This window comes from Spermophilus citellus (genome assembly GCF_964194105.1).
Source record: "Spermophilus citellus genome assembly, chromosome: 9".
Lineage (NCBI taxonomy): Eukaryota > Metazoa > Chordata > Mammalia > Rodentia > Sciuridae > Spermophilus > Spermophilus citellus.
The window spans coordinates 122,204,451-122,470,527 of record NC_138191.1 but is presented as its reverse complement, the minus strand read 5'-3'; the positions used below and the strand labels follow the sequence as shown (position 1 = coordinate 122,470,527).

The 266,077-nt window shown below is 50.5% G+C and overlaps 4 protein-coding genes across 6 annotated transcripts in view; 3 read left to right on the top strand and 1 right to left on the bottom strand.

The window, feature by feature from the left end:
- Positions 1-105,036: 105,036 nt before the first annotated feature.
- Positions 105,037-138,231, top strand: GRHL3 (grainyhead like transcription factor 3). The gene is made up of 16 exons (XM_081307556.1): positions 105,037-105,733; positions 117,681-117,867; positions 120,387-120,448; positions 122,189-122,534; positions 122,785-122,858; positions 123,238-123,391; positions 123,518-123,629; positions 124,698-124,792; positions 126,569-126,727; positions 127,259-127,334; positions 127,448-127,581; positions 129,000-129,034; positions 130,256-130,344; positions 131,094-131,179; positions 134,261-134,325; positions 137,726-138,231. Exons 1-16 carry the CDS (start codon positions 105,717-105,719, stop codon positions 137,838-137,840), a joined length of 1,806 nt encoding a protein of 601 aa, XP_081163682.1. The 5' UTR covers positions 105,037-105,716; the 3' UTR covers positions 137,841-138,231.
- A 3,699-nt stretch (positions 138,232-141,930) lies between these two features.
- On the bottom strand, positions 141,931-182,320 carry STPG1 (sperm tail PG-rich repeat containing 1). Its single transcript, XM_081308448.1, has 11 exons — positions 181,673-182,320; positions 179,489-179,607; positions 174,791-174,934; positions 170,899-171,017; positions 164,505-164,606; positions 160,823-160,993; positions 155,777-155,885; positions 152,088-152,253; positions 144,999-145,189; positions 142,976-143,056; positions 141,931-142,577 (listed from the first exon to the last, which is right to left on the bottom strand). The coding sequence occupies exons 3-10, from the start codon at positions 174,858-174,860 to the stop codon at positions 142,980-142,982; spliced, it is 1,005 nt and encodes a 334-aa protein (XP_081164574.1). The 5' UTR covers positions 174,861-174,934; positions 179,489-179,607; positions 181,673-182,320; the 3' UTR covers positions 141,931-142,577; positions 142,976-142,979.
- An 849-nt stretch (positions 182,321-183,169) lies between these two features.
- Positions 183,170-226,596, top strand: NIPAL3 (NIPA like domain containing 3). Of its 2 annotated transcripts, none has more exons than XM_081308446.1 (12): positions 183,170-183,293; positions 186,207-186,527; positions 202,386-202,454; positions 203,957-204,128; positions 206,388-206,447; positions 207,582-207,727; positions 210,579-210,675; positions 212,999-213,134; positions 214,729-214,817; positions 216,253-216,316; positions 218,535-218,629; positions 222,902-226,596. In XM_081308446.1, exons 2-12 carry the CDS (start codon positions 186,435-186,437, stop codon positions 223,099-223,101), a joined length of 1,221 nt encoding a protein of 406 aa, XP_081164572.1. In that variant the 5' UTR covers positions 183,170-183,293; positions 186,207-186,434; the 3' UTR covers positions 223,102-226,596. The 2 variants fall into 2 exon arrangements, with proteins under 2 accessions (XP_081164572.1, XP_081164573.1); XM_081308447.1 differs by lacking the exon at positions 222,902-226,596 and adding an exon at positions 218,818-218,915.
- Positions 226,597-243,424: 16,828 nt separating this feature from the next.
- Positions 243,425-266,077, top strand: part of RCAN3 (RCAN family member 3) — a 26,112-nt gene continuing 3,459 nt past the window's right edge. The window contains exons 1-4 of one of the 2 annotated variants that reach the window (XM_081307574.1): positions 243,425-243,549; positions 251,096-251,348; positions 264,214-264,387; positions 265,712-265,883. In XM_081307574.1, the coding sequence (XP_081163700.1) occupies positions 251,151-251,348; positions 264,214-264,387; positions 265,712-265,883 (544 nt within the window). In that variant the 5' untranslated portion in view covers positions 243,425-243,549; positions 251,096-251,150. Of the gene's footprint in view, positions 243,550-243,738; positions 243,922-251,095; positions 251,349-264,213; positions 264,388-265,711; positions 265,884-266,077 lie in introns of those variants that run through there. The other variant, XM_081307573.1, reaches the window with a different exon arrangement.

Here is a 266,077-nt window from a genome sequence, read left to right as displayed (position 1 = left end):
TTCTATTCCTGGTACCAAAATCAAACCCACAAACAAACAACAAAAACCAGTCCAGAAGGTTCATATGTAAACAGGACCCAGTCATCCTCAGACATTCTAGAGGGTGAGAGAGTCTTTGGTTAGTTTGCCCAAAGGTGCTGTCTGATAAACTTCCTCACCTCTTTCACCTCCATCTTGTGAACCTTGGTGATTAGACTTAGAACATCTTAGACTTTTTCTTTTTGGCAGTGCTGGGGATGGAACCTAGGGCTCACACATGCTAGGTGAGCCCTCTATCACTGAGCCATAACCCCAGCTAGATTTTTTTTCTTTTGTCAGCTGTTATTTTTGAAATATGATATATTCTGTCCTTTCACAATTTTTTTTTTTTTTGTGTGTGTGTGGGGTGCTGGGGATTGAACCCAGGGGCTCTAACCACTGAGCCACATCCCCAGCCCTTTTTATTTTTTTATTTTGAGACAGGGCCTTGCTAAGTTGCTTAGGGCTTTGCTAAGTGGCTGGGGCTGGCTTTGAACTTGTGATCCTCCTGCTTCAGCTTCCTGAGTCACTGGGATTCCAGGCATGCACCACTGCACCTGGCTCTTACACAATTCTTGAAAGATATATTGCCTCCTCTTTACAGGTTTGGGAAGTGTCGTCTGAGAGCCCCTCGAGCTTGAGCCCTGGGTAGGTGCTGGAGTTTGGTTGGGTCCACTTTCAGGCTTGTGGGACTCTATGGCACCCTGCCTCTGGGTAATTCCTCTGTTTTCTCTCTGGGTATCATTGACCGTTGGTCAGGTGTAACCAAGTTGTGCTGATATTTAAGCCATATGCCGGCTCCCAGTTTGGCTCCCCCGAGTCTATAGGGAGAAGACGGATCATCCCAGAGCTTGGTAAGTCCAGAAGTGCTCTGAGGTTGGCCAGGGTGGCAGATATTTGGAAGTTTAAGGAAGGTTCTGGAATTTGCATCATGCTTTTGGCTCAATCAGTCTGTCACAAGGAGCCACAGAAGTGTGTTCAGATGTGTTCCCTGTCTTTGAGGCCCGGAGAGAAAAGAGACCTCAAGTGGAAGAAGGCTTTGATGTCTTGGGATCTCCTTGGAAATTTTGGCTTCATCTCCAACTAGAAAGTGCACTCTTCCCTCAGAGCCGGACTCTGAGCCCAGAGCAGCAGGGCAGTGGGGACACAGGTGTCCTCTTTGGCCACCTCATGTGCTATGCCTCTGGATCTGACTCTTTGGGACAAAATATGCCACGTGCTTATTCTACTCTACCTTTCCCCACCGTGGAATTTCAAGTTAGCAAACTGTGTCTGGTTGCCTGGGTCCTTGAAGGGACATTTTGTGACCACAGGCTTGGGCAAGTTGGCTCTGACAAAACCTTTAAAAAATGTCATCTGGATACAAGTGGGGGATTGCAGCCAGTTACCACAGCCTCAGCTCTACCGTGGTCCTCAGTGGGCTGCTTCAGCTTTTTTCCAGGTATCTCAGGTGCTGATAATAAATTCATTGGTGGGTATATCTCCATTGATACCTTTTTATTGGAAACTACCAGTAGCACTTTGTTCCTATTTTTTATTGGTGCATTAGAGTTGAACATAATGATAGGATTGGTTACATATTTGTGTAAGACAATATAATGGGCTAATATCACTTCTTTGCAAGCCAGGGACACTTTTATTGAGTCCTTGATGTACAGTGGCACTCAGTATACTGAAGCACTTATAGGATTTGTAGGGGTGGGGAATGATGGAACCCAGGGGCATTTTATCACTGAGCTGCATCCCTGTTCTCTCTCTCTCTCTCTCTTTTTTTTTTTTTAGAGAGAGATAGAGAGAATTTTTTAATATTTATTTTTTAGTTTTTCGGCAGCCACAACATCTTTGTTTGTATGTGGTGCTGAGGATCGAACCTGGGCCGCCGCTTGAGCCACATCTCCAGCCCCATCCCTGCCCTTTTTATTTTTTGAGTCAGAGGTCTTGCTAAGTTGCTTAGGGCCTCGCTAAATTGCTGAGGCTGGCCTTAAACTTGTGATTCTCCTGCCTCAACCTCCCGAGTTGCTGGGATTACAGGTATGCTCTTCTGTGCCTGGCTAGTATTGTCTATTTTTTGCTGTTTCGTTTTTGTGGTGCTGGGGATTGAACCCAGGGCCTTGTGCGTGGGAGGCAAGCACTCTACCCACTGAGCTCTATCTCCAGCCCTCATATTGTCTTTTATTAGATGAAACTCAGAAAGGTGACGATGCTTCCTATGACACATGGCTAATTACAGTGACAGCTGACATTTAGACCCTGGTCTGTCTGTACTGAAAGCTGTGGTTTAGACTTCTGCTATTCAGTCTCAGATGATTAAGGGCAAATGAGAAGGAAATCCCCCATCTGATCACTTCCTGATTAGCAATAGGCAGTGCCTTTTCAGTTGGCACCGTGGGCACCAGAATGCCAGCCTCCCTTTTGGGTTGGGCTATTAGGTAGAAGCGGTTTGATGGGAGCCCTGCTTGGAGGTGTGGATCCTGAAGCTATTTGAGTCTAGCAGCCCGAGGCCCTGAATGGGTCCTGTGTGCCAGCCCCAGCATGCCTCAGGGTGGGAGAAGCCCCCTTCCCTGGATGTCAGAGGAGCCCACATCGGTGGCACTATACCTGAAGCTCTTCCATTGAGAGCACACCACACCCTAAGCCCTGGGGCCGGGGACTCCGGTCTTCCACCAGGCCGGAGGTCTCTTCCCGGAAGTCCTAGGTTTTCTTTCACCTGCCCATGGAAGCTTCCCTCTGGGTCTTGGGCACAGCCACAGCGTCAGCAGGTCCCCTCTTTCTTGCCTCCTGGCCTTTCCAGACACTGGTCTTGTAGCTGACATCTTGTTGCAGGAAGACACTGCTGGAGAAGCAGCTCTTGGAAAGGAGAAGAACTCCAGCCTTTATTTTACCTTGGTGGCCCAGAGGAAAACAAACTCCAAATTCTGAGCGCTGATCCACAGTTTCTCACAACATTTATAGGTTATTTGGGGTCATCTTAGACCCATCCTATCACTGGGGCTTTTTTCCTCTTTAAAAAAAAAAATTTGTAATCTCCAGGGCTGCAGGCCTGGTGCAGGGTCCCTAACATAAAGTGTGCTCACAGACACAGAGAGGAAGACAGGCCCTCGCCCCAGGTGACGGTTACATTTCTAGAAGGAGTAGTCAGACTCCTAGGCAGTTACTTACAATGCAGAAGGTGGGACCCATGGTTCATTAGGCCTCCTGAGAAAGGCTGAGGAGGGGAGGGGAGCTGACCCTTTCTAGGCCTTGGTTTCTTACCATAACGATTTTATAATTTCATTTCACAGCCGGCTCTGGTTTGGCCATCACAATCTACTGCTTCAGCCTCAGGTCTATGTTACTTCCTTAACCTTGGCTTTGGTTTGCTCCCAATCCCCAGGTGTCTTTCTGATTTAGTCCCCTTTGTGCTGTTATCATGGAATGCCACAGACTAAGTAGTTTATGAACAACAGAAATTTATTTCTCAGCTGGGTGCAGTGACACATGCCTGTAATCCCAGCTGCTTGGGAGGCTGAGGCAGGAGGATCACGAGTTCAAAGCCAGCCTCAGCAAAAGTGAGTTGCTGAGCAATTCAGTGAGACCCTGTCTCTAAATAAAATACAAAACAGGGCCGGGGATGTGGCTTTCAATGGTTGAGTGCCCCTGAGTTCAATCCCTGGTACCAAAAAATAATAATAATAATAATTTTTAAAAATTTACTTCTCACAGTTCTGGAGGCTGGAGAGTCCAAGGTCAACGTGCCAAAAGATTAGGGACCCTGCTCTGCTTCCAAGAAATGGCCCCTTGAACTCTGCGTCCTCTGGAGGGAAGAAGCATCCTGTCCTCACATGGAAACAAGCAGTAGAGAGACAGCCCACTCCAGAAGTGCTTTCCACAGCAGATTAATCCATGTATGAGGCCTGGCCCTCGTGACCTGCACATCTCCTTTAGGGCCCACCTCCCAATGTGATGCATTGAGGATTTGTCTCCAACACGACTTTAGGGGACACATTCTAAGCATAGCAGTCTCTTTGGTGGTATGCAATCACAATTTCATAGAAATAAGTTGTTTTGTACATTTATTATCCTTCTTCCTGGATATATCCTCAGTGAATTAAGGGCTGGCACATAGTAGTTGCTCAGTGAAGGCTGGAGGGGTAGCTCAGTGGCAGAGCACTTGGCTAGTATGTGCAAGGCCCTGACCTCAATCTGCAGCACCACATAAACAAATAAACAAACGAATAAATACATAAATAAACAAACAAATCTCAATGAACAGTGCATAAGCAAAACTTTAATATCTGGGGCTCATTCAAACACAATCCCATAGTCCTCCAAATGACTCAGCCTTACTACTTCTAGCTCTTAGAGGGGCCCTAGTACCTTCTCAATGTTTACTAGGTAGAGTTAAACTTCTCATATGACTCATACTTACAAGACCCCAGTACCTCTTCTGAAAACATAGTTGGAATTTTTCCATCTTCCACTAACCTAAAGAATAATATGTTTAAGAATAATGTGTAAAGCCAGGCATGGCAATGCAAACCTGTAATCCCAGTGACTGGGGAGGCTGAGGCAGGAGGATCACAAGTTAGAGCCCAGCCTCAGTAGCTTAGTGAGACCCTGTCTCAATATAAAAAATAAAAAGGGCTAGTGTTGTGGCTCAATGGTAAAATGCCCCTGGGTTTGTAACAAAAGCTTGGTCACTGTCCCCAATGCCAATGAATGCCAATTTAATAATGAGGACATGGTTTTGAGAAAAAGGAAAAAGAAGGTTTATTACTTTGTTAGCAAAGGAGAAACACAGAGGACTCCTGTCCCAAAGGCTGTGACTCTCTACATCAGGAGGGAGGGGTGTGTGTGGGAGGAGGTTAGGGGATGGGGGATGAGGGAGGTGGGGGGTAGTTTTAATTTAAGGAATCCTTCAAGGGTTACATCCCAGGTGTGCTCTGGCCGGGGATCTCAGGTGTGTTAGGGTTCAGTTGTTAATTTGGGAGGTATTCATTTCCCAGACCCTCAGCAGGCATCTCCTTCCTGTAGTGGGTGTGTTCAAGGGCAATTAACTAAGGGAAGAAAAAGAGAATACAGTCTCCCTAATCTTGTTAGGGAGGGGGGAGAGAGGAGGAGACAAAATAAATAAAATAAATGTTCTTCTTCTTCTTCTTCTTCTATTTTTTTTTTTTTTTTTAGTATTTTAGTTGTAGATGGATGCAATACCTTTATTTATTTATTTTCTTAATGGAGTGCTGAGGAACGAACTCAATGCCTCACTCATGCTCTGCAAGCACTCTACCACGGAGCCACAACCACAGCCACCTAAAACATGTTCTTTAAAAAATAAATAAATAAATAAGCCTTAGAGCAATGAGGGCCATAATCGGAAGGTGAAGGGACCCCTGTTACATTTCCCCACTGTCAATTTCCACCTTCCATTTCTAAGGAAAAGTGGGCGACTCCAAAAAAAAAAAAGTGGTCATCTCCAAGCCACTTCATGCTGAGAGAGGGCGAAATTCGGGGGAAGTGACCCCAAGTCCTTATTTTCTGTCAGATGGGGTAGGGACAGTTAAGGGTATTCAGCATCATAGCAGTCCAGCTGTCCATGGTGGCTGGCAGGAGGCAGGTGACTGGACAAGGTATACATAGGGTTAAGTTTATGCTGGGACAACAATAAACAAGAAAGCAAAGCATTACTTTTTTCCTTTTTTTTTTTTTTTGGTAAACAATTAATACAAAAACAATTAGTTATTAGCCAGTTACTGAAATGCAGGACAAACTTGTGTCTCCAGTGTCGTTCGTGGGGCTAAATATTAAGCCTTCCCACAGAACCCTTCCGTACAGCCTGCAGCTTTACTTACTTTTGATAAGGCTGACATAAGCGTACATCTTAAGTTACATAAAAAAAAAAAGCAGAACAAACAAACAAAACATTGTTTTTCCTTTTAAATGTCCACGTAGGACTGTGCTCAGGCTGTACTCTCCTGCCAGGTGTTTAAGACCAGGTTGGTCAAAACTGACCTTGTTTTTATCTAAAGAATCAACTGCAATTCTTCAGAGACCACTCTTGGGGACATGTGTGAAGCCTGCTGGCTCCTTGAGCTTACCAGTGGTGTCATGTGCCAGGATGGGTCAGGTAGGCTCTTGATGACCACACGTGGCTTCTCTTGGAAGCATCAGGCATTTCCCTCTCCGATGACCCTCCTCTTTACAGAATGTGCACCTGTTGGCATTCTGTTCTCTAGGGTCCTCTTGATCCCCCTGACTCGCAGATCAGGTGACTCACTGGAGTTTCAGAGCCCTTACAGGGTCCTGTCATTCTCTGGGTGCTGGCTGACCTTAGAAAGCAAGAGCCAAATATTACCTTCTTTTTCCTTGGTCCTTTTACTTTCTTGACTTTGGTCTCCAAGTTTTTGGTTTTAAACACCCAGCAAGCCAGTTTCACCAGTCTGAAAGAGGGAGTAACAGGTTGTAATTTCAATATCTATAATCTTATGGTTACCTCTTTCATTTTTTGGGGAGTTAGTATTAATACTGGAAGTCAGCATTATATACTATTTATCTGTACGTAATTGCTTATTCTCTCAAATTGACCTACTTTTTTTTTCTCCTTTTAGATATAGTACCTCTGCAAAACACTAACAGGCAACAGCTATAAAGTTTACAAGGAAAATACAAAATGAAATAAACAGAGCCTAAACATTCAGTTTGTGTAATAGCTATGAACCAAGAAAAATAACTTTTATAATCTTGAACCTTTACTTAGTTATATACTATATCCCCTGTTTGAGATCACAGTAATCTTTACAACAAAAATCAATCTTTTGAACACAACTTTAAAGGAGCTAAGTCTAGCTTATTTGGGAGACATTCTAAGGTGGAGTAAGGTGGGAGGCAAAGCCTTATCTCAGGTAAGATGAGGCTCTTCACAAATAACACAATACATCATTACATCTGAAATATGAATCAAAAAATAGCTAAGAGAGCTTTTAACCCTCTTTTATGGGAAAGTGGCAAAATGTTTTCATGTTTTACAATGTCCACCTTTAAACAGATCAGGCTCTTGTTATCTTTTAAAAATATATTTAAATTTCTACCCCATAACAAAAAATTTTATATACATCTTATTGATAACAGATCCAGTTACAGAACATTAAATAACATAGATCCCCAATTAAATTAGCTATTTTTATAAGTCTAAAATTATCATTAGAGACAACTTTAGTTTAGAGAACACCACATTGGTAAAGTGCTCTTCTGAGCTTTATATTTTAAAACTTGTATATCAGAAGAACAGGCCTATACTTAATATACAAAAAACTAATATTTAGCATAACCATTACACATATGTCTTTATATCAACTAGATTTAATTTTTATAGTAAAATTCAGAATCCACAGATAATTACAGGCTGGCAGAGTTTAGCAGTATTAGCAAAAATCAAGGAGAGCCTTAAATCTTTTATACATTTAGGGAACAGTGTTAATGATCAGAACTAGGCTTAGTCAAAGCAGAGAGAGATAAGCCAGTTTCTCAAATGGCAGTGTGACCCTTTTGTGGCAGATGCAATGTATAAAAGATTGGCTAAACCTATATGCACGTTCATTTTATAAACTTTTACATAACATTTAGGTAAGGCTCAGACAAACATATTTAGCTTGAGCTGTATACATATCTCTAGTCACACATATTCAGGTTATTCATGAAAAATCAAGTTTGGTCAAAATTGCAAGTCATCTGTTTTTCTAACACAGAAAAATCCTAAAAAAGCAATGGACATCACACTTTAATATTTTTATAGCTCTCAAGCCTTGCACAAAATGGTACTCATCAGTAAGGGTTTTTTAATCAGGCAGAATAGGCAAAGTAGACTATCTGGCAAAGCTGTCTCAATTCACATTTTAGACAACTGCCCAGAAGACAGAATAAATCCCCTTTAATGTCTCTCTCTTAAGGGGTTATCCCCCCTGGCCCGCAAGTTATTTCCTCCCCAAACAAAATCTTGGTTAAGAAAACAAGTTTTTTTTTTAATTGTAAATGGACATAAATCTTTTTATGTATTTATTTTTATGTGGTGCTAAGGATCGAACCCAGTGCCTCACATTTGTGAGGCAAGTGATCTGCCACTGAGCTACAGCCCCAGTCCGAGATAACAGTTTTGATTGCTTTTCTCAGGGTCCTTTTGGACTAAAAGGCCTCATTCACTTTTTTTTTTTTTTTTACCCATTTTAATCTTTTTAATGCTACATTAAATGTGGATCATATATTTGAATGGAAATATGTTTAGGGCTTGCTAAAGTTATTTCAAACATATTATAACTATAATTAAACAATATTCAATCAGGGGCTGGGGTGGTGGCTCAGTGGTAGAGCACTTGTCCAGCATGTGTGAGGCACTGGGTTTGGTCCCCTGCACCACATAAAAATAAATAAATAAATAAATAAATAAATAAATAAAGGTATTGCGTCATCTACAACTAAAAAAATAATTTTAAAAGGATTATTCAGTCAGATAATGGATTGCTGTACAATTATTTTACATGCTTTATCCAAAGAGCTATCAAGAATTTATAAATAAGGGCTGGGGTTGTGGCTCAGAGGTAGAGCACTCATCTAGCATGCATGAGGCACTGGGTTCGATCCTCAGCACCACATAAAGTAAAATAAAGACATTGTGTTCACCTATAACTAAAAAATAAATATTAAAAAAAAGAATTTATAAATGAATACCACATTGTCTGAAGTACTTAGAGAATACAGCTTCCTTTGACTCGTGCTAGCTGTTTGCTGTTAATGCATAATAATTATGTTTTCAGCTATAATACTTCCAAGAACTTGTGTTGTATACCTGCTTATTGTAATTCTCTTCCTCTTCTTCTACTTCCTCCTGTTTTTAATCTTACCTTTTTTGTTTTTTTAACATGTATCCTATGAAAATGTTTCTGTTTGTGTATGCCACTTTGATAGAATCTAAAGGTAGTTAATAGATGATAGGTTTGTAGAAACATGGATGGCAAGTTTAAATCTATCAAAGTGGCATACACAAACAGAAAAATGGGAAAGAAATCACTGGAACGATTCCAGACCTCTTTGTTTAGAATAAATAGGACCATGTGATGTTGTAGAGAAATTTGGACGTGAGCTATGGGGGAAATGGGACTTTGGCAGAAATTCAGTTAAATTCAGTAACATTGCATTTTTTTTAAAAAAAAAAAAGCAGATTTGAGGTAGCACATGGGATTTGGAAATGAGCAGGGAAAAAAAAATGTCTTCAATGACAGCTTCAGATGGCTTATTTCCCATGTTAGCCTACCTTGTGTCTGTGAGCAATTCTTAGTCAGTCTCAAAGGCGTTAACCAAGAGCACCTGGCAGAGTTTCTGGGTTCCTGGAGGCACATGTCCAGTCGAGGCAGGCGATTTCCTGGTGTTTCAGAAACAGTAAAAACAAGGGAAATAACACGGACTTGGAGTTACGCAAAACAAGTCCACCACTCTGCATTCTCCACTTAAAAGTCACAGAATGTACACTCCTTCGGGAACTTCAGTTACTTTATTACATCTTAATAGAAATGTGAGAGAGTAGAGAATATAAAACATGTCCAGCACCCCTTAGAATACTCAGGGCAACGCAGAGGCTCAGATTCCAACAATTAGTTCCAATGCTTTTGGTGTCTGCTCAGCACGGACTCTATCAGTGCTTTATCCTTTGAGTCCCCAAGCTAGTATGCCTAAGTGGAAAAGTTTCTACCAGTTTTCCCCTCGTATCACAGGAAGTTTTATCTTTTTTCCTCTCATTCAAAACTATTTTTTTTTATTTTTTTTTGTCCTTTGCCATCATCCATGGATTTCATTCTTTGAACCCATGAGACAAGAGCCCAGAAAGAAAATCAGTGAGGCCTCCCGTCCACATGGATTTCCTTCGTCTGCAGAAGTGGCAAACTGAGCCCTGTTCTGAAGCTCCAGTTTTATCCGTATGGGCAAAGAGTGGCTGGGAAGCAGAGTAGAGGCCAGGTCCTCTTGGCCCATTTCTCTAGAGACCAGGCAGCTTTCCTGAGTTTTTTCTTGACCCACAGCAGGATGATTTGCAGCTGCCTGGAGCCAGGCGAGAAGCACTGGGTTCAAAAGGAAAAAAAAAAAAAAAAGATTTTTTTTTCAATCCTCCTTGGGTGTCCTGCTATGCTCACACATTAGAGGGAGGAACTTTTTCATCCAACTTAGTTTTTGACTGTTCGACTCCTTATTATGTAGTGGCATACATGCCTGTACATACAGAATCTTCCACTTATTTTATCTCTGATAGACCAACTCCCAACTGCAAGATCATACAATAATTCAGAAAACCATTCAAAGACCACATTGTTGCAGTAAAATATCATCTTTTTCTTAGACACGCTTACATCTGTAGGTGGCCCTTTCAGCCAATTTCTTTCCCAAGAAACAATCTATAGGACCCATCAACACAGTCTTGCCTGTGTCTTAAAGGGCCAGAAACAGACACAAACAAAAAGCATAGAGACAGAAATTAGAGAGGATCCCAAACAGAGGGGAGCCTTTAAAACAGACCAGATAGGGGGGAAATCCCCCAAGTTCCCAACTCCCTCTTAACTGTGGCTTGCACACCAGTGGCACCACACATGTCCCCATAAGGGGACCAGACGTTCCCACTAGGGAACCAGAAAAGTAGAACCAAGGGTCTGGGTGTGCACCCCGGGGGAGCTTACCAAATGGCTGTTGTGCATTCAGGTTCCCTTTTCTCAAAATAGACCAAGATGGAGCGACCCTTACAGCGCAGGGAAGGAGGGTGGGAGGGCTTCAGCAGCTGCGGGGAGTCCCTTGGTCCCTCCCTTGACTCTCAGGAATAGCTCTTCTGGTTTGACCCGAGGCAGCTCCTTCCTGTAGTGGGTGTGTTGAGGGCAATTAACTAGGGGAAGAAAATTAACACTGTGTCCCTAATCTTGTTAGGGAGGGGAGAGGGGAGAATAGAGAAAAATACATGTTCTTTTTTGAAAATAATAATAATAATAATAATAAGCCTTAGAGCAATGAGGGCTACCATCAGGAGGCGAATCCCAGTACGGGGGCGGGGGTGTCATTGGAGAAATAGAACTCTAATGGACAGAGAAGCAGGCCTGGGTGTACAATAAACTGTAAGAACACAGTCCTAAGAATTAGTGCCTGGGAATGGGAGAGTCCCCTCTCCTTGCCAGTCAGCCCTTCTTCAGGAAACCTGATTCATATCACCCACCCTGGCTTTTGGATTGTAAGTAACTACCCCTAGGGAACTAACTACTCTTCTTTGGAGGGTAAACACCCCTGCAGAGGCTTCTGGCCCAAGACTGGAGATTTATCAAAGGCCAGTTCTTCCCCTTATCCCACTCTACTTCTGTTAACATGCTTCCCGCCAGAGACCCCCTACATGACCACGTATCCTGTACACTGGAAATTTTATGGCACCAGATAGCCTATAAATTTTATGAGAAACTGGTGACCAAGCACTCAGAATTTGGAGTCTGATCTTTTCTGAGCCCACCTGCTAAAATGAGGGTTGAGTTCTCTCACTCTCCAAGTGCCATTTGCTGATTCTTGTCTGATTTCTGCAATAGAACCATATTACCATGTAAGGATTCAGTAGCTCTCTCTCCTGCCTCCAGAGAGAATGAGAGAATCATGCAATGGTTGGGGTGTAGCTCAGTGGTAGAGCCTTCACAGCAAGGTCCCAGGTTTCATCATCGGCACCACAAAACTAATCAAAATGAACAAAAAAATCCAAGTGCAGTGGCGCCCGCCTGTAATCCCTGGGGCTGGGGAGGCTGAGGCAGGAGGATTGCGAGTTCAAAGAAAGCCTCAGCAATGACAAGGTGCTAAGCAACTCAGTGAGACCCTGTCTCTAAATAAAATATAAAATAGGGCTGGGGATGGGGCTCAGTGGTTGAGTGCCCCTGAGTTCAATCCTCGGTACCCAAAAGCAAAAAAAAGTAGGGCTAAGAGTGTGGATTATCGGGGTTGGGGCCTTAGCTCAGTAGCTGAGTACTTGCCTAGCATGTGTGAGGCACTGGTTCGATCCTCAGCACCACATAAAAAAATAAATTAATAAACAAAGATATGGTGTGTCCCTCTACAACTAAAATAATATTAAAACAAAACAAAACAAGAGTGTGAATTATGGCTGGGCCACAAAGTGTCCAGCAAGGTTAGGGTGACATACATTGGAAGAGGCAGGAGAGGAGGAAAAGGTAACAGCTAACTGGGAGTAGGTTTGTACTAAAAAATAAAAAATATTAAAAAAAAAAGAGATTTTAGGGCTTTTGGAGAAGAAAGGAGCAAGTTTAGGGTTTAGTTGCCCGGGGGTATGAATGTTTGAAAAGACTCAGAGGAACTGGATTTAAAACATTAGGCTCTGTGTTGAAACTGAATATCCTTTGGGCACTTTTCCCCCAAGAGAATATATATTTTATAAGGCTTTAAGCTATTGTTTTGACTCTTGCTTTTCTTGCTCTTATTTGAAGGGCATGCTGGAAGGAGACAGGCCCATTTTCCTGTGGGGTTGGTAAGAATCTGTCAGTTGCAAAGAGAGAAACCCGGAACAGTCTTAAGCAAAGAGGAACCCAGGTGCTCACCAGATTGGGAAGTTCAAGGGTGGATGTGGCTGTGAGATGCTCTGGCAGAGAAATATTCTGATGGGCCTGGCTTGGGTCACGTTCTATTCCCTGAGCCAATAGTGTGGTCTGAGGTATGGGCGGCTGCCCTTGCCCTTCTCTGGGGACAGAAAAGCTGTGAAGACAAACAGCTCTCACCTCCCTGAGGAGTGGCAGGGGAGCAGATCTCCAGGAGATCACACCAGCTTCCTCCCAGTCTCTCCTCTCCCCCTGGGAAAGACAGGCCTCCTCTCCCCGTGGACAGATCGCTGTGCATCTCGGGGCTGCTGATGCTCTTGAAGCAGCTCTTCTTGGGAACGGCATCCTTACACAGACCTACCTCTGAAACTTCCCCTGCTCAGCGAGTTCTTCCTTCGGGGGTCTCAGAATCAAACAAAGCCCTCCTCTCCCTGTCCACCTTTCAGATGTTGAGAGTTTCCAGAACCTTCTCATAGATGGTGCAGAGGGCCAACTTCCTGAAGTAAGAAAACCAGACTGGGAAGCAGGAAACCCAGGCTCTAGCCCTCAGCTGCCTCGAGAGCTGTGGTGGCAGACGGAGGTGGCTGTCCCCATTTTACAGATGGGGATAGTGAAGTAAAGGGAGGGGAGGGCCTTGTCCAAGGTCACCCAGTTGTGCACAGTTCCCTCGCTCCTGTTCTTTATGGCCTAGAGCAAGTTATATCCTTTCTCTGGGCCTCAGTTTTCTCATCTGTAATTTGGGAACTTTAGTTTGCATTCCAAGCACCTCTAGGGCGTGTTGAAACCCGGATTTGCCGGGGCTCATTACCAGAGTCCTTGATTCCATTTTTTTTTTTCTGGGGCAGGGACTGAGGGTTCATTTTAACCAGTTCCTGGGTGATTCTAGTGGTGATGGTGCTGCCACTCTGGGTTCCACACTTGGAGAATCACTGAAGTATTTGATTTTAGCTCTAATGTACCAAGCATGATGGGGGGTGAGGGGAATTTCACCTGTTTAGTTTGGCCCCTATTAAATTGTGTGTGTATGTGTGCACGTGGATGCACCTGGGCCGAGGCAGCAGGCACTGTGTTCTGAGACAGGGATTCAAGATAAAGAGAGGGAAATACTGACTCTTAAAGGAAACACTACAGCCATTGGGATGCAGAGAGCACAATTGTAACCCTTGACCTTGGCCCTTGACCCTCACCCTTGGCCCACGCCCTTGACCCAGGCCCTTGTAACAGGAGGGAAACGCGCACCCAGGGAAAACTGGCGTGAAATCGTGCAGTCCCTTCCTGGATCCACCTCCAGTCCGGCCCCTGATCCTGCCCTTCTATAAATATCGGAGCCCCAGCCCCTGTCAGCTGGCTTTCTCCCTGGAATGTGAATCCACTCCCTAAATAAACCTGTCCGGGCCTTTGTCTGGCTCCTGCGGAGATTCTTTTCATGTGTGCCAAGAGCCAGCTGGTTCTGAGACCTCCCCTTTCCTCTGGGAATCCTCAGACCCTCTCCAGAGACAGATGTGAGCTTAATCCAAACCGTCCAGGGAGATTCAAGAACCAGGTAAACAAGAGGGAAGAATGAAGAGCAGCTGCCCATTTGGATTGGAAGGAGACCAAAGGAACAAGCCCAGAGGGTTACAGATCCTGACTTGGTTTATTGAGCTCCTACTGCCCTAGGTGCCTTTCTGATAGGATCTCATTTAAATCTTGTGGCCCGTCTACACGTCTATATGTCTATACCCGATACATGAGGCGCCACCACTGGGAAGCTGAGGTCCAGAGGAGTTAGGAAATACACCTGGCGGAAACATAAGATCGTACTGCTGCTGTAGAAAACATTTGGCAGTTCCCTAAGGGGGCAAAACAAAGTCATCACATGGCCCAATTCCACTTTTAGGGGTATTCTTGAGAGATTTGAAAATATACATCCACTCAAAAACCACACGAATGTTCATAACAGAATTATGCATGTAAACCCAAAATAGAAGCCACCCAACTTCCACAATTGCCAAATGGATAAACAAGTGTGGTACAGACGATGGGATACTCTTCATCCATAAAAGGAATGGGGTTCTAATAGACCCCACCTCCTGGATAAACTGGAGCACACTATGTTGACTGAAGAAAAGCCAGGTACAAAGGGCCACGTTTTCCTAGGTGCAGTGGTGCCCGCCTGCAATCCAGCAACTCAGGAGGCTGAGGCAGGAGGATCGCAAGTTTGAGGCCAACCTCAGTAACTTAGTGAGACCCTTTCTCAAAACAAAAATAAAAAAAGGCTGGGGATGGAGTTTGGTGTGTGTATTCCCCCGTGTTCAACCCCCAGTACTGAGACAGTACCCAATTTATGCTCTGAATACAGCCTTGCTGCTCTACCATGGAACTTATTTTTAAAATGGACATGGGTCGCGGTGGCAAGAGGTGTGACTTTTGCAGTTCAGGGGGAGAAATAAAGAATGTCCACGTGCTTCTGCCCCTTCCAATCAATACTTTATTCACTCAAATCACTCAATACAATTTCACTCTCTAGGTTCTTAATCAAGGAAATGACCATCCTTAATGCTAGGCACTGCAGTAGACATAATCAATCCACAGCAAACAATTCTAGATTAACTCTAAGCCCTGCAAACACACTTCATCATGACAGACTCTTGACACACATTCCCTCTGTGCGCTCAAGTGTCAGATCTGAAGTCTCCAGCCTTAGGCTCTAAGTCCAGCAGATGCACACTCCCTAAGACCATGGTGATCAGGTCAGGAACCAAGGCAGGCTTCTCCTGGGGTGGAGCTGAGGCCAGTTGAGGAGGGGGTCCTAGGGGGGAGTCGTGACTCTCACCAGGGTCAGATGTGGCTGGAGAGTTTGAGATTGGTGAGGAAGACCCAGAGGATCAGCAAACAAGGAGAAGAGCTGGGATGTCAGCCCAGGTCCTCACCAGGCTCTCAGCGTGAGGGTATCAGTGTCGGCTGGCTGAGTGTCTGTTCATTGGCTCCACTATTTATACCAAATTTGGGGGCTTTTGACCCCCCTATCAATCCTTATCAGCTGCTACCAGGTCTCTCAGGGGTTAAAACATCTGGCCTGGTGGCCCCACCCTGATCTTTCCACCTCTCCCCCTTACCTGGGGGGAGGACAGAATACTAGAGGCTAACCTCTGGGTTTGTCAGGGTGGGGAGAAGGGACTTGTTTGTGCCTGAGGGCCATACTGGAGGGCTCCCTTAGGTGAGCCTGGTGAGACTGCAGGTTTCAAACTGGAGTTTTAAAATGGAGTTGCTAGGCTCCGGCCCAAGGCCATCCTCACGACAGGGTCCCCCCCCCCCCCCCTTCTAGGCAGATTTCTCTGTCCTTGAGCTCACACCCACCACAGGAACAAAGTGATCCAGACTTTGGGGATGGCACCCGAAGACCTCAGAAATGACTCTCTCTGATTATTAACAAGGAATCACAACTCCAACGGAGAATGAGTGAACACAGTCTTTAAAAGCCCTCTGTTCCTGCCGAAGGGCAGAGTCACAACCTCTGGGACAGGAGTCCCCTGTGTTTCTCCTTTGTTAGCAAAGCAATAAACCTTCTTTTTTCCTTTTTCTCAAAACCATGGGCTTGTGATTGGATTGGCACTGGGGACAAGGACCAGGCTTTCGGTAATAGTACCTCAAAAACAAAACAAAACCAACCCACGAAAGGCCACATATTATTTGATTTAATTTGTATGAAATCTCCAGAATGGGCGACCTAGGAAAGGCAGGGGCTGCCCGGGGCTGGGGGCGGGCAGCAGGCAGGGCATGACGGACACTGGGTATAGAGCGTCTTTCCTGAGGGATGACAATGTCCTCAAATCAGGTAGTTAAGTGAATATATTTAAACTATTCTTGAAAAGGTGAATGTTAGGTATGTGAATCACACCTCAATTAAAAGTGGGGGTGGCGGGGGTGGTGATGGGCACACTGTTGGGAACAGTGGAGCTGGGATTTGAACTCAGGCCGGGCCGTGGCAGCCTGGGGAGGAGTCAAAGAGCCTGAGATTTCCCACCTTGGCCCCTGGCCTTGGCCAGCCTCTTCCTCCCTGGTTCTCAGCTGTAGCCTGTTGTGCCTTGGTGGTGGAGGGGGTGGGACACTCTCTCCAGGCTCCAGGCTGGTGCAGAGGGGATGGGAGAGGAGAGGGAGGGCTGTTCTCATCGGAAAACCCCTCTCCCTAAGAACAGCCAGGCACTGTCACACCTTATCTGCTCCTTCCAGGCCTGGGAAGGCCCCAGGCACTCCCAGGTGTGCTGGCCAGCGGTGCAGGGGCAGACACCGCAGGTGCCCAGATGGCCCAGGGCCCAGAGGCCTGCTGGCTCCTTCTGGGAAAGCGGGGCTTGTGGGAACTGGCAGCGGGACCTGAGCTCAGGCACTGCCTGCACGGGGTGGGGGTGGGGGCTCAGGTCCTACTGGCTGGTCTTTGTGGGCCTACAGGAGGAGGGGGGGCGCTGCATCCTCCTGGGAATCTCCTCGCTTGCTTCCTTTAGTTTGTATTTCTCTTCTTCTTCCTCCCTCCCTTCCTCCCTCCCTCCCTTCCTCCCTCCCTCCCTTCCTTTCTTCCTCTCTTCCTGGGGATTAAACCAGGGTGCTTAACCACTGAGCTGCATCCATAGCTCCCCCTACTTTTTTTTTAATTAAATTTTTTTTTTTTTTAATTTTGAATCAGGATCTCACTAAGTTGCTTAGAGCCTTTCAAAGTTGCTGAGGCTGGCTTTGAATTTGCCCTTCTCCTGCCTCAACCTCCTGAGCTTGTGGGATTACAGGTGTGCACCACCTGCCCAGTTTATCGCTGTCTTTCTAATAATGATTTTTGTAGTGATGTAACTGAAAGCTTGGTCCTTGTCCCCGATGCCCATCCAATAACAAGGACAGGATTTTGAGAAAAAAGAAAAAAAGAAGGTTTATTGCTTTGCTAGCAAAGGAGAAACACAGGGGACTTCTGTCCCAGAGGCTGTGAGTCTCCCCATCAGGAGGGACATGGGGGGTTTAGAGGAACTCTTCAAGGGCTACATTCCAGGTGGGCTCTGGCAGGGGGCCCCAGGGCACCCGATGGTGTGTTAGGATTCACTTATTGATTGGGGAGATACTCACTTCCCAGATCCTCAGCAGGCAGCTCCTTCCTGTAGTGGGTGTGTTGAGGGCAATTAACTAGGGGAGAAAATTAACACTGTGTCCCTAATCTTGTTAGGGAGGGGAGAGGGGAGAACAGAGAAAAAACACATTCTTTTTAAAGACTAAGCCTCAGAGCAATGAGGGCTACCATGAGAAGATGAAGGGGCCATGGTGACATTTCCCCGCTGTTGATTTCTACCATTTTCTATGGAAAAGTGGGCCATGAAATCTCCAAGCTGTTTCCTGCTGAGAAGGGCCATGAAGGGGGTCTTTACGATGGGAGGGTTTCACTGGTTGCCTTCTTCCTTCCTGTCATTGGTTGTTTAGTTGCAAAGGGAGAATCAGGAACAAAAAAGTAAACGTTAGGACACACTCAGAGGTCGTGACACAGGATGGAGTGAGGGGAGGGGGCCTGGTGAGAGAGACTCCGTCCCTCGTGGTACCCAGGAAGAGAGGCCACAGAACCAATCAGTTAGGCCTCGTTCCCTCCCCTCCCAGAGGGCTGTGGTGGTCACAGGTTGGGGGCAGCCGGGTTGCTTGCTGCCTGATCTTTTCAGTACCAGCCTCCACTTGTGAAGAGTGTCCATATGAACTCAGCAGGATGCTCAGCTAGAGCACAACGCCCCCTCACCCTGCTCACAGAGAGTCGAAAGCCACCTGGTCATCTAAGAGTACTTTGGCCAAGGAATTCAGAGAGGTTTGTAAATTTGAAAGGGACCAGGCTGTCTCATTGGCCAGAGTGATCAAAGTTTTGGACAGATTTTGGAGGACCCAATGATGGGCCCCCATCCCCACCAGGGCAATAAAGTGTAGCCAGAAAAATACTCACAGCCATCAGGGATCCCCCCTGGGAGGTCCCTGGCCAGTCCAGTAAGGGCTCCTCGGGGGCTCTTGGTACAGAGGCCTCCAACAAGGCCTGGAGCCCTGGGCCCCGTCACTCATCATCCGAGCCTTGGGTTCAGGAGGCCATCCGTGGACAAGGTTGTCCCCAGTGTCCTTCCTCCTCGCAGCAGGCACACTGATCTGCCTCCACGGAGGGCGACGGTCCTTCTGCTTTCCTGTGGACTGTGGGGAGCCATTCTGACACGTGATTGGGTGACTCCCGTTAAGGGCCTGAGGCACTCTGGCTGTGTCGGAGTTATCCCGACCCTTTCCTGATGAGAGAGCCCATCCGTGTGGGGGTGTGCCTGACCACTGACCCTGGAGACCCAATCACTGACCCTGACCTTGGAGTGCAGCCCCCCCTCAACCTTCATTGGATGGAATTCTCCCCTGAATCTCTTGTCCCCCCAAATAAAAGGCTACTCCCTGGCGTGTTCGCTCTCTCTCTCTCCTGCTAGCCCAGAGTAATCCTCGCTGTCCTGCTGGGCGGCTGGAGGCAGGGAAACAGGGAGGCGAGCCGTCTCGGACCTAGCAATGTAAAATAAGGTATTGTCTGTGTGTTTTATTTTGATCTCTTCTAACTAACTTAATGCCAGAACCTCATTAATGAAACCACTGCGCAGGCCGCGTGGTAGAATTGGCGCCCACGAGGGGGGCATTCTGAATTAGTTAGATTGAGTGGGAGCGCGCGCTAAAAAGATTAAGGGAAAGAATATAAAGAGAAAATAAGGAATAAAGAAATAAAGAGATAAAGAGAAAGGAAGATAAGGAATAAAGAGAAAAATAAGGAAGAGGTGACATTTGGGTCACAAAAGTACCGGGAGATATTGAAGGAAAGAGACGTTAATTTACTTAAAATGGGAAATTCTACTTCTTCAGATAAGGAAATGTATCTGACTATTTTAGACAGTATAATTAATCAGAAAGGAAAACAGATAAAGAAAACTCAGTTATTGCAATTCTTAAAGATTGTAGGTGAATATTGTCCTTGGTTTTGTGACCAAGAGTCTCCAAATTTACTTACTTGGGAGAAATTAGGAAGAAAGTTACAGAGAGTTTGTCTTTCTACTGAAATACCTGGAGGTATAGAGAATATACAGAAAACTTGGACAGCCCTAGAAGTCTGTCTCTTTGAATACATGGACCAGAGTCCCTGGCCGCCAGAAGACCTTCTGAAAGGTATTCAAAGAGCCATTAGGTCTATTCAAATGGAAAATCAGCCTCAAGCTAAATTAATTTCCTTTCCTTTGAGCCATTTTAAAACAAAAGCGCTAGGAGCTAAAACAAAGGTTAAAATTATGCAAGCTAGCCCGCAGACAGATTGTACAGAACAGCATGATAAAGAAGAAGCATCTCTAATCTTGGAGAGCCCTCCAGAAGTGGTAAACAATCTTCCTGGAGAGGAAAATACAGAGGAAACTCCTAGAGGGGCTCAGGTTTCTTCTCAGCCACGTGAGTTAGAAACCCAAATTCCAAATGGCGATAGTACAGAGTCTGATAGCAGCTCACAGTCTGAGGAAGAAGAATTAGACATAGAAACTCAGGACTTAGAGAGAAATTTTAATAGATTGCATTTAGCACCACCTGCCCAAGCTTTTAAAATTCGGCCGATACCTGCTAGAAGGACCAAATTTAACAGGTGTGCTGAATTAAAGATGACTTTTCTTACCCCAGTTCAGCAAGGTATAAGAAAAGCTCAAGAAATGGGAGAGGATACTACTGGTTTTCACCTCTTTCCAGTTTTTGAGCAAACTAATGAACAAGATCAGAGAGTTAGAGTTCATGCTGTAATCCCTTTTAAAACTATCAAGGAATTGAAAAATGCATGTGAAACGTACGGCCCAAATTCACCTTTTGTTCAGAGTCTGATAGAAAATATTTGCTCACAACCCCTTCCTCCTAGTGATTGGATTTTTTAAGCCAGATCTTGTCTGAGCGGGGGAGATTACTTGCTTTGGAAAACTTACTGGACTGATTTTTGTAATGAACAAGCAGAAAGGAACAGGAGACAGGGCATAGAAACGCCAGTAACGATGTTTTTAGGGACTGAAGATTTTGCTGATTTAGAAAGACAGTTAAATTATGATTTTGTAGTGTACAATCAAATAACTGATTGTGCAAAACGTGCCTGGAGGCAAATTGTCCCCAAGGACCAGTCCAATTTAGTTCTTACCAAAATCAGACAAGGTGCCAGTGAGACTTATTCAGATTTCGTAGCCCGACTGTATCAGGCTGCGAACAGGTCCATCAGGGACCCAGGAGCTAGCGAATTTATAGTTAGGCAATTGGCTTTTGAGAACGCAAATAAAATCTGTCAAGATGTTCTCCGACCCATTGCGGAGAATTCAGATGGCGCGGGCTGGGATCAGCCCGCTTTCTCACCACCGCTGCCGCCGGCATTTCCTCCTGGCGGGAGCCCGGGAATTCCAAGAACGGTCGCACAGTGTGACGTCATCGCACCGGCCATGGGGGCCGCCATCTTTAGATTTACCGGAGCAAAACAAACAGTTTCCATGCCGACCATGGGGGCCGCCATCTTTAATTTTACTGGAGCGGAACCACAGTTTCCGTACAAACCCCTAATGATTTTCAAGGCTTTTAAGAGAGATATTTCAGCCTATGGGATCATTACAGCCAGGACTTCCCTCCCCCACAGCCATTCCTTTAGATTATAGCTTGATGGTAATAGATTTAAAAGACTGTTTTTTCTCTATAAGGTTACATCCTGAAGATTGTGAAAAATTTGCTTTCACTGTCCCAGCAGTTAATTTTAAGGAACCTGTTAAAAGATACTGCTGGAAAGTCCTTCCTCAGGGAATGCGTAATAGTCCTACACTATGCCAAAAATATGTTGACCAGGCAATAGATCCCATTAGAAATAGCTTCCCTGATGCCTATATTATTCATTTTATGGATGACATACTATTGGCTCATATTAATCCAGAAGTACTTTCAGAAATTTTTACTCAGTTAGAGACCTCACTTACTGCAATGGGTTTATGTATAGCTCCTCAAAAAATTCAAAAGGTATCTCCTTTTCAATATCTAGGTCAGATAATTCAAGGGAGTACAATCCGTCCTCAAAATCTTCAGATAAGAGTTAAGGAGTTACGTACCCTGAATGATTTTCAAAAATTATTAGGAGATATTAACTGGCTAAGACCATCCTTAAAGTTAACTACTTCTGAGTTAAGTCCTTTATTTCAGATATTACAAGGAAATCCTTCTCCAACCTCTCCACGTCAACTAACTTTGGAGGCCAAGGCAGCCTTAAGGAAAGTGGAAATTGCAATTAAAAATGCACAGCTTACTAGAATAGATCCTAAAGAAATAATGTATTTATTAATATTTCCAACTGAGTATACCCCAACAGGAGCCATATGGCAAAAATTAGGAGTTATTGAATGGATTTACTTATCTCATTCCCCTCAAAAAACATTAATTCCTTTTCATGATTCTATAGCTCAATTAGTAATTAAGGGTAGAACTAGGATTTTACAATTAATTGGATCTGAGCCTGATATCATAATTATTCCATTTTCTGTTCAACAGACTAATTGGCTTTTTCAAACTTCTAGTTCATGGCAGATAGCTTTTGCAGATTTTCCTGGGCAGATAGATAGCCATTATCCTCGTGATAAGATTGTACAATTTGCATCATTAACATCACTTATTTTTCCAAAGATTGTACGTTCTCATCCAATAGAGGAAGCTTTATCGGTGTTCACGGATGGTTCCAGCTCTGGTAAGGCAGGTTTCTTCAGCCGTGTTCACACAGAGGTAATACAAACTTCTTATACTTCAGCTCAAAGGGCAGAGCTCCAAGCTCTGATTTGTGCCTTAGATTATTTTTCAAATGAACCTATTAATATCTATTCTGACAGCTTATATGCAGTCAGAATTACCAAAAATATTGAAACCTCAGTTATTGGGTTTACTTCATCACAGGAGTTATTTGAATTATTTCATAATTTACAAAAGACAGTGCTAATGAGAAAGTACCCATGTTTTATTGGACACATCCGAGCACATACTGGCCTTCCTGGACCTTTAGCTACAGGTAATGATAAAATTGATAAATTAGTAGCTTTTTGTCAACAGATGTCTTCGTATGACTGTGCACTAGCTTCCCATTCCTTGCATCATCAAAATGCTTCTAGCTTACGTAAAAAATTTAGTATTACCAGAGAACAGGCTCGTCAGATTGTAAGCCAATGTCCTAAATGTGTTATTCACACTCCATCTCTGCCATCAGGGGTAAATCCCCGTGGATTAAAACCAAATCAGATATGGCAAATGGATGTAACTCATATTCCTCAATTTGGTAAGCAATGTTATGTGCATGTCATAGTGGACACTTATTCTAGATTTATTTTTGCCACAGCACGTACTAAGGAAAATACTCAACATGTAATTTCTCATTGCTTAGCAGCTTTTTCCGTTTTAGGGTGCCCTATGCAGATTAAAACAGATAATGCTCCAGCTTATGTAAGCTCTGCTTTTCAACAATTTTGCCAAGAGTTTAAAATTAATCATAAAACAGGAATTCCTTATAACCCCCAAGGTCAAGCCATTGTAGAACGAGCTCATTTATCTATTAAGCTTCAATTACAAAAATTGAAAAGGGGGAATAAGATAGTGACTCCCCAAAATAGCCTTAATCATGCCTTGTTTGTTTTAAATTTTTTAAACTGTGACACAGAAGGTCACACAGCTGCTGAGAGACAAATGTCTCCCTCAGTGACAGGCCCATTAGGCAGAGTTCTGTGGAAAGATTTACAGACTGGTCAATGGAAGGGCCCAGATCCGGTAATATCATGGGGCCGAGGGCATGCTTGTATTTTTCCAGAAGGTGCTTTTCGTCCTATTTGGGTGCCTGAACGTGCTATCAGACATGGAGGAAATAGAACCCAGACTCAAGCGACTGAGGATCGACCCAGAGGAGCCACAACCCAGAAGGAGGAGATATCGGAAAAGGATGAAGAAAAACCAGATTGAACCAGCCGAGAAGCTGATTTCGTGGAAAGATGTGAAGAAGCTGACAACCCAGGCTTCCCAAATACTTCGACGCCTAGGAAAGAACAGGACCCCAGTCTTGATGGTAGCGACAGTAATTGCCCTACTGGGCTGTCAGGTAAAAGGGAATCAAGTAGACACTTATTGGACATATTTCCCAGATCCACCCCTGGTACATCCAGCTGTGTGGACTGGAGAATCTATTCCAGTATTTACTAATGACTCATTTATGATAGGAGGATTTACAGATACTCATATTACTCCCAATCATGTGACTAGATTTAATTATTCTGGCTACAGTGCCCAATTACCTTTATGTTGGTCACATGATAAACATGCTGGCTGTCTGAAAGTATCATTTGAAGAAAAGACAGCGATTGGTAAACCTAGACTGACAAATAATTCTATTTATGGAGACTTAAAACCTAATACTAGATCAGTAATTAAGATGGGACTTTCCCATAACAAGCCAGTCATTTCTGCAAAACCTCCACCGGTACCCCACTGTCCAAATAGTTCTATAATTGAAATTGGCACCTTTCCTAAATGGATGGATTGTGTAAATACCTTTCCTGTACAACATAAAGTGTCTAAAGCTAATGGGTATATTTTAGACTGGTCTCCAAAAATTGATAAGAGACAATTACGAAGAGATTCTGCTATGACACCTGCAGGATTTGTTAGTAATATTTTGACTTATAGTGAAGGAGGTGTTCAAAAAGATATTTGGCGTTTAATTGCTGCCTCAGAATATTTACATTTTTCAGATAAACCTTTACCAAAATTTGTTGGCAAGAACTGTAAAGAGGGATCTTGCTATGGCTTAAGAGCCTGTGTCCAATCTCCTTATGTTTTAATTATTGGAAATGTAAAAGTTAGATGGATAGATGATAGATATTTTGTTACTTGTAATAAGTGCAACCTAACCAATTGTATTTCTAGGTATAATGGAGGAAAAGGAGTGCTGATACTTCATCAGCCCTCTTTTGTTTTATTACCTGCTAATATTTCAGAGCTATGGTATGCTGATGCTGGTTTACAAGTTTTGCAGCAAATTCATGCCCAGCTAACAAGACCTAAACGTGCTATTGGAGTCATAATTGTTGGTGTCTTAGCACTGGTCTCATTTATTGCCTCAACTGTCTCTGCATCTCTGACATTGTCTCAGAATATTCAGCATGCAAAATTTCTTAATAATTTAGCTCAAAATACTTCCAAGGCTCTGCGTAATCAAGTAAATATTGATGAAAGGATTGAAACTAAATTAAACGCCTTAGAGGCGACTGTTATTAACATTGGTAATGAACTTTCAGCCTTAAAATTTAAGGAAAGGCTTAAATGCCATGCTAATTATAAGTATGTATGTGTTACAGCTGCCAAGTACAATGCTTCTCTCTGGGATTGGGAGAAGGTTAAAAACCATTTATTAGGCATTTGGCAAAATAGTAATAATAGCTTGGATATTCTGGAACTTCATCACCATATCCAAGACATTCAAAATAATAGAGCTGATTTTTCAGATCCTTCTTCTTTGGCTAACCAAATATTGAAGGAGTTAAATGGATTCAACCCTGGAAATATTCTTAGACACTCCGCTTGGTACATTATTGGATTATTCTCCTTGCTGTTAATTCTCTTTTGTATTGTAACTATAGGATGGCGATTCTTCCAATCAAGAATCCGGGAACTCCAGAGAGTGAACCGCCGCCTCATTGTTAAGAATAGAAAGGGGGAATATGTGGGGAGCCATTCTGACACGTGATCGGGTGACTCCCGTTAAGGGCCTGAGGCACTCTGGCTGTGTCGGAGTTATCCCGACCCTTTCCTGATGAGAGAGCCCATCCGTGTGGGGGTGTGCGTAACCACTGACCCTGGAGACCCAATCACTGACCCTGGCCTTGGAGTACAGCCCCCCCTCAACCTTCATTGGATGGAATTCTCCCCTGAATCTCTTGTCCCCCCAAATAAAAGGCTACTCCCAGGCGTGTTCGCTCTCTCTCTCTCCTGCTAGCCCAGAGTAATCCTCGCTGCCCTGCTGGGCGGCTGGAGGTGGGGAAACAGGGAGGCGAGCCGTCTCGTACCTAGCAATGTAAAATAAGGTACTGTCTGTGTGTTTTATTTTGATCTCTTCTAACTAACTTAATGCCAGAACCTCATTAATGAAACCACTGCGCAGGCCGCGTGGTAGAGTGGACCCCCTAATTGGGGCTGCCAATCAAACACTCGCTGACATCTGTCTCTGTTTCTCCTGGGAATTGTCAGCCTTCAAAGCGACATCAGCCAGCTGTGAGGGGTTCATGCCCATCGCCCATCGTCTTCTCCTCGTGCCCGGGACACTTTGCCGGATGAAAGTCAGATTCACCACACGGAGGCTTCCGGGGGCTTCTGGGTCTCCATCTGTCATTCCTGGGCGCGTGGGAAGTCGGCTCTAGGAATTCAGAGGGGTCTTCACGGAGCTTGTTCTAACTCCTGAATCTTACTGAAGCTGAAGTGGCACCCCCTTTCTCCACAGAAAAGTCTGCTTCTCCATGGCTGATTTTAGGGCTGTCAGCAAAAGAGTCTCTGAGAAAGAGTTCAATGTAGATAAACTTCCTATTTTCGTGTCGCCCTGTTGACTTGGCCACTGGCCGAGAAGATACCAGCACTCCAGGTGCTGGACACCCCCCTACTAGTTTTTCACAAACATATCCAGTATAGTACTTTGTAGAAATGTGCAAACAAGGCCTCTGGCCTTGAGCTGGGCTTCACAGAGATGTCTACATTTTTAAGGTAAGTTACAACTGGGCCCATGGTAACAGCTGGCAGGGGGAGGAAAGAAAGGGGAGAAGAAGCTCTCCCCTTCTCTGGTGTTGTCCTTGAAGAGTTAACTTACCCAAAACAGTGAAAGAAAAAGCTGCTTTTATGTGAACTTCTGCAGACTGTGAACTTCTGAGCCCCTCCCCTTATATGCTGGGGATAAAACTCTGAAACTCCCTGAACTCAGGGTTCAGGGGATTAATTGATTACAGCAAAAGCTGTGCCCTCTGAGCCTGGCTGCAGCCAAATAAAACTGTTTCCTGCTATCTTCAGTGTCTTGCCAACAAAGCTTCTTGTTGGGGGTACTCCTATCCCGAGTCCCACCGAGAGACATCTCCAGTGATGACTTGTCATGGTGTTGTCTGCTGCCACACTTGGGTCCCAGTTGGGTTCCCTACTAGGAATGGCTTCTGCGGGGGCAGGAGTCAGATTTGGATCCTCATGAGGAAGCCTTTGAGCTTCTTCCCTTGTTTGATCCATCACTAGTTGGCGCTCATCAGCCGTGAGGAATATGCCAAGCAGGGTCTGTACGTTTGCCCAGGTGGGGTGGGTGGTAGGTGGCAAAAATGGAAGTAAACGACTCCGTCATTTTCTGCTAATCTTCCCAAGAATTTGGATTCGATTCATCAGGTCGGAGATTGAGAAGGGACTATATGCCCAGCGATACCCCCATGGATTATGCCAAAGGGGTATTTGCCTTGGTGGGAATTGTCTTGCCCCAGCCACAGGAGCTCCTGGGCCAAAAGAATTTCCTGACGGGTTTTTGAGGGTGAGACCATCCCTGACCCCAGGTCATAGCCCTGTGATACCACCAGTGAGAGGCTCTGAGGCAGTCAGTAGGGGCCAGAGGGGGTGCTAGGCAGCTGGTGGGCAATCAGCGGTGACAATTAGGATGGAAGGGTTCGTTCTATTTAGATTGATCAAATCTTCTCAGCTTTCTCTGTGGACTCTCTGCTGTCCCCAGGCACAGGAGGCTGTGCCTTCCTCAGAGTCCTTGCTATGTAGCCACGTGACAGTCTGCACATCCGGGGTTTCCTCCCCTTCTCCCGACCTCTGACCCAACAGCTCCAGCTGAAGGATCCATAGAGGCAATAAAACACCTTCTTTTCCTTAGTCACAGGCTCATAACTATGTGTAGCCCATTCAGCAAGGACTGTTCCCAAGGGGCCCCCAGGCAGACCTCGGTGACAGGTACAAAACACAGACACAGAGACAGGGGACCGGAGGGGACTCCTGAACCCGGGGCCGACAAACAGATGAGAATCTAGAGCAGAGCCAAGGTAGTCACGCCCTGGGGTCCTCCAGTCCTCTGAGAACCGGAGCTCTTACCCCACTGGCACCAGAGATGTCCCTGTGAAGAGGGACAAGATGTGTGGAGTCAAGGGTCTGGGTGCGCACTCAGGGGGACTTACCAGGTGGCCAAGGGTGCTGCGACTTTGCTGAGTTCAGTTTCCTTTTTCCCGAAGCAGAGCAGGTGGAGCAGCTGAACTGCTCAGGGAGGCAGGCAGGAGCTCCCCGAACAAAAAGGGGCTCTGGCACTCTCGGGCCCCACGTTGGGCACCAAATTTGTAACCAAAAGCTCGGTCCTTGTCACGAGTACCAATCCAATAACGAGGACACAGTTTTGAGAAAAGGGGAAAAGAAGGTTTATCGCTTTGCTGGCAAAGGAGAAACACAGGGGACTCCTGTCCCAGAGGCTGTGAGTCTCCCCATCAGGAGGGACATGGGGGGCTTAAAGGAACTCTTCAAGGGTTACATTCCAGGTGGGCTCTGATAGGGGCCCCAGGGCACCCCGATGGTGTGTTAGGATTCACTTATTGATTGGGGAGATACTCACTTCCCAGATCCTCAGCAGGCAGCTCCTTCCTGTAGTGGGTGTGTTGAGGGCAGTTAACTAGGGGAGAAAATTAACACTGTGTCCTTAATCTTGTTAGGGAGGGGAGAGGGGAAAAATAGAGAAAAATACATGTTCTTAAAAAAAAAAAAAAAGCCTCAGAGCAATAAGAGCTACCTACCATCAGAAGGTGAAGGGACCATGGTTACAATGACATAAACCATACCTAAATATGTATGACTTTCGATACTAAGGATTGAACCAGGGATGCTGACCTACTGAGCTATAGCCCCATCCACAGCCCTTGATTTTATTTTTTAAAGGAACTGTGTCCAGAAAGTCTGTACCCAATTGAGTTTCACCAGAAGGGGTGGATGGGTAAGCTTTGAAAGGAGCAGTGTGGTCCTTACCCATTGGACACACGCTGGTCAGCGTTGTTGAAGAGCCCCTCTGGGAGGGAGATCCTGGGAGAGGTGGTCAGAAAAGCGCCCCGCCCCCACCACCTGGAAACGCCCACATTCTCAGAAGTCTTAGAGAGCGAGTGGCATTTGCTAAGTCTGGACGCCAGGGGGCGCCACACACCGAAGGAACGTGACCCAGGCTGTGAGATGTTGGACCAGGCGATCCGGCTTTGGGGGTCCCTCCCATGCAGAGAAGACAGCTCCCTGCTGCCCTGACCTCCTGAGGCTTTCCCGGGGACCCTTGGATGTGCCCACAGGAGGCTCTGGGCCTGAGAGGCACTTGTTGGGGAGAGGAAGTGCATGTGCAGCACTGGGGTGACAGCCTGCGCTGCAGTCCCCATGCTGTGTGTCTATGGTCAATCGATGACTCTTCTGAGCCTCAATTTTATCATCTGTCAACTGGGAGTGACAGTCCCCTGTCCCACTTTACGTGTGTGTGTGTGTGTGTGTGTGTGTGTGTGTAGGTAACTTAGGCAAAAGTGCTTTGAAATCCTGAGAAAGCCTGAGGATGACTGTGGCTGAGATGGGCCTGTCAGGGTAGGGGCACAGGTGACAAGGCCACTAGGCAGCTGTGACATTAGCCCTGAGAAAGTGACACACAAGGAAGGAAAGTAACTGAAAGGGAGGCCCAAGAATGTACTGAAGACCGTGGATCTTGAGTCAGAGACATTGACTAGAAAGCTAATTTTGCTACCAAACAACTTGAGACGTGAGAAAAAACGATACCCCCCCCCCCCTCTCAGTTTCCTTATCTGAAAAAAAAAAGGAATTAAGTATGGTTATAGGGATGTTGCCAGGATTAAATGAGATCATTCAAAAAAGGTGCTTAGCACACAGCTGGGGATATTCTAATTGTTTAATCAAAGAAAGCAACAGCAGCAATAATAGTTGTTGAATCGTGTTATTCCAGGTGGAACATTCTAGAATTTATCTCCCTTGCTGTCTTGGACTTCTCCAACACAGGTATTGTAATGCCGAGGGTTTCCAGCAGGAGGCGCTGTTGCCCTTACTTCCCTATTGCCTGCTGAGATCCAGGAAGCGGGAGGCGGTTGTTCCTGCAGCACTGTCTGATGAGTGTCCTGGTAGCAGCCTCTGGGCCCCTTCCTGGTGCAATAAGCTGAACCCCTGACTCCCAAGCAAGTGTCTTGGCTTCTTCCCTGGTCTGGCCCTCTGTCCTTGGACACCGCTCTTGATTGCACTCTTTCTGCTAATAAGCCCAAGCCACCTGATCTGGTCCCAGGCATCCAGCCAACCTGACCCCCCCATCCTGCCAGCTGCTGCCACTTTCCCCACAGTGACCAGGCCTGTGTGGTCGACCTTCCCTCGATAGGTGGTGCCTGGGACGCTGGCCCCTGCATCCTGCCTCTTCTTCCTCCGCTGGGTGGTGTCTTTCCCCCATTCCTCCTCTCTGGATTTGGAGGTGGCTGTGACTCGCTGTCCACTGTGAGGACAGAACTAAAGGGAGGTCCGTGTTCTGTAGACCCCCACACTGGGGTCACAGGCAAGCTAAAGGGAAATTCAAATGCGGGTCCCCGACACAGGCCGGTCACCATCAGACCCCGCCGGGCTCCAGGCTCGGGCACTCCACTGATGTTCCTAACGCACTTTCTCTTCTCAGCACTGGGCTAGCCCAGCACTGGGCTTGGGCTAGACCAAGAGGGAGGGGAACTCCGTGCGGGGCCTCAGGAAGCTTCCCTTGGGAGGGGGAAGGCAGTGCCACCCACGCTGAGACCTAGTTGGTCCTATCTATGCTACGAGAGAGGACAGGCAGCCAGGGTGGCTCAGCAGATGGGTTTCTGGGCCTCTGTGGTGTCCCGGGAGTCCACAGCCTCACCAGGAAGCCTGTGCCTTTTAAAAAGTGTCCATCTTCCTCATCCAGGCTTCAGCGTGGGCTCCCTCGGCCTCTAAGCCTTGGTATTCCTTCCTTGACCCAATATCTCTCTCTTCCAGGGAAAGCCCTGGCTGAGGGCCAGTCACCTGGGGACTCAGCTGGGGACGCCTCCTCCCTGCCGTCTCCCACGGCCCCTTCCACGCACCCTGCTCTTCGCCCGGCTCCTGGTTTGCCACCCAGAGCCTCGAGAACCCTCTCCCCGGCCCTTGGCAGCCTCCACTCTCAGCCCAGGTGGTGGCGACGAGAGACGCCAGGACTTATCTCCTGGTAAACTCCAGCGTGACTTACGGCCCGCCCAACCTCCCGTGTGTGACAATCTGCAACCCTTGGCATGTTTGTTTTACACAATAATGCCACCAGTAGGTCATCTACTGTCCCTGGGAACAAAGAAGAAAAAGAAGATGAAAAGCAGCCTCCTGGTGCCCCAGTGCCCCGACCACAGCGACACCCCTGGTGGTTTGTGGGGAGGTGGCCTGGTGTCAGCCCACAGGTTGGCCTGCAGATGTCGCATGACTCAGGCGAGGTGGGCAGTGGCTCTTACTGATGTTGATAGAAACGTCTCTTTTTTTCCTTCGCGAAAGAGCCACACACGTTAGCTGTGGAATAATTATAAAAAACAAGAAGCTGGGGTGCGCCTGTCACCGGCCTCCTGGACGCCATCCCGAGACACCTTGGGAGGGGCACACAGAACATTCTTTTTCTGCAGAGCTGGGGACCAAGCCCAGGACCTCGAGCCGATAGGCAAGCTCCGTGCCGTTGAGCTACATCGAAGCTCCCCAACCTGCCCCCTCTCTGAACTCAGCCCCCTCACCTGGGTGACTGACCACCAGGCTGCAGTCTTCCTCGGTGGCTGGACAAGCCAACCCCTGGTTCAGGACCTTTGTCTTTTTCATCTGTAAAACGGGGAGGTTGAAGAGCTCTGCCCACCAGGGAGGGGATCGCAGCCTCCCTCCTCTGAGGCCTCCCTTCATCCTCAGTCTGAGGCTGGCAGCTGTGACTAACACTCGGGGGACCCCTGCCAGTCCCTGTTCTAAGCACGTCATTTAATCCTCCGACAGCCCCGATGAGGTCGGTGTTATTTCTGTCCCCTTTTACAGATGAGGAAACCGAGGCACAGAGTGCTCAATAACTTGCCATGACTCTGTCCATCTGCGAGCGGCAGAACCAGGACTCTAACCCCACTCCAGCCATGGCAGGCCCGTGTTCCTGCTGTCACCAGGTGTCCATGTCCACAGAGAGTGCATTTGCATGGTGACCCAGGAAACACACCAATATTTAAATGGAATAAAAATTAGAAGAAGTAAACACGTCCTACTGCGGAGGGGGGTTTATTTACTGGTGTGTTTATGGTTGGACAGAGGCTCTTGTTTTATTTGCTTCTTGTTGTGTGGTGCTGAGGATGGAACCCCGGGCCTCACTCGGGCCAGGCCAGCGCTCTGCCGCTGAGCCCCAGCCCCGGTCCAAGATTGTCTCTTCATGCTGTTGCTTTTTCTAGTAGATTTTTTTAGATGCCGGCTGCCATCACTACTTTGCTTTCAGACTCGTGACGGGTCGGGACCTGAAGTTTGAGAAGCAGAAGGGTGGTGCTTTCCCTGAGTGCGCTGGAGAGACTCCCCCGTCCTTTCCTTGGGGGGGCTGGGCCGGCCCCGGGACCCCCGCCTGCCAAGCACAGGCTCGACCCCTGAGCTACACCCCTGCCCAGGGAGAGGCCCGGCCTCATGGGCCCGATGTCTGTTTTTTATTTGATCCTGGGAATTAGCCAGCTCCAGAGCTGACACCCATTTGCAGAGGGGAGGGAACTGGGGGTCAAAAACATGCAGGTCCCCCTGGGGCCACAGAGATGAAGATCTAGAAGTCATCTGAGGGCAAACCTGAGCCTAGCTGGCCTCTGCCAAAGGACCTTTGTCCAGCACAGTGTCTGTCACCTTAGTAATCACCCTTTATCATGTACTTACTCTTTTCGGGGTGCTACAGCCCTACAGTACAAGGCTTAGGTGACTTAACTCCCAATGCAACCCAGGCCCCAGTGTTAGGAGCCCCTATTACAGAAGAGGCAGCTGAGGCTCAGAGAGGTGCAGTGACTTGACTAAGGTCACACAGCCTGTACGAAGCCAAGTCTGATTTGGGTCTCTGTTGTGTGTCTCCAGCCAAACTCAGACCCAGAAACGAACAGGTACCCAGTAAACCTGTCTGGCCCAGCCCATGGACTTCTCTCTCTACCACTGATTGCTCTGTGATGGGGACAGTGCCCCCCTTCCTGGGAGGCACAGCCCTGGGCGGGGCAGGCTCCAGGGTAGTTCAGGGCTTGCTGGGGTTGGCCTAGGCGAGGGTCCCGGAGGTGAGCACTCTCGGTTTCGGTTCCAGGTCTCTGCGTGCTCTTGGGGCCCTGCCCAGTCAGCTGAGGGGCAGGGAGGGAGGGAGGACCCTGGCCGCTCCCCTGGGCGGGGTGGAGGAGCGGCCAGGCCGGCCTCTCCCACCTCCTGCCACTCACCTGCTGTGCTCACCTCTCCCTCCCAGGCCTGGCTCTGGGGCCTTCGTGGGGGAGAAAGGAGGGTCCTGCCTCTAACCCGAGCCAGGTCCCAGCCTGGGGCTCCCCTCAGCCCTGAGCGCCAGGTTCCTGCCTCATCCCTGAGGTAGTAGGAGGCAGCGCTGAGCCTGGGCTTCAGCCCCAGGACTGAGCAGACCAAGCCCTGGCTGCAGGCTGGTCCCCCTGGGCCGCAGTGTCCCTGAGGCCAGTGCTGTCAGGGGAGGGAGCTGCCCTACACCAAGCCCTGCACAAGAGGGCGACCCCCTCCCTTTCAGCAGGAGGCCCCAAGCTGACTCAGCAGATGGTTCTAGACCTGGGGGGGGGGGGGGAGCCAGGTGCGCTAGAAGCCAGGGCGCAGAGCCAACAGCTGGCATTGACAGGCCGTGCCAAGTGTCCTGGGTGGGGCGTTTCATCCCGCCCTCCGAGTTGCCATCGGGCCCCACCTTCCTCTTAAGCTGGCCTCACACTCTCCCTCCAGGAAGCCTTCCAGGGTTGACCTGCACCCTCACGGCTGTCACCACTTTCCAGCCCCTTTCAAGGGAGGGCGGGAGACCAAGCTGGGGTAGAGTCACCCAGGGAACGCAGAGCGGAAGCTCTCTTCCTCCCCGGGCTCGGGACCCTCTTGGAAATCACCCTGGAGCCAGTTTGCAGGTGAAACGTGAAACACACACACCCTCACACAGGCGTGCACGCGCGCGCGCACACACGCGCACATGCATGTGCACCTCTATCATTACTTGATGTCCCTGTCTTGGATTTGGCTAGCAATAGATGTCTCCAGAGCCAATTCTGGAGGACGTCATCCATGTTTACCAGCCACTGAACAGACCCACTGGCACAAGGGAACCCTGAGGTCAAAGAGCTTTGGCACCGCAGGATTTAGGGCTTCACTGATGCTCATTCAACTTCTTCATCGCAGACCTTCCTGGATCCCTGGAGAGTTAATAGACGTTGTAGATATCCAAGCATTTGCAGTTTCCAAATGAACTTGACCTCAGATTTTTCCTTCCTTCCTTCCTTCCTTCCTTCCTTCCTTCCTTCCTTCCTTCCTTCCTTTCTTTTCTTTTTTTTTTTTCCATAGAGTGCTATTGAGCATCTTTGAGAAATGCTGGGATGCAGAATATTCTGGAAAGGACGGATCCAGCTTAGACTTAAAACAGCGTCACATACTTCTACGGATCGGGGGTTGTTCTACAGCAGACTTTTATGCCAGATCTCTGCAAATTCTTAAAACGGGAAGGAAGGAAGGATGTCCAGGTCCCGTGGAGGAGCTGATTCTCCATAGCCTGCCAAGTATGGATCTTGCATCACCCAGAGTGACAGAGTAGCTATCCTGCCATATGGCACCAGCCAAGGTCCCCCAGAGGGCCAGGTGTTGCCCTTTAGTCACTGGATTTTGGGGAGGCTTAGAAGAATTAAGAATTGGGGATTGGAACCTCGGGGTGTCAAGGAGGTTGGTGAGAGAGCCCCTGGGGGCAGGGTGAGGATGAAAACTTCTTACCAAGTGAGGAGTAGAGGTTTGAGCATTTTGCTGGCCTTTTAGATGCAGGGGTGCTGAATATAAGCCCCGAATGACATCTGTTCTCTCACTGGGGGTGTGGGCAGAGGAGCAGAGGGCTGGTGACTGACCAGGACCACATTTTGGTTTCACCTGCAAACTGAAAATCAGCCTAGCGGAAAGATCAGAACTTGGATTCGGGATTGGAACTAGGAATACGGGTTTTGGACTTGTCATTTCTCAAATTAATTTTTCTAGCTATGGCAAATCATTCATCAGACCAATACAACTGGAACATATCATGAGGAAATATACCCAGCAAGAGCTTCCGGTGGCTGTTAGATGGGTCTCTGCAGCAGGCTGTTCTGCACAGGCACCTCCTGAACTGCTTCTGGGATGTCTGGGCAGAGGTCCAGTTAGCCAATCAGAATTTAGCCATGGGCAGATCCCCAGCTGTTCATCCAATTAGAACGCAGCAATGTTCCGAGCCTGTGCCGGCTGCCCAATAAGAACTTGGATCTGCTCACACTGGCCAAGCCAAACAGCACAGAGAGCTGCTTCATCCCCACCAGCTGTATCATGCTTAACGTTAAGGGAGCTCCTGGGTTGGGGAGCAGCTCAGTGTAGAGCACTTCCCTGGCATGTATGAGGCCCTGGGTTCCGTCCCCAGCATGAGGACCTAGGACTTCCTTATAAGATTCATAGACAATCTAAGTGATTTATAATTGTATTAAAAGTGAATCAAGCTGGGGGTGGTGGCCCACACCTGTAATCCCAGTGACTTGGGAGGCTGAGGCAGGAGGATCACAAGTTCAAAGCCAGCCTCAGCAAAAGTGAGGCACTAAGCAACTCAGTGGGGCCCTGTTGCCAATGTCTTGGCTGGGCACAAGATCACGAGCCACTCACACCTTGTAGATTCAAACAGCAATTCTTTATTCCCGAACTCACACCGGCCTCCACACATGTTCAGGGGAAATCCCAGTTCTGCTGCCGCCCAATTCACCTACTCCACGAGGCTTTCTTCCCAATACTTTCTGAATCTCCCGAGAACTCAACAGGAGCTCAGGCAGCAGGAAAGCCCCCTATTTCCAGCAGCAATAATCTTCAACCTCCAACTTCCCTAAAACCCATTTTGTCTTAAACCGGGAACGCCCTAAACCCAAGGACCGGGATACTTCCTCAAACCTGATCAGCTCTAAACCCGGATCCGCCCTGGTCCTTGAGCAAGGTGACCTTGCATGCAATGTCAACAGCGAAATTCCAAGGCAAGTCCATTTAACATGGGGTACGCTGGCAAGGAAATTTCGATGCGTCATTCCTACTTGGCAATGGCCCTCAGCACCCTGTCTCTAAATAAAATACAAAATAGGGCTGGGGACGTGGCTCAGTGGTCAAGTGCTCCTGAGTTCAATCCCTGGTACCCCCCCCCCAAAAAAAAAACCCTTAAATACATGTGGCTTATATTACCTTTCTATTAGGCAGGGCTATTCTTAAATCTGTGTCCATAGTGCTCTGCTTACTGCCCTTTTCGTGCGTGAAGAACGTGATGGAGGTCGTGATGGTGATGGAGGAGGTGCTGGAGGTGGTGAGGGGGAGGAGGTGAAGGAGGAGGAGGTGAGGTTGGTGGATGGTAGTGAGTAGTTGGCAGATGAAACCATTCGAGTGTCTGTCCTCAAAATTCACATGTTGAAACCTGACCACCAACAGGAAGATATTAGGTGGTGGAGTTCTGGGAGGTGACTAGATCACGAGGTCCCAGCCTCATGACTGGGATTGGTACCTTTTGAAAAGAGGTGCCGGCTCCTTGCACCGAGTGGGAGCGCCTGGAGAAGGTGTCACCTGTGAACAGGAAAACAGCCCTTAGGCACCGAGTCTGCCGGCAACTTGGTCTTGGACTTCTGGGCCTCTGGGAACGTGAGGGATAGATTTCCGTTGTTGAGCACTTTCTGGGGGACCCACTGGGCATCTGAGGCATCTCCACCAGGCAGCTCCATCCCACAGAAACTCTGGTACCAAAGAGGAAAATCAGAAACAACTTAAATGGGCATTAACGAGGGCGTGTGTGCCCGCACTTGCTCTTGGTGACCCCCTGGGAGTCATGAACCTAGGGAACAAATCGTGCTGCGCACCTGCTGTGGGTGGCCGCTGTCCTCAGCGCTGAGGACCCAGCGGCAAATGAGAGAGCCTCGGTTCTGGATGGCAGCGAGCTGGCATTCTACAGGAGAAAGATTGTAACGAAATCAATGATTTCAGAATATGAGATGTTATCAAGAAACCTTCTTCAACAGCGGGAAAAGGACAGGGGGTGATTGACAGAAGTGGTCAGAGAGGGCCCGAGGAGGACCTTCGAGACCTGAATAAGGGAAGGAGGGAGCCATGGGAAGTTCCGGGGGGAGGGCATTCCCGGGAGAGGAGATGGGTGATGCCGAGGCCCAGCGCCTGGTGCCTAGGAGCAGGGCTGCCGTGGGGCCTGATGGAGAAGGAGAGGAGGGCGGGGGCCAGAGGCCACCCTGGGAAGAGTGGTTTTTACTGCTGGTGTGACCAGGAGCCAGTGGCAAGGTCCAGCTGGTGCGGTCCTACAGTCCCATTCACATTCTTCAAATGCCTCCCTGGCTGCCCAGTGCAGAAGGACCGGGCGGAGGCAAGGGTGGACAGGACAGCAGGTCAGAAGTGACGGGGACGTGGGCCCGGGCCGCAGGCGTCTGCTGAAGGTCACCCCACACGCTCCTCACTGGGGCTCCACCTGCCCTGGCCCTGCAGGCTCCACTTGTCCCCCGCTGGCCCTGTCCCTCAGACAGAGCTGTGACCACTGCCACCTCACACCTTGGCCCTTGGGGATGCTCACCTGGGTCCCCGGCCACCCCCTCAGCAGTCCCCCTGCGTCCCTGTCCTGCCCGGCCTGGGTGGCCCTCTGTGCCTTTATCGCTCTCCATCGTCCTCAGGGGTTTTATCAAGATCCAGAACCTTCCCTTGTTACTCACCCCTCACCTGCTCACACCGACCCAGCGGCCAGCCTCCCAGGCCAGGGACCCTGCCCAGCCCTCTGCCATTTCCCGGGGCCAAAGACTGTGCCTGGCACATAGTGGGCACCTGGTAAAGACCCCAGGGGTGCCTGCTGCCAGCTACCTTGATTGTCCATCTCTCCCCTGCAGCCAGATGTCACCTGCCCCCTCCCGTCCCCACGCGGAGGGCTGGAGTCCATCTCTCCCTGGGCTCAGCCTCTTGGCCTACGTGTGAGCTCCCTGCAGAATGCGGCTCGTTTTCCCAGAGCCACCAGGATCTCCTGGAGGGGTCAGGTCCTGCCTAGGTCCGTATCCCCCAGAGCATGGCACCAAGAAGGTTCTGAATAAATACAGACGGGGACCGTGGGGCCAGGGAGAGGGGACAATGCCCAGGGTCTAGTGGCTGTTTAAGGGGTGTACTTGCTCCCCCTCCTTTGTATGGCCTCAGAGTTTGATGAGCCCCCAGCAGCCCCAGGGGGTGCAGCTGGGATGGCTTTGACCCATGGAATATGGCACAAGTGACAGGCCAGGTCCTGGCTCCGGCCTGGAGACACGGCAGCTCCATTTCCTGTCCCTCGGAGGCTCGAGCCGCTGTGTGAGAAGTGGCTACCTGGCTGGTGGGCCGCAGGGGATGGAGGGGGCCCAGCTGGCCCCAAGACGTCCGTCCTGCGAATGAAGCTCGTGGGCCATTTAGACGCGTCCAGCAGCCTGCCGCGTGCCACCAAGCAGCCTGGGCCCAAGCCACACAGAGCCAAAGAATGGGCCAGCTGCCTGAATTCCTGACCCACAGGATCACGAGATGTGATCAAATGCTCACTTTAAGTCACCCACTTTGTACTAGGTCACCGGGACACAGTCAACTCTGGTCTACTGGGGGAGCGGCCTGGGACTCTGTCCCCAGCAGGCGTCGGAAGCATGACTGGGTTTGGTGGGTGAGAAGCTGGGGAGGTTCTGTGATCTCCTGGTGACGTCCGCCACGCACAGGGCTGGGCTCGGGAGTCACCTGTGCCACACTTTCCATAATCCTGGCCGCCGTGTGTCAAGTCCGGTGGGACATGGGGACACTTAGTCTGCAGAGGTGGGGCTTAGCATCCTCACCTTAGAAACCAGAGACTGAGGGTCAGAGAGGCCGAGGCCCCTCAGCGAGGAGGGGCTGGGGTAGGTCTGTGACCAAAGCCACACGTTTCCCATGAGCCAGCCAAGAACACAGTCCCTCCTCCGAGGCAAAAGTGTCCCCTGTCCCAGGTTTCCAGCCTCCTCTCCTGACGCTTTGCTGACCCCTCCGTCACCCTTCCTCTTTACCAGCCCTCGGTCCCCACAACCAGGAGGCTGTGCCTGGGACTGGCGACAGCTGGCACCAGGCCAGCGTCCCCAGAGCCCCGAGCGGCTGGGCTTTCCTGCTGTCATGGGAGGCTGGCGTTTAGGTATCTCTCAAGGGTGGATCTGCACAAGTCTAAAGAGCTTAGTGAAATACCCGTTTCGCAGCTCCCAGGGCCGGGCATGGCAGGCGCCCGTGTGGGCTCTTGGAGAACAGTTGGGAGCTTTGTGGGTTCAGTGGGGGACAGCGAGGAGCTGGCAGAGGGAGGAGCAAGTGGGGGGCTTGGGCCCGGCCCTACCTGTCCCTGAAAGTGTGATCTTGAACCAGGGGCTCCACCCTCTGACCCCCCAGTTTTTCATCTGTCAAGTGGGGCTCATTGGGCCTCCCTTGCAGGAGGATTGTGAAGACAAAGGCTTTAATTTGGTGACATTATTAGGAAAGTGTTTCTCACCTACTGGCACTTAGCATTATTTTGTTGTTTTAGGGATCAAGGCCAGGGTGGTGCTCCGCTAGATGACATCCACCGTCATTTTAATTTTTATTCTGAGACAAGTTCTCCCTAAATTGCCCAGACTGGCCTCATATTTTCCATCCTCCTGCCTCAGCCTCCGGTCACTGGGATTACGGGCATGCACTGCAGCTCCCAGCCAAATGTTTCTTAATGAGTGAATGACCGAGAACAAATGGCTGGAGAGCCGCTGGCTATGTCCAGGTGTGTCCCCAGGTCTCCTCCTTCAGGGGTTGGCTGACTCTGTGCCCAGTATGCCCAGCATGAAGCAGGCAGTTAATATGTATTTGCTGAAAAAATTCTTCTCAGTCCAACTTAAGGAAGTCGTTTGTAAACACACACACACACACAAAATCATGCAGCACATTCCAAAGCAGAGAGGCTTCACCCAGGGGACGATTGTGCCTCTGCTCTGGGACCCACCACAGGGCAGCCTCACCCGTGAACCAGGAAGTAGGCCACCGAAGGCCTCTGACACGTCAGAAGCCAGCCGAGAGTTCATGCCTGACTTCCTAGAAGTGTCCTCTGACCCTCGTTTTTTACCTGGTCCCTTGTGGTTGACACACAAGTCTCGTGGGGTCTCCGAGCCCACCACACCTGGAGGGACCCCTGGCAGCCAGGCTTCCAGCAGGAGCTGGGCTTCACAGTCACACAATGGGGACACACATTCAGTCAAATCTGTGACAATGGAAGTTTTGGTAAAGTGTGATCAGCCCGTGGCTCCGGGTGCACCAGAAGTCACCAGTGACGCAGGCTCAGGTCAGGCTTTGGAGAACACAGCCCTGCACTTCACAGCTCGGAGCTGCCTGGCTCGTGGTTGTGGTAGGGGTTCAGCTAGGAGTGGCTGTCACTTAGGGGGACTTCCGACGTCTGGTGCACGGGCTCCTTTAGCCCAAGATCGACCTTGGAGATGAGTCTCATCGACGTCCCCTTTTATAGAGGAGCTTCTCAGCCTCAGCTCTGTGGGCTTCCTGTCGCCGCCACCCTGTGCGCTGCAGAATGTTTAGCAGCACCAGGGTCTCTGCCCCCTGGGCTCTAGGGACACCCCCTCCCTCAAATCATGACAAGCAAAAATGTCTCCAGACACGGTCAAATGTCCTGGGGTAGAACCGTCCCAGCTGCAGAAGGCGGGCTCCGGACACAGGACGTGGTCTGCTGGGAGCCCTTCTTGCTGTTCCTGGGGTTGGCAGCCACAGGCTCTGGGTTCCCAGGCAGCTGCCTCCAAAGAGTCCCCCGGGTTTACTCCACACTGTTAAGAGATCGGGGTTCAACACAGAGGGCAGCTCTGAACCCTTTCTAGATGATGAATTATTTCATTCCACATGACTGTGTGCCAGGTACAACAGTGAACGGAACAATTAAAACCCCACTCCGAGTAGGTGACGCTGTAGTGAAAGAGACAGAAGAAAGAAAATGAGCCAAAAAGCAAAACAGAGCTGTATTAAGCAGTGATAAACATTATGGTGGAGAATCAAGTGGAGAGGAGAAGAAACATTTTAAACAGTATGGTCAGGGGAGAGGGCGGTGAGGAGGTGATCGCTGAGTAAAACTTGAAGGAATCAAGGTGGGATGGAGGGTACAGAGGAAGAAGCAGGAGAGGCAGAGGAAACAGCAAGTGCAAAGGTCCTGAGGCAGGACCATGTCTGTCTCATCCAGGGGACACTCAGGAGTCGGATCAGAGTGAACAAGAGGAGGCATGGGAGGAGGTGAGGGCACAGAGGTGACAGGCAGGGCATGGCAAGGCATGACTTTAAATTGTCTTTTCGGTCCAGAAGCCACATCCAGGACATTAAGATTGGGTTTCAAGGGAACAGAATTTTGAGCACTTTTTCTTTTATTGTTGCTTGTGTTTTTCCCTCTTAATATGACGAATTTGTATTATTTCTAGAATAGGGAAAAAGCCAGTTGTGTTTTGAGTTTTAGAGGGGTATATGTTTTTGCTGGGTTTTTCTTTTCACTCTTCTGCTTTAAGGCAATTCTTAAATAAAATCGGATTTGATTTGTATTTGGGGAGTCATTTTTTGTTTATTTTTTGTATGTCAGTAAAAACCACATTTAAAAATATATATATATAAAAATATATATATATTTGTTTAGTTTTAGGTGGACACAGCATCCTTATTTCACTCTCAGGTGGTGCTGAGGATTGCACCCTGCACATGTTGCCGGGCAAGCGCTCCACCACGGGGCCCCAGCCCCAGCCCCTCACCTGACATTTTTTATGGAAGGAGGCAGGTAAAAAAAAAAAAAGATCGTATTAAAAAAGCAAGTGTGATATATTGGGAAAGTAGAAACACGTTTTCCCTCAATGACATCATTGCACATGTCCCTGAGTGTGAGGCGTGCTGAGCTGGGTTCTGGAGACAATGGGGACAGTGGCTGGGGACAGTGGCTAGGGACGCTATCTGAAGCCGGACCTCCAGGGTCTCTTGCCAATTCCCACAAGTCCCTCGAGAGGCTTCTTAAATGCCCGGGACTCGTTTTCTCATGTGTGAAAAGGCATTAGAATCAGTGCGACATTGGCTCAGCAGCGGCCGCCGTCCGGGGCGTGCTAACCGGGAGGGTTTCTGCAGGGAACTGGGGGGTCGGGCTCCCGGGGCCGAGGACGCAGGCTTTAACCTGGCCTCCGGGAACCACGTCAGAGTTGACCCTCCGGGATCCATGACCTCCGAGCCCAAGACACACAGCCTCACCGCCTGCTGGGGACAGGAAAGCCGAATGAGAGCCACCACCCGCTGGCACCAGGCGCAGGGCACTGAATCTGCCAGAGAAGAACCTCCGACTCCCCAGGAAAACCAACCAGAGGGGGACGAGGCCCTGTGTCTCCCACCACAGAAGCCAGGCGGCCGTCTCGGTGGCAGAACCCGGTCATGTCCAGGCCCCGGGAGGAGGGGACCCGGGACTCGGGCCACTCACTCTCCATCCAAAGGGGGAGGTCCCCAGGGTCATGGCAAAGCAGATGCTGAGGCAGGGGCCCACCTGAGGGGTCTCATCAGGGAGGGGCCAGGCTGGGACAGACGGAGGGAAGCCACAGGCCACGGGAACAGGGTCCTTTCCACAAAGCCACCCAGAGTCCTTGAACCCCAGCTGGTGGACAGAGGCGTCCCAGGCAGGGGTCCGCGTTACCTAGTGTCCCCGTAACACTGGGCCATCCGGGCCCACCGCAGGGGAATGGAGTCCAAAGCCCAGCCGGGGCTTCCGGCAGGGACACTCCTGTCAGAAGGGGAGTGGGCGGCCCTGGTGGCCGCTCCCAGGGTGGGAGGTTGCACCAGGCACCCGCAGAACCCACCGCACGGCAGAACCTGCTTCCTGGGGTGACCTGGGGGTTAATGAGATAAGCCAGGTACAGACTCAGCCCAGGGCCTGGCGGAGCTCAGTGCTCAGCAAAGGTTGGGGACTCCAAGACGAGGAGTGGGAGACCGTGCTGAGCACCCTGGAACCCATCATCACAGGCCTGCGAGCTGCCGGCTGGAGGCTGAACATGTGGAGTGTCCTCATCAACAGGGAACCAGACCCCACCCAGGAGGCCGGACTCAGCCCGTGGGGCCAGAGGTCCGCAGATGCACCTGGGTCCCCAGCCAAGTCTGGGACCACTGTTGTGGGTGTCAGGAGAAGGGGTGCTTGGCTAGGTAGAGGGGGGGAAGACAAACCAAGGACGACTTTGAAGCCCAGTACAGTGGGGACACTGAGGAGGCTGAGGGAGGAGGATCCTCTGAGCCCAGGAGTTTGAGGCCAACTTAGTTTCAAAAGAAAAAAAAAAAGGGCTTTGGAGAAAAGATGGAACATAAATGGGGTTTTGAGGGATGAATAGGAGGTCAAAGTGAAAAAGCAGAGGACATTCCAGGTGGGGGGACAGTGCAGAGGAAGGCAGAATGGCCTCAAGGAGCTCAAAATGTTTGGGAAAATATAAGGATCTTGGTGTGTCCGGCTGTAGGGTTTTTTTTTTTTTTTTTTCTTTTACTGAACTCTTATTAGAGGCCAGGCTCAGTGCTAAGGGCTCAACATGCCTCAGGTCACCGAGTCCTCACAACAGGAGAAGTTGGCATTATTATCACTCCATTTTGCAGGCAGGGTAAGGGAAGCTCAGAGGGGCTGAGTGATTCCTCCCAGGTCACACAGTTGTTCTAAGATGACGTTGATGCTGGAATTCATTGGTATCCAAAGACTGCGATGCTGATGTTTCTGGGAGAAGAGGCTGCAGGAGCAAGCAGGGTCAGCGGGGACATGTGTGCATGCAGTGTGGCCTCAGGAGCACCGATTTTGGGGTCATTGGAAGTGGGTTCAACCTGCTACTTGGTGGCTGTGTGGCCTTGGGCATGTTGCTTAGCCTCTCTGGGCCTTGCTTTCATCATCTGTAACCTGGGGTGGCAATGCCCATCGTATGGTAGGCCACGAGGTGAAATGAATGATGAGATGAGAAGCACTTGGCACCACGCCTGACGCACAGCGAGCACCCAGGAATCGGAAACTCAAGGTCTGCACATACCAGGAGCTTCCACTCGGCGACAGGGACACCTGGTGGGTCTCAAGAAGGAAGATGGCAAATACCTCCGGGGGCCACAGGGAGTAAGGCCGAGGTCAAGGACAACATTCAGATGGTGAGCGTTGTCAGGGTGGCCTTGGGGACAGGCAGCAGGCCCTGCAGCCATTCCAGGGCCCCTGTGTGCCCGCGCCCCTGCTGCGGGACCCAGCCGAGAGTGGCAGAGCCCCCTGGGAAAGCTCCGGAGCAGCTCCTGGCCAGGCTGGGGAGAAGCCGAGGAGCCCGCTTTATCTCCAGGTGACGCAATTCCACAGACTCGGTCTCCTAAACAGGAGGACACACACCCAAGCCGAGGTCCTCCCCAGGCCAGGAGGAGCGGAGGGCTCTCCCTCACCCCCTGGGGCTTTGTGTTTTCCACCTGAGTGGGGTTGATTCTTGGGTTTTTAGGAAAAGCAAAATAAATGTTTTGCAAGATAAAGGCCGGCTCAAGGTCGCCCAGGACATGCAGGAAGGAGGGACTCCTGGTGGACACGAGCCAGCGCGACCCTGGGGCTCGGGCCTCAGCCTGTTCGTAAGCCCAGGCGCCTGGTGCCTGGTTGAGGGCCAGGATTTCCACATTTCTTCATCTGAGGACCATCTGGCACCCAAATCATGGGCTTTGTTTGGTGACTTACACCTGTTGCTAATTGTCCTATGAGAAATTAAAACAGAACATGTTCAAAATATGCCTCATTAATTCATTGAAAAGCAGTGGTTCCCTTCCCCTCTGGGCCCCGGTATTAGGGCTCTTTACCACTGAGCTAAATCTCCATGCCTTTTTATTTTGAGATAGAGTCTCGCTAAGTTGCTTTTAGAGTCTCACTAGATAGCTGAGGCTGGCCTTGAACTTGCAATCCTCCTGCCTCAGCCTCCCCAGTGGCTGGGATTACAGGCATGTGCCACTGAGCCCCTGAAAGCAGTGGTTGTCAATGGGGGAGAGGGCAGGGGATTGATTTTGCCTCCCAGGGACGCTCGGCAGATCTGTAGACATTTTTTTGTCCATCACAATTAGGGCTGGGGTGCTCCTGGCATTGGTGGGTAGAGGCCAGGGGTGCTGCTTAACATCTAATGCCCAGGACAGATGCCTCTAAATAGAATCATCTGGACCAACCGGTGCCAAGGCTGGGAAACCCTGTCAGGGTAACAAAATAAAATAAGGATAATAAACTCACCACACGTTAACAATTGATAAAAATCGCGTTTCCCACACTCAATAATTAGAGGAATGGCGGTGTCCGGCGGGTTCGCGGGTCTCTTGGGTGCCTGGTCTTGCTGGAGGCTGCCGGGTTCTGGGGCTGGGGCTTTGGCTCCGCGGTGGAGCACCTGTCTGGCCCCAAACCAAAACCAACACTGAAGCCAGCAGCTCTTCATCTACTTGGGAACCTCCCTGTCCACCCGGGAGCGGGCGAGAGCCAAGAGGACAAAATCCCTGATTGTGAAAATAGCTCTGACCCCCATCCCCTCGGGCTCCCACCAGGAGTCCACGGACCCTCTTTGAGGACTTTTGGGAAGACCCTGGGGACTGCTTCCTGCAGCTGCTGGGGTGGGAACACCCTGCTTTTGGGGGTGAGAAGGCAGTGGGGGAAGGGTGGGAAAGCCACCCAGGGTTGGTGGGCGGGGCCCAGCCTGGCAGCCCCCTCCCCACCCTCCTCACAGCCTTCTCTGCTGTCAGTGGTGACATCTAATGACAGATCTCACCGCAGCCAAGAAAACAGGAGCTGGAGAAGAGGGGAGGAAAGTCAGAGGAGGGAGAGCCGGGGGCAGGAGGTTGCTCCCCAGCCTGGGGGTCCCCGGGTGTGGATGTGTGGAGGCCCACGCCTTGGCCTTGCCCGGAGCCCAGCCCTGGGAACAGCCGTCAAGGAGCCCGCCTGTCTCTGAGTCACCCACCCGAGTTTCACAGGATGCGATAGGCTAATTTTTGGCATGAAGAGAGGGCGCCCCAGCCTTGGAGGCCCCGGAGAGGGGCTGGGAATGAGGTCAGGAGGCTGGTTCAGGAGGCCAGGCTCCCTGAGTCCCCTGGGGCCAGCCCCTGCCTGGGCTCTAGGCTCCGGGGAGCGGGGCCAGTGGGTTCCAGCTGCCACTCTTGGAGACGGAGTTGACAGAGCATGTATGGAGCGCCTGCTGTGTGCAAGGCTCCGAGCCAACTCCCTCCTGCGCCTGTTGCACTTGAGCTTCAGGACCCCGTACTCTGGGGAGTGATGTTTTCTGATTTTATCCACGAGGCCACCAAGGTCCAGGGGGAATGGACTTGTCCCTGTTCCAAGCCAGGGGGGTGTGGCGCCGGAGTTGCATCTGGCGCAGCCAAAGCGCAGGTGCTTAACCCCGGCCCTGAGGTCGGCTGAGCCCTGGCAGACTCACGTGTCTCCTGGGGCCACCTTAGCCAGGGCCGCTCAGGAGCCTGCGAAGGAAGCCCTGTGCGAGGTGCCAGAGTCGCATGGAACAAAACCCACTCCCTATCTCTGGCTGGGCCTCCTCCGGGAGGTACAGCTGCGGGACCTCAGCAAGCGAACAGGAGGGTGGGATGTACTGGGGTGAGCAGGGCAGGGGGAGCTGGAGAAGGCCCCACCCGGAGTGGGCAGAGGGGAGCAGGGCCGGCTTCCTGGAGGAGGTGATCCGTGAGCTGAGGACCAGCAGGGCCCTGGTGATGAGGAGGAGGACGGTTCTGGACTAAAGGAAGAACATCCTGGGACCCTGCTGCCACTTTTGAGGAGTTTGGGGTGTCTGCCAGAAGCTGAGACCCACACTGGTGCTCTGGGTGCGGGGTGGCAATCAGCCGGACTCTAGCTAGGGGAATGACAGCAGCCCCCCCTACGGGGAAGCTGGGGTCTGCTCCAGCGGCCAGCCCAAGCCCCCTTGGTACTTTATTTTGAGTTTGTTTGGGGTGCTGGGGGTGCTCTGCCAGGGGGCTTCACCCTCAGCCCAAGCCACCTTCCCAAGCGGCCGTTCACTCCCCTATCGCTTTGCACGGGGCACTAAGTGGGCACTGGACAGAAAGTGTCTGGAGGGAATGTTGCAATCCTGTGGGATCCGGGATGGATTTGATAAAGGGGGAAGCGCAATCAGAGGAGACCTTGCACAATTCCCAGCTCCTGTCATTCAAGATTAATCCTGCCGAGGTGGCCTCCTGTGTTTACCAGCCAAGGGGTGTGTGTGTGTGTGTGTGTGTGTGTGTGTGTGTGTGTGCACGTGTCTCTGGTTTGAAGAGGTTACTGGCTGCTTGTCATTTCACCTGCTGTGAAATGATGTACATCCTGATGCCTTTTTCACTTAGGAAGGGGGACATGTACATTATTTCAGATTTTGTGTGATGCTTTATTAGTATGTCTGCATCACAGGATCTCCTTATTGATGCGATCACTACTCCATTTTGCAGATGAGAGAACTGAGGCTCAGAGAGGTTAAGAAGCCCACGTGAGGTCACACAGCTGGTAAGTAGTAGAGCTGAACTTGGAACTCAGGCAGCCGGACTCCACAAACCCCACCCTGCTTCCCATACAGCACAAAAGTCACTGAAACTGGGAGGCTGCTTCCCTTCAGCCCGCAGGGCCCTGCCTGCCCTAACTCAGGGATGGCTCTCAAAACCTTCTAGTCCCCCAAGAGTGCAGCCTTGGGGGGAAGAGGGCAGCCTCTGGAGCAGGTGTTTAAGGTTTGCCCTGTGACTCAGGGGCAGGGCCTCCGAGTCAGCCTTGGCATGCCCGGGCAGGTGAGCCTTCCTGTCTCGGTGCCCCTTCCCCCAGAAGGCCCTGGGTGTGGGGTGAGAGCGGCTGCCAGGAGCCAGCTCCAGGGGTAGAATTAAAAGGTCTTAAATGAGCGGCGGGAGGGAAGTGATTTTTTATTGCTTTGAAATAACTTTCCTCCTCTTCCATAAGTAATAAAGAGAATTTAGGAACTCCCGATAAGCCCAAAGAATAGAGCGCAGGAACCCAGGAGCCCATCAACACTGGGGAGGGCTTTGGGTGCGGTTCTGTCTGGTCTTTTGTCCCAAGCCCCATTTCATATACATGTTTATATTTATAATAACAGATGTGTTCATAACAACATTTCATCATTGTCAAAATAATTCATATTCACTGTAGAACATTAAGAGAGCAGGAATGAACAAAAATGTGTGAAATAAATTCCAATCTCAGAGAGCATGACTTTTTAGGTTTTTCTCTTTTTAATTGTGAATTTGATTATAGCTAATATATTCATAAAAAATCCATATATATTTATAAAAATCACTCCTGCTGACACATTTTCGGCACGTGGGCTGATGAATGACATCGTCCAATGACAGCCCAGCTCCTACGATCCATTTTGAGTTCATTTTTATATATGTGGAATGAATTATGACAGATAGCATATGTGGCCTGCAAATTCTGAAATATCGACAGAGGGCTGCAGGGGTAGCTTAGTGGTAGAACAATTGCTTAGCATAAGTGAAGATCTGGATTTGAGCCCCAGCCCTTCAAAAAATTGATTAATTAATTTAACATGACAGTGTTTACCAGTGGTGTCTTAGGAACATTTTTATTCCAGACAGCAGAAGGACACATACCTGCTTCCTCCACTAGTCCACTGGCTAAACTATCATGTGGCTGTTTCTGAGTGCAAGGGAGTCTGGGAAATGTAGTCCAGCGGTGTGTCTGGGAACAAGAGGAAAGGAGCTTGGTGATCAGCCAGCAATACTTGCCACAGTAATGATGGTGATGATGAACGCTGCGGTTGTTCCTCTACCGTTCTGTCCCTCCTCCACGGGGGAGCAGCAGCAGTACTGTCAGGGCCAGTACCACAGCCCAGATTAGGCCAGGCCATCCTTGGTGATCCCCTCCCCCACGACTGGTTCAGAAACCCAGGCTGAAAGCAAGCAGAGAACAGCCTTCCTCTGGCAGGCTATTAGCTCAGGGTGGGCAGGTAACCACGTCATCCAGGTCAGACTGAAAGGAAGAACTTTTGTTTGGTGGCTGCAAAAGAAGTTCTCTCTCTTCCTTTCACTGAGAAGCTGTTTTCTTTCATGAAGAGGGAGGAGGCAGGTAGCCAGAGGCGGCATGGAGTCCAGAAGGCAGCCATCGCTCAGTGGCTGAGAGGAGCCAGTCTTGGGTGGGGTCAACACTGTGCACTGCAGAGGAGAGACAGAGGGACCCAGGACCTGCACACATTGTGTGGCCACCCCAGAGCTGGCCCTGGGGCCCATCCAGCCTTTGGACTTCCAGTTATGAATGAGGTCTATAAAATCCCTCCTTGTTTAAAACTATTTTGAGTCACATTTTCCATTTCTTCCAGCCCAAAGCACCCTAACTGATCTGGTGGCATCTAGATCAACTCTGACAGAACAACCCTGTCGAGGGTCCATCCAGCGCTACAGGAGGCCCTCAGTCCCGCGGCCTCCCCCCATGGTGGACAGGGAGAACTGCTGTTGAGGTCTTCAATATCTGAAGCCCAAATTTGCCTGTTATCCTACAGCAAAAGAGTTAAAGGCGTTTGGAGCCTCCGCACCAAGGACTTTTGCTTTCAGTAGTTACAAAGCTTCACTTTTGAGATTTCCCTTATAATATCCACCTTTTTTTTTAGTGAACATTCTAAGCTGGATTTTGACTCCCATTTTTAAAATGTGTCATTTTCAGCAATAGTACCCATGAGCTCTGTGATTGCTATTTATTTTCTCTTGAGACGTCTTAAAACAAGTGCATGAGTATTAACAGAAAAAGACTAGTCTGAATGCTAACTAAAACCATCTTCTGAGCCACATTTCAGGAAACTCAGCTGTCGCTGATTCGGTGGGTGTGTTTTAAGTCTCCAACAGGCCTGGGACCCCTTGAGGGCAGGAGGCACATTTTCTACAATTCATCCATGTCTCAGAACAAAATTACTTTAGTGAGAGATTATTATCCCCCATCACAGATGGAGCAAATGAGACCTCGAAGAGGTGAAGGGACTTGTCTAAGTCCACACAGGGAACAAGTGGCAGATCCAGGCCTGAGTCCCCATTTTGAAAGTAAATTGTTCTTAGGGATAACCCTTAGGGACCATCTGGCTCAATGACCCTTATTACCTGAGTCAACTGAGTCCCAGAGTGGGGACCTGGACCACCAAGATGCCCTAAACCAAGGGTAGAGCCGTTAGTCCAGGACCAACTCCACTGTGCACTGCCCACTGTGGTCTCTCTGGTTGATTCAGAACATGGGGGGGGGGGTGGAGCAAACATCACCTATTTGTCATCTGAAGGTCTCAAAGCACTGCCTAGTGCCATAAGTCAGAATGACCAAAATGATCTCTGTGTGGCTTGCCAATGACAGCTGGAAACTGAACTCATGCTAGAGCCAGCTCTTACGATAGGTACCACACTGCCCCTTGGGAAGCATGAGGTGTCTTTCTGGTGTGGGGTAGGTATAGATCAGAGCGGTGGTGTGCTGCCCAGGAAAACAAAAAGCTCCAATGTGTAGCAGTCGCTGGTTTCCACGTTTAAAGGGTCCTCCATGACTACCAACCCAAAGTCGCTCAAATTTAGGGAACAGATGCACACGACCAGCTCCTGAATGCTGGTACAAGTTGGCCTTGGCACACACTGGATCAGGGTGTGTCTCAGTGATGAGCAGGACTGTCAGTCCCCTGCACAGGACAGTCTGATGGTGTGTGTAGGCCCCCGGGCAGGGCTGCTTCTTCCTCAGCTTTTGCAAGTCACCTGACCAAAAAAAAACCAAAAGTAAGCCTGGGAAGCCCACTGTTCGTTAGGTACCCTCAACTCTCCCTTCAATAAGCTTTTTTTTTTTTTTTTTTAACTTTCACAGTTTTCGTACTTTTATTTCTAGATAGTTTGACGCACAAGAAGTTGCAAAAATGGTTTGGGGAGTTCCCATATACCCTTCACCCAGCGTCCCCCCCCCCCACCACAATAACAGGTCATGCAACCAAAGGACACAGTCGAAGCCAGAAAACTGACATTGATACTAGTTGCTCAAAATAAACCTTTGGAATTTATGAGTTTCTGCATTACATGAAGCCGTTCTGTGTGTTCATTTGTACATTTATTTCAATGAAATTTTATCACATGTATGAATTTTTACAACTATTACCAAAATCAGAATACAGAACCATTCCAACACCACAAAGAATCTTCCAGAGCTTTTTCTAAGGAAAGTGCCCAATATTATTAGAAAGTGTATGAGCTTTGGAGTCAGACCTATTACATTCAAATGCCAGTCATTCCACTGTGTGACCTTGGGTACCAAGCTGAATGTCTCAGAGACATATTTTGCTCATTTCTATATGCAGGGTTGACATGAGGACCAAATTAAATAATGTATGCAAAGTGTCAGGGATATAGTAGATGCTCAGCAAATATTAAGTTGCTTCCTTGGCTCCAAGGAGTAGTGTGAACTATTATTCATTCTGAAGAATCAGGGGCAGTAATGGATTCTCCCTTCAAACTCTGGCTTGCATTGGCTGATATCATATTTGGAGTTTCATCTCTTAGTAAGCAAACTCCACAATCCAAGACACGTGATCATTTGAAATTTTGTTGAAACTAAGACTTGGCTCACATGCATAGGGAAGCTGGATTTGGAGTGGTTCATTCATCCAATAAGCCTGGTGAGCCACCCAGGATCCACTATCAGTGTGGCTTTGTCATGGCCTTGCTACTTGTGCTGGCTGAGTAAATAGAGAGAGTGAAGAAATCTGAAATGAAGGCTCATAAGTTTTAGATGCATCAAGTATTCAGTACCAAATGTAGGAGGAACTTGGATCATAGGCCAATAATGAGGGCCACATACTGGCTGGACTCTGCTGTGTGCTTTGAGTGTGTGTATTTGCCGATTTTTCACAAGTACCCTATGAAGTTAGTGCTATGATCACCCCCATGTTAAAGAGGAAACCAAAGGGACTAAATAACCTGCTCAGGGCAATAGGGTTAATAAGTGGCTAAGCCAGAATCTGAGCTCCAACCATCTGGTTCCACAGTTTATACCCCAACCGACCATCCCACACCATCCACATGAACAAGCCCTCCTGTGAGCAGCACAGAAATAGTAAGAAGACCCCCGAGAAACTGTTCCAGCTACAGCTGCCCCCGCTGTGAAGACAGTTTTCTTGGTATGAACATATATTTAGCACATATCAAGTGCACACCTTGTGCCCCATGTTGGGAATGGAATAGAGAGGAAAAACAGAGGTGGGTCCTGCAGCCCACAATCCAGTGTGTGGCTGGGCACCCATTAAGGAATGACAGAAATCACTGTAAAGTCATAGAATTACCCCAGCAGTAGAGTGAAGCAGTGCCCAGTGCTCTGAGAGTATAAGTCCTTGTCTAGTCCCAGTGGTCAGGGAAGTCATGCCTGAGGAACAGATAACTGAGCAGGGATCTGAAGGAAAAGCAAGAGGTCTCTAGGTAACGAGGGAAAGGGTGGGGGGTTCCTCAGAAAGTGCTCCAGGGACCGAAGTGCAAAGGTCCTACTCTGGGAAGAAGCAAGGTTTATTCAAGAAACTAAAACAGAGCTTGGGCTGGGGCTGGGAGTGTAGCTGCTTGCCTAGCACCTGGGAGGCCCTGGGCCCATCCCGGAACTGCAGCTGGAGTGAAGAGAGGTATGAAGAGAGACTGTAGGGCCACAAGCACCAGAGCAAGTCTTCAAGAGCAATGGAAGGCCTTCAAGAAAATTTCAAGTGTGAGTGCAGAGGTACATTTCAGAATACCCAACCGGATTTATGTAACCTCAAAACACAATGAATCCTGATGAAACCCTGTGAGTGCAACCCCCATCTCCCCAACCCACTCTGTCGTGGAGAGGACAGTGAACACATGCCGTTGGACAGTGATGATCCAGGAACTAGAGAAGTCTCCAGGTGCAACCCTCATCCTAACTGCACTTCTTCACTTTTTCTTATCACAGCCCTTTTACAACTCAAATGGTGACCCTGACCACAAGAGAACTACCCACACGCTTCTGAAAATTCTGCATGCACTTTTGGAGGACTCAAGAACCTGTCAAAGCCCTCTAGACACCAAGCTAAGAACCCTTAACCAAGTGCTTTTAAAAGAGAATTCAAACTCCAGGAGGCCAGGGAGAGAAAGGTGAATTCAAAAAGATAAAACTGTCAAATGGGGTAATTTCAGGCAACAAGGATGACACTGGGAAAATTTCCTGTTAGGACATGAGCTCCTGAGTGTCCAGACCAAAATGAGTTGTGGCGTCCACGCATCCACTCCTCAAACACTCAAGGGGCCCCTACTCTCTACCCAGGCCTTATAGGCAATTCTGGTGACACAGAGATCAATCAGACACAGATCTAATTCTGTGAGGACCCAACCCCAAATAAATTACTTTAAGGTTAATATTTAAATAAGGGCAACTGGAAAAAGTGGAGTAAAGTTCAATAATTCTTCCCTTGCTGGGACTTTAAAATCTATTTCTAATGGATGAGGATATAGTGACAAACTCAACCAGGAAGGGAGTGCCAACCAAAAAGGAAACTTTGTCACCCAAACCGTGGGAAGACTGGAGTCACTACTGGAAGCCTCCCCTACTCCTTAGAAGCCTGGGGGAAAGCTGAAGGAAGGAGGAGTTGAGAAACATCAAGAGTTAAAGGGCTGGAAACCTTTATATGTGCCCAGTCTGGTGTCTGCCGTCTAAGGACAAACCCCAAAAGGTGGGGGTCAGCTTCTCTTCCTCAACCATTGAAGGGGTCCATCTCATCCAGTGAAAGGTCAGTCCCAGAGCAAGGCCTCAGGAAGGCAGGAAAATATGCACTGACAAATGTCATAAACCTGGCAGGTCAGTAAGGGTTCTGATGAGCCTTCCCCACCTCACCTGGGGCCATCAGAGGAAGGCACTTGTGTGGGTTTGCTGCACCCTCTCTTCTCACACATACCAGGCAAGCACTCTACCACTGTGCTACACCCCCAGCCCATGCACCCTCTCTTCTCACACTCAGGGTGAACTGCAGGTCATTGTGGGATGAGAAGAGTTGGCAGTTTCAGTCTTGTCCTTGTGGAATCTATAGTTTGTGCTGTGCTCACTTGAGGGTATGTGCTCACTGGAGAATGAATGAAATTCTTCCTACATGCCAGGCACTTACTTTCATTGTTTTACTCAAACCTCACATCCACTCCAAGAGGAAGGTGAGATAAGGGTGTAGAGCTAGAAAACAGGAGAATGGCAATTTGAACTCAGGTAGACGGTCTCTGAAGCTGGTGCTCCTAACCACTATCACTCTTCTGCCTCTCAGTGACAGAGACCTTGTGAGGGCTAGTTCTTCACCAGTACTCAGTACGGCCTCAGTGGCATTATCCTAAGACACTATCTTTCCTGCACCAGAGCTCCAACACTATTACATCCAACTTGCCCTCCCTGAGCATCAGAGCACCCCATCTTTCTTCTTCCTCCTACTCCTCTTCTTTTTTGGGGTATTAAAGATTGAACCCAGAGGGGCTTTACCACTGAGCCACATCCCTAGTCACTAGCCCCCCACACCTCCAGTATTTTTTGTTTTTAATTTCGAGACAGGGTCTCACAAAGTTGCTAGCTGCTGAGGCTGGCCTTGAACTTGTGATCCTCCTGCCTCAGTCTCCCAAGTCGCTTGGATTACAGGTGTAAGCCGCGGTGGCTGGCCATCTTGGAGTCTTTCGCACTGTATTTCTGAAAACGTCTTATTTCTCTAAGGCAACGGACGCTTTTCGTGGCTGCGGGCCACGTCTGCATCATCTTGATGCTCCTCTTGGTGCTCGGGTCACAGCAGCCACCCACGAAACCCTGTCTCGGCTTCCAATCAATGACCAGGGTAATTTTCCTCCTTGGTCTCACACTGGGTCACGCTGATGGACACATAGATTCTGTCACAGGGCCAGGAACGGCAACATTAGGGCAATGCTTCATAAACTTGGCCAGGAGGAGGATGGAGTCCAGCCACCGGTTAGATGACACTGAGCACGTGGTGCTAACTCAGGCCAGCGAGCGAGGTCTGCCTGTAAACTCCCGGGCTCCTGAGAGTTGAGGAAAACCCCTCCTTCCCGACTGTGGTGCAGCTCGGCTGGTCTCCAGAGCGACCCTGCAGCCCTGCTTCAGCTGATTGGCCCAAGGTGCCTTAGAGAGGCAGGTCTGCGTGAGGCTGTGTCCAATAGGAGAGCTCAGTGTTGGTCTGTGGGCTGCTTGAGGCCCAATTGGAGCCTGCTACGAGACGCAGGACGCGCGGTGCACCCTGGTACTGGAAGTGCACTCTGGTCTGGGAGGCGGGGCTGGCTTCTTCTGCGCCTGCGTGGTAATGCGCGAAGGAGCACGTGTTCCCCTCGCAGGGCTCCCACTTACCCGCTAGACTGTATTAGCATAACGCTAGAGGCAGACCCCAGACTCCATATTTTCAGTCTGGCCAGGTCCCTTGGGGCCCTTGTCTCAGGAGGTTCACTGTTTCTCTTCTGGGACGTGGTCTTCCTTTTCTTTCAGCTTGTACAAGTCTCCGGGAGGCCTGGTGTGGCCGCATTGGGTTCTTAGGAGGAAGGGAGGGGGCGCCCAGAAGTTGAATAACTTACGTTGATCACACACCTAGGACAGAGCAGTTAGCGTTCCGTCCTTGTCTGTCACCCAAGCCCGCCTTCATCCCCAAGGCCACCCTGAAACCCATTCTATTCTGCCCAACATAGATGTCAGTGTCAGCCCGTTTCACAAGCTCAGAGGGGTGAAGTGACTTGCTCAGAATCACACAGGCATTGAGTGTCAGAACCCAGGTCGCATGATTCCAAGGTCTTAATAATGACATTTCAGAGTAAAACTGAGCTTCTGGTTTGCCTGGTGTGACTGGACTAGTCCATGGGTGCTTGCCTTGGCTCGCTGCTGGCACAGAAGCACAGGGAGGGCAGGACTTCCATATGCGGAGGGGCTTAGCAGAGAGTGGAGCACACAGTAGGTCATCATACACATACGGGTTCAGGGAGAGGATTTCTCATCTCTTTGCTTCAATGCCTGGTACCATGAGCAGGTCACCAAGGCGACACCATCACCCTAGTACAGATTCATTAATTCTTTGACAGTGAGTGAGAATAGAATGGTGAGTGATTGGGCAGCCTGCTGCGTCACTAGCAGACTAGTGATGAATTTCCCATCTCTTGGGACTGATGGAGTGGCATGACTGACAGAGGGGCCTAGCACAGGCTCAGAATCACAACAAAGCCAGACACAGTGGCACACACCTGTAATCCCAGTGCCTTGGGAGGCTGAGGCAGGAGGTTTGTGAGTTCAAACTCAGCCTCAGCAACTTGGTGAGGCCCTGAATAGCTCAGAGAGACCTTGTCTCTAATAAAATATAAAAAAATGGCTGGGAATGTGTGGCTTGGTGGTTAAGTGCCCCTGGGTTCAATCCCTGGCACCAAAAAAAAAAAAAAAGAGTTACAACACATTTCAAACCTTTCTTCTGTAATTTACTATCTCTATATAGGACTACGTCTCCTTTCAGTTTCTTCTATTGTACATAATTATCAACCTGACAAGTGCACAAACATTTGTTTCCAAATGCTTTAAACAAATGTATAACAGCTTGGGAAGCTGATCTGAAAGGGGGCTCCTTCCTGTCTCTTAACTCTGGATCCAATCTTTTTTTTCTCCAAATTAATAATAACTCTCTTTTAATAAGACAGTCCTGGGTTCAAATCCTGATTTCCCAACTTTTTTGTTGCCTAATCTTGGACAAGGATTAAATGAAATAACTCAGTGTTCAGTGTGGTCATTGTTATTAGATAGCTCTGTGCTTTTCTGCCCCTGCTACTGAGTGTATAATTCTTTCAGGCAGGGCTTTTTCTCATTCGTTCTGTAACCTCCCCACCCCTGTTAGCCCTGCCACACACAAGTATTTTTACTGAGCACCTGCTGTGTGCCTGGTACTTTGCTAAAGCCTTCACTGGCATCATGCTTTCATCTACTCCTCACGGAAATCTTGTGAATGGATGACATGGGTCCAGTTTTGCAGGCGTTGTCCACTGAGGATCAGAAAGTTGAAGTGGTTCAATTAAAGTCCCCAACAAGGAAGAAGCAGTGCCTGGTTCCCCACCCCAGGTCTGATTCAGGAGCGCATGTTGCCGAACACTGTGCCACCCCACCTTGCTGAGAAGGTGTGTGGTCACCCTGATGAATGGGTGATGTGTTTTGCAGTTGAGTCAGTCAGCAGTCAGCACAGAGAGCCGGAACTACACAACTCGTGATGTTGTCACCTGTGCTTTCTTACCTCCAGTGACATCCGGCAGAGGCCTTCCTCTACTCAGACTCTTTCCCGGGGCTTTCCCTTCTCCAGCCTGGCCTGGCATCCAATGGGACAGAGGGCTTGGTGCTGTGCTGAGCCGTAGTAGGTACTCTGGTCAGCTTGTCTGCTGATGGATAGGGCAATTGGGTGGTACAGAGAGCCCACAGGGCGCAGCCCTTGTTGTGAAACCACTCTTGGTTCCAGAGCAGGGAAAATTCCTTCCTGCCTACCTTGGGAGGGATGGGCTGCCCGAGGGCCAAACACCCTCATGGGAATTGAGAAGGTTTAGGGGCCGACGCAGGCGTGGTAGATGGCCATGAAATTTTCCAGTCTCTTCCTTTCGCCCAGTCCTGGGACTGTCTCTGCAGCCGGTCTAACAATCATACAGTGTGTGGAGTTCACAACATGCTTTCACATACCTGACCTCATTTTCAAGCCTCATAGCAACACTTTGCAGGTAGGTATGGGCGGGAGGCAGCTTGGCCTGGTGACAGGCCAGGGTTGTAAGTCATCAGATCCCACCTCTACCACCTATCATTTTGGGAGGTTTCCTAAACCTCTCCATCTGGGCTTCCTTTAGTGGAATTAGGTGATACATAATCAAATTTCTAAGAACTGTACGAACAAATATTGAAAAACTGAGCCTGCCTTATAATGTGGCCTGTTACCTGTTGGATACTGTAGGTCACTTCACTTGGATTCACACTCAGTTCTCTGGCCCTGGTTTAGGGGCCACACCAGTTAAAGCTGATTGTATTCAGCTGACCCAAAATCGGATGGGAGACGTGATCTGGGCCGCCTTTGGCCTCTCCCTGTTCTCACCAGGGATAAGGGTGGGCATGAACTTGGGAGCATGCATCACTCAGAAGTTACATTGCCAGGGTGGGGAGGTATGACAAGAGTCAGGGAGCCCCTCTGATGGGCCTTGAAGCCTCCCAGCTCCCCTGCCTGAGGTCTCCTCCCTGCCAGTCCCCTGCCTGTTGCTGTAACTTTCCAGTGTCTTGATGATTTCCCAAGATGAACGCACCACACCTCAAATGAGCTGTTTTTCTAAATGATAGGATGCTCTTAGTTCATCCAATGAATGAATATTTATGAAGCCTCTACAAGGCTTACAACCCTGTAATCAGGGCTGGAGGGTGGAGGTGCTGGACAAAAAAGATCTGGGCCCGCAAGGATCTTCTGATAGAGCACTGGACTTGAAGCAGTCCAGGGCTGGGTGGGTGTGTTTCTGTGACCTCCACCTACTTTCCAGTTCATGCCTAATGAGGTCCTTTTTAAATCAGCACGGTCCCTCCCTCCGTGTAACTCTGCACGCAGCAGGTGGGGTTCCACTGCGTTAAGCCCCCAAGGGCTGTTGTTGGGTCTAGAGAGAGCTCAGAGCAGACAGCTATTTAACATTCCCCGGGAGAGGAAGGAGTGAATCACAGGTTGTGCTGGGCGGTGAGTGTCAGCTGGCCCCATCTCTAACCCACACACAGGACGGAAGACACTCGGAGGAGAGAACCCTGGCTGGCCCCTGGCTGCTGGCCCCTGGTTGCTGGCCCCTGGCTGCAGGCCCTGCACAGGGGGGCAACTGGCAGAGAAACCCTGGCACGCTGCGAGCCCGGGCTTCCTGTGGCACAGGTTCCCACCTTCATAGGACATGAGGAGTTGGAGCATGTGCTGCTTCCCAGACTTCTTGGGCTCGTTTTCCTGGCTCATTTCCTTAAAATGAAATTTAATCATTAAGAGGATAATACAGGGCTGGGGATGTGGCTCAAGTGGTAGCGCGCTCGCCTGGCGTGCGTGCGGCCCGGGTTCGATCCTCAGCACCACATACCAACAAGGATGTTGTGTCCGCCGAGAACTGAAAAATAAATATTAAAAATTCTCTCTCTCTCTCTCTCTCTCTCTCTTTCTAAAAAAAAAAAAAAAAAAAGGATAATACAAATCTAAACCACTTGGAAAAAGGCAAACATAAAAAGAAATTTTAAAAATCATACTTAGATCCTCCACCCACAGACAGCCATAACGTTTGGAATATTTTATTTGAATCCTTTAAAAAATACCATTTAAACCAGGCATGGTGGTACATGCCTATAATCTCAGCAGCTTGGGAGGCTGAGACAGGAGGATCACAAGTTCAAAGCCAGACTCAGCAGCAGCGAGGTGATAAGCAACTCAGTGAGACCCTGCATCTAAATAAAATACAAAATAGGGCTGGGGATGTGTCTCAGTGGTCAGGTGCCCCTGAGTTCAATTCCTGGTACCCCCACTCCCAAAATACCATTTAAAAAATAGTTTGACATCATGCTAAGTGAAATAAGCCAATCACAAAAAAAGTCAAATACCATGTGATTCCAGTGTATGAAAAGTAATCAAAGTCATAGAAAAAGTAAAATGGTGGTTTCCAGGGCCATGGTGGTAGGGAAAATGTTCAGCAGGTGCAGAGTTTCAGGGATACAAGATGAAAAATTCTAGAGATCGGTTTGACAACAATGTGCACAAAGTTAACTACGCTGTGCTTAAAATGGCGAAGGGGGTAAACATACGTGTTTTTAAACCATGATTCCAAAAGAAATTTGTCTTTATACGTTTACTTTGCTATGTAGGCAGCCTTGAGTCCTGCTGCGTTCATTTAATGACCTGAACAAGTCAATCCAAATTCGCCATTCCCCTGATTTTGAATGGAGTACACTACTTCCCTGTGTAGAGATACCATGATTCACTTAACATTCCCCTTCTGGACACTTCCGCTGCTACTCAACTGGGTAAGCAAGGATGCAGGGAGCATCTCATTTATCAAGGTTTTCTCTGTGTACAATTCCCTGAAGAGGCGGCTCAGGATCAAAGGATGTAAACACACCAGGGCTTTTGATGGACATTGCCAAATTGTTTTTCTAAAAGGTTGTGCTAATTTCCACTCCCACCAGCCACGAATGAGAGCTCCTGTTTCACCCACACCCTTGGCAACGCAGGGCTTTATCATGTTCTCACATCGGGGCTGATTTGATAGGCAAATATTTGCATCTTGTTTGAATTTTCGTTCCTTTGATAACTGATGCGAAGGAAGGTCTTTCTATGAGTTGGTGACTTGCTCATTCCTACCTTCAACCCTTCCTTACCTTCCTTGTTGAGTGACAGGAGGCTTCAGGGTTTTCTTGTGGAGTCACTCAAGTCTTCTGAGACTAAATTTTGGTAACTCCCAAGGGGCCTGGCAAAATATGGACACCATACCCTTCTTGAGCCGTTGGCCTCCTTAGTGTGACCTCTTCCCCTCTCCCTAATTCCTGCGCGTTCTTCCGATCCACTTAAGGCTCCACCTTCTCTCCACCGCCCCCTCTGCTAATCCCAGTGTCTTTAATCCATTTTCTTGTTGCTAATAGCAGAATCCCACAGACCAGGCAAGTTATTTACAAATGAGATTTACTTGGGCTCACAGTTCTGGTCAACTTCAAGGGGCTGCATCTGGCGATGGCCTTCCTGCTGGCAGAGTCCCGAGGTGGCACGGAGCTTCCCATGGTGAGAGACAGGGAGCGTTTGAGAGGGCTAGCCACACCGACTTGGATAGCAGACCACTCTCAAGCTAAGGGCACGAGTGGGTTATCCACTCATAAGAACAGAGCCCTAATTACCTCTAAAAGACCCTGCCTCTTAATATCCCATAATAAGCATTACATGTCAATGTGAATTTCAGAGGGGACAGACCCGACTCAAACCATCGCACCCAACCTCTGATTTTTCCCTGTCTTTCCATTTCATTTAAACTCAACTAGGCCTTTCATAACGGGGTTATGTTTTCAGAATCCTGCAGTGTGGCTCCCTAGCGCTGCCCTGCATTTTGCCCCCACCCCCCAAGCCCTGGGAGGATGCATGGGCCTCCTCTGCATTAGCACACTGCTGAGAACACAGAAGTTGTGCAAATACATGCATACTAAATAGATCTGGAAGGGACCCACCACCTCTGAAACTTCCAGACCTCCTCTGGCCTCTGCCCATGCCACAGCGGACTTCTGTTTCTAGAAGAGCAAGGTGTTTTGATGACAGGCAGGCCTGGGTTCCAACACTGGCTTCTCTGCAGACTTAATATGGCTAAATTCCTTGCACTTACTGGGCCTCTGTTCTCCTAACAGCAAAGAGATGATGGCTTAGCATTCACTTGATGATGTGGAGATTAAGTGAGGTAATTTGAAACAAGAGTTTGGAACACTCCTTGCTACATTAAAAAAAAAAAAAAGAAAAGAAAACTGAAAGAATAGGATCTATTATTATTTCGTCACCACTGATTCTTTCTTCTCCTTCAGAAAACTTGGTTTTCCCGAGATGCTGTCCATGTTGGTTTTCTTTTGCTGCTGTGCTGAGCCCCAAAGGTGTGATATCACCTTCAGTGATAGGACCCTGGCCCAGCCTGCCCAAGACCCTGGGCTCCCTCCCCAGCATCTCCACCAACACACACACACACACACACACACACACACACACAGTTACCTCCACCTGTGCTAGAGGTCAGAAGGCTTCACTGGGCCAAAGTTCAGGAATTCTCTCTCGGAAGGCTCCAGGGAGAATCTGGTTTTCTCCCCTCTCCAGCGTCTAGAGGCTCCTGTTATCATTGGATCCTGGCTCCTTCCTCCTCAGAATACTTCATTCCAACCTGGCTGCTGCCCTCCCTTCTCTCTTTGTACTCACCTTCCCCGGCTTCCTTCTGTTCTCCTGACATTGGGCCTTTCACCCTTCTAACAGCCCATCTCAAGGTCCTTAATCACATCTGCAAAGTTGCTTTCATTACATAAGCACACCTATCCTCAGGCTCTGGGGATTAGGACTAGAGGTTTTGTGGGGGCTATTATTCAGTCTACCACACCATCCCTCTTAGTCCACTTCCTGCTGCTATGACAGGATACCACAGACTGGCAATTTTTAAAACAATACATTTGTATCTAATAGTTCTGGAAGCTGGAAAGTCCAAGATCTAGAGGTTACACCTGGTGAGGGCCTTCTTGCTGGGTCACAGTATGGCAGAAGGAGAGAACATGAGAGATGGCCAAAGTCACTTTTATAACAGAACCTTGTGCTAACTGACCCACTCCCATGAGAATGACTGGAATCTATCCGTGAGGGTCGAGCCCTTGTGACCCAAATGCTGCTAATTAGGCCCCACCTCCCGACGCTTTTGCAATTTTCCAGCACATGAATTTTGGGGACACATTCAAACCACAGCACCATCCATGCACACTGGACGTGGCCTCCTGCACCCCCATGCACCTGGCTCTCTTGCATCCTCCAGGAAGGAGCAGGAGGGGAAAAGAAATGATTACTGAGTGAGCCCTGGTGGTAGGTGCCTTGATTGTCTTAGCACTCACTTGAGACACCATGGTGAATGAAGCGAAAGCCAAGTTTAGAGCTGACCAAGGCTGGCTGACTCTGGATCCCATGCTCCCTTCACCCAATGATGGTGCCTCTCATTTAGGGTTCTTCTCAGTTAATTTAAATTCAGTCTCACAAGTAGGTCTTAAGCAGGTGCCATCCAATAGATTAATTACATGGTTTTCTGAATTTTACATAAATTAGTTATCTGACCTTAGGCAAATCGTGTGACTTTTTTGACTATAGTTTCTTCCTGTGCAAAGTGAGGAGAAAGTCATAGAAAAAAAACAAAGGCTATCAGCAAGCAGGAAACCCAAATGGCTAGGAGATGTATGAAGAGATGCTTCACTTCAGGCCTGGGGATTCAGCTTAGTGGTAGAGCCCTTGCCTAGTGTGCCCTGGGTTCAGTTTAATCCCCAGAACTGTGAAACAAAGAAAACAAACCCAAACAACAAAAAATGCTTCATTTCATTAATACTCAGGAAAATGCCAATCAAAGCAATGATGGACCCCCCCCCCCCACCATTCTCTTTGCCTCATCAAGGAAAGTTCAACCTTTGAGATGATGGAGGCTTCGGGCTTTATCTCTTGGTCTTCCCTGCATGTCCAGAACCGATGTATGTTCCGCAAACAAAGTTGGCAGCTTCAAATCTGTCACCCCTAGAACTCCAGATGCTCCATCTGGATTGGAAAAAAATTCTTGAGAGTTGATACCACACATTCATCTGAACTAAAAACCTCAAAACATACATAAGAGACCAGGGGATGAAGTGTGTAGTCAAGAAATGAAGGGTCACCTTTGGCCAGTCCAGCCTGTTTCCAAGGGAAAACTTGTGCTTACGACAGGCTCCCTGTACCCAACAGAGCTGCCTTCTCTGTTTTCTCACTTTTTTTTTTTTTGTTCATTCACTTATACCTCTGTGAGGGTACGGACCTCATCTGTCCTATTAAACAATATTGCCTGGTACATAATAGGTTTCCATTATATGGTATTGGACAAAATTAAAAAATGCCCCAAACCCTTCTTGGACTTCTGTTTTTGAGGTGATGGATTTAGATTAAAATGACACTTCAGGCTTTATAAGTGGCATAATCCTGAAATTGCTCCTCAAAACTATTGCACCCCATTTTTCTCTCTACTGCTACCTGACTGGGCTCTCTGCCTGGAGGGCAGTTGCCACTCGTAATTTCTGTGAGATAATATTATGGATTTATTTTCTTAAAAATTGAGCTCAAATATCACCCTTTCCAAAAAATCCAAACAATTTTTTTTTCTCTGTTTCCAGAAGATTATTCTGGAACTTTTATTAGGATCCTTATTACCTCCTACCCTCTAGAGCCATACACACTATAGCTTAGTGTTTGAGGGTCGGATCTGCAGTAGGAGAAACACAGTTCAAATCTCAGCCCAGCCATTTACTAGCTGTACAAATTGGGCAAATCAATTTACTGTCTGAGCCTCTGTTTCCTCGTCTGTGAAATGGGGATCATAAAACCTCCCTGATAGTATTTTTGAGCAAACTAAATTAAAATTTAAAAAGCAGCTCACAGGGTCTGGCAAAGAGTAAGGGCTAAACCCATGATCACTCTCCCTCGATATTCTCAGTCCCTTTGTGATGGGAACCAGATCTTTTTTTTTTTTTTTTTTTTTTTTTTTTTTTGAGATTGCAATCCAGTTTCATTGGTGCCCACCAAGGAGGTGGGGTAGGGAGACAGAAGCAAACCCATGTGGACTTGGGAAGTCCATGGTTATGGCATCAGTGGAACTCGAAGTATGCTGACCTCACTTTATGGGAAAGTGGTTTAGGTGTTGCTGAACAAAAGAAAGAATTACTTCAAAGAAATGGGAGGTCTTTCCATCTTCTGAGGTCCTCTTAAATTTCTTTCTTCAGTGTTTTGTAATTTTCATTATAAAGGTCTTTCACTTTCTTGGATAGATTTATTTTCCAAGCCTTTTTTTTTTTGTTTAGGACATGTCTTTATGCATTATTTATTTAGTATTATAGTGATGCCTTTTCAGAAATCTTATGTAGGGATTAAAATGATTAGATGTCATATGCCTCCAGGGTTTCCATGTTACTGTTTTTATTTATTTATTTTTATTGGTTGTTCACAACATTACAAAGCTCTTGACATATCATATTTCATACATTAGATTGAAGTGGGTTATGAACCCCCAATTTTACCCCAAATGCAGATTGCAGAATCATGTCGGTTACACATCCACAATTTTACATAATGCCCTATTAGTAATTGTTGTATTCTGCTACCTTTCCTATCCCCTACTATCCCCCCTCCCCTTCCCTCCCATCTTCTCTCTCTACCCCATCTACTGTAATTCATTTCTCTCCTTGTTTATTTTCCCATTCCCCTCACAACCTCTTATATGTAATTTTGTATAGCAATGAGGGTCTCCCTTCATTTCCATGCAATTTCCCTTTTCTCTCCCTTTCCCTCCCATCTCATGTCTCTGTTTAATGTTAATCTTTTCTTCCTGCTCTTCCTTTCCTGTTCTGTTCATAGTTGCTCTCATTATATCAAAGAAGACATTTGGTATTTGTTTTTTAGGGATTGGCTAGCTTCACTAAGCATAATCAGCTCTAGTGCCACCCATTTCCCTGCAAATTCTGTGATTTTGTCATTTTTTATTGCTGCATAGTACTCCATTGTGTATAGATGCCACATTTTTTTTATCCATTCATCTATTGAAGGGCATCTGGGTTGGTTCCACCGTCTAGCTATTGTGAATTGTGCTGCTATGAACATCGATGTGGCAGTATCCCTGTAGCATGCTCTTTTAAGGTTTTCAGGGAATAGTCCGAGAAGGGCAATAGCAGGGTCAAATGGTGGTTCCATTCCCAGCTTTCCCAGGAATCTCCAAACTGCTTTCCAAATTGGCCGCACCAATTTGCAGTCCCACCAGCAAAGTACAAGTGTACCCTTTTCTCCACATCCTCGCCAGCACTTGTTGTTGTTTGACTTCATAGTGGCTGCCAATCTTACTGGAGTGAGATGGTATCTTAGGGTGGTTTTGATTTGCATTTCTCTGACTGCTAGAGATGGTGAGCATTTTTTCATGTACTTGTTGATTGATTGTATGTCCTCCTCTGAGAAGTGTCTGTTCAGGTCCTTGGCCCATTTGTTGATTGGGTTATTTGTTATCTTATTGTCTAATTTTTTGAGTTCTTTGTATACTCTGGATATTAGGGCTCTATCTGAAGTGTGAAGAGTAAAAATTTGTTCCCAGGATGTAGGCTCCCTATTTACCTCTCTTATTGTTTCTCTTGCTGAGAAAAAACTTTTTAGTTTAAGTAAGTCCCATTTGTTGATTCTTGTTATTAACTCTTGTGCTATGGGTGTCCTATTAAGGAATTTGGAGCCCGACCCCACAATATGTAGATCGGAGCCAACTTTTTCTTCTATCAGACGCAGAGTCTCTGATTTGATATCAAGCTCCTTGATCCATTTTGAGTTAACTTTTGTGCATGGCGAGAGAAAGGGATTCAGTTTCATTTTGTTGCATATGGATTTCCAGTTGGGAACCAGATCTTATCCATTCCAGTACCTCTTAGATAACTTAAAGAAGGAAAGGAGAATGAAATAACCAATCACTGCCAGGCATCACGCTTTAGTCACAGATTTCCATGAATTCTCACGACAACTTCATGAATCAGGTGTTACAGTCACTCCTGTTTCCAGATGAAGGAACTGAGGCTCATATAAAGAAGTGACTTACCACGGCCATGCAAATAATGGGCGGGGGATGTGCCTGCAGAGGCCACACCGACTCTGACTGATTCAGCTGAAGTTATTTAACATAGCTTAGTAAGTCTCCTAGAGCTACCCTCCATGTCTATGTATGGCTACTTCATTTCTGTTTCCTATATGAGACTATATGCTGCCTAAGAGCAATGTAGATGGGTAGATGCGTGGGTGGATGGATAAATGACTAGATGAATGGACGAGTGGATGAGTGGATGAGTGGATGGATGAGTGGATGAATGGATGGATGGATAAGTGGATGGATGGAAGAGTGGATGGATGGATGGAAGAGTAGATGGATGGATGAAGAATGGATGGGTGGATGTATGGATGAGTGGATGGATGGATGAGTGGATGGATGGATGGATGGATGAATGGATGGATGAGTGGATGGATGGATGGATGGATGGGTGAGTGGATAGATGGATGGATGATTGGATAGATGGATGTGTGGATGGATCTACAGTCAGAGAATCCCGTGAGTGAATGAACAGAAGCATCCCCAGATGAAATGCCTGTACCCCAAGCATTTCTCTCTAACAGCTCTCTATCCGCTTCCCCAGGGACAGCCTCAGGGCCAGGCTGAGAGTGGGAAAGACTGTGGGAGAGGAGTGGGGGAAGAATGCACTCCATGTGACATCGAGCCCTCCCATGTTGTCATCATGGGTGGATGTGGTCTCCGGAAGCAGCAGCCCTGCTGTCCTCTGGGATGCCATCATGGTGAGGCAGACTTCTCTGGTACCCAGTAATCATGGGACCCGAGCCTGATTCATACTTTAGCCTTTCTTCCCCCTTTCCCTCACCAATATCCACTGCTCCACTCTGCTCTGGATCATAAAGGGACAGGCCATGGGTCAGATTTTGCCACTAGAATCACCAAATCCCCATAAGAGGTCAAGCCTCCAAGGCCACTTTTGACCCAGGAAGTAGGTCAGAAGCCACTGCCTCATTATGGAAATGGTAGCAAAGGCCTGAGATGCTTAATCACCATGCAGAGCTGATGGTATCTCACTCTCCAGCAATAGATATCCCGGGAGCAAGGTGTGAGTGGCTGTGGCCCACACGCACTCAGGCGCATGAAGGAGATGATGTGTCCAGAGTGCTGAGCACACGGTCCGGCCTATAGTAAGCACTCAATGAATGGGACATGCAATTATTGGTGTTATCAATGATCATGAAGGTAATTAACTGCTGTTGAGATGGTGCTTCACACTGGCTGCGGGTGGAAAGGATTTATGACCCGTGGTTCTGGGTCAAGTCCACATCACACCCCACAGCGGTGAAAATAAAGATTAAAAGGAAAGATAATGTTTGGTGCCAGCGAATCCATAAATGAGAGTTCTGTGCAGCTGTTAAATTGACGTGGGGTACCATTTTTATTGTCAATCTTTTGACTGCCTCGCTGAGCTCTCCAGGTGCCATCACAGGGGAAGCTGTGAGTTTAAGCAAGTCACCTATGTGTCCGGGCCCCAGATTCCCACTCTGTGAAATCAACACGGGCGTCCTCCCTGCAGACTTGTTGAATGGCTGAAGGGCCGGCGTACTCAAGCTTGGCAATGAGTGAGAAACCCCGGGATAAGGACACACATACAAATCCCCGAGACTTCTGCAAGGCCCTTGGGTGGGTCTAATCCATGCCACACAGCCCTGCTTTGAGCAGATGTGGATTTGTAAGTGAGCTCAGCACCATTTTTGAAATTAGCAATTGCGCAGTAAGTCATAACTATTGCTGTGATTGAAAGCCTCTGAGCCAACCCCAAGCCACCGTACCTGACATCTGTGAGCACACCTGTGCTTTGGCTCACTCCAAACGAAGCCTGAATCCACCTTGGGTTCCGATGCCTACTGCTGCCACTCCAGTGCCTGCTGCCCTGGAGGGTTTCAAATGGCCAAATCAGAGCATGAAGCTTAAAACAAACTCCAACCCCCACCTCCCTGATTTGCAGGACTGACCTCTCCCTCTGCTCTGTCTGCTGTTCCTAAAGCAGAACATGCTTACCACCACCCCAGGGCCTTGGCCCTTAGCATTTCCTCTGCCTGGGTGCAGTCAAAGCTCTTCCAACCTTGTTACTCAGGGCTGAGCTCAAATGATGCCTCTTCAAAGAAGGCTTTTAGGGCCTGCCTTTCAAACGTGTCCCCAACACGGCGCATTGTGGTCTTTGCAGCACAATTTGAAATGATCATTTTTCATGGTATATGGCTCAGTAACTCCTATGGGAGGCGGGTCCTTGACCTTGGGTTCAAGTCTATATTCTCAGTGACTAAGAAAGTGCCTAGAAAATATTCAATGAATATCTAAATATTTTGCTGAATGAATAAATGAGGTTATTATTACTGTTGTTGTTAACCTATCAAACAGTCTGTTGTTGGCTAAAAGATTAAGGTGCATTTCAAAACAGAGTCACAATTCCTTCTTTTTAGTTTTGCTTCCAAAATCAGGTGCACAGGGTTAGAGTTACAGCTCGGTGGTAGAGGACCTGCTTATCATGTGTGAGGTCCTGGGTTCAATCCACAGCAGCACCCTGACCAAGAAAGTGTATATACATGCATGTGCACGTGCACTCATACACACACACACACACACACACACACACACACACACACAACATGTACAAATATCCAAAGCACACCTGGACATAACAGACACACCACGTACATCCTAATGCATGTGTCAAAACGTTGAAATTTTTGTTTATAATAAAAAAAACATTTATTTTAAAATCAGAAAATCTATGAAATAATTTCTTTTGAAAACTTATTTTTAACCAATGCACAAAACAGAGGATTGTACACATTAATGTGATGGTTGGATACATAGATCTCTTGTGTCCCGTTTAAATCAGGTTAGGCATGTCTGTCTCCCCAAACATTTATCATCTCTTTACAAAGTGAAAACTTTCAAAATCCTTTCTTCAAGCTTATGAAATGTAGGGTGCCTTATCATTATCTGGAGTCATCCTACTGTGAAATTGCTCACCAAAACCTCCTGTTCGCATCTAACTGTGACTGAGTCCCCATCGATCAATCTTTCCCCATCCCTCCCTGCGAAACTTCTATTTCAAAACAATTAGAGGTTAAAATTAAAATTGTTTGTAAATAAAGAAAGAAACCAACCGAAACCATTGTACCCAGGACTTGAATGTAAGCCAAGTGGCCAGCGCCTTTCATTTCCAAGTTCCGGAGAGCCAAGGGGGTCTTGAGCAACTCCCCCGCATCAGCATGCTGGTCACAGAGACACATGTCTCTGGGGCAGCTCCCGGAGGAACAGGGCATGGGAATCCCGAGATAAGGGGCGTTGTGCAATGTGGTGAACAATGTCTCGGGCTTCACCAGTGACACCGACATTCTTCAGTAGCTGCTTGCCACCCCCACCCTCTATAAAAACCAGGGTATAACATCAAATTGCAACTCAGCAAAGAAATTCTGGCATGTAGCACAACTCGAGTGCCTTGGGTACATTGCCCAACTCGCAGATGGAATCACAGGCACTTATACAATGCGAGAGGCGTGCCAGGCTCTGTTCTGAGCACTCGGCATACATTAACTGCTTAACCCTCCTATTAACCCTGGGAGATAGGTATGTTAGACAGCTGTCATCATCTACCCCCATTTTATAGATGAGGGAACTAGGAACAGAAAAGTCTGGCAACATGCCTGAAATCACACAGCTAGTCCGTGGTAAAGCCCGGGTTTGAACGCAGGCAAGCTGGCTCTGGGACCCTGTTATCTTTACCACCGAGTATTACAGCCCCAAAGTACTAAGGATCTGGGGCAATTATTTGTTTCAACTCACACTGACTTCTCTTCCTGTCTACCCAGATATTTTGACACTCAGCTGCTTCATTCAGGCCAATCAGATGTATTCTACATGGGGCTGTTTTTATTTACTTAGCCACATCCTTAGGCATTTTTTTTTTTTTGAGACAGGGTCTCACTAAGCTTCGAAGGCTGGCCTCAAACTTGTGATCCTCCTGCCTCAGCCTCCAGAGTCTCTGGGATTACAGGCATGTGATAAGGCTCTGCTCTTTAAGCCTGGCTGAAGGCAACTGGCTTGCAGGCTCAGCCTAGTAGGGGATGGCAGAAGCATCTATAGAGCCTTTGAACTCCAGTGCCTGCTCTTTTGCTGAATAACATATAATCGACCCCCCCACCCTCAATTTTCTCATCCAGTGTAGGAGAACTCGCACTAACCTCTTGCCAGAGCTGTGGCCATGATTCGCCAGAGTGAATACACCTGTCCTGACACCTAATGCTGAATCCCTGGGATGCTGGTGTGACAGGGTGAGTGAGAGTGGGACAGCCACCCCACCTGGGCTCAGATCTCGAGTCCCAGGGCAGATCACTGCATCTCTCTGACCCTCAGTTTCCTCATCTGAGCACTGGGTAGTCAGTACCAAGGCCACAGTGTGGGGATGGCCTCAGCACATGGCCTGGCAAACAAGCCAGAGTCCCTTTGGTCCTCAGTGCTGTTCCCTCTGGGGCACAAATTGAGTCGATTGCCCATCTAAGGAGTCCTGGGCTGAGGTCAGTGGTCTCCGTTCAAGGATTCTTGGCTTGCAGACCATCGGATCCATGGCTGGCACACGTCCCTAACCAGAATGACCAGCTACACCCCGGGGAAGCTGGTCAGGGCCCTGGCAGACTGGGCGGGTAGAAGAGAAGCTACTTCTTTGAAGCTCAGGATCCTAATGAGCCTGGGTTTGCTGGCACTTTTAGAAAGCTGAGGTCCACCTTTAGGGCCTGGCCCCCAGCTCTTAGGTCCCAGCCCGGGGTTTCGAAGAAGCCTTGGTCTTGCTAGTGCCCCAAGAAGACACTTTGTGCCTGAATGGAGCTAGCTCCAGGGGACGGCTGGTCCTGTCTGCAAGTTACTCACCAAAGGGCAATCATGAACCTCATAGCTGGAGCGTCTACTAGCTACTCCGCTAGTCCCCAGGGGCAGGTGCCTGAGGGCCGGCCGTTACCGCACTGGGTGTCTACGCCTGGCAGCTCCAGACCCCCATTCCAGGATGTCCAAGTTACAGCCAGCTTGAATACCGAGCTGATACATACCCCCGAGTGGGCTTTGGAAACTTCAAGAAAGGGAGGGTCCCCAGAGGGCTTCAAAGTTCTTGTAGACCTCACACTACCCTGCCATGCAGGAACCATCGGCTCTGCTACGAAGATGAGGAAAGGCCTCCGAGAGGCTGACCTTGAGTGGTCCCCGTGCCCCTGACCACCCCCAAATCCTTCTTGCTGTCCCACCATGACACCCCGGTGGTGTTGGGAGCAGGAAGGCTGAGAATACGGAAGCCACCAATTAATCCCAGGGAGAGCATTTCCCCGGTCACAGAGCTGTTAAGTGGCAGAACTAGAATTTGAACCCAAATTTCTCTAACTTCAAAGCAGGAATCTTCTTTTTTTTCTATTTTACTGTTCTCTTTCCTGTCCGGTTGGACCTCGGAGAGTGTGTTTCAGAGTCAGGGTGGTGGCTGCTGTGGTGGAGGGGAGGGAGACACAGGTGTGGGGAAGAGGGGGAAGCAATCAAGGTCAGGGACCCAGGATGGGGGGTGGGAATAGTTACCATAGAGGGATTTCCGCAGGAGTTGGTAATTTGGTGAGTCTTTTAAAAACTCATTAAGAATGAGGTGCGTGTGAAAAACCATAATATACATTACAGAAAATTATGTATTTTCACAGCTGACCATCATTAGTACCAAGATGGAGAAGCAGAGCTCTCCTGCCCCGCCCAGTACTGGGGGTGGAACCCAGGGGTGCTGCACCACTGAGCCACATCCCCAGCCCTTTAAAAAAGTTTGATTTTGATACAGGGTCTCACTAAGTAGCCCAGACTGGCCTCAAACTTGCAATCCTCCTGCCTCAGCGGCCACCATGCCCAGGCAGAAGTAGAAATTTTTCCAGAAACTTGGACACGACTCAACCGCTGTCCTGGCCGCTAGCCTGGTGCGTCTCATTCCTTCCGTTCACCGTCTGTTCTGGCCTTTGGCTAAATGCACTCACGCAGCATGGATTCTGTGCCCAACCCCTTTCATGAAGCTCTAGGTTTGTATATAGCGAGTATATTTTTTAATATTTTATTTTTAAAGATTTCAAATATACAGTAAAGTTGGAAGTGTTTTATACAGTGTGCCCTCCAACTTCCCATCTAAACCCTACCATCAACATCTAACTGCTCCCCTTGGTACACAGTCACCCCTTTATCCATTTAATGCACCTAATTTTTTATGCATTTCAAGGTAAATTTTAGACACCAATGTACTCCCCTTAAGCCTTTCGTGTGCATATCGTTAACTGGAATTCTGCATCTGCTCACAATTTTGTCCTTATGAAATATGCAAATCTTAAATTCATATTTATTGAATTTTGATAAATGTATTCACCCGTGTGACCTCAAATCCCATCAAGATAGAGAATGTTTCCATCACCCCAGAAAGTTGGTACTCTCCTCGACTCCCGGAACACACTGCTGTAATATTTTTCCATGATACATGAGTTTCATTTGTCGTGAAAGTTGATATAAATGGAATCAGACTGCATATTTGTGTGAGGCTCCTTTTACTCCACCTTCTGTTTTGGAGATTGGTCCCTGTTGTTAGGCAGATGAGTAATTCGTTCCTCCTTAGGCTATTAGATCTCTCTAATTTATGTAGAATTCTCTTTACAGGAAAATACAGAAGTTTGCTTAACCTTTCTCTTGTTAAGGGACCTCAGCCATTTCCAGTCTGGAGCAGCTATGAAAAGAGGCTTTCAGTCCCTCTGATAGAAGAATTTCTATGAGCATATGCCTTGATTTCTCTTGAGTAAATACTGAAGAGTGTGATGATTGACTCACAGAATAAGTGTACGTTTCATTTTTATAAAATACGGACAAATCTTTTCCCAGAGTGGTCATATCATTTTATTACACGACCAACCGTGTATCACTTTACCACCAACAGTGAATGAGGGTTCTGGTTGCTCCACGTCCTTGTCCACACTTGATGATGTCAGTCTTTTGAATGTTTCTGGAAGGTTTGTAGTAGCATCTCATTATGGTTTTTCACATTTCCCTGAAAAGGAACCTCTCTCTCCAGATGTGTCCGAGTCCTTACCAAGGCTCACAGCACAGCAAGCAGAGGACATTCTCTTTAAGATTGAGCACAGTCTGCTTGACTGTACGTGGCAGCCCTGAATCTGCTCTTCCTGCCTACTGGGAACAATGAACAGGAGCCTGTCCTCAGAGATGCATCTTTAATCTAAAGAAAAAGAGCAGTCCGAGTGCCTGAGTTCTGATCCTGGTCTCACCCCATGCTAGTTGAGTGACAAAGAACAAATTACTTAACATTTCTAAGTCTCTTTTCCTCAAATCTACTCTTGTTGTGAAGATTAAATGAGGTGATACATGGACATTCTTAGCCTAGTGCCGGGCACAAAGCAAATACTAGAAACACTGGCAGTTTTGTTATTGTGGCCAATTAGAAGAGTTATAAATAAAAGTTACACATAAAAGTTATATGTAGGTTATATATGATTATTGTTGAAAATTTGGAAAAAATAAATAATAGTAGAAAGAAGCTTAAAGTTACCATAACCCTGCCACTTAGATATTTATAATGCTTGGCACATTTTTTTCTAGTATTTCTCATATAAGATTTAAAAAAAAACAAAGTGGCATCACCGTAGGTGGACAGTTGCATATCCTCTTTCCTAATTTTAGCTCTATGTCATTAACATATTCCCACTGTCATTGCGTGCTGTTTGAAACAGAAGCAGGGTCTCACTAAGTTGCCCAGGCTAGACTTGAACTTGTGATACTCCTGCCTCATTCTCCTGAGTAACGGGGATTAAAGGTATGTGCCGCCTCTCCTGCCTTGAAACTCTACTCTTACAGGCTACATAATATTCCAGTGATTAAAATCCCACATTTGGAATGTGTCATACACGTATGAGGTGATAAAGCGACGGGTTCAGGACCCGTGACTCCAGAAACTACCTTAGATCCCCTTCCCCTTGACTGCACGTGATTACTCCCTGAGGATATTTTAAGGCCTCTGGTAAGTATTAGTAACAGAAGCACCAGGTTTAGAATGGATCCTTTCGCTGGGAGAGGCGGCAGGACTGTAATTGTAGCTAGTTGGGAGGCTGAGGCAGGAGAATCTCAAGTTGAAGGACAACCTCAGCAATTTAGCAACCCCTGTCTCAAAAATAAAAAGGGCTGGGGATGTGGCTCAGTGGTGGAGCACCCCTGGGTCCAATCCCTGGTACCAAAACAAAACAGATAAAGAATATCTTTTCACATTTCCCTGAAAACAATGTATGTTACGGAAAACAAAACAAGACAAAATGAGATAATAAACAAGTGTGAAGTGAAAGTCCCTCCTTCCCCTCCAGTCCCATCCGTCAAGGACGATCCCTTTCAGGCCTGTTTCATACCTACCCTGTAATAGACATGAGGAGACTAACCCCAGGGTAGGAGGGGCTCTGGGGTTTGCCCACGCCCCATTCTAGTCCTGACCCTGCAAGTCCTAGCTGTGTGACTACGGGCAAGTTAATTAGCCTCACTGTGTCCTGTTTTCAAAGGTCTCAGGCAGTGGTTTCTGGAGGGATTTTTCTAATGTCTTCGGGGCCCTCAACCTGCTCAACCCTGAATGAATCAGGACAGCCTGTTCCTGAAGCTGGGTTGGGGATGCCGCTGCCCTTTGAACCAGAAGTCCCGCTTTGCTGCTCCCCTGGAGGTCCCTGGTCCAGGGGCAAGGTTGGGGCCCCCGAGGCCTGTGACAGTAGACATTGAATCACCTGGGCAAATGGAAATGAGTGGCTCATGTCAAGTTACCCAATGCACATCCAGGTAGGTGCGGTTACCTGGAGACGGGTGGGTACCTGGGCCTCCCTTGCCACCTGGAGGCTCCAGTCATCGTCATCGGGTCCCTGTCAGGGAGTGTGGGAGGTGACAACTGCGGCTTCCTCAAAGCAGATGCCACTTCTCCAGCCCGGAAAGTCCAGCTGAGGTTGTTCACCTTGGGATAGGAGACAGCTCTCTGGCTGGTCACTGTGAGTGGCCCGACACTGTCTTCTTCTGTCACTGGGAGACCGATCACATGAGAGTTTTCTTTGCCTGTTTGAGTCATTCTTATTCAACCGCCCAGGGAAAGTCACCTGTGATGACTCAATGAAGACCCTCAGACCCCAGTCCTGCCCACCCCCCTCTGGCTGCCCCTCGTATCTGGAAACACTGCTGATCTGCTTCCCCCAGGAGGAGGGGACTGGCCACATGTCTGCTTTATTTATTTACACATTTGCACCCATCTGGCCAGCCTTGCACTGTGATTCATCTCAGGAGGGTATTCACTTCAGTATCAGATGAGACAGTGTCCAAGGAGGAGCCGGGGAAAGGAGATCTGAATCCCGGAATTACCTTCCCAGGAACCTCGGAAGTAGGATTCCTCCCTTTCCCGTCCCCTCTCCCTCTCTGTCCCTCCATGATGGGTGTCCTCTCCAGCAGCCCCATTAGCCCTGAAACTCTGAACATTTCCACAGGTAAACGAGCCTGGTGTTTTGGAGGGGAGGGTGACTCAGGCTGAGTCCTCGGGAACCCCCCGGGCTGATGCACACCGTGGAATCCCGGGCAGGTTACCTAACCTCTTGCAGCCCCGGTTTCCTCATCAGCAGAACAAAAAGTCTCCTCTCGGGGTGATGCAGGGTTTCAGTGATATCACATGGAGCCTCACTCTTGCCTCTCGGCCCCCCTATGTGCTGTTCCCCCTCGGAGTTACCGCCCACCTCAGCCCAGCGCCTTGGTTTGGGTCATGCCAACAATCCTTCCTGAGGACATTTCTTTAGAGGACGCCCCGGCTCAGTGCGGGACCCAGTTAAAGGCACCCACATCCTTTGTACTTTTCCTCCTGGGCTCATCCCAGCTGTAATTTCAGGAGCTCTTTGTTTCATGTCCATCTCCTCAGGCCAGACTGGGCGCTCCAAGGAGGGGGCTGGCTCTGGGGCTGGCTCCTCAGCTCCATTCCCAGACCCCACCGCGCAGGCCGCACACTGAGTGGGCACTCGGGCAACATCAGCGCCCCTTGCAGGACCCTGGATGGCCTGTGGTTACGAAACCTCCTGTGTTTCGGTGAGGCCCATGGGCTTGGCATCTTGCCAGGTTAGGGTTGGGCCAAGGCCAAGGCCAGGTGGGGGTACAGAAACCTCGGGGTTCAGGCTGGGGTGCCTCGTGGCTCTGGGCTTCCAAGCTCCCCTAGAATGAGTTGGGGTTCAGTCAGTTCCCTGATTCTGTGGTCAGATTAGGGGCGGGCAGGCCCAGGCAGGCCCATTCTGAAGCCCGGGCGCTGGGGCAGGCCAACCCTGGGCCTCACCCACGCTGCCTCGGCCCCAGCACTCCCGCAGGCTGCTACATGCCCGGCCAGGCGCGGCCACACCTCGGCCTTCATCTTGAGAGAAGGGGGTGGCGGTGGAGAGCGCGGACCTCTGTGCTGAAGGGAAAACCCACAGGCTCACGGCGACACTCGCACCTACACACACACGCAGATGTCATGTGAGGAGACTTCGGGGCAAGGCCTGTGCCTCTGCTGTGGGCGTCCACAGGCCCAGATAGTTCTCTTCTTGGCTTGTGACCCGAGGAGGGTGGGAATCCCAAGAGGCACAGCCCTGTGCCCAAGGGCCTGTTGTCTGTGTGCCCTGGGGCGTCACATTGAGGATACGACTAATGTAATGCCCACCACTGTGCTACTGAGAGCAGCTTCTCATAGAAGAACCCAGAACACTGGGCTGAGTGCTCTGGGCGCGGCCAGCTTGGCCTGAGGGCCTACTATGTCCCAGGCCCTGGATAAGACTCTCAGGGTATAGCAGTAAACAAAAGGACCTGAAGTTCTGCCCTTGTTCAGTTTCTGCTGGGGAAGACAGGTGCTAAATACAAAGAAGTGACCAAGAACAGGCTGGAAGGTCACAGGTGGTGGTAGGGGGGTGCGCGGGGGGGGGGGGGGGGGGGAAGAGATAAAGCAGGAAGGGAGCAAGAGACTGGGCCCAGGTGGGAGACCCTGCAATTTTAAAGAGGCAGGTCAGAAAGGGACCTCTGAGAAAGTGACTCTGCATGGTCTCATATAAACTTAAGTCCTTGAAATCATTACTACTATTGTCCCCAGAGGGAACTGAGGCCCAGAGGGGGAACAGACGCTTGGGGTTTCTCAGCTGGAGCTGGAGTCCAGGCCTCTCGTGTCAAAGCCTTAACTGGCCATGAGATTCTACCCTCCTGGCTCTGCAGCCTGCCCCTGCTGGACACAGCCCTCCGGGCACGCACCCTCCAAGACTGGGGGCTGGGTTGAAAATTCCACATGTGGGCTACTGAAGAGCCCGCAGAGGAGGGCCTGGCGTTCCCTCTGGACGCCTGTCTCCAACTCAGACCTGTTTGGACTGGATGGTCCGCCCCAGGAAAAGTCCTATTGTGCTTTCTCAAAGGGCCCCACAAGAGAGTTGAACGGCCTCCCATCAGTGCTAATTTGGGGCTGACTTTCCTATTCAGCCAGTGACAAAGCTGGGTGTTTGCACAGGGCCACACGCACTGCCGGGAGCAGGCTCAGTGCCCGCTGCCTGCCCTGCCCTCACAGGCACCTGCTTCTCGCACATGTAACCAGAGCTCCACCAGGATTCTGCTCTCTGGCCCTCACTCTACCCCCGATCTGAACAAGACTTGGCCCCGGCTTCTCCCAGTGAAAGCCCTCGGGAAGGAACACAAGTCCCATCTACAAAAGGGCCCCTTGGACCTTGATTCCCTTCTGAATCTTCATTTTCATGAATAAGAAATGTTTGTAGTGGGTGCTGGGGTTGAGGCTCAGTGGTAGAGCGCTTGCCTTGCATGTGCCAGGCCCTGGGTTCATGTGCCAGGCCCCTGGGTTCAATCCTCAGAACCACATAAAAATAAATAAGTAAATAAATAAAGTTATATATATATATAATTGTTTGTAGGGGCCTGGGCTGTAGCTCAGAGGCAGAGCACTCTCGCCTAGCTTGTCTGAGGCCTTGGATCCATCCCCAGCACAACATCAATGAAAGACATGTTTGTGATGGTGAAGAAACAGAAAGAATCCAAATGCCCATCAAAGGGGGAAGTGGAGTCAGACCCAGTGGCACACGCCTGTAATTCCAGCAGCTCAGGAGGCTGAGGCAGGAGGATCACAAGTTTGAGGCCAGCCTGGGAAATTTAGTGAGATGAAAAAAATAAAAAAGGGGGCTGGGGATGTGGCTCAAGCGGTAGCGCACTCGCCTGGCATGCGTGCGGCCCGGGTTCGATTCTCAGCACCACATACAAAGATGTTGTGTCCGCCGATAACTAAAAAATATTTAAAAAAACTCTCTCTCTCTCTCCCTCTCTCACTCTCTCTTTTAAAAAAAAGAAAAAGAAAAAATAAAAAAGGCTGGGGATAGAGCTCACTGCTAGAGCACTCCTGGCTTCAATCCCAGTAATGGGAAAAAAAAAAAAAAAGATGAAGGGAAGTGGCTAGACATATTAGAGAACACACACTCACCACATAGAGAAGAGGTTTGAAAAGAGGGAGGCAGGTTTGTGGGCCCAGCAACATGAAAGCACCACATAACCCACAGGTAAGTGTAAAAAAAAAATTGCAAAATAATTCACATAGTAGGATCCCATATAAGTTAATTTAGAAACAACCCTAAACTGGACCATGTATCCTTTGATATGACTGTAAATGTATGTGTAAGAGTCTGAATAAGAAGATTTAAAAATCATTGTACTATAAATAAATCTTGTAAATACTTTTATAAAACAGTCTGCATGAAACCATCAAAGTATAAATGGGGGAAGAGAGGTAGGCTGGGGGTGGGGGTAGAAGATAAAAGGAGACCTTCAACCTTTCATTTTCTTCTGAATTGGTTAAAAGATTTCAAATAACAAGAATATGTACATGCATGTGTGTGTGTGTACGCAGGTGTGTATATGACAGAAAGAAGTACTTTGTGTGTATATGTATGTGGTGCTGGGGATGGAACTCAGGACCTCCCAAATGCTACTACTGAGTCACACCCTCAACCCCCAAATAACTTTTTGTTTCTGGTATCAAGGATTAAACTCAGGGGCACTCAACCCCTGAGCCACATCCTCAGCCCTATTTTGTATTTTATTTAGAGACAAGGTCTCACTGAGTTGCTGAATGCCTCACTTTTTGCTGAGGCTGGCTTTAAACTCACGTTCCTCCTGCCTCAGCCTCCAGAGCCCCTGGGATTACAGGTGTGCACCTCTGTGCCCAGCAGAACTTTTAATAAAGAATTTCCATTTAGTGGAAATATAGTAATTTCTAGTTATTTGCACTAATTCTCCTGTAAGTTGCTGCAAATACTGAATCAGCAAATACTGAACCACTGCTCCTTGGAGAAACCCCTGGTCAAGTTCCTGTGTGCTACTGACCACAACATTTTCATCAACCGAGAAATTTATAACTTTTTTTTTTTTTTGTACTGAAGATTGAACCCAAGGGCATTTTGCCACCAACCTACAGACAGACTTTGTTATTTTTTACTGTGGGACAGGGCCTCACTAAGTTGCTGAGGCTGGCCTCAAACTTGTGATCCTCCTGCCTCAGCTCCTCAAATTGCTGAGATTACAGGCGTGCACCCCACACATGGATCAATATGTAACTTTGTATTATGTGATTCTCCTATTAAATAAAGACATCTTATTTAATACCACTTGTCTTCAACAAGAAGGCAGAGTGTCACTCTGTTTGACCTCAGCTGGGACTGTACACACTGAGGAACTCAGTGGTCCTGAGTTTGGGTCGCTCTGTCTGTATGTGAATGATGGTAAAAGCACCATAATTATTGATTGGGGGGGGGTGTCATAAAAATGTTTTATCAAGTAGGCAGATTTTAAAACATAGAATCTGCATATAATGAGGATCAACGGTGCAGACTCAGCCTTCCTCCCCCTTTGAAGGTTCCGTTTGGCGATCTGCAAGCGCACTGGTACCCACCAGGCCACAAGGCTGCTCCTGGGTGTCAGCGTCTGAGCTGGGTTTCCTTCCCTTCACAGATGGCCCTGAGAATTACATGAGGGGTCAAGGATGTCTATAAAACGCCAAGCTCAATGCCTGACACGCAGTAGGGTGCTCAGAACCAGCCATCATTACCATCATGGTGACCCTGTGACCACGTGGGTGTACCCTGGGGTGGACAGGGGTTCCACCTTGGTTTGGGGAAGGGCTTTCTGCACCAGGACTCCGTGCTGGCCTCACATTCAGGTACTCTGTTCCCCATCCGTCCCCTCTGGCTATTGAGACAATTATCTGAGTGTGAAGATGGTGGTCAATAAAATGATTTCTTGCCCTGCACAGGGGGCGGGGGCCAGCAGGGCCACACATGCCTGTAATCCCAGCTACTTGGAGACTGAGGCAGGAGGATCACAAGTTCGAGGCCACCCTGGGCAACTTAGTGAGACTCTGTCTCAACATAAAATAAAAAAGGCTGAGGCTCTGGCTCAGGAGCCTCGCATGCCCGTGGCCCTGGGTTTGATACCCAACACAAAAATAAAAAAGACTTCACGACGCCAGGCCATGACGGGACATTCCTCCTGTGAAATGACAGCTTTCTCCTCCCTCTCTGCTCTTCTGCATGGCCCTGGGTCTCCACTCTTTCCTCAGGATTCCCAGGAGCCTGCTCCACACCCTCCTGTGGGTCATGGTTAACAGTCAGAAGCCCTGGGCTCAGGGCAGGGCTGCCACTTCCACGCAGGGCTTTGCCGTGGTCAGCGCAGGGCCTGGCCTGGACCAGGGACCTGTGAGTGGTGTGAGCTGAAAACAAGGATGGGCACCCAGGGGCAGCTGAGCGTCTGACCTCAGAAGAACGGGGTGGGGGTGGGGTGGGCCATGGCCTGGAGGATGAGGAAAGTCACCGGTGAGTAGCCGTCGAATGAAATGGAGCCCCCTTGAAGCCCCTTCTTCCCTGAAGGCCACCAGAAAGCGGAGTGGCTGGGGGCATTGGTTGATATGCGGTCAGCGCCAGCTCGTTAGGTGTCCTGCTAGGTGACTGGCTCTGTCCTGTGCCTTCTGAGCCTAGTAGCTAATTTAACCCTAGCGTCAATCCCAGGAGGTAAGGTCACTGTCCCTAGTTTACAGGCAAGGAAACCGATGCGTGGAGAAGCACAGTGGTGGGCCGAGTCCCCAGGGCTGGTTGGAACCGAGCAGCTGGCTCCAGAGGAGGCCCCCGTGGCCAGGACCACCGTGGCTTGTCCCTTCGAGGGTTCAGAGGCTGACCCCCCACAGTGAGGTGGGAACATGGGGCTGGCCCACCCTGCTCCCCAGTCCTTGATTCCCCACTCCTTCGCTTGTCTTTCCTGTCTTCTGGGGTCGGCTGTGACAGACCTTTCCCCTGGTCTCCTTCCGCTTCCCTCCCTGCACCCACCTTGCACCCAGCCCAGTTCCTCCGGGTCCCCCGCCACACTCTGGGCTCTGCTGTCCCCAGGCCTTCCCCGCAGCCCCTTCCGTCTCCCCAGGCCCTGCCGCGGCCGTTTCCCACCTCTCCAAGTCCAACTTCGAGGCCAGCCTCACCCGCAAAGCCCCCCCTGGCTGTCCCTGTGGGGTGCCTCCTGCACCTCCGGGCTTCAGTGACCAAGTCTTGCTCGTCCACCCTCCACCCTCACCCCCCACGACCCAGCGGCTGGGCTGCCTCCTCGGCCCTCCCACCCAGATACTGAAATGCAGGAGAACAGGGAGCTCCTCAGCTTGGGCTCTTGTCCCCGTGGCCCACCACAATGTTCTCTAAGTGACCTGGCAACCAGTCACCTCCAAGACCCAGAGTGAACTCCCCAGAGTAGAACATGGGATGCCCCAGGGCTCCGGCTCAGAAGCCAGGGGTTCAAGCCTCTGCCCCACTGCTCACTGGCTGGGCAGGGACCTCACCTCTGGGGACTTCATTTCCTCATCCAAAAACTGAGGACAATAGACTGTGGTTGTCCCTGGGCATCTGCCTCCGTCTCCCCCACCTCACGTCATTTATGTCTACCTGAGAGAAGACCCCCCCCCCCCCCCCCCGCAGTCAGAACGCAGGTCAGTGTGCTAGGACAACCTGAGCGTGGCTGTGACATAGACTGGTTTAGGTCACCTCTGGGCCTCTGCTTGCTCATCTGTCAAGTGGGGACAATAACAGTGGCTCTGAGGAGAGAGAAGCAGTAATTAAATATGTGGCCAGGTCCAGACGGCCCCACTTGGAGATGAAGCTGCTTCACTCTCTAGCCTGTGGCCTGGAGCAGGTTACTGGATGTCTTTGAGCCTCGGTTTCCCTGTGTGTAAAAACGGGGTGATAATGGACTCACCTCCCTTGCTGGATGAGTTAATACACAGGAAGTGCTCAGAGCAGAGTCTGGCCCATGGAAACGTGCCAGCCACGTGAAACGTGCCAGCCCAGAGCATGGCATGTGGCAAGAGCTCGGTGGGAGGATCTGCTCTTTCATAGGAACTTGGCTCAAATTCAGCATATTACATATGAGCTCGGGGGGCACCCACTGCAGCCTGGGCCGAAACACTAGGGTGCCCATCTCCGAGACGGCTCCCCTTCTCCCTTTGGGTGGGTGATCCTTGGTGTAATTTTGGGTGCACGCTGCTGACTGACAAGGGTCCCTCCCCCCACCCGCACCCTGTGGCAGCCCGTCCACACAGTGATGAGACCTGGTCCCGGAGCCTGGGGAGATGCTCTCAGTGTCCCAGGACCAGGAGCCCCGGGGGGTGGGGACAATTATGGGTTTCACCAAAATTGTGGAAATAATGAGCCCACTTTGTGCAGTTCCTAAAGGCCCTGCTGGGCTCCTCCTCAGCCCCTCCTGCCCAGTGCCCCAGAAGCCACCACCTCCAGCCCACATCAGCCTGCAGTGACAGATGACTTCCTGTGTGGGCTGAGCCCCTGATGTGAAGTGTCCTACTGAATCCTCACAAATGGTGTTATTCCCCCATTTTACAGCAGAAAAAAAACAGGCACTCTGGGAGGTGAAGTGACTCACCCTAAAATAGGTGGCCCCGACAGTCCCAGGGTCTTTCCGGCATTGAGGCCCCCATCTGCACCTCGGCCCCAGTGTGCATCCCAACAGCATCACGATCAGGCTGGAAGCGGCCAGGAAGGACCCAGGCTTGGAATCCAGCAGCCCTGCGCCCGCTCTTGGCTCTGACACTGTGTGATCCTGGTGGTCACGTCACCTCGCTGAGCCTGGGTTTATTCCTGGATTTACTGTGAGAACTAGAAAAGGAAATGTGTCTACAGTGCCTGGGGCCCCCAGGGTGCAGGGAGGGTCAGGTGCCACCTTCTACCCTGGCTACTGCTGCTGGCCTTCACTGACGAGGAGATGAGGACACAGACCTCGGGTATCAGGGGCCTGTTGGTCTTGGACATACCACAGGCAACATCTGAGCATACATTTCCCGTTTGCGTCCAGATCCTGGATCACAGAATCCTGCCTGAGTCAGGGTTCCCATTTTGCCTACATGGAGCTCACATTGAAAGACCATCCAAGGTGAGCGACAGAAGGAATCCTTGATGGAAAGCAAATTCCACCAAAGCCCCCGCCTGCCCCTGAGTCAGCTGCTCTGGTCCTGTTCCCTGGCCTTGGATCCTTCCTGTTTCATAACGTGTTTTCTGGAGGGGGTGGGGTGAGCCTTAGGAGAGGGAAAGGGAGCCGTGGTGCGTAGTGATCCGGGAGCGCAATCCCAAGACAAAGCTGGGTTCCCGCGTTCCCCCGTGACCCACTTCCCTCTGTGGCCCAGAGCAAGTATCGCTCTGATTTGTGGGTGACTGTGCACCTCCCTCACACTTACCTCTCCCAGTAAGACAGGGAGGGACCATCTGCCTGGCATTGGGCAACCGCGGGGAGCAGGCAGGCTCCCTTAACCCCACAGGTGAACCCGGGGCTCCTGCTGCCCGCCCCACCCCCAGCTACGGGTGATTTATAAGCTTCTTCACTTTGGCTGTTATTGTGTGCCTCTTAATCACGGCAGGCTCGGAACACTCAGGATTTCCTTAATTAGCGCTTCCTCCTTCCTGAGCTTGCTTTCTTAGGATGTTTATAGGCGCTTTATTGCCTTGCAAAGTCCGATGTTTGGCCAACCAAGGGGGTTCCTTCACTGGAAAGGGACAGGGACAGGGTGAGGACCAGTAACGTCCAGCTCATTCATTCCACTTAGGTCAAGGTGGGCCTTGAGCTCGATGCTTCCTATGCCCAGAGGGCAAACACCACACACAGCTCGCCTGCAGGAGGAGATCTCCTATCAACATGGCTTTTAATATTAAGAGACCCAGACATTGGTCTCCCCCAGGATGTGGTGGCATACATTTGTAATCCCAGATTTGGGAGGCTGAGGCAGGAGGATCAGAAATATCAGGCCAGACTCAGCAATTTAGTGAGGCCCTTAGCAATTTAGCATGACCCTGTCTCCAAATAAAAAAAAATCAAAAGGGCTGGGGATGTGGCTCAGTGGCAGAGTGACCTTGGATTCAATTCCCCTGGACTGAAAAAAACAAATAAACAAACAAACAAAAAAAAAAAAAAAAAGGAAAGAAAGGAAGGTAGGAAGGAAGAAAGAAAGTAAGTTAGTTCTCCAAAGACAGTAAAGTTTCAGAGCTGGGGAAGGAACCCAGGGCCTCTCCCACTGAGCAACAACCCCAGGCCCAGAGTAGGGTCCTGCTGCTCCTGGAGCCCACAGCTCTCTGAGGAAGTTGCTTTCACAGATTCCTCCCGCCTCAAGCTGGGGTAGGCGAGAAGGGCTGGAGGAAGGGATATGGTCCTCCTCAACAGAAGTCCTTTCTTTTCATCCGGTGACATTTGACACTGGCATGCTTCATAAAACAGGCCCTGAGACCTGAGTGCTGATTCAGCCGTCCACCTTTCTTTCATCTCAGGGCTTGAGTGCTTCACAGCCATGTTCACAGGGAGAGACGGAGTTATCTCCCTGTGCTGAGTCAAGTTCATCTCCCAGGAGGCTGGGGTGGATTCTTTCTGGCTGTATTAATAGTTTACCTGGTTTGCCTAAGAACTAGAGATATAATCAGCAACAAAAGAACCATAACAGATTTTTTTTGGGGGGTACCAGGGATTGAACCCAGGGGCACTCGGCCACTGAGCCACATCCCCAACCCTATTTTGTATTTTATTTACAGACAGGGTCTCACTGGGTTGCTTAGGGCCTTGCTTTTGCTGAGGCTGGCTTTGAACTCTCAATCCTCCTGCCTCAGCCTCCCTGGGCCGCTGGGATTACAGGTGTGCACCACTATGCCCGGCTAACAGTTTTTTGAAGAAAACAAGTCAATAAAACACAGTATCTTGTCTGTGATTCCATTTTTGTGGAGAAAAATAAAATCTACTTATGAGCAAAAAAAAATAGTTTGAAAGATTTTTAAATGCTACCATGGAATTTTAAAGATATGTCTTTTAAAAGTTTTAGTCATGTACTGTCTTTGGTCCTTTTGAAAAAAAGCCGCCATCTCCAGAAAATCCATATTACCTTTTGGAAAAACAAAAATAAACCAACAACAGTAGACCCCGGGGTAGACCTGGCAAATGCAGCCCTGGCTTGGTGGTTCAGACCCCAAATCTAGACGTCAGGGTTCATTTCTGCTTCTATGCCTCATACCTGCCTTTGCAGTTTGGACCCCTGCTCTGGAACCCAGGGAGTTGAAGCTGAAGAGGAATCACCACTCGCTGTTGGCTCTGTTCTTCTGGGCCTGGCTCTTTCTTGTCAAGGGAGCTGTCACAGAGGCACGCAGGGGAAGGAGTGGCTGTCTTTCTGCACTCATAAGATATCTGGTTTCCCCTTTCCTCCTCTTTATCCTGAAAAGCTGAAGATTAGAGTCACTGTGCAGTTCTCAGAGGGGGTTGTTACAAAAATGTGCCCCTTGTTAACACTGGGTTGAGGCCACCAGGCCTGAGTGTGAAAGCAGCCCCCTTCCACCTCAGGACCCGGCAGGAGCTGCCAGGTCTCCCTGTCCTCAAGCCCCTGGCTCCCTCCCCACCTGAGGCCACACCTGGGAAGTCTTGACACTTGCTCACTGCAGGAGGGGAGGGGGCTGTAGAGAGAGCCAGGGGTCAGGAGGGTGGCAGCCTGTTTGGGAGAGAGACCCCTTGGCCCATGGAGCCTGGTCACTGATTGGAAATCCAGACCCCAGGTTCCTGGGCCTCCTCTGACCTGTTGTGGTCTGTGGAGGCCCGGGTCAGCCACCTGTGCTCCCTGGGCCTGCTGTCCTGCTGCCGTGGGGCACAGAGGCCACCAGCTTCAGAGAGAGGTGATGGTCCAGGAAGTGATGTCCAGCCAGGAAGGCTTGAGTGGCTGGGTGGCTGAGGGGACCTGCCCTGGCTCTGCTGACAGATGAGGACTTAGGAGAGGTCCAGGTTTCCTGGTGAAAGCGGTCAGCCCTGGCTCTCTGCCACAGATGCAGGAGTGCAGCTGAGCCAGGCAGGCTGTGCTCTGGGCCGTGGGCAAGGCACTCAGCCCCCCAGCCCCAGCGCGGGAGCTGGATCACCCAGGAAGGGTTGTCTGTGGAGCAGGCCAGCCGCGGAGAGAGCGCCATCGGGGTTCAGAGGAGCAGCAGGCCCCGTGGCCCCCACTGGAGGAGCGGTCTTGTGAGGCAGTGGTTCCAAGTGTGGACCAGGGTTCACATCCCAGCTCCACCCCCAAGAGCTGTGAGGTTTTGGGCAAAGGGGGACGGGAGGCCCACGACCTAGGGTGGTGAGGGATCAGGTGAGGAGCTGCAGAGCAGGCAGGGCCTGGGAAGCAGTGGGCAATCAAGATCGACAGCTTGAAACCATGACTGGGCACCCCGGGGCTCTGGGGCGAGGGAGCTGTTCTGCATCTCCACTGGGGGTCAGGCCGCGGAGCTGTGCACCCAGAGTGACCCGTGCTCCATGCACACTTAAATAAAGGTCGTCTTATAGCTGGGCACGGTGGCGCACACCAGTGATCCTAGCAGCTCGGGAGGCTGAGGCAGGAGGAGCACAAGTTCAAGCCAGTCTCAGCAACAGAGAGGCGCTAAGCAACTCAGTGAGGCCCTGTCTCTAAATAAAATATAAAATAGAGCCGGGATGTGGCTCAGTGGTCCAGTGCCCCTGAGTTCAATCTCTGGCATCACCCCCCAAAAAAGTTAAAAAAAATAAAAATAAAGGTCGTCTCAGAGATTCCTTCTGCTTTTGACATTTTACGGCTTTCCTTGTCTATAAGGGAAATTGTTGTTGGGAATTGGAATGACCCTGCATCATGCTGGGATGGCCTGTGTGACGTAGTTCAGGCTCCCGGGACCAACCTTCTCCAGGGACTTCAGATGTACCCAGGGGGTCGCCAAGGAGGCTCTTCTGATTACAAAGCTCAGAGCTCTGGGTCAACAGCAGCCACTGGCCACAGGGCGCAGTTAAGACTTGCAACCAAAGAACTGCATTTGGAACTTTATTTAATTTTAATGGATTTACATTTAAATTTAGAAACCAAATCAATGTGAAATATTTTCCTATTAAATACCACTATGGGGTTGTAGTGGGACATTGTACTTTTATTTTATTATTAATGTTTTTCTCGAGATACGACTCCAGTACTGTAAAATTTTAACATGTTAAAATGCACAGCCCAACTGTTTTGGTATATTCCCAGGTTATGAAAACATCACTAGTATCTATTTCAAAACATTTTATTAACCCGAGAAGAAATCTCATAGCTGCTAACAGTTACTCCCTCCTACCCCCAAGCTCCTGGCAACCACTGGTCCCGTTTCTGTGTCTATGGGTTTGTCTCTTCTGCACATTTCATAAAAAATGGAACCATCCAATATGTGGATTGTGTCTGATTTCTTTCACTTAACATTTGTTGTCAAAGTTCCTTCCCGTTGCACTTCACTCTTGTTTATGGCTGCATAATATTTCATGATGTTGGGGTATTACCTTTTGTTTACCTATTAATCAGCTGAAGGACACTAGGGTTATTTCCCTGTTTGGTGTGTTGCAAGTGTAAAATACACAGCCCATTTCAAATACTTGCACAAAAATATTGTAAAATACCTTGTTAATTATTTATGTTCATTACACATTGAAATGATACCTTTTATATATTGGGTTAACTAAAGTCTATCATTGTAAAAAAAAAAAAAGTATAAAAATCATGCAGAGGAGGTGTGGCTGCCAAGGAGGAGGGCAGGGACCCTTCCTCCTGAGCCTCTTTGTTTGGCTCACCCCACCCAGTGGTGGACCTGAAGCCAGGACAGGGCGAGGCCTGGGAGGAGCAGCCGCTCGGAGTCACCCTGCCTTGGCACCCAGGGGAGCCTAGTCAGCACAAGTCCAGGCAGGAGCCGGCAGAGGACAGGGAGGGGACCAGGCCTGGAATTATTGGACAAAAGGAGTAACTGGAGCGGCCACTGGCAACAGTGCCTTCTCCTGGCCCTGCCCCGCCCGGTGTGGACTGCAGAGCTTCAGGCTGTCACTGTCAAGTGCCCGAGGCTCCCGGCTGCTCTTCTAGCTGAGGAGCAGGGCCATTTGCTGCCTCTGGGCCCAGGGCTGCCAGGAGGAGCAGGGGCAGCTGTGGTCTTGCCCTGTGCCCCTGGGCGAGTTCCATGCTCTCTGGGGCTTGATTTCCTCTCTGGTTAGGGAACTGGATTAGATAATCTGTTGTCCAGCTTCAACATTGTGGGATTCTGGAAATGATCCTGAGTCGCACAGACGTGGGATCAAACCCTGGCATGATCTGGCCAGCTGTGGGACTTCTCGGTGCCTTGTCTCCCTTACCTTTAAAATGGAGTAGATAGCGACCTTGCAGGCCACGGTCAGGCTGGTGCTCGGTGCTTCCTGTGGGCCAAGCTTTGTTCTCAGCGCTCTGCACTGAGCGTATTTAATCCTCCCAATAAACCCTCAGAGGAGGGTCGCACTGCCCACGTTTGCATTGTGAGAAGTCGAGAGGGCAAGGATTTTGAACCTAAGTAGGCCAGCCCCCTTGGCCCCCTGGCCAACCCATTCCCAGCACAGGTAGGGGGCACAGTGGTGGTCAATCAGTGTTGGAAGGGAGAGAGAAGCAGAATTCTGTGATTGTCCAAATACCTCCCGTGGAAATAATGTTCTGCTGCCCTTGAAACAGATGGGGAAACCAAGCTGTAGAGGATGAAGTAACAAGCCAGGATTCTGCCAACGTGGTGACAGAGGGAGGGCAGGGATCCTGGCTCAGAGCCCCTCCCCATATCTGAAGGTGGAGAGGATCTTGAATTACACGTGCAAATCTGTCCCTGGATAAGCCTCCCCCCGAGGCTGAGCTCAGAACTCCTCCTTGGGGGGTTAACATCTGATATGGTTTCTTTGCCTTCCTTGATGCAGAGTCTCCGAATTTCATCCAGGTACAATTCTGAGTGGTTAGCATTTGCATCTGATAAGAATTGTCTGTGCAAGGCACTTAATAATTCGCCCACAGCTTCCAAGACCCAGTTCAAACGTGTCCTGAATGTGTACCATGGGCAGAGGACGCACTGGGCACAGGAGAAATGCAGAGACGAAGGAGCTAATTCCTCACTGTCCTCGGGGAGTGCCCCATTTCTCAGCAAGAAATTCCATTGCTCAAGAATAATTGCTTAAAGATGAACAAAAATGATAAAACCCAGTGATGGTGATGGTACAGGGAAACAGTCACTCCTATTCCCTGCTGGAAAGAAGCTGGCTACAGTGCAAACATAGATGCTTGCTTTAAAAGGCAGTTTGGTAACAATATCACAAGTTTTAAGGGTAGCCTACCCTTAAAACCCTGCAATTCTACTTCTTCAAATCGGGTTGTTTAGCCATAATCATGTTCACGCAGCACTGTGTATAGTAATGAAATTCTGGACATTCTGGACATGACCACATCCATCAGTGGGGGACTAGAAAATCCAGGCACAGTTCTTCCATATAGAGGTCTTTATAGTTAATGCTGGAGAGAGGAACATATTGTTGCTTGGAGGTGACAAGAGTGGGATATAAACATTATCCATAACAACAGGATTTAGGAGGAAAGAAAATATATTTGCTATTGTAAGAACCCACATCTGTTGAGTCACTTCAGGTATTATTTCAATCCTATATCATAAATGCTTGCTTTGAAAAAAAAGGTTAATAAACATTTAGGAATCATAGGTGCTCTTTTTATTCTCACTTTATAATTGAGGAGATGGAGGCTCAGAGAATCTGCCAGGCCAGCCCCCACACACAGGGCCAGGCTCGGGGCCAGTCCTGAGCGTCCGAGCAGTTAGCTCTAGGGAGTTTGCTTTCCCACAGCGGAGCAGAGGTAAAGAAGAACACGGTACATGTCTTTGGATGGAAAACCATGAGTCTTTAGTTTTCATTGATTTTCCCTCTCAATGTGCATATCATCGGAAGAGAAATAGTTCAAATGCAACTGGATTTTTGAATGGTGCAAATCACAAAAACCAAACTCTTCCTCTATTGTGAGGGTTTTCCGGATTGTTTCACACAGAACAGGAACCCCAATACCTGGGCCTCAGAGCTCACTCCCAGGCAGCCCCTCAGGCCCAAGCCCACAGGGCAGGGCTGCAGCCGGCAGGTCCCCCACCTCCGGCAGCTACTGAGAGCCCAGGTTGGACTTCACCAGCAACTCAAGGGGGGGCACCTGGGTCTTGCTGGCCCATTCATCACCCCAACTGCACTGCAGAATGAGTTAGGGAATGAGAACACAGAGCAGCCAGGGACGCTCCTTTAAAAACAAAGGCAAGGTGTTTTCTTCCTTCCAAGTCAGCTGGGGTCCCTAGAGTCACAGCATCAGGGGGTGCACGGACTGCTCTGAGTCACGGGCTGAGTGGCTGCTGCAATAACTGTTCACAGTGAAACTGTCCGTCACAGCCACTCCTTGGGGAGGACAGGCAGCTGTTATCTTGGTAAAAATAGCAAAACAATAAATATCAGCAATAAGGTGAGGGCTTCCGTGCGCTGAGAGGTCACATGCATTAGCTTGCCGACTCTGTCCCAAATTCCGCAGATGGGAGAACACCAGGCTGAGGGAGGGTGGGGAACACCCAAGAGCGTGTGGCTGGTGAACGGGGCAGTCGGGGTGACAAAGGAAGGCCCTCGAGTTCTGGGAAACTGTTGTTTGCACGTCTCTTTTTTTCTTTTGCTTAATATATTAAAATATTTTTTTTAGTTGTAGATGGACACAATACCTTTATTTAATTTATTTATGTGGTCCTAAGGATGGAACCCAGGGCCTCATATATGCTAGGCAAGTGTTCTACCATACCACTGAGCCACAACCCCTGTCCCCTTGCATGACTCTTTGACAAGAAAGACCTCACATTTTTTTCTGGAATTATGCAATGCTTTGTTTGAGGCAGCCAGGCTTACGGATTCTGAGACCAGGCTGTTCCTGGGTTTGCATTCTATTTCTGGCACTACATGCTTTTGCGACCTTGGGTCTCAGTGCAGTCACCCCTTGCCATCATCCGGGAATTGGTTCCATGACCCTCAGCAAATACCCAAGTCTGCAGATGCTCAGGTCCCTTATGTAAAATGGTTTGTACATATACCCTACGTATACCCCCCTGCGTGCTCTGAGACATCTCCAGATGACTTGTGACATCTTGCTCTCTAAGCGTTGTTTTTCTGTGTTGTTTAGGGGACTACAAGGACTACAAGAAAGCTCTGTATGTGTTCAATGAGACAAAACTCTTTTCCCCAAGTGTTTCTGATCCATGGTTGGTTGATTCCACAGATAGAGACCCACAGATTCGAAGGACCAATGGTATTCTCAGTGCTAAATGGAGGGGGTGATAACACACACACACACACACACACACACACACACACACACACACGGACTCCACCACACAGTGACTTTGGAGTTTGAAACGTGGTCATGTGATTCTGCCTGTTATGATGTCATGTAGCTAAACCATTCCCATTTGTCATGTGTGTTTGCCTGTGGAAAAGACTTAATGGCTACTTGGTACTTATTTCATGTATGTCTAAAATGTGTGTAAAGAACTTAGCATACAGTTTGGCACATAGTAAGTGCTTAATATATGGTAGCTGTTGTCTTTCTTTATTTTCATGAATCTTGAAAGAACAAACAAGGCTCGCTATCGGAGAAAATGCCCATTTATTGAGGAACAGCTCTGCATATTTATATAGCCGTGGGTGGATTGACAGTTATGACAGTTTAACAGCTTAACGTTAGACAGTTGGTACGGGGTGCTTTCTGATTGGTGGGTAAGGATCATGTGAGCCAGCAGGGCTAGTCTGATTGGTGGGTAAGGGTTATGTGAGCCAGCAGGGCTCACCATTGGACAGCTCCTTGGGGTGGGGGATGGGGAAGTTAGTCTAACAAATCTGGCTTCAACTCAATGTCACGGACATCCGTAGAACACGTGTGGTGAAGGCCAGGGTGGACGCTTGTCCTACAGAGTGGGAAAGTGGAGAAATGGGAACCTGCAGAACTCTCGGGGGAGGCGGTCCTCACCGGACAGAGGAGACCTTGCCAAGCAGATCTGGGTGGTGACTTTTATTTTCAGATGAAGCTTACACTACAGAGCCCAGCAGGGTGGAGTAGCTGCAATCCCAGCGGTCCAGGAGGGTCGCGGGTTCAAGGCCAGCCTTGGCAGTGTAGCAAGGGCCTAAGTAACTTAGTGAGAGCCTGTCTCAAGATGAAAAAACACAAAAGGTCGGGCATGTGGCTCAGGGGTAAAGCCCCCCTGGGTTCAGTCCCCAGTACCAAAAAAAAAAAAAAAAAAAAAAAGGTGCAGAGAACCGAACCGACCTTACAATTCAGCAAATTCCGGCAAGTGCGCTCCCCCCATCACCACCACAGAACCACGATCCGGAGCACTTCCATGTCCCCCCAGAGCCCCTCTGTGCCCCTTCTAACCAACCCCCACTCCCCAAAGGCCACCATTTCTGATGTTCCCCACAGATTAGTTTCGTCTTCTCTTGACCTTCACACACAGGGGTCGTTCGGACGTCCTCTGGTGTCGCTCCCTTCATTTAACAGCTGCTGGACCTGAGGGCCTGAACGCACCGCACCGTGAGGATCAAATGATCACCAGTGAAGGCAGAGGGGGTCAGGCAGAGGGGACAGATTGAGGGGCGGGGCAGGAAGGGAGACAGATGAGCCAAATGTGTATCTGGGGACAGGAGTGACCAGAGGAGGGGACCCTGTGGGGAGGAGGGAGAAAGCAGGAGGAACAGCAGGTGGGCTGCAGCTTCATGGGCTTCCAGTGCCCAGGACTTCATCCTGAGGGGTGGGGCAGGGCGGCTGCCAGAGTGGCCGGAGGGGACAAGGGACACAGGTGGCCACACAAGGAACCAGCACACAGCTCAGGAAGAGCCTGGAGGCCAGGGGTCAGTCACCTGATTGCTGGTGTGTCCCCCCGTCCGTCTGTCCACCACGTATGCCTACTCAACAGTCTGTCCATTCATTCACCCAAAAAGTACTTCTCTGGCACTGGGCTCTGGCCTGGGGTTTGTCCATCACGCTCCAGCCCAGGCTTTAGGTCCTGGAACCAGGAAGAAAGTAAAAGCAGGCTCGACCCTGTCCGAGGCGTTCTCTCCCCGCGCCCGAACCCGGAAAGCCTCGACTGTTTCTATAACATCCTCATCAAACGTGAACTCTTTGCCTTGACTATGTCACTGCTTCGTGGGTTATGATGGGCACTGGGAGGGGACATGGAGGATGAATTGTGGTCACCTCAGTTTGGAAAGTGTTGGGTTAACACACACAACAGGCTTCCTGGCTGCAGGCCTTCCGGAGGCTTCACTGCGCCTGGCTCCTCGGCTTCCCCGTGTTCTGCCCTCAGAGGGCCTGCGGCCTGGAGTCTGGGCTCCGTGCCTCCCTCGGGGTGACTGGCTTGGAAGGGATTCACGTCCAGGAGCGGGAAGCAACGTTCCCAGGAAGGCTGGTCCAGCGCAGGCCGAGCTGGCCTGAGAGCAGCCTGAGGAGGACCATGGGAAGTCCTGCTTACTGGCCACTGGGCGGGACAGCGACAGGAAGCAACAGTCTAGGCGCAAAGCCCACCTCTCTCCCACAGACAGAAGCATGGGGGCACTGGGCTCTGTCCCCTGACAAGGAGCTCAAGACAAGTCACCTCTTGAGGTTGTGCTGCCAAAGGACTAGAAGGCGGTCAGGTGGGTCTCCCAAGCACAGAGGAGGCAGACAGATCCGTGCACTTGGCTGGGGGCAGAGCCCTGCCAACAGGGCTGCATGTGACCTCGTCCAGGCTGCCCAGGAGGTCTGGGAGGAACCAGGGACCTGGGCCCAAACCCTAGCCCTGTCACCCAAAGCAGTCCTTTTACTTCTCTTGGCTCAGTTTCCCCCCTGAAAAATGAAAATCATCACTGGGTCCCCCCAAGGTTAAGCCAGCAACATCATGACAACTGCCACAGTGTTGTCACTGAGGTGTCACAGGCACTCCTGTGTTTGTTAATGTGACTGAATTCCTCTAAAGGCTGTTGTGACTCCAAGGGGAAATCTGTAGCATTAAAATGGTTAAATGAGCTTTTTACAGAAGGGATGAAAACTGGTAGAACAAGTTGAAGCCAACTGGCTGGGCATGGTTTTGGGGGGTTGTTGTTATTGTTGTTTGTTTTTTATTTCCTGTAAATCCCACCCCCTCAGGTGGGAGAGCCAGGAGGAGGGACCTCCCAGGGATGCTGAATGCCCCCTTCATTCCCAGGTTTGTCTCCTGCTGGGCGTGACTCAAATTGCCAGGAGGGTGAGGAGGGGATGTCAGAGGTCACTGGGCCCCCCGAAGAGACAGTGCCCCTTTCCCAGGTGAGGCCTGTTTACAGCGGAGCTGCTGGGCTGCCATAAACTCATCCATTCTGGGGAAGCAGGAGGACTCTTGCCCAAGGCACCAGGCAGGGCACGTCCCTGCTCTGAGGCTGGGGGCTGGCTGCCCGGTGCAGGTCCTGCTCTCCAGCCTCAGGTCGCCCCTGGGCCTTGCACACAGCTCACTTAGCCCGGGAAGTCCTGAGCAGAGCGGTGTGTGAAGATGGTGTTCAGGTGCTGGGGTCATGAAACGGGACCTTGGAATCTGGTGCCGATCGATCCTTTTTCCTCTCCTTTTCTTTTTTAAAAAGAAGGTCACAGAGCTCAGCAGCTGGGAAGCACCCAGTGACTTCAGGCAGATCATTCAGTTCACAGTTGAAGCTCCAGCCTTGGGAGTGGGGGGGGCGACTTGCTCAAGATGAACACGGCCTCCCAACAGCTGGAACTCAGACCCTGCTGGTTCCATGCTCCACCCCTGGCCCAGGCCGGCTCCCTCCCTGCATGACAACAGCACTGGTCACAGCTGAGCACTGCAGCGAGTCCTTGGTGTGCAGCGAATCCTTACAACCAACCGTCCTAGGAAATCAGTGATGTTCCCATTTTACAGATAAGGAAACTGACTTGAAAAAACAGCCCAAGTCATGAAGTTCAGGGTCACAGCTAGCAAAAAGACGCTTTCTTCTTGGAGATTTCTTCAGGGCCCGTCAACGGGCAGGGCTGGGGGTGACTGCCACGACAGGGGGACAAACCACTGTGCTTGTTGTGAAAGGGGCTGCCAAGGAGTGAATCAGGTTTCCAGGGAACAGTGTCAGGCTCCCAGCCTCCAAGGCAGGGAACACAGTGACTAACCCGTCATCTGCTCTGGGCCGAGTGCCCTGTGTGGCAGAAGCCAAGGAAGATGGTAGACAAGGACTTACTGTTTCACTGGGGTGGCAAGATATGCCCACCTCTAAGGATGAAAACAATAACCAACATTTATCAGATCTTATCATGTTCAATGTCTGGCACATATTACCTCACTTGCAAAATCCTTAAGAGGTAGGAGTTATGCCTACTTTACAGATGAAGATTGGGCTCAGAGAGGTCAAAGCACATGCCTGACGACACACAGCAGCAAGTGATACATCCAGAACTCAAACTCAAGTAGGCTGGCTCCAGCATCCAAGCTCTTAATTGGCTGTGCTCTATGACTGACATGTGAGGGCTGACGCAGGTGGTCCCCAGAGATTTCTGTATTCCCTGGAGGGTAAGATTAGGGAACTCTTGCAGATCCTTCAATACAAGAGATTCTGTGAAATTTGTTAACAAATCCAACATTGCAAAAGTCCGCTGCTATGTAAAAGGAGGGATTTTTCCAAGTAGAGGGACTTCATGAAGGTTCCCCACGGGGCTTCCCTGTGGGTGTGGAGACGATTCCTCTCTCTCCTCCCAGCCTATGGAGCAGAGGCTTGGCCTAAGCGAGACCTGGGGGGGGGGGGTCGCTGACTGCCCACAGAGGCAACAGAGGCGATGGGTCAGCATTCAAGCCCAACCACCGGTCACTCTGGGAACTGCCTGTCTCCACACCTATCAGACAGACACGGGCGATTGTAAGGACTGAGGGGACAGGAAAGGTCAAGTACACAGACCCTGGCATGAACGTGTCATGGGGCGGATGTGAGGCGTCCCCCAAAGGCTCAGGTGTAGACAGTGCAAAGGATTCAGAGCAGAAATGATTTAGCTGAACCGAATCAGTGGACTCACCCCCTGATATGGATTAACCAGGTGGGAACTGAAGTGGAGGGGAGTGGCTGGAGGAGGTGGGAATCGGGTCGTGGCTTTGGGGTGCATATTCCTGTCTGATGAGTGCCGTCTCCATCTCCTGATCACCATGTGAGCTGCTTCCTTCTGCCACATCTTCTGCCCCGATGTTCTTTCTCGCCTTGATTATGAGGATTGAGACCTCTGAAACCATAAGCCTCCAAATAAGCTTTTCTTCCTCTACAGCTGTGTCCTTTAGTCACAGCAGTGAAGAAAGCTAACTAAAACAAAATGGCGGTGATTATAATAATTTGGGGTGGCGGGTGCTGGGGATGGAACCCAGGGCCTCACACATGCTAAGCATGCCCTCTACCCCTGAGCCGCAGCCCAGTTCCTAGTCTTTTTTTTTTTTTTTTTTTTTGGTGGTATTAGATTGAACCCGGGGCTGCTTTGCCACTGAGCTAAATCCCCAGGTCTTTTTTAAAAATTTGAGACGGGGTCTCATTAAGTTACCCAAGCTGGCCTGGCCCTTGCAATCCTCCAGCCTCAGCCTCCTGCACATGTGCCCCCATGACCAGCTCCAGTTTTAATGATTAAATACATGTCCCATTTTTACTGAAAGCGATACTGAATAGACAGCTGGGGAAAGGACGCTGTGGTGACTGAGCTGACTGACGCCCGGCCTGGGCAGGAAGGGGAGCTGTGCACAGGCGGCAAGAGCCTGGCGGTGCGGCAGCCCTCCAGGGCCAGGGCAAAGGAGCGCAGTGGCAGACCATCGGTCGAGACATGGATGGTGACTTGGTGTGGTCACCTTCCTGAGGACCAAAGGTCACAGTTTCTAAATCCTCTCCTTCCTCGTCCTCTCTGCCAGGCCATCTGGTCCCAAATAAAGGACCCTAAAAATTTTGCTGGCAGCCCAGCCAGGGTTCAGAAAATCCCTCACCCAAGTGTTCAGGGCCAAGATTGAGCAATCAACCTCGGAACTTCTGTCTTCCTGGGCTGCAGAAGAGCCCAGGAAACCCTCCCTCCCTCCTGCCCCCCCCCATCAGACCTAAGCGAACACAGTGGCAGCCCTGGAAGTAACAGGGCTGGCTGGGCCCCCCTGGCTTCACTGCGCCCATCGGAACCTCTCTGAGCCCAGAGCACAGGGGCCCCACCCCACCCAGACCCAGAGAGGTGGCCCCAGTGTGACCCCTGCGGAGGAAGAGATGCATCTTCAGAGTTGCTTGCCATGATGGTGATTGGGACTGATAGTTTTTCCTCTGCGAAGTACTTTTATCTGGAAGTGGGCAGTGTGTTGTGTAATGGCCCTTAAGGCACAGGCTGGAGATGGACCCAGCAATAGCGATATCGGAGGATAGCAGGGAGGCTGCGGGGCCTGGGGCCCAGGTCCCTGGAAAGAGCAGGCCTCAGGCACCAAGAGTGGGCCACCAGGTGGCTGGGCTCAGTTCCTTCCGGCAAGCCTTCCCCTCCCAGGACTGAGAGTGCATTCCTCCCCGCACCTCCCTGGCTGCTGTGCTGGCCGATTCCGGCAACAGAGGAAGGATCTCTAAGCGGCACGGAGGCTGCTTTCTTCCTAGCTCAGCCATGAAAGCCTGCTTTGACTTGCTATTTTTTAATAACTGCAAAATTTCCGTTTCCCATCAGCACCCCTGTGCCCTTCCTGCTCTTTCTCTATTCATATAAATGGACTTTACAAATAGGAATGGACAATTCGTTAAGGCACAGGAAGGGAAAGACTTACATACAGACAACCAGACCCAGGTTCCACTCAGCTCAGAGACACTCTGAAAATAACCTTGGGGCCAGGCACAGTGCCACCAGCCTATAATCCTAGCAACTGGGGAGGCTAAGGCAGGAGGATTACAAATTCAAGGCCAGCCTCAGCAACTCAGCAAGATCATGTCTTAAAAAAAAAAAAATTAAAGAAGTACTCCTCCAGAACCACCTTGGGTAAGGTGTGCACTCCTGGGCCTCACTTTCTTCATCTGAAAATAAGGACAATAGCTCTTACCTCGTGAGGTCCCTATGAGGATGACTAGAAAATGCTAACTATGGTAAATGACTTCCAGGGGACTAAGGACACCTCTGTGGCATCTTTTTAAAACTGGCCTGGTGAGCAGCTGCATTTGGTGTGTGCACTTTCTTTCCCGGACTCCGCTGAGGGTTGTTCCTGTTAGTTCTGATTCCTCAGGATTGTGAGCCATGCTCCAGTGCACGTCCTTGCAGAGAACTCTTTGCACACACACAGAGATTATTTGCTTAGACCAATTCCTATGGGTGCAACCGCCAGATCAAAGGATGAAAGCAGAAGTTCGAACTCGTCCATTTTTTCCAACGAGGAGAGAAGCCCATTCCCCTCACCCTTGCCAGTACTGGGTTAGCATTTTCTCTCATCCCTAACTGAATACGTGATAAAAACAACTGCTCACTTTCAGGGTATTCAGAGACTTGATCTATTTTAAGGGATGATTTCAGGTGACCGTAGACCCTATAGAATCCTCATGATCCAGGAACCTCTAGGAAGGAATGTAGGTGGTGTTACTGGCAGAGCTGTGATAAAAATCTAAAGTACAGACTATCAAAGGGCCAGAGGCTGCCCACTCCTGCCCCGGCTCTGCACGGGCACCACTTCCAGGCCCACCAAACCTCACGGGAGGGCCACGTCCTCCACCCTCCCAGTGACGGGCGAGGATGGTGCTAAAACACCCTCAGAGCTTTAGGGGGACCCCTCAGAGCCACCACCGTACCTTGGATGATGCTGACGCTCCAATTCAAAGTCCTTCCCTTAACTCGGGCAGCCTCTGAGACTCTGGGTTTCTCTCTCAAAGGAGACCAGGAACACCTTGTTCCATCCTCTCAGGGTGGCTGCCGGGTCAGAGATGAAGCTCAGGGGACACCTGGAAATGAGCTCTACACATAGATGGGACTGTTTTTTAAGGGAAGTTGGGTACCTACTGCCATGAACTCAGCTGTGAGTTTCCAGAACAGGAAGTGGCTGAGACGACCTCTTTCTAGTGGATGCTTACCCATAACACTGGGTGCCCATTTTTGCCACTGGTTTAACATCAATATCTCCTTTAATGCTTAGGCCTGAGGACTGATGGAAAAAACTTAACAGCAGTGAAATCACAGGTCGAGAGTGAAGACCCTGGTATATGCTATTTAAAAGAAGAGTCAAACGTTGGAGGCCTTCCCGTGTGGGTGGAAGGCAACAGCAGATCTGCCTGGAATGTCAGTAACTTGTATACGTGATGCTCTTTCATCCGTTCTTCATTTCTCAACAAATATTACCGAGCAGCTATTGAGACCTGCGACAGGTGCCAGGTGAGTTCATTTTTCTTTGTATAGTTTCTGCTTTCCAGAAGCTTACAGACCCACCTGCCTTCCCTGAACTGTCAATCAGCCTGTCGGGGTTTCTTCTTTCCTCCTCCTCTCTTCTGTCATCCATTCTAGGGCTTGTTCAAAAGAAAGAACCCATGAGAGGGGAAGGACAGTTTCCACGGCTTTGGGGTCAAGCAGACCTCGGTTTGATTCTCAGTCACTAAGTGGATGGCCAGGCGAGCTCAGATGCTTCCTCACCTCTCCGGGCTCGCTCCGCTTCTGTAAATGTGGGTAAGCATGGCACCTACTTTTTCCTAGGACTCTTGAGAGAATTACACGGTCGACACATAAAGCATGAGAACAGGGCCCCGCGCTCTTACCTTGTCTAACCCTCATGGCAATCGCTTCAGCCGGAAGGAAACCCAGCTGAAGAGGAGGCGAAGTTGCTTGTCCGAGGTCTCAGGCAGTTGACTCCAGAGCTTCCTACATCCTTTGTTAACTCGGACGACACTGCAGGAATGATGCCCATCTCGGGTGGATTGTGAGGCCAAGTTTTACAGGCAGAAATGGGACAACCCATCAAACCAAGCATCACAGAGTGAAGTGCTAAATACATGGGCATAACTGTCACTGCTAAGTCATGATCAGATCTAGCACCTGAGCTCGAAGCCTGGTGCCTGCAAAGCAGCCAGGTGCTGATTCTCCACCCCTGTGCATCCTATGAAAGCTCTGAATAAGGACTCTGAATATTTTCTCTTCATCTGCAGCTTATCTTCAGGAAGGTTGGGCACACAATGGCTATTCAGTCAATGGGCACTTATTTTGGTTTAATGCTATTTATTTTTTAAAAATACTTATATTTTAGTTTTAGGTAGACACTGTATCTTTATTTTACTTTTATGTAGTGCTGAGGATCGAACCCAGTGCCTCATACATGCTAGGCAAGTGCTCTACCACTGAGCCACAACCACAGCCCTGGTTTAATGCTATTTAAACCAGAGCTTTACGCAGACTTTCTGATTCAAAAGTAATACAAACTCAATACAGAACAGTTTGGGGGTGGAGCAGGCAAAAATTAATCTTGTCATTTCAGTGCCACAGAAAGGTACTGATAGGTATATATCACTTCTTTTTCTTTTCTTTTTTGGTACCAGGTTTGAACCCAGGAGCGTTTAACCACTAAGCCACATACCCAGCCATTGTTTTTTTTTTTTTTTTTTTTTTTAATTTTGTGACAGGGTCTCCTAAGAGCCTTACTGAGTTGTTGAGGTTGGCTTTGAATTCAGGATCCTCCTGCCTCAGCCTCCCAAGACGCTAGGATTACAGTGTGCCACCATTCCTGGCTAGGTATATGTCATTTCTACAGGCCACCAGACTTTCGTTAAAAGTTTCAGATAATCAAGTGTTAAGTGTTAGAAAAGGAAGGGCTCTAAGCAGGGCTACCGAGTGGAATAAAGGCCCCACGCTGGTGTGGTACACTCTGCACAGACACAGAGCAGCCTGGCTCTCAGCTTACTGCTCAGTGTCTTAAACTCACTCCCCTCCAACACACCACAGGGAGTGTCGAGTTCTTCCAGAGCCGTTGACTCAGGGCAGTCATAATCTCACAAAGGAGAGGGAGGGATGAGGGCCGCGCCATCCTCCAACAGGATAACGCATAACATCTGAGAAGGAACAGAAGTCATCTGGAAAGAAAACTCAGGTGCTTCTGATATGAAATCCACCCTGATGGTGACTCACTAATCTGGCTTTATAGGATGGAAACTGGGGCTCTGCGAGGAGGGGATTACTCAGAATAAAAGGGCCAGAGGTCAGGGAGAACTTGAATTCAGAACCCAAACTTAGGCCAGTTCTACCAGAATGGGGTCAGGTGAATTCAAATCTCAATTCCTTCACTTATTAGCTTCTGACTTTCAGCAAATCAATTGACCAGCAGAAGCCTCAGTTTCTTCATCTATAAAGTGAGGTTGTCATCTTCTTCATTAGGTTCAAATGAAGATTAAAAGAGGGAGGAAGAAAGGCTTTTCTAACAACTGAGCGCCAGGGACTGCACAATGTGCTTCTCGTGCATTACCTCACTGAGCACTCACAATAGCCTGAGGGGGGCTGGGTGTTATTTTTATAACCATTTTACAGGTGAGGAAACTGAGTCTCAGAGCTTAAGTCATCTGCCCAACATCATGGAGCAAGTAAAAGGCCTGGCTGAGATCTGATTGTTTGGTTTGGGTACTGGGGATTGAACCCAGCAGCATTTTTACCACTGAGCCTCACCCCTAGTCCTGTTTTTTATTTTGAGACAGGGTCTCACTAAGTTTCTGAGGCTGGCCTGAGCTTGTGATCCTCCTTGTCAGCCTCCAGAGTTGCTGGGATTCCAGGTGTGCACCACTGTGCCTAGCTGAGCTGGGATTTAGAATTTCATCAGTCTTAGAGCCATCCCATAACACAAGTAATTCTTAACACAGTGCTTGCAAAACACAAACACTAACCAGCAGCCATCATTATTTACTGTTATTGTGAATATAATCGCTATGTCACATATGATTGGTTGGTCTCTGTTTTTAATCTCCTTGACAGAGAGAACCCAAGAACTGGGTTACCCCAGAAAGGGAAAGAAGGGTCAGCCTCACCCAGTCCTAGGCCAAAGTCATGCTACCCAGGAGCAGGGTGGGCTGCAGCAACACCTGGGCCATGTCTCTTTAAAACCTTGGTGTCTGAGTTGTGGAATGAAGGCCTGGAACAGTCTTACCTCCTAACAGGGAGGTGTCAATGCTCTTTGAGGGGTCCTCTAACACTGCAAACTGGTTCATGGTGTCCCTGCCTACTCCAGACCCTGGGTAGGATGGAGGGACCCCTTGTTCCTCCATCCTTCCCAGGGGACCACCTGGAGCCTTCCAATGTGTGGAGGCAGAGAAATCCTCTCCATGACTTGGGCCTTTGCACATCTCCAGAAATAGGCTTGAGTGACCAAAGAGGCAGGACCCAAAGAGAGTGAGAGAGAAGCTATTTTTAAAAGCCCAGTGAAGCCAGGCGTTGTACATACCCATGATCCCGGCAACTCAGGAGGCCAAGGCAGGAAGAGCACATGTTCGTGGTCAGTCTGGACAACTCAGCAAGACCCTGTCTCAATAAATAGGGCTGGAATTTAGCTCAGAGATACAGTGCCCTTGGCTTCAGTCGCCAGTTCTATAGACATTCATCAATTAAAAAGTTCAGTGAGCCAGGCACAGTGGCACACAACTATAATCCAGCCACTTGAAAGGACCACAAGTTGGAGGGTAGCCTGGGCAACTTGGTGAGACCGTGTCTTAAATTAAAACATAAAGGGCTGGAGATATAGGTTAGTGGCAGAGTGCCCCTAGGTTCAATCCCAGTACTGCAAAAAAATAAAAATAATAAATAAATAAATCGCTAAGCCGAGAGAGCACAGACAGACATGCCACGTAGAATTCCAGGCCCCTCCAGGCCCAGCCAGTGTGAGTCACCCCAGCCCTTCACCAGAGAATTGCAACACACTGACAGAAACTCCACAGCCTTCCAAGGTGTGCAGACAGGTTCGCACAGAGAAGTGTGCCACCCTTTGGGCTGCAGCACGCTGTGCAGTTACAGTTGGCCAGAAGAGCCTTCCTGCCACCAACAGCCCTTTGCTCTCCATTAAATCCCAGCTCCAGCTCTGCCGCTGCGGGTGGGGGGGGGGCAACCTGAGCCATCTGCTTAATCCCTCTGTACCGCAGTCTGCTCATCTCTAAAGTGGGAACACAGGAACGATAAGTGTCGACTCCCAGGGTGGTTCAAGCATTAAATAACACACATGAAGGTGGAGCTGGGACAGTGCCTGGGACACACAGGGTATGGAGACCTGCTGGGAGCCAGAGCCTGAAGGGGAGATTCACAGTGTTCATATTCCAGAGGAAGGACAGACAGACGAATAGTTAGAAAACTATCCAAAAAGTTCCAAGGCCTCTGCAGAGAACACAAATGAAGTGGTGTGACACAAAGAACTAAATGTCTCCTTTGACAAAGGTGATTGGAGGGGATTGCTCTGAGGAGGTGACTTAATTATCAGCAACTATTATTATTTCCTATTGTGAGGGCCCGTGGGGTGCCTCCACACAGACTCCAATGAGAGACCAAACTCTCCAGGTTCTCAAACCCAAAAGGGCTCCTTTGAATTCTGAAACAGAAACCAGGTTCCCTGGGAGACCAGGCAAAGCGGGAGGGGGCAGCAAGAGAGAAGGGGAAGAAAAGACCCTGAGATCTTCAGCTTACATTTAATTTCAAATTAATCCTGGTGGAATCTCTTTTGAAAGCCCCAGCGTTCTCCTCTTTGTGTTTGGGGATATTCTGGGGTTACCGACCTTGTTCTTTATAGAAGATAGCTCGTGGCCATTATTCCACAGTTGCTCTAACAGGCATCTAATTTCCCCTGAGTTCCCAATGCAGAACAAGCACTTAGGAGTCTGAGAAGCCACCGGCCAGTTAAGGCCTCAGAGGTGAACAGCTTCAACTTGTCCATCCTTCTGCGCTGGCCAGAGGCCCATGGTTTGCCCACATCCCATTTAGATCTGTATCATAGTAGATAAAAAGTTGCGCTGGCCCCACTCTCCTGCCACTGCTACCACCCCCGCCCCCCCCCCCCACACACACACGGTAAACTCCTCCAGAGGAGTAACCTTGGTTTTTTTTTTTTTTTTGAGAAGAAAATATTCAAATCTTTATTTTATTTAATATTTTATTTAACCTTGGTTTTTTGGCCTCTGTTTCCCCAGAACCGTGAGTAGGCCCTCACAGACATCTGGTGCTCAATAGATGCACGTTGAATTGAGGCCACTGGATTCAGCTCAAGGGGGAGTCACACTTAGAGGAGAGGACTGAAGACCCAGACGCACTCTGCCACTCACTAGCTTGTGCCCTCGGGCAAATCAAGCCTGCATTTCCTCCCTCCTGTGCCGTGGGCGTAGGAGAGAAGGCAGAGGAGAGGTGACTGGAAGTCCACCATTGTGGGTTACTAGGAAAATCAAAAGAAATCACTTGGATAATTGCAAAACGTTATTTATAAATGTCATCCTAAGGGGGAAAAGTCCTGAGGAAAAGAAGGGAACCTACACCGAGGCCTTCCTGGAGAGGGTCTGCTCTCCTTTGACATTTCCCAGTGCAGAGGAGGGGACAATGGAATTTGGTGGAGGTAGGGGGATGTTTCTGGGATCCAGGACACGGACTAGAAACGGGGATGGAGATTTTTTTTTTTAAGCCCTATCTGTTTATCCTGTACTTTCGGCTCGTCGTCTTACTTCTTTCCAACCTGACTGTCCCCTCCTCCCTCCTCCGCTCATCTCCGCCCCCCGCCCCCTCGCCCAGCAGGGAATTGGCCGGCCGCGCCCGGCCGGCCCCGTCTCCGCCCCCACGCGGCGGCCAGGAGTTAACAGCTGCACCTGTTAGGTATCCCCGCAGTCGCCGGCACCTGTCCCCGCAGCCAATCAGCGCCCGCGCTGCTGGGAACCTAGCTGTCAGCAAAACCCCGACACCCAAACCTCAACATAAATCAAACACTGCCCTGGGCCGGGGATGTCTGTGTCGGGCCCGCACTAGGGACGCGCGGTCAGCAGAGCCACAGCGCCGCTCGGGTGGCCGCAGCCGGGAGCAGGAAGATGTCGAATGAACTTGAGTGAGTACGGCGGCCGCGGCCGGCGGGGGCTCGGACGGGGTTCCCGGGGGTAGAGCCGGGAGGCCGGCGCCGGGGTTCACACGGCAATTTGTTCGGGTGAATGAATGGGCCGCCGCTCGCGCTGCGTGCCCAGGCAGGCCCCCGCCGGCTCGCGCTCAGCATTTCCCTGGGAAAGTGGCTCTTCTCTCCTCTCTGCCGAGCAGTTTCGAGCCAGCTAGGGGAAACACTGAAACTGGAGGGTTTTGGCACCACTTTTTGATCCATGGAAGGGGCCTCGGAAATGAGACAATCCCAACCTGATGGAGGCTTTCTATCTTCTTGCCAAAAGGAACTTCTTGGAGGTGGTTCCAATAGCGTCTTGGGCAGAGAGTTGGGTTTCTCTAAAGGGACTTGTTTGTTGAGCTGGAACCATCCCAAGCAAGAAAGGTACAGTGAGTCAGTGAGCGTGGCGGTGGAACGTGCGCACTCTGTGGTAGGCTTGACCTAGGTTCAAATCCAGACTGTCCCTGGCAGGCTGGGTGTTCTTGGACAAGTCATCCAACTTATCGGAGCTGCATTTTTCTCATCTGGAAAGTGGGTACAAGACTGTTTGGTAGGATTCTGGAGAGAGTTAAGTGGCTGAAGTCTGTAAAATGCTTAGCCAGAGCCGAGGTCTGAAGAGGTGTCCATAAAATGTGGTTGATTTTATCCAGAGGCAGTTCTAAGGCTGGGGAAGCTGAGGAGTGGTTTTTGGTGAGGTCACCTCTGTGGCCTGGCAGGAGGCAGGTGCATCCCAGCCCACATTTGGGATTCAGAATTCTGATTGGCTAATGCTGACCTTTAGTGTGGACCCCCAGGCTAGAGGTCCAGACCTCAGAGGAGGTGGGATGAGGCTAGGATCTGGGCTGCTTGGGTTCAGGACGCTGGTAGAAACCAGACCTTTCAAACACTGACTCTCTTCTTCCGGCCACCCTCAGAGATGAGTGGGCAGAAGCAAGAGTTGAAGAGTCTTTCTTTTTTTTTTTTTCCTCCCCCAAGCTATTCAATTGATTGGTTTAACAACTTAAAGACCTGCAGGCAGAGCAGTTGGCTGGTCCAGTATTCCATGATACTAGCCAGCTTTGGGGCTCTTCTGGGTTGGTCAGTTATGTTCATAGTACAATCACCGGGGTTAATAGGCATCAGATAACATTTGAATGAATTTCCCCGGGTTGACAAAGTGTCGACAATTGGGACCACAAAGAGTAGGAGCACTGCCACTTATCTGTGGCCCGGGCACCCCAGGTTCCTTAGGTTCCAAGAGCCAGTGAAGGCCCAACCGTTTGTCAACTAGGCAAGTTGCTTCACTTCTTGGGATCCTTGCCTGTAAATTGTGGCCAATAGCGGTACCCACCTCACGGAGTTGTTCAGGATTCAACGATTTTAGTTTAGTGATTGCTTTAAAGCCTGATTGAGAGCAAGCTAACAACTCCGTGGTTATTTCATATAAAAAGAAACAACTGAGTTTTTATGAACCCTCTTGCTTTCCAGTTTCCACACTTGGAACATGCACAAAAATATTTTGAGATGTGCCTCCATCCCATTTAGATCTGCTGGTTAAAACTGCAGATCTATTTGTTGCAGACAGAATCTATTTGTGTTGCTCCTCAGGGGGCAAGTGTCCCTAAGCGGGATTACTTGGAGAAAGATTTTCTATTTTTCTCCTCCTTAGTGATTTGGGATTTGAAGTCAGATCCGCAGACAGTTGAGGCTTCTCTATTTGGGTGCTTGGAGAAGGAAGCCTGTGCCTGCTGAGTAATTGCAGGCTGACTATGAAGCCACCGCTTGAGATTACAATGACAGAGCCTGGGGCTCAGCTGCCCCTACTGATAAGGGGGGGGGGGTACTAAGTACTTGGCTTGCAAGTTCTGAACTGCTGCTGTTGCCGCCTTCAGTCTTGCTGGGGCAGCCCCTGAAGAAGCATGGAGCTAAGAAGACAGGTTCAAACATACGTTTTGAGCTTTGATGGAAGGACCGACTCTTGCTAACCCTGGGTGCAGTGCAAAAAGCTGAACTTGGATCTCTCCATTCTGCCTCTTACCAACTGCAGGGTCCTGGTGAATTTGTCCTCCCTGTCCCTCAGTTTCCCCGTCTGTGAATGATGTCTATAAACACCTACCTGCCGGGGGAACAGTGAGCTCCCCTAAGAGGATCACCCGGCTTCAAGTAGGAGCTCCAAGAACGTCAGCCTGCTTACTAGGCCTCGGGTGGAGGGCGGCACTTGGAAGGCCTGGTGTTGGGCAGGATGGAGGCCTGCCGGTGGAGTCAGAAACCAGCTCCAGGCAGCTGGTGGGTGGCGAGCGCCTGGGCCTTTCATGTGGTCAGGCCCAGCGACGGGCGCCTCCGCCAGCCCCCAGGCCTCTGCCAGCCGCCCTGGCTGCCTCCAGCCCGCAGCCTCGCCGTGCCCTGGGGCTGGGCCCTGCCGCCAGGGTTCCTGGGGCTGTGGCCCCAGTTCTCGCGGGAAAACGAACCGTGCTGTGTGCTGCGAGTGCACCTGCGCGCATGCCTCCCTCTGCCTTCCCAAGCGGCCAATGCATTCCACTGGTGGGGCCTAGTCCAGCTGCTGTGGGCGCCTGGTGACCCGCAGTCCCTTCCGAGTGCCCTGAGGCTCTCCGGGGGCCTACTGTGCGCCCCGCACGCCTGCGCCAGCCAATCTCGTGCCTGAGTCGGGCGCGGATCTACCGCGGAAGGAAGCAGGGCTTGGCCACAATTGGAGCTGGCTCATAGTAGGCCCATCAAATGGAGGCTGCATGTCAGGATAATCTCTGATGCTTCCCTCATCCCGCAGCCTGGACCTCTACTCCCTTTTGGGAATTTTATCCCCATCCCCAAAACGCCAGAGAGAGGCGACTGGGGGCCGAGATCCAGGCTGGGCCAGTGGCCAAGGCCGGGCCGCCGTCCATCTGATCTCGGAGAGCACCGGCTCCAGACTGCCTGGAGCGCTGAAAGAGTTAACCAGGAACGCCTCCCCGCTGTGGTTTTGTGGTCGAAACCATGATTGCCAGGAGCAAATTTTTGTCGTGCACAAGGTGTGTTATTAAAAGTCGGAGTTACGCTGCTGGTGAATGAAAAGTTAAAAGCCCTCATTAAGCCTGGGCTGTAAAACAGGCGGACTGTGCGGAGAGGCTGAGGGACAGCCCTAACGGCGGAGGCCTGGGCACCCCAGGTTCCTTAGGCTCTGAGAGCCAGCGACAGGCCCAACAGTTTGTCAAGAAGTCCCACACTAGGGGACAGGAGCAGGCAGAGAGGCAGCAGAGCTGAAGCACAAGTTGGATCCTCAGCTTTCTGGTGGGTTAAAACAAAAACAGCAGAAATTGAGCACTGACTCCACATTTCACACAGACACTGTGTCAAATACTTGATGGCTACATTGTGGCCTTTATTCCTCCCAATGACACAGAGGTGTAAGTGCAGTTTTGCAGAAGAGGGGACTAAGATTGGGCTCAGGAGTGCCCAGGGTCTCACCAAAGAACTGGGATCTTAGATGGGTCTTCATCAGGAGCCAGAACAATGAGCCACAATCATACACCATCCTGTGCCTAGACATTTAAAAAGGACAGGGAGATAGGCATATCTATATATAGATAGAAAATATCTATATATAGGTAGAAAACAGTCGTTTTCTCAGAGTGGAAGAATGTGAATGAATTCTCTTCTCTGCTTCCTGTTTCTTTGTGGGTTTCACATTTTATATACATATATCTTACAAACCTATGTTGCTTTTGAAATGAGGAAGGGGGAGAGAGGAAGTCAGTGTTAAGAGATTAGTTCACCCCACTATTTTAAAGAGAGAATTGTTAGTTTACCTAGAAGAGTGCTCTCAAAGTGTGGTGCCTGGATCATCATCTTCATCATCATCTGGGAACCTGGAAATGCAAATTCTCAGCCCCACCCTAGACCTACTAAATCAGAAACTCTGGGGGTGGGGCTCGGCAAGATGTGTTTTAACAGGCCCTCCAGGTGATTCTGATGCATGTTCAAGTGTAAGAACCATTGGCCTAGGAGACCAGGCAGAGGATTGGGAAGCAGGAGGTTCCCAGATCCACTCCTGACCTCAGTGCTGTCGCTGAGTCAGCGGGCTGAGGGCCTTGCTCCAGGATCACACAGTGTTTAAAGCCCCGCTCTGCCACCTGTGGATTGGATGACTTTTCCTCCAGATCTTTTACCTAAGTGTCAGTTTTTGTTCATGTAAAATAGTGACCAAAACACCCATCTCACAGGACACGTGTGAGAACAAAAAAGGCACAGCACCTAACTGTACCAAATAATTTAGATCCTTTCCCTTCACTTATCTGCCTTCCCTTTCTGGGACTCTGCTTTCCCATTTGTAAAATGTAGTAGATAATCCTCGCTGGCTATCTCTGTCTGTCTGTCTGTCTATCTATCTTCCTCCCTCCCTGCCTCCCCCCCTTTCTTTCTTTGTCCCTTCCCCTACCCCTTTGCCTCCTAAAAAGGCCAGAGCAACTGACCTAGTGAAAGTCTTCAAGAGAAATGTGTCACCAAGGTTGAGTTAGGGTTAGGGCTCGGGTTCGAATCAGAAACTTTCAAGGGTAGGACCAGCGTGCTATTCACCACTGTGTCCCCAGTGCTCTTCACGTGGCCTCTTATAGAGTGACCTTCAGTATGTTGAGTGAATGAACCTCTGGTTGTAGAGGTGGGTTTCAGGTTCTTTCACACCTCAGTTGAATAATCGTGAAAAAAAAATAGAAAATCTGACAAGAAACCAAGAGCATGAAAGAGCAATTCCCATACAGGGAAGAATTTTTCAAAGGGTAGAAACTGAGTTTCTGGTATAATTAGAAAATGGCACATAATTAATTTACATGCAACTAGCAGTGGTTGCTGGAGGCTGACAGCCCTCAACTTGCCCACCTGGATCCCGATGGGGAAGCAGGTGATGCTCACCCCCTTATCTTGGCATCTCCAAGCTTCAAGCCTGCTTCTGCCAGCTGGGAAGAGATGTCCCACTTTACGGTGGGAGAAAGTGAGGCTGTGAACTGTGTAGTTTACGGGGGCTACCAAGACATGACCAGGAATTGGTCAGCTAGCACCTGGCGCTTGGTAATCCCTCCCTGAAAGGTAGCTCTCATAATAATTCCTTGAGGTTCATACTATCCTCTTTCCACATTTTATAGGTTAGAAACTCAGGCACAGAGATGTCAGGTTGCTTGCTTAAAGTCACACAGTGAGTAGCAGGGATGGAACTGGAACACAGGTCTGCATGGCTCTAGGGCCACCCAACCCTGTCCCATGAGTTCACATGGCCTTGTTCAAATGGTAGAATGTAGGCTATGCCCTACATTCTGCCATTTCTCCATTAAGCTCCCCCTCAAAGGAGCCCCCAGCCCATGTGACAAGATACATTTCCCAACCTGCGCATCCAAAAAACCAGATGAGCTACCAGCAGCCACGAGAACCCTGGGGCACCTTGCGTGGGGCTGACTGGGAAATGGTTCTTCCGTGAGCAGCTGTGTCAGGGCCTCCCTGGGATGATTAGTGAGTGTGATTGATCGCTGCTGATGAGGCTGGGTGGCTCATAGCAAGGTTTGGCAGGTCACTGACTGGGCGGATCTAAGTGTCAACACCCAGCTCAAGTGGCCCCTGAAACTCTCCTACTCCCCTCCAGCCTGAGGATCCAGGCCAGGCACCTCTGTGGGCTGGGCTTGAACCTACTCCTTTGGTGGTTGGTTTTCTCCTACTTTCTGCAAAACCCACTAAGTGAAAGTGTTTAATTGACTGTCTCTGTATGATGGAGATGACGGGGAGACAGGGGAGTGTTGGACTGAGCACTGGACAGGACATTAGGAGACTTGAGTCTCAATCCTGCTGTGTGTCCTTAGGCAAGTCACACCTCCTCTCTGGGACTAGATTTCTTAGGTCTCTTTGTGCCTTAAATTGCTGGGTTTCGCAGAGTGAGATGGTAGCAAGACGGCATCTACTTAGTCCCACTGGAAGTTTTAAGTGGCTCAGGCAGAAAGCAGGGGCCGTTGCCAGTCAGAGGGGCTTGTTGGGATGAAACCCCACCTCCCCACTCTTGGTCACCTCCCTCCTGGTGCCCGGGATGATGCATGTTGGAGTCACGAGGATAAGAGGGTGACTGGGCATCGATCGGCTGGGACCACACCCCTTCCATGCCTTGGGCCCAAAGTAAACTGAGGGGAAGACTCCACCCACCCTGGGCCTCTGCCTGAACAGTGTGCACATCCCTGTGGGCCAGTGATAGGAGACCTCCCCAAGTGAGGCCCAGCAACCAGACTCCTGAGCTCCTCTCTTTTTTCTTTCTTTCTTTTTTTTAATACTTATTTTTTATCTTTAGGTGGACTTTTTATGTGGTGCTGAGGATCAAACCCAGTGCCTCGCGCATGCCAGGCAAGAGAGCTACTTCTTGAGCCATATCCCCAGCCCATGAGCTCCTCTTTCTTGATCTTACTTCCAACTCTTTCCCAAAGGAGAAGCCAGACTGGGAGGCACTGAGAAAGTGGCTTTGTGAAGGTTCTGGAAGCTGAGAGCCAGGGACCTCAGTTCTAGGCTTGACACCTTGAGGTGCCAGCTGGGTGGCCGTAGGCAAACCAGCGGCCCTGTCCGTCACCTTTTTTCCTTTTTCCTGCTATCAATTGGGGACAGTCATGTCTCCCCTCCCTACCGGACAGGGGCGTTGCAGGATCCCAGGTATGACAGCTATATGAGAGGCGCACTGAAGAATATAACATGCTATGCAAATGTGAGCGATTATCAAATCTGGGACTTGTGCTTCCTCCTCAGTGGGCTGGCCTTCCCTGAGGCAAGGTGACATGCAAAGCATCTGGCTCATACTTGGCACACAGTAGGCGGACAACCCTGGGAGCTGTCCCAGGTTATGCCTTTGATCTTGTCTTTGCTCTCAGCTGGAAGGTCCCAAGCCCTCCCCACCCATCTCCATCCTCCCTCTTCCCCTCTACCCCTTCCTCAGTAAGCCTCTGTCACTCCCCGGGGTTTGGGCAGGTCGGAAGTCCCCTGGCTTCTTTTCCTTCTGAGCCTTCTTTGCCTCTCTGATATCGACTCTTTGGTTTTGGTGGTCCTGTCTGTCTGACTGCCATTAAAGTGCTCCCTTGCCGACCCCTGTCTCCAGCCTCGTCTTCTTTGCCTAGGACAGGGTCTGGCACTTAGCAATTACTTGAAAAAATCCTTGTTAAAATGATGGATGGGTGCCGTGCAAGTTTATTGTTTTGGACTGTCGCCTACATCCCTTGGTGGAAAAGCAGCTAGTCGTGGAGTTCTCAGGCCAGATACAGGTCACCTAATGTCTCTGTTGTCTATTTCCAGGTCTTTAAAGTAGGAATAATAACACGCCGTGTGTGTTGGGAGGCCCCACAAGATAAAATGGATGTGAAAGCTGAGGCAAGGGGTTATTAGCTCTCTTTTGTCTTTGACACAGAACCTGGTTCACAGACAGGAGGCTTGGGGGTAGTGATAACCTAAGAACCTCAGGCAGTCTCCCCTTTACTCTCATTTGGAGGTTCCAGGATGATGATGTGATGATGGCTATTATTTGCTGAGAGATTATTCTCTGGCAGGCTCTAGGCTAAGCACATTTCTCACGTAAATGCACTTAATTCTCCTAACAACCCAAGAGATTAACTCTCCTCTAAAGTAGCCACCCTGGTGACTCGCTATTACATTACCGTGTTCTAATTTTCCTCACAGCACTTATCACCAACTAAAATTAACTCATTTACCTACTTGTTTATGGTCTGTCTTCTCCAATTAGATGGTGAGTTCCATGGGAGCAGAGCCTTATCTATCTAGAACAGTCCCTGATGGCAGGCAGAAGACATTCAGGAGACCCATGTCACAGATGAGGAAGTAGGCTCAGAAGGCCAAGGGGCTTACTCTAGGACAGAGTTACCACACCACGGCAGTGCTTCCCACGGGGCCACCTGGTATGCCACAGGATCTCCAGTCGGCAAGGTTGCCCAAGACCGAGCACACCCCCCCATTCCTTTTCATCTTCTGATAGCTCAGGAGTTCCATCTTGGACACAACGGAGAATTTGTGTAGGCCCTAGGGAAGGTGACCTCATAAGAGAGGAGTCACCTAGTTTCCTCTGTTCTAGCCCTGTCACTCTTGAATGATCCCTTCTGGGAAGCCTTTCCCCAGTCATCCTGTATCAACTCCTGGGATTTTTTCCCCTCTGTCTCGCCCACTGGGTCCTCGACCCAATCTTTAAGAAAACAGAGAACAAAGCTGGGTGTGGTGGGGCACACCTGTAATCCCAGATACTGGGAAGGCTGAGGCAGAAGGATCACAAGTTGGAGGCCAGCCTCGGCAAGTTAGTGAGACCCTGTCTTAAAAAAAAAAAAAAGGAGTGGGGATGTATCTTAGTGGTAAAGCCCCCCTGAGTTCAATCTGAGAGAGAGAGAGAGAAAGCATGCACATGTACATGCAAAAGAGACGCAGAGAACCAAAACTTATTGGATTTCAGGATTCGACACACAATGCAATGCTAAGCTTATCCGTAGTCAAGACTTTCTGGAAGCTGAATGCTTGGTGCTAGGACATGAGGTGGCTGGAGGTGTGGGCAGGCCTCAGGGCCAGGACACTAGGGTTTCAGCTTCTGGCCAGAAACTCTTCCAGTCATTGTCTCGTCTTCCTACTTAGTTCCTCCTGCCTGTGTGGGTGGAAAATTCCTTTCTGCCTTGCAGAAGAGAATTGGCTCAGTGTATTCCAGAGAGGGGAAATTTCCAGAATAGGAAAGGCATCTAGAAAGGAGACTAACAGAGAGCTTCCGAGCTGCATCTTGGAGCCCAGCAAGTCCCCGTTCAGGTGATATTGCCTGAGGTGACTCAATTTCCCCTTCTGTAGAAGGGGATGATACCTCCTGTTTTCAGAGCTACTGCTTGTGGGAGCTGAGAGGTCACGCAGATGCAGTGATCCCGCGTCTACCTATAGTAAATGCTGAAGATATAGCACCTGCTATTTATCAAGGAATCAGACTTTGGGATCCCCAGAGGGTACATTGGATACCCTTGTAGACCAGGAAAGTCTCCCAGGTGATCAGAAAATACTATCAGTTTTTTTGTTTTAGGTATGATTTTATTATTGTTTCCTAAAATTTCTTTTTCAAAAAGTGTAGGAAAGTCAAACACAGTAGTATACACCTGTGTTCCGGCTCCCAGGAGGCTGAGGCAGGAGGATTGCAAGTTCCAGGCCAGTCTGGGCAACTTAGCAAGATCTCATCTCAAAATAAAGTTTAAAAAAGAACTTGGGGGTGGGAGGGTTGAGGTTGTGGCTCAGCAGTAGAGTGCTCGCCTAGCACATGCAAGGCCCTGGGTTCAATCCTTAGCACCACATAAAAATTAAAAAAAAAAAAGGTATTGTGTCCAACTACAACTAAAAAATAAATATTAAAAAAAAAAAAGGAGCTTGGGGTGTGTAGCTCAGTGGTAGAGTGCTTGCCTAGCATGCATGAGGCCCTCAGTTGGATCTCCAGTACCCCAATATATAGATATACACATACACACATAAAAATGGACAACTGATAGCTCCTCACTCCACCCTCTTATCCTAGGCCCAGTTCTGCCACTGTTTCGTGTGACCATGTCTTGTAACATTTTGCAACCCCTTGGTGTCAAGCTGACCTGGAGTACCGCAATAGCGTGCACATATTAAGTGCCTATTATGTGCCAGGCACAGTTCTAAGCTAGTGCCCTTGATCCTCATAATCCTACATAGTGGGTACTTTATAGACTTACTTAGAAATGAGAAGTGGGGCTAAGCACTGGTTGGCCAGTTGGGGAGGAGAGCTCTGGGCCACCCAGCCTTCCTCCATTTCTCCCAGGCCTGCCTGCCGAGTTTGGGAGTTCCCTTTAGCCTGGGGCTGGGCGGGGGGCAGCCACCCTGGGCTCAGTGGGTAAGTTCCTCTAACCCCAGGCCCAGGAGGCAGCAAGGAGCTTTTTCTCACTTCTCTGTCTGCAGCTCCTTGATTTATAGCAGCAGAAACTTGGGGTGTGCCTCCCTCTCCACACCCCTAGAGCAGGAAGGTTTCTGTCATTTCTCTTTCTTGTGTGACAGCTCCTTCTGCCCCCCTCACAGAGCCCTATACCTGGGGCCCCGTGAAGTGGAATGGGAGACACCGCCTTAGATGAAGTCCGCAGAAGAGTTGACTTCTCCCCCCCCCCCCCCCCCCCCCCCGCAGCCTGCAGAGATCTAGTCTGGGCTGCCGCTTCCACCAAGCTGGAGAATGTGGGCCCGAGTCACTGGGTGATAGGTGGCCTTTGACCACCCACTAATCTGCCACAGTGCCTGAAATTTCATTACTTTCGCATTTCTTCTGCTCTGGTAAAGACTGCCCTCTCTCATTGTGGCGGAGCAGTGTGACTTTGGTGCCGGACAAGCCTGAGTTTAAGTCCTGGCGTGTCTCTGAAGGCTGGACAATCTTGGGCATTTTCTATCCTTGGTCTCAGGTGTCAGTGAGCTGAAGTGAAAAACTTACCTTGTAGTGTCTGGTAATGAGCAGATCTAATGAATTGGTCAATGGCAGCTGACGGGTTCCTATGGCCCTAACACGGGTGAGTCCATCAGGCCCATGGATAAAGGAGGCTTTGGGCGGCAGAAGAGCTTCATCTCTGGGGCTCTCTCCAGCCCCAGCCTGGAAAGCCCATCCTCTCACCTGCAGCCTCCTCCACATACTCTGCTCCAAGAGGCTCTCAGCCAGGTTTGCTGGAGACTGAGAGCATATGTCCTGAGCCATTCTCAGAGTGTGGTCCCCAGGCTTCTAGCAGCAGCAGCACCAGGGAAGGTCATCAGAAATGCAAATTCTCCATCACCCCCCCAGCAGAGGGACTCAGAAACTCCCGAGGTTGGCCCAGCGATCTGAGTCCTTCTCCTGCAGCTCAAGTCTGAGAACACCCTCCTGTCCTACAGCACCCTTCCCTCAGAGCCTGAATCCCCTCTGGGCCACTCTCTGACTGGGACCCTGCACCGTGCCCTTTTAGCTTTTCTGAGTTTCAGTTTCCTCTACCAAAAATAGAAGTAATACCAGGAGCCCCTCGGCAGGGTGGTTGTGAGAACGGGGCTAGATGATGATTCTTGAGAGGGGTCCAGCTCAGTTCCTAAACCATGACCGATGCGCGATGCAGACAAGGAGCTATTTTATCATCGTCATTCTACATTGTGTCCCCACCTCCTACATCTGCTCCCATCTGCCACTGAGCGAAGCCATCCCCAGGGCCGAGTGTCCCCAGCTAAATGTCTGCCTCCTCCTGTAGCTTTTCCCGGCCCTTTTCCTTCGAGCCCGTGAGCTTGTCTCTTGGGGACCGTGCCTTGTATTTGTGGAAGCTTCTCAGCACAGCGCCCAGGTTCTGCCTGCCTCCGTGTGCCCTAAACGTTCAGCTCCACGTCCTGGCATCTGAGCAGCTGCCTGGGGACCCTACATAAAGGGTGGTCCACAGTGCCACTTCCCAAGACCACTGCTGCCTGAGGGCTTCCTTGCCCGGCCTTCTGTCATTGGCCGTGGTCCCCCGACACAGTGATCTGCAGCCTCTGTGTCTTTCACGGCCTTGAGGGCAGCAGCCTCAGAAGAAGCATGCTGGGCTGTCCAGCCATTTTCATCTTTGCAGCATGTCATTGTCACTTCCCATCTGGTTGCATGGGTTGCCTCTGAACTGTCTCCTGACGCGTGTCCCGTTGAGTCCCCCCTAGTCTCGCAAGATTGGCTCTGTGGCCCTCACTGCAGGGAAGGGAACAGAGGCCCCGGTCCACAGCCTCTACGGGGCAGCATTGGTGCCCATCCAGCCCCAGAGCTCGTGTCCATCCCGCTGCCCCGAGCTTCCCAATGTGGCACAGCAGTTCCAAGTTTCCGAGGCTCGTGGCTCTCTGAGTTCCTGGGCGTTGGCCCGAGGCTGCGCACGCAGGGACCTTCCTGAGTTTGACCCTCCTCGTGCGCCTCCAGCTTCAGGTCTGTGCGGCTGCTGAAGAACGACCCAGTCACCTTTCAGAAGCTCCCCTACACCAGCGAGGACGAGGCCTGGAGGACATACCTGGAAAACCCCTTGACAGCTGCCACGAAGGCCATGATGAGAGTCAACGGTGACGACGACAGTGTGGCAGCCCTGAGCTTCCTCTACGACTACTACATGGTACGTCGCCCCCTTCCCACTGAATGGGGGTCTGCTTTCAGGCTGTGGCAGCCACCAGCAGCCGGCCCAGCCCCTCACCCCAGGGCCTTGGTATGCGCTGTTTCTGCCTCCTGGCCCCTGCCCCTTCCTCCTGGCTAAACTCCATTCTCTGCTTGGATCTTAGCTTACATGTCACCTCCTTCTTTCATGGGGTGAGGGGTGCTTTCTTGGGTCCCCCATTCTGTACCCCCTCTGGGGCCCTCATACCCACTGGCATCCTCCCCACCTAGCCTTAGAAACTTGCGGCCTGCTCATCCACTCCTCCATTTCCTCCATGAGACTGAGCTCCTGGAGGGAAGGAAAATGTCGTGTCACCACTGAGTCCCCAGCACCCCGCACAGCCTGCCACCCAGGGCACACCAGGTGTGGGTTGACAGATGAACGCCTCGCCAGGCTCACTGCAGCCCGGCCACCCTCTGTCCTGTCCCTGGGGTCGTCCCAGCCTCCCATCACCCCACCCTCCTGTTACAGCCCCAGCACCTGGAACACTCCTCCTGTCTAACTTAGCCCGCCCCCTCCCTCCTTCCTTCCATCCTTCCTTCTGAGCCTCGCCAAGGCCAGCCTTCTCCTGGATGCCACTCTGTCACATCCGCTTCCCCTCCCGAGCATCTTGTTCTTCTTCCTGCCTCGCTGCCACACTGTCCTCTGTTGTTCTCTAATTATTTCCAGGGCCCTGACCTTGACTTTGAGACTGTTGGTTCCTGAGAACAGGAATTCGTCCCTCCCGTCTCTGATAAACAGGGCTCCATCCAGTTAGCAATCACAAACATGGAACACAGGTGACACCCCCGCCACCTGTGCCAGGCATTGCCACTGGGACCCAGGCCTCATCCTCACTGAGGGAACACGGGCTGCAGCAGCTCTGGCGGCCCAGTACTCCAGCAGCCCTGCCAGAACTGACCCAGGACAGCACAATTACCTGGGGGGCTGCACCAAGACACTTGCCTAGATTTGGGGATCAGGGACAAGAATAGCCAATTGTTGAGATAACTGATTCGAAACTGAACTTGGAAGATTTAGAGCTGCCTTACACATAAGCCCTGAAACTTACTGTCCACTTCACCACAAGAAGGAAGACACATTCTCTTCATGAATTCAGAGGCCACAGGAGGGCAGGGGCATGTGGGTCCAGGTAGAAGGCCACCCTATTCTCTGACTTGGATTCTCATCCTGGAGTGATCTGGTTACCTCACTCTGCTGCTTTCCAGCAGCGGGCACCTCCTGGCACCTCCTGGATAGCGCCCACAGTGCCAGCCCGGGCTAGCAGGAGAGGAACGGAAATGGCTACCTCAGTGTGGGGGCCGTGGCAGGAGCCAGAATTCTTAGTCTGATTCAAACCCCAACCTGGAATTTATAGGTTAAGTTTGGACCCTAAGACAAATAAAATCCAGCGGGACAAGAGGCCATTCCCAGGGCCAGAACGGTGGGGCCAGGCTTTGAAGGTGATGTCTACATGGTTTTTGTGTAGTATACAGTGTCTTGGCGAGATCCACCTGGGTCTGGAGCAGTCCTGTGGATAGTGAGGACATGGTCTTGCCATATGGCCAGTACCAGCTTGGAGTTCAAAACCTTGTCATGCCCCAAGCTGGCCGTGTGGCTTGGGCAACACAGTGGTAAAGGGGACCACTTCCTGCTTCTTACTGCAAGCCAGGACCTTCTTGCATACTGTCCCATGGGGCGTGATTAAGAGCCCAGGCTTTGGAGTCACTAGTCTGGCTTGGAGTCTTGGCTTTATCAGCCTTGGGGACAATGAGTTAGAATGTTCTAAGGTGTGATAATACTATAATCATGGAAGGCCACATTTGTGCGGTCAGGCTGTATCTGCACTAGGTGCCGTTCTGAGCACTCGGGGCCATCCCTGAAGTTATTTTTGTCACCTGTGTTTTATAGATGAGGATGTGGGGTGCGAGGTTAAGTGCCTTGCCCAGGCCACACAGCTAGTACGCATCTAGGAATTGAACCAGGAACTCTGGATTCAGAGTTCCCTCACCTCATCCACACAGTGGTGATGACAGTCCATATCTCCCGGTGGGGTGAGGGTTAAATCAGAGAATAGAAGCATTTGGTACAAGGTCTAGTGCACAAGGAGTTCTCTGCTTTAAAAGCCAGTATTATTTTATTAATAAATCTTCATAATTCCTTGAAGTTGGTTTTATAATCGTACACTTGACATATGAAGCAACCATCTCAGAGAGGTGCAGTCTTTTATATAAACATACACAGAACTTTAAGCAGTAAAGGGAGGAAGCCAGGTCTGCCGGACTCCAAGTTCAAAGCTCTTTAACTTGTAAGCCTGAGCTGCTTCTCTCTGCTCCCTGACTTGGGGACCAGACTAAATGGTGGCTAGAGTTACCGCCAACCTGAAAGACCCATGAGTCTTCTCCCAGAGTTCCAGGCCAAAGCCACAGAAGTAGGTTGAGGCTCTTAACAGCTAGATCTTAGCCAAGAATCATTCATAAATCCTGCCTTTCTGCCCCCAGGGCCCCAAGGAGAAGCGGATACTGTCTTCCAGCACCGGGGGCCGAAATGACCAAGGAAAGAGGTGAGGCTGTCTCTGCCCTCCCCAGCCCTCCCCCACCTCGGACCCCTCTAACATGGACAGACTTGCCTGTTAGACACAGGGACACAGGGGACAGCGCCCACAGTGCCTTTAGGGGCTCATGAAAGTGCTTTAATTTCTTTGACAATCAGAAGAAAAAAATTAATATACTCCAACCCACAGCATTAAACCTGCCTGTCTTCTTCCTCTTCTCGTTTTTTCCCTTTTTGCAGTGCTAGAGGTTGAACCAGGGCCCTGAGCGAGCTAAGCAGGCGCTCTGTTCCCACTAAGCGGAACCCTAACCCTTGAAGCCGTCTTTATGGTAGTGTGATGTATAAGATCTTCCAAAATATTTTTGAAGGGGCTGGTGAAGGCGGAAGAGGCAGGGGGCTGACCTAGGCTTTCCTGGACGTGCTCCCTCACACACTCTCACTCACACACTCACACACTCACACACACACACACACCTGCCTGCAGGCCACTGAGCTGGTGTTTACTGAAAACAAACTTCAAAGCCCCAGCGGGAAAGCCCTGGAGGCAGCTTTTCTGTCCCTGCTCCAAACCCTCCGCCCCACAGCCTTTTTGGGGGAGGGGAGCTGCTCTGTCCTTAGTGAGGGACAGTTGTGTTCCTTACTTCTTCCCTCTGGTTCTTTGGGCTTCTGCCTGGCATTCGTGCCTCGGGCCACCAGTGTTCCCTTCCTTGTAGACAGCAGCCATGGCCAGAGGGGCACTGGGGGGACCTTGCCCCTCTCTCTCCACTTTCTCCTTCCCGGCCAATTGGGTGACTTCTCGAAAATGACGGAGCAAGGCCTGTGCCAGGAAGCCTCGTGGGCCTTCGTGCCTTCCAGAAAACCCCAGCGGCGGGCACCTCCTGGCAGGCAGCAGCGTGTGGGTGGGGTCTGCTCGGCCTCCCTGCGCAGCCGCAGCCTGGCCATGGGTTTTCGTGGGGGCCTTTCTCAACACTGATTCCAGGGCTGGGTCACGGCTCAGTCGGGGGCGCTGGCCTGGCACTTGTGAGGTCCTGGGTTCCATCAGCACCACATAAAAATAAATAAATAAGTAAAATAAAGGTATTATGTCCTCTACAACTGGAATAAAAAAAACTGACTCTATAAGTAAACAGTAAAAATGTCCTGTGATCCTGCACCTCTGTCCATCTTAACAATTCAGGGTATATCCTTCCAGACCTTTCTCTAAACATCTATTTACCACACCCACAGATCCACAGCCCCCTCCCATACACAGCTCAGGGGATGACTTCATACTGTTGTTTTGAAGTGGGGACATTTTTGACACAGGATAGTTGACTCTGGCTAAGAAATAAATGTTAATAAATTAGCAAGTCCTGTTAAGTGGATAAGACATGTTCTCCCCCTTGACCCTGAGCATGTGTATGGTTCCACTCTGGGAATCTTCTTCTCATTCCTGGTGAGATCGGCCTGCTTCTTGCAAGGCCGAAACAGTCCCCGGGTGCGTAGGTGCAGTGGCACACGCCTGTAGTGCCAGTGGCTCAGGAGGTTGAGGTAGGATCACAAGTTCAACGCCAGCCTCAGCAACTGAGCAAGACCCTCAAAATAAAATAAAAAAAGGCTGGGGACATAGCTCCGTGCCCCCAGGTTTGATCCCTAGCACCAAAAGAAAATTTGGATGGAAGAAGGTCAGTGTGTCAGTGTGTCACCTCCAGTCCAACCAAGGGCCCCTCCTGCCCCAGAGAACATAGCACTCACTTTGCCCTCCCCACAGGTTCTACCACAGCATGGAATATGAGACAGACCTCATGCCCCTCGAAAGCCCCACGCACCTCATGAAATTTCTATCAGAGAACACGCCTGGCATCCCAGAGTACCCGGATCTGCTCAAGAAGAACAGCCTGATGAGCTTGGAGGCAGCTGTGCCCAACCCTGGCAAGGCAGCTCCCCTCCCCGCCGGCCCCAGCAAGCTGGAAGGGGGCTCTGAGGACAGCTACCTTTTGCCCCCCAGTGATCTGTATGATACCGGCTCCCTCAACTCCTTGTTTGAGAGCATTCATGGGGTGCCACCCACACAGCGCTGGCAGCCAGACAGCACCTTCAAAGATGACCCTCAGGAGGTGAGAGCCCTCTCCTGGGTCCCTACGGTACACCGCATATGTGCACTCAGGTACAGAAGGAGATGAGAGAGTGAAAAGGTCAGAGGTTTGGAATCCAAGGAAGAAGTCCCAGAGCTGAGGCAGGGTTGCCTTGTACTGTTTTCCAAGTTGCTGACTGCACAGTCTGTACAGCTGTATGCGCGACCCTGGGCTGAGGCTCCTGAAACCTGCACATGGTCACTTACTATATAGGGATTGTGTCTCTCTGCAGTCGCTGCTCTTCCCAGATATCCTGAAAGCATCCCCGGAACCCCCGTGTGCAGAGGACTATCCTAGCCTTAAGAGGTAACGTGGCCCCTCTGGATCCTTGACCAGGGGGATAGGGGCTTGGTGGGGGGCAGGGGCTGCAGACAGCTTTACATGGTCCCCAGCACATACTCAGTGAATGGGAAAGAGGGGAAGTGCATAAATGGAAAGAGAATGATCTCCTCGTCCTGTCCTGGGCTGGGCAGGCTCTGGTCTCCCTGCGCTTGCACCTCTCCAGCTTCTCTGGTGTTCATCAGGACCGTGGCTCAACTAGGCCATTACATAGAACCCAAAATGCAGAGGCTGAGGCCCAGGAAGTAAAGTGACTTGGAAGGTCACAGGGAGAGTCTGTGAGAGCCTCGGCTCGCTGCCCAGCCTCCTGCTGGCCTGGCCTCACTGTCCCTTCCTCCCCTTGCAGTGACTTTGAGTACACCCTGGGCTCCCCCAAAGCCATCCACATCAAGTCCGGCGAGTCGCCCATGGCCTACCTCAACAAGGGCCAGTTCTACCCTGTCACCCTGCGGACCCCAGCAGGTGGCACAGGCCTGGCCCTGTCCTCCAACAAAGTCAAGGTGCGTTGGCTTGAAGCAGCCGGGGAGGGGGCGGCCTGGGGCCAGCCGGGGCCCAGGGAGGGGCGGGTTGATCCTGGGAAGGGACCAGGCGCCCCGGGCTGGGGTGACACTGCTGCCATGCCCCAGAGCGTGGTGATGGTCGTCTTCGACAATGAGAAGGTGCCCGTGGAGCAGCTGCGGTTCTGGAAGCACTGGCACTCCCGGCAGCCCACCGCCAAGCAGCGCGTCATCGACGTGGGTGAGCGCCCGCCACCCCTGGCCCAGCCTCCCCCCAGGCCTTCTCTTGCTGTGCCCCCCCAGCCCGTGACCCGTCTCCCGGCAGACCAGGTGGGGGCACGGGAACCTGCATCTGCTGACATGAAGCAGAGGCCTCTTTTCCAGGGTGCTTTGGGATAAACAGGGCCTGGGGACTCTGCAGGGTCCCAGAGATAGGCCCTGAGATGCTGGCCGGTTTGTCCCCTACGGTGTGTCTAGGTGACATAGCGCACACCGTGCAGGGCTGGCAGTGGTGGTAGACAGCTGAGGCACAGTACTGGTGGTTCTTGTTGGGGGTGAGATCCTCAGGCTCTGTCAGCAGGTGACAGCCACCCTGTGTGTGCCACCATGCCCCCACCTGCCCTGAAATAGGGGGAGGCACAGCTCCCCTTCCTGCCTGCAGGTCTGTCTCCACCCGCCCTCCCCCAGCCTCGGCCAGCTCCCCTGCATGCCTGTGGTGCTGGTCTCTGCCTGGTACTGTGTAGCCTGCAGAACTCAATACAAATGGGGCACAGTTCAGCGACTTATCCTCTAGGCTGGGTTGCAGGGGAATTGGGAGCATGGGTCACAGAGCCAGACAGATCTGAGCTTTGCCTTTTATTAGCTGTGTGACCTTCACCAAGTAGCCAAACCACGCTGAGCTCCATTTTCCTCATGTATAAACTGAATATGCCCAGTGGAGTTGTGAGGATTACCGGAGGGCCTGCCAGGTCTAGGTGTCCAAGAAATGGTCGTTGCCAATATTACTACGTTCACGACCGCTGTTACTACCGTTGTTACTGCTATCACTACTATATCACCTGTCACTTCTCCTGGGAGACCTCCTACTTACTAACCCCTATGGAAAGGACAACCTCACCAGGCGACAGGGGCCATGGGGTTCCCTCTGGGCTTTGGCAGATCTGTCCCCCAGGCTGGACTTGCCCTCCAGTCTGTAACCCGGGCCCAGTGTTCCTCCTTCCTCCCGGACTGAGGCCCGGCTCCTGCTCGCCCCTGCCTTGTGCCCACGTCCCTTCCCTCCTGACGCTCCTCCCGGCTCCTGTGGTTTCAGCTGACTGCAAAGAGAACTTCAACACTGTGCAGCACATCGAGGAGGTGGCCTACAACGCCCTGTCCTTCATGTGGAATGTCACCGAGGAGGCCAAGGTCAGTGGGGGTAGGGTGGGGTGGGCAGGGCTGCCCAGAGTCCCCCTCCTGGGGAGAAGCTTGCCTGCACCTCGGACTGGGGCACGTGCTCTGAGGCAGGATCCAGAGTGCTCAGGAGCTAGGACTCCAGGCCGCAGGCGGGATCTGCCCAGTCCTGCCTCCTGCCCCCTGGGGAAATTTTGCCTCTCCCGGCCTCTGCAGGTCTTAGTGAGGGTCGGGCGAGACAGGTGAGGGGTGGAACACAGGCCCGGCTCACAAGGGTGGCTATTGCCATTTATCCAGTCCCCACGTACCAGATGGGAAGCCTGAGCTTGTGCGAGGTCACACAGCGAGCCAGCTTGCAGGGACACGCTTGGAAGTCTGGGAGCTGAGGGCTCAACTCCCGGTTGGCTCTCTGCTCTCAGTTGGTAAGATGGGAAGGATGATCCACTGCCCAGGAGAGTGAGGGTCTCCCCAGCCGCAGAGGTCCTGCCAGGCTCGGCGTGGCATCCAGCTGCCAGCCTCCGTGTGCTTATGGGCCTGTCTGCGTCGCTTCTGCCCAGGGAGCTGCGTGGAGGCAGGGGCACTACTCTGGGTCAACCTCTTGCTGGAGCAGGCTGGCCTCGCCCACCAGGGCTGGGTCATCTCGAAGGTTTCTGGCCCTGGTGGGCTGGGGAGCTAAGCAGGGACAGACAGAGGTGAAGGCGCTCCAAGGCACAGAGGGAGGCCCGAGGAAGGGATTATTATTATTCAAACAGCCAGGGGCTGGAGGAGGAGGGAGGCCTCCAGTTCAGGGAGGGGGGAAAGTTTCGTGGGAAGGGAGCGGTGGGTTTGGTTTCGGTGGGGACTTTCTCACAGCCTCTAGGGCCCCAGGCTTGGGTCTTTCTCAGGTGCGATCTGGGTGGGGGCCGCATTAGGCCTGAGCTGGCTGAGGGGGAGGTATGTCCAGCATGTGCCTGAGGGCCGGGCCCCCACAGAGGGACAAAGGAGGTCTTCTTCAGCACCCCACCTAAACCCCCTACTCAGGTCAGGGGCATTTCCAAGGACAATGTCCCAAAGAACAGGGACCGGCCTGGGATGGGGTGTGGCCTTGAGCCCGTGGAACTTGAGCCCGTGGAAAGGTTAGACAGTCACCAGCCACAGTCAGCCGGGGCTCACCCTGCTGAGACCAACCCCAGGCTGCCCTCAATAGGGCATAGCCTTAGCCACACAAGAAAGGCTTAACGCGGACACTGAGGCTCAGGGAGGTCACAGATCTGTCAAAGCCACAAGGCTCATGAGTGGCAGATCTGGTGGCTCATTTTTCCTGACTCCCTGGGGGAGTGTGGGGAGCTTCTGTCCCTGAGACTCCATGGCTATAAGGTGCAGGTGACAGGGGCCCACGTTAGTGGGTGGGGTATGCGTAGAGGGAACCTCTTGCTGGAGGGTCCCGCAGTGGCTGGAACTGCCTATTAGGCGTGGAGGGGGCTGTGTCTCACCCGCTGTGTCCCTGGGCCAGCAGAAAAGTGGTGTCCTGTCCCTCAGTTGCAGAAAGATGAGGTTCTTAGATTTCAGTCTCTAAAGGACCGTTGATGTGGGCTGTCCTTGGCAGGCTATGGGAGCACCCGCCCAGTGGCAGGGGCCTGGGCCTTGAATCTGTCTGCAGACCCCACCTCACCACCTGCAGTCTGTGTTGCTTTGGGAAAGTTGCGCCGCCTCTCTGAGCATCAGTTTCCCATCCCTGGCACACAGAAGCCCCAACCGACAGGGCCGGAGACCTGTGCAGGCCACTGACCCGGCTCCCCATTCTGTACACAGATTTTCATTGGCGTCAACTGCCTGAGCACAGACTTCTCATCGCAGAAAGGAGTGAAGGGTGTCCCCTTGAACTTGCAAATCGACACCTACGACTGTGGCTCAGGCACTGAGCGCCTGGTGCACCGTGCAGTCTGCCAGATCAAGATCTTCTGCGACAAGGTGGGTGGTGGGCCACCCTCGCTGGGTCCTGGGAGGGACGAGGCCCCACCAGGCACCCCTTGGCTTCTCTAGGTGTGTCTGTTGCCCTGCCTCCCCCCTGATGTCCTCTGATGTCCTGCTGGTGTCGGTTCCCTGCGCGTCCTCCTGTCTCTGCAGCTGTGTCCCCTCTCACGGCGGCCTCTGTAAACCTCACTCCATGTCTTCGTTCCTCTGTGTCTTTCTCGTGTTTCTCTCTCTTCTCCGACTCTCTCCATTCCTGGGTCCTCTCTCCTCCCCTCCCCCCCCTGTTTAAAGCCCTCTCTCCCTCCCTCTGCCGGGGCTCTCAGTGTCCTCCTTCCCGCCCTTTCCCCCTCTCATGGCCTGTGCTGACCCCGGGCAGGCAGGACCAGGCTGGGCTAGATGCTGCTACCTTCTCATTTTCTGGTGTCACTGTGGGGACCAAAAGCTGGGCCCCTATTTAAGATGCAAATAGCAGCTGTGACACGGCCAGCCCCTCCAAGGCCCTTGGTGACCCCCTTTTCCCCACCCCAGGGAGCTGAGAGGAAGATGCGGGATGATGAGCGGAAGCAGTTCCGCAGGAAGGTCAAGTGCCCGGACTCCAGCAGTGGTCAGTGGGGATGAACCAGGGGCTGGCTGGGCTGTGCGGGGTGAAGGGGAGAAGGAGGCCAGAGGGGGACCTGTGTGGAGGGACCTCAGGCCCACAGCTTTCTTTCCCATCAGGCATCAAGGGCTGCCTGCTGTCAGGCTTCAGGGGCAACGAGACCACCTACCTGCGGCCTGAAGCCGACCTGGAGACCCCGCCGGTGCTGTTCATCCCCAACGTCCACTTCTCCAGCCTGCAGCGCTCTGCAGGGGTGAGGGCAGGGTCCTGGTTGGGAAGGGGGTGCCAAGAGGAGCCTGGTCCCTTGTTGGGGCCTGCCTTAGCCAGGCCAGTAGACAGCAGCCAGCCACTCACCAGTACTGGCCAATCTAGATGTTTCTAGGTCCTGATATTAAATAATCAGTCTTCATTTATTGAGTCCTAGGGGATTAAAAACAAAATGATACGTGTCCCTGTCAGTGACCTATTCCATCCGAGAGTAGAATGTTGGTAGGAAATGGACTTTGGTGTTCATCAGAACGTTCGTGCCTGGGACACATGGGGAGGTCTCTGATATCTAAGCCCAGGTCCCAGTACGGCCACACTGAAGCTGGCTGCATGGGGACAGTGCAGCATCCCTTTGTATGCAGCAGGCTCTGTGTTACGTGCACACATTACCCACCTGCCTTTACTGCAACCCTGTCGAGTCCACGCCCTGACCTAGGAGCTGTGCACCCCAAATGGAGGCACAGGGAAGTTGAGAAACCTCCCCAAATCACACAGCTAGAAAGGGGCAGAGCCAGAATTGGACCCAGAAGCCTGATTCCAGGATCCGTGCCCTTGGCTACTAGCTGCTCCACCTGTCAAGCCAGGGGAGCCACCTCTGAGCACCTGGAGTGAGCTGGCCCAGCGCTTGGCCACGTTATCTGGCTCCCGACCCAGCTGTCCTTGAGGGAAACCGTTTACCCCCTTTCTCAGACAGGGCATAGAGTGAGTCAGTAGTGGAGTCAAGGCCCTCCAGCCTGTCCCCAGGTCTGGTTGGCATCAAGCACTCCGACAGCTTCCCTCTGTGGAGGGCACGGCACCCCAGTTTCTGTGGGAGTGTCTGCAGAAACGGCCCTGGTGGCCAAGGTGGGTTTGGTGTGTTGACTTAGGACAAGGAGGCAGACCTTGGAGCTGAAAAGAGCTGCCAGCACTGATGTGGCCCCTGCACACATGAGCCTGGGTGGCTCACCCAGGAAAACACCAAGCAGAGACCCTGAGCTGCCCGAGCCTGCCCCGTGCTGGCTGTGCAACCCCAGGGGCTCTGGAGCCTGGGTCTCACAGGACCTCAAAGGGTGATGGCCACCAGACAGCACAATAGGAGTAGCAGTGCCACAGTGGCGCACACAGGGTGCCTCTTCCCCCCCACCGCGCCCCAGCTTCCCCTGCCCAGTTCCCAGCCGGGGCTCCCAATCCTGGGCATGCTGTCTGGGGTGGGCGCGCTGATCTGCCAACCATTGCTTTCCCACCACCCTGTGTCTGTAGGCCCCCGACTCAGCAGCTTGGGCTAGGTGACTCCTTCCGATGGGGATTCAGCCCCCTTAGGGGACTCATGTGAACAGAGCCCTGGAAACGCGTTGAAACACCACCCTCCGAGGCTCCTCCCATTTTCCTGTTTGTGATCAAAATGTCTCTTTCTCCTCATGGCAGGTGGTCACCTCAGCAGGACACGGCAGCTCCAACAGGTATGGAAGAAGCAGCCAGGGCTCCCTGTCCCCTCACGCTGCCCCGGCCAGGGCCTGGGGCCAGAAGAAGGGACTGTAAAACTCGGTCCCAGCCCCCAAGCTGGACGCACTCTCCCTCCTCACTGAAACTGCCTGGGTTTTATAGGTTTGTTTTATATGAAAAGTTGGCGAATCTCTGGCGAAGACACCTGCTTGTAAAAGGGAAAGAAAAGGCTGGGGGTGGGGTGCAGATTCGGGAAGCGCGGAGGGCTTGTGCGGGAGGACGTGGCCCTGGCCCTGTCCCGCCCTCTCCCTCAGCACATCCCAGAGGCCCCAGCACACTGCCTTTCCCTGTCGGCCACAGCGTTTGTGCCCTCGTGCAAACCTGAGCCTCCCTAAGTCCTAGCCCACAGATCGTCAGAGGAGGGGGACAGCCGTGGGGGAGGCAGGCAGAGAGGGCGCGGAACCTTCTGAAACAGCCAAGTGCTTCATGCAGATCACATGTTATCACCAGTCCCTCCCGCACCCCATCCACAGGCTGCTTTCGCCCAGCTATGTCCCCGCCCTCACAGCATTCCCACTAGGGTTCCACTCTCCTGTGCTGGCCGTGGAACCGAGGCTGGGAGGGGAAGGGGCGAGCCGGTGGTCCCTCGGCCGTCCAGTAGCAGAGGCAGGACGGGAACCCCGTCTGTCCTGCTCCGAGACCCACAGTCCTCCTCCTCCCACAGCCTCAGCCCAGCCTGATTCTTTCCAAGGGACCAAGGCTGATGACGGCCATTGTCCCCTCTGACTGCGTGCGGCCTGCACTCCACATGGGGGGAGAGCAGTGTGCGCTGTCTCTGTGGGCAGCTTCCCGCGGGGCTGTTACTTTTTTTTTAATTTTTTTTTTTTAGTTGTAGTTGGACATGATACCTTTATTTTATTTAGTTATTTTTATGTGGTGCTGAGAGTCGGACCCAGCACCTCACACGTGCTGGGCAAGCACTCTACCGCTGAGCCACAACCCAGGCCCTGTCATTTGTACTTTCTGGTCACCTCTTCACCTCACGTTATAGATTGGGTCACCCTGAGCTAAGGAATTCGCCCCAGGGCCCAGAGCCCCTGTGAGGGAGCTAGACTGGAACCCAGGCCGTGCAGCTCCACCCCTGCCTCGTCACTTGCTTTGCACCCCCTCCTGTGGCCTTCCCCACAGTCAGGGACCCTGGAGCCCAGCAGGTGCTCACCACCCTCCCATCCCCACAGGCTGCCCCTGAAGCGCACCTGCTCGCCCTTTGCGGAGGAGTTTGAGCCTCTCTCCTCCAAGCAAGCCAAGGAAGATGACCTTCAGAGAGGTAGCCCACCGCCCTCTGTGTCCCAGCGCCCACCAGGCCCCACCCACAAGGCCTCCTGGGGAGGGCAGGGGGCTCTACACCTTGGAGCTGGACTTGGGCCAAGGCTTGTGGGGGCAGGGGGTCCCTAGGTGTTGGAGAGACGGCCAGGGCTGCAGGGCATCTGCCCGCTGTGCCCCTGGGTATCTAGGGCCCCTGCTCTTTTTTCATGCTGGAGGGGACCCACACTTTCTCCAAGGGGTGGGGGTTGGGTGGGTTTCCTTTCTGCTCTTCTAGCTTTGCCACTCTAAATCTGGGACACCCGTGTGTGGTGGGAGGTGAGGCTGGCCCAGGCCTCTGGGGGCTATGGCTGACCACCAGGAAGAAACACCCAGCAGCTGAGACCCACGGCTTCCCATACCCTTGACCTGAGCTGAGCAACGCACTTAGTGCTTCTAAATGTCGCCAGTCATTCCCACAGCTCTGAAGTTGGGGAAGGGCCCCCATTTTGCCAACCAGTAAAGTAAGGCTCAGTGATGTTAAAATCACTTCTTCAAGGTCACCAGAGCAGGCATTCAAATGGGCCAAAATCAGGGCCGTCTAAGTCTGTGTGTTTCCGGGCTGTTTCCCAGCCAGGCGCAGCCCTCAGCCCCCGCAGTGGAAATTGACCTTAATGTTAAAGTAATATTTCCAAGACCCCCACCTCTGGGGGCCCCCAAGCTTGCTGCCCTGTTGCCCTTGTCACAGCCCTGAGAGCCACCCTCTGTTTTCAGTGTTGTTGTACGTTCGAAGGGAGACCGAGGAGGTGTTTGACGCCCTCATGTTGAAGACCCCGGACCTGCAGGGGCTGAGGAATGCGGTAAGACGCAGGGGGTCTGCACCTGGGCCAGAGCCTGGTGGGCCCCAAGCCCACCCCTGTCCCAGGAGGCCCACTTCCCGCAGGCAGTCTCTGGAAAGGGATGGCTGGGAACCTGGGCTTTCGGGTGGCCTACGTCCCACCCGGCGGGGGGCCTGCTGTGGGGGTGTGCATGATGTTATCTCCCAGCCAGAACCCTGGCTCCACCCTGGGAGTCCCACACACCATAAATCCTCCTTAATCTGATGGCTGCTGTCTGACAGGCAGGGCTTTTGTTGGTTTTGCAAACCTGTTTCTGTTTTAATGGGAATGAAACCCAAAAGGCCAGGCCCAGAGACACTCTTTTTTTCCCCTCCCAGGGGGCCTCATTCCTCCTGCTTGCGGTTGGCTGGGGAGCTGGCTCAGGTGGCCAAGGGTGGGACCCGGGCAAGGAGACCTCCCCAGCCCCCACCGCCAGAGAGCAGGCCACAGCCCAGCCCTGAGCAAGACTGAGGGCCAGCTCCCTGCCCAGCCGAGAGCCCAGCATACACAGGCTCCTCCAGGGCTGCCGTGCCTGGAGGCTGAGCCCCCAGAAAAGCCGGAGGCCTCCGGCTGGAGGGGAAAAATGAATTAAATTGTCACTTTGGCTCCCTCCTGTGAGAGCCCCCGGGTGTCAGGCACCTGTGGGCAGGCTGCACCAGCCGCCCCTGGCATCCTCTAACCACTGGGAAGTGGTTCTGGCAGCACCTTCTCAGGTCCCGTGAGGAAGCAGCTCCAGAGGTCAGGGGACTTGCCAGGGTGGCCTGGCGAAGCACCAGGGCTACCCTCCAGTCCAAGCCATCTCCATTCCGCTGTCCTGTTCTACGTATTCCCGGCCTGCTCCATCATACCCAGGAAGTTGGGCTCACAAAAGGCCATTAATGACACTCCAGTGTAGACTCCTAATCCGTGTTTGCACGGTACCTTAGGGCCGGCTTCCATCCAGAGCTTGAGCTCTCTTTCCAACAGCTCCTCTGAGGGCGTCCACTCTGGACCTGGATACCTCAGGGGATGGGGAGCTCACTACCTTTTGAGGCAGCTCATGCTGTCTTTGTGCAACTTATGTTTAGAAAGTTTAAAGTTCTTCCTTAGAGTCTCCCTGGTAGCTTCTGGCTGTATCACCATTAAAACAAATAGTCTGAGGGCTTTTCTGGTGTGGAAGGATGGCCGTCAAGAGTAATGGGGAGCTGGGCGCAGCTGTAATCCCAGCGGCTCAGGGGGCTGAGGCAGGAGGATTGCAAGTTCAAAGCCAGCCTCAGCAAAAGTGAGGATGCTGTCTCTAAATAAAATACAAAGTAGGTAGGACCAGGAATGTGGCTCAGTGGCTGTCCCTGAGTTCAATCCCTGGTACAAAAAAAAAAAAAAAAAAAAAAAAGAGAGAGAGAGTAACTGGGGATCTGAGTGTGATAGTGTACTCCTGTAATTATAGAGGAGCCTGAGACAGAAGAGTCTAAGTTCAAGGCCAGCCTGGGCAATTAGAAAGATCCTATCTCAAAATAAAAAAAAATAATAAAAAGGGCTGGGGTTATAGCTCCGTGGTAGAGCGCCCCTGGGTTCAATCCCCCAGGACTGTCCCCCAAAGAGGAAGAGTAGTGAAGAGCTGAGCCCAGATCATCTTCCTAAGATGCCCCGAGGGGCCGAGCTCCCCCTGGTCCTGACCTGAGCCATGCTGCTCAAGGCGGCCAGTTCCACTGAACACAGGCGCATCCCTGAGTGCATGGGACGGGCACCCGGCTGCTCCTTTATGTGAATGTCGTGGGCGGACGCCCTCTGTGGACACCTTTTACTGCACGTTACTTCCTCACTTTACAAATGAGGAAACTGAGGCTCAGGGAAGTAAGGGAGCTATTCAATGTTCTGAACGCCCGGAGGCAGAGCTGGGACCGGACTGGATCTGTTTGCCAAGAGGAAACCTTGGGAGCTCTGGGGAGACGTGGGTGGCGTGGGCTGCAGGAGCTCCGCAGGTCTCGGAGCGCAGCTTCCTGTCTGGAGAGCAAGCAGCAACGCTAGGGATGTGGCGGGGCCAGCTGACCTGGTTTCAGGCCTCTGACCTGGTTTCAGGCCTCCGGCCTGGCTGCCTATCTGGGGGCTCACAGGCATACCCCCAGCTGAGCTCACAGTTCCTGCCCAGAGCGGGGAAGTTTGGGTTTCCCCCTCAGCACGGCAAGGTGCACCCGACCTCCCTCCTTCTAAAGTGGGGCTGTGGCCACTTACACAGGCGTTGCTGGGTGCGGGGAGCCGTCCTCAGTGTCTTACCTGGATTGACTCAGTTCTTCCAGCCACCCTCGGAGGTGCACTCTGCTGTCCCCATGAGCAGTTTGCACAGGGCCACTGTTTAGTCAGCTTTCCCGCTGCTGTGACCCAAGGACTGAGAAGAGCCATTAGAGGATGAAAAGCCAGTTTCAGGGGTCTCAGTTCATAGAAGGCTGGCTCCATTCCTCAGGGCTCGAGGTGGAGCAGAACAGAAGCTGGGAATGTGACGGCAGGAAGCAGACAGACTCCACTCATCTCCTAAAATACACACCCCAAAGCCCACCCCAGGGACCACCTCCTCCAGCCACACCCAGCCAGCCTAGTGACCACTCTGTGAATCCCGTCAGGGCATCAATTCACTGATTGGATTGAGGCTCTCATAACCCATCATCTCACCTCTAAGCCTTCTTGCATTGTCTCACACATGAGCTTTTGGGGGACCCTCACATCCAAACCATAACAGCCACCCAGGTGGTGAATGGTGCACCCTGAACACTGGACCATCCATGTGTCTGGCACTAGGCAGGAGGTAAGGGCAACGGGAGATGGTCATTAGGAAAGCTCATCCTATGGTGATAAGTTTAAAATGGTACAAAACCACCTATGTGAATACGAAATTGTCCGAACACATGGGAAGGCGTACGCCAAGGTGTGAACGGTGTTCATCTCTGGGAAATAGGACGATGAATGCTTTTAATTTTCTTCATATTTTCCATAAATACATAAAATTTACAATCAGCATGTGAAAAACAATGGTGTTTAGAAGACTTGGGCTGGGCAGCAGGCAGTGAATCCCCTACCTTTCTCTTCCAGATCTCTGAGAAGTACGGGTTCCCGGAAGAAAACATTTACAAAGTCTACAAGAAGTGCAAGCGGGGGTGAGTGCCCACTTCGGCCCCCACGCTGGCTGCTCAGTGTGAGGAGACTTCATACCTGGCCTCTGTGGAGAGGCTGGGGGATGGGGGACAATCAGACCAAGACCACTGGTCTTGTTTCTATCTGCAGAGACCAGGCACTGGTCACTAGTGGGAGGAGGGGAGTGAGGAGGAGGAGGGTCTTCGTACACGACCTCCTGGGGTGTAGGAGGAAGTACAGAGTTAAACATCAGAAGACCCAAGTTCAAATCCCAAGGCCACTGAATGACCAAGATATTATGGTAATAATGATTTCAGTGGCCACCAGTCACTGGGCCACCTCCTGTGTGTCATTGCGGGCTGAGCATATTTCATTTAACCCTCAAAGCTGCACTAGGAGTGCGACAGACAGGGAAACTGAGGCTCGGAGGTGATGAGCCATGTTCAGGGCAGTGGACGTTCAGCTGGGGAATGGAGGCCCAGAGGGAGGACAGCCTAGCAAAGTTGCTGCAGGTAGCCGGGGCAGGACAGCGTGGCTGGCCCTGAGCCTGCAGAGGGAGCTGTGACTGGGAGCTGTGTGGAGGGTGCCCAGCCAGGGTCGCTCCCTGGGCCCCCCCCCCCACCTCACCTCCAGGCTGGACTAGGTAGAGGGAGAGCAGCTCTGGCCCCCAGGGAGAGGGCAGGGCAGTGCCTGGGCACCCACCACAGGCTCCTGGGGATCACAGTGCCCTTTGCCCAGCAGACACCTTGGTTGCCAGAAGGTTCTGACTCCTCGGCTTCAGTCGCCTGGTCAGAGCTGTGAGCTGGACCCCTGCCACCCTTCCTGACCAAGTCACTTCACCAGCCCAGCAGGGGCAGTGAGGAATCGTCACTGCTTTGTTTCCAACCCAGAGGACCCAGGAGCAGGGCCCTCTGCCCACAGCTCAGGCCTGACCCCGCTGCTGGGCAGTCTGACTTCAGGGGCTCTTCTGAGTAGCCCTGGGTGGCGCTGCCCTGTGGCTGCTGTCTGTGGGTGCTCCTTTTCAAGACCGTGCAGAGAGGCCTCCTCTAAGCAGGCCCAGGGCTGGGCTCCCCTCCTCTGGTTCCACCAGCCTCCCACGAAGGCTGCGGTTGGGGGAAGGTCTCCGACCCTGGCCCTGGGAAGTCGCCCGTTTGGTTTGGGTTGTAGAAGTGACCCAAGGGCTTTTGCACATGTGTTTTTATTTTCCCCCAAGTTTCGGTTTCAAACTGAGGCTCACACGCTCTCTGGAGCCGAATCTACTTCGTGGCTCAGTTTTGCCCAGACAAGCCCAGCCTCACATCCCCCAGGGCCACTCCCACGTCCCCTGCTCCAGCCCCACCTGTGCTGGGCTCCCCCACACGTCCCACCCCAGGGGCCGCCTGTATAGGAGGGGAAGGTGGTGGCCACGGGGGTGCCCACCCCTGCTCCACTGACTGGGTCCTCAGAGGCTTTCCCGTAAGCCCAGGCAACTGTGTCAACCCTAATTATAATCACTTCCGTCGGCAGAGCCCTCTTGCAGACAGGCACTGGGCTAAATAATGTCCGGGCGATGTGTGGGCCCTTTGAGCTTGGTGGTATTATCTCTATTTCCACAGATGAGGAAACTGAGGTCCCAGGCAGGTAGTTACAAGATCAACCGCAGGGGATCCCCACCTGCCTAAAGCCATGCATGAGCCCCGTCCCCATTTTATCTCTCTTTCTCTGTGTCCCTCTGACTGCTGGGACATGTGCAGTAAGGGCTGTGGCTGGGCTGCCTGGGGCATCCCTCCGTGGCCCTGCAGAGGCGGCCCACACCCACCCACCTCAGCCCTAGGGTGGTCTGAAATGTCTAAATGAGAATGTTCCCCAAAACACCTTTGGGGAGAGGAGGCCGGGCACATCTGCAGTCCCCCTTGGGGTCCTTGAGGATGAGAAGTCCTAAGCGGGCTGCTCGCCTCTTGCAAACCCTCGGGAGGCCCAGCGCAGAGGTAGATAGGATCGCTTCCAGCACCGCTGAGCGCCTGAAAGATGAACAGATACACTACTTTTGCTGGCAGCTGGCCAGGGGTTGAACTTGACCCAGGGCAGAAGGCAGCTGGAAGCTGGGAAGTAACCAGAGGCCCGCACTCAGTGACAGCGGTCCCTGACAAGCCCTGCTACTCGGGACCCACTTCTCATCGTCCTGAGAGGGGAGGGCGTGATCCCTGGTGACGGAAGGCCCCGCTGGGTGGAGGGAGTCAGTGTTCAGGTCTCAGGACAGGAGGCACCTACATGGTGCCCGGCGCCTGCCAGCACCACTGTGGGAAAGGCCACCCAGCGCCCACCCCCTGGGCAGCCCTCGTCTCCTCTGGCCTGTTCCCAGCCTCCAGCCCCCAGACAAGATTCCTCTGTGAAATGCAAAAACTCCAGGCAGGACCCAAGGGAGGGGATCCTGAAACTCAACACTGGCGCCAGCACCTAAGTGGCACAGGCCAGGCCTCGCCCTAGATGAAGCAGCCCGGCAGGCTGGTGCTGGCAGGGACAGCTGGACACAGGCTGTGACCCTCACTGCTGTCCTCACTGCGGTCCCTCTCTTGTGTAGCCCTTGTGAGAGCAGACCGTCCACTCTGCCCTCGGAGGTTCAGCTCACCCCCGAGCTCTCCCCGCACCCAGAGTTTGATTTCCTTGTATCTGCTACTTCCCAGCCTGGATCTGTGGGGCTCCACCCCTGGTGGGAACCGAGGTCTAGATTCGGATCCCAGCTCTGCCGTCTCCTAACCGTGTGACCATGGGCGCATCACTGTGTCACTGAACCTCAGCCTCCTCACCTGTGAACTGGAGTAACGGCTGTGGGGACTCCTCCTCCCAGCCTGTGAGACCCTGCACTCCTGGCGGATAGGGTGACGATCCAGTTCATCTCCACGTGGCCCTGGTGTTGGAGGGAGGCACGTCCTCGGCAAATGCTGGAGATGATATGGGCCCATGGACAGGAGGCGACAGTTTGGTCTTTGTCAGGCTGGCCAGATCCTTGTCTGGAGAGTTAGTCCTGGGGTTTCAGCTTCAGGGGATAACACCAAGCCAGGGTCTGGGTGGCATCTGCCTCCTGTGTGGCTGGCATACCTGAGTGGCACATCAATCACAGCCTCCTGCTGAACCCAAACTGCCACACCTCCTGACTTGAACTCCCTGTGTGACCCTGTGGTTACTTGGTGACCAGGGAACACTGTCTCCCCCAGATCTGCATGTCACTCCCAGGTACCCATGTGCATGTGCAGCAGGTTGAGCGTGGCAGGGTTTGACTTGGCCACTCTCCTGTGAAGGGGACTGTGATTACCACCCTTCAGGCTGGTGGGCTGGACCCCAAGGCAGTTTGTGACGTGCCTGAAATGTGGCTGTCCTCTGTGTCCCTCAGAGGGACAGGATGCAGGCCTCTGGCATGTTCCAACCACGCCTCCTCTCTTCCAGGATTTTGGTCAACATGGATGACAACATCATCCAGCACTACAGCAACCATGTGGCCTTCCTGCTGGACATGGGGGAGCTGGACGGCAAGATTCAGATCATCCTGAAGGAGCTGTAGGGCCCATGCCCCCAAACCCAGACCCGGGAAATGGCCCGTGCCACACCCAGCCTCTCTGCATGCCTCAGTGCTGTTACTTGAATGTGCTCCTTGAGGGAAGTGGCCCCCAAGTCACAGACCCCAGCCGTCAAGCCAGAAGGGACTCTGAGGGTCTCCCGATCCAAACTCCATCCTTGCTTGAATCCTGCCAGTGCCCGCCCACCAGACGCAGCGCCCTGGTCAACACCCTCCTGGCCGGTCCCTCCTCACCGTCCCCTGCCGGCTGCCTTCAGAGATGGAGCCCTCCCCCCACAGGCCGCATAGCCGGCTTGACCCTGACATGGCCCGCCCAACCCTGGCATGGCCTGCTCCGGATTCTTCCGTCAACTTCAGACCAAGGATTTCTCACCCTTTGGTCAGTTAACTTGAAAATGCTTGATTTTCAGTGCAAATGACTTTTAAAAGACACTGTGGTGGCAACACCTCTTCCTCACTGACTTCTCAAGGCGAGATGTACATAACAGAGCCCTGGAACAAAGTGACCGCTGTCAACACTACCACCTTGCCATCGCTGCTGTACACATTTCTTATCACAAGTTTCACTTATGTTATATATATAAATATATTGTATGTATATATGCAACGTTTTATATTTTTCATGGATACATTTTTATCATTTCAAAAAATGTGTATTTCACATTTCTTGGACTATTTTTTTAGCTGTTATTCGATTATGCATTTTGTATACTCATGGTATTTAGTAATAAAAGGCTCCCTATGTATTACCTCACTCGCTGCATTCACTCCTTTTTTGAGGGTCTTCCAGCAAAAAGAGGGGCCAGGGCGATTGAGCCTCTCTCCTCTCCGCAGTGGCTCTGGCCCGGGAGTGCCTTGCCCTGGGCTGCAGGATGGAGGTGAGCACAGACCCCCTATGGTCCCACCAGGATGACTGTGACAACCCTAGGATCATTGACTGAGATAAAGGCCTGGAAGGACCAGAATGGCCATGGCAAGGAACTCCCAGCTGGGGCCAGGGGGCAGAGCCCAGGTCTGGGAGCCACGTGACCTGCTTCTTGTACCATCTCTGTGCCCCCTCCAGGCCATTGCTCTCTCTGGGGCCAGCTCCTACTGGCTCATAAAGTGACGGTGCACACCTCTCCCAACAGCATGGCCGTGACATCAGTTGGTGCACTGAACTCAGCCACGGGGGGGGGGTTATCGGCCAAGCCCTGTATTGCCCTGGGAAGCCAACCACAAGCCAAGGCTTCCCTCCTTCCTCTCCTCTTCCCTTCCCACCGCTGCATCCAGCCTGTTTCCTTGAGAGGTGCAGGAGGTGGTCTATGCTGGCATCCTGAGAGCCTCAGGGTCATGATGTGGGCGAGGGGATGCATCCCTGAGCACCTCCCTGCCTTCAATCCCACCACCTCTGCTTTTTACATATTAAGATTTATTTTAAATGTTTGTCTAAACAAAACTCTTTTTAAAGTTTGAAAACCAAGATTCCTGTTAGGACCTTGCAGCTCCACCAGGGTTTATGGTTCCATTCCCAAGGCCCTGCCTAGAGTCAGGGCTGGGACCAGGGTCAGGCAAGTGAGGTACCAGCCTTGGGCATAAAAATTAAGGGGTACCAAAGAGCTCAGTAAAGTAGTTAAGTAAAAGTACAATGCAGCGTCTTTTAAAATTGAGGCAAAAAAAATTTCACTTTGAACAAAATCTCAAAATGTTAAGGACAGGCTCAGCGTCACGGATCAGGCTCCAACACAGCTCCTGTGGCCCTGCTGGAGGGACCCTGCAAAACATCCAGGGTTACTCTGCCCCGCCCAGGCCTCACTAGCGCTGTGACATCACTCCAGAGGTCAGAGAAAAGTGAAGTGTGAAGGTTAAATGACAGGAGGGCCGCTGGATGTGGTGGTGGCACCCACCCGTAGTCCCAGCTAAAGCAGGAGGGTGGCGAATTGAGGCCAGCCTGGCAACATGGCCCCATCTCAAAAAAAAAGAGCAACCACCTGAGTGCTGAGCAGGAACACAGGCTGCAGGCACACAGTAGGTGCTCAGCTTTCCTTCTTCTGAGCTTCCTACCCAGCTCCCCTCCCAGAGCCACTTGGGAACTGGAAGGTGCTGCCTCTCAATCTTGATCACCTGTTGGAATCACCTGGACACTTTTGCTGGCCCTCTTCTCTCCACCCTCTTCTCCCCCGCCCCCCACTGCCCAGACCCCACCCTGGAGTAATTAAATGAGCTAGTGACCCTGGGTGGGGTCAGTTGTCAGTACTTTGTGAGTTCCCCAAGTGACCACAGCATGCGATCAAGAACCTCGGATGGAGAACTACTGCTCTAAAGGGCGCCACTCCACAGGCCTTGGAGCCTCTGCAGCCCCTGGGTCTGCCCACACTTCTGCACAGCAGGAATCACCAAGGTCAACAGCACGGGGCTCCCCCAGCAGCTTGTTGGGAATGCAGAATCTCAGGCCTCACCCCAGATGTACCAAACCTGCATTTTAACAAGATTTCCAAGTGATTTGTGCACACACTGAAATTTGGGAAATACTTTACTGTTAGTGTATCCTGACACTAGCTAGGTACACTGCAGTCACACTCAGAACTTCAGTGAAGACACCAATGTTGGACCAAGTCAGAACTCCGAGGGCTGCAACCTGTGCATGCTCTCAGCATGGCCCCTATAATGGCTCCTTCCTTTTCTTTTTTTTGCGGGGGGCAATGAAAATTGAACTCATGGGTGCTCTACCAGTGAACTATATTCCCAGCCCTTTTATATTTTGAGACAGGGTCTTGCTAAATTGCTGAGGGTCTGGCTAAGTTGACCAAGCTGGCTTTGAACTTGTGATCCTCCTGCCTGAGTCTCCCAAGTCACTGGGATGACAGGTGTGTGCCACCACGTCCAGCAACAGCTCCCTCTTGAGGTGAGCCTGGTGTCCAGCTGTGGGTAGGAAACCTCAGGGGATGCAGCTGTGAACAGCCCGTGACATCTTATAAGAGGAGGAGGATCAAGACAGCACCCTGAGCTTAGGGCCTCAGCGCAGTATGTCAGCCATAGAATGTGGGTTCTGATTGGCCAGCCAGCCCTGCTGTTCTCTCCTCAGGTCTCTTTCCTGGCCCACTTGGAGGGAGTCACTGGAGAGACAGTTCAATTGGCAGAGTCCTCTGAAGGGTGGAGAGGGCTTTGTGGTTTTCCTATATGATATCACCAGCCCCAAACCCAGCAAATAGCAGCCAGTCACCTGCTAAGTCACAAAGGGTACCCAAGGTCAGAGGAAGCTTAAAATCAAGGCCTCAGGATCTGGCCCCAGTGTCAAGAGCCTGGGTCAAACAAAGGATGACTTTGAGTGTCAGCTTTGAAGAATCTTACAGAACTTCTAGCATAAATGTGAACAATCAATGACCCCCAAAAGAGTTTCCTTTAACTCAAATAATTATTTCAAATTGGAATATAGTTGTCCATATCTCATGTTAAAAGATTTACTATAGTAAAGAGTTCCTGGGCTTGCTGGGCATGATGACCCACACCTATAATTCCAGCACTCTGGAGGCTGAGGCAGGAGGACTGCAAGTTTGAGGCCAGCCTGGGCAACTTAATGAAACCCTGTCTCAAAATAAAAATCTAAAAGGTCTGGGGTTGTAGCTCAGTAGTAAAGCACTTGTGGGCTCAATCCCCTATACTAAAAAAAAAAAAAAAAGGATTTCCCTGAATTTAGTAGAAAATCTTCAGCTCTAGCACCACTTTGCTGGAGCTGAGTGGTGTTGGGTGCCCCGTGAGACGGCAGCAATCTCACGACAGTCCCCGTGCCCACCTGACCTGTTGCACTCGATGCATGGTCTGCTCAGCCTCTGAAAGTGTCAGAACTTGGAGCCCCTGAATCCCACCCCAGCTCTTCCCCTGGAGAAGCTGAGGCCCTGGGAAGTGCAGAGGGAAGCACAAGGTGATTCTGTCTTTAAACCCCAACCTCCTTGCTCTTCCCACAACCCTGGGGGCTGCCTCTCAGTCACTCCAAGGCCACGGGGCCCTTGCAGGAGTCTGAAGTTCACCAAAAGGCCGGCTTTAGTGAGAAGCAAGAATTCCGTTTAATTAAAAGTGTTATTCCCTCCTTTCCCTCCCTCTTCTTCACCCACCCCCAAAGGGAGAACCCATCAGCAGCCAGTTCTAACAGGAAGGCCCAGGGTGCAGCATTCACGGAAAACAGCGTCAGCAGTGAGAGGCCAGGACCTGTGGGGTCAGGGCTGGGGCTGGGGGAGGTGCAAGAGAGACTCCACGCAAGGCCGAGTGAGCGAGGAGGGGCGTTGTGGTGGGCTCCACTTCACCGTGGTTCTGCAGTAGCCCCTCCCTCTTGATGAGGAGAAATTATGCAGGCCAGAAGAGATCTGTTAAAAATGGCGTCCAACTTGGTCAAGAAGTCTGTCTCTGTCACCCAAGCAGGAGGTCGGGGGCGGGGGGGGGGATGGAGCCCAGGCTCAGGCAGGGGCAAGTTCAGGGGGAGAGAGAGCTGGTGGCACAGGGCACAGTGTGGCCTCCCTGCCCCTGGGAACTGCTCCGTCCAGGGCTCTGGCTCCAGCAAGGGACTGTCACACGTGCCACACAAGCCTGTGAACCACCGGGCAGCTCTCCAGGGGGGTGACGAAGAAAAGGGCCCTGGTGGCCAGCTTCCAGATTCTTCCTGAAGATGCAACGTGAAGCCTTAGCTGAGTCGAGGGCCCAGCCAGCACCTTCCTGTCTGTCACAGGTGTCTCTGGGTCTTCCTGGCTTCTGAAATCAAGAAGGAGTCCAGAAGTCAAGGGCGGACAGACGGGACCATGCTGGGGCACACTCCACCCCAACCCCTGCTCCACGGACAGCTGGTGGCTGCTGTCAGGTGGACCCGTCTCCTCCCTGGAGGCCCTGCTTCAGGAGGTGAGTGGCCAGAGCCAGTCTGCGGGAGTGCCTGGGGAAGAGCCTGGGGCTCCATCTACCCCCTGCTGGGGACACTGCTGGAGCTGGGGGTGGGGGGCAGGCAAGGGTGATGGCAGCCCCTTGCAGTAGAACTGGGCCAGAGTGGCAGGTCATCAGCTGTCACATGCAACACAGGTCCCTCCTGGTGAATATCCTGGGGAGGGCCGGGGTGGGGCTGGGGCTGGGGCTCTCACTGAGCCTGCGCGGCGCGCTACCTCACTACATCACTGGGATCCATTTGTGGTCCTCGTTGTAGAGGAACGACTGCTTTCCCGGGAATTCCGGCTTGTAGGTGGCTGAGGGGAGAAAGAGACGGCATGAGAGGGAGAGGCTGGCCCCTGGGTCCTCTGGCCTCCCGCCTCAGGCTGGAAAGGCCCAGGGACCCCTGTGTCTCATGGTGGAGGAGACAGAGAGGGAGGAAGGGAATGGCCTCCTGTCACCTGGCTCTTAACTGGCCAAAGCTGGACTTGAACTTGGCTTGGGGAACTGTTTCTCCTGTTTACATTTTTGTCTGGTGTCTGTCTTGCGGTGCTGGGGTCGAACCCGGGCCTTGTGCAGGCTGGGCCAGCGCTCTGCCATGAGCCACGGCCCAACCCTCTGTTTAACTCTTTAACAGAACAAAATTTGCAAGACTGTCTTCCAGAAATTTGAAAAACATATCTAAAGGAAAATTCCTAAAGACCCAAGGTGTTAGCTTGGTGAGATTTTGTTTTGATTAAGTTCGGAAATTTCCAGGAAAATGAAAGCCAATTGCAGACGCGGTCCTCTGGGAGGTGAGCAACTGGGACCAAGTAGGGCTTGGGAACCAGAGCCTGCGGTGCTCTGTTCTGGAACCGGCTTCTTAACAGGGCCCCTCGGGTGTCCTCTGAGGAAGCTGCCGAGGGGCACCCACGGCAGCCAGGACACCTGCACACACCCGAGGCAGACGCCTGCACGTGCTCACCAGAGACCCCTCAGGGAAGTCCAAATGGTGCAGATCATCCCAGCAGCAGGAACAGCCCAACCTGAGGGTCAGGTGCCCACCGTCAGACGAAGCTCTAGGGGACAGGGCCAGGTCAGACAGGCCATCCCAAGGTCCCTGGAGCTCACCCTCTTATGGAAGTAGCACACTCCGTGGACCACGCCACGTTCTCCTGGGCTGACTAGAAGCCCCTGGGGTCACCCTCTGCTGTCTTGTTGGTCTGCAAAAGGCCCAAGCTAGGACAATGACCTTCCCCTGCCCCCTCCCATTTCCCTCACCTGTGTATGTGTGTGTGTGGGGGGGGTTGGGTGTGTCCCCCCTACCAGACTGGTGCCTCCGGGAGACACAGGACTGTCACCTCAGTCTCCCGGGGTGGGAGCCTCTTCAACACTCGCCTAACTTTGCCTTTCTCCCCCGTCACCTGCCACCCAGTCACACCTGTTGGTCCCTGTTGCCACTAGTTCTGGCCGTTGTCAGAGAGTGGTGACAGCTAAGGGATCTAAGGGAGCTACAGCTCGGTGAGGAAGCACAGGTCACCATCAGAACGAGGCCCTTGGGACATCAGCTCCCAAGGGATCCCACATGTGAGGGAGGGTCACTGTTGGTGCCTCTGTAGGATGGGGGTAGGGCTGGCTGCAGAGCAGTTCACTGAACGGATCCTGGTCGCCATGAGCAAGGTGTCCGGGCCTCTGTCCCGCCACAGAGGCCCTGTGTGTAGCTCGCTCTGCGGGTGTCCCTGCCTGTGAAATGCCTTGGCCAGACTGGACCAGTGGCTTAATTGTTTCTTTCTTGCGGTTCTTGGCCCTGAACCAGGGGTGTTTTAACACTGAGCCACATCCCCAATCCTCTGTTTTTATTTTTAGACACTAAGTTGTCCAGGCTGGCCTTGAATTGTGATCCTCCTGCCTCAGCCTCCCAAGTAGCTGGGATTACAGGCATGCACCACCACACCCGGCATGGCGTGTAGATATTTAGGAATAAGAACTTTTCTGATAATCTGACAAAAGCCATGGCCCCTCGCCACGGAAAATAATGTCTGCAGGGAATTCAGAGTCACTGGCTACCTAGTGCCTGTCTTTGACCTCTCGAACCTTCCCAGTCCTTGGTTGTAAATCCCTGACCTGGATCACCTCCAAGAGCCCTTCCACCTTAAAAAAACAAAATCTTTGTATACTCTTGAAAACGTGAGCTGAAGACTCCTAAATCTCCCAAATCTCCTCTCGCTCTGTAACCTGTTCAGCAAACAGCCCATAAATCACTCAGAACAGTGCTCTGACCTGGGCCGGGCAGGCCTTGCTGGGACGGTCCCGCTGTCCACCGGCTGGTGTTGGACACAAACGACGCACTAGAGATGAAGTGCTTGGGGGGCCCCTCGTAGTCCACGATCTCGTACTGCCCAGGGCCTGGCAGAGACGGCTTCAGGGGCAGAGGCAAAGGCTGAGCAGAGAAGTTCAGCGTGGAGTTTTTCCTTTGGAAAAGACAAGATGGGAAGAGGTCAGTCAAGGGGTCTGCTGGGGAAGTGCCGACGTTTAGAACAGCCAGAGCCCCACAGCACCAGGGTACTGCAAGGTACGGGAGAGCTGGCAGAGCCTGGCTCGGCTGCTCATGAGCCCTGAGCCCCCGGACCTCAGTTTCTTCATCTACACGAGGGTGATCATAGCAGTACCCACCTCGGAGGCTTTTGCCAGGGTTAAATGAGATGATGCAGCTCAAACATGGCAGCACGCAGAACAGGGCCTGGCCTAGAGCTGAGCTCTCGGAATGCCCTGGCACAGCTCTGGTTACTGCGCCAAGCAGGAAGGGCAGGGGCGACTGATCGGCAGTGCCTGTTGGAGCTCGGTGGAGAGTTCTAAGGCCTCTGGTGGGCTCCACGGGAAGAGTGTTGGGGGTCTACCTGCGCTGCCTGCCGTCCCACGTCCCAGGGGTGTGTTATCCCACGACTAGCAGGCACCTAGAGACTGCCCCGAGATTCCAGAGGTTAAGGCTCCAGAATTCTGCTGGATCTCTTCCTGGGAAAGGCAAGATCCAGGCCTGGAGAGACACTGGGCGGGTGGGGGGGGATCCAGAGCCCTCTCGTGACCCAGCTGACACCGGCCCTGTTATCTGTCTTCTGCCTCCTCGGGGAGAAGGAGTCGCCACAGAAAGCTGGGTCCCGGGCGGAGTCCAAGCCCCCGCACTCACTCGTTTCTCCGTCTGTAAACTGAGGGAGTTGGGCAGGGTGACCTCAGTCGTCTCTTCCAGCTGTGACCCTTCGCCAGGCCTCCACTGGCAGCTCTCCTGGTGGCCAGGGGTCCTGGGGGTGTCAGAGGAAGCGCTGCCTCCTCCCGCCTGTCCCCAGACTTTCTCCCAAGGTCTCTCACCAAAGTGGACCGAAGGCTCTTAGGGCGTGGGGTGGCCCAGGGAGCCTCACCCCTCCTCCAAGCAGGGGGACGACTCGGGGTTCCTGGGTCCTGGCATTCTGTTGCCACCACCTTTTTAAACCCACAGAGACAAAGGGACCTAGAGATGTCCACTCCGTCTTCTTATTTTGTTAAATAAGTTGGTGTCTCGAGAGAGAAAGTCAGAAGGCACCATGGCCGAGGGGATGGAGTTCCAGGGTTGAACAGACCTGGGTCTGAGTTCCGGTCATGCCACCAACTGGCTGTGAGACTTTGGACAAGCCCCTGAGCTCTTTGTACCTCAGCATCAGTGTCCTTAGCCAGGAGCAACAACGCCTGCTCTTTATAGAAGTGTTACGATGAAGAGAGAAAAGGCATGTGAAGCACCAGCGCGTAGTAGGTGCTCAGTAAGAGTAGCCGTGGTCATGGTCCTGCGGCACCGCAGAGAAGCAGCTAAGCTTCAGGAGAGAGAGGTTTGGGCCTCACTCAGAGCCACCCGGAGGCAGGGGGCATCCACACTGCTGTGGAGGCCAAGGAAAGCTGCCCTAACCCAGCCTGGGGCTCGCGTCTTGCGATGGGGGACAGCTGACCTGGACACTTATGTTTAGAACAAAGATGTCCACCACAAGAACAGGAGGAGCGCTGCCTCCCTCCACTCCCACCCCAGTCTGCACAGAACCGGGCACAGGGTGTGGCCGACACCTGTCCCCTTGTAAACAGACGCTGCCTTCTTCCTGGCCTGGCCGTGGCTCCCTCTTTGCAGCACCCCAGAAATTTGGTGAGCGGGTGACTGGCCTCTGAGAGGCAGGCTTGAGTCCTGGAATGACAGCCAGGAGGAGGAGCTGGCCATGCACGGGTTGCCTGTTGGTCAGGGCTGCCCCAAGCCCAGGAGGCCACCCTGTGCTTTGAGAAGACCACGAGGCGTCTGCTCTGCTGCGCAGGGTGGCCCGCAAGAGGCCTCAGCAGCTGAGCCACAACCCTGGTGGCCAGGGCGATCCTGAGAGGTCCCTTCCTCTCTCTGTTGTAGGCCAGGGGTGGCTCAGCACCCTCAGCCCGATGCTGGGGGTCTTCAGGGGCACCAGCCATGTGTGTGACTCCATCCACACGGCTCTGGGCTAAGGCCCAGGCCTGAATGTCCTCGAGGGCTGGACAGTCCCCTGAGAGGTCAACCCTGGCTGCTGACAGCTAAGGCAGGACAGCTGTGCGCTCAGACAGAAGGTTCCCTCCCCACTCACCAGCGGCGTGTCCTCAGGGAAGTCCCCTGGCCTCCCAAGCCTCAGTTTCTTCATCTGTGAAATGGCAGCAGTGATACCAGACACCCAGCAGTGTGGGACTGACCACTGCCTTCCTCGGGTTACTTTTTGACACGGGTTAGGACAGAGTTTAAAACTGTGTGGGGGGCAGAGACCAGCAGCTCCCACTGGGGAACCCGGAAGCCCACCCTGGAAGGGTGGCAGGTGCCCTACAAGGGAAGCAGGCGACCTTCAGGTGGGAAGGACAGGGAAGGACACGCCAGCAGCAGCACAGCAGGGCACCAGCAGGGAGGGCATCCCAGCCCCAGGGCACAGGGAGGGGGGTTGGGGACACCAGGAGAGGAAGGCTGGGCCCTTCCACCGCCTTCCACCCTGCATTTACCCATGAGCCTGCCTGGTTCACTTGTTTCCTCCCCAAACCCACCCAAGCAGAAGTTCCAGGGAAAGCTCCGGGGCCTCTGGAGCCAGCCTAACTTCCACCCAAACACTCCCTTCAGCACACACTGCTCGGCAGTCCCTGCCCCGCCCAGGGTGCCCCCTCTGCCAGGAGCACCCGTCTGCTCTGCCAGCTCGGATTCAGGTTTCCGCCCTCCCCAAATGACAGCCCAGGACAGTCCCCTCCGACCTCCACAGGGAGGTGGAGGACCCAGATGTGGGTCCCAGCTCCAGCCCACAGCACAGCTGCACATCCCCGAGGGCGCAGGCACCCCCTGTCCCCTAGGAGAGGCAGGAGGTTGACAGGGGGCTGCCACTCGAGCTCCTGGGCCAGGGTATCTGGGCCCAGCACACCTGCTGCTCTTCCTTCCTTTGTTCCCCATCTGTTAGATTTCCAAGCCTTCAACCTGCCCCACTCCGGAAGGGGACTGTGTCTGATTCAGCTGTGGGACCCTCAGGGAGGACACTCGCTGAGCCTCAGAGGAACGCAGAGGACTGAGGCAGCAAAGGAGCCAGACCCCTGAGCCCCACCCAAGACTAAGCCTCAGCCAGGGGCGTCCTGTGTGGTGGTGGGGCTGGACATGCAGACCGGACCCAGGGCACCGACACAACTCTGTCGTCAGGGGCTTTATGAGCGTCCCCTTGAGAGCAGAGCCACCTGCTCTCACCCCACGGAAAGGAAGCAGCTTTCAAAGGCTCTTGTTGGCCCCCAACAGGATGAAATGCGTTGGCAGCTTCCAGCTGAGCTGCTTGCAAATCGCCCAGAATAATGAAGGGCTTGGAGGACCCGGCAGGTCACTGCATCCGAGACCCTTGGGACACTCCCAGGCACAGATTCACTCTGCCTCAGGGGTTCCCAGGGCTGGGAGGGGTGAAGGGGCAATTTTTCTCAACATTAAAGGGCAGCGATTTGCCCCTGGGGTGGAATGTGGTATCTGTTCAACAGGCAGCGGGTGACAGATGACAGTCGCTTGGGAAGAAGCCTCCCATATCTAATTGGAAATCCAGAGGTTCTTCAGCGGGGTGCAATGTAATTACCCAAATTGCAGCAGGGCCAGTGGGCCTGATTCTTTGGCTCTGGCTGTGACACTGCAGCGTGTCTGTGCAAAACCAGGGGCTTAGAGACTCCAGGAAGCAGCTCCAGGTTAGAAGGCCGTCCCTGGGCGCCACCTCCACAGGCAGGTGGGCCTTGAAGCTGCACCAGGAGGAGCCGTTTTGATCTCCAAAGCCCTTACCCTGACCGCCCCACTCCCCTGAGTCACCCAGGACCTAGAGAAGGGACACCTTGGCCGACACCAGAAGCTGATAAATCCTCTTAGCTTTGAGTCAGCAAGTGGCACAGCGACGCCCCGGGACGCACTCTCCAGCCGAGGAGCTCAGGAGGGCTGGCACAACACACTGCCGGCCCTGGCACGGCATCGGCCCTACAGGGGCTACCCCAGGAACACAGGTGGGTGCGAGGACCTGCTCGCAGACTGGGCCAACCCGAGCTCAGCGGCCACGTCCTCTCATCCTGGCAACACGTCACCAGGGTTCTTCCCCAGTTCACTGCGATGAGTCACAGAGCTCTTACCCCAATTCCCAGAGATGAAGGAACCGGAGCTCCCAGGAGCTAAGTAACCTGCCTCCCCCTGTCCCCGGGGCTGGAGAGTGGGGACGGTGGGAGGCCCCAGGCCCTGACCTCAGAGCTGGCACTAACCCCCTGCCATGCTGCCACAAGGTCTCCCTGGCAGACACATTGAGCAGGCACCTCTGAGCGCTTCAGTCTTTCTCCTGCTCCCTGGGCTCTGCTCTTGGGGGGTCACACGGGATGAACTCCTCAGGGGGAAGTCCACCTGGAGAAAGCAGAGCCCCGAGCTGTGTTTGTGAGCTGTGACCCCAAGGATGGGGACCCTGGAGGTCCACAGGTGACCAGGCTGCTATGGACAAAGTCTGAACAAAAGCCGCAGGTGTCTGGGGAGGAAGCAATGCCCAGGCTGACCCCCCACCATGGGGCCCAGGCTCCTGTTCCCCTGCCCTCCAGGACACAGCGGGAAATGAGTGGCACTCGACAGGTAGGAGGCTTGGATAGTCCTTCAACCTTTCCTTCCTATTCCACTGTCTCCTTCATGGCTCAACGTAAACAGATGGACACTCTTCTAGAATGGTCCAAGGCCTATCCATTTTGTCTTCTTGTTTTTAAGTAAAATTGTAGATTCTCACCTCCGTCCTTTCTTGTCAACTTATAAGCAGACATTTTGGGCCTCTCCTATGTGGTCCAGGCTGGCCTCAGTTCACAGCCCCCTTCTGTGCTCCCCTGAGTGACCTGGCAAACAAAGCTGAGTCCCAAAGCGTCAGATGTGAGCAGGTCCCCTCTTCACTTGTGGAGAAGGGAGGCCCGGGGACATGGTGTCTGCACAGGGGACCAGCGCACAGGGCTTCCCTGCTGGACAAACCCGATCCTCCATTCACGAAGCATCACAGAAAGCCAGTGAGCACCCGACACCCCAAACACACAGGGCCACCCATGGCCCCACTGGTGCCCCGTGTGGGGGGGTATGGCTACATGACCTGGGGTCCCACGAGAGCCAGCATGTGACGCTGCTCCTCTGCCTTACACTGGGGTTGTTCCTGGGAGGACCTGGCTGACGTGGCATCCTGTTCGCCTGAGCACCCACAGACCTACGGAGCCCGCTGAGTGACAGGCGGAAATGCCACCAGATGGGAATGATGAGAATGACTTCAAATTGCTGCTCCAAACCTGAGCAAAATCCAACCAACCAGGTAAAAGGGCTAAACACGAAAGGTTCTCTGCTCTCCTGTCTCCTGTGGCCATTTTCCTGGAAGAAGCTTCCCGATTTGTGTTGGGGCTTGAGCTGCCATTTCAAATCCCAGCTGTTCCTGATGACCTCTGTGTCCCTGGGATGTGGAGCAAGGCCAGCTGCAACAGGAGTGACGGGGGGCTTCCTTATTTGCACACCCCAGGTGACCGAGGGCTGGGACACCACACGGTGCCGCAGAGGCGAGTTCTCCTGTGTCCACCGAGAGGGAGTCGCAGCTGTTTCCAGTTCCTCCTCCCGCAGGCCTTGCAGAAGCCCGAGGAGACGGACTCTCGTCTGCACTGAAGCCTGAGGCTCACTCTCAACCACTCTGTTGACCTGCAGAGCAGGGGACAGCTGGCACGTGAAGGTGACCCAAGCCAGCCTGCAGCAGGAAGTCTCTGACATTTGGAGGGGCCTGCTTCTGGAGACTGGGAAGGGGGGCCGAGCTGCAGGCCCCAGGAACCACAGGGCAGGAGGGACTTACCTAGTCGCCGCCCTCTGAGGCCGAGGCCCTTCTCCAGATGCTGTTTGAAGTGGCAGGTTCAGGACTTGCTCCTCTCCCTAATCCCTGTCCCCTCGTCCCAGGCTGACCGTCAGGGGATACTCGGTAGTGCCAGCCCCTGAGTTACCTAGGCTTCTGACCCACTGTGACTGTGGCCTCCAGCACCCGCCTGACCTCTCTGGAGAGACCCAAGTGGCTACACCCGCCCAGGGGCCAGCCCTGCTTGGAGGAGCAGCAGAGGGAGGGCTTAGGGGGTGACGGACCTTATGCAAATAGTTCTAGAAGCTCTACCACCATCTAAGTGTCTGAGGAAAGTAACACTGACTGTGTGAGGTATTAAACGTGAAGATGCGACGTCTCCTCTGCTTTTCAAACCTGTGCTGATATCAACTCACCATTTACCCCTAGATGCCTAACATGTATTTTTAATTTTGAAAGCAGCCCCACAGGCTTGAGTCACCCCACTGGGCAGGTAGGGCATGGAGGCTCACAGAGGTCGGCATATGGCCCAAGGTCCCACAGCCCAAAACAGCAGAGCTGAGGTTCAAATTCAGCAGGTTTGACCAAAAACTCAGAGAGCCTCCTGCTCCTCCTATGTCCTGCCGCTCCAGGGAGACTTTACACTGCAGAAACAGAACCCTGTCCACAGCGGATGGCACACGATGTGGGGAATGTGGGAAGATCTGCACAGTCCTGAGCCTGGGGCACCTCACGGGAGCTAAAGTCTTGCATCTTCTATGAAGTAAGAATATTTATTCCTACGACAGGGTTATCATGATAATTGAGTGAGATTCTAAGTTCCTGGCACAGAGCAGTTGCTCAATAGATATTATGCATTGGGCAAGCATGTACTGAACACCTACTATGTGTGTCTGCAAGAGTCCCTGGTACTGAATCCTGCTCAGTAGTGACATCTCTCCCCTTTCTGCCCACATTAGGATAGTGCCCCCAAACCACCTTGCAAAACGAAACTAGCAAAAGAATAATCCGGACTCACGGAATATGGGTCTTCTTTGGAACCCTGGTGAAATCGTTTGGGTTGTAGTAACCAGGCCCTGGGCCTGTTGATGTCAGTTTTAATCCACGATCAGTTTTTGATTTAAAGCAAGACATTAACGACTTTGGTGACTGCTTCACAAGGGATTCGTTGACATCATACTGTCCTAAACAGAAAGAAATTTTAAAACAGAATAAGGAACTCTTCTCAAATAAGTAAAAATTCGTATCTCCCACCTAGGGATACATTTAAGGGCTATAAGGCCATATCACCCCACGACGGTCAAACGCTGGGGCTGCCTGGAACAGTTAAGAGTAATACTGTCTAGTGACACTAGAGAACTGGCCCTGGCCATCACACGCTGGGCTCACCCAGTCCTCACGGCCCTGCAGGGTGGGCATTGTCCCCTCCATTCTGACACAATGACTCAAAGACACTAAGTAACTTGCCAGAGGACTTAGGACATCTAGCCAGGGACTTAGATCAAGCCTAGCATGCTGCTCTACAGAGTAAGAATAACAGATCTCACCAGGCCCAGTGGTGCATGCCGGGGATCCCAGCAGCTCAGGAGGCTGAGGCAGGAGGATCGCGAGTTCAAAGACAGCCTCAGCAACTTAGCAAGGCCCTAAGAAACTTAGTGAGACCCTGTCTCTAAATATAAAAAAAGGGCTGGGGGTATGGCTCAGTGGTTAGGCACCCCCTCAGTGGTTCAATCCCTGATACCTAGATAAATACTTCGGTGGTTGCTTTGTAGTTATTACACAGTAACAGTACTTATTGAACCCTATTATGGAGAGAAAAGTCCACCTGCCTCAAAAGCCCGGGCTTCCCCACCACACCCATCTCAAGACACTGTGAGAGAATCCAATTTATTTGGGCACAAGACTTCAGAGAAGAGGATGGCCTGAGCTGGGGGCAGGGCAGCGGCTGCATCTCCTCAGCTGCCAGGAGCCCTGCAAAGGGCAAGGGGCTGGGCGCCATCTGCACTCGCTGGCCAAGGCCCCGTCGCTCAGAAGTTAAGGAATTACCTGGTGGAACGGAAAAGCTCCAGTCCGAGGAGGTAGCCAGCAACAGCCGCCACCTCATGAGAAAGTGTGAGTAAATCAACAGCCTGAACGTCTGGGCTGGGGCGAACGGGTCAAGGGCCCGGCTGAGGGGACAGCAGCCCTGACAGTGTCAACAAAACTCTCCCAACGCCACACGGAATGCTTGTCAGCAGGCCCACTGTCCGCACCCCGCCACGGCATCTACGCACACACGGCACATCTCAGTGAAAATGGGCAGGATCCAGAAAAGTGGAGTGGGGCACAGCCGTGGTTGGCAGGAGGGTGGGAGAGTGGCCTCCAGTTCTCCGGGCACTGTGAATCTGATCTCCGTTTTAAATAAAATTCACATTTCCGTTGCAAAAGCCCTGGAATAGTAGGGTGCACATTAGCAAGGTGTGATTGAACCCATCATCTCCAGGGAGGAAAAGCAGGTGCCTCAGTGAGGCAAAAGGACAAGTTACCCTGCAGGGCACTTTGGTCACAAACATCAAAAACCTTAAATATTTTACATACCTTTTGACTTAGCAATTCCACTTTAAGCTCTTTGTATAAGGAAGTAATCTTGATTGTACACAAGCGATTAGTACAAGGATGGCCACTGCCATTTGATGCAGATTAGCAATCAATTTTCAGCCACCTGGATTTCTAACAAGAGGGCATTTGTGCCTTCATTGAGGGTCCCATCATACTCTGGAACACTATGCAGCCAGGAAGAAGGGTGTCTTGAAAGGATTTTTTTTAAATCTGGGATTGAACACAGGAGTCCCTTACCACTGAGCTACATCTCCAGCCCTTTTAATTTTTCTTATTTTGAGAAAAGATCTTGAGGCTGACCTTGAATTTGCCATTCTCCTGCCTCAGCCTCCCAAGTTGGTGAGATTTATAGGCATGTGCCCCTGTGAGGGGCTTCTTGGAAGGATTTTTACCACATGAAACATATACTTAATATATTATATGCTGAAATTTTAAAAAGGTAAATGTCAGCGACATTTTTAATATTGGTACATTCCTCTCATATTTCTGTTTTTATCTCTCACACATGAACGCACACATGCACGCACGTACACACACACACACACACACACACACACACACATGCACATTCTAACAAAAAATCTTAAAGCAATATTAAACTGTGGAAAATAATGAAAAATCAAAAAGCAAAAAAAAAAAAAATAAAAGGTAGAGAGAGCCACCTGCCAGGAAGGCAGGGGCGGGGTGTGATCTGAATGTAGCCTGTGAAGCTGAAGGGGCCTGGATTTACACCAGCTGTGGGACCCTGGGCCAGTCACCTGTGTCCTGGGCATCGTTTTTCCCTGTAAAATGGAGATGGAGCAGAAGCAGCCCACGAGTGTGCACCAACACAAGCTCCTGGGCCTGGAGCACTCGGTGTAACCATGAGTGCAAAGCCCCCAGCTCCCGGGGGGTGCCCAGTAGGTGCTAGAACCCCCCCCCCCCACCAGCCAGCTCTGTGTTCTAAAGGTCTGAGGGCCCTTGGGACCCTCCTGGAAGGAAGGAAGGAAGCCCAGATGGCTGGTTCTAGGGGCCCCCACATCCCGGGGCCACCGGCAGGGACTCTGGCCAAGCCCCGGGAACACCAGCTCTGGTCCTCTGTGTAAACAGCAAGGTGGGGCTGTGCCCACGGTGAGGTGACGCAAGGCGGGAGCTTTACCAGGCTGAGCCTCCTAATTAGCGCTGGATTGTTCCTCGGCTGCAGACTGATCTCAACTTTAATCTGGGTTTGGTGGAATCTGACCTGCCTGCAATTTTCTCCACACCCTCCTGCGGAGAGGCCAGAGGCACAGGCCACGCCTCCCCGCCCCCCTCAGAGCTCTGGGGCTCCAGGGTCTTCAGGAGCCCCCTGGGCTGGCCTAGGGCGCTGGAGGCCCCAGACCACAGGAGCTCTGTGCCCCCCTCAGCCCCAGCAGGGGTTGCTTCAGGCAGGCTCTGGCCTAGTCCTGAATCTGGGCGTTCCAGAAGGCACCGGGGAATAACGGGGAAGTGGGGTCCTCACTAAGGTCCTCTAAGGTCCTCTGGGCTTAGCCTGCTGTTTGCTGGCTGGTGACACTGAGTGTCACTCCACCTGTCTGAGCCTCCATACCCTCACCCCAAGACAGGGCTAAATGCACCTGTGACAGGTGAGGGCCTGCGACAGGTAGGGCCTGCGACAGGGGGCGCTGCACGGGAAACCCAGCAAGGAGCTGGCTCTCAGCCCACGCGCCGCCGTCACCCTGCTCCCACTGCTCCGTGACAACATGGCCTCCAGGCTCAGGAGGAAAGGCACCTCAAGGCTGTCAAAGGACCAGGACGTGCCATCTTTCCTCCTGTGTCCCCGCCTCCGCGCCCTGTGATGCACCCCGGTGGGTGGATCTGCACCCATCTGAAGGAGAAGCCACTTCCCCGCTTGGCTGCCCAAAGCCCACCTACCTGCCATGGAAGGGGACGCCAGGACAGCTGCTGGGGATGGGGGTGGCGCTTCCAGAGCCAGTGTAGTCCTCCTGGAGGGGACGCTGGTCTTCCCCCCTCTTCCGTTATTCATTTAGCACCGGATCCTGCTGCCCCCTGCCTCCCCTCCCCCACTCCTTCCACAGTCACTTCCCTGCAGCTGACCCTCAGCCAGGCCAGAGCAAGGCCGCTGCCCACCTGGGGGAGGTCCTGTGACAGTGGTGGTGAAGGAGTCTCTCCCGGTCTTGGACAGGAACCCAGCTCGGGCAGAGACATTGTTCTTTAGCTTGCAGCAAGAGATGGAGGCCTGCGGGGAATGGCAGAGTGTCCAAGGCCTGCCTTCTCCACGCCTCTGCCCTCTTGCCTACACAGTGGCAAACCTGATTACAAAATATTATATTTGACCGTGTCCTCGTTAGAAAGTGACCTGACAGAGGCTGAAAAGGTCCCTCTGGGCCTTTACTGGTATCCCAGCCCAAGTGCTCTAGGTCTGACCCCCAGCCTGTGTGGCCCTGTGCAAGCTGCTCAACCTCTCTGAACCTGACCTTTCTCATCTGTAAAAGGGAACAGATGATCCCTGCTCTACTTGCCTCAGAGGATCATCAGGGGAGGGGGACAGTCAACAGAAATCATCCATAGGAAAGTTTTTTAAGATGTGGTGCTAGTCCAGCACACCTGTAATCCCAGCAGCTCGGGAGGCTGAGGCAGGAGGATCCTGAGTTCAAAGCCAGCCTCAACAACTTAGTGAGGCCCTAAGTAGCTCAGTGAGACCCTGTCTCTAAATACAATCTAAAAAAGGGAGGGGGACTGAGGATGTGGCTCCGTGGTTAAGCATCCCTGGGTTCAATCCCCATTACCAAAAAAAAAAAAAAAAAAAAGTCTAGTGCTACACATACAAACCCTTTTCATTTCATTTTCTGCTATTTTTAATGTTTTCAGGACACTGAGTGCTTCCCATCCCCACCCTGATCCCTAGCTGCATTCCTCACTGTCCAAACAGTCCCTCTCTTAAATGCAGCATGTGGGGCGCACGGAGGATCGTATGGTTCCGACTGTGATCACGTTGGCAAGCGCTCCCTGCCCTGACTTTTCTGGACCCACCAGACATTAAGAATTTTGTCTGATGCCCACAATAGACATTTGGAAGCATCCAATGTGTTCAGAACTCTCCAAACAATAGAAAAAGCAATCTAAGATCATTCTTCTGTTACCAATGAATCATGAATATTTTCAATGCCAGTTTGCAGAAAGCAATCTAAGATCATTCTTCTGTTACCAATGAATCATAAATATTTTCAATGCCAGTTTGCAGTCGGTCTCCTGAATTCATTAGATAACAGACGAAATAAAAACCATACCGTGAGCCCTGTGAATATTTGCTGAATGTGTGCAACCATTTGCTGGGGCGGATGGTCTGATTTTTCTAGATACTCCTCTGTCATAAATATGTTTCTCGAGAAATGCAGATGGCATTGCGATTTGGAGTTGGCCAAGGTGCAGGAATTTAGCTTTTCCCAGGTCCTGGTGGCGAGGCCACATGCAGAGAGGGCAAACAAAGAGACCAGATGGGCAGGCTAATGACTGGAGGAAAGAGGACCAGGTCCACAGGGCGGAGGGAATGACACGGCACCTGGGGAGGAGAAGTGGGGGTCCCTCCCGGCCCAGGCAGAGCCGGGCTGAGCCGTGGCTAACAGGATTACTCTTCTGCTGGGCCACCTGACTCCCCCATTGTTCTCCTGGCCAGAAAAAAAAGCTTCCTGCAAACAAAACAGCGGCTTCAGTTTTTTTCTTCACCCAGACAGAAAGCCACCTAAGGGGGGACATTCTTTACACCCTGTCACAGGGCCATTTCCCCATGCGACTAGGAAAACACTCAGCAGGTTTAAGGAGAATGGCGCTGAGCATTGCCCCAGCCAGAATCCACAACGTGGAGAAGCCCAGGACGCAGCCACAAGGGACTCGGGAGAGGAGGAGATTACAGCTAGTGGTGGCCTTGGGCCATGGAATTGTAAGGGTCCCCCAGAGTGCTGGAACACGGTTCATGATGTGCACATGTTATTTTAGAGTCCCGTTAAATTAACGATGAACAAAAGCCTGTGCCCGAGATGCATCCGTTGGGAGAAAGAAGAAATTCTGACTTGGGAAGTGGCCGCTTCTAGGTGGACACTGTGCAGGGCTGGGGTTTCCCCTTTGATGTCATGGAGAGGTGCAGCTGGGCCCCGGGGAGCGGGCAGTCAGGGAGACACCGGACCCTCAGCCACAGAGCACTGCCACACCAGTCCCGGCTGCTTGTCTCCCAGGTCACCTGGTCCCCTCGGGATGGCAAAGGCACAGTGGCCACACCTTCATTACAGCTTTCTTGGACACACCTTGTCCTCGGCCTGTTAGTTTAACAGTCTCCTTGCTGGTGTCCAGGACCTACCAGAACCACACCAGTCATTCGCCGTGAGCAGCTGGAGAAGCTCAGGTCCCATCACCCCACACTTCCCACCCCCTCACGGTCTTCCTAGGACATGCAGAACAAAGTTCAGACTCCCTACCGGGTCTCTAGGGCAGGCTAAAAACTGACCCCGCTTTCTCCCTTCTCCTGACTCACAATACAAGAGCCTTTGACTTTCGTGTAGTTCCTTGTGGGCTAAGTTCTTTGCTGTCCCGGACCTTTGCACATGCTGTTTCCTCAGCTCTGGCCTCCCTTCAATTCCTGGGCCTCAGCCTTTGAGCCATCTCTGACCAAGTCTGAAGGAATGCTACACCAACCCTTCCGCCCCTCATGAACTCTCTCAGGCTGCACGTCTGTCTCTCTCAAGACCGGCCACACCTGGAGTACCTTGGCCATTTACTGGCTCTTATCTGAGTTCCCTGCTGGAGTCTAAGCAGTGTCACCAGCCTGGCACAGTGTAGCCCAGGATTCGTGCAGAGAGGCCTGGCAGGGCCACAACAGCGTGACCCTGATTATTTCCAGCTTCCTCTCGCGCCCACTGACGTGAAAACGACACCTTTGAGCAACTCCCTTCCCCGCGCTGAGCCTCGGCTTCCTCATCTGTAAGATGGGGATGACTTATTTCATGGACTCTGTGGGTCTTAAATATGATAAATACAAAACTCTCTGATCAGCACTCAGTCCATGAAAAGCACACCACCACCCTCACTCACCTCCACCACCCTCACCTCCACCATCCTCACCTCTGCCACCATCCTCACCTCCACCATCCTCACCTCCACCACCTCACCTCCGCCATCCTCACCTCTGCCACCATCCTCACCTCCGCCATCCTCACCTCTGCCACCATCCTCACCTCCACCATCCTCACCTCCACCACCCTCACCTCCGCCATCCTCACCTCTGCCACCATCCTCACCTCCGCCATCCTCACCTCTGCCACCCTCACCTCCGCCACCCTCACCTTTGCCATCCTCACCTCCACCATCCTCACCTCTGCCACCATCCTCACCTCCACCACCCTCACCTCCGCCACCCTCACCTCTACCATCCTCACCTCTGTCACCATCCTCACCTCCGCCATCCTCACCTCTGCCACCCTCACCTCTGCCACCAGCCTCACTCCAGTTACCCAGGGGAAGACCTACAGCAGAAGCTGCCCAGGACAGCAGCTGCTGGCCACATGTGACCACTGCCCTGGAAATGTGGCTAGTTGAACTTGAGATGTGCGCCAAGTATAAAACATACGCTGGACTGTATTTATTTGTGGCACTGGGGGTTGAACCCAGGGGCACTTTACCACTGAGCCACATCGTTGGCCCTTTTTTATTTAGACATAGGGTCTCACTCAGTTGTTTAGGGCCTCCCTAAGGTGCTGAGGCTGGCCTGGAACTCGGGATCCTCCTGCCTCAGCCTCCCTAGTCCCTGGAATTACAGGTTTATGCCACCATGCCCAGCTCATACACTGGATTTTCAAGACTTGGTGTAAGAAAAGAATCTTCCTTAAATACCTAATTAATAATTTATATATTGATTAGAAGTTGAAACGATAATGTTTCGGATATGCTGTGTTAAGTAAAACACATGATGAACGTTATTTTCTCCTGTTCCTTCTATCTCAATGTGGCTACTGGGAAATCTTAAATGACCTAGCTGGTCTCCATTGCATTTCTGCTGGTCATGCTGGCCTAGAAGGTACCTGTATTGCTTTGAGCACATCATTATTGACTGAATCAGTCACAGAAGATGGGCAGGATCTTTGTAGTCAGAAAATGCATATGAGTTATAAATATCACAATTGAAAATGAACTAATCTTAGACCAAAATAGTTTGAAATGTGGCACAATAAATACCATTAACACTCCGTGCAATGCCCAGCCCACACGGGGCACAGTGCTCTCACATTCGTTGTCTCTTTGGTTCCTGGTACTAACCCTGTAGGGCAAGTCTAATTAGTGCCACCCTAGATGGCAGCTCTGGGGGCAGAAGGACCTGCCTAAGGCCAGCCCACCCATCTCCATGCACCAGGCGGTCCTTGGGGGCCAGGTGCTGTGCTAGACACCCAGCATGGCTATCTCATTTCATATTTGTGTTAACACTATGAGGTGGACACATACACCCATTTTAAAAAAAATTTCTAATTGTCTAGGGACTGCAGGGCTTTGTCTGTTTATTTTCATGTGGTGCAGAGGACTGAACCTCAGACGTGCTGTGCGAGCGCTCCACCACTGAGCTACAGCCCAGCCTGACACATACACCCATTTTATAGATCATTCGACTAAGTCCTGAAAAGTTAAGGGACCTGCCCAGAGCCACCTAGAGACGGGCAGAGCCAAGGTGTGGACCCGACCTCCCTGAATGCACTGTGCCCATGGTCCATGCTGCCTGGCATTGACAAAATGGACACAGTTGGTGGAGCACAGTGTCAAAAAAACAAAACAAAACAGACAGTCTTCTGAAATGGAAAGACAGGGCTTCACATTCCCTACAAGAATCTGAACAGTAAACGTACTGTCTGCAGGGAGAGTGCTAAGGAACGTACCCATCGCTACAGATGAGGAAACTGTGTCCCTGAAAAGTCAGATGACAGACAGGGAGGATTGCAGTCAGTGTCCCTCAGGGCAGAGGCTCCATCCTGACCCCCCTGCTGCTCAGGCTTCTCTAGCTGCAGGAACCCATCCGGTCCTCAACAGATGCTGAGTGACTGGCCAGCTGCACAGAATGCCATCCCCCTGAGCCCACCCTCCCCTCTTTAGCCGACCATTCGTCCACACGCTCTCAGCAGACACATGCGACGTTCTTACGTTGTAGTGGTTTGGTGCGGGGGTTTCGGATTTGAGAACTTTCATGAAGCTTGGCAACTGGAACATGCTAGAACAGGAATTACTGAAGTCTTTCTTCGAAATAAAATCTGATGGGATAGTGTACGCATTCGCCGCAGGATATTTAGAAATGATGGTGCCCAAGCGGACGCTCTGTGAGGAAGAAGCCAAAGGAATCAGCGTTGTCACATAATCTGTGGCCCTGAAGGACAGATCAAAAGGATGGTGCCCAGCCCTGGATCTAAAAGCACCTTCTAAAGGGAGACCACGGGGTAACGATGATCAATCGACCTCAGGCTTTGAGGATCTGCCCTGGGAAAATGCAAGTTTGGACCTGTTCTCCATCTGTAAATTAACCCAAATTATTCATCATCTGTTTGGGACTTGGCAAAAATAATTTTGCCATAAATGCATTTCCACCCAATCCTGTTAAGGTTGACTCATGGGTGGTTGGGTAATCTATATGATGGGAAGTTTTAGACTTTCTTCCCCGGCCGAGACTTTCCCTCTGAGTAAATCCTGCATCTTGTTTCTTAGGTTAAATGGTCCGAGCGAGGAACTGATTCTCAAGGAACTGATTCTCGAGTCTTCAAGGTAGCGGAGGCCAGCCTCCACCCACACCCCCACCCCTCCCATCACTGCCTTTCCTAGAACCCTTTAATATTCCTGCTGTTTCAACCAACCCAGTGCCATTCCTTTCATGGAGACATGATAAACTATTTTCAGTTGAAAAACAAACAGAATCAATGTTTGTCAAATGAACAGGGACAAAAGCCACAGAAACTCAGCGATAACATCGCTTTGCCCCGGCACAGCATGGCATTGGAGTCTGATAAAACATTTCCCATAATTTTATGGTTAAAAGCTTGAGAACACTGCCCCGGGTTTCCCCCGGGTTGACAGGGGTCAATAAACACAAACACAGAAGTGGGGGGAGCCGAGGAATGCGTCCACCCTCCATCTCAGCCCACCCCACTCTGTGCTCAGTGGTGACGGTGGCCAGGCCTGGTCTAGGGACCACCAGAGGTGGGAGTGTCCTCAGCTAGGGCCTAGTCTGGTTCGAGGCCAGCTCTGCCTCCTTCTGATCTAAGAATGTGTTGAAGTTCAGGCCCCATAGCCTGGTCCATCCTTTGCATTTGGCCAATTGTTTACCAAGGACCTTGCACTGCATTTAACCTTCGTGAGAACCCCGAGGAGTGAATATCAAGATCATCCCCACTTTACGGGTGAAGAAATTGGACTTCTGCTCGCTAAGTGGTGGGACCGACAGTCTTAGCCCGGCGGACGACCTGCACCGATCCCCCATCCTAAAAGGAGTAGGTGAAGAGGCATGGTCCCTGACTAACTGCAAATTTATTCCATCGTAGAATCCTTTTGGCTAAAAAGACATTAGTTTTTCATTTGGGGGAAAAATTATTCTAAAAAAATCCCCAGTAGAGGCAAAGTTTCAAAGGTGTTGTCACAGGATTAGCTTCAGAGCACAGCTAGAGTGACTTGCTCGCCCACCCTCCACAGCCCCGGTTCACCTGCGGGGCTGCGGTCTCCCATCTGGCCACACACTGGCATTTGGGAACCTCTCTCCAGCACACACTAACTCCTCCAGTGTCACTCCTGCCGGCACACAGAGAAAGGCCCCCGGTGTCATTCACTTTCCTAGCCAGTCCTGTGAAAAATTCTGGAACAAAGACTTGGAATCTATTAATGGGGCACTTGACACCCTGTGAACACAGAGATGACAGGTCTTCTCGAAAGGCGGGCTGTCGCTGTTCCAGGTGACCAGGAAGTTTCTAAGATTTATAGACCCAGAGGTTTGGGTCAGCCTCACCCACAAGTCACACTCCTCCTGGCCACGGCCCTCTTCCTCGGGTGAGGGCTACTCTAATTCCCTCAGAGTCTTGGGATCCGGAAGTGGAGAAGGTGCTCAATGTGAGGGTCACTGCAAGAAGGGTGGACAGACGGCACTGTCTCTGGGCTGATGCGGGGACACCTGACAGATGGCATCAACACCTGGGGCCTCTGCCCAAGGATGCAGGAACTTAAGTGTTTGGAAACATGAATACAAAGTCCCTCCACCATCCAAGGGAGGACAACTCGGTGTCTGCCTTCAAAAGAAGGGAGCCCCCAAAGGGTTTGGTTCTGAGCTTGGAAAGGCCTGAGTAGATTCCATAATCTCAGAGCTACCCGAGGGCCCCTCTCCCCCAGATGGCCCGGCCTTGTCATCTGGAGGTTAATCCTACAGGATGTTGTTCTCCAATTCAGTCCCCGTCTTGGCACCCAGGAAGAAGGGCAGAGCTCCTCCCTGTGAAGAAGTTCTGGGAGAGAAAACCTAGGTGTTGCCGGAAGTCCTGTTTGTGACTCAGGCGGCAACAATCATAACATTTAGCCTGTTCATGATGCTTTGCAGTTTCAAAGAGCATTTCACTCATGCAATCTGCCCAGCGCCTCCAGGGAGGCTCCGCTTTTATGAGACAACTAGGGCACGAAGGGTGACGTGCTGGAGGTCACATCGCGCTCCACCACCGAGTCAGGATCAGTTCTTAAGTCCCCTCTCTGTGCCAGGGCATTGTAAGATGGCACTTCTTTTGCCAATTGCTTTTGAGCCTTTTTCCTGGGGTGGGGACAGAAAAATAGGTAGGGGCCTTCTGTGTGTGGACTAGCTGGGGACATGTGTGTCCTTGGCCCCTTCGGTAATGGGGAGTGAACTCCCAAGGCGGTTTGCTTCTTGAATGTTCAACTCTGCCAAACTTGACTTCCAATAAGAAGTGGCTACAGTCAGTGTGTTCTGAATGGTCCCTGCATGTGGTTTAAAAAAAGTCAATTCTAATGTCAGGAATCACAGCTCGTCTATGCAAGAGACTAGGATCACCTCTGGAGGGACAAAGGGTACCTGGGTTTTGTCCTCTCCTACCTCAGTCTCGCCCCAGTTTGGTCCTTTCGCTCACTCTATCTATTTTTCCTGCCAATTTATAAATATTTTTAAGGCTGACAGTCCTTTTCTTAAAAATGATTATAAATTGGAATGTGGCTTAGGGGTAGAGCAAGGGCCGACCCTGAGTGAAGTCCTGGGTTCCGTGGCCAGCGGAAAAAAAAAGAAGAATAGGAAATGAACATCTTCCCCAGGTCTGGTCAGGGTCATGGGCCCTTCTTCATGTTTGATTCTTCCATTTGATTGTCTAGAGACCTCCACAAAGAGAAAAATCCCACACCATACAAAAACGAGGAGGAAGAAGCAGGGATCACGATTCAGGCCGCTGCCTGCTTTCTTTTTGGTTCTGTCAGATTTCTCAATAATCTCAACAACCTAGTTAGAACAAGCAAGGGGTCAAAATCGATCTGAGGACGAAATATGGTAAGAGTGACGCTTTCCTGTCATGCCTAAAAATCTCAGGAGGACACCTGCTTGGCCCACTTGATGCCGACAGCCTGGGTTTGGATGATCGGGTCTGGATGTGCCTCTGGCTTCTCTTTCCGCTCTGGCAACGTGTGACAATGGAAAAAGAAAATTATGTTGACACTGGGCCCAATTTACCTGTGTGCGATCTGGGGAGGCATTTCCTCTCCTAATTAGAAGCCAGGCCTCTGGAGAGGAAGGACCCCGTGTCCAGGGTCTGACTCCACACGGCAGGAAGGACTGACTGACCCTCACCCCGGGGACGGCTCTCACCATGGAGGGAAAGGTGCAGGTCCCCTTCTTGGACAGCGAGACGCTGTTGAACACAGGAGACTTGTGGATGACGTTGTAGAACCCAGGACCCGGAATGTCATCCTGAAAGCCAAGAGAAGGCAGCGGCATGAGGTCGCAGCGGCTCCAGGGCGCTTTTCCGCCAACGTGGCATCTGTTGACACCAGGCCTCATTGTCACCCCACGGGACGGGCAGAAATGCCCCTTCTATGGGACGGCAGTCCAGCTGTACCATTTCCCAACTTGCCCAGTGTCTCTCTCAGCGACGGAGCATGGGACAGGACTCCCAAGGACCACACCGAATCGAACTCCCAAAGAATGTTGTTGGGTTTTTTCATGTCATTAGAGAAATGAGGGTACAAAGGGACACCAGATGAGGCCGGTGTGCAGGTCCCGGGTATGGATTGGGTAAGGGGAGGGGGACGGTTTCACGTCGCCACACCCTCCTGACTCAGCTTCCTCCTGGGCCCTTGAGAAGAGAAACCAGGGCGACCTGCCTCCCACGGGAGACTGTTTCTAAACCAGATAAAAGGAGGCCAGCTCCTGGGACAGGTGCTAGATGCCACAGCTGTGCTGGACAGGGACAAGAGCAGAGCCACAGCAGCCAGGCGGCCACTTCTGTGGGACAGCAGTCCAGCTGCACCACTTCCCAGGCTAGTTACCAGGCGTAAGAAAACATCATCGACAGAAGTTGGCCAGGCGAGTGGCTCAAATGACCAGGAGGCTTCACCGTGGCAAGCGTTTACTGAGCACCTACTTGGTGCCGGGGCTTTTCCAAGCTTGTCTGGGTCTCAGCACCACCCCATTCCATAGACACCGAGGCACAGGGAGGTGAATTCGCCCACAGTCCCACTGCCCTAAGTGGCAGTTCCTGCCCTCAGCGTGATGTGCGTGGCGCTGTCTCCTTTACGCCTCACCCAGCCCTGGCAGTGGACGCACTATCAGGGCCACATTAAGGCAAGTGGGGTTCAGAGGAGTGGGGCTCATGGCTACTAAGAGCTGAGCCCCAGATTTGAACCCAGGCACCAGACTTGGATTTTGCCATCTCCAGTCTCTGCTGCCCAGCTACATCCTGCCCTGACCACCTTCCTCGGGCAGAAAGAGGCCTTCGAGGACTTTCCAGTCTGACAAGTGCTGCTAACCAGCACGGAGACCACAATTCCTGACTCCTAACCCCGTGATTTTCCCCGTCTTTCCTACACAATCTCATCGGAGCATTAGTCTGGTTCCGTGGGTAAGAGTTAAATCTAGTTTAACTGAGAACATGGTGAGACTGTGTGGGTTCAAATTCTGGCTCTGACATTTACTAATCACGTGACCTGAGGTCTTCTCGTCTTTAAAATGGGGATTAAATGAGCAAGTGCCGTAAGGTATCAGGATGGTGCCCCACACCCAGGGAGCGCTCGTGGGGGGGAGCTCACCCTGCAAACAGCTCCCGAGAGAAACGCTTCCTCACTCCTGCAGCCCCCACACCTGCGCCCACCACCAGGTCCTCTCAACCCTCAGCCTGGGCGCTGGTGTCTGGGTTCGCCGGCTCCTGTCCCTGCAGTCAGCTCCCCTTCTGTCCACCGGGGACTGTCATTATCTATAAATCACCTCCTTTGCCCACCTGCCACGGGGCAAGGGTCAGAGCATTCGGCACAGAGGAAATGGTGCGGCCACCAGCTACATGACCTGGCTTAAGTCACCTGTTTGGGCCTTAGCTTCTCTCTCTAAATCCAAGGTGTTGGGCCTTGGATGCCACTGAGGTTCCCGAGTCCCTGAATCTAGGAAAAGCTGCAGCAGGAAGTGTGTGGCTCTTCTAGGTTTAAACTAGGGACAGAAGAGGGGCTGGGGCTGTGGATCAATGCATGTGGGAGGCACTGGGTTCAATCTTCAGCACTGGAAAAATATAAATACATAAAATAAAAGGTATTATATCTAAATACATATATAATTTTTTAAAAAAGGGACCAAAAAAACCACATGTCTAGGTCCCAGTCTACCACCTCTGCTCAAACCTGACATCTCTCTTCCCAAGAATTTTCTGAGCACTCGTGTCCCTGGGGAGCCAGGGTGGCTAGATGAAACACAAAATGTGGACGGATGCGCCGACCCACTGTGCCCGGCTCAGTCAGAATTTCAGATAAACGACCAATAGCTATTTTAGTGTCAGCATATCCCATGTAGCATTTGGGGCATACTTACACTAATAAAATAGCTATCCCACACTCTAATTGAACTGAAGACCTGTATTTTAATCTGTGAAATCTGACCCTACTGGACCTCAGTCATACTTTAACTCTGCCACACTGCAAACTGGCTTGAGCCCAGGGCAAGCAGGAAGAGGACTGTCACCTCTTAGCCTGGAGGAAACAGTGCTCCCTTTTGCTCTTAATGAGTGTAGGCTGCAGCTGGCCCGTGGCACCTGTGAGCCGAGCTGCTGAAAACAGACTTTGCCAGTGGTAACGTGAACTTGGCCAGGGCAGGAGTATTTAAACCACAGGGACTGGCAAAGTCTCCTTGCAGAGGGGACAGCGGGGTGACCTTCAGGTGACAGCCAGCTTCGGGGGATCCAGGTTTTCTCCCACAACTCCTTGGAGGGGGTAGCTCTTTGGGCGGATGATAAAAATCCAGAGCCTTTCCCTGCGGGATGACAGTTCAGGTGACTAATGTTTTGTGACAGTGGTGAGTTAAGTTGGGAGGGTGTGAACTTGGCCACCCCTTGGTTTCTTGGCTGAGACCATCTCAGAAGCAAAACCAAACAAACAAAGAAACGAAAATGGGCGTGGGGAGCGAAAGGGGAAGAGCGCCACATTCGCCAGGGCTCTGCTGACTGCTCTTGAGAGCTGCACTGAGCCCGTGCCAGATGCCAAACTATTGTCCCCATGACTGTGCCCTGGTGAGAGGCTTGCGTGCGTGAGTCATGACATGAGAAGGGGGCAGGACAGTGACAGAGCATGGAAGCCACAGTCATCATCCCCATCACTGCTCTTCACAGGGCTGCAAGAGCCTTGAGGGAGTCAGGACCCTGCAGGGGGGCCAGAGGTCTGCAGGGTGGACTGGCAGAATGATTGGCAGGCGTGTCCCCATCGTCTCACCCAGCGTCCCTCCATGCAGCATTTGGTTGAAAAGCACTTTGAAGCTCATTTGAAGCATTCAGTTCCTGGATGGGCACCTCTGCATGTGCCAAGATGGACCACAAGCCATAGTCACCTGACCTCAGACTAGGCACAGAGAGGGGAGAGAGGGAGGGGAGGGAGGGAGCAGGGACATGGCAGGACTTCCAGAGCTGAGAGCCAGTCACATTTTCATACAGTCCGATATTAAAATTCTGTCCAATTAGTACTTTTTATCAAATCACTGGTTTGTCAAACCAACTTCTGGCTTGGAAAATGCAGGCTCTGCAGAACCACTGGCTAAAGACCACACTGGATCAGCAAGGTGATCCGCCTGGCTCTGAGCTGTCTTAGAAGTGACTAACTGGTGTTTCTCAGATGAGCACAAGGTGGATGGACAAGGGTCGCTCTGGCTGGGGTGTGTAACAGGGGGAGGCCAGGCCTGAGGGGGAGCAGCTCTGGCCTGCGGCTGATCTACTGGCAAAATTGCCAGCAAGTTCAAAGTTTCCCCGGGAAGAGCTTCTTTTGACAAAGGCCTTAGTTTCATGGTCTCAGGACAATGTGTCCATCCACCCTGATGACTTCACCCAAGGCTACAGAGCTGCCACTGAGGGGGCTGGGGATCTAGCTCAGAGTTTGTGCCTCCCATGCACAAGGTCCTGGGTTCAATCCCCAGTACTGCCAAAAGAGAGAGAGAGAGAGAGAGAGAGAGAGAGAGAGAGAGAGAGAGAGAGAGCTTCCACTGAGTCTGACTGTGGCCCAAGAAGTGCAGAGAGTACAGACCAACAGGTAAGAGAGCTGGCATCTCCCCAGGGCACACGCCCTCTCTGGGACATACGTCCCTCACCACCTGCGAACCTGCAGAGGCAAGGCGTGGGGGAGGGCGGGTGGCAAGATCTGTGGTTTTCTAACTGCTCCTGAACCCCATGGGCAACCCAGGGAGGGACAGAGGAGGCAGCAGCCTCAGCTTTGCTTTCTCTGGTTCACAGATGTGCTTTAGCACGTCCTTAGGGCCACACAGCTTGGGAAAAGGTGACCTCGATCTATGGTGAATTGGGAATGAAAAGGGGAATGGGAGCGAACTTTCAGCAGGTCCCGGGGCTGTGCTCGGTGACATGCAGGCCCGGCTTCGGCCTGAGTGCAGAGGACCAGCCCAGCTGCACACAGGTAGAGAAGGTCCAGCCGCACAGATTGTCCGTGCAGACACCAAGCCCTGCGAAGGACTCCTGCCCCTAGCGGCCATCTCCTGGGGACCGTGAGCTGGCCAGGAGGCCACAGCCTTGCACAGTTGGCCTGGGGAGGAAGGCGCACCCTCCGGAGGCAACCATTCCCCGTGCTCCAGACTAGTGGGCCCCGACGGGAGGTGAGGATTCAGGCCAGGGATGAGCTCAGGCTCAGGGTGTGGACGGTTCCTGTCCTGAGAAGGGCGGGGAGGCCTTTTAACTCGCATTGCCTCACTAAATTATTGGGTGATGTTCTACAAGCTCCTTAGCTTCTCAGTGCTACGTTGATTTTCTGTGTCTACATGTGACCTGAATTCTATGTTTCAGATGAGGAAGTTGAAGCCTAGAAAAGACACATGGCTGGAGTGACAGCACCCAGTGACAGAATGGAACACGGTGGGGGGCCTGATCTGTGGGTCCCATGCCCTTTCCATTAACCTCCATGCTTTTAACATCAAGTTCAAATACGTAGGGTCGCCATATTTGAAAAGTGGGGATCAGACTTCTGAGCGCGCTGTCTCTGTGTTTGATGCTGCCTGTAGCTTTGGCTGGCTGCCACCCTGACTTCTTTGGTAGAAAATGTTCTGAAAATGCTAGTGTGTTAAATGACAGTTTATCAAAGTCGGGCCTCTGAGGTCTCTGGACCTGCGTCTCCAGACCCAATCACTCACATCTCGCCCTGGCCAGAGCTCTAGTTGCCAGCACCCTTTCTAGACACATGCTGACTTTCATCAGCCAAATTTATGGCCTCGCAGGCCACAGAAGCAGGCGTGGTGCAGTGTGGAAAGCGCAAGAGGCTTTGGAGTGAGCTGGGCTTGGGCTGAGAGCTAATTCTTCCAACGCTGAGTCAGCAGATATTTATTGAGCGCCTCTTCTGTGCCCAACCCTTCGTGTGTGACCTTGGGCGGGTCACTCTAGCTCCCTAAGACTCAGTTTCCTCTTCTGTTAAATTAAAATAATAAACCCTCCCTGTTAGCATTGTTCTGCGGAGGAGAGGAACAACCTAGAAGGGATTTGACACATGGCAGGGATCAATCAGCGGTGAGGCCGGGCTGCAAACACCCTGTAGAGGGACATTATGGTGTGGTGAGATTGCCACGTGGGAACCCAGATGGCAGTGGAGAAGGGCCTGGTAGCTAAGATCCAGAGAAATTAGAAAGGAGGGGAAATCTACAAGTAATTTTAAAAAGTATGCGTGGGGGGGGATGGGGGTGTGCACAATATTCCTTATTGTTTGCTTCTTAAAATCCTGAAATATCTCAAGTGAGCTGCCAACGCTCTCTGGCTCCTCACTCCTGCTCACTGAACCAGGCTGAGGAAGCCCGGGGCGCCCAGCTTCACACCTGGCCTGTGTTCAGATCCTAGACCTCCTTGTCCCCCCTGCCACCTGGGCAAGGTGGCAGGATGACCACATTTAGAAGACAGCACAAGGTCACTGAGGCCATCACTTCTCCAGAGGAGGGTTCTTCTCTGGGTCTTGATTCCATGAGGGAATGAACCATGGAGTTGCCTCGGCCCCTGCTGGTGAGAGGGGAGAAGGCCAGGCCCCAGAAACCCCAAAGTAGAAAAGAGGGTAAGGAGACACAGAAATGCGGGGAAGAGGGTGCAGATGGAGGGAGAGCAGTCATGAGCTATTGCTTAAGGAAGCTTTTTGGAAAAGGTGTGCGGGCCTCCTCACGAAGGTAATTCTAAATTTATTAAGACTCCTCCCTCATGTTGTTTGAAGAAAATCGTGATTTCTTCCCATGTAATATGGACTAGAGTGAGACTTTTTTTCTTAACTGAATACGCATGGGATTGGGGGAATTTTATATTTTCATGATCTTCAAATATACTTTTTAAAGATATGTGGTTCACTTCAATATTTTTGACACCGTGGGTCCAGAAAAGGCTGCTGTAATGTCCCAAGACAGTCTTACAGCGCCCCCCAATGGCGGCAGCAGAGGAGGCTGTGACTCCTTTGACGACACTGCCCCCTGCTGTTCACAGAGAGACTCACAACATGTCTTCAGGCTAAAATCCCAAAATAACCCATCTCCAACACAGTGTCATTACCTGCTTATGATAAAATCTCTTGGCTTGACTGTTAAATCCTTTTTTTTCTTGTTCTGGAGCTACTGGAATTTGTGATTTAAAAGGAATGGAGGGTTTTGTTGGATATGCAGCAGTAAAACCTAAACCACAAAAACAAAATAAAAATCAGCACCAAAAAATGAAGTGACAAATAAATACAGAAAACACAGAGGTGTACACTAAAGTTTTATTTTAAATGGAATAGAAGAGAAACTTGCCTTTTATTTGTTTGTTTTTGTACTGGGGATTGGACCACTGAGCCATATCCCCAGCCCCCCCCCCCGCCTTTTTTTTTTTTTTTTTACTTTGAGACAGGATCTCACTAAATTGCTTAGGGCCTCCCTAAGTTGCTGAGGCTGGCCTCAAACTCTCAATCCTCCTACCTCAGCCTCCTGACCCACTGGGATTACAGGCGTGTGCCATCACACCCAGTGAAACTTGCCTCTTGACAAGAGACAAACATGAAAGTGAATTTTCAAAAAAGTCTTCCCCACGTGTTTCTCTTTCCCTTTTGGTAAGTTATTGGGGTTTCCCCCTCTCCAGTCTCACACTAATGAGATGTGGTCACATAAGCACACTGAAGCATCAGTCACAGGCAAAAGGAAGGATGTGACAGGAAGGATGACCGCCTGGAAGAGGGGAAAGGCAGGGGACAGAGCCACGGCTCTCAGTCCTCCAGGGACCGGGGGTCGGTCACCTAGAGATCTGCAGAGGTTCAGGGAATCCCAGAGCCGAGCGGCTCGCACTCAAGGACGCTGTGCAAGGCAGGTGCTTTGAGCAGACGTGGGGTTCAAAAGCAGAAAGGGGGTACTTCCAGAAAACCAGGCTTACGTTGTGGATGTCTGGGCTGGGCGTAGAAGTGCTCAGATGATGTGTCCCCCTCCCCCCCCGTCTGGGAAGTTGTCCCAGTTGCTAGAACTTGACAGTGTCAATCTGCTGAACAGGTGGATTACAAACTCCAGCCTGTGAGTTCAGCACAGGGCTGACGGCTTTTGAGCCTCACCCCTCCCTCTTCCCCTTCCACCCCACCTGGCAGGGGGCAGGCTGATGACAGGGCCCTGTGCTCCCTTCTGGGACATTCCTGAATTCAAACCCTGAAAGCCCCTGCCTCCCTCCAGCCCCACCCCTAACATAACAGAACGAAGGCCCCCTGCCCCCAAACCATTTTGGAATAGTTAAGGCCTGTCCTGCTCACCCCACCCCCACCCCAGGAAGCCTCATGTGTGAGTGAGGGACCTTCTCACACCCTCCCGAGACCCCCTCCCCACTCATTGGTGTTGACACCTAGCCAAGTTTGAGTGGGGTCCATCCTGTCTCTGGGCTGTTCACAGCAGTAAGCCAAAGCATCTTGACCTCAGAATCCTCAACCTCAGGAAGAAGATACCATGGCCGCGGAACCAGATGGCCAAGGGAAAGGAAAGGGGTGTGGGTGGACAGCATCGATGTGTTTTTGCATGAAAACAATCCTGCAGGCTGGTTTCTTGGTCTCTGATTTTTTTCCCCCAGTACTGAGGATTGAACCCAGGGGTACCTTACCATGAGTTATATCCTCGGTCCTTTATTCTTTTTATTTTGAGACAGTGTCTCACTAAGTTGCTTAGGGCCTCTCTAAGTTGCTGAGGCTGGCCTCAAATTTGCCATCCTCTTACCCCAGACTCCCAAGTTATTAGCTTACAGGCATGCTCCACGGCACCTGGCAGTCTTTGAGTTTTTAAAAAAGCCAAACTCCTTTCCAGAGAGGAAAACTCAATGCTAATAGTAGAAGCTTCCCTGGGGTACTAATAGGAACCAGCTTTACAGATGAGGAACCTAAGGTCAGAGGGGTTAAGTTACTCACCCAAATCACACAGCCGTAACTAGAACAGCTGGGATTTGAACATGATTTGTCTCATGATCACAGGCTCTTAATTACTACACTGTGCTTTCCCCTCCTGAGCCAGGCCCATTGTAAGCACTCAGTAAATGAATGATGAAATAATGGAGAGAGGAACACTCTAGCCTCATTTGCCTGGGCTGAGCATGGAGCACATAGAAGAAGCTGAAAGTGTGGAGAGAGCAGTGCACGGCAGGATCCCTCCCTTGCCACTGCTCCTCATTTACGTAGGTGATGGCGACGCACCCTCTGCCTTAAGGATGCGCTCCAGCAAGTCAAAGAGCAGAGCAGCTGCAAGACTTTGGTTTCTAAAAGCCTGTTTGTAAACTAACTAAGGGTTATAGAGGAGGCAGTAAAGACAGGGGAGTTAGAAGAGGGTACAAGGAGGCCATTCTCCTAGGAGAAGGAAAGGTGACTGAGATGGAGGCTCTGGCTACAGAGGTGGCAGAGCCCCAGTCGCCCTCTTGATGAGAGTATGAGAGTACGCCGTGAAACAGGACCTGAAAAAACCCTCTGGCAACTGAAACTCCGTCTCCAGCCAAAAGGGGACTGGAATTGCCTTCCTAGTCAGGAAGAAAAAAAAAAAAAAAAATTAATGGGTGAAATATACGAAACAATCAAGACACTGAAATTGGCCAAAGAAGAATGGGATCTCTGAGACGGGCAATCAATGTGTGCTGCTGCGCCCGGCCAAAAAAATTCTAAAACATGTGAAAATGGAAAGAATGGATCACCAGCAAACTGGACCTATAGAAAACGCTAAAGGAGGTCCTTCCAGCAGAAGAAAAATGATACCAATGGGAAATCTGGATCTACAAAGAGGAATGAAGAGTCTGGAAATAGTGAATATTTGGGTATATGTAAAATATAAAATTATGAATATCAGTCAATCATTTTAAACATAAATATAAAACGTGAATCGGTTTAAAAACAATTGGAATATTTAAAGCAAAAATAATAACAAAGTCGTGTGGGGTTTATAATATCTATGTGTAGAAGTAGAATGTTTGATGATAACAACGCAAAGGCCACAGAAGGAAAAATTAAAATACATTGCTTTAAGGCTCTTCTCCATGTGAAGTGTGAGGATACCACTTCATGGTTGGTTGTGATAAGTTAAAGATGTTTTCTATAGAGATCAATGAGCTTTTTCTATAAAGGGCTCAATAGTAATTATTTTAGGCTTTGCCAACTGCATTGTCTCCACTGCAACCATCCAACTCTGCCATTCCAGAGTAAAAGCAGCCACAGATGATACATAAGTAAATAGGAATAGGTGTGTTCCAACAAAATTTTGTTTATAAAAACAGGCAGGAGGTCAGATTTGACCCAAAGGCCACATTTTGCCAAACTTTGCTCTATAGCAACCGTGAGGAAAATACTACAAAGAGTTATTCCCAATAACAAAAGAGATAAAGTAGAAGCATAAGAACAATACAAAAGACAAAAAAAAAAAAAAGAAAGAAAGAATAAACAGGCCAGATAAAAAGCAATTTACAAAGCAACAGACTTAAACAACATAGGAATAAATCACATTAAATATAAGCAGTCTAAAATATCAGAAAAAAGACAGAGATGGTCAGGTTAAGTAGGAAAGAAAGACCCAACTCTTGGCTGCCTGTCAGAAACAAACTTTAACTACAAACCCAGAAATCAGTTAAAAGCAAAAGAATGGGGGCTTTCGGTGAGAACTTACACTGAGTTTTAGGAATCAAAGAAGACAAGATCTCTTACACAGCTAAAATTTGAGGACTGTGATTCTTAACAGATACATGAAAATAACAAGTCTGCCTTTTTTGTTGTTGTTGTTATTGAGGAGAATCCTCCCTTCCCTGTCCTTCTTCCCAGTCATCACCATTAGGGCAGCAGGAGCTAAGGCAATCCTTTAGGGTGGCTGGTGGACACAACCCAGGATTTGCTATATCCCCACCCAGTGTGCTCTCATGTACTGTCAAGAGCCCTCTTCTCCTGGCACAGACAGGTTATTGAAATTGACTGGACCTTTCTGTATCTTGTTGGTGTGTCTGGAAGGTCTACCAAGGCGTTCGTCCTTCTGTGCAAAGTTGTCCATGTTAGCAAAGTTCTGTGATGCATTCCATTTGTTTGTGGAAAACCTCTGCTAACTCTTCTTCTAAGCACCTAAAACTGCAAAATGCAACATTGGTAGGGATCATTTCACACTGGTATTACCACAGTGGGGTTCTGTTCTACCTATAGGCTGCACTGAGCAATCTTGTTGGGTACAGGCTGAGCTTCACCAAGTTCTGTGACCCCCAAGTCCCCCGCACTTTGTGTGGTCCGCAGTAGGAGATCTGCGAGAGCTTGCTGCTGATGTTGCTGACAGAGCTACTTAAAGCTCTGAATTTTATTTTCATCTTACAAATTGAGCTTTACTGGGATACAACTGACATACAATAAAAATTCACAGTGTTGACCCTATCTCAAAATAAAAACAAAAAGGACTGGGGGTGCAGCTCAGCAGCAGAGTACCCCTGGGTTCAATCCCTAATGATACCACCATGATAAGGATATTAAATTTACCTTCATCCCAAACAAGTTCCCAAGTTCTTCTGCAGTCAGTACCCGCCCCACCTGATATAAATGCTTTCGGTCATTAAGTACTGTCTATGTCTGTCTTTTTTCACTTGGAAATCTTCCAGACTGTTGCATGTATCATGATTTGTTTCCATTGCTCCAAATCCTCACCAACATTTCCTTCCTCAGTGTTTTTGTTTGTTTGTTGCAGTGCTGGGGATCTAACCTTTTTTTTTTTTTTTTTTTGGTACTGGGGGTTGAACCCAGGGGCGCTTTACCATCGAGCCACATCCTCAGCCCTTTTTATTTTTCATTTTGAGACAGGGGCTCCCTAATTGACCAGGCTGACCTTGAACTTGGGATCCTCCTGCCTCGGCCTCCTGAGTCAATGGGATCATAGGTGTGCGCCACTGTGCCTTGCTTAGGTTTAGGTCTTTTTAAAATTCTCAGCAATATTTTGTAGTTAGTGTACAGATACTGCACATATTTTGTTAAATTGAATCTTAGAGATAAATCATATTTTTGTCATGGAAATGGAATTTTAAAAAATTTCAATTTCCAACTGTTTATTGATAGTACATAGAAATAAAAGTAGTTCTATGGGCTGAGGTTGTGGCTCAGTGGTAGAGCACTCGCCTAGCATGTTGGAAGCCCTGGGTTCGATCCTCAGCACCACATAAAAATGAATAAATAAAGGTATTGTGTCCAACTACAACTGAAAAAAAAATAGTTCTACATATTATGAGTCTCACATTTTTTATGTAACCACTCAATTATCTTTTAAAGAGATTAAAATAAGAATAAATGTATTTGATGTTTACCATTTTGGGTGCTTTTTAATCCTGTGTAAATCCAAGATTCTGTCTGGCACCATTGTGCTTCTATCTACAGAACTTCTATTAGCATTTTTGCAAAGCAGATCTTCTGATAATACATTTTCTAGGTTTTTGTTTGTTTGAAATGGTCATCATTTTCTTTCGTTTTTTTGAGAGTTATTTTCACTGGCCATTGGATTAATCAGGTTTTTCCCCTCCTATCAACTCCCCCTAGCACTTTAAAATATATTCATCCATTGTTTTCCGACTTGCATAATTTTTTATGAGAAGTCTATTGTAATTCTTCTCCTCTGTAAGTAATATGTCTTTTTAAAAAATATATTTGGTTAATTTACTTGTAGGTCGACACAATACCTTTATTTTTTTTTTTTATTTACATGTGGTGCTGAGGATTGAACCAGGGCCTCACACGTGCTAGGCAAGTGCTCTTCAGCTGAGCCACAACCCCCGGCCCATTAATATGTCTTTTTATTTACCTATTTTTAATCTTTTGTTTATCACTTTTATTCAGCAATTTGATGTTTTCCAATTTTTTATTGTGTTGAAATACACACAGCATAAAAATTAACCATATTACCCATTTCCATATCTTTGAGATTTTAAAAAAAAATTTAAGTGATTATTATTTTAATTGGAAACAATATCTTAACCATTTCTAAGTATACAGTTCAGTGGAATTTGGGATTCAATTCATAATATTGTGCAACCATCACCACCATGTAGCTCTATAAATCTTTCATCTTGCAGAACTGAAACTCTTCTTGGTGTTTCCTACAAGATGATACTTCCTCCATATTCCCCCCCCCCTCCCCCAGACCCCCCCCCCCCAGGCTGCCACCGGTTTACTTTCTATGATTTAACTACTCTAATTACCCCTTGGCCATTTGATTTAATGGCATAATTTTCTTTAATGCTTTTAAATGTTTGGGCTCCACTGAACTTCCTGAATCTATACACTTACAGTTTTCATCAAATTTGGAAAACTTTCAGCCACTGGTTGTTTCTGTTTTGTTTTGTTTTTTCATTTTTATTTTTACTTTTTTAATCTTTTATTTTATTTTTCAGCCACTTTTTTTTTCTGCTTTCTCTCTCCTTTCCTATATCACTATGTCTTCAGGCTCTCTCTCTCTATCTCCTCTCTCTCTCTCTCTCTTCTCTCTCTCTCTCTCTCTCTCTCTCTCTCTCTCTCTCTCTCTCTCTCTCTCTGACCTTCCATAGTGTCTAAGCTTCTGCATATGCTATCAACTGAACTTTTATTTTGTTTTAAAAACAATTTTTAAGTTAAAAAAAAAAGCCTCTTCCATTCCTAGCCTCATCGTGTTCCCATTTTCCTTTACGTCCTTGAGCATATTTGTGAGATTTATAATAGTTGCTTTAAGGTCCTTTTCTGCTACATCTAGAATCTCTGCCATTTCTGGGACTATTTTATTGATCGGTTATTCCCCAGCACGTGGGTTATATTTCTCCATGTCTTCTCATGGCGATTTTGTGTGGGGACTAGATATTGTGAATTGCATTGCTGAGTGATGCACTGAGATGTATTCTTGAAAAGAATGTTGTACTCCCCCGCCTCTGGCGTACTTCTCAATAACTTGTAGATGATCCTTCCAGGATTTCAAACTCTGAAAGGTGCAGAGCACCTTTTATCCTGGGAACTACTAGGGCATGTGCTACTGTGACTCTCCCCAGCCCCTCTCTAATCCAATGCCTCTCCATTCTGGTTCATGGGAACATGAAATGTTACCGCTCTGAGTAGCCCCAGAAGTGCTCAGCCTGCTGCTCTTTGCCCCAGTCTTAGTTTCTTTTCATGCATGAGCAGAGTATTACTCAGCCGAAGACTTGGGGAGACCCCTCTTTAGATTTATGAAGTTTTTGTCTGCAGCTCCCCACCTCTGGTATTCAGCTTGTAAATTCTGGATTCTTTAGCCTCCCTGAAACTCTGATCTCTAACTCCTTCTGTTAGTCAGCTTTCTGTCACTGTGACAAAATACCTGGGATAATCAACATAAAAGGAGGAAAAGCTTATTTGGAGTTGCAGTTTCGGAGGTTTCAATCCGTAGCTGCTTGGCCCTGTCACTCTGGACCTGTGGCAGCACCGTACACCATGGTGGAACACATGGCCGAGGAGGCCTATTCACTCATAGCAGGTGGAAAGCAAAGGGAAACAGGGAGGGACCAGAGGCCCCATATCCTCTTTAAGGGCACGCCCCCAGTGACCAACTTCCTTCCATTAGGCCACTGCTCCTGGAGGTTCTGCTACCTTCTGATAGCGCCGGTCTGGGAACAAAGCCTTCAACACCTGGGCCTTTGGGGTACATTCAGGATCCAAACTGTAGCACCCCTCAACTCAGAAATCCAGAATTTCTTTGTATCACTCCCTCCACCCTAATAATGTGGCCTGGAAACTGTCTACAGTCTTAGTGGGGACGACTGTAGGGCTCATTTTGCTTTTCTAGCCTCAGGAATTGCTGTGTGGCACTGCCTGTTCTCTGACATCTAAAAAGAGTTTACACATTGGTCTACTTTTTAGTCGTCATCAGCACGGACAGTCTAATTTCCAGGGTTCACTTTTTCATGAGTGGACTTGGGTTTAATCTTGCCCACTCCCCGGCCCCGAACTTACACTATTTGTAAATACTAATGAAAGAAGGATTAAATAAATAATTTCATGCTAAACTAGACCCCCTCCCCCAGGTATCTGTTCCTTACTTTATTCTGTCACCCTCCGCCATATTCCTCAACCTTCTTTGGTTGGTAATCTATACTAAAAATTTAATATTTAATTGAATTACTTGGTATTACCCTTCAAGAAATTAAGAGATTCAAAATAACTGAAAAAAAATCAATAATGATCACAGCACAATCGCCACTCCACTGTAACAATATCTTTAACGGTCTAGAGAAACAACCCCGTTCACAAACCCTTCAGTGCTGATTGTTTCAACAGAAACCATCCTCTTCCCTAACTTCAATAAAACTGTTACTAAAAAAAAAAAAATGCATCAGTATTCTGGAATTATGGGTGATTAAAATCATTCTCTTATTGGGGCTAGGGTTGTGGCTCAGTGGTAGAGTGTTTGACTAACGTGGTGAAGCACTGGGTTTGATCCTCAGCACTACATAAAAATAAATAAATAAAAATAAAGGCATTGTGTCCACCTACAACTAAAAAAATTTTTTTTAAATTATTCTCTTCTTATTATAATAATAATGCATCCAAATTATCAAAATGTTGCAAATTTGTTAGAAATTATGGAAACGTTCAAAACAATCGCTATCCCTGCCACCCAACGACAGCACTGCTACCTCCCAGCCCTCCCCAACCTACCTGGGAAGTCGAGAGGGGAGTTGGTGCAGCCCAGGTGTGAACGGAGCACTGCTCAGGGGTGCCTCACTGGGGTACTTGTTTGTACAACTGTTCATGACAGGTTGTCACGGGTCTAGAATCTGAGAAAGAGCAGAGAAGATATACCTTCCTCCTGACCAACTCATAGATTTAAGTAATTCCCAGGTGCAGCAGTCAAGGGTATCCAGTCCTGCGTTCAGGGTTCTAGTCCTGCCACTTAATAGGTCTAGTTTTCTGGGCTCATTTCTTCCTTCCTAAACTGGAAAGGATGAGAGCACATTCCTCTCAGGACACTTGTGAGGATTAGCATGATGATTCACTGAAGCAGTTAATGCAGCCTGACCTCAGGAGGCTCGTATAACGTTAGGATTTAATATAAACAGTAATAACAGCTTCAAATAATAGCTATCATTTATTGAGCACTTATGGCTCCCTGTACCGAGACTTCACACAATCCTTACAGAAATCGAGTGAGGTGTCACCACTGTTTTACACACAAGAGGGCTGAAGTTTAGAGGGAAGCTTTTGGTGACTTGTCCAAGGTCATACGAGAAGTAAGGTGGAATCAGGCTTCAAACCCATGAAGCCTGACCTCTGCTCACAATTGACCTCCAGGGAAACGTCTAAGGTGGCACACACTAAATGTTAACATGCAAAGTTTGACATTTACTACACTTGAGTCACCATGAGAAAAGCTAGATGTTGCATACAGTTCCAAAATACAAAGCAAATATTTGAAACTGTTTTGAATTTTCACAGAATGCTAAGGTTCTTCAGAATGCAGTTTGAAAATTCAATGAGGCAATCACTGTTGGGCAGTTCTAATTGCTAGAAAGTTCCTTCCTGTAGCAAAGTGAATTCCCCCCCCCCCACCGCACCCCCCTCTATCTCTTTAACCCACCTGACTTCTAACCTTGGAACCATTCAGAATAAATATTATTTCTCTTCTTCACTGGTGATTTTTCAAAGTTTAGATTGATCATGTTTGTGAAACTTTTGTGTGTTTGTGTGTGCTCTGGGTTATAATGTAAAGTAAGTGTCTTTCTTATTGTGAGTCACAGTGAGATACACTATATGACTATACTTCAAGAATTTGGAAGCAGTTATGAAGACTAAAGACTAACCCTCTTCCCCCAGGGACGTCTTGGCTTCTGTAATATCTCCCTTGTGGCATGGAGACTACCTGTTCTCACTCTATGGACAACATTCCTGTCATTAAAATGGTCTAGGCTTCTGCTCAAACCTTCTTAGGAATGTCTTCCCTGACCGCCCTTTCTTAAGAAGCACCAGCCCATCTGTCTCCAGACCCTTACTCTACTTTATTTCTTTGAAAGCACTTTTCACTACCCAATCTTATTTTGTATATCATTAATTGATTTGTTTATGATCTTCCCAGAACTAGATTCTATATTTAACTCACATAATTATAACAATAGGCATGCTCTCATTCTACCATCTCTTTTTACAAAATGTTATTATATGTTATTATAGCTACAGTATTATCATAATTTATGCATTTATACTATAGTATTATATATGATACCTTTACACATATTACTGTAGAGGGCATATCAATATATCATATGTATATAGATAGGTATGTACATTGGTATATCAAGATATATTAGTACATATACTAATATATTAGTACATATACAGTTACTTTATGTGGAATTTTATGGAATTTGCCTAAGTAGTTTTGACTACAGTTGATTTTAACGATTTAGTGATATGCTATCAAACATCTTGGAAGCATTTTACATTTTTCAAAGCACTCTCAGATTAATAACCCCCTTAGGTATGTTTTTTAGACTGAGAAAGTGTGTCAGAGGGCTGGAAGGCACTCTAGCGGCCGCCTAGTGACCATTAGACTGCAGTGTCACCCTTCCGTCTTACACACGGGTAAATCAAGTCCCCAAACAGGAAAGGCATTTGCTGAGGGGCAGCCGATGGTGTGAGTGGACCGGGGGTTAGCGCTCAGCAACCTGCGGCTCTCCCACCACCCGGCACCGGACCCCCCAAACGTTTGTGCACTTGCAAAGGCTGAAGCAAGTCCACGCCGCTCACAGGAGCTGGGAGGAGAAGGCGAGCCGCCGCTCTCGCCGCTTCCAGGCGGGGACATTGAGGGCACACCTCCGGGAAGGGGCACTGGGATTCCGTACGCACCCGGGGGCTGCGGATCTCAGGGGGCGTCCCATGGGCTGCGCCGTTCTCCTCCTCAGGACCTCAGGGACCGGCCCCTAACTGGAACCGCCTCCTACCTGTAGGTCAGGGGTACTGAGTCTGGACCGCCCAGCCTCCCGGTCGCTACGGCAACCACAGGACTAACTTTCGGAGTCCGCCCGCTACCTCCAGCCAATGGAGTCTTCCGTTTCTTGGCCGTGGAAAGTCATTGACCAATCGTTAGAAGCGTTTCAAAATCCGCCGGGAAGCGGCCAGAATTTTAGGGTTCGGGTTAATTATTCGCAAGAGCTGTGGGGGACCTAATTCAGTTTCATCCAGACGAGTCTTCAGAAATCTTGGGATAGACCAAAAGCCTTAGAATTTTGCTCACTCAAAGCTCCCACTTCCAGAAATAAACCTAAGAGAATTCACCTCCTTCTAATCCCTGTTTATGATGATAGCAAACCACAGCATGTGGGTACGGGGAACTATACGGGGGCGGCCATTTAGTAGTCCAAGAGCCCCCCTGCTTCAGAATGGTCACGGTGACCTTGTCACTTCCCTGCTTATTCGGTGGTTCTCTTTAAATTTAGGATGAAATCCGAGCAGATTAGAAGCTGTCCTTGGCGCGTTACTCGGATCTCAGCTCCTAGCACCAGCCCCGCCGCCTTTGGGTGGCTCCTACCGTATCGCTCTCCCCGCCCTCTCGAGTGTTCTCTCGGAGCTCTCCCTGCTCCGGGATCTGAACCCAGAACTGTTCTTTCTCCTCGTTGAGGTCTCTCCCAAATGTCACTTCTTCGTCTGTAAAATGGGCGTGAGTTCAGTGTCCCTCTCAGAGTTGCTGTGAGGATCTGAACCAAAAAGCGTGCGCGTGAAAATGCGTGTGTGATGGAGAGCGTTTTGACATCTGCAAAGCTCCACAGGGATGGCATTAGTACAGCTCAACACGGGGGAAGCGGCAGTCGGGTGGAAGGCTCGCGGCCGCCCTTCGGTATTGCTAGGCTGCAGATGTGCTGGGAAGCACGGTGTGGAGCCCAGACAACAGGTGGCACCGGAAGGCAGGACAGGAGAGGTACGTCTGGCTCCCAGTATACTCGAGGACTTGGAGGGGAGCTAGGTCTTGAAGGACGTTTAGGATTTGGGGACGTGGAATGCGGGAATAGCAAAGCCCGGAGGTGGGCGTGAGAATAAGAAGGGAGGACACCTGTCGGGCAGGTGGAGGTGAGCCATCTCCTGAGCTCTCCTGCCCTGCCAGAGGACGGGGAGGGAGGTTGCTCCCACGTTCTTCCTCCGTCCACTAGAGGGGACCCCACCAGGTGAGCGCCCAGCTAGGTCCCCAGGTCTCTCTCCTACGCTTCAAGCAAGCTTAGCGCCGCAGCCAATGGCCGGAGGATGTCCCGCCCATCCCCTCCGCTCAACCACTCGTCTGCGTCAAGTCCCCGCCAGCTTCTGACTGACAGGATGCCAGACAAATCAGATTGCGATATTTGAAAGCAAAACACTGCAGCACCCGGCAGCTCCGAGTTGGGAAGGAATTCCGGAGGCTGTGCCTCCGGGTTGTACCAAGAGCCCAAGTCATTTCTCAGAACCCTCGGCCAGGTGGACCTTCGAGCGAACGCCGCCGGTGAGTCATGATTAAGACTGGGAAGAAAGGGAACTTGAATTCTGCCTTCATTTTTTCCGGAAAAGCAACGCATTTGTCATCAGCTAATGTCCCTTATCATAAATACCCTCCCTCGTTGCGGCCGCCTGCCTTGTCGGTTTGGGTCCTGTTGCCTCCGGATTTCTTCTTCTTCTTCTTTTTTTTTTTTTTCCCCTTTCCCTTCCCATTTCTGCATCGAAGGTGAGAGGAGAGTGGGCACGGGCTTGCCTTAGTGACGGTGATGCTGGGCTTCCAGGAAGCGAAACGCAGTAACTTTGCCACCGTGACTCTTCTGCATGCATCCTGGAAATAGCAGTCGGAGTTAGCAGGTGGGATGAGGGGAGGCATTCTCAGTCTTCGCCGCCGCCGGCTGCTGGAACCCAGGTGTGGAGTAGTATCCAGGTCCGTGGGAGGGGACTGAAGCGTGGAACCCTTTCATGAGCCAAAGCCCAGGAAAGGGAAAGCTTGGCACGTAATTGACATTCGCCAGCCAGAAGCTGAATCGTCAGGTGGTGGGAAAGAGCATGTTTTATTTACGTTTTCATTTAGATCCAAATTCTAATACAACCCTACCTTAGCGGGCACAAGCCAGGGTTCTTCCCTCCTAAGAACCTGCTCTTGAGACTGCTGAAATAATTCATTGAGATCAGAGCTGGGGGGTGAAGTGGAAGCAAGCACCTAGCAAGTTCTGTATTTCTTGGGTCAATGACCGTGTGCTCTAACTGTGGGGTGCCTGGCAACACAGCATTGGCTGCTTGCCTCTTGGACATATGTTAGTCCTGGAAAAGTACTTTGAAATCAGGAAAAGAGAGCCACCAGGCAAAGAATGGGTGCCTTATAAGGGAGTACAGCTTGCAAAGAGTTCCACAGAGACTTTCAGCCCAAACGCCTTCCCAGCTGAGCAAGACGCTTACCCAGCTTAGGAGACCCTTCTGTCTTTGCAGGAGATGCCTCAGAGGCCAGGGGTTTTCTGAGGTAGAGGGAACGGGAAGCTGCTTTTTAAAAGCCAGTTAAAACCACTACAATCAAAAGCAATACTAGAAAACCAGCTGGCCTAAAGGAGGTTAGGAGGCCTGGATGCCTGCCACCCCCTTCACAGGTCCCCAAGGCCTGTGTGCTTTCTCTGACATCCTGTGGGTGGGGCTGGGCATGTCTGTTTTTGTGCTCTGGAGCTGTGGCTGATTAGGGTGGGTCAGCCATTCTTGACTTTGAAGTGACCACAGCACAGCAGCTGCTTAGCAGGTGTGTGTACGAGTCATTCCCAGACACTGGACTAGATCTCAGGAGGGAGCAGCTAAACAGAGGTTTCTGCAAGCCTTCCTGGAATCCCAGATCCAGTGCCCCTTCAAGTCCAGATTGGATGCTTCCCAGGGCCTCTCGGGGGCAGAAAGATCCCTGAACCACTCTTCCTAAGACTCATGTTATATTAAAAAATGCCAAGGCAAGGATATAGAACTATAACACAATAGTGCCTTTCATACACACATAAAAGTCTAGGGAAGAATAATTATGCTTTCCCCATAATTTTGCAAGTCTGGTTATGGGATGTGAGTTATGGCATTACCTGGGGAGTGCATGTCTGTGAATTCTGCCTCACCTGGAGGCACCAGCAGCAGTTCAATTCGGAGGCCCTTTGACAAAGTGAGACTCAGGCCAAATGGCCCTCATGGCTGCCATGGCACGAAGGCTACATCTGGTGTCTCCTGGGTGCTGGACTTGGTAGTCTCCCTATTTCTTAGGCATGTGCTGTTCACAATAGGAACCAGAATTCCTGGACATAGGGTGGGCTGGCAGAAGGAACTAGAAGCTATGGGATAGGCAGTTTTCTAAAGCCTGGGGTCATGGCAGAGACGGTGTCTGTTTAACACACAGTGAGCCCTTAATAACTGTCTCATGGATGGTTACGGGAGAGAAGAGGAGGAATATGCATGAGTAAATTAAATGATCAAACTGGTGCGAATAAAATAAAAACTAGTAGCAGCTGACATTGATTAACCATTTACTGGGCATGCGTTTTACATGCCTTATTGCAACAAATCCTCACAATAATAAATCCTAACCCATGGGTTAGGAACATTAGTATCCATCTGTTATAGCTCAGGAAGCTGCCTAAAATGTTAAATCACCCTGCCAAGGTAAAACATGGCAGATCAAAGGCAATTTAAAATATTTTTATGTTAAATATCCAAATTCAAATGAGTTTTGTTTGTTTGGAGTTTTTCTTTTTTTTTTTTAGAGAGAGTGAGAGAGAGAGAGGAGAGAGAGAGAGAGAGAGAGAGAGAGAGAGAGAGAATTTTTAATATTTATTTTTTAGTTCTTGGCAGACACAACATCTTTGTTGGTATGTGGTGCTGAGGATCGAACCCGGGCCGCACGCATGCCAGGCGAGCACGCTACCGCTTGAGCCACATCCCCAGCCCTGGAGTTTTTCTTATGCATATGTTGGGTTTTATTTTTTTTTTTTATTTCCCTGCACTGTGGTAGGGTTTCGGCTGCAGTCCTCAGAACACTAGCATATTTTCTCTTTCTTTTCTGTTTGGTAGAAAAGTTTGAGAAGTGCTGACAATACCAGTCCAATGAAGTTAACAGGGATGATCCTCACCAGGGATCCTACTTCTGTCCTTAAGAGCCTATGGAATAAAGGAGGGTTTAAATTTAGGGTATGATAGGAGGAAGCAAGAAGAGTAGGAGAGGGAAGAATTGCCCAATGACCCAGGAGAAAACTTTTGGGGTGGATGAGCAATGTCAGTCTTCTGGGGGCCAAAGGTATGATACAGTGTCTCAAATGGCCCTGCCTCTCGTGGCCAGTGTGGTCCTGACGCTGCTCTCAGGGAGCAAGGCAGGGACTGTGTTTCGCTCTGCATGCATTTTTAATGTCCCTCTCCACCACCCTAGAGCACAGCAAGAATTGGAAACGCACCCTCGTTGTCTGCTTGGGAGAGACAGAAATTGGCTCTCCACTCCGGGAAGCCGAAGAGAAAGCTATAGATCAGCCAGAAGAGCCTCGAGTGCTTTTTGGCCGAGGAGGAGATGGCTGCCGGGAGGAGGTGAGCATCTTGGGGAGGATGGCGTAGCCGCACTCCAGCACCAGGCCGGGCCCTGAGGATGAGCCACTAGAGCGCCATGGACGGAGCCCAGCGCGCAGGACTGCAGCTGCAGCAGCTCCCGCCCACCAGCAGCGCCGCCTCCGGGGGCGAGGCTTCCTTCTCCTACAAGGCAAGGACTTTTCTCTTGGTTTGGGAATTTTGCATTTTTCAAACCAGAAAACGACACAGCGCGGCTTTGACTGGCAGATGTATCCAGGGTGCACGTGCCTGTGGCAGGCAGAAACAGAGGGCCCCCACATATGCAGGGCAACAGGAATCGAGAGAAAGGAAATGCTCATTAAAACCCATTAAATAGGGAGGTCGAGACACAGCTTAGAAGCAGAGGGGAAGGCAGTGCATTCCTACTTAGAAGATTCGATGCTTTAAAGAATCACATATTCCAGGAGTTGCAGGCAATCGGTGTTCATGATTTATCTCCTTCGTGTCTTTTTTCTGGTATTATAGTTTCAGGGCCATGTTGTACATGAGGTTTTGGATCTTGGTTGTTTCACTTAATCTAACTTGTAGAATATTTCCCCATAGCCATGAGAGTGAGCCAACGGGTGCTTTTTGAATGATTGCCCAGTAATCTGTTGAGCTGTTGTAGAACACACCCCCCGTTGTTGGATATGCAGGTCATTTCTAATCTGGGGTGACTGCAAACGGCGAACATCACAGAATGTAAATCTTTGAGTCCATCTCTGATTTTTTTCTTATTTTTTTAAATTCTAATTAGTTATACATGACAGCAGAATGCATTTTGACATATTATACACAAATGGAGCACAACTTTTCGTTCCTCTGGCTATACATGGTGCAGATTCACTCCAGTAGTATAATCATACATTTATATAGTGTAATAATAATGTCTCTCTCCTTCTACCGTCCTTCCCATCCCCCAAAGCCCCAACCTTCCCCTTACTCCCTTCTACACAAACCAAAGTTCCTTCCTTCTTCCTTATCCCCCCACCCCACTATGGATCAGCATCTGCTTATCAGAGAAAACATTCAGCTTTTGGTTTTTGGGGATTGGCTTATTTCACTTAGCATGACATTCTCTAGTTCCTTCCATTTACCTGCAGAAGCCATAATTTCTTCTTTATGGCTGAGTAATATTCCATTGTGTATATGTACCACATTTTCTTTACCCATCCATCTGTTGAAGGGCATCTAGGTTGGTTCCATAGTTTAACTATTGTGAACTGAGCTGCTATAAACCTTGATATGGCTGCGTCACTGTAGTATGCTGATTTTAAATTTTGGGGGTATAAACTGAGGCGTGGGATAGCTGGGTCAAATGGTGGTTTCATTTCAGGTTTTCTCATTATTTTCTTATATCCACATAGGTACAATTATTAGGTCAAAGGGAATGAGCCTTTTTAAAATTAAGGGGTTTCTAATGTCAAGTATCCACATTTCTCAATACCTTTGAGTACAGCATCTTGGATTTTAGGTTTTATTTATTTTTTTCCTGGATCAATCGGAGACTGATAATACCCTAGAGCCAGTGAAGAACTTAGACCCCCTCCTTTTATGGACTGGGAAACTGAGGCCGAGAGATGAGAAGTGACATACTGAAGATCACATAGCAAGTTCAGAAGCAGAACTAGAATATTATTACTTCTAGATCACGACAACTAATGTTTATTGAGCTTTATGCTCTGCCCAGGTACCTGCTGGTTCTCACATGCATTTTCTCAGATAATCTTCACAATAAATAACACTGAATGCAGCCACAGTTTTCCCCATCTGTAAGATGGGCTAATAGTAGTTCTGTCTCCTGGCGGTAGTGGGGATGAAGTGAATTCGCCAGTTGAAGCACTCGGAGCAGTCACTTGTGCACAGTGACCAGGGTTTGCCACGTACTTGCTGTTACCCCTTTGGAGAGGTTATGTGAGGCCCAGAATTTAAACAGGGTCAGGCTGACAATGACACCCTGCTCCTCACCCATGTGCCACAGGGTACTCTCTCCTCGACTCCTGGCCGAGTCCCCTCTTTGCTAGAGGCCCCTCCAATGTGCTGTGTCACCCCTGCATGTCAAAGAAGGGTACGAGGCAGGAAGAATAAATAGGGCACTGGGGAAAATCAAAGGCTTTTATCATCTCAATTCCGCCTGACAAGCCGAGCACACTGCGCACACACACAAGCCATCAAATTTGCCTGGAGCTGGGCTCTCTGCAGAGCCAGGATTGACTCAGACCCGGCCGGCTCCGTCATGCCCAGGAGAGCTGTGTAGCTGGTTCCAGAGTTGGGTCTGTTCTGAGCCAAGGTGACACTTTCTCACTGTTGGCGTCCTGCTCCTTGATCTTCTTTCCGTGAAAGCCTGTCATTTCCCCTCCCTGTGCGGCCACCGTATTCTTCTAGGGCTGTGATAGGAAGAGGGTCTTGGCCCAGTCCGTCATCACTGGTGGGTGGTCTCAGGCAAGTCTCGGGCCCTCTCTCTACATCGGTTTCTGTCTCTGTGAAATGAAGCGGCAGAGTTCATGAATTGTCCCCAGTCCTAGCTGGCCACCAGAAGTACCTGGGGGTGCCCTAAAATACACAGGTTTCTCCCTCTTGGGCTCATCTCTGTCTTTCACCCCCTCTTCTTTACCCACCTGCAAATCGTGGCTGAGCATATCTACATAAACTGGAGTCGACATTTTATAAAAATGCCTCAGGTGACTCGGATGATCAGCCAGGTGGGGGATTTCTAGAGGAGGTGATCTGAGCTGCTCCCTCCCCTACCCCCAACTTGTCCTGAGAAACTGATCATCTTGGGCTGAAAGCCAGAGACTTTTTTTTTTTTTTTTGGTGGTGCTGGGGATTGAACCCAGGCCTTGTACACTCGAGGCAGGCACTCTACCAACTGAGCTACAGCCCCAGCTCCACCCCCCTTTATTTTAAATGTGGTACAGGGGATTGGACCCAGGGTCTTGCACATGCTAGACAAATGTTCTTATACATACAGAGAAGTGTATAAATCGTAGCACTAGATGCGAGATTTTAACAAAGAGAGGGCACACGGGACCGTGACCAGCCCGCAGATCAAGAGCATTATAGTTCCAAAAATCTCCTTGTTCCCCTCCCAGCCACTTCCCTGCCCAGGAGTAACCAACCACCCTCCCCTCAAGTCCAAAGGCACAGTGACAGGGGCACATCACCATCCTGAAGGAATTCCCGGATCGGCCCAGTCCGAGTGCCACCGACACCAGGCCTCGCCCGGCATGCTGAGCGCCTCCATCTGGGAAGAGCAGGATCTGTCCCTGTGCTTTGTGGTTTTCAGAGTCTTAATTAATAGCGGTCAGTGTCCTGATCTCTCTGGATCAGGCCTGGGCCTCACTTTATAATGACATTGTAGAGAGGCTGGTGCCATCGAAAGGAGATTGTTCCCCAAGAGAAGGGGCCACGGGGGGGGGGGGGGCGGGGGGCACGGGGGAAGCCACGAGGGGAAGCACCAGGATCGGTCTCGGGGGTACAGATGGCGAGAGAAGGCCCTGCCCAGAGCCTTTGTTGTGATGTCCCAGGGAAGGCAGGGCAGGGCGGGGGGACGTGCAAGTCCTGGCTAACTTGAAAAATTTCCAGAGACTTTGGGACCTGGGGACTTTCCTCAGGTGGATTTAGGGCAGGGGGATACTGACCTGATGGGGGTTTGACCCAGGAGCTGGCGGGGGCGGGCTCTGGGTTGGCCGGTCAGCACGTGGGGGGGCCTCCTGTGCTGGGCTGAGCATTCGCCGGCTTGGGAGGTGGGGTGTCTCCCCCATCAGCAAGGCTGACTGCCAGGGTGTCAGGAATCCAGAAAATCAGAAGTGGGTATGGTTGGTGAGGAAAGAGCACCAAAAGGCCAGAGTCTAGGACAACAGAGCGGCTCCTGAGGAGATTCCTGGTACATGCCGTTTTGATCACAAATTCTGTCCCATCACTTCTTACGGAACATCTTCATGCCAGAGTAGAGAGAAATCAGTCATGGTGACTGCCAAGGGGCGGAGACTGAGGTGGGCATGGGAACAGCTGGTTTTGAGCCCAGGGAAGTACCAGGTAGGGTCAGGGGAAGAAGATCTGGGTTCACATCCTGATTCTGCTTCTTCCTAGACAAGGGACCTCAGAAGATCTGTGACCTCATCAGTAGTGTGGTGGCCTCGCCCCCCAGCCACCTGAGTGGACCAGTCCTGACCCTGCCATAGGCACGATAGGCAGAGGGAGGCACTTAGCTCAGAAAGGTCACGAGGAGGAGGAAGGGGAAGGCACCGGCAGAGTCGGGAGGTGTGGTTAGCTCTGCCTGGGGAGCAGGGAAGGGCTTGAAGGGGAAGCTCTCCTTCCTCCTTGATTTTATCCAGGCTATCTTATTTGCAAGGAATAAAATAAAATTTTATAACTTATTTCAGGAAAGCTAAGGCAAAGGGGGAATTACTATAAGGCTATGGTGTGGCTCAGCACTCGGAGCAGGAAGGGCAGAGGGGTCTGGAAGGCCTGCTTCAGAAGAGGGAAGGCTGACGCCAAGGGTGGGCCGCTGCCCACCCTGGTCCAGTCAGTGTCCTTTGGGGGTGGGGCTGGCCAGGCCCCGACAGTCCAACAAGCATGGTTTCCGGGGCAGCTCTGAGAAGAGGGCTATGTGGGCTGGGAAGGCTGCCCTCCAGGCACCTGTTACTCTTGGAACAGGGAACCAGTGAGTGGCCCCAAGTCTAGCCTGACTGGTGGACGAAGCCCTGTCCTCCACCCTGCCCAACAGGGCCTGGATTCTGGCTGTGAAGGAGGGTGCTAGAGCCAGGAGGGAGTCTGTCCCAGCAGGTCCCCACACATTCTCTGCCTGGAAGCGCAGGCCTCAGTTTCTTGTAGGTAGTGGCTGTACCCCAGCTGTGTCCACCAGGTGCTGGGGGAACCTGAGCTACATGGTCAGCGGAGGGGCAGCTTCCCTCAGGGAATCCGGGGGAAGGGGAGGGTGGAGATACTTAACACCAGTACCTCTCCTTCAAGACAGAATTTGGCACAAAAGAGAGCTCCGGCAGGTGTCAAGAGCATGGACCTTGGACTCTCCAAGACCTGGTTTCAGATCCCGGCCCCGTTGCTCTCTGCCATGCCGGCTGGGAGCGTCCGTCAGCCTCTGCAGGCCAGTTTCAAACCCATCCTGCAGGGTGGCTGTGAGGGCTGGGAATGGGTGGCCTGTGCCATTCCCTGCTTCTGCGGCAAACCCCACCGTCCTTCCAGCTCTGCTGCAGGATTGATCACTTCTTCCACGAAGACCTTCTCAGGCTTCTTGGCAGGAAAATACAGGCCCTCTATCCATAGCCAACTAATAATTGCTGTCATAACTACACTAGTGAACATATGCCAAGTGTTGACTGCTATGTGATGGCACTCATCCTCTCAGAAGCCCCTTGAGGAGACCCCCATTTTACATGCGAGGAAAATGGCACTGAGAGGTCAATTAACTTGCCTGAGGCCACACAGTCAACAGGTAGTAAAGCTGGGGTTCAAATCAAGTCTATGCACTGCTGAGGTCCTTGGTCCCAGCTGCTACTCTGTGCTGCTCATGTTGTGCCAGGCGCTCTGTGAGACCCTTTCCCACTCCCTGACATTAGTGATTAAATGTGGAAATGACAACCTCAGGGAAGGTAATGACTCACCTGCCAGAGAAGGTAAGCATCAGGGAGGTGGCCTGAAGCCCGCGTGCAGGTGTGGCTGGGTCTGTTGAGCCAGACCTGGGTGCCCCTTGCATTTGGATACCAGCTGCCTCAGGCCAAGCCAGGATGCAGGAATGTGTACTCACCAGACTCCACTTCAAAGCCCAAGGCGTTGTGGGAGGTCAGTTTAAACTGCAAGTGAGGACTGGTCTTGTCGCTGCCGTGTTTAAATGGAGGCTCTTGGTGGCAGACGGCGCAGTGCAGCTGAGAGCTGAGGTTCCACTTGGAATCCAGTATCCACACAAGGTTTGCCTTCCTGAGGACAGTTTATTCTTGCAGAGTTATAGGTGGTCAAAGATCAGTTCTCTGGTAAGAAAATACCAGAGCCAGAAGGGCCCTTGGAGTTGTTAGTAGTGATGATAAAGGCTTGTGTCAGTATTGGCCATATCATGTGACGTTGCCACCCGGGCCCTGCTCACATGACATAGTCCTGTGAGGGTTCGTATTATGTGAGTGGAGTGACTCTAAATCCCGGCATGTGCTTCAGGCCCAGGTACTGAATAGAGCCCTCGCCTGCCCCAAGTGTCCCGTGCGGCGATGTACAGTTACCCTAAATATGGGGACCCCAGTAGGTGGGAGGCCTCACTGCCCGGCCAGTGGGACACAGTGGGCCAGAGTGGTATGGGAGGAGCCATGCTCAGCCTGGCCTGCCGCAGGCTGCATCGCCACTTTGGCCGGGTCCTGAGCCTCCTCAACTATCAACCCTCATGAGGAGCACGGCGTTTGCTCCCACCGGGATGGACAGTTTGGACTGAGCTCTGCCTCTTCCCAGGAAAACTGAGCCATGGTCAGGAACTGGATCAGGTGTTTCCTCAGAACATCCGCCCACCTGCATTGCAGGGACAATGTCAGGACAGAGATGTCCCAGGTGAAGACACTGACCTGTGTTCCCTAGAGGCGGTCCTCACCACCCAGCCCCCTGGCTGGGACCTGCTTCTTCCTGTCTGCACCTTTTCCTAAGAGAGCCCTGACTCCAAGGTGGAATCCTGACTCCAGGGTCAAATTCAGGTTCTGGGTTTGCTTACCAGCGCCTCCCACCTCAAGTAACCTCCGTGAGAACAGAGTTACCCTTGGCAAGAAGCGAGGAGGCCAGCAGGTCCCCAGGAGGAAGCTCTCCAGGGCCGCCCTGTCCTTCCCTTGCTGTCCCCAGAACTGCCAGTCTCATGGTTTCAGGCTCTGAGGCTTGGAGAACAAATTTGCTGGCGGGATTCTCCTGAACTTCCAATCACCCTGCGCCGGGCCCTGGAGGGTGGCTGATAGGTGTGTGTGCAACCCGTGTGACCCTGGGCGGTGGCGCCTTCTTTGCCAGACTTTAAATGCTCATAAAATGGAACCAGTCACCACTTCACAAAGGTTTGGGGGCAGAATGAGCCTTGATGAGGCCCTTGGAGAGGCCTGCACGGAAGCCATGAGTTATGACTGTCACCGGTCACAGCTGTCCCTGCCTGGTTTAATGCTGTGGAAATGACTTTTAAAAGAAACCTCCCCTGCCCGTGTCATTGGTGAGAGCATGGCGCCTACAAGTGGGGTTCCGTCTTTCCTAGTTTGCTTTGTCCCCCCTGAAAGGTCCCTCAGCACCATGGAGACTGGAGGCATCATCGACACCAGGAGGCCAGAAGTCAGAGTTGCAGGTTCAGGTCCTCCTGTCCTTACCCTCCTTAGGTTATTTCACTTCTCTGAGGCTTACTTTGTCCTCTGTGAGCCCCCTCCACTGTGTGTGCTCAGAACAGGAGCACAACTGGGCACAGTGGGGGACCTCCATGTGCCCGCCACTCAGGAGGCTCAGGCAGGAGGATCACTTGAGCCCAGGAGTTTGAGGCCAGCCAAGGCAACACAGGAAGGTCCAATATCAAAAATATATACAGGAATTGGAATTGTACCACCTCACAGGGTTGTTAGTGGCCCAGAGGTGCCCAGAGAGGACCTTGTGCCAGCCCGTCTCTGAGCGCTCTGTGCATACCATCATCCTGGCAGCCATTTGACTGGGAACGTGTTGCTCTAGATTGGCTTCTCCTCGTGCACTGTGAAGTTTCCATTTCGAGTCCACCCGTCACCAGTGCCCTCTGTGAAATGGCACTGCCATGTCTCTGAGGCAGGGGTCCCTTCCCTTCCTCAGCTCTCCTCCATCGGTGGCGTGTCGAGGGCACCTGCTTGGCCGGCCTCCTGGAGGAGCGGGCATGGCGTCGGAGGGGGGCACGGACTGTCTGAGCAGAACGTAAACTGGCCATCAATCAGTTCCAGGTGGAACCGTTTTTGGAGGTCAAAGGTGGCCAAAGATGGGCGTTTTCATGTGGTCACCTTAATCCTCAGAGCTGAAGTCAGTCCCTTCTTCAGATCACCTCAGGAGGTCCCTGAGGCAGCCCAGAGGGAGGGCAGTCCCTGTCCTGCCACCGGCCGAGGAGGAGGAAGCCAGGCCTCAGGGAGGAGCCCTGCAGCCGCTGCCCTGCGAGCCCCAGTGGCTTCCCTCACTCCCAGAGCCTGTTGGTTCTCCGTTGTCTCCCACAAAGGCCGCTGCCAGCCAGACATGTCCATGGAACGGGAAGCAGAGTTCTTTGGTCACCTCCTGCCCCAGGAGCTCAGTGCTAGGGCTGGCCCCAGCTCCCCGTAGCCACAGCCCCTGTTCCTGGCACAGGCCCCAGGACCGCGGTGGAAGCTCCTTCCAGGTGGCTGGGCTTTGCCCTGCGTCCTCCATCAGGGCCACAGGGAACGGAGGGCTTCCCTGAGGTCCTCAAACGTGACCCTGTAAAGAAATAGCACCTGTTTCCTGATACAGCTTTTAGTTGCCATCTAAAATTTTCCATTGCAATTTAAAACATTTGCAAAGTACGTAAATACTGGCATCTTTAAAAACGGTTACACATTCCATGCCCAGCACCAGCCTTCTGAAAATCACCTAAACCGTCTCCTCAGCTCCTGGGAAATTTGACCTCATTCTTTTTTTTCTCCTTGAATTTGTATTCCCCTGGTATTTCCCTCACAGAATTTTATCCCAAAATTCTATCTTTTAAAGTTTTATGGGCCCCCATCAAACTTCAGACAAGTTAAATTTAGGAGGGTTTATTTGAGCAAGGAGTGCTTCATGCGTGGGGCAGCGCTCGGAACCAGAAAGGGTTCAGAGAGCTCCGGGGAGGTAGCAGGAACAGTGGGTTTGTGGGTTGAATGCAGAAGCGAAGTAAAGAAACCACCTAATGGGCCCTGCATGGCAGTTGGCCTCTAGTTAGAAGTGATTCACTACTTCTGATTGGTGGAATTAAGTTTCATTTTACTTTGGTTTTCTTATGTAGGATCCCAAGGTGCTGGAGCTGGCTTAGCCTAATGACTTTCCAATTAAGAATAATTTTTAACACTTGCCATAAGGAAAAAAGTAGAGTATTTCATCAATTTCATTTTTTAAAATTTCCTTCAGCAGCTAGGGAGGCTGAGGCAGGAGGATCTCCAGTTCAAAGCCAGCCTCAGCAACTCATCGAGGCCCTAAGCAAATCAGCAAGACCCTGTTTTTAAACAAAATATTAAAAAGGGCTAGGCTCAGTAACTGCTGTGTGGCTCAGTAGTTAAGTGACTCTGGATTCAATTCCTGGTATAAAAAACTTTTTTTTCCCTTGGATTTGAGGTTCATAAGGGTTGATTCAGTCAAAAGATCCTCTTTCTTGCCCCATCTGGATGTAAGCAATTGATTAATGGAATATAAAGTTTTATGATAATTTTGAACCAAAACTAACAGTGTGTTAGAATTGAGTATTTGAATGAAAAGAATGAGGCTCTTCATTTTAAAAATTCAATTCCTGTGTTCAAGACCAGCACAGATTGCTAGAAGGGGGTAGAACTCGGTGTCCGTTCTACCACCAGTTTGGTTTCTGTGGCTGGAAGTACTAATAGGTTCTCTCACACTGCTGTAAGTCCCTGGAATGGAAGAGTGTCATTGTAGCTGCATTGCTGAATTCTTTGAACTCCTTCCAAGTTCTGTGGGAAAAAAAAAAAAAAATCACAGTGATAAACCACCTTATCAGCCAGCCAGCTAAAAGTATGATTAGGGCCTCCTTGGCCTCCTTCATTTTTGTTCAAAGCAAAGTACTGGACATACCTAATTTATTCGATTTTTCTTTCACCATTTCTGTGAAATTTATCAAAAAGGCATTCCCAGGGCTGGGGACATAGCTCAGCTGGTAGAGTGCTCACCTTGCATGCACAAGGCCCTGGGTTCATCCCCAGCACCAAAAAAAAAAAAAAAAAAGCATTACCAGTTAAGTCAGTGACTTTCTTCGCTTGAGGCACCTTGGTTAGCCTGCTGTGACCATAAAGGTCTGCGGGAAGTGAGACGTAAGAAAGTTGACTTGTCAGACTCGTGGAGGTGGGAGAGTGGAAGCTCCCCTGGCGACAGGCCCACCTCCAACGTCCTCCCTGGACACTCTGGCGTCCCTTCGTCCTCCCTGGACCCTGCCTCGCTTCTCAGTGCCCTGGAGCCCATTTTCCTGGGTCTTGTCCCCTCACACTGGCCACCTTTCTGGTCCTCAAAGGTCCTATTCTCATTTCCCTCTCAGGAGCCCCCCACGGGTTGTGGAACGGCTTACCCCACCCGACCCCACCTCCCTAGACCTCAGAAGCACCCTCCCAGACACCAGGGCAGCCTGCATTCCTAGAGCACCCTGTGCCTGTAAGCTCCCAGGTGGCTCTGCTCGCAGTGAGATTAAATAATCAGCTATTTAATATACACTGCATGAGGACAGGGGACAGGGCGTGACGTTTGTAGTCGGTGCCTGGCACACAGTAGGCCCCAACGATAGCACCTGGAATCTGCCCTTCCTCCCTTCGCTGCACGTCACCTGCTTGTGCTCATCTCTGACAGGTGGTACAGTTGTCGGTCGAGCCTGGGAGACTGAGCTCAGGACCAGCCCTGATCTTACCTGCTGTTTATTGAGGCACTAGGCTCAGTTCCACAGCTTCTGTGTTACACGGTTTGACTTGATAGTTAAGAGCCAGGCCCTGGGGTCAGACCACCGGGGTCCCATCGTGCATCATCCGCTTACCAGCTACTCCTCCCACCTTGTCTGTTTCTTCCCTGTGGAATGAGGTGGCAGTAAGTGGCTGTGGGGATTGACTGAGGTGATGTATGTGAAGTGCCCAGTAAGTGTTGCTGTCTGTCGTTATCATCGTCATCATCGTTTTACAAGAAGCCTGGTCTGCCAGTTGCCAAAATCTGAGCTCTCCTTGCTAGTCCTGACCACCTCCCACTAGCACGTGCCAGCTCCTGGGAGGGCCTCAGGCGTCCTGCTGTTGGCTGATAGTTAATGCCTATTGCGGGCTCCGGGGAGTCCTGCAGTGAAGAAGTCTGTTTACATGAACCCGACAGTTTGTGCCAGGAATTGTGCTACGTCGTGTTCATGGGCTTGTCCTGTTTATTCTTGCAACAGCCCTGGGAGTCAGGACTCTTAATAACCCCACTTGACAGCTAGGAGACGTGTTCAGAGGGAGGCCAGTCACACTGCCAGGAGTGACTGAGGTAGGATTTAAGGCAGGATCTTTCTGACCTCAGAGCTGCCCTGGGCTGTGCTGGAGTACTTCCTGGGAATGTCCGGAGCCCTGCAGGTGGACTTCTGCTGTTGTCTCTAGTCCACGAATGGTGGACTGTGTGTTTGAAACGCTCTGTCTCGGGCCAGGTGCCACGTGGCCGTAGAAGGGAGCAGCCAAGCATGTGAAGTCACCGGGGATGGAAATCTTAGCGCCTGCATCTTATTTTAATTAAAGCCCTTTCAATGCTGCCTCTGCCACATGACCCAGAGCCAGGGAGTTAGACTTTGTGCCCAGAGTGGATTCCTTCTTTGAAATCCTCCTCTTCATTGGAACTGTCTTGTGACACGTGCCACATTCACCTTTACCACCATTTATTTGTGCATAGATTAGGCCACTTAGGGAACATAAACCAATTTCCTCACCAGGCGTGAGCACACACCTGTAATCCCAGTGCCTTGGGAGCTGAGGTAGGAGGATCGCAAGTTCAAAGCCAGCCTCCACAACTTAGTGAGGCCCTAAGCAACCTTGAGAGACCCTGTCTCAAAGTAAAATATAAAGCCAGGCGTTGTGACGCATGCCTGTGATCCCAGAGGCTTGCAAGGCTGAGGCAGGAGGATGGCGAGCTCAAAGCCAGCCTCAGCAAAAAAGCGAGGTGTTAAGCAACTCAGTGAGACCCTGTCTCTAAATAAAATACAAAATAGGGCTGGGGATGTGGCTCAGTGATTGAGTGCTGAGTTCAATCCCCAGAACCCCTAAAATAAGTAAAATATAAAAAGAGCTAAAGATGTGGCTCAGTGGTTAAGCTCCCCCGGGATTCAACCAGTGGTACCACAAAAACAAAGTTCCTTCTGTTAATCAACAAGGACTCCAATTGGATATCATTTTAAAGTGACAGGGTTGCAGAATTCTGTCTACTCCTGTAAGGTGGTTACCTTTTAAAAAGGTAATGAAGAAATATGTGACAATAATAGCATAATGGGGGTGAGAAATGGAGCTGTATAGGAACAAAGTTCTGTATGCTGCTTAAATTGGTATTAATCTAAGCTGAATTGTTTAAAAAAATTAAGATGCTCATTGTAATCCTCAGCACAGTCACTAAGAAAATAACTAAAAAATAAATAGTAAAAGAAAAAATAAGGGGCCGGCATGGTGGCCTGTAATCCCAGTGACTCAGGAGACTGAGGCAGGAGGATTACAAGTGCAAAGTCATCCTCATGAACTTAGTGAAACCCTGTCTAGAAATAAAATAGAAAGGGCTAAGGATGTAGCTCGGTGGAAGAGCACCCCTGGATTCAATTACCTGTTCCACTGGAAAATATAGCTGTATAATCAAGGGAGGCAGGAATGGAGAGACTGAGGAACAGGGAGACACAGGCATAGAGAGAAGAGGAGTAAAATAGCAGTCCTGCTCATGGGAAGTCGGATCAGTGATAAGCAGAGTCCTGAAGCCCGTTTCCAGCAAGCGTCGGTTCCGTTAGGCTCTTTGGTTGCAAATAACTGAAACCAGCTCTTCAGCAAAAGAGAATGAAGGGCAGGAACCAGGATGGCTCCAGGGGTCTGTGGGGCAGGAGCTGAGGGTCCCTCCAGGCCTGGCCATAGGTGGAAGCCTTTGTGTGTCCCAGTCCACGATTTGGTCCCTAGAGAGAGTCCTGACCTGATGACTTGGGTCAAGCTTGGCTCATAGGCCCGTCCTTGTCCAGGATGGAGCACTTTGAATGACAGTCCCCACAAGACTGCCCATGGGGGGGGGGGTGTCGGGGAGAAGTCCTCCACAGCAGAACTGGGGTGCTCTTACCAGAAGACAAGGAAGGTGATGATGATGTTAGGCCAGCGAGAATCCTAGGTGTCTACTACAGAGCCAGTGACTGGTGTGTCCCAGAGCTGAATAAGCCAGGGAGGCCTGAGTTAGACTCGGAGAAAGTCCTCTGAGCTTCGCCAAGGTGTGCCCGCGGGCTCCAGGCAGCCATGGGACACAGCGTTGCCTGAGCTTGTTCAGCCACACCGTGGGTTCTGCCTTTGACCCTTATTAACACGGGACAGTGGGACGGGCTGCAGAGAGGCCAACAGGAGCGCCTGGAGACGGCGTGGGAGACGTATGATTTATTGGGGACAGCTTACAGGAGATCAGGGACTGCTCCAAGAGGGGTCCTATGGTGCCAGGCTGACAGCGCCTCTGTCCCTCAGTGCTCTGCCAAGCAGCGCCTCTGTCCCTCGTGCCTCCTGTTCAGGGGAAGCCAGCTGGAAGCGTGACATGCATCCTCTCCACAGTTCCCTCGGTTCTGCCTGGGTGGCCCCTGAGAGAGGACTTTCCTATGTGGAGCTGCAGAAGCAGTGACATCATCAGCATTAGCTTGCTTAGCTTGTCTGACCAGCATCTGGAGCAACTGTCCTGCTGTACGTGTAAGAAGGTAGCTTTCCACTGACCGCCCTGGCCCCAGTGAGTGTAAGAGAAAGCCAGTGTGCTGCAAGGTCATAGGTATCTGCTGGGAGCAGTGGCGCACCCCGTAATCCCAGGCGCTCGGGAGGCTGTGGCAGGAAGAGCACAAGTTCAAAGCCAGCTTCAGCAAAAGTGAGGCACTAAGCAACTCAGCGAGACCCTGGGTCTAAATAAAAAGGTCTGGGATGTAGCTCGGTGATTAAGTGCCCCTGGGTTCAATCCCCGGTACCCCCTCCGAAAAGGATATTCTGTACCTGAACCTTCCCAGGCTATCTGTCATTGTTCCCTTACTTGGCTAGATTTTGGGGAACTGAAAGGGGGCACTCAGGGGTATGGTGTTTCACTGTCTCCTTTTCTTCACGGATGATTCACACAGTCTCGGGGAGCCCAGGTAGGGAAGCCCTGGCCTGGTAGGTCTCCCTTGACCCTTTAGCTCTGTTGTCCTCTGACTGCAGCAAGGACAGGGTTTCTGCCCACAGTCAGCGGATCCTTCTGGCTGAATGTGAAGTCAGAACCAGCTTTGCCCTGGCCTGATGGGTCCTCTGGTTTCTGTTGGCCACCCACCCAGCTTGGGGCAGGGCTGGAGGAGCTCTTAGTCGTCATCTGGGCCAGCACTCACTTTTCCAGATGGGGGACACATAAACTGACCCGGAGGAGGGACTTGTCCAAGGTGGCTATGAAGTGGCAGCATTTGGGACCAGCACCCCAGTACCTGCTCCCAGCTCGGCCTCCTTCCCTGTGCTGCGCCCTGTGCCTTGCTGGGTAGATGTTAAAGACAGCTGTGCCTGGGGACCTAGGCAGACCCTCTGCCCGTGCTGGCTGCCCCTTCCCTGGAAGACCTCCTCAGCTGTCAGTACTGAGTGTTCCAGTGGGGGAAAGAGGGAGGGAGGGTGACTTCATCCCTCACTGGTGACCTTTCCTGAGAAGGAGCCTCGGCCAGCTTTGGCCACGCTGGGGCGCTCGCTGATTCTCTCTCCAGGTAGACTGGACACTGCGCCAGAGCTGTGCTGATCCTGGGGCCACGCCTTAGAGGTTGGGTAGGACTCCCAGGGAAGAGAGAGTCGGGGATGAGAGACAGGAGCAGAGGCGAGAAGGAAAGCAGCATCCAGGGAAGGGTGGATTACTATTTTGCCAAAATAAAGCATCTCTTTAGTGTTAGGGGTGGAGTACTTCTGCTGGGTATATTGGGGACATAATAGGGGGTGGCTGAAATGCTAAGCTAAGTGCACCTTAAGAGCAATTGGGTTCCTAAGCATTTACCCTAAGGGGACTGGAGGTGTGGCTTCGTGGTAACGCTCTTGCCCAGCAGGACCTGGCCCTGAATGCACTCAGAACTGCAAAAAAGAAAAAAGAAAGAAAGAATTTATCCCAAGGGCCTAATCTACACAGATGCACCAACTTTCATACTAGAATATTCAATCACAGCAAAATTTTTCTGAAGGAAATGGAGCAGGGCATCCACCTATGATCCCAGCCACATGGGAGGCTGAGGAGGGAGGATCATCAGTTTGAGGCCAGCCTGGGCAGTGAGACCCTGTCTCAAAATAGAAAATAAAAAGGGCTGGGGGTGTGGCTCAGAGGTAGAGTGCCCCTAGGCTCAGTCCCCAGTACTGCAGAAAAATGGCCCAAATGTCCAGTCATAGTAATGATATAAAATATAGCACATGAACTATTTGGCCCTTATTTAAAACAATAAATTAAACATGGCTGACAGGGAAATGTGTTCACAATATGTTGAGTTTCAAAAAAACAAACCAGGTTGTATAAAACAGGTAGTCATTTTATAAAGTAAAGCAACAATTTCCATTGACATCTAAACTTGTAGACAGAAAAAAGCTTACGGGAATAAGAACCACAATGTTTGTAGTGATTATCTCTGGGTTAGCGAGTTACAGGTGGCTTTTCTGTTGTGGTGTTCTTTTTACAGATCAGTATTTCCTAATTATTCAACAATGAACATACATTTGATAGTCACGTTTAAAAAATACCATGCCGAGGATTCTGAAGCTTATTCATAAGATGATCTAAATTAACATTTTGTAGATTAAATGATTGAAAGGCCCTAGGCCTTGAGCCAAGGCTCTCAGTAAGATGACAGGACCCAGACCTGTGTTTCTCCTGTAAATGCTGATTTCCAAACATGGCTTTTCTGTGCAAGATGGTGACCAGCCAGTGCCTCTCAGGGAGGAGCAGGGCAGGCTAGGCCTTATCTGGTCGTTGTGACCACACGGCCAAAGGGTAGAGTTTCCTGGGATACCCAATTCAGGCTGGATGTTGTTTTTCTGGTTTTCTATGGGGACAGCAAATAGTTGAGCATCAGGTATTTCCTGGGGTCCCCTGGCTTGGCCGTGACGCACGTCTGCTTTGTGAACTTTCCTTCCAGGAAAACCTGATTGGCGCCCTCTTGGCGATTTTTGGGCACCTCGTGGTCAGCATCGCACTTAACCTCCAGGTAAGTCTCCCTCACTGGCACCGTCCACAGCAGGGACAGGGCAGGAGGTGGGTGTCTCGTCCAGGTCCAGCTGCCTCCTCTGTGGGCCCTGCCTGCTCTGTCCTGGGCTGTACCTGCTACAGTACCTGGAGGACTGATGCAGAGTCTCTCTGGATTCTGTGCCCCCCTCCCTCGCCCAGCTCAGGACCTCCCCTCCTCTTGGGCCCGGGCTGTGCAGTCTGGCCCCCCGGGTTCTGGTCTCATCCTTTCCTGTTCCCCTTGCTGCTGGGCTGCTGTGGTGCTGTCAAGTTCAGCTCTGATTACAGCACAGACTGGTGCTTACACTCTCGGGGTGCCCTGCAGAGCCCGCAGCCCCTGTGTTCACAAGCAGCTGTGGTTTGGAGCAGGCTGACAGCATGAGGGGCTCCCCTGAGGGCACAGGGCACTGCCCCCCCTGATGGCAGGTGCAGTGAGGGGAGAGGAAGCATTAGGGCCCCTGGATGGGGCCTGCAGCCCGTGGGGGATGGGTGCCCATGGACAAGTCCCAGGCTCCTCTCCAATGGTACTGTTTCTGGGGGTTCCCGTGCACTGAGCCTCGGTGGTCCACAGGGCCCTTCTTCTCATTAATGTACCCCTCATTCGTTCTCCATCCCCTCCCTTCCTGTGCTTTCTGGGGTCACCTCCCAGGTACACCACCTGTCCCAGGTCTAAGTCCCTAGGCCCCGCCCACTTCCCTCCCCACCTCCCTCCCCCCTCCCTGGAGCAGGTGTGAAACTGTAGCCCTGTGGACAGGTGTGGGGCTCGTACACCCATGCCTTATGCACCTCTGCCATGCATGTGTGCACACGCCTGTGCGTGTGTTGTACGCGCCTGTGCATGTGTTGTACACGCCTGTGCGTGTGTGCATGTGTCCAGGATTCCCAGTTAGCACACTCGCCCTCTAATTCCACATGACTCCTAGCCTTCCTCAGTGACCACCTTGGTGTCTGTGCCCAGTTCACATTTCCAGAAACACAGGAGCTCGGGCCATGCTTGAGCCACGGTGTGCCCAGGGGAGGCAGAGCCCACTGATACCCACGCGGCTGCCCAGCAGAAGCTGCTGGCCCCTTCTACAGAAGGGAGCATGACCAGCGAGCCTCCCATACTGAGGACCCCTGGGAACTGCAGCCCGAGGGAGAAGGCCAGGCCACAGGCCAGGTCACGGCGGGGACCTTAGACCTGGCTCCCGCCCGATCGCCCTCAGCCTGTGGTGTGCATTAGCAGTGCCCGTTCCCAGCTGCCCACTGCGGTGACCCTGGGGATGAGCCCAGGCAGGTGTCCGTCCAGGTTTCCAGGGAAGGTTCTGTGGTTCTCGGCCCCTCACTGTTGGGGACAGCTGCCTTAGAGTGACAGGGGAGAGCTGGCGTGCAGCTGGCTGCAGCTTATCTTCTCTCAGTGAGGGCTCCCGGTGATTGTTAAAGGTGGGTGCAGGTCTGGGAGACGGTCGCGGCAGCTGGGCAACTCTCATTCTCTCTGGGTTCCAGAAGTACTGCCACATCCGCCTGGCGGGCACCAAGGACCCGCGCGCCTACTTCAAGACCAAGACATGGTGGCTGGGCCTCTTCCTCCTGCTGCTGGGCGAGCTGGGCGTGTTCGCCTCCTACGCCTTCGCCCCGCTCTCGCTGATCGTGCCCCTCGGCGCCGTCTCGGTGATAGGTAAGACCCGCCCCGCCCTCCCCGGGCACCAGGGTCAGAGCACTCAGCAAACAAGCGGCTCCTGCTGTGAGAGCAGCGGCCTGCCTTCTGACCCTCCCACCAGCCGCTGCGGGAGATGCCCGTTCTCCCCATTTTACAGGGGAGGACGTTAAGGCCAGAGGGATAGAGTTACTTCCCCAGCCCTTGAGCCTCGGGCGCCAGAACCTGTCCAAACTCAGGAAGTTTGTCAGGATGGCTTTTATTTCCACAGCAAGAGGAAGGTGAACCCTCGCCCATTAGTTTATACCATCAAGATAAGCTAAGCCTTTCTGGGGTTCAGATAACCTGCACCTCTGGAAGTGCACTCGGGATCTTTCTGCAGCACCCAATTTCTTTTTTTGGGGGGAGGGTGAGTATCAGGGATTGAACTCAGGAACACTTGACCACTGAGCCACATCCCCAGCCCTATTTTGTATTTAATTTAGAGACAGGGTCTCACTGAGTTGCTTAGGGCCTTGCTTTTGCTGAGGCTGGCTTTGAACTCACGATCCTCCTGCCTCAGCCTCCTGAGCCTCTGAGATTACGGGAGTGTGTCACCACGCCTGACCTGAGTCCCTTTTAATAACAACATTTACTTCCACATCTGGCATTTTCCCTGAACCAGCAACTCAGAGGATTTGAACCAATGAAAGACAAAGGATGCCAATGTCCTGAGGTCACAAATGAAATTGAATCAGAAAAAAATTCTTAAAGTAATGATGTCTGTAGCTTCACAAACACTTTGCTCTCCTTGACCCTGTTTTAAGGCCTTGTCTCTGTCTGGTGAGCTGGCAGCCTCCGGTGGGCAGGTCCTCGGGCCTGCTGCTGCCCGTACAGCGTGGCTCTGTGGTGTCGTCTGAACACCCCTCATAAGGCAAGCGTGTGGCACAGTCTCAACCTTTCTCTGTGACTTCTGACCATTTTCTGCCCAGCCCCTGTACTTATTTAGATTTATGCCCTTATCTCTCTCTCCTGCCCATTGCAGAGAGAGATGAGTGACTGAATAACTAGCATTTTAACTGTTAGTTTAACTGTTAAACTTTAATAAATATGAAATATTCTTAAAAATAAAGGCCTGAATTATGATGAGATTTCAGGTGTCAGCCATGAGACCTAAGGGACTCTTAGAGCTTCTGAGGTTACCCAGGAAAAAATAATACTAAAATTGATAACTAGCCTGGTGTAGAAGCACATGCCTATAATTCCAGCAACTCGGGAGGCTGAGGCAGGAGGATTACAAGGTCAAGGCCAGCCTCAGCAACTTAGTGAGGCCCTAAGCAACTTAGTGAGACCCTGTCTTTAAATAAAATAAAAAGGGCTGGGGATGTGGCTCAGTGGCAAAGCGCCCCTGGGTTCAATCTCTGGTACTGCAAATAATAATCACAACAACGACAGCCATTCATTGGGTACCTCTGGCTTATCCATCACTGCTCTAGGTACTTTAATGATAATAGTTTAGTTATAGAGCATTTGCTGTGTACCAAGGTGATTTGAATTAAATATTTAATTTAAATATTACCTTATTTAACTGCCCCTATAACTTAAGAGAAGTAGTTTTATTTTCAGTGGAATGTGGATAAACTGACTCACAGACAGAAAGAGACAGAGACAGGAGAAAAGAAAGGAAGGCAGACAGGGAGAAAAGCAGCAGCTGGTCCACGGGGCTGCTGATCTGCAGAGCAAGGGTGGTCAGTCCACTGTGGCTCCCTTCAAGCTACTGACGGTCAGAACCCAGCAAGCGGCAGCTGGATCCAGCAGCACATCTCCTAGACTGAGAGCTGGGAATCGCCTCGGGAGAGTGAGCCAGGTCCATTCACAGTGACACTCGCCCTGTCTTAGCATCTGCAGACACGGAAGAGTCGAGGAGAGGAAAGGATGGGGGAGCCACCAAGGTGGACGTTGTGATGGGGAAGCCAGAGCCTGGCTCACATCACGGGCCGCATGATCTTGGGTGGGTCCTTCACCCTGTCCAGCCTCAGCGTCCCCGCGTGTCTGATAGAGCCAACGACAGCACCCGCCTTCAGCGAGGGGCCTCCACCGTGACTCCTGGGCGTTGTCTGGCTCCTGGGGACCCTGGGAGACTCGGAGGGGCTCCTTCCCGAGGTGGAGGAACAGGGACAGAGGGGCCTGGGCTCCTGGGAGTGAGAGGTCAGGAACGAGCCAGCCCCGAGGGCAGAGGCAAAGGGACGTCCTCTGAGCGACAGCAGCCTCACTTCTCTCTTCTGTCCTCTTTCCTTCCAGCTAGCGCCATCATAGGAATCATATTCATCAAAGAAAAATGGAAACCTAGAGACTTTCTGAGTAAGTCCATCCCTCGATCCCCGTCCTGCGTTTTATGCTTGTGTCTTTTATTCAAGATAAAACCAGCTCACCCCAATTAAGAGACCGCCCGCCGCCTGTCCCTGTCTGTGATTCTGTACTGTCCCCAGCGCCCCCGAGCTGGGTGTTTTGATCACTGGTCCCCAGGCCAGGCTACACACCAGAACCATCTGTGAGACTTTTGAAAATGGGCCTTCATTCACTCCATCCGGTCTGCATTTATTGAGCATCTATTACTGGGAGCTTTGAGGCCTGGGAAAAGGCCCACTGAGTTCCAGAGCAATAGGGTCAAACCCAGGAGGCCGGATGTTCTCACTGTTACCAATAAAGGTGGGATTGGAGCCTGCAGCTTAGGTATGCAGCCCCAAGAACTTATTCACAGCTCCCACAACGTGCCCCAGCTCCCAATTAGCCCCGAGACCAATATCTAAACCCCTAGGTTTAAACTTTTAAGAATAGGTCAGCTCCACCCAGTGGAAAACATGGACCATCAGTGTTACAAGTTACTTTAACAGAGGTCCCTCCACATGGAAACCTGAGGAGCGGGGAAGAAGTGTTCCCCCCAATAACCGAGTGCCATGCTGTGTTGTAGGTGCTGGGGATATAGCAGACGGGGCTCCTGGTCCCACAGAGATGCTAGTCTCTCGGTGTGAATGTGTGTTGGGGATACAATAAACAAGCAAACAACCAACTCAGATCATTTTAGATCACAGAGAATACTTCAGAAAAAAACAACAGAGCCAGGCATGGAGGCATGCGCCTGTAATCCCAGCAGCTCTGGGGGCTGAGGCAGGAGGATTGCAGGTTTGAAGCCAGCCTCAGCCATTTAGTAAGGCTGTAAGCAACAAAATGAGACTCTGTCTCAAAATAAAAAGCAATCAAAAGGGCTGGGGTGTGGTTCCGTGGTTTAACACCCTTGGGTTCAGTCCCTGGTATCAAAAAGAAAAGAAAAAGAAAGAATGGGCATTAAGGAAGATAATTTATTTTTTAAAGAAAACCCCCAAATACAAACAGGTCTCAGGTGCTGCAAGGGAAACCTGACCTCGTGTTACTGAGGCACCCCCTGCTCTGGGCCTGTGCCCACAGAGGCCACTGACAGCCCCTCCTTCCCTGCAGGGCGCTATGTCTTGTCCTTTGTGGGCTGCGGTTTGGCTATCGTGGGCACCTACCTGCTGGTGACCTTTGCCCCCAACAGCCACGAGAAGATGACGGGTGAGAACATCACCAGGCACCTTGTAAGCTGGCCTTTCCTCCTGTACACGGTAAGAGAAGGCCCCCAGGACCTCACCTGAGATGGCAGGAGGGGATCGGGTCCAGGAAGCAGAAACCTCAGTACCCAGCAGTAGGGGATTCCAGGAATCACAGCACGTCTCACGGTCTGTGAGGCCAGGCTGGCGGGAGTCGCAGTTCATAGGAGTGTGGATGCCACTCGTCCTCAATGACAACTGGAGCCTCACGTGGCATGATGCCAGCCTCACATTTCTGGGGCTGTTCAGGTTGGTTCATAGACTGTTATCTGTGGAAACCACATGAAAAAAACAAATTCCAGGAAGTCGTCTCTGAGATGGAATTTTGACTCATTTTCATTTATTCTTCATCTTTCATCCAGAATTTTACAGTGACCACTGAAAATCTTTGTGACAAGTTAAGATCATAAAAGGTTTAAGCACGTTATTTCCCTGGTGCCACCCAGCTGTTGGCAACTGATGGAAGGCCAGGAGGGGCCGCTGGGGCTCCGTGAGGTTAGCTGTCCCGTCCGAGGCAGCAGAGCTGGGTGTGAAGACCAGGCCACCTGGCCTCGCCTGCCACCCACTCCCCTAGGGCCAGCTGCCTGGTGTTCACTGTCTTCCTCTGATCTGAGCAGCCGGGACCCTGACTGGGCCTTGAGTTCCCTGGAATATCCTTTTCCTCTGAGAGGCCACAGGAAGAGGATGGATTCCCCTGACCATCTCCCTACCACCAGCCAGGTCCAAAGTTCCCTAGTGGGCATGGAGAAGTGTGCACAGGACAGAGCCAAGGTCCTGCCCCTCCCAGGAAGCCTTGGCCCAAGCAGCCCTTTCACTTAGGGAGTCTTGAGCACAAATCCCTCATGTGCTGTGTGGCCTTGGGCAAGTCAGTTTCTCTCTCTGTTTTCTTCTCTGTGAAGTGGCAAGAATCACTGGACTTGGGATTGTGGTTGGAGCTACATGAAGTGGCGTGTAGGTCACCCAGCACCAGGTAGATGCTCAGAGTCAGTTTGTCTCACTCTGTCATCACTGTGAGGCAGCGCTTCCAGCCAGAGACTTGGCCAGACCAGATTAATAACTATTTACTGCATGCTTCCCGTGAGCCAGACATGGAGGGTTAAGAGATCAGTGAGATTCTGATTTCCCCGTTCTGCCATTGGCTTACATGGGACTGTGACCACATCCGCTTCATAGAATTGTTATGCTGATGAGTGTGACAGTCCTCACAGGACTCAGGGCCTCTCGGGAGACGCCAGCGCCTGGGCAGCCACCTTGGGACTTAGCGCCAAGGGCTGTTGGAGCACTCGTTGAACCGTGAAGAACCATCGGGAAGATTGGGACCCCAACCCAGCCCACCCCTGCTGAACACAGGCACGACCTGGAGCTGTTGGTGGTGACCCCCACATCTGCCTGGTGGGGTGTCCCTAGCAACGGAAGATGATTATGATGGCCTCGTGCAAATGAAATTGTTAATGTAACCAGAATCCTCCCAACAGGAGCTCACACCCTGACTGTGGCAACGAAGGCCGGGGAGAAGCAGGGGACGCGGAAACTGAAAGAATGAACAAGGCTCGTCGTTGGAGCAAATGCCCGTTTATTGAGGAACAGCTCTGCATATTTATAGAGCCGGGGGCGGTTTGACAGTTATGACAGTTTAACGGTTGAAGGGTTTGACAGTTGGCATGGGGTGCTTTCTGATTGGTGGGTAAGGATCATGTGAGCCAGCAGGGCTAGTCTGATTGGTGGGTAAGGATCATGTGAGCCAGCAGGGCTCACCATTGGACGGCTCTTCTGGGGAGATGGGGAAGTTAGTCTTTGGAGCCGGGGTGACTCCTGACAGAAACGGCTTGTGTCTTAGGGCCTGTAATCATAAGGACATTATTTTTTTTCTTTTTCAAACACCCGTTGATGTTTCTGCATTGGTTTCTTTGCGAAGCAGATTCTGTAGGGTGTGGGGTTGGCGGGGCGCTGAGCCCTGTCCCAGTTCCTGCTTTGAGTTGCTGGGTGCTGGTGGCTGACGGGGAAGCCGCGGCCAAACGCCGGGGCTCTGAGTGTGGAAGGGACAGTCACTGACGCGGGGTGGGGGGCACCTCTCAGAGTTCAGGCTGGGCGTCTGGTAGTCAGCTCTGCCAACGGAACACCTGGCCCTGACCTCAACGACGTGGTCTGGTGAGACTGTCCGTGGTCTAGGCTGCCCAGGCTGCCCAGGTTCAAAGCCCCATTCTGCCATTGGCTCACTTGGGACTGTGACCACATCCGCTTCATAGAATTGTTTTGCTGATGAGTGTGACAGGGATAAAGCGCTGAGAACAAGGCCTGCCCCATGACCAGGCTCTTTAGTAAGCGCCTCTTCTGTCCCTGGAGAGTTAGGATTATTATCCCTGCGACTCAGAGCGGGTGGCTGAGGGTTAGGGAGGTCAGCTTGCCCAAGGTCACGCACCAGTTTGGAGACAGCTCAGCTGCGTCTCACTCCAGATGCCTTCCTCCTCCTGGGTTGGGACAAGGGGGGTGAACACTGTGTTCCTGACCAAATTGCTGGGTGAACAAGTGTCTCCTCTTCAACCCACCCAGGTGTGATGGGGACACCCCTGGAGGAGTGACGCGGGGACAGCCCATCTCAACCTGATGAGACCGATGGAGATGAGGCGGCCCATCTCCCTCCAAGCTCTGGCCTGAGGGAGTGGCAGCTGTCCCGGGTTGCCCAGGGACAGGACCCCTCCCGGGGCGTTTCCTTCCCACTGGATCTGGCAGTAGAAACGCTTGGTGTTCAGCCCCTTTAACTCAGAGGGCCCGTAACTGAGAGAGCGGCAGGCCAGATGGCCCTGCCCTGCAGGGACGCCCCCTGGGCCCTCGGTGGCCGCTCTGACCTCCCCTTGCTGCCCCACAGCTGGTGGAGATCATCCTCTTCTGCCTGCTGCTCTACTTCTACAAGGAGAAGAACGCCAACAGCATCGTCGTGATTCTCCTCTTGGTGGCTTTGCTCGGTGAGTGGGGCCTGGGGGTGGGGTTTTGCCAGTGGCCTCAGAAGGAAATGGGGGTTTTGTTGATGGAACTGAGGCCTCTGCATGCAGAAGCCTCTGATGCCAACCAGGTGCAGGAGCAGGGGTCCTGCTGAGGGAGGCAGCCCCTTCATTTCCAGGATCCTCACTCAAAGGAGCCTCCTAAGAGCCGGGAGCTGCTGCTTCCACAGTGGACAGAGGACAGACTCGTTCTGTCCTCGGGAGCCTCCGTAGAAGGAGGCGATGGCCTTGGGCAGGTTGGCAGCCACGTGGGTTGTGTGAGTGGGGCCTTGGCACCTATAGGGAGGAAGCCTCAGGCAGAGTGAGGGAGGCGAGCCCAGAGGTCACTTAGAGGAGGCCGGAGGTGGCACAGCCCTCCAGGGGCCATGCAGGATCCATGCTGGGCTCAAGGCAAAGCCAGATCCTTCTCTCCCTCCCCCTCCCTCCCCCCATTCCTCTCTCCCTCCCTCCCTCCCCCACCTCTCTCCCTCTCCCCCCACCTCTCTCCCCCTCCCCCCCCATTCCTCTCTCCCTCTCTCCCTCCCCCACCTCTCTCCCCCTCCCCCCCATTCCTCTCTCCCTCTCTCCCTCCCCCACCTCTCTCCCTCTCCCCCCACCTCTCTCCCCCTCCCCCCCCCATTCCTCTCTCCTTCTCTTGATCCCTCTCCTGTCCTTTCAGAAGGATGGTTCTGTTGGGGAGATGGCTCCTGAGTCTGGTTAGTGGACAGACGGACCCACCTGCATGTAACTTCATAGGAGAAGGGGGCACGCATCCGCTGGGTGCTGCTTCTTGCTGATGCTATGGTCCCCGGCTGGTGACTTTCCCTGTTTAAGCCACTGTCCTCACTCTAAAGAGGGGTACAAGAGAACCCCAACTGGCCGGGAGGATTAGGGCTTACGTGGGATGGGCACGAAGACCCGGTTCCTGTGGCTTCTCTTCTGCCCCTCCCCCAAGAGCCATCCCTGAGCACAGGTTTGCATTGTTCTAATTTATTATTTGGGGGGACAGCTTTATGGAGTTAGAATTTACATGGCATAACCCCCCCCCCCACCCATTGGAAGCCCACATGTCTGGGCTCTTAGTGCAGCCCCGGAGCTCTGCAGCCCTCCTCTAGTGCTAGAATGGCTTTGTCACCCCCCAAATAAACCTCGTGCTGTGAACAGTTACTTCCCGTCCCCTCGACCGGCCCAGCGTCCCTTGCCCAGCCCCAGCATCCCCCACCCAGAGCTCTGCCCTCGAGCGTCTTCTCTGTGTGGAGCCTTGGTGACTGGCTCCTTTGGCTGAGCATGGTGTTTTGAGGCTCACCCTGTCACAATGTTAATAGGTCCTTCGTTCCTTGGTGACGACTTTCCAAGTGGGTTGGAGGAACCTGGGTCTAGAAGCATCCTCTCCTCAGGGGTAGGAAGGCCAGCAGTTCTGAGGCAGCGGGCCAGTCCCCTGGTCTCCCAAGGGCAGCCTGGTGGCACGAGCCCATCTTCAGTGGCTGTTTGGAAACTGGTGCAGTGGCCGAGGGGCCCAGAAGCCACTGTGCAGCAGGCTGTGGCTAGAGAGGGCAGAGCAGGGACTGGGCCAGGCCCCACTCACCTCCTGCTCGGGTCTGTTCTTGTAACCCCTGCCTGGCAGGGCACCTGACGGTGTGTGCCCAGGAGCCGTCCTGCACCCCGGGGCAAGGCCATGGTCTCCAGGGGGTGATGGGACGCTCTGCTGAGGCTACCTAGGTGATATTTTTTCATTTCCCTTTTAAATTATATTTCCTGTCCTTGTTTTATAATGTATATGCCACATGAGGACAGTGTTGTGTGACCAGAGTTCTGAAATACATAAGCACGCACGCATGGGGAGTGTGTGTGCGTGGCACGGGGCGTGCGTTCTGAAACACTGGAAACTTCTTGGGATAAAGAAACGTTTTTAAAAATACAAATGGCTGAGCATTGAAAAGCTCCCGGGCCCTTGGCTCACCGTGTTTTTCCTGTGGCCGCCACGAGGCTGCTGCTCCAAGGAGGTTTGTTCATCCACCTGAAGCTCCTTTGGGCCTTGTGCTTCTGCTGCGAGCCGGGCACAGGTGGGCACTCAGGTACAGAGGACTGAGCACACTGGCCCCCTGAGTGGAGCTGGAAACACCTGTCTGTTCTGCTGCCCCCATGTCTTTGATGAGAAGTGAAGAGAAACAACCCAAATGTCTCATCTCACCATTAGCAGGTTGGCTACTGGCCGACCCTCATCTCTCACCAGGTCCTTAGGGGTCATACGCCCACCTGACTCCCGCATCTCCTGGGGACTACCCGCGCCCTTGTCCTCCGTCTGCAGGCTCCATGACAGTGGTGACAGTCAAGGCCGTGGCTGGGATGCTGGTCCTGTCCATCCAGGGGAACCTGCAGCTTGACTACCCCATCTTCTACGTGATGTTCGTGTGCATGGTGGCCACCGCCATCTACCAGGCCGCGTGAGTCACAGGGCTTTCCCGCCTGAGCCTTGCCACGCAGGCCTCTTGTGTCCTCTGGATCTGACAGCATTGGGTTTTAAAGCCATGGGGAGGATCTGATCCCGGGGTTGACCTCCAGGGTTATAGGAGGGACAAGGGCGCTGAGCTGTCACGAGGAAGGACTCTGTGCCGCCTGAAAGACAAGCCCAGGGTGGATTTTCTGTTCCCCCACACTGTGAGGACCTGTGGTGAGGCAGCCTGGCTCCCCCTCTTCTCCCGGCGGGCATGTGTCCATCTGAGGACTTCAGACGAGGCCTTGCCCTCCCTAGGAGGCGGCCACTTGTCTGCTGGGTGGAAAAGTAAGGGATGTCATTTCTGTTCCTCAGGAAATCACCCCAAACCTTCCCAAGTCCGAGAGTGTGCGTTCCTTTCTCTCAGCACAGGAATTGAACCAGCAGCCCCGAGGACGGCCTGGGCCACGGCCTGGGCCTCGCCCTGAGCCCTGTTGCCCCAGCAATGTTGCAGGTGGCCAGCCTGCGGAGGGGCACGAGGCTCATTCAGCTCAGAAGCCAGCCCTGGGCTTGGTGTCCACAGCCATGAGGCCCCCAGGGTCCCCCACAGGGCCGCGCTGTGCTTCACAGGACTTGCTCTTCTGGTCCTCACAGCACCCTCTGGAGGGAGGTGCTGTCCCCTTTCTGTACATGGGGAACTGAGCTGGGGAGTGGCAGGGCCCAGAGCTGAGCCCAGGCGTCCAGCTCCAGGCCTCCTGCTCAGCCTCCCTGGGGCGTGGGCTGTCCATCACAGGGAGAGCAGTCCCTGCCCAAGCGTCACACAGACCCAGTGCAGTCCCCAGATAACGTCCTGTGCTCATGAGCTCTTCCTGACGATGGTCATCACCACCACCATTGTGACTGTGGTTATTTTTAGTCCACTGCAGAGAATTCCAGTTGTCCCCAGGGAGTCAGCGCCTGGTACAGCCTCTGCTGAGCCCCAGGGCACACGCCAATGCCTGCCAGGGGCTTTGGCTCCTCCCAGGGCGCCCAGCACAGAGCCACAGTCCCTGCCCAAGGCACTCACAGCCCTGATGGGGGACAACCCATAAACAGAGAGCTACAGCTGACGGTGTGTGGGGTGTCCTCCCCAGAATGCCACCCCAGAAAGGATGAGGAATCTGTCCTACCTGAGATAGCGTTAATCACAGATGCAGAGATCAGGAGGGAATCTAGTTTTCTCTCTTTTTTCTGTTTTTACTGCAATGATCACATTATTTTGAATTTAGAAGAAAATTTTAAAAAATAAGTACCGCACCAGGCAAATTGTGACATGTGCTCTAAGCATTTCTTGGCAAGGGTGCAGGTGGAAGAGATCCAGGAGTGGCTTTTTTCAGGGTGGGAAGAGGTGGGACCGGCATCTCAGATGATGGGATCCTGCAATCAAAAGTGCAAAACAGGAAGGTGGTGCCCACTTGGGGGTTGGGGTGGGCCCCAGACCTAGGACACAGGTGTCCCTAATGTGAGGAGGCCACTCTCCTAACCTGAGGATGTCCCCTCACACTTCAGACCAAGCTGCACTGTCACAGCCCTTGCTGGCCCCTGACCGAGTGCTTGTGTTGCAGGTTCCTAAGCCAAGCCTCCCAGATCTACGACTCCTCCTTGATTGCCAGTGTGGGCTACATCCTGTCCACCACTGTGGCCATCACTGCAGGTAAAGGGCCATCATAGGTTCCTGTCTTCTGCAGTAGCAGCAGGGGCATCACCCCAGTGGGTAGGGGCTTGACCACTGCCCCATTGACTGATTCTGCCTGTGGAGTCATGTGACTTCATGGAGAATGTGCAAGACCTGGATTAGCATCTCAGTGCAGACATGCTCACTGTGTGACCTTCGCAAAGTCACTTAAGCTCTCTGAGCTCAGTTCCATGTTTCCAAAATGGGAGTAATCACACTTAGCTCCTAGAATAGCATTACATATGATCCAAGTGCCTCTGCCCCATACTTCTTGGAGATCCCAGGCAGGGTTTCTTCAACAATCTGGGCCATCACCTGCAGCACCCCAGCCCCTACTAGCCAAGTGATCAGACATCTATTCTACATCATTTTTAGAGGTTGTGAGTATTTGAAGTGTATGCAACATCGTAGGTGCTCAGAAAGCAGTCATTATAATTAGAGTCCCCTTTTCTTCCATTCCACCCCCAATTTTTTTTTCAGTTTTTTCCTCAAGCAGCTTGCGAGGTTTCAAGTATATCAATGAGCTTGTTGTTTATTTTTTAAATTGCAATGGTGACTAAAAGTCCTCAGAGTAAACAAGCTGATAAGGACCAAGCACCTCCGCTGGAAGAGGGCCCAGCTGGGCAGCGGCGAGCTCTGCACTGCACTTAGGACAGGTTGGACCCAGATCCATTCTCAGGGGCAGGAACAAGGGCACACAGCCTCCCAGGACCTGGGCTGTGAGCGGCTCCACCCAGAGCAGCCACAGCTAAGTCCCAACCGAGAACCTTGGTCAAGAAGATGGTAAACAAGTCAAGGTTGCAAGCAATAGCAAATGCTGTGGTCGAGTCAGAAATGAGTCAAGAAGGGGGTAGGAGCCCCGGAATACAGCAGGAAGCCATGGGGTTGCAGCGATGCCAGACAGAGGTAGGCTGCAGGGCAGCACAGTGGGCACGGTATCCCCACATTGCAATAGTGGAGCTGTTGGCTGGGCATCCGCTGGCCACCATGGCCCAGAGGCCCTGAGGATGCAGACACAGGGTCTGTGTATCCAGCCCAACATCGAGGAGGGGCGAAGGCGTGCGTGCCTTATGTGCGTGCGTGTGTGTGAGAACGGTAAAGAAGGTCGGTGGCATCCATTAGGAGCATCATGGCAGTGTCATTGTCCTGGTTTCGATCATGCATTGTGGCATGATCAAAAGCTGGAGGAAGGGTAGGTACGTGGGACTCTGCCATTGTGAGAGTCTGATATTATCTCAAAACATTCAAAAAAGGAAAAAGAAAGGTAAAGATGAGAGGGGGCTTGCAGGGAGACCATCTGTTCCCCTAGGTGGCTTTTAGTCGCTACTCTGTCTCCAGGCATCTGTTCCCTGCAGGGAAGAGAGCTAGCCCATCCCAGACAGATGGGTGACGTTTTTATTCCTGGCTGACACAGGTGCAGTGTTTTACCTGGACTTCGTCGGGGAGGACGCGCTGCACATCTGCATGTTTGCACTCGGGTGAGTCCCAGGCACGCTGGCCCAGGCACAGCAGCGGGCTGGGCTCCAGGCAGGCTCACCCTCCATCCAGGCTTCAGTCTCAGGATCCCTCAGAGCCAGGGAGCTGTGGGTCTGGACCTTCCATCTTACTCCTCAATATCTCCTCCTCCTCTCTTCTCTTTGGGGCGTTAATCTCTTGGTCATTTCTAAAACAATACCTTTTTGACCCATGAAAAGGCTCTCATCCTTACCCCACATCTAAGAAACACATTAAAGTTCCATAAGAGACCAACATTTTGCAGAAACTTAACAGGATTGATAATATTCTGTTGGCTACAGTAGAAATAAGGAGGTGCCACGAAAAATCAAACACAGGCTCAGAAGTGGGGTGGGGGTGGGCAAGGCAAACCTATGCTTCAAGCAGAGGGGGCTTCCCGAACCTGGCTAGCAAGTCCACCTGCTTACATCTTGAACATGGCCAGTGCTGTCCTTCACCCTGATTGGAGGAGTTCAGGGTGACAATCCAATGCGATTGGCTAATTTTAGAATTAGGGTGGGCAAAAGGGAAGGGCTACAATTGGATCCAATTAAGGAGGAATACTAGATTTTGAAAATGAACCACCAGACTTTTCTGTGTCTCACAGTAAGTGGCAGGGGAGACCATGTTTATTGTCAACATCAATAAACATGTTAAATAAGCATACTTTTTTAATGTAGCATTCAATTTGTAAAACTTAACTTGGAAGAACATTTGAAGGGGAACACAAAAGACACATGAAGTATTTAATTTTTAAATTAATTATATAAGCTAACAATTAGAGGTAAGCAAATAGCGATGACATAGGGTAAATTAGTTGTGCTGTATTTGTATAGTAAAGCACTACGGTGCCATTTGAAAACTTGAGGCCAGCCTGTAGGTGCTGACAAAGAACCCCTTATAGGGTGCATTACATGAAAAAAAAAAGGTACATTTTTTAAAAAGTGGGGCCTGCCCCATGTTCCAGCAATTCATACATCTAGATGTCTTTCTCTCTCTCTTTTTTTTTTTTTTTAGTAGTAGTAGTAATTGGACACAATACCTTTATTTTTGTGTGGTGCTGAGGATCAAACTCAAGGCTTTGCACTTGCTAGCTGAGCGCTCTACCACTGATCCACAACCCCAGCCCTCCACATCTAGATTTTTACCCAAAAGAAATGAGTGCATATGTTGGTAAAATGTCTCCAATATGAGTATTTATAGTAGCTTTATCTATAATAAGCTCCAATGAGAAACATCCTACATGTCTTTCAACAGGAGAGCAGAAAAAAATATAGAATATTCAGACGATGGGTTCTACACAACTAAAACTAATGAATTACTAATACATGCAATAAAGTAGATGAATCTTTCTTTAATTTTCTTTTAATTATACATGGGCACAATATCTTTATTTTGTTTATTTTTATATGGTGCTAAGGATCGAACCCAGGGCCTCACACATTCAAGGCAAGCGCTCTGTCCCTGAGCCACAACCCCAAGCCAAGTAGATGAGTCTTAAAAATAATTTATTGGATATAAGAAGTAGAGGTTGTACGATTTGACTAAGGAGAATTTGAAAATAGGCAAATGGCGTCAATAGTGAGAAGTCAGGCACAGGCTCTCTCCGTATAGAATGACTGCCATTTCCTGTTGCATCTGGAAGGGGCACAGAAAGCTTCCAAGGAGGGGGAAATGGTTCTGTCTGGGCCTGGGACTCGATGATAGAAGCAAAAGCCACCCAGATGTACATTTAGGGTTCTTGGATTTTATTGCATGTAAATTACACATCTATTTTTAGAAACTAGTTTACATAAGCTATCAGGAAAAAATAGAAAAATACTGGGGAAGACTGCACACCTACCTGGAGCGTAGAGCGGGGCTGGGGGGGGGGCACAGGAAGCCCCCTTTTCAGTTTTTAAAGATTTTTACTTTTCTGTACTTCTGTAGTGATGGAATCTAGGCCATTAAGGTTTTGGGGGTTTTTATATTTGTTTTTAAAAGACAAGGTTCTGAGACTCCTGGCCAAGTAGAAGTGAAAGAATCAGGAGAGTCTAATTTATTCTGATTACAGCTTGGTGCCTGTGGGGTGCGTGGGCTGCTGGGCTGTTATTATTCAACTAGTGTTCATACCCCCCCACCCCCAGCCTGGCCGCTCTCTGGGCTGTGGGGCCTTTCCCTTAGCACCTGTGATTGCAAGAGTCCCTTATCTCCCTCCCTCAGGTGCCTCATTGCGTTCCTGGGAGTCTTCTTAATCACACGGAACAGGAAGAGGGCCATTCCATTTGAGCCCTACATTTCCATGGATGCCATGCCAGGTAACGTTCAGACCCCACGTGTCCCACTGGCCCTCTGTATAGAATGACTGCCATTTCCTGTTGCAAAAGAGACGCGCTCAGCTCTGGGCTGGGTACAGGAACTGTGTTCTGTGCCTTTACGGTGTGACTGTTTTTTCTTTCTTTCTTTCTTTCTTTCTTTCTTTTTTTTTTTTAATCTCATTGTGCAGAAGAGGAGGCAACAGCTAAGGCACCTCGGATGGTTTTGAGAGTACATCTTGCCCGTTCCCCTGACTATTTCGGGATCTTTTAGAGAAAACCCTGATGCACACTGAATGTAATTATGATCTGCAGCGCTAGGCTTCATGCCTGAAAGTGGAAAAATCCATTCATCTTGCTGTAATGGAATGATCAGAGAGGGGAAGGAAAACAGGATGAATGAAATTCAAATCCTATAACCTCACTCCCTGGATTCCACAAGGGAGTGGATTGTTCTAATTTTCTGGGGAGCTGAGAAGCACAAGGTCAGATGCCTTTAAGCCTGGACAGTAATATAAACTTGTGAATCCTGAATCCGCCCAGCGCTGCACAGCAGGGAGTGGCGGGGCCTGCAGAGAACCGGAGAGTGCTGTGCAGCCAAGAGGGATTCGGGCTGGGGGAGTCAGGTGTTGGGCCAGCCCCAGCGAGGGTTGCTGTCCTGGATTCTGTAGGTTGTCAGTGACCGTGAACTTAAACTTATAAGGTGGAGCTCTCTCTCCAAAACATAGTCTCCATTCTTCATTAACAAAATGCAGACGCACTGATGACACAGAGCAGCTTTCGGGTGGTGATTCTGTGACACAGGAGTGTCCTCAGGGCTGACCGAGGTGCTCCCTTACCACCCATCCCCAGCGAAAGCAGTTGATTGTCCTTTCTGTATCACCTCCTCACCTCGTGCTGTCCAGCTGTTGTCTGTCATTCTCGCTGTGACCAGCCTGCCTGAGGACGGCAGCTCCGCGTCACTCTTCCCATTTCACCCCGCTTCTTCAAGTTACGTGTAAAACCAAGTGGAGTGAGCTCCAAGGTGGGGACCCGAGGCTCCCCCTAGGAGTCAAGTGCATGGGCTTTGGTGCATGGACCTTGAAACGTCTAATCTGGCTGCTCAGACGCCTTTTTTGCTTACTTCCTTGTTTCTCGGCTGTGTTCCGGATAGATGAGGGCGCTGGATAGCTGAATTCCAGATAGGTGAGGTGTCAACTCCGTGTGTGCGTGTATGTGTATGTGTATGTGCGTTCGTGTTTGTGAACTACGTATGTGTATATATCTATACAAATACTTGTATATACATATATACAGACATTTTTGGTGGAAAATAGAAGGTAACCTCGGGTAATCTTAGATTCCAACATTCTGTGGCCTGTTTGTAGGTGTGCTTCTTGAACTTTCTCTTTGTACCCTGTGACCAGGGGGAGGTCAGACGTCAAGGAAGGGAGACCCTACTCTATCAGGGTGGCTGTCAGGACACTCCTGATTCAAGGCGTGTTCTGTCCTGTGAAGAGTGTGGGCTTGTGGTGCAGATGACTTGGATTCAAATCCCACCTTTGCCACCTGCTCATCCTCACTTGTAAACTGGGTTCCTTTCGGGGCAGTGGTGTCATACGGAAGGGCCTCTTGCACCGTGTCTGGGACATGGTAGATGCCAGCTTGAATTTTGTTTCATTTCCCTTTTGCTTTAAAAAACTTTGCAAGTTCTCAAACGCTTGTTGGACCTGGTAGCACAGGCACAACGAAACTGCCACAGTCTGTCTTCCAGCCCCTTGGTCCTGGTCAGCAGGAGGACCTGGCCTGTTGTCTGCCTGGATTGCTATCCACACAGCAGACCAGTAGCTGCTGCTCGAGAGGTCTCCAAATTCCAAAAATTCGCTACATGAACCTGAGAAGAGAGAAGCAGCCCCCCACCCCCACCCCAGGATCCCACTGGTCCTCTGCTGGCTCCGATGCCTCCTGCTGAGCAGAAGCCATGTCATAGATCACCAGTAGCAGATAAGCTTACTGTGTGACCAAAATACCTGACAAGAAAAATTTGAGGGAGGAAAGATTTATTTTGGCTCACAGATTCCAGTCAAGTTTGTGACAGGCCAAGTCCAAGGCAGAAATGTCATGGTGGAGGGAAGCTGCTCAGCTCCTGCAGGCAGGAAGCAGAGGGAGAGGAAGGGCACAGCCTCAGTGACCTCCCTCCACCCGGCTCCCAACTCCCAGCCATCAGTGGATTAATCCATTCATGAGGTCAGAGCCCTCAGGATCCAGTCCTGCCTGAGAGCCCACCTCTGCACCTTGCTGCCTTGGGGAATATGCTTTCAATGCATGAGCTGTTGGGAGACATTCCAGATCCAAACCATAGCACAAGGCCACGCTGGCCATCATGGGTGACCACACAAACAGGGCCACTCTGTTGTCATGTCTGAGCACAGACAAAACATAAACATTGTCCACACCGTATAAAAAGATCAGCAGCCCACCCTGCACCCCACAGGCTAGGGTGAGACCCTCCTGCCTCCTTGCCAGTCACATCTGCAGCCTCAGCCTAGGCTTCCCTCCTAGAGAAGACCTACTAAGATCCCAGGAGAAGTAGCCCTGCTCTCTGGACACCATTGGAGCCACAGCAGAGCCTCCCTTCCTCGACCCCTCCCCACCCCACCCCCACCCCACCCAAATCCCAGAATGAATCCTTTCTGACACCCTGTGACTCAAACACCCCTGGCTCCCCAGGGCGTGCATGTTACTGGGGTGCATCCATAAACCTGAATCTGCTCAGCTGTAGGTGTGTTCCTGGTCCTCTTTGCCTGAGGAACATTGTCAAGATCAAAAGCTAAACAATGCCTTGTAAGCCACTCCTCTTCCCTGAGGAACAGTCACCCAAACCCAAATCCAAACCACAGACTCTTCAGCTGTGCCCTTCCAATGACCGACCATCAGCTGAGTCATGTGCCACATGGAGGCAAGGGGCCTTCCACAGACTGGGTGCTCCCAGGCCAGCTGCAGGCTGGAGAAGAGCAGAGTCCAGCCCCATCTCTCGCTGGCTGTGTGATCCCAGGCACATTGCTCCTTCTCTATGAGTCTGTTTTCTTTCTTTTTAATATGTTTTTAGTTGTAGGTGAACACAGTACCTTTATTTTATTTCTATGTGGTGCTGAGGAGGGAACCCAGGGCCCCACACGTACAAGGCGAGCGTTCTACCCGCTCAGTCACAACCCCAGCCACTGAATCTGTTTTCTTATCTAGGAAATGAGGGCAGCAGCTACCTCTGTCCTAGAATCCTTAGGGGATTCAGTGCAGATATGTGGGGAGACCACACAGCCTTCCAGCTAAGAGTGGCTTCAGAGTGTGGCCCCCTAGATTGACAGCCTGGCACTGCCACTGGAGAGCTGCTGTTCTCTGGCAGTGAGCCTCCAGCTGCCTCACTCTCCTCAGCAGCAGCTGTGAGGGTCGTGTGAGAAACAACCGTCCAGCTGTTCAGAACAGTGTCTGCCACCATCTGAACACTCAGACCTCGGCCACTGTCACCATTGGCACTATTACTACTTAGGGGCACGTTAAGCCATCAGATGCCAGCTGTTACCCATGATGTCTTCAGGAAGACACTTTGCAGTCAGCTTCTTCTAACTCATCCTGGGGACAGGAGAATCTGAGAGTCTATTCCTTGACAAGAGAAGAGATGCCCTCAAAAGTAACCAGGTCCCCCCTAACTGGAGGAGTGACAGGGTAAGGCTAAAGGAATTCATTAAGATCTCTGCCTTCAAATGTGAGTAGAAACCCAGCGTCACATGCCCACAGAGCACTAGCATGGCCGTACGTCACCCTACATTTGGACAGGGGATGTTGGTGTTGAAGATCAACACCCTCCAAGCATCATGATGCGTCTGGCCCCCCCATGTCCATGATGCCTAAGTTACTCTCATCCCTCAACAGTACAGTGAAGCGCGCTGACTTCTGAGTTCATTCAGCAGTCGAGTGTTGGCATCTACCACATCCAAAGCATGGTGCCCTTTCCACCCCGCTGTGGGTCCAAACACACATCCCATCTCATTCTAGGTCCATTGGTGGTTCCTCCAGACAGTGGCTGGTCAGTGGCTGGTCTGTGCGCATATTTCCTGAAGACTTATCTCTGTTGCTTAGCAACTGTCCCTTTCTGAGTGTTCTCTTTTCAACCTAAAGCATTCAGGAAATGGGCGTGCACATGACTGGCCCCTGGCCGCCTGCTTAGTGTGGCAGGTGGAGGAAGGCGCAGCCTCTTGGGCCTCCTTTCTGCATAACGAGGCGTGGATTTCATTTCAGGGATGCAAAACATGCATGACAAGGGGATGACGGTGCAGCCTGACCTCAAAGCTTCTTTTTCCTATGGGGCCCTGGAAAGCAACGACAGCATTTCCGAGATCTACGCTCCTGCCACACTGCCAGTCATGCAAGAGGAACACGGCCCCCGAAGTACCCCGGGGGTTCCCTACCGAGTGCTGGAGCACACCAAGAAGGAGTGAGCCTCCCGGACTGAAGCTCGCCCCCCTGGCCGCCCACGCCGGGCTGACGTGGCTCTCCTTCTACAACTTGCCTTTCAAGTCGTTTTTTGTTTTTTGGTTTTTTTTTTGATCGAGAACTCTATAGAAGGGGGATCTTGGGGGATCTTGGAAAGCCTTTGTGACCTTGATCTTGAACTTCCAAATGGGGAGGCTGGAGAGGGGGAGAAGAGTATTCCAGGTGGGCTGCGTGGAATTCAGCCCAGCCTGGCTTAGCCTTCTGGCCTCCCGAGGGCACTGAGCCTCCCCAGGCAGTGACCAAAGGTTGCCGTGCTCTTGGGCGCTCCAGGCAGAGATTCTGCTCTTACTCCTAAATCCAGCGAAGCCCTGGGGACCTCTGAACTCATCCTCCGCCACTTGCAGGCTCATCTCCCACCGTCTCACTCACAATTCGTATTTTTGACAATATCCACTGGCTCCGTTCAGGGGCATAGCAGGCCTGCTGTGAGCAGAACACGCGGTCACTGGCGCCTTGGCAGTGTCCCTCGGCCTCTGGTCATCAGTGCTGGATCTGCCCTAGAAACTAATGTGGTATTGGTCCTGTGAGAACTGCATGATCGTGTTTCCCCCAAAGGAATGGGGGAGTTAGAGAAGGAGGAGGAGAATAGGAGGACTTGGAGCCAGGGGATGTCTTTATACAGGACCGACAGGAAATCTGAGTTACTTTCCCTCCCAACACCCACTGGGAAGTCTGGAGGCGCTCAGCCCAGAGCCAGCCTGCAGCCGCCCCCTCCGTGCTCTCCTTCAGAGACCCACCACCCACCTGTGAGGTACTGGTCATTTCCCTGGAATCAGTGCAGGCTTCTGGGGTCCCCGGCCACAGCGCTGTGCCTGGGAGAAGCAGCTGTACTCACAGATGGGCTGCTGCTCCCTCTGGCTGCAGACCTGATCATCTTAAAGGAAAGAAAGGTTTGCAAACTTTAATGAACATAAGGGTCCCTCAGGAGTTTATTTAAAATGCAGATTCCTGCACCCCAGCCACGAGACATTTTAGGTGGGCCTATGGGGTGGGGCCCAAGTATCTGCATTAGCAAATGGCACCATAGCTAGTAACCCGAGATCACAGCCCTCGAAAGCCTGCAGTGGAAAGAGGCAGCTGTTAGGGCCCCAAGGGGCCCCTGCTAGAAGGTGAGAGTTGTGCTTCCATTTCCTCTCTGGGCTGCTTGTGGCAGGTTGAGTGGCCCCATAGGATCTGTAGCTTTCCCCCACCCTGTGAGTACTACTTAGATCAGCTGCTGCTTCCCAGGGCAGCCTTTAACTAAGGCAGGATAACAGTGTTAACAGGCCAGTGTTGATAGGTCACTTATCTCTATAGATTGTGCTTAATGCTGATTTAGTTCCCTGACTTCACAATTCCTGTTGTCCATGATAACCACTCTGTATTGTGTCTTAACCATTTCTGTATTGTCTTAAACGCCTACCAAGGCAACAAAGAGCTTTTTGTTCCCTTAGGATGAGTATCGAAACTGTTCAACAATATTTATGAAGTATTTACTGCTGTTAAGCATTTAGAGGGTGAAGCTACAGCAGGACAGAGTTCCCATCCTCCAGCCAGCAGGGGGAGACACAGGGATGCAGGAGACTCCTGCAGGGCTGTGAGAGGTGCACACTTTTTTGCGGGGCTGGGGATGAACCCCAGGCCTTGCACACCATAGGCAAGTGCTCTACCCCTGAGCTACACTCCCAGCCCCAAAAGTAGACCACAGAAAGCAACAGGCCAGGCCCTGAGCCCAAAGGGTTTTCAAAATTGGAGGTGATTCTGGCCCCAGGAACAGATAGTAGTGACAATGACGGTGCCAAGCTAAGATTTGAGCAGAGCATATAGAGTGGGGTGGTCTCACACACTCTGCTCCAGCAGAAGAGCCAGCATTTGCAAAAAAGAAAAGGGGTGGGAGATGAACCAGGAAAGATCAGCAGTGGAGGCTGAGCATCCTGAATACCCGGCAGAAGAGTGGGAAGTGTAGCCTGGAGGGCCTGGGAGCCATTGATGGTTCCTGAGGACGAGAACGGCAGGATAAGCTCTGATTGGACAGGAGGCCTTGTTCAGTGTGGAGGAAGAAACGGGCTGAGAAGGCACCTTTCAAGGTCAACCTCTGGGCCTGCAAGGACACACCAAGGGGAAATAGAATCAGGTCTCAGTGCTCTTCAGATATTCCCGTTTCCGGGTGGTTTTTCTAGGGTCAGGGAGGGGCGGAGTGGTAGGGAAGGTCAGTGGGAGCTGTTCATTGCACCCAGCCAGGTGACAGGCCTTGGCTTTCTGAGTGCTCCCAGCCTCCCTCCAGCCCTGTCCCTTCCCACTTTGGTTAACGAGCCATGTGGCCTTGGGCTAGCCAGCTCTCTTGAGATGCGTGGATACATGGGCACCTTAATTTCAGGTCTGCTATGGGTCATTCCTGGGTGACAATGACAGTGCCACCCAGGAACTGCCACCAGGGCCTAGGCAGCTCCCTGTCCTTAGGTCTGAGCCAGTGGTGTCACCCCTCAAGGCTGAGCAGAAGGCTGTGGTGGTTTCCCGAGCGCAGCCAGAGGACCATCTCAGGCAGCTGGAAAGGACAGCCGAAGTGGGGCCCTCATGTCCAGAGTTCCGAATCTGCCCTGGGCTGGCCACTCCCAGGCGCTGTCCATAGGTGAAAGTGGACCATCCACTAATGGTGATGCAGCACTGGCTGGTAGGAGCCACTCCCAGCTCTGAGTCCTGTTGTCACTCACAGCTCTGACGTTCCCAGCCCTTGATGCTCCAAGCCTCATTGATCACCCCCGTCCTCCCGGCAGCCAGGTACCTGATGGAACATCACCAAACGTGGGTTTAAACTTCCGCTGATCTCTGGTCTTCCTCTCCCCCCTGTTATACAGCCTGGGATTCTGGGTTCCCTGATTAGACATTAAACAAGTTCAGAGACTGTTTTGCAGCATGGGATTGAATGCTGGGCAGGGAAGGGAGGGCCAGCATCTCCATTGTGTTTCTAGTAGGAACCAGCCAGCTCCAGGGTGCTGTGCAGATGGGGCATCGGCATCTATCAGGGTGGTACGGGGAGCCCCACCCAGCAGCCTGTGAGTTCCTAGGTTCCACCCCACACTGGCTGGTAGGCAAAAGAAAGTCGCTTGTATGTTTCCCTGAGAAGCTGTGTGAGTGAAGTCACTTTAGGACATATTCTATGTGGATGCTTATATTTTGTTAACTTCATGGCTAATATAGCATGTCTTATTTTTTAAAAAGAAAAATGTGTACTAGGTGCAAATAACACTGAGGTGGTATTTAATTAAAAAAAATCCATGCAGTATATATTGAATTTGAGTCTTTTGTTTGGCTAATATTTTCTAGATTCATCCAGAACAGCACTGGCTAATAGCACTTTCTGTGACAGCAGAAATGTTCGATGTCAGTACTGTCCTATATGGCAGCCATTGTCCACATGCACTGTAGAACACTTTAAATGTGGCTAGTGTGCCTAAGGAACTGGATTTTTAATTTCCTTTCATTTTAATTTAAATTTAGAAATCCACACATGGCTACTGACTGCTGTATGAACCCTGCAGAACCCTGCAGACCTAGAGATGCCCATGATGCAAGGGAAGCTGAATCGAGTACTTTTCCCCTTCAATGGTTAAAAGCATAGATTCTGCCTGCACGGCTTGTTAGCAGTGTGGTGTAGGGCAAGTTTCTTAACATCTCATCTCCAAATCTGTGAAAAAGGAAGGTTAGCAAACTACCTAAGGGTTATTATGAAGAGCAGATGAATTAATAGATGGGCAGTCTTGGGACCATACCCTCAGGACAGGGTGTTATATTGAAGCAATAGTTTCCCTCTTGTTTGAATCAGCTTGTTTTCTGCCATGACCAAAAGACCTGACAAGAACAAATTTAGAGGAAGAAAAGTTTTATTTGGCACTCACTGTTTCTGAGGTCTCAGTCCATAGATGGCGAACTCCGCTGCTCCAGGCTTAAGGAGAGGCAGAACATCATGGCGGAGGGATATGGAGAAGAAAGCAGTTCAGGACCTGGCAATCGGGGAGCAGAGAGAGAGCTCTGCTCACTGGGGAAAGCATATGTACCCCAAAGGCATTCCCCCAGGGACCACCTCACCCACCACATCCTGCCTGCCTAGTTTCCACCCAGGTAATACCATTCAAGTGGATTAATGCACTTTTAGGTTAAGGCTCTCTAACTCAATCATTTCACCTCTAAACATTCTTGTATTGTCTCACGTGAGCTTTGCGGGAAACACCTCATCTTTAAACTTTATTTAAATTTTTTCCATTTTAAATTATATAATGAACACTTGTGACTTAAGCAATTCTATGCACACATGTCTCTTCATTCTGAGTTTCCAACTTATAAAGGCAGGTGTTGTATAGTACCTGTTTGCTTATACCACAACTTATATAAATGTATACATACTCATACACTTAAACAAAGCACATACTGTATACCATGATACATGAAGACCTTAAGTATACCTTGTGTCTCCTTTATGATGCATTTATGAAGCACTTACTGTATACCACACATAAAACCTCATGTTTATCTCAAGTTTTCTTTATAATTATTCCACAAAGTTTGATCTTATCCCCATTTTACAGACGAAGAAACTTGAGGCTTGGGTCACATAGCTGGTAAACAGCAGAGCCAGGATGCCAGCCCAGGGCTGCCTGGCTGGGACCCTGAGCTCCCTGGGCTGGGCTGCCTTTCCCAGTGTGCTGGAGGGGGTTTCAGTGGGCAGGGGTCTGTGCATGAGGACTGCAGCTTCGGCTGAGAAGGGAAGGAAAACAGTTTCAAGGGAGGCTGGGACCTGCAACAGAAGGCCATCCGCTGAGTCTCTGTGGGGACATGCATTAGTGGTTCCACCATCTAACCACTAACCAGACAAAGGACACTGCGGAGCCATCACAGAGCTAGAGACACTTTTGAATCCACAGGAATCCACGAATCTGTTGAACGAAACAGTACAACTTAAAGGTTATTCAGTTGTGACTTCGTTTTGCTTTTGAGATAAATTCAGCTTTCTTGGTCCAAACAAACCCAGAGGGAAACAAAGTCCACGCCCTGTGTCACCAAGAGATTGTGTTTGGTAGGTCAGCACCCGTGTCCCCTCGTGGCCTTATTAAACCACAACACACCAGGCAGAGTATTAGGTTATAAATATAAAAGAAATGCAAGCCAAGACGTGGACATCTTGTGACGCCACAGGTGTTGATGTGAGAACGTGAAGGTCTGTGAGGCCCCGGGGGACACCAGATCAGGGGGCAGTGAGGACATGGCCTCACCGTCTCCATGTTACGCAGAAACATGATCTCCTCTTTGCACCCTGGAAATCTCTATACGCTCAACTCTCAGGACTACTTTTTAATTAAAAAGCAAGTCACAGAGCCCCTGTTGAACTCTCCTAAAACCTGTTTGTCCTTAACTCAAAAACTGAAAGACAGCTGTGCGGTTCTCCCAATGAGGAGGCCACAGAGCCGCGTAGATGGTGCTTGGTTACAAATACCTTCTGTCACACACACCTCTCTTCATATGGATGAGACGCGGCATCTTTGCATGGTTATGTACCATGTGTTTTTCTGTGAATTCCCCATTCTCTTTACCCATTTTTCAGTGCCTCCTGCTGATTTTTAACAGTGATTTTTGCCACGGATAAACCCTTTACTGTGATCTGAACTACAAGCATTTCTCCCCTCTTTGGTTTTTTGCCTTTTGATTTGCTTATGATATTTTTTTCACTGCTATGAAAAAGTCTGTTTTTGTGTGTGTGTGTGTGTGTTTTATATAAAATTCAATTATTTCTATATACCTATTTGTAGATATAAGTATTTATATACATAATGTCTTTTCTCTTGTAGCCTCTGGATCTCAAATCGGTTTGATAGGTCTTCCCCACTCCAAGATTATAAAAGAATTCTCTTGTATCTTCTACTTTTTATATTTTTTCTTTATGTTTACATCTGAGAGCTACTGGGAGTTTTTCCCGGGTACAGCGGGGTACAGGGGGTGGAGCCACGTCAATTCAGTCCAGATCGTAGCCCGCCTCGCCCAGGTCTGTGCCTGGACTAGTCCAGCTTAGCCCTAGGAATTGAATGTCACTAATATAATGCTAAATTTCTATATTTGGGGGACTTGCACTCTGCTCATCTGTCTGCCTAGTCATTCACCAGGAGCACGCTGTTGAAATCACTGAGGCTTTTCTGTGTACTCTAGTATCTGATAGGGCAAGTCTTAGTTCGTTATTCTTGTTTAAACTTCTTACTTCATCAAATGAGCACACTGAACAGGACCCAGTTCCTAAAAATTCAGGCATCCATTCTGATTGAAATAAATCACAGAAATTCAAGAAGGAAGATAGACGTCACAGTATGGGCATTTCCAAATTACTGCTGAGGTTTCAAAATCCAAAAGCTTGGACTTGAGAAAAGGCTCAGAGCTCCCTGGGATACTTTGGAACTGAAAAGGCAAGAGATAGTCCCTTCACCTCCAGCCAAGTCAGCTACCGCCAGCAGCTCCAGCTCCCCGGTGATCCACTTGGATAGTAAGTTTATCTAATTTGTATTTCAATGAAACCCGTATGTCCCGGGCCTGTCTCAGGCCTCGGGAAGTCATGATCCACACCCCCAGATCTTTTTTTTTTTTTGGGTACCTGGAATCGAACCCAGGGGTGCTTCACCACTGAGCCACATCCCCTTTTTATATTTTATTTAGAGACAGGGTCTCCCTTAGTTGCTGAGGCTGGCTTGGAACTTGTGATCCTCCTGCCTCAGCCTCTGGGTTACAGGTATGCACCACAACACCTGGCTTTCTTATAAGCTTCTAAAAGCAGAAAATAGCCCCCTTCAGTGTGACATTGTCTCCCCATCTTCTGGGGCATGTGATCTGGTTTAGGTTTGGGCTTTGGTGCTGGAGACGGAACCCAGGGCCTCCCGAGTGCCAAGCATATGCTCTACCACTGAGCTACGCCCCAGCCCCCTGGGTTTTTGAAGTCCTCAGGGACTGTTTCGAGGGAGCTGTGCTCTCTGCAGCTTGTCTTGGGCTTCCCACTGACTTTCTTGTGTTGCTATGACCTCTGCTCTTGAGGCCAGCACCCAGGGAGCTCAGCTGCTCTCCGCCAGTGACCACCCACTGATGTACCCTCCCCTACCCACTCTGGTCCCAGGGAAGGAGTAACCCTACATGCTGTGCCTCCCAAGCTTGGAACAGGCCCTAGCAACCCCTAGAAATGGATTCCTGGATCCTGCAGGCCTGAGCCTAACCTCAGGAGTCCTTCCCGAGCAAATTCTCACCTGGCTTCAGGTAAGCCTTCACAGCCGGGGGCCAGCTCTCCATCCCCGCGCCCCTCCACCAGGAAGCCCCCCACCAGGCCCAGAATGAGCGGTCCTCCCTAAAGAACTTGTCTTACACCCTCTTTCTCAAAAGGACCCAACCAGTGGATCCTCGCAGGACTGGGCCACTCCGCTGCCACCCTAACAATCAGAAAATGTTCCTAGTGGTAGGTCCTCAACAAGCACCTGGCCACACTCTGTGAGAGGAGGGCGCTAACCCGGTCTTCCAGACCAGAGCACCAGCAGGTTGAACCCTGGCGGCACCAGGAACCCCTGCAGGTGGCCAAGTACCGTGGCATGGGCATACACCAACGTCCTCTAGACCTGTGTGTGCCTGTCTGATGGCAGGAACACCACGTGGCCTGTGGAATAATAACTGAGAAAAGCACAGCGGGACACCGGGAAGCACACAGCACTGCGGCTGAGTCCGAGCACCGCCCTGACTCTGCCTTCTACCTTGGGGGAGCATGGGGCTCCTCTGACCCACAGTGTCCTGTCTGTTAAGGTGGTAATAATGCTGTCACCCTCATAGGAGGCTGCGCAGTTTTAATCCAGAACAATGCCTGGCATTTACTAAAGCCTCAACACACCAGCTGTGGCTCTTCTTTGAGCCAGGGAGCAGCCTAACAAGAGATGGCAAGAGGCAGCAGGCAAAGAGCTTCCTGCCTTTCCTTTAGGTCTTGGGGATCAACTTTGTCACCGTAGGGAAGGAAGGGGTGACTCTCCATGACATTGATCTCATCCCCTTGGGAGAGGGTTTGCACCAGGTTAGTCTTATCTTTAGCCTCCTGGGTCTTTTCGAAGCCCCCTCCCCCAGACTCAGAGCCAGTCTGGGACCTACTGGAGGATAAGGCCTCTGGCTGCTGACACACGTCCGTCATTAAGCTGTCTTCTCTTTGCCCCAAACCCGTCCTCCTGTCGTTGGCTTTGGGGTGCTGGGGCTGGAGCTCTGCCAACGCTCTTTCCTCTGTACCCACTGCTCCCTGTTAGGGGCCTGGGAGGGAAACTGAGGCTGCAGGAGGCAAAGGGCCTTGCTGCTTCCTGATCCCTGCACAGCGAAGCTCCTCCCCTCCATCCCAGCAGCAGCGGGGTCTAGTTTCATGGCTCTTTCCAATCCTTGCACAACCAACTCCATGGCACCTCCCTCAGAGATGCCAGCACCTGCTCCTAAGAGAGGTCTATGTCCCAAGTACAAGGTCCTTGCTTAGCATCTGGATGGCCATCTTAAGTGACAGCCACCATTTTAAGGAAAAAGTTCCTCTTTCCCGCCCAAGGGTCTTCTGAGAAGGGCTCCCCACTCCCTGACAGCAACCCCACCCCTCACCCCCTGCATTAGGACCCCCTGGCTCTGATTCCTGAGTCTCCCCCATAAAAGTCCTGGAACCCCAGCCTGCGTGGCCTCTCTCTCCTGTGGAGAGACGGCCTTTGTCAGCTCTGACAAATAAACTCTCTGTGATCTCCACCTGGTCTCCGTCTCTCATTTCTTGCTTTCCCGTCTCTCATTCCTCGCTTTCCCTTCATTTTGGTGCCAAAACCGGGGATCACGTTCCCCAATGTGCCCACTCCCCTCTTCCAGGGTCACTGAGCATCCCTGGGCCCCCCTACAGATTCCATCTTGGGACCAGGCCCTCCATTCCACTGAGTGCCCTCTCCGCACCCACCACCAGACAGTTCATGTAGACCCCTGTCTCTGGTCGACCTAAACCACCTACGGGTCCTGGGAGGTGACCTTGATCCTCTGGCACTCCCAGGTTACCGTGTGTGGTCGGGGGCACCCCCAGCCACAGCTTTCACAGCTACAGCTGATACCTACTGTCTATAGGCGGACTTTTATTTGGGTCTTGGGTTTTGAAAAAAAAAAACACCGAGGTGATTGGTTGGGAGTTGTTCCTGGTGAGAGCTCGGCCTTGGGTTAATCTCTTCAGCTTCTGCCCCTACTACATAGTCCCATCCGGGGACCCAAGTGCTCTATGGGCTCCTGCCCCCACACTTACCCAGTGCTGGTGACTAACTGTCCTCTTGACTAGGTGATACTAGAGACTGGGGGACGCCCCACCTCTAAACCCGCCTCCACCACGGGTGGCTCCTTATCCATTCCCCCCAAATTCCCCTAGGCTGCCTCCTGGCTCACTTCTCTAACCTCTCTCTTTCTCTCACCCCAGACCTAACCCCCCCAAAACTTATCTGCTTGGGCAATCAGATCCGGCCTCAATATCCTTTGGATAAAGACTCTAAATGGCCACTTAAGGGCACTCTAGATCCCAATATTATCAGGGACCTTTTCAACTATTGTGAGCGTCGGGAAAATGGAAAAAGCCATCATACGTTCAAGCAGCTCTCCTCTCTCTGTTCTGAGCCCTCTCTCTGCAACTCCTGCTCTCCTGCAGGAGTCCTCTTAGCTCACACCTCCCCTACGCCTGCTTCCAAAGGGACAGAAGATCCTACCCAGGACTCCTTTTCCTTGGACCCAGCGGATGAGCCCCCACTATACCACAATTCTCTTTCTGATGAAGTCTCCACAGCAACTGTCCCCTCGGCCCCTCCGCCCTTCTCTCCTCCTGCCACATGCTCATGGGCTGCTGCTCCCAACCCTCATCTCTGTGTCCTGTACACAAGGTGGCTGGGGTGGATGGTGTAATCCGGGTTCCTGTGCCTTTTTCTTTGTCAGATCTTTCACGTTAGAAAAGCAGCTTGGGTCCGATACTCCAAGTCCCACCACATAGATCAATATCTGACTCAATCATATGATTTGATCTTCCGTGATGTCTATATGATCTATGGACCTCCTGGTCATATGGACACCCTCCTGCCCGAGGGGTGCAGGCGAGTTTTGGAGCAAGCTAGAAACTATGCTGGTGAGGTACATCAGACCTCCCCTGCCCATCCAATTGGCATGGAAGTGGTCCTCGATCCGGAGCCCAATTGGGATTATAATTCACCTGGAGGAGTGGAAACCAATTCATTACTTGCCTCAATTCATTACTTAGAAAGGCCGCCCATAAAGCTATCAATTATGAAAGACTCCAGGAAATCATCCAAGATAAGAATGAAAACCCTTCAGCATTTTTAGACCGCCTGACCAAGGCTTTATTACAATCTATACTAACCTGGACCCTGAGACTCCAGATGGGAGACCACTACTATTGACCAACTTTTTCTCCCAGAGTTTCCTTGATATTAAGGCCAAACTAAGGCACCTCAAGAGGGGTCTCTGACTCCCCAAGCTGAGGTTCTGGGAGTGGCCTTTAAGGTGTATAACGGGAGAGACAAGAAGGTCCCGAAGCAGAAATATCAGATGCTCATCCAAGCAGTCTGTCTGGCCCCAGCATCTGTCCCTGGTTCCATTGACCCACGGAAGGGTCCCTCAGGACCACCTGGACCCTGTTTAAATGTGGTCAGACAGGTCACTGGGCTTATATATGTCTTAAACCTCTAAAGCCTTCGGGCCCTTGTCCTAAATGCCATCAGGAGGGATATTGGGCTGTTGACTATCCCCAAGCCCATAGCAGCCCCCCACCATCTGGCCCTTCTGGTTCCCCTTTCCAACTTTTAGGATTGGCTGCAGGGGACTGATGAGGCCCACGTCCCCATCACCCGACCACGACCATCACTCCAAGGAACCCAGGGTAACTGTGTATTTCAGGTGGGCCTCAAAGTTGGGGACTGCGCTTTCCTTCTCCCCTCCTTTACGCTGCCATTCAGACTCGCCTGCTGCTCCCCTGATCCTCACCCTCACCTCAGCACCATCCCTACTCCGTCTGCCAGTGCCTCCCGGTACCCACTTTGAGGTGGACACTACTGTCCAGGATGCTCAAGTTCTTCTACGGCCTCACACCACAAGCCCATTCACATCCGCCTCAGAGACCCCCTCCATTTTCTGGCCCAATCACAACGCCCGCTCTCCCTCCTGGCTGCTGCTGTCCCTCTCTTGGCAGAGCAGCCTTGATCAAGGTCTCCCAGCAGCTTTGTTCTCCCCTCCGGGGATTTGAGCTGCTTTGGGATCCCGGCCTGAGGGCCCAGGACCATTGCCACCCACCTTGAGGCTCCTCTCCATCCACACACCGGCCTCATCCCTCCCCTCCTCCTCACAATTCTACTCCCGAGAGACAGCAGTGACAAGTCTCCTCTCAGAGACAAAAGTGAGCCTCGATCTTGGCCCAGCACCAAGATTCTCCACCTTCCCATCCCTTCCCCTTGGAGAGTTCACTCAGGTCTGGGTTCTTGGCTCCTCAGCAGAGCTCACGAAAGCCCTGGCCAGCCACCAAGACTCTGGATGAGCAAAGCCCGCAACCAGGGAAGCAGCGGGAGACTCCCTTCACTCAGTCCCAGAAAGGCTTCAGCCCCGGGGCCAGTGAAGTGTGGTGACCATCCCTTTTCACTGCTATCTCCTCTCTCACTCTGGTTTGGCCTAGAGCAGGGGACGCCTGCGTCTAGCCACTCAGCACTCCAGCTCACCATGGGGAACCGCAGTCCAGAATCCATCTGACTCACCTCTGGCTGCCCTCTCGCCCACGTAGCCGCTCTCCACTTGGCTCCTGACTAATTCAATCTCCACTCAGTCATGACCCTTCTATGACAGGACAATGGCCACCTAATGGCACCTTTGATCCCAGTATTTTATGGAATCTTCATAACTTTTGTAAGCGCCCAGGAAAACGGAAGGAAATCCCTCTGTGCAGGCTTTCTCCTCCTCCACTCTCAGCCTTCCCCGGGCTCCTCTTCCTCCCCCGCCCAGCTTCTAATTGCCACTGAGGCTCTGGATTCCTCCAGAGACCCTACTGCTAGACAAACAAGGGACCCAGAACCCTCCTCCCTCCTTTTATTGGCATAGAACATGGTAAAGCCCTGGGCAGCAACATCCCTGGCCAAGGCCACGCTGAAGCTAACGTTGGAATACAAAGGACAGACTCGCAGGCTTCATTGATAAGAGGCCAAAATAAAGTTAATTTAACTTTCCCTTGGCTACAACACAAAACAATGACTTCAGAACTTTCTCTCTCTCCATTGCCCTGATCTCACAGACCCAGTTCACCTTAATGTGGCTGAAAAGCAGGGATTTGCTCTAGGGGCCCTCGGACACATGCTGGGGCCAACCTTGGTCCCTGTGGCTTATCTATCAAAGGGTCTTGACCCTACTATTTGGGGATGGGCCGCAGCCTCTCTACTCATTATCAAGTCAAAGAAACCCAACTTTAGGGCCCCTCTCACCATCCTGGCTCCCCATCCCCTAAAGGACTCCTCACCTCCAGGGCTTCCATTCCTCACCCCCTGACGCCTTTTATCTCTCAGGTTTCCCTGATGGAAGACCCCAGTTTTCTCCTCCCCGCTCCTCAGGACTCTTCCACCTCTCCTCCTCTCACCCATTTAGGCCTTGAAACTCTAGAGGACCTTCTTCCACATCCCCCCGCATACAGGAAGGCCCCTTGCTCCTCACCTTTCCTGGCCCCTTCTTCCATACTCTAGGCATCTTCTTTGGCAATATAGTGATGCTGTTCTGGAAAACCCTCGTTCTGCCTCTTCTCCTTCTCCCACTCTGTCTCCTGGGGACCTGGTACTTTTTAACGTGCCCAACAGGTCCCTCTCCTCCTCTCAATTCTCCACAAAATGGACCGGACCCTTTTGGGTCATTCTTACCACCCCCTCAGCAGCCCACCTTGAGGGCATCCCATATGGGGCTCATAATTCGCATTTAGAACAGTTTTCTCCGCCCTTCTATACAGTGACACCCACAGGCCCTCTTAAGCTGTTTCTCCAAGGCTGGAACCCCCAATCTTCCTTGGGTCTCTGAGGACCACGAGGGCACAGCAGAACCATGAGGACCACCCTTCCCGTCTTCATTTTTGCCCTCCTCCCTCATCCTGCACTCACCTCCCGGGGGACCATAACCAGTGGTTGCCACTCCAATTTCTAGGAGACTTACAGCAACGTGCTCAAACCATACTAACCATCCAACCCCAGCCTGATTCTTTGCTGTGGTTCTGCAGAATCGAAGGGGCCTTGATCCTATTATGGTTGAAAGAGGCAGACTTTGTACCCACAGGAGGAATGCTATTATCATGTCAGTCAATCTGGTAATAGTAAAGGACAAGATAAGACAACTCCAACAGGATCTTGAACGTTGGAAACAACAGCTCTCCTCTACTGAAGGATGGAAAACAATCTGTCACCAAAAACTGGGGCACCAGGGACACATTCTACCTCCACTCAACCTCCATCATCATTCCAATGATATCCATGCACCTAATGAGGGATTTAAACGCCGCCCCTTCCCACAGGAAGCAGTTATAGAAGATTGACCCACGTCCCTGTTCCCTAAGGGTTCAAATAAAAACAAAAAAGTGGGGGAGGAATATAGGTGCTTGCTTAGCGTCTGGATGGCCATCTTAAGTGACAGCTGCCATTTTACCCCCACCCCACCCCACCCCCAGCATTAGGACCCGCCCAGCTCTGATTCCTGAGCCTCCCCCATAAAAGTCCCAGAACCAGCCTGTGTTGCCTCTCTCTCCTATAGAGAGATGGCCTTTATTTGTCCGCTGTGGTCTCCAGCTTTCATTTCTTGCTCGCCGGGCTCTTGTTCCTCGCTTTCCCTGCCCCAGGTCCAGGGCTTCTTCCTCTGGTCTTTCATTTTGTTTTTGTTTGATACCAGAGGCTGAGGTGCTTAACCACTGAGCCACATCCCCAGCCCCTTTTACTTTTTTATTTGGAGACCATGTTCCTTAGTTCCTTAAGGTCTTGCCAAATTGCTGAGGCTGGCTTTGAACTTGCAATCCTCCTGCCTCAGCCTCCTGACTCACCGGGATGATAGGCGTGGGCCCCTAACCAGGTCCAGACTTTTTTTTTCAAAAAAAGGTGCTCCTGAATAATTTTGAGGGTTGGGTATGGTTTCTTTTTTTTTAATTTTTTTTTTTTTTTTTTTTTTTTTTTAGTTTTCGGCAGACACAACATCTTCATTTGTATGTGGTGCTGAGGATCGAACCCGGGCCACACGCATGCCAGGCGAGTGCACTACCGCTTGAGTCACATCCCCAGCCCCTGGGTATGGTTTCTTTTTATAAACATTTAATAATTTAATATTTGATTGTCTACCTTTAATTAAGTTTTCCAGAATCTTGAGGAGACTGTTCATTGGAGCCTCAACGCCATCTTATGGGTAAGTACCACTGTCTCTGCCACGGAGCTGAAGAGGAAGTTGGCTTAGAGTAAGTGGTTTGCTCAGGGTTCAACAACAGCGAGTGGCACAAACAAGCAGGTGTCAGCCTGTGTCTTCTGAGGACATTTTTTTTTTTTTTTTTTTGCAGTGCTGGGGATTGAACCCAGTGCATGCTGGGCCAGGGCCCTGCCACTGAGCACCGCCCTGGAGACTTTGAAGTAGACCTCCCACAGCCCTGGTGGCTTTTGCACAGCTGAGGTTGGGGGTGTGGGAAGGGGTGGGCGGGAGGAGGCAGCACAGATTGGTAAAACTTTTCTGAAAAGTATCTGAAATATGTGTACCCTGACGTGCCCTTCCAGATAATAAAACTACAGCCACCAAAACCATTTCCACTCACAGCTACATCCAGGAGACAGAAGGAATAATCTGGAACTATGTAAAATACATATACCAAATCGTGTGTGTATGAAACAGTGGGTAGAACGGATTTTTTTTTTCCTTATAGTACTAGGGATGGAACCCAGAGCTTCCCACATGCTAGGCAAGAGCTCTACCACTGAGCTGTATCCCAAGTCCTTTTTATTTTATCAGAGACAGGGTCTCACTAAATTGCTGAGGCTGGCCTCAAACTTATGATCCTCCCGCCTCATCCTCCCAAGTAGTGGCCTAGGCCACTGAGCCCAGCTCTAAAGTGGGTTACTTAACAACAAGTGTTAGAGCTACTGGAGAAAGAATTTCAGATTGAGTCTTCATGTTTTCATATTAAAATAAATTTTAAGGGAACAGACCATCAGAAAGCAAAATGAAGGTCACAATCAGTAAGTGAAGAGGTCACAAAGTTCAACACATTCATATACAAACCGTAAAATGTCCATATCAAAAAAAAAAAAAAAAAAGAAAAGAAAGAAAAATTTCAAGAGGGAAGTCATTAAGAGAAATTTCCAACAAATACCATAACAAGGTCACTGTTCACCCATAGGCCGTGTTGTTGTAACCAATGAAACAATGCTAAGAGCTGACAGGAGAAGGAGCTGGGCACTTTTCAAAGGATGCCCACACAGAAAAAGGTTATTCTCCTAATAATCAAGATGCCATGGCTTTTTCGTTTGGTTGGCCGGTTGTTTTTGTCTGTGGCCCATTGAACAGGAAAAGCCTTTCAGAATTAAACGCAGCTCTCAGTATTATTGAGGATGTGTGAGATTTAGGTTGAGGATGTGGGAGGGACCGTTCCTGCACCTTTCCAAAGTGCACTTTGTGATTTTCCACGGGAGTTCTTAAAGCTTCATGCCCTTCTACCTAGCAACCTCCGCTGGGCTCCATGCTAAGGAAATAAACAGAAGTGCAATATTGTGTTTATGTATAAAGGCATTCGTTGTAGTGTTAGTTAGAGAAGGAAATTTTGAAAGAAATCTTGATTCTAAAAATAAGGGAATAGTTCAAAAAGTCAAAGAGCAAACACAATAATTGCCAATATTGTAATACTATGTAACATTACATAATATGTATTAATCACTGTAATTTTAGATCATCTGTTTAAAAACCCTTTAAAATACGTTTTGAAACACAGGATATTCTTGTAATCTAATGTGATCAAATAGACAGGAGATCCAAATTCAATGACTTCAATGAGAAACCTAATCTTCAGATTGGAAGGAAATATGAAAATACTGAATAGAGACTATCTCTGGATCATAGGAATGAAGCTGACTTTAATTTTCTTATTTATGCTTTTGCTTCCACATTACCTACAGAACCAAGTCCAGTTTTGTAGTGAGAAGGTGCAAAATTCAAAAATTGACACCATTCATCTCCCAACCCATGTTGAACACGGAGGTGATGACAGACTGTCGAATCCTGCAAACAACTGGTTGGCCTTCCTCGATGCCTGGGGGACGGCTGATCTGCTCGGAGTGGGGGACACAGGAGGGGACTACCAGGGAAGCTGGCTGATGGAAGGCTCTTTGGGAAAACATACCATCTATGAGACGAATCCCAGAAGGTCTAGAGTGGATGGCAGACCATGAGTTTATATATCCACACACCCAGGTGCCCATTGATGGGACAAAGATGAAGGCAAAGGCAAAGAAAACCTGGCAGAGTTGAAGCAGGCTGGGTTCTGGCTTCTGCCTTCTTCCTTTCCCACGCCACGGTTTCTCCTGAGGGGATTTCTCATAGCAGCAGCTGTTCACTCCCTCGCTCTCTTCCACGTTTACTGAGCACTTACTATTTACATATATATATATATATATATATATATATATATAGAGAGAGAGAGAGAGAGAGAGAGAGAGAGAGACTCAGGAGTGAACAAACTAGTCCCTGCACCTATTCTAGTTGGGGTAGTTGGGGACTTGGGCAATATCCATTATTGCATAATGATCCTCTTAACTATATCTGTGATAGGTGCCGTGAAGAAGTAGTACAGGAGCTACAGGGTTACTTACCAGGGTATATCAGCTGGGATGATGTTTGGTTGCAACAGACACCTAATAAGATACAGAAATGTTTCTCTCCCAGGTAAAGGCAGCCTAGATGTAGGCAACCCGGGGCTGGTAAGGCAGCTCTGGTGTCACAAGGGACCCAGGCTCCGCATCATTCTGTTCCATCATTCCAACATGTGGCTGCCATCTTCAAGGTTACTCTCTGGTCCCAAATGGCTGCTGAAGCTCCAGTCATCATGGTCACTTTGGTAGGCTAGAAAAAAAAGGAAAGTGGTGCCTCTTCCATTTAAGACAGTTTTCTTTTGCTCATATCTCGTTGGGTAAAAAAAAATAATAATAATAAAATTTAACCTGTAAACGTTATAAACCCTTTAATGCTCACTGGGCATCCTAATGTGTCTGGTATTTATAAAACAACCCTACAAGGCAAGTTCCCATCAATTCTATTTAACATATGAGAAAAGTAAGGCTCAATGGGTTAAAGAACTTGCTCAAAGGACACACGGTTGATGATACATCCGACTCCATGAAGCATTCTGCTGCCTCTGTCCAGCCACTAAAAAAATGAAGTGAAAAGATAGCTCCCCGGACCTGTCATTAGCTATATTTAAGGCTTATATTTCGTTGGCATGAAAAGAACATTTCCACCAGCCCTGGATGTTTCCTTGTGCCCTTTCTGATCAATCCCCACTCCTCAGAAGCAACCACGGTTCTGATGCTTATCATCAGAGTACTTTCGCCTCTTCTTGAACTTCATGTAAATGGAATCAGACATCTAGACCCTTGGGTACGTAGGTAATCCTTTTGCTTCTTAAATATTTTTTAGATTTATCTATATTGTTATGTATATCCGTTCAACATTCTTTATCTCTATTATATTACTACTCCATTTTTGAATATGCCATAGTTTATCATTGTTCTGTTGATGGATATTGGGGAACGTTTCCAATCTGGTAATATTCTGGATGAAGATGTTGAGCTTTCTTGTCTAAGTCTCTGTCTCTGTTTTTTTCTCTCAGTGGAAATTCACCCACCTTTCTTTTGAGTATGTATCTAGGAGTGGAATTTCGGGGTCACAGGTGAGGTGTTTCCAAAACGGCCCCATCCCTTTCCATCCCACCAGCAAATATTTCAGGTTGACGTGGCCACCTTCTGTACTTGCATTACTCCCTCCCACAAGCCTAACACATCTAATAAAGACGTTTCAGAGTATTGACCGTTAAACCGACTCAAGTTAGGATAAGAAAATCTGAAATGAAATCTCCAGTCTGGAAATTTTCCTGCAAGACAAGAGCTGTGCTCCTCAGGATGTGTAGCATCATCTGACCGAGGCTTCTTGAGTTTTCCAGGACTGCAAAATGCTTATCAGCCTTGGCAGGGGTTTCAGTGGATGGAGCCAAGGGATTGCTTTCACTCTCTCTTTTCCTGTAGGTCAAGCCTCATGGTGATGCGGGGAGGGAGGGAGGGAGTATTAGAAATGTGCTCCGGTGTCCAGTTCATTCATAACAAGCATTTGTTACACACTGTGTGACCGTCACCTGGCCACCCGCAACGGGAAAGAAGAGGGTGTGGAAGATTCCATTCTCCTCCCCTGGGTCTCGAGTTGCTCACAACCTAGTTGGTTGGTACAAGATGGCAACTCTTCCTTTGCCTATCATGGTGGTGTTCTAGATTTTTCCTTGGCCTGTTTTGTGTTCTATTCTACCTGGGGAAAATAAACTCTGCTGGTAAGAATATGATTCAAATTTGCGAGCATTCTGCCACTCATGGGGAAAGATAGCTTGAGCAAGAAAAATCAACCCAAAGGAAAGCAGAATCATGAAGTGGGGAGAAGATTAATGCTGATGTCAAAGTTTAAGCACGTGGATCCAGCCATGTCTAAAGCACTAAACACTTCTATTATGCAAGTTGATGGATTCCATTTGTTGCTTAACCTAGTTTGTACTGCATGCAAAAAAAAAAAAAAAAAGAGAATCTTGAATAATACTTAATACTCACCAGAAAGACCAACCTAAGTATATACCTATATGCCTCTAGGTAGTTATTTCTATGCAATATTCTTACCCATCTTCTTACCTACAAAATTCATACTTGGATAACTTCTGAACTTCAAAGCCTTTTCTGACCTATGCAAGTATAATTGCTCCCTTTCTCCTTTGCAGAGCTTTGCAAATGTCTCTATTAACAAACACACATATACCAATATCACAATTGCTGTCTCTCCCATCTGTGAGCTCCTTGAGGGGCAGATTTGTATAGGCCTCATTCTTGCAAGTCAACCACCAGCAGAGTCCAACACCGGAGGGAAACCGAGTTAAGCAAGGCCCCTCTGGTCTTTTGACTTAGGATCTCTCAAAACCATTTCTGGGAATTGTGGATCTTAAGCAGGGGTACAGAACCACTGGTGTGCAAAACCATTGGACTTAAAAACTCAATTTTTGCAGAAATTGCTGTTTTAGAAAAAGGTAGAGAAGGAAATATGACTGCAGTTCTTAGAGTGATCTTGACAAAAGAAGAGGCTCTCAAATAAATACTTGTTAATTAATGAAAGTGAAGAACTTGGTTAGTCAAGATGGAGCAGGAGCCCCAGGTCAGAAGCTGCAGAGACCACTGAAAGCAAGTAGGGGTCATCTATTGGACACACGTGTGACTGTGCCCAGGAGCAACCGACCCCTTGTTTTAAATGTAACAGTAATGGGACTATACTACACACCTTGATCTTGAACTTCACTTTGCTTTATTTGGCCTCTGAGGGGGCATGAGCGAGTGATCCGAGCTGATTTTTTCTAACTGCGTTATCTCTGAAGACCTGAGCTGAGACAAGTTCCTTTCCTGCTCGGGAACCCCCTTGCTTTTTCGGTGAGCTAAAGGAAGAGACACCAACTCCCCTCCAGACTGGGCTTCTTCGCTTTGTAAAACTGTAGCAATAATGCCTGCCCACGTCGCCTCAATCCTGCAGCCCGGCTGGACAAGACGCTGAACAACCTAGGCCCCGGCTCCTCCCAGCTGCAAGACAGGCATCATTAGGTCCCATTGTCTCCTAGTGCTTCGGGGACCAGCACGACTGTGCGCGAAAGGCTTTGTAAACAAAAAAGAGAGCATTAAATGTTATTAATGTAGTAATAAGGTTTAGAGCGAAGAGCAGTAAGAGGAGGGAGGGAAAGGAAAGGGGGAGGGGCGGGAGCACGAGGAGGAAGAGGAGGGGGCGCCGCGCCAGGGTTGAGTCCAGGGGACCTAATCACACACCTGGTGCCCTCTACGGCTCGGCCACCGCCTAGTCTCTGCTCCTCGGGCAATTAAGCACCTGGGAGCCCCTCCTGTCCGTAAAGCGGGGACAGTAATATCCGGTTAGCTGGTTACGGGAGGTTACATGAGGTGAAGGTGCGGGGCGCTCTGTAGGGTGCACAGTAACTGGCGCGGAGCAAACGGGAATAACATTCCTATTAAGTGCCCTTGTGACAGTCGTAGGGGCCGGCGGGAGACAGGGGAACTCGCTGGTCACGGCGGAAGACGGTAAGGTCGTCAAAGGTCCTGTTTTCGGGGACACCTAGCGCCCCACCCCGGAGCGAGGGCCCGAGGCCCGGCGCTGGGAGCGAGCGGCGGGAGCCGCGGGCGGGTGCGCGCACGGAGAGCCCCCGCCCCCCGGGAGGAGGAGGGGGCGCGGCCCGGGAGCGCGCGCGGCGCTCGGCCCCAGGCGCCGCCCGCGTCCCCGCCGAGGCGGCCGCTTCCCCGCGTCGAGGGCGTGGCGGCGGCTCCGGCTCTGCCCTCCGCCCGTCCCCGGCGTCTGTGCGCCCCCGGCCGCGCTGGTCGCCGCGTCCTGGTCCCCCGCAGCCCCGTCGGGCGGCCCCGGCCTCGGTCCTGCCTCCCGCAGCGGTGAGCGCGCAGGTGAGTGTCCCCTTCCCTGCGAGGGCCCGGCGCAGGGCCTCTCCCAGCAGGTGTGCAGCCCGGGCCGGGGCGCGGGGCCCCTAAAAGTGAAAACAGCGGCCGTCGGAGGCGCCTGGGAGGGGTGGGCTCCCGTGAGCTGGGGCCCTCCCCCCAGGCGCTGCGGCCAGGACCCCAGTCCAGCCCTCTCGCACCCAGGGTCTTCTCTGGCGGTGTGTGGGGGGGTGTTCCTGGTTGTCCCCGCCCCCCCCCCCAAGCTTTCTCCCTTCCACCTGCAGTTTTCTCCCACAAACTGACTTTTCGAAAAGCTGGCAGGCCCTCTCTTCCCCTGGAGGGAGGAGAGGTGCAGTTGGTAAACCCAGGCCAGAAGGTGGAAGCCCCCCTGTTCCTCCAGGGCCCCTTCCCCACGGTGCGTGGATAACCGCCGAAAGCATTTATTCCGTGTGACTTATTGCAACCTGTTACCTGCCCCATCCACTGCCTGCACAGGTAGAGCAATCAATAGTGACCTGTTCCAGGTCGCTTCGTTCCAGCTTTCGTGCAAAATCTGATCATCTCCTTTAGAGATTAGGATTCTAGAGTAGGGAGCAGTTCACAGTGTTTCAGAGACACTCTAGGATTAAAGTGATGTTTTGGTATAGGGCTCAAAGCCAAGAATACTCAATTTCCCTCATCGAAAGCTACCCAGTACAACACATTGTTTGAATTTTGCATGGAAGTCTGCATTTAATAGAAGTCTCTGATGTACTACTTAAAATACCTTAAGACTATCTCATTAGCTCTAGATGTTTATGCATCGCAAAAATTCATTCTTTTGCTGAAGAGTTTATGTAGTTTATTTTAGAAATGGACTTTGGATGCAGGAAGACTGAAAAAAGCTGGGAAACTCAGAGTACCATTACCCATATCATCAGCTTTACATTTCATTTCACTGGCAAACGGTTTCCTTGGGTAGAGATTTCTGTGCTTTTATGGGAAATAGGATTTTTCCTGCTGTTGAAATGTAACACTTGTAAAGCTTTAAAACGTGAACATTAGGGTAAGAAATGAGATTCTGTCTGATGTTATAGGAGTTGCTGGTTTAAAGAAAAACCAAACCTTGGTGAAGAGTAATGTGACTTAGAAATGTGTTCAGCTGAAGCTTGTGAAATAATGGCAGCCCGGGCAATCAGTGGTGTTTGTTTCTTGGGCCCCTGCCCTAGATACCATGGAAGGTAGAGGCTGGTCAGGGATTTCCACTTTGCTCCTGGAAGGTAGAGATTATATTGAGTAGAAGTAAATTATATACAGCAAAACAAATAACATGAGACTTTCATGACTGTACTTCAATTATTCTTTAAGGCCTGTTATTATATTCTCGACAGTTTATATTTGTTGTTTATTTCTGTTTTCTCTCTTAGGCTAACAGATACTACTATGTCTGGTGCAGCAGGAACCTCAATTGTAACAGGACCAATGCAGCAAAAATAGCATTGAACACACACAGAATATAAAAATCTAATTTTCATCTTTTTTTTTTCCTTTTGCAGTGCTGGGGATGGATACTCTCAAGTGATAGGAAAGTACTCTAATGCTGAGTTACATCCCCAGCCCATAATTTTCACTTGCTTTACTATTGCACCAATTTTTTTTTTAAATCTCAGCTACTGAAAATGGTAACATTTTACCTGTAAGCGGGAAATGAGAAGAAATGAGAAGATAGAGGCTTCAGGGTAGACATTCAGAACCTCCACATTGTCAGTCCTGAGTGGCCTTTTAAAAAATTTAAATTATAATTTCAAATGAGGTACACATTTGCTTCCATGACTGTTGTAGCATTTTGAACATACCCAAAACATTAAAAAGTGCATCTGGCTAAGGTATTAAAATGTTCCCCAAATTGGAAGCATATTATTTTCAAAAAATTATTTGTTCAAAAGCCCCAAGGGGAATTTACCTTTTTCTTATCGGAGCAGAAAATGCAAGATCAACTCCGTGTGCGTGACATTTTGCTTTGATGGATTACTTTTGTCACAGGGCCTGTCATAGTGCAGCAGATGGTCCTGCTCCTTGGAGTTTTTCCACTCATTTGATGTTTCCATGAAGAAACAATTTGCCAGAAGCCAGCCCCAGCTACGGTTGCGCTGGAGATGATGCTAAACCCTGATTAGCTCAGACCTTTGCTTACCGAAGCAGGAGGATGTGGGTTTAGCATTTCTGCTGGGTGGGTCGAGATTTCCCTGGGTTAGTGAACCGAGGGAGAGCATGGTCTTGCAATAGAGTCGGGCAGAGTTGGCAGAAACTCCAGTAACAGCCTCAAAGAACCAATGGGCTTCTGCGGTTTTTTCTTTGTCCTAGTGAAACATAGTTTACCTTTTATACAAGCAGCTGAGTTACCTTAAATGACCTCCCTCCATATTACTGTCTTTTTCACATGTAATTTTCTGATGTCAGAAAATTATGTAATGGTTGACAATGTTGAAAAAACCCTCCTGGTTTGTCTTTAGCAAGAGAACCAAAATCTGAATGATAATGTCTCTGATATTGTTTGCATTGTATGGTGACCTAAAATTCTGTGAGGCTCCTAAAAAGGCACCGTGGCCTTTTCCCTAGCTCTGTTTTTTAAATCTTCAAATGTTTTCATTCTGGAATCAGATTACTATCTCCAGTGGTAGTTAAGGAGCTCACATTGTTGATAAGTCTGCTAGTAAACAGTTTTCTTGGTGATACAAACTTAGTTTTATTTTTGTTGCTTTATTTATTTTTAATTTATTTTTCGTGTTTGGAAGTAGATCATTTGGAGATATGTGGTTTTCTTCTTTTTGTTTTTTTCCTGATTTGAATATCAGTTCCACCAGTGGTTCTGATACTATTGGGGTCCTTTCAGCCCAACAGTGCGTTAACTCAGATCATGCTTATGTTAATTAATTAGTGAGCACAGACTATATGCAAAGTATTATTCTGGATATGAGCATGTATTCTCTCATTTAATTCTCCTTACTTAATTATTATTATCTCCTTAATTATTCTTACTGGGTGAGGATTACTATCCCCATTTTATAGTTGAAGAAATAAGCAAAAGAGTTCATCTAACATAGAGTACTTAAGGAGCCAGAATCCAATCCTAGGAAGGCTGATTATGGAGCCTGAATCTTTCTGGGGTGTACTTAAGGACTGCTCAGACTTCTCTTATAGTTACTGTGGCTTCTTAGTAGTCTGTCCTTTTTAAGTATGTTAGAATTTGTGAGTGAACAAAATGTAGCAATACTATAAATATTACTGAAATGTTTTGGTATAAATGCAAATAAATTAATAGTAATCTAAAAATTGAAGGGACAATGTTGGGATAACTGACAAAATTTGAATATGAGCTGGGCGCAGTGGCTCACACCTGTAATCCCAGTGGCTTGGGAGGTTGAGGCAGAAGGATCACAAGTTCGAAGCCAACCTCAGCAAAATCAAGTTGCTAAGCAACTCAGTGAGACCTTGTCTCTAAATAAAATACAAAATAGGGCTGGGGATAAGGTTCAGTGGTTGAGTGCCCGTAAATTCAATCCCCAGTACTTTAAAAAAAAGAATGGATATGGATTGTTAATTAGATAGGATTATATTGATGTTTTTGATACTTTAGGTTATATAAGAGAATGATCTTGTTCTTATACATTGAAGTCACTTGGGAGGAAAAGGGTATATACTTCATCTTATTTTCAGTGGTTCAGAGCATGTGTATAAAAATAGAGAAAAAGCTGGGCATGGTGGCACACACCTTTAATCCCAGTAACTCAGGAGGCTAAGGCAGGAAGATCACAAGTTCAAGGCCAACATAAGCAACTTGGTGAAAACCTGTCTCAAAAATTAAAAGGACTGGGGATGTAGCTCAGTGGTAGAGTACCCTGGGTTCAATCTGTAATATATGACCAAAATACATGAAAAAAAATTTTTTAAAGAGAGACAAAGAATGATAAGGCAAATGGGCAAAATTGGTAACTCTGGGTACAGGATATTCAGGAGTTCCTTGTACAATTCTTATAACTTCTGTTTGACGTTCTAAGCAAAAGAACCAAGTTAACTCAAAATTGAAGGTAGAAAACAGGAAATGAAGGTATATCATTCTAAGATTTGTGTGTGTGTTTTTATGTTAGGTGAAGGATTGTTTCCTGTGCTCTATTTCTTCTTTTTAAGGTTGGAGGAGGGAACTTGAAACAAACAAAAAAGTCTTATCAAAAACATAGGCTGGGGGTTGGGGGGGCTCAGTGGTAGAGTGTGCTTAGCAGGCACACTCACTTTCTCAAAATCTCTCCATCCAGAACCCCCCCTCCAACTTATCACCCTCTTAAAAATCTAGACATGGTATTTTCTTTGCCTCTTCATAATGGGTTGGAAGAGGAGCAGATAAAAACAGTGTCACTGGAAGTTAAATTGGGTTGGTTTTGTCACTGCCATAGTGTGCTGATGGGACTGGTTTTGTGCCGAGCTCTGTAGCCCAGCTCACACCTGCCTGTCTGGCTTTGTCTCCCGCCACCCCCTCCACCCCGTGCACCGCACCCACTTGAGAGCATGTGACCTGTGTGCTCATCTTTTTGTTTTCCTGGCTGCTCTCACAATGTTGGCGTGGCGCGGAACACACACCCCGTTCTTTTCCTGCGGAAGCTCTGTTCAACCTGAAAGTCTCACCACAGCGTCCTCTGAGAGCCTGTCTCTAATCCCATGCAGAATTAAATTTCCCTTTGTCTGTGCTGACGTGCTCTCTGCTTCTATTGAGGAGTCCTTGTTAAGCCACGATGGGCTGCAAACCATGCCAGGGCTGGGGATTCAAAGGCACTCACAGTCTGAAGGCAGGGGTGATTTGCAAATAAATGATCATAATATAGAACAGAGACGTGAGGGACTCTACGTGACATCTTGGCCTTAAAGATGATAAGGAAACCACAGTGTGATAGCATTTCCCACCACCTTCCTGGGGCCCCCTGAGACTGGAGATTTCTGGCGCCATAATCTAATTAAAGGAATAAGTGCAAAACAATTGTAGGACCTGCGAGCTTCCCAGATAGATATCTGTTCAGTGGAAAGCCAAACATACAAGCCTAGAACTCAGGAGAAGGGCCTGAGTCTGGGCACAGACATTTGGAAGTTTCCAGTGCATAGAGCCAAGAGGGGCCGAGGAGCAGCTCAGAGTCTCTTGCAGCTTTTTCTACCCTGTTCACCCCGTCCCCTGGTGGGGCAAGCAAGATTCTGCCCTTGCTTCTCCCACAGCCTTGGTCATGTCTATGACCACTGCATGATCCTGACTCTCCAACATGAAAATATGGAATATTTGAGAGAAAGGAGCTCAGAGGAGGTGTGACAAACACGGAGAGGGGAAATGGGAAATATTCTCTCCTAAATGAAGCCCATAGAGAAAGGGTCTCAATGAGAATCAGAGAACACATCAGCTGAAGAGGAGACTTGGGGCCAGAGAAATAATACAGCAGCAATGAGCCCTTGGAACAAGGGCAGGGCCTTGCCGGCACATGCCTGAGAGAGGGGGTTGGTCAAGGAGAAGAGCACAAATGGGTGTGGCATAATGGAAGGAAATGGGCAGGAAAGCCTTCGTTCATTTGGGAAAAAAGAGGCATGGTGCTGTCCTTCCTGGCTCAAGAGTCAGGTGAAATGAGAGAGAGCGCCGGGGCACTCCGCGGACCACAGGGAAACTCGGCTGAGAAGGCTGGTGGGTGAACCTCCCTCGTGGACAGACCACCCGGGAAGACGAGGAGGAGGAGCAGGGGGAGTGGGCGGGGCCCGCGCAGGTCAGGTGTGAAGGGCGGAGGAGGGGCCAGTGCCGCAGTGCGGACAGCGGTGGGTGAGGAGTGGACGGGGTGGGCAGCCAGGCCGTGTGCGGCAGACACAAGCTGAGACCTGAAATCCTCGTCCTCTTAGAACTTGCTGCTGTCCGTAATGAGGACAGTGGGAGCTAAAAGATAGTGATGCCCAACCGCACTGAACTGGGGCGCGACAGGTGGCGAGGGAGTGAAGAAAGCAAATAGGGACGGCTCTTTCCAGGAAGTTGGTAGGAAAGGCGAAGGGCAGAGGGGTAGAAGGGGGAGAGAGAGTCCGGAGGTGGGGATGTTGAGCACCTGTGTCTGCCGAGGAGGAGGAGGAGGAGGAGGAGGTGCAGGAGGAGGGCTTGAACATTCGACAGGGGATGGGATGCTGTAGGAGGAGCCCTGAGGATGACTGGCACCCGGAGGGGACATTCTTGCTTGGGCCGGGGTTCCATGAGGATAAGAACCATGTCCCATTCATCGAGTGTCCCCCAGTACCAAGCAGCAGAGAATGAGTGACAATTTTACTTTTTAGAATTGATTAATATCAGAATAATGGGGGAAAAACACCCCTATTTTATCCTATGATGATCATTCTGCAAATAAAAGAGAGAAATCTCAGGAGCTGTTGAGGTGGCCTTACCCATGATCACTTAGTGTTCCTGTGCCTCAGGCACTCATTCTTAAGTGGTGTGTTGATCTTGGAATACACGTACAGCACAAACAGCTTCTGCTCTGGTGTTTAACAGAGGGACCCTGTCGGCTCCAGGTCTTTAACTTAAATTCGTGATGTTTAATAAAAGTTCAGAAAAAGGACGTCTTTTCCATTGTCTTTTATGTTAAACTTTGCCACCGTAAATATTTCCAAGACATATTTACAAAGACTGACTTCATAGAGGACTTTTGGTTCTGAGTAACTGAGGTCTTGAGAGAATACCTCAAAAAACAACCCCGTTAAGGCGAAGCAGCGCATCAGACCGTACTTCAGGGCACAGATGGCGAGCGGCTCTGCGTGGGTTTGATTCTGCTGTGCCTCTTTCAATGTTTTAGAGCTAAAATACAAAACAAATATGTGCAGGCAGTGCTCGTTCACATTTTTTTTCTTCCCGCTGCTTGTCAGCCAGGGAACATGTTGGTATGATCCTCCTTCTCCCAATGTCATGGGAAAACTCTTGGTTTTTTTCGCGATCTGACATTGCCCTGTGAAACATGCTAAGCAAATCAAATCGGTACACATAGAATTCACCTGTGAGGGCTGGCGGACGTTGGTTTGAAGACTGATGGCTCTTTCCCGGATAGAATGGCTACACCTGATGGACTACTGTCTTGAGACCAGTTGATTGGAACCTTACATGGCACTCAGTTTTACCTCGGTGTTTTCCTCTTTTTACCTGTAGGTGCCCTGTTGATATCCTAAGAACTTGAAAAACGGAAAAGACCTGCTTTTAGGGGATGATGCTGAGGGACACTGTGAAATCTTGGAATGACAGCCAATCAGACCTCTGCAGCAGTGACCAGGAGGAGGAGGAAGAGATGGTCTTTGGTGAAAATGAAGAGGACTTGGAAGAGATGATGGACCTAAGTGACCTGCCTACCTCACTTTTTGCTTGCAGTGTCCACGAAGCCGTGTTTGAAGTCCAGGAGCAGAAGGTAGGCAGCATCCTACCCACCCTGAACTTCTGGCCTGGAGAACATGGGTTTGGGGGAAGCACATGTTACTGATCTGAGACAAATTCAGTACAGAAAGCACATCAGACCTTAGGCCTTCGTGTTGCATTATAGAGGAGTACAGTTTGCACCAGACAGACAGGAAATATTTAAAAACCAGTCCTTTCCCCCAAATATTGTGAGAAGCACTAGCTTTTGTGGACTTCAAATAAGTCTTATTCAATCTACTCATTTGTTTATTCATTCTTTTTTGGAGACTGTAATTAAGGAAAAGCTCAAGATTTTCATCTTGTCTTCCTATTCCAGGGGAGTACTCACAAAAGAAGGAATTCTACTTTTTCCTGGGGCTAGTTACATACAGCCAATTAGAACTACTTAGGATTTCCTTGTAGCATCATTGTTAAACATTTTTTTTTTGTTATTACTTTTGACAACTCATATGGGGAAAAATGATTTTTTTTTTTTTTTTTTTTTTTGCGGGGGAGTACTGGGGATTGAACTCAGGGGCATTGAGCCACATCCCCATACTTATTTTTTGATGTTTTATTTAGAGACAGGATCTCACTGAGTTGCTTAGGGCCTCGCCATTTCTGAGGCTGGCTTTGAACTTGTGATCCTCCTGCCTCAGCCTCCTGAGTGCTGGGATTACAGGTGTGTACCACCATACCTGTTTCTTTAAAGTGTACTCTCCTTTACCTGGAAAGAGGTTATATGTGGGAGTGTGTGTGTATTTTTCCATCATAACCTCAAAAGCCCATAGATCTTTTTTTTTTTTTTTTTTTTTTAATCTTTTGTACTGGGGATTACACTCAGAGGTGCTTTACCACTGAGCCACAGCCCCACCCCCCCCACCCCTTTTTTTTTTTTATTGAGATAGGGTGTCTCTAATTTACTGAGACTGGCCTCAAACTTAGGATCCTCCTGCCTCACCCTCAAGTTGCTGGGATTACAGGTGTGCACCATAACACCTCACTAAATAAGCCGTAGGTCTTATTCCCACAGAAGTAATGGATTTCTGCCGCTGTTCTGCGTTTCCCGTGTTCTGACCTTCTTCAGAAAAATACCTCATTGCCCCTTCTTTCTGTCTGTGCACTCAAACTGCTTTCTTCCTGGAGTGGAACTAGTCAGTTTAACTCAGTCCACACCTGAGCACCTACAGTGCATGAGGCACTGTGCCGCTTGCTTCGTGGATAGAGCATGAACACACAGCTTCCGCGTCCCATGGATGGCCATCCTTGGTGATGTAAGGTGGAATGCTAGCACTCTGGGAAGCACTTGCTGGTGTTCTGATGTCTCCAAAGAGACAGGATCACACCAGGTGAAATCCAAGATCTCCAGACATCAGTGAGGAGCTGTGGGTGTCGATTTTAGCTGGAAAAGAAGGGAATTGGGGCCAGAGGGAACAGAATGAGCAAGAGCTGTGTCAGGAGGTTGGGCCACGATAGAAAGCAGAAGGCCATCCTTTGTGGTTGGCAGAAGTTGGGCTGGTGGTGCCATCGACCGAGTGTGGGTCAGTGCAGGAGCTTGCCTTCCCACGGGTGTGTTCCCTGCAGGCTCCCAGCAGAGGACCGGCCATCCGAGCTATACGGGAAGGCCAGCTGACAGTGGAGGTGGAGTGGTAGGAGGAGACAGGTTCTCCAAGTAAACCTGCCTACAGATGACACCCCTCCCTGTGGTGGAGCAACGGGGGGGGGGGGTCACCGTCCTGAATTTTGTGTCTTTGGGGGTCATTTTAATTTATAAATGCTATTTCCTTTTTTTTTTTTTTTTTTTTGTACCAGGATTGAACCCAGGGGCACTTAGCCACCAAGCCACAGCCCCAGCCTTTTTGGTATTTTATTAGAGACCGGGTCTCTCTGAGTTGTTGAGGGCCTCGCTAAATTGCTGAGACTGGGTTTGAACTCATGATCATCGTCCTGCCTCAGCCTCCCGAGCCGCTGGGATTAGAGACGTGCCCTGGGTTCAGTCACAATTTGGAAATTTTCAAATTGTCTTTCCTAGTTTTCTCATCTTTTTAAGAGCTCTAAAATTTATATTATAAACAAGTAAATCTTGCTGATTGATGTGAGAAACCACATGTATGATCTCCAGCCCTTCATGTCACTCTGTGGGTGATTGAAAATAGTCCCCCCAAATGGCTCCCGTGAATGTGTGCTGTGCAGACCTTCTTCCTTGTCACCGCCCCTAAGCCGCGCTCTGTGACAACTATTTACATAGCATTTGCATTGTGTTAGGAATTTTAAGTAATCTAGAGAGGATTCAAAGTAGATGGGGGGCTGTGGCTTATATGCAAATACTTCCCTGTTTCACACGAGGAACTTGAACTTGCAAAAACTTTGGTATCTGAGAAGTTCTTCAAACCAGTTTATCCCAAATTTATACTCACAAGAATTCTTGCAAGAAACCTCACAATCTTTTTTTTTTATATTTATTTTTTAGTTTTAGGTGGACACAATATCTTTATTTTTATGTGGTACTGAGGATGGAACCCAGTGCCTCATGCATGCTAGGAGAGCGCTCTACCTCTGAGCCCCAGCCCAGGAAACCTCACAATCTTAAGCCTGTTTCAACCTTTTCTAACCACAACCTAAGGAGTTTTAACTTGCCAAAGGGGTGAGTCCTTGTTGGTTTTCATTTTTTTAAATAACCTGGGGGTTGTATCTAACCCAAATTCATACCAAAAATCATCTCAGCAGAAGTTCTAGTAGCAGCAGCAACTCAGCAGACTTCACCTTGTAGATAATTCCTAGTCATGGTGACTCTTAGACAATCATTTTATCAGTAATGTCTGAAATTGTAAAATACACACACACACACACACACACAGAGATCATCAATTAGACATAAAATGTGGGCAAAATCAAATGGTTACAATATCAGTGTCCTATTTGGCTTTATTTTTTCCTGGAATCACCAGTGTTTTGTCTACAGTGCTGGAGATTTAACCCAGGGCCTCACACCTGCTGCTCAAGGGCTCTACCCTGAGCTACATCCCCAGCCCTTTTTATGATTTTAAGGCAGAGTCTCACTAAGTGGCTGAGGCTGGCCTGGAACTTGGGCTCCTCCTGCCTCAGCCTCCCCAGTAGCTGGGACTACAGGTGTGTGCCACCAGGCCCAGCTCTGGAATCACCTGTTTATGCAGGTGATCCACACATGTGAAGAACTCAGGAGTGGACACTTCTGATGGATTTCAGACAAATCCATCCTGATTGCAATTAAACAATTTATTTTTTAAAAGAACTTTTTTCCTGACTTGAAAAGATTTTTTTGTCTTTATGGCCATCTTATCGTTGAAACCAGCTTTCACGTCCTTCCAAGTGGCACTAGACCAAATAACATGGGTGCCATCACCATATAAAGGTAAATTTGCTGGATTTGAGCTCTGTTTTCATCAGTGTTTCTTAAAAACAGAATGCACGTGAGGGGAGAACTATTAACCCAAAGAAAATAAATCGAGCGAATCAGCAGGTCCGTCAGGACGGCTGCGGGTTAGTGCTTCATTTTTCTTGGGTTTGGGTTTTTCCCAGCGTGATGGCATTTCTTCTTTGTTGTGTTTTTCCCTTTCTTAAAAGAAGGGAAAATTGAACTTGCTTCTGATTGGAGCATGACAAGTTTTCAGAATGTAATATAAGTTCTTACAAGGTGAGCCTTAGGTCTGGGTGTCTGTGTGGGTTCAGTAAAGGGTACTGGAAGAGAGTCTCTGTGGATAAAGAATGACTTCCACTGACCTGCTCTCCACAGGCCATTTTATTTGAGTGTTTTCCTCATTTTAATGGGGTATCTCAAGACATCTCTGCTGGATCAGGGACACTCAGCATCTGGTTGAGCTCCCAGGGCAGAGTAACACCTGTGTTTGTGGGATGGATGGACTCTGTGCCCTGGCTGTCGGTGATTAACGACGCTGTGCTGTGACCAAGAGACAGAATCAGGAGCAGAGGGAGGTTACGTCGTAAGTTGGAGACTTAATCTGAAATTTATGATCTCAGATACAGTGACCAAATTCTTTTGGGGTCTGTGTAGTCACGTGCACTATTTAAATTGTTCTATATAAAGAAGAATAGAAAAATAAGAAAAACAAGTGGCATTTGGAAGTTAGTCAAACGAGCCGATTCTCTGGTCTTCAGACTAAAATCAGTTATCGGGTGTCCAGCACTGTGTTCCACCCAGAAGTAAAATCGTTTGAGAAAAGTGATTTGTTGAAGGGGCAACTCAAGGGAGAATGTTCCTGTTACAGTGAAATGAAATGTGTTTTTTAACAGCCTGAAACATCAAAAGGTTTCAATAAATGAATGTTTGATTGAATCTATTGTACTTTTCTGGCCAAGAGCTCAATAGATTTAGTTAGCTTCAAGGCTACATTAAATATTGGAGAATCACAGACGTTGAAAGGTAGAAGAAATCCTGGTCAAGGATATCCAGTGGGCTCATGATCATGGCTTGTTTTAGCACTCCTTTTTCACTTGCACACTGAGAACTATGAAACCTCAATATGATCGTCCTTGGTGTCTGTAGGGAATGGGTTCCAAGATCCCCAAGGATCCCAAACTCTGTGGGTGTTCTTACCTGAAAAGCAGAGCCTGCGCACATCCTCCTGAGTACTTAAAGTCACCTCCAGATTCCTGATGATGACTTATCAATGCAAGGCTGTGTAAGTAGTTGTTACACTGTATCGTGGAGGGAATAATGAAGATGTTTGTAGATGTTTTTATAAACACAACTGTCATAGACCTAACTATATTTTTAGTCTATGGTTGGTTGATTCTGCGGATGCAGAACCTACCGATTCAGAGGGTCAGCTGTTACTACACCAAAAAATTTAGGTTCTGCTCAATACCTATCAAAATCCCAAAGATTTTTTTTTTTTTAAATAGAAAACCCCAGCTGGAGGCATGGCACACGCCTGTCATCCCAGCTACTTGGGAGGCTAAGGCAAGAGGATTACAAGTTCAAGGTCAGCTTGGACAACTCAGGGAGACCTTGTCTCAATGTAAAAAGGGTGAGGAGGTAGCTCCGTGGAGGAGAGTCGGTACAACTTCCTGGGATCCGTCCCCAGTACTGAAAAAAAAAAAAGGTGGGAGGACTTGTCTTTGCCCTGCATGAGGTGGCTCCGGGTCTTCGGACATGTGCCCATTGTTTTTTGGGTACTTCTTTACTTTTTAGCGATATTCAGGATCACTTTGTGCCTTCTCTGCCCCCGCCCGGGGATCCGCCGTTTCACTGACGACTTTCGGTGAAGTGTTTAGGAATCAAGGTGTGGAGGCAGGTGTGCTGGCTTCTCTTGGACGGTCACTGTTCCCGGCCTCTCGCTGGACACAGCTAGGAAATGTAGAGGCACAGACATATTTACAGGTGCCATGTGGAACCTTCTCCTCCCAACTCCAGGAAATGCTAAGGGATACGTTTCCATTTTTCTCCCTTTTCAAATTTATGGCACTTCTCTCTGAGAGAAGAAATTTGCTTCCATGACCTCGTATTCACTGGGTCAGTCACCTCCCCCACTGTGTCACTGCCACCACCCCTTCCTGTGTGTCCTGGGCCACCTCCTACACCCACACCCCCTCTACAGGGTCCTGCCTGTGTGTTCCCCCCTCCCCTCTCACCCTGCCTGGGCTCCGGCCTGTCCTCTGGCCCCTCTGCCTGGACACCCGCCCTCGCATCCTGTGCCGGGCTGCCCTCCCTTGGACGTGCCGTCCTCAACCCTCCTGGGCTCCGACACCCCATGCCAGGCCACCTTCCAAGTGATCCCTCGTCTTAGCTGGGATCCCCAGTGTGACCCCCAAACTGCCCATCAGCATGTGACCACTTCATCGAGTCGCCCCATTTAAAGCTTCCAGAACAAATCTTCAGGAAGAGTCGGGAAGATTTTTTTTTCCAAAAAACAAAATAATGCGCCTCCTTTAATTCCTTCCCATGTTTGTTTCTGACGATCCTTCGAGTTCACCTGCCTTTGGAAAGATGGGTCTCCATCTGTCCTCCCGTGTGCGCGGAGAGAAACTGCCAGGAGGAGCGTGAGCCTTGGCGTCGCTGCGTCGGTACCGCACACGGCCACCTGGGTTCCTCACTCTCCCCGGTGCCAGGCTTAGCCCATGAGGGGGGGAGTGGAGGGACCTCCGAAGAGACTCAGATGAGGGGCCACAAGATGCAGATGACCAGAGACGGGTCTCCAGTCCTCTCCAGTCCCCGGGCGCCCAGGCTGGCCATGGGGACCTGTATGACCCACCTGAATGAAGGACCCGGCTCGCTGCTGCTCCTTTTTCTTGCTTATGTTGATAACTTCACATCAGCCTCTGGCTGGGCTTTAGGTGAGCGGAAGTTCACTCTCCCAGCTGGCGAGGCACCGGTGGCAAGCCACCATCAAGGCCATCAGGAGCCGCTCTCTTTAACCAACAGACAACAAAACCAAAAGATGGAATTAATACGGTTAAGAGCCGCAGAAGTGACCGTCCGGCATTTTTCTCACTGTGCCCGCCCCCTCCACCCAGGTCAGGGTTCACTGCCCAGGGGCAGGGTCCTCTGCTTCAGGGTGCTCGGGACCACAGGAACAGGGCTGAAGGGTCCTAGGAAGTTGGCCACTGATGTCACTGCTGGTGGTGTACCTTGTCACCTTTTTGTACCCAAGACTTCTGGGGGACAGGTCTCCTGGGGGGTGGCGAGCAGTGGGTGGGACTGTTAGGAGGGGCGCGTTCTGATCCTCCATCAGCGACTCCCACATGCCCACTGTCTAGTTCAACTAGTGTCACCCCTGGGCATTCGCCTCCTTCCGGGGACCCCCGTGGTACAGAACAGTTTTTCTGTGACTGGATGGACCCGTGGACCCCTGCAAGAGCTCTTCCCTGTTTCTGTTAGGAATGGCTCTGTCTGGGTAAGAGCTGTTCTCAGGGCTCTGGGTGGTCACTCATTGTCCTCACAAGAGCCCCAGGAAGTGGGTGTTGGTATCATCCTCATAACCAGCAGGGGACTTGGAGGCACAGCCAAGGAAATCCCTTGCCCAAGGTCACACAGCTGTATAGTAGAGCCAGAACTGACCCCCAACAGTGGAGGACAGAGTTCTGTTGCCGTGCCAATAACAAGCTGTGGACACCACACACCTTCCCAGAGTCACCTGTCTAGGCTGTGGGCTCCTCCTGAGGCCTTTTTTTGTGGCCTCATGTCTGAAGCAATGGGCTGTCTCTTCTGGATACAGGAGTATTTTATCCACACCAAAGGCGAGTGGCAGAGCCGCAGCCCTCAGGAAGGGATCCTCTCTGCTCAGAGGAGGTGGCTTAGGTATGAAGCCTGTGCTCAGTCACTGAGGTCATTGGGTTGATGTCATCTCTGACGGGGCTGGCCAGCATCTGCAGGCAGAGCCGTGCACTCCACTCCTGGGGAGCAGAGGTGGGTGCGCAGGACGCAGCCCGAGGCCCGGTGGGAGGTTGAGGCAGAACCTGGACTTTCTCGGGACAGGCAGAGGGGGTGAGAGTTGGGGCATCCTGCCGAGCAGCGTGGTGGGTTTCCCATGCAGCCGGCGTGGACCCTCCTGGCTGACCTGGGCCTCTGAACCCGGAGTGTATGTGGCAGCGGTCTGCAGGACCCAGACAGCTGGCCCATCCTGGGGCAATGTGTGAGGAAAACTCACCTGAGTGCTTTTCTCACCTGTGACGTCTTAAGATGGAACATTTGAGCTCCAGGGCCTGGGCAGGTTCCAGCCAGAAGAGTTTTGTGGGCTATTTGAGACTTTAGATAAATGCCTGCCTGCCCCTCCAAGGTGCCCAGCAATGACAAAAGTAGCCCAGCCGGTTAGCGAGCCGAAGTGGGGCTTCATAACTAAACAACCAACAACCTTCAGGCTCCAAAACAAAAACCAGCTGTCAGAAGCGGGGATATTGCTTTCCCAGCACTGCAAAGCCCTGGGTTTAATCCCTTGCATCGCAAAAAAAAAAAAAAAAAAAGCCTACTTGTGGATTCTCAGACCTGTGGTTCTGAAGATTACGTGTCTCCAGTAAGTGTTTTCCAGAAAGGCCAAAAAAAGTGTTCTTTATGGATGGGCCACATGGTTTAAGTACCACTGCGTGGGAACAGTGCCTTGGTACCTTGAAAACGGCGTGTGCGTGCAGGACGCCTGGCACAGACCTGACAGCTGCCTAATCAGCCTAGCTCTTAATGCCCGGACTGGGCGTGTGGGCACCTGGCCTGGGTGTGTGGACACTGGGCCTGGGCGTGCTGGGCACCCGGCCTGGGCATGCTGGGTGGGGCTACATCGCACCCCTTTCTAGGTGCGTTTTCTAGATGTTCTGAGGCTACCGATGCTTGAAAATAACTTCTGTGCTGATGGGTCTTCTCCAGCTTAGCTACAGAAGAAAGAAATTTTAACAAGCAGAATGACTACTAATATCTAAGGATGTGTTGTGGCCAGAGCCACCTTCCTGTGCTCACAGGTGCTGCAGGTGACTCAGAGGCAGCCTCTGCCCTTCGGCCTGAGCAGCCCGGGGTCTGGTGTGAGGCTGCAGGTGTGGTGGCGCCTGGTGGCCCCTGGAGGAGCGTGGCTGAGGATGTTTGATATTGGGGTCCCCATTATTGTATCTGAAGGATGAAATACATTTTTTAGTATTTTGAAGGATGAAATTTCTGGAGGAAACGTGCCACCATTCCCTTACGGCAGGTGATGCTGATTTCATATCAGGAAATTCAGAAACTTTTGAAAGTGAGTTACTGCAGAAACCATTCTAAGGAGAAACATCATAATTTGGTGTTTGAGCTGCTAACAGCAGTGGTCACCGCGGGTCAGGTTCGTTTCACTTTCCCAGATCCCATCCTTCCTTTTGTCCCCAGGCTTCTAAATCCCTTCTGTGACGTCAGGGGCAGCCTCAGGGAGGCCACCGCTGAGGGCCTTTACTTTTCCCTCAGTTAATATGGGTTGAGCATCCCAAATCCCAAATGTTCCAAAATCCAGAACTTTCTGAACATTGTGTTGGTGCTGAAAAAGTTTTGACTTTCACAACATTTCAGATTTGGGATTTGGGGATTAGGGATTTTTAACTGGTAAAGTCTGTGCAGATATCCAACCTGAACTACTTCTGCTCCCAAGCATTTCAGAGAAGAGATACACAACCGCTAAGTTTTGCCTCTTACACAATGTTCAAGTTTCTGCAGGACCTCCCTCACAGGCAGACTTCACATATTTCATAAACCGTATTTATGCTACATAAAGGAGAAAATGAACAAACACAAAAGGAAAAAAGGGAACAAACACAAAACCTAGAAAAACTTACTCATCAACTCTTGCATGACTTCTTTTGTGTATAATTGTGTGTGTGTGTGTGTGTGTGTGTGTGTAAAGCCAATGCACCCTGGGGACCAAGGCCAGGGTCTCTTGTGTATTGGGCATGTTCTCTACCACTGAGCCGCAGCCTCACCATTTTTAAAAATTCTTAATTAAGTCACAGGTAATGGGATTTAGCAGACAGACAGGATGATCCGTCGCTACCATCTGCAGGGTGCTTTCAATTACAGTGTGTTTCTGGAATGAGAAAGTTGTTTTGAAGGGCAGTAGGAAGAAAAATTGATACAAGTAACTTTTTGCAAGATAGTGTGTGTCATACCGGCATTGTGACACAGGAAAATCCCTCCTTGGGAGGTATTTGGAATAAATAGTAGCAGGGCACATGCCTGTAATCCCAGCCTCTCTGGGAGGGTTAGGAAGGAGGATTGCGAGTTGGAGGCCGGGCTGGGCAGTCTATCAAGGCCCTGTCTCAAGAAAAGAGACCGAAGGAAAGCACTGGGGGGTAGCTAGGGTAAAGTCTCCTGGTTTAATCCCAATTACAAAAAAAAAAAAAAAAGTCAAATTATGTACAGAATGACAAAATATTTCACCAGCCATGCTTCATTAGTTTCGGCCTTAATTTCCCTTTCTGCTGTGTTCAGTACTGATGTTTAACTATCACTCATGGAAATTTTAATATTTGTTTACTGTTTAAAACATTTAAAATAAGCTGCTATCAAGAATGAAATGTACTGGGCCCAGTGGCCCACGCCTGAATCCCGGCGGCTCAGGAGGCTGGGGCAGGAGGAGCAAGTTCAAAGCCAGCCTCAGCAATGGTGGAGTGTTAAGCAACTCAGTGAGACCCTGTCTCAAAATAAAATACAGAACAGAGCTGGGGATGTGGCTTAGTGGTCGAGTGCCCCTGAGTTCAATCCCCAGTACCCACCCCTCAAAATTAAATGTAATGTGATTTCACAGCATCTTCATTCCAGTTTTTTTTTAATTAGCAAGTCTTGAAACGGGTGCTGAGGGAACAGCGAACGCCCCTAGAGGTGATAATAGTTACCAACTTTTCATGTGTTTACATGTTTTCACTTAATAACGGATGTGCTATCTTAAAATTCTTTGTCTATGATATGTATTTGTTCATTTCACTTTAATATATGAAAACAATATAATAACATATAAAAACAACATAGTGGCATATAGTAACAAAAATAGGGTTTGTCAAAATTGGCCTTCTTTTAAAGCTGCTTCTATGACATTGGAGATCCAGACGTAGTACCGAAAGGGTACCGCCGCCCTAGAAAGCAGTTTGGTAGTGTCTGAGAAATAAATCCCGTACCTCACATACATTCAGCCCTTCCACTCCAGGTATTTGTCCCAAAGAAATACAAACAAAACACAAAACCTGATGCCCAGACGTTTACAGTACTTTACTCATAATAGTTAAGACCTAGAGACAACCCAGGTGTCTATGAGCAGGTGAGTGGATGGGGACCTGTCTGGCGGAATTCTGCTCAACCTCGGAACAAAAATAGACCTCAACCACATGGCTGAATCTCAGAGTAATGACACTTAGTGAGGGAAGCCACATTCCCCCCAAAAGGAGTGCATACTGTATCATTCCATTCGTAGAAAATGCAACCTGATTATAGTGGGGGGAAAGGACAGCGGTTGGCAGCAGGGTAGACGCTACCTCGTGTGTCAGTCTTTACATGTGAAGAACTTTATGTGATTAATTAATAATTATGTTGAATAAGGACCTACATGTGAAAGGCAGAAGCACAGACCTTAGAAGGCAGTCTAGGAAAACATCATCATGGTCTCCGGGTGCAGGAGAATTAGGGCACAAAAGGCACAGAAGGAAACCCTCATAAATTCAGTAGTGTTCAAATTTAAAATTTCTGTTTCTGAAAAAGGGGGAAAAGAACCACAGATACTTGTGGCCCATATAATTGACAAAGAATTAGTATCTCTATAGAACTTCCACGACTCAATTTAAAAAAGAAAGATGGGCTGGGGATGTGGCTCAAGTGGTAGCGCGCTTGCCTGGCATGCGTGCGGCCCGGGTTCGATTCTCAGCACCACATACAAACAAAGATGTTGTGCCCGCCGAAAACTAAAAAATAAAAAAGATTAAAAAATTCTCTCTCTCTCTCTCTCTCTCTCTCTCTCTCTCTCTCTCTCTGTCTCTCACTCTCTCTTTAAAAAAAAAGTTAAAAAAAAAAAAAAAAAGAAAGATGGCCCAGTAGAAAAGCAAGCAAAAGACATGAACAAGATGTAACCTGTTCTCTTGTTCAGTAATTAGCTGTCACAGGTAGGGCATGCCTGGGGGGGTGGGGCTGAGGCTGCCGAGGGCCACAAGTTCAAGGCTGGCCTCATCAACTTAGACCCTGTCTCATGCAGTGATATGGGGACCGGGGAGGTGGTTCAGGGGCAGAGTGCCAAAAAGGAGGAGGAGGAAGGGGAGGAAGAAGAACCCAAATAATCAATAAATGTGAAATGAGGCTAAGCCTTGTTATTATTCAAGGAAATATGAGTTATTATCAAAGTTAGAGTCCATTTCCTGTCCATACCTCTAGTGGATAAAGTTTGGTAGTTTAACTGTCAAAGGTAGGCAGATACAGAACCAGCAGAACACATACCCGCTCTTAGAGGAGAAATGGGTACGAACATGTTGGAAAACTATCTAGCATTATCTAGTAAAGATGTGCCAACTCAAGCCCAGAGTTCCACGTGTACCAGTAGAGAATCTCATACATGAGGGCAGCAACATCTTTGTACAGGAATGTTCACAGCAGCACTGTAGTAGGAAAAAATACTGGAGGCATCCAAATCACAACAGTGTTGGAACGAATAAACTGTGGTATGGCTCTACCATAGAATACAAGACAGTACTGAAAAAGAACACGGGGACAGAGCAATAAGGAAACAAAAACACAAGTTGTAGAATATATACAGTGTGATTCCATTTTTTAAAAATTTGTTTTAATTGTAGGTAGACACAATAACCTTTATTTTTATGTGATGCCAAGGATCAAACCCAGTGCCTCATGCGTGCTAGCTGAGCACTCTACCACAGAGCCACAACCCTAGCCCCGGTGTGATTCCATTTTTAAGGACACAGATAAACATTGTTCAACTATGAAAAGAAAGCAAGGGAATATCCACAAAATTCCAGAAATGGTTAGGGTGGAGGAACAGAATATGATGAGGAGGTAAACAACTCAGGCGCTGGCGACTTCAAAACAGTAGCAGTGTTCTTGTTCTATAATTAGACATGTTTGTAGCATATTTATACCTTATATTTATAGCATTCAAACCTACATAGTACTTAATAAGGTCCATTTTATTTAAACTAAGTATAAATTGCAGAATTTAGCATATGAATTTGAGGATCTTGAATCTTAGGTGCCTGCAGGAGAATTATGGTCTTTTTTTTTTTTTGGTGAAAAGATGAGTTTTGCCCCAGTACTCCTGTTTAATCATTTAAGTTTCATTTCATTAAATGGAAAGTGGCTTCCTTGCAATATATTGTGCGCGCTTAAAATCTGCTTCTCCCCCCCACCTCCCGTTCTCTGGACCCTGCTGTTCCTCAATTTACAGGAGAGATTTGAAGCACTTTTCACCCTCTACGATGACCAGGTGACCTTTCAGTTATTTAAAAGCTTTAGAAGAGTCAGAATAAATTTCAGCAAACCTGAAGCAGCAGCAAGAGCTCGGATCGAACTCCATGAAACAGACTTCAACGGGAAGAAGCTGAAGCTGTATTTTGCACAGGTACGTCTCAGCGTGGCAGACCTGCTCTTTGAATCTCTCCACCCACAGGGACTCTCACCTCCTCCTCTTCTCTCTCATCAAATCAGAGGTTTTTGAAACAAACCATCCCAGCCAGCAAATAATGTAAACTTCCCTTTGTTTTATAGGTACACGATCTGATTTACCTTCTGAATATACTTATCCTCCTAACCTTTGTGTTGCTGAAATGGTAGGAATCCATTTTTCTGGCAGCTTTGTTCAATGAGGGCTCTGCGAGGGTTAAGCCCTGGGACCCTATGTTAATTTTTTCCCTCTGTATCTGGCACATCCTGAGATGTGAGAGAACAGTCTCTCAACTCACTTTCTGAGTTTCGATTCCTCTGAGGAGCCCTCTTGGAAAAAAACTGCCAGTCCAAGGGATGGCCAGGAGGGGGCGCAGAACCCTGCGGAAAGGCTGAGCTGGTAGTGATCCCCTGGCAAGGGCTCTCATTCTCTGATCCTGCGCAGGTGTGGCTCTTGAATAAACCAGTTTTTTCTCAAAGGAATCAATGAAACAAAGGCATTAGATCTCATGAATGAAGTGTATTGTTTTATCTTCCAAAATAATAATAATAAGTATCCCCTGCCTCCCTCTGTCTTACTTCTAAATGAAAATCGAGAGAGGCTTGTCATCTTGCATTCCAAATGAACACCTGAATGAAAGCGGGGTAGACATTTCCCCGTCGTCTTTTGAAAGAGAGGGCGAAATCAGATGGCACAGTGCCTGTCTTCTAACAAGGGGGTTGCATCAGTCGAGATAACTGACCTGTAAAGAGAAGGGGGTGCAAGTTTGGCTCATAGTCTGGAGGTTTTGGTGATCACTGGCCCCTGGCTTTGGGGCCTGTGGTGAGGACAGCGCCTCGTGGCCAGAGCTCAGGGGGAACAAAGTCACTCACCTCGTGGCCAGAAAGCAGAAGGAGAAGCAAAGGAAGAGGAGGGGGTCCCCTGTCCCCTTCAGGGCACTGGCTGAAGACTGTCATTAGTCCCCACTTCCGCGGCTCCCATCTCCCAGTAGCGCCCCCTGAGAGCAGGCCACACCGTAGCTCACCTCACCTTTGGGAAGTGGCTTTCCTTGGTCATTCATTCATTCATTCATTCATTCTCCTGTTCACCTCATATTCAATGAGCACCCGATGTACGTGGCCCCGCACAATGAGCCCAACGGAGCCCACCCCACCTTCCTGGGGCTGGAAGAAAGGGAAATTTTTACATTTTCTCTAAGACAGCGTGACAATTCATGTCGTGATGGCAACGAAGAAAAACCGCCCCGTCCTCAGAGTGGCTGTGAGTCTCTCCCTTCCTGCAGGTGCAGATGTCCAGCGAGGCCCGGGACAAAGCCTACTTACTGCCACCTCAGCCTGCCAAACAGTTCCTCATCTCCCCTCCTGCGTCGCCCCCGGTGGGGTGGAAACAGAGCGAGGACGCCATGCCCGTGATAAACTACGACCTGCTCTGCGCCGTGTCCAAGCTGGGGCCAGGTAACTAGCTTTGGGTTTTCCCGTTTTTGTCCCAAGACAGTCTCACCAGCCTGGGTTTAGATTCCTGCTGTACATTTTCGAGCTCCAAGATCCTGAGCGAGTTCTGAAGCCTCAGTTTTCTGAGCCTTCGTTTCTTTGCTCTATAGAGATAATCCTAATGTTCACTGTGATTTCAGGGATTAACTTAACAATGC

Coding starts and splice junctions, on each gene's coding strand:
- NIPAL3 (XM_081308446.1), top strand. CDS start 186,435: ATGGACGGAGCCCAGCGCGCAGGACTGCAGCTGCAGCAGCTCCCGCCC. Junction 186,528..202,385: donor AGGCTTCCTTCTCCTACAAG/GCAAGGACTTTT, acceptor CTTTCCTTCCAG/GAAAACCTGATTGGCGCCCT. Junction 206,448..207,581: donor GAAACCTAGAGACTTTCTGA/GTAAGTCCATCC, acceptor CCTTCCCTGCAG/GGCGCTATGTCTTGTCCTTT.
- GRHL3 (XM_081307556.1), top strand. Junction 123,392..123,517: donor TGTCCTCCAACAAAGTCAAG/GTGCGTTGGCTT, acceptor GCCATGCCCCAG/AGCGTGGTGATGGTCGTCTT. Junction 134,326..137,725: donor TACAAGAAGTGCAAGCGGGG/GTGAGTGCCCAC, acceptor CCTCTCTTCCAG/GATTTTGGTCAACATGGATG.
- STPG1 (XM_081308448.1), bottom strand. CDS start 174,860: ATGGACAACTTTGCACAGAAGGACGAACGCCTTGGTAGACCTTCCAGA. Junction 160,994..164,504: donor CCTGCACCTTTCCCTCCATG/GTGAGAGCCGTC, acceptor TCTTCCTCACAG/AGCGTCCGCTTGGGCACCAT. Junction 152,254..155,776: donor TGTCACAGGACCTCCCCCAG/GTGGGCAGCGGC, acceptor CTTTCTGTTTAG/GACAGTATGATGTCAACGAA.